This window comes from Sander lucioperca, chromosome 3 (assembly GCF_008315115.2).
Source record: "Sander lucioperca isolate FBNREF2018 chromosome 3, SLUC_FBN_1.2, whole genome shotgun sequence".
In the NCBI taxonomy this organism is placed as follows: Eukaryota; Metazoa; Chordata; class Actinopteri; order Perciformes; family Percidae; genus Sander; species Sander lucioperca.
Genome location: NC_050175.1, coordinates 22,740,295 through 23,023,860, shown reverse-complemented (window position 1 = coordinate 23,023,860; position 283,566 = coordinate 22,740,295). Strand labels below are relative to the sequence as shown.

The window sequence follows — 283,566 nt, the reverse complement described above, 5'->3', positions numbered from 1 at the left end:
CCTCCTCTCTGCTCCTGACATCAACAGCATGCTTGTACTGTAGCTCGGCAGGCACCCTACCGGACAACCTGCAGCACTGGGCCCGGCCTGTACAACGCTGAGACCTGCACCACCACAGTGTGCCAACTGCTGCACACTCACCAGCGAGGGAAAAAAAAAGTCAGGTAAAAACTGTTTACACAAGTATGGAGGTCCACTATGGGTAATGTAGCTATCAGTGCATTTCTTGTAAAACAACGTGTTTACCATGTTTCAAAATGAGTGGTGGAATGTAATAAGTACAGTAGTGGAAGAAGTATACAGATATTCATAAGTAGTAAATACTACAGTGTAAAATACTTACAATTAAAATTCCTGCATCCAAACTCTTACTTAGTAAGTAAAAGTTCAAAATAAAAGTTCAAAATATACCAAAAGTAAAAGTACTCATTTCAGAATAATATATTACTGGATTATAATTAGTGATGCATTAATGTGTATTATTCTACTTCGTTTAAGAATGCTTGATTCTGATTGGCTGGGAGGAGGGCATTAACCCGGCAGGTTGCCCACTGACTGAGCACAGCGTCATCAAATAGTAGATCAATGCGCCGCTTGTATTTTTTTTTCTATCACAGAAATTTCAAACATGAGGTCCATTGTAAAAATAAACCTTGTTTAAAAAAGGTTTCTGAAATGTGTCGGAAATCTAGGGTCAGTCGATACATAGTTTCGCAAGCGAGATACAATGTAGCAACTACGTTATTAAACTAACGTTAGTGATCAGATGCAGCCTTGTGTGGTTCCTATAGAAACTAATTAACGTTAGCGACAGTTGAGCTAACGTTATTCGTAGTAGTTCTAAACATTACAGTGTTTTAAAAATGGACAAATTCATTGTCATTTTTAATATATTTGGAGTAGGGAAGACATTTGAGGACTGGTTAAAGAGCGACGAGGACGACAGAATGACAAAAGAAAACGACAAGGCCCAGGGTACCCGTTTCCGAGATCTGACATATAAGGAGCTGCGTGCAATTGAAGACGGAGCCCTTGAATCAAACACGAAAAAGGCAACTGCCTTTGCTATCAAGGTTTTCACCGAGTGGAAGAGCCACCAGAAGGATAGACTGACAGTGACAACTGACCCGGACACCTGCAGCGCCAAAGAACCTTGTGTGGTTGCTATAGAAACTAATTAGCTACAGCTGAGCTAACGTTATTCACCGTAGTTCTAAAGGGGACTACTTTTTGAGGGAGATGAACTCAAACAGAGTATACATTTAATAAGCATGTAATACGAATAAGAAAAAGCATAATTATTAAAGTATTTGAATTGTTTTATTATGTTGGCAAGCAAGAATAAACGGGATAATCACCTCAAGGCAGGGCAATAAACAGTTTGATATGCCCGGCTTGTGGAAGATAAGCCGTCCACAAGCCGGGCATATCAAACTGTTTATTGCCCTGCCTTGAGGTGATTATCTCTTACTTAATGCATCTTGTGGAAGGGTGGAACTTTACTGCCAGATAGCTTAATTTGTAATACTATATCTGTTTTAGTTGATTTATATTTTGTATCAATAATCTAAATCTGCAAAATAACTAGTAACTAATGCTTTAAAATAAACAGTGGTGTAAAAAGTAACATTTTGGCTTTCAAAATATAGTGGAGTAGAAGTAGAAAGTAGCATGTATAAAGTTGCATAAAATGGAAATACTCAAGTAAGGTACAAGTACTTCAAATTTGTAGTTAAGTACAGTATTTAAGTAAATGTACTTAGTTACATTCCACCACTGACTAAGTACATTCAAGTTTCAAATTTTAAAAGTACAGAGTATAATAATATATTTAAATAATGTAATATATTAACATGATGTCATAAGCAGCATATGAGTATAAGCATTAGAGTGCAATGCAAATGTCATATGATTAAAATAACAGTATTGAAAAAAAATTTACTGAACTTTCAAAGGTAAAAGTACAGAGTTAAATTGTTGATAGGGTAACATAATAATCAACATTTAGCTGGTCCATACTGTTAAGGAAAAACTCAAGAGCAGCACATCTCATTTCACATATGTGAAGAATGTTCGGGAGACTTTGATGACTTACACAAGAGCATTTAATGAATTCCCAATTGAGGAAAGAATTAAGCAGGCAGTACAGTTGAACCACGATGTGTTCTTGTGTCGTGCCGTCCCAACTCTCTGAAATTCCTGTCTTCCTGAAGGTGTATTTAAACTCATGCTGGAGGTGTTACGTTTAGCTGAACCTTTAAGGTAAATGTATTATGTGTTTACTTTCTCTATAGCATTGGCAGGGTGAGCAGCACTGTCCTACTAACAGCTGCTACGTCTCCCGTCATCTATGGAGGCACAAAGTTGAACAACTACTAGGAGGTTATGCTAGTTACTGACCTGAATGAGACCTGGGGTACCACTGTCTCAACTTAAATAGCATGGGTTCATAAGCTGGAAATTCCACAACACATACTGCTATAGCCGCTTTCAGACCAGAGGGATTTTTGCAGTTCTTAGAACGTAACGTTCCTAGAACCCTTTTTTTCTCCTGTTCTGACTGAACCAATTTGGGGATTATTAAGTTCCTCTGGCCACAGTTCCTGTAACTCTTTCAGCTCCTACTTCAGGGCAGGGTCTTTTCCCTTTTCCGCATAAGCCGCTTTCTGACCGGAGGGATTTTTGCAGTTCCTAGAACATAAAATTCCTAGAACCCTTTTTTTCTCGTGTTCCGACTGGACCAATTTGGGGATTTTTAAGTTCCTCTGGCCGCAGTTCCTGTAACTCTTTCAGCTCCTGGGCAGGGTCTTTTCGCTGTTCCCTTTTCAGCATAGGAACTTAGGTCAACGAGGGTCGGGTTTCCGTTACTGACACGGGACAATTTTAACATTTTTGCCATCTTATTCATCACTAAATTCACTTCTGACAACGTTTTAGGCGAGAAAACCAACTGTTTAGATTTCAAATATAGGCAATTTGCTTCAAAGTTTTCGGAGTTGAGAAGCTCCATGAAGTGAGGCGACAGCCAGCAGGCGTCTGTCAGGGCCGCTAGCTCGTCGCTCGGCCATGACTGGCTCAGAGACCCCGAGGTAAGCTGGAGGTCTCTCAGACCGGTCTCGTAAATAAGAGGCTTTTATTTCACCGTTGACGGTTCGTTTGTTTAAATATCACAACATATATCCAAGATTAACGGGAACCTGTGGTTAACTGTCTTTTCGGAGTTAAACTCCACAAGCGTGCCCTGCGGGCTTGACAAAACTCGCAGGCCAGCCGTCACTCACACACACAGTCACACACACACTCACACACACATGGTCACAGCGCAGCAGGCAGAGGCGGGGGAGAGAGAGATCAAGGGCGTAAATCCCAGTGGGGTCGGGGGGGTCAGGACCCCCCCCATCTAAGGGTTGTCCCCCCCTAGAAATATCATTAAAACAATGCTGTGTATTGTAAATAACATAATGATGTATACTTAAAATATCTGTGTAAGTAGTAAAACAATACAAACCCCATTATTTTAAGTTTAGAAACATTTTGAGTCCCCCCTCCCATGCCTCACAGTGGTTTGGTCCACTGCATGCTGTAGGATCTGGGCTAGACTCACAGTCACATCGGGTAGTGACAAGGGGGTAAGCGTCTCTGTCGGTACACGATCTGTTCTGCCTGCACGATCCGTTCTGCGCATGTGCAAGATAATACTGTTTTACCGAGGATACGACCTGCACGATCTGTTCCACGCTAGCCTATGGCTAGCCTCCACCGGGAAGCTAACGTTAGTTTAGCTAACAGCTAATTCGGCTAACCGCTAGCTGACAGCTTGATTCAGTCTAAAATAACGTTAACTCAAACGTAATGGGAAAAGCAGGCTACAGCTAAATTAAGACTTCACAGTAATAACAATAAAGACAAGTATTGAGTGATTGTATTTTAAATGAGCACAAGTAAAGTAGAACTGACGTAACAGCTGTTATATATGTTAACGGTTATTTTCACATTTTATTTTGAGGGTCTTTTAAAGTTATTACATGCTGTCTCAGCTAGCTGTTAGCCGAATTAGCTGTTAGCTTAACTAACGTTAGCTTGCCTGTGGAGGCTAACGGCAGACCGCTACAATCAGCTAGCGGTTAGCCAAAGACAACTCACCCCCCGTTAGCATTCCATTGACTGCCATTCATTTTGACGCCACTTTGACAGCGAATAACTTTATATCTGAAGCGTTTAAAGACTTTATTTGTCCATTGTTTATTTCTAAAGAAACACGACAATGTATAAAAGGCTCCATTACCTTGTACCTCATGTTATGGCTCCGTAGCAGACGTTTTTGTAAAAATAGGCTAACGATTGTGTCATAACCACGGGACGTACTGTCGCATAGTAGATAGGATTTAATTTTTTTTAAAATAATTTTTATACTCTATTAATCCCCAATGGGGAAATTACAATTTACACTCTGTTGTTATTACACACTGCACACAGGCCTGAAATACACACACACATGCTCAGGTCCTTTTACATGCACTAATGGAGAGATGTCAGAGTGAGTGGGCTGCGACTGCTGAACAGGCGCCCTGAGCAGTTTAGGGGGGTTTGGTGCCTTGCTCAAGGGCACCTTGGCAGTGCCCAGGAGGTGAACTGGCACCTCTCCAGCTACCAGTCCATCTCCGTATTTCGGTCCGTACGGGGACTTGGACCAGCAACCCTCTGGTTCTCAACCCAACTCCCTACAGACTGAGCTACTGCAGGAGAAGGTCGCACGCAGTTTCGACTTATATTAGCTGTTTAAGTTTAATTACTAATGTTAACTAGCATTTTAGTTAGCAATAATTAGCCTGTGCCTATGTTATCTCCTTACATATACCTACGCTCTCCGTCTCTGCAAGATTGGGAATGATTGAGATCTCTCTTGGCACAGCTACCAGAAGGCTTACAACTTTCAGACAGGTTGCTCACATTTTAAAAACTGAATGCTGGCAAGTATGTAGTAGCCTATGCTGATTACTGTGTGCGTGCATGTCATTGACGAATATAGGGAGGACATTAAACTGAAGTTGCTCACGTCACATTTACGTCGTCTCTCTCAGTTGGAGGCTGCGCAGTAACGATCGGCGCTCACCGGAAAAGTGCTTCTAACGGCCTTCACTGGTCTCCGTGATCTGTTGGTCCACTCTTATATACTGTCTATGGGTAGTGACAGGAATGTAGTAAGTAGGCGGTTCAAGGCTATTTTATTCACATTAAACATCGGATTAAGTTTTTCTTTTCTCAAATAGAAATGATGCTGAGTAATTAATGAATTAGTCGTGACAAAAAAGTAATATAATGTAACGTTACCTAGGTTATAGCTTGTTGGATAGAAATGCACCCACTACAACTAACGTTACCACGGCGATAAGCCTAATGTTATGTGTGTGAACTGATATTAGGGTTAATATTGAAGATCTACAGTTGTGTTTTGCTTAATATGAAATTAAGTGGCTGATCAGTTAAATATATATCCTCTATCCCAGACGAAACCTAATATTTATGTGGAGGACGCAAGATCATTTCATAATTATAATATGACCGAGTGGTGAACCTATGATCTCAGTGGAGATCACATTAGGTATGCATGGGTAATCCAGGTATCCGTACATGCCCTGTCAGGGGATGTAATAACAAAACTAGAACTGCAAGCAGTTATGACTGGGTCCAAACCTCCCTGGCAAGAGTCGCCCCTGACGACCCGCGGAACATGCGAAAGTGGAACCCAAAACGCGACGGCGAGGCAAACGCCAGAAATATCGCAAGGCGCAAGCTGCTTGGTCTGTAGTAAATTGCAATTGCAAATGTCCCATTTACATTTATTAAATTATAGGCCAAAACGTGTCTACGTTGATCATAGCGCCCCCTAAGGGTCGATCTTCACCCAATTTGGTACAGATCCTCAGAGTGGCATGTTGAACAATAATCTCAAGTTTTGCGTTGATAACATTTACTGTGGCAGAGAAATTGCATTTTGCAAATTTCCCATTTAAATGCATTGTTATTGGCCAAAATGTGTCTACGTTGATTATAGCGCCCCCTAATGGCCAATCTTCGCCAAATTTGGTACAGATCCTCAGAGTGGCATGTCAAACAATAATCTCACGTTTCACGTTGATAGAATTTACTTTGGCCGAGATATGCTAAAGTTCGTGTTTGGTAGAAAGCTACAAAATTTTGTTTGTAGGTAATTTGCACATATTTTAACGTAGCAAATTTCTTTTGATAGATTTTGGTCAGGTCGATCTGGAGATGCTATGTGCCGAGTTTCATGCAAATCGGTCGCATGGCCTAAGAGGAGTTCAAAAAAGTAGGTTTACGATAAATAGCGATTTCACGGCGATAAAAGTTTAGGCGCAAATGGGTGTGGCCTATATCACATGATTCAACTGAATTCAGGGAAAAGGTGGATATAAGGTTTTTGAATGAAACCCATTTTTGGTTTTATAGTGCCCCACGCTGGTCGGTGTCATTTTCATTTCCAAGATACGCATCAAACTTTCATGGGAATTAATGGAAATTATGGGAATTTATGAGAATTAACTGGAAATGTTGGGTAATTCATAGAAACTCCATCTTATACAAACATAAATATAAACATTTGGTTTTGTAATAAGCAGACAGGCATATACAGTGAATATGCAAATGCACTACTGTCTTCAATCAGCTTCAATCTGCTGTAGAATGTTGGATTCTAGAAATGATCTGTGCTGAACAGGCGCCCTAAGCAGTTTGGGGGGGTTGGTGCCTTGCTCAAAGGCACCTTGGCAGTGCCCAGGAGGTGAACTGGCACCTCTCCAGCTACCAGTCCATCTCCATATTTCGGTCCGTACGGGGACTTGAACCAGAGACCCTCCGGTTCCCAACCCAACTCCCTACAGACTGAGCTACTGCAGGAGAAGGTCGCAGACAGATTCGTCTCACATTAGCTGTTTAAGTTTAATTACTAATGTTAACTAGCATTTTAGTTAGCAATAATTAGCCTGTGCCTATGTTATCTCCTTACATATACCTACGCTCTCCGTCTCTGCAAGATTGGGAATGATTGAGATCTCTCTTGGCACAGCTACCAGAAGACTTACAACTTTCAGACAGGTTGCTCACATTTTAAAAACTGAATGCTGGCAAGTATGTAGTAGCCTATGCTGATTACTGTGTGCGTGCATGTCATTGACGAATATAGGGAGGACATTAAACTGAAGTTGCATTAAATCAGGTTGTTTTAACCAAGATTATGCTGCAAGATGTTTTTTTCAACTACATTTAAGTTCCCTGTTATAGACCAACAGTATTATAACAACAAGCAATATTAAAAATATCCAGTTTATGCCCGTTAATTCCCATATATTCCTGTTAATTCCCATGGAAAGTTTCCAACTTTGAAAATTCCCGGAATTTTGCAACCCTATTCCCAGCGCCCTCTGGCTTGGACCCCTAATAATACAAACTAGTTGAAGAATGCAGGAACACTTCCTGCTTCAAGGGGATTGCAATATTGTTGTTTTTAGGGTTACCTATTACCTCCTTGTCTGTTTAACCTACAATACACAGGAAAGTACAATAATAAACAGCTACCATCAAAGACCTTTTAACAAAAAGACACTAAACTGCCAACAGCTCCTGCTTAACTGTTCAGCTGACTGTGGAAGGTCTGAGCTGTTCCCAGATGTGTTTTGTGTTGTGTGTGAGTCTTATTCAAATAGGGGTCAACTCACCATACACTTGTTGTAAAGAGCTAACCAGCTAGGCTTGACCTATTGAATGTGGAGAACCTTATACAGAATTCAGTCTTTCCCCTAGGTTGACCAGTTTAGCCTGGGGGAGGGGGAAGAGTATCTTTAAAGTTTACTAGCCCACTATAGCTTTGAATGGTGAGCACATTACATTAGACGCATACTTGTAGATATTTTTGAAAAGATTTGAAAAGTGCTGAGTGAAAGCATAAAATGGGAAAGATAACCATAATGCCAACGGAGAAGGCAAACACGTATACATCTATCCACCACCTAGACCTCTACATTGTCATGAACATCACAATAATTCCTCCTCTTATACCTAATCAGTGACCTTGCTCCTGCGTCCGCATCTTTTTTCAACCCAAATATTCCCACCATGAATAAACTGCTCTTCTTAACACACCACTTACAAATTCGCTCTTACAGCACCTGACATTCGGAGCATCTCCACACTTTATATTATGGAATAATGAATGGTGCATGAGAGAAAGGGCAGTCAACCAGACAGGGCACAAGGTGCACAGGGTGTGGTGACTATGTTTGGTATTCTTGTAGCTAGAGGCATATAGCGCACCTGCGCTGCAGCATATATGGGAACTGGGATTGGATTACAAACAATACATTATCAGTGGGGTGGTTTACAGTACGGCATCATTCATGGCCAGTCAAATCAGCCCACTGTGGCATACAAGGTGTTGCAACTTTTTCTGTAAGATTTTTCGCCATTGAGTCAGGCTTTCACCATCAGACGGGATGTGCACACACATATGCATTTGTAGAACAGCTAATAGGAACGCCCTCTTTTGACCTATAATTGGCCAAAGTCTCAAATCATGGACTGGATTTTCTAAAGCCTGAAAACAGAGCCAAGAGGAGGCCCAGGAGTCTAGTTTTTAGGCTCTTAGACCACTTGAATTACAATATGCTCAAAGGTTATTATGGAATTTTTGCCCAGTGTCATCACCCATAGGTTTCTGAAGAGCCAAAATGAAGCTCAAAGTGGACGCTTCCCGACGGCTCCAGCCATTGCCATCTTGGCAGTGCCTGGCTTCGGCTAATCAAAAAATGGGCAAAGAGTTGAAGTGTGGATCGAGCTGAGGCGGGCTGAATGAAGCCTACAGTCAATGCTCGCCTCCTGTGATGGCAGCCCACCTGTCATTTAATTATGCAGAACTTTAAGCCTAAATATAGGCTTACACCGTTGTCATGAAGGGTGAACTTAGCTATTGAGACCAAAACCATTTTTTGTACCAGGCTGTAAACATGTTTATTCTGCTGTAAAGTTGGGCATTTTAACATGGGAGGATGGGGATTGACTCCCTTTTGGAGCCAGCCTCAAGTAGCCATTCAAGTTACTGCAGTCTTTTTTAGCACTGGAGGTTGCCGCTTGGTTTCTACGCAATAACCTGTCCTTGTTTTTTTTAATGGGCAAAGATTTTTTTTGTTAGACCAATACTAAAATGAGCGATCTATTTAGCTTAAAACTCAGCAATTATTTCATGTCTAAAAATTGTAATTATAGGACAAATTATTATAATTGTGATCCAGTTGAGTGAGAAATTAGGCGAAAGTTCAAAACACAATAAATTATCCACTAGAGTGAAGTTGTAGACAACCTTCAGTCCAGGTAGCATGAAAATAAAAAATAAAATACAAAAAACAATATGAGATTGCCTCTCCAACTTATTTTTGTCCAGAATGACCACATTACCTATTTACAGTATTATTTCAAATTCTTGCACTCAACCTGTTTTTAAGAATTATGCTTTCAATTAAATTACATATTCATTAAACAATAAAAATAATTACGCATAGTATTTTCACTCAGACACATATCTGAAAGGTAAGTGTGTGATGATGTTAAACATTAAAACAAATCTAATTGTAAAAGTTTGTTTTGGTATGTTAAGCCAGTATGCCAACAATCACTAATCAAGTATTTAAAATGTACACCGTGATATTTCAGCCTTCAGATTATTTATAATAGTTTCTTTCTTAACACAGTTGTGGGTGTAGACGAGTTCTTATGAAGAGAAACACTACCCCACTGTGGTTAGAGTTTCTCAATGCTCCAAACTATTTTCCATTCACACTCAATGGTCTGAATGTATTTTGCCCCCTAGGAGTATAACACTGTACTGAAGCAGAAACTTTGCCTGTGTTGCATTCAGGGAAGGAAAACTGCATTTTAATGTATTCCACATAACAATAGATTAAGGCAGGGAGGTATGGAGGGATAAAAATGTGACACTTGAGTTTCATTATTGTACCATGTGTAACAAATGTCATCTTAGTTGTTGGAGGAAAAAAAGAAGGAACTATCTGAACAGCACACATCAGAAATATATTGAAACATTAAATAGAATACAAAAGTTGATGAAATAGAAGGTTGAAAGTAACTAAGTACATGTACTGAAGTAAAAGTAAAGTACTGCACTTAAGTACAGTTTTGAGGTACTTTACCATTGCAGAAAATGTTACCCAGGCTAGCAGTATATTAGCCCCACCTCAACCAAGCTGCACCAATTTGACATTAAAATTGCAGTAACACTTTATAATAAGGCTTCATGAATTATCATGAATTCATGCATGAAAAAGCATTAATTCATTCATGTAGTACTTCATATACTATCGTATAAGGATTAATAGTATCTCAAGCATGACTTAATACAGGAACAATACGCATCAATTAAGGTATTTCAATCATCATGATTTCTGATTTATTAATGGTGTTCATGTCTTCTTCATTGGTAAATCTGTAGGTAAAGTGACAGGCTAAACAAACTGAATTGTAGTGTTGTAATCACTTCATCATGTTTGTGGCTCTTCAAATAAAGTGCTGACCTGGTTCATCTTTAACATTGATAAATAAGATGTGATTAGACAGAAGTAATAAGTCAGATGACTATGTGAGAGGTGAGAGAGCTATCAGCTGACTCTGCTGTTCCCCTTAGCTCTACAGAGCGTTTTAGCTTCTTTGAGCTCATTTTTTAGTTGTCCAGCCCGCAACTTTACTGTTTTGATTCACTCTCACCTCAGCAGGCGGCTGTTTTCAGCATAACCGCTCTAAAAATCTCTCTGCACACTACCTGCTCTGAACCAAACAGCAAGCAGACACAGTTAGCGACTAGCTGGTGAACATAGTGGAGCATTCAAGAGCCAGATTACTTAAATTAATCAGGCATCCTGAAAATTTACTCCAAATGAATTATAATGTTGCTCAATGTGTGCTGGATATTTTAGGTAGGCAACTAACTTGTGTAAAGTCCCCAAGTGGCCAAATAAAAATGATTATTGCAGGTTTAAGGGCCAATATCACACCCTTTGCCCCACTAGTGGTAAAAAAATCTCTATTTTAGAGTAATCCAACAATAATAATGCTAATAGCAACAGTTATAGACATTTGAATAAACATCATGCAGCACACACATCTAATTCCATGTAATTGTTTTGATATGACAAGCAGAACATGCACAACACAACCTTGGCTTTTACACATGCCTGTCCTCCACTGAGGTTGAGTTGGACTTCTTTGTCCCCTTATCATACAAGATACGTAGCTCCACTATATGCTGTGAAAAATGTCAGTGATTGTCACTTTTTGTCTCTCTCTGCTAGGCTATTCCTTTGAGCTCTGATGCTCAATAAGAAAGGCAAGTTCTGAGGGACAATTTGATGCTAAGGCCAGAACAGTTATTAGCAAGTAAGGGATAGTGTGACCGTCACGCCAGATGACGCTATCTCTCTGTCCTCAGATGAGTATCAGTGGTCACAATGATCACCTTCTTCTATAATGGCTTTGGATGTCTGATGTTCGTCATTTCCAGACTACAATAAAGCTTCTTTTGTCTGATGACCATAGCTGACACAAATAAGAACTATCTCAAGCAAAAGACCACAGAAACAGAGCGGGCTGTGAAGTAAACTAGTGAAAATCAAGTCTTCATTGACGTCCCAAAGGTAATGAAGCACTTGTCATTTTGTTCATACAGTATTATATAAATAACCTTGGGACATTGCTGTGTTTTTGAGCCTGTGAAAGGGGGCTTTAAGGACATACATAGTTGTAGCCATTCAAAGTTTCAATGTGCTGTTGTTGCTCATGAGTGTCATTTACACCAATTTTATATCGCCCAACCAAGAGCTATTACATGTACTAAAAACCCACGGTCATGGAACTAAAAACTGGATCGGGTTGTACTGACTCAGATAGATGAGGCTTGTGGATATGGTGACCTAGAAATGTTAACTATTAGGGCCTACAGCTAACATTCTCATATTAAAGGTTACTCATGGATATAATTCCTCAGCAGCAATGGAGGACAAATTGATATAAAGAAGCATCTAAGTCTTAAGGCCTAAAGCTACCACTCTCATTAAAAGTTACTCATGGATATAATGCCTTACCAGCAAAGGAGGGCACATTGTTCCAGGTTTTTTTTATAATCAAAGAATGGTATAAGTTAGTGAAGCCACTCTCACATATTAGTGCATATGTTTCAGTTGCCAGTTTTATTGAAAGGCTCTTAGCAAAGGAGCATTGTGGCACAAATTGTCTGTAAGTTAAGACGTTTTATCCTAAATTACCCTTTAAAATCTGGCAGAATGCATGTCCAGTAATTGCATTCTTGCATGATCGGCCTATGTGGTCCTGTCATTCATTCATCTGTCTGTATAAATGCTCGTTGTGATACTGTCCCCTCAAGCTATATTCTAGGTTCTGAGCATGCATCAGTACAGTGCTCACTGTTGTTTCTCACCAGTTGGTGACATACGTCTGATATCCTCTCAGATGAACAAGATGTTCCTTCATCAAACTCACTTCTGTCAATGTTCAGAACTGACAATTCAATGACATGATGGAGTTTACTGCCTGTATCATGACCCAATATGTATTCTAGTTTTCCTATCTTTTTTTTTTTTTTGTATTAAAGGGACTGGAATTTCCTTAATAATCAGGACAAATCCTGTTGCTCCAAAGTTGTATTGACAACATCCATGCATACATATTGGATTACACCATGCAATGCAAAACATTAAATATATATTTAAGATAATAAAGGGTATAAATATGCTTAACAATATAATAATTAGAGACTGTGACAGTTTATTAATAATAGGGCAGCAACTAATGATTAATTTAATTATCAATTAATCAAATAGATTCATTGTTGGTCTTTAAAATGTCAGAAAATAGGGAAAAATGCCCATTACAACAGTCCAGATTCCCAAATATTCAATTTACTATCATAGAGGATAACAATAACCAGCAAATGTTCATTTTGGAGCGGACTGAGCAACTTTATTCCTATCACTTTTTCTTAAAAAAGGACTTAATCAATACAATAGTTGCTGATTAAATTCACTCAATTAACTAATAGATTAATAGACTTATTATTTCAGCTCTACAGTTTACAGCTTTTACAGTTAAGTATATTTGAAACAAATCAGCCTTGGTACATGCCATGGCAATAAAACATGTACAAGCTGTTATCAGTAGAAAATATTCATAGTATAACAACAACAAAAATCCCAGTTGATGATAAATTAAATGTGGGCCTTTTTAGCCACAAAGAGCAGCCCAGCAGTGTGAAACTCTGTCCAAACAGTCCCAAAACATAATAACTGAAAACCACAGAGGCAAGAGAATCATAGAAACACATATTAGCCCATGTGTGTCCTGTAGCTCCAGGCTGTCTTTTGAAAGCATGCTGTCAGATAAATTTTCAGCCTCTCAATCTGAAAGTCCTGCTGATGGCAAGGTTTGGGTTATCCTGCCTGTTCATTGTGGGACTACATTTGCAATTGATGGAGCCCCAGAAAACCATGCTGCTTTCCTTTTGTGTGCCCACAAAGTCTGCTGGGTGTAGACAATGAAAGGAAACAGTGGTATAATTTGAACAGTGCAGTGCATAGGGGGTGGGGAATGAAAATCAGTTAAAAGGTTGCAAGTTTGTTACATGTTTAGGCTGAAATTATTGACAAAGCAAATCCCATTTTAGTCAGTTGTTTACTGTTGATGGATGGAATTAATTTAAAGAAAAGCTGTTTAAAAAACTGGTCAAATATTTAACTTTATGGAGCTAAAGTTGTGGAGGATTTCTTGGTTCTTCAGAGGACGATGTCAAAATGTAATGAATAGTCTAACATTAGGATTCATATCATGTAAATTGAAATGCTATATATAAGATTTTTGGATGATCTGTAATTTTTCCATCACATTAGGTTATATTGTGTAGCGATAGTATGAACTATAGATGGTATGTGTATAGCCTATGTTCTGTGGGACTTGTAAATTTGCTCTATGATAAAGGGGATTGGAAGGTTCAAATGAGGGTGAAGCAGGTAGTACAAACCATTAATCTATAAGATTCAATAATTAAAACGTAAAAGTGCTGTACTCGAAATACCGAAAAAAGTGGTCTGGGGTTTCCCAACTCATCAAATAGCGACGCTTTGTCACCGCCCTCGGCGTTTCTCGACTTAATTCTCTGCCTAAGACACATTACTCTACTATATCTTTACGTAGACAAACATTTATTTACTGTTTTATTACAGTAATGTTCTGGTTTTGTTCCCATTTCCTACCCTGGTAATTAACCTCAGGACCCCTTAGATTAATTTCAGGGCCCCTTGTGGGGGATGCTGACCCCCAGGTTGGTTGGTTGGGAACCACTGGTATAGACCGACAAAAATGAAATAACTGGAAACAAAATCTAATTTTAATCCATCAGCTAAACTTAACCATGATGCAAAAATTACATTTTAAACATATCCTGAAATCTTGATTAATCTAATCAAATGCATTTGACAAGACAACAGTGTGTTCACACCAAACGTGAAGCAAGCATTTAACGCGGCAAGATTACATACAGGTCAATGCCAAGAGGTAAATAGACACGAATGATGTGACGTAAACGGAATTCACATTCGGAAAAGCCTATCAGCATTGAGATTCTCCTGCATAGCATAGCCCTGATCGCTTTGAACAACATTCAGAAAACAAGTTTTTTTTTTTGTGGACAGACCTGACAAAGCCTGAATTCCGGGTCATCTCTGCAGCACCACAGTACTTAATTCAGAATGGTTTGACACATATTTTGCCATTAGGGACTGTTCGTTATTTATTTAAGGGGCCACCGGAGGAGTTTTGGGACCTTCAGTCAAAATAGACCTGACCCTCCCTTCACCAGCATTATATTTTGGATGACCCTCCAAAATGTTTGGGAGAAAAGCAATGACCCTCCCCAACAATTTATTGTACTGGTTTGCACTTTGCAAAGATGTACAGATTCCCATTGTTTTTTTGCAGCGATGACATATGTAACTAAACCTCTGCATTCTCATCTGACGCATCACACTCCTCTGTTATGGTGTGGTGGCCATTTCAGTAGATTTACTCACTGACATTGTTGTGGAAACACAATAAGCATGGAAACTAAATGCACACTTCCTGCATTACTGCATTACTTCAAATACTAAGTTACTCATCTAGTAAACTAGTATTCACATGAAATAAAACAATAAAACATTGAGACCATTCAGCAAAGCACACTGGGTAATTCAACACTGGATGCTATGGACTCGTCACTAGGCTTCCTCAGTCATTGTATATTTTAGCATAGGTAAGCTTGCCGAAGCTGAACATTATGCAAAACTCCATTTCTCAGATGAGCGTTAATTTGGGAGCTTTCATGCTACCACTCCTTCCTTCTCGAATGCCTTGAAAAGGTTGTCGTTTGCACATTTTCACAAATAATCACAAATAATCACCGGGACCGAAAGTATATACCTCCCGTCTCATGCCTTCCCGGCTGCCGGCTGGTGCTGTCCGCGGTTTCGGCTTTTCAAAATAAAAGCTTGTGTCTGGTCAGCTATGTTTTCGTACGGTGTATTGGATGTTTTTTTAACTAAACAGTACGGCAATCATGCTAATGAATAAAATTATTTTTTCAGCAGATGTTTTAGTTACAACACGATGGAGCTAGCAAAGCAGTTTTGTGTTTATATGTGCGAGTGGGATTTATTCAGTTTGGGAAATCCCACGGTCTCTAAGCTACAGGTCTGGCTGACTAAACAGGGAGGGACCCATCTGCTAGCGATAGGGGCCGAGACTGAGAGAGCTACATGGAGCTACATGGATAAATATGCACCAAACAAACCACTTTGAAATTTTGCTCTACTCATGAATACAAAAGTTGGGTGACCCTCCCCCATAGACAAAAAAAAAATAATTGATGACCCTCCTCTCAACAAAGAATAAATGACCCTCCCCTATTTTCCTCCGGTGGTCCATTCCATAAATACCGAACGGTCCCTTAACAAATATTGCGCCCCCTGCAATTTGGATATTGCACTAGTCCATATTGCGATTTCGATACAATTGCGATTAATTGTGCAGCCCTAGTTGATGATGAAAAGAAACGTTGTTGGTGCCTACACTGGCACCAGTAATGTGAATAAACTGATCATAATATGATCCCGCGAAGGAGGCAAGGTGAAAGGTCGCCTGCCGTTCAGTGTGAAGACAGTCCGAGCCATGCTAGCAGCTCTATGAGGCTGTAGTTAGGCACAGTGTCTCTTTGAGTTAAATGATAATGTCAGCATGCTAACATGCTTACAAGGACAATGCTAACATGCTGATGCTACGCATGTATATGTTTACCATGTTTATGATCTTAATTTAGCATTTTAGCATTCTATTATTTGCTAAATTACCACAAAATACTAAGTACAGCTGAGACTGGTGGGAAGTTATTAGTCATTAGTTTTGCAAATATTTAGTCATAAAAAAATGTCGGAGGATCACCAAAGCATTAGAATTCATCCTTGGTGGGCCATGAATGTCTGTACAAAATCCTAGGGCAATCCATCCACTAGTTGTAGAGATATTTCAGTCTGGACCAAGGTGGTCATAATTGTCATCCATAGAGTAAAACATGTTTTGCCTCTGACCTATAAATGGCACAGTTTGAGTTCACCCTGGTGGTAGAATCTGTTGCAGTGTTGACACATTACTGTGTTACAGTAAGACACATCATAGCAGTAAAATCCCTATCTCTCAGAACCTCACATGACCTCCTGCGAGTGCATTTAATGCATTTGGTGTACCCAATCCTTGTGTCACTCTGCAATGACCCTGACATGCATTGCATAAGACAACTCCTTCTTGTTTCTTAAATCACCCTATTTCCTTTTCTGTCCTTGCAGAGTTAACCCACTCCCTAGTGAGAGAAAACAAACGATTTTCTATTAGTTCTCAAGATTCAAACGGTGAGTATGACTCACCGTTGGCTTATACAACACAAGCCTTCATAGTTCTCTAAGCCCTTCTCTCTTCTCTCCTTCTGTCACTCCTCATATTCTATCTTTCTCTCTCCATTTTCCTCACCATCGTGCAAAGTCTCAAGGGTAGACTGAATGTCCTCTTGCATTTAGCTGCTATTTTGGTTTCCATGTCAATAAGATATGAGTCACGACACCCTCCAAATACGTGGATACAATCACTAAAACATGTTACTATTAATACAGCAATCAACCAATTCATGTGTTGCTCACACATTACTGTGCGTCAGTCATGCTCACTTTAAGCAGCTGGCCTAATGATGTGAAGATGAATAAAAGTACATGAACATTTGAACAAAGCATCACACTGTAAGCATTTTCTTGCAAAGGAGCTGTTTAAAGATTCTGACTCCTCTCAGCCTATTTATACACTGCTGTTAAAGCACTTTCAGCAAACAAAATATAGGATCACTGTGTGTGTGTGTGTGTGTGTGTGTGTGTGTGTGTGTGTGTGTGTGTGTGTGTGTGTGTGTGTGTTTTTTTTTTTTTTCCTGGCAGCATAAATGTATAGATTACGCATACATTACATATACAGCATTTGTCTGGAAAAGGTTCATGTTTTTTAAGCTGCTTTCTTCTATCTAAAAATCATATTGAATTTCTACTGACAAGCAAGAGGCAACACAGTCCAACCAAACTCAATTAAGTTTAATTAAGAGCATTCAAATTAGTTTGAAGTGGCTAATTTGACATTATTCACCTGCTAATAAGCAGCCCATCACTGTATAATAATATTTCTGTAAACTGAAATTGCAGTTCATTTGCATATTGTTCTAACTACGCACAATGTGTCAGCTTGGCTTGGCCACATAATGCAATTCAACATTTATAACAGGTTATGTTAATGATGGCGTGTTGGCTCAGCAGTTATCCCTGTCGCCCTTGCAGAAAGTAAGGTTCTGGGTTCAAATATGCCAGTAGGCTGGGGCATCTCTGTGTGGATTTATCATGTGTGGGTTTCCTCCAGCAGACTGAAGACATCCAGATCAGATTAATTGGCCACTTGTCCAGGGTGTGGACCACCTCTTGAATGTATGCTGGGATACGCCCCAGAACCTGTGACCCTGAACAGAATAAGTGTTTAGAAAATAGATGGAAGTTATATGTTATATTAATGCACCATAAACCAGCTTTGAAAGACTTTGTCGGGGGGCACATAGAGATTACCCCACGTGACAACAGTATAGAGTAGATCCACTCTAAATAAGCTAAGAGAGCATGAACTGTGACCAGATTTTGGTAGTGAGGGGAAGGTCAGCCAGCAATTTCCAAAGTAGGGTATGTGGGATGACAAATAATTACTGAATCTTCAAGGATTCAAGGCAATAACTGATTTTTTTCGACATTTGGAGGCAGAGGAAAACAAGTTGTCAACGCATCTTTTAAGTTGATATGGTGAACTTGTTAGGAAACGGTTACTTATTTACACACCCAGCAGTTATGGAGCAACATTATCATTTATTTGGAGTTGTGTTTCTGGCCACCTGATGAATGTAAGTCAGATATTCACTCTTGTTTAGCTCTGTTTTTGGTGTCTACCAACTGATGAGGGAAATATCTTGCTCTTTAGCTGCTAAATGCTCCATTATGTTCACAAGCTAGTTGCTAACCGTGTCTGTTTGGTGCAGAGCAGCTGCCTGCTGCAGCTGAAAACAATGCTATTAGAGCAGTGAGAGTGAACAAAAACCGTAAAATTCCAGGTACTGTCGAAGGGTTTAATTGGTGTGTGCAAAAAAATGAAAGCACTGTCTGCTACACTTTTGCCATCAGTCATCAGTTGGGTTCAGGGCAAGTTTTTGTACACCAAGTGCGATTTTTTGTGTTACCACCAATCAAACACCTCTTCCTGTCTATCTCTACCTGGCACAGTTAAAAACGAATATCTGTAGTGGGTACACTAGGTGAAAAGACTGAAGACAAGCAGGGAAGGTGCTACTCACATGGTAAAATATCAATATTATTTCACAATCCGCTGCATGTTATTCAGCCTTTAAAAGAAACCAGATGCAAAAATAATAAAATTCTTTATGTGTGGAAGCAATTTATTGCTACCTTTTAAAATAACAGCTTCATATAGTTGTATGTGTCTGTTGGTAAGCTTCTACTTGTACTCTGTTAGTTGTTTCATGTTACTTTGAAATCTTTGCCATTTATCAGACCTCTTTATTAGCTGACTCGCATGACTCACTTTAGTAGCTGTTTTTGTGAGCTACTTTTATCAAAGTTCAATTCCTTGATCATGCAGCATTATTTTATTTGCCACATGGCAACCAAGATTCATTTTATTTTCTTAGTTAGGTATCATCGTGTCTATTCTACCACGTTGTCTTCCAGTGCTATGCAAATAAATAACATTACTGTAAGCAAATACTCTTATACAATGGATATGAATATACAGCTTGAATATAAAAGCTGTAAACAAGACCTCCTGTCCATTAAAAGAAACCATACCAGTGGAGCCACAGTTTATAGCCCTAAGTATAGCTGATAGTATTTCCTGCCTACCACTCTTGTGCAAAACTAATTAATTATTTCTCAGCCAATGTCCTCCATGAGAGACATCAGAGGGTTGATTCACGTCACTGGATCTCTCTTGCGCACATATTTCTGCCAGCACAGTTAAGCAAGGCTTTCCCAAAGACCTCTAGGCATTTGTTTGATGAGATGCTGTTAATAAAAAAAAAATCATGAAGGAAAGAAATGCAGAGAGGCTGAGAAGGGAATAACTATGTATGAGTCTTGTAAAATAAGGAGTTGTTTTTGCAACACAGTGGCATATATACAACATAGTAGCTTAATCAACAGCACATTTACTATAAGAGAGAGCTTTACATACTTTAGCTAGGTTTATTTCACAACTACAACCACAAGAAGGAGTGCCCCTCTGTTTTCTTTCTCCACAAGATTGCTAGTAGTTGCCTCTTACGATTGATGATCTGCGTCATGCAACACAAATGCATACACCCAAAGCACATGCAAACACATTTACACATTGCCTTACTGCACACAATGTTATATGAAGCTAGTTATTGCCCTGCACCAGCTTTGGATCTTATAATCTCATAGTGACAAAATCTCTCACACATGAACAAGCAAACAAAGCAATGCGCATTAGGCACAAACACATTAAATGCATACATTAACACGCACAAACTGTACACTTACAGATAAATAGTTCATTTAGTCAGTTTAAATGAGTTTCACATTTAGTTAGTTAGTATCTTAAAATGAGTTTGTGTAACATGACTAATGAACTAATAGTCAGTATTGAACCTCCAATAAAACTGTTTTTGACCACTTCGGGGCAGCAGAAACAAGTTTAACCCAACATTGACATAATCATCACCTAAGGTTGATATGGCAAACATGTTAGCAAACATTTGCTTACTTACACATCCAGCAGTTATTGAGCAACATTATCATTTATTTGGTGTTGTGTTTCTGGCCGCTTGGTGAATGTATGTCCAATATTCACTGTCTTTTAGCTCTGTTTTTGGTCTCTACCAACTCCTGAGATACGTATCTGGCTTTTTAGCTGCTAAATATTCCACAATGTTCACCAGCTTGACGCTTACTGTGTCTGTCTATTTGCTCGTGCTGGGCAGGTAGCGTATAGGAAGTTTTTAGAGCTTTTTTTTTTTGTGCTGAAAACAGCTACGGGCTGTGACAAAAAATTATGCTATAACAGTGACCTAAAACATTCAAGTAGTATTGTGATTTATTGTTAATATGTAAATGTTGATTACTGCCTCTTTAAATTGTTTGTCCACAAGTTTCTGCATGCAGCAGTGATTAATCAGGGATGTGAACTGTTAGTAAGTGATGAGCTCTGGATTAATGAGAAAATAAAAAGAATTTTCTTTGCTGTAAAATTGAAACAGTGAAGCTTACACCAGATTGCTATACCAAAGAATGATCCCCATATGAGCCATTGAGGAAGAGTTGATAGTGATTATGTCTGCCTCTGTGGTGGAAACAAACCTCAAGACATAAGCTGCTGCACTGTTGCTTCGTGTTCCTTGTTTCTGTTATCATGTGCACCTCCAACCACTTTTTTTCATTTACTAGACTTTATCCAAATTAACTTTGAATGAGCATAAAAATACATAAAGCTTAAACTGTCACATGCTACAAGGAACAAAATAGTGAAGAGTGAAAAGATGGAATTCACAGCACCAAGACAACAGATGTAACAAGTTCCCGTGTCCCTGGAACAGGCATCGTCAATAGGCAGCTGGTGAGTTAGATCTGGCCTTGTTATATTTTTTTACAGGGTTTATTTAGGTTCTGGAAAAGTGAAAAGTCACTGACAACAAAGGCTCCAGTAAAATATTTGTCCAAATAACCATGAAAATTCTGCATTTGAATTTCTGTGAATGTAAATGTATTCATTCCACATATTCCAATTGGTGACATTTGTATCTAATTTATTAAATTTAACCAGAAAACACTGTATTTAAAGAAATAGTGACATTTTGGAAAGTCTCAGAATCTGAGGCTGAAATGTGCACAAACTTGTGTCTGTTGCTTTCTGCTTGTGTGTAAGCCATGACCTTGGCATAATTGTGTGAAATGTTTTATTCAGAGGTGTGTTAACGTAGGCAGGCTTTTAAACCTTACATCTGTATCTCTTGAGCTGAATATCTCGCCTTGTGTTTAACACAGCATGACATTTTTACTGTCGTGGAGCGGGTACTGTGTATGTGTGTGTGTGTGTGTGTGTGTGTGTGTGTGTGTATGTGTCAGGGGTGTTGCAGTAGAAATTAAACTGTGGCAACCCGCACATTAATGGGAAACCCTAAATTTCTGAGCACTCTTACTGAAAAGTTGAGCAATCCCATAGCACAAGCAAGAGAAAATGTCTGGCACCACCATTGGTTGGTATCACTGAAAGTTAGCCTGCTGCCTCTTCACATTAAAAAGGAGCCACTTTAGGTGGTTCTGGCATCTGATCAGTAAGTGTCCTGGACACTCCCTCCCTGCATCTAACTTGGAGGAAATCCTGACAGGTTTACATGTCCATCTGGCCTGGAAATGCCTCATGATTCCCCAGAAAGAACTGAAAGACTTGACTGTGGCTGCCTTGTTTAGCCTGCAGCCACAATCCCCTGCATGAACTCCACAAAAATGAATGGATGGAAAGTCAGTTGTAAATAAACTACTTGAAGCAGACCAATGGAAAATGTCCATTATTTTTATTTGTTTATTTATATGGTCCACATTCACCATCATCTTAATTAGCTTGATTAGCTGAAGCGCTTTCACACCTGTACAGTATTTATCCAACACACATTCAAAAAAATTAAGTTAATTATCTCAGCTACTGTAAACACTAGCTGGTTTTAGTTGTCTGACGGCAACATCGTGGTGGTAAACTTAGAAATCTTTGACTTTATGAGGTGAGATAAGCTGCCCAAACACCTCTGTTCAGCCTCGCCTTCTGGTCCTCTGAAGGACACATCTTTGTAACAAGCTTTTGTGAAGAGATGTACCTGTGTTAGTACACTGCACAAAAGAAATCCATTGCACAAGTTATTTTCAAGTATCACAATCTTATTTTCCTAAATTAACCATAAATAATAATTAATACATTTAATTAGTTAACTTATTAAAATAATATTAATAATCTGTCAAGAGGTGAGATGTTCTTCTACAATCACGGCAGATTCTGCCCACTCTGTCTTGTTTTGAGATATTGACACTCACTTCTATTATATTCCTGGAACAAGTAAATCCATACTGGGAAAAGAATGGTATTGTCTCACGTGTTGAGCTGAATATTTTCTTGTCTTATAAAAGTCTGGAAAGCCAAACCTGAGGCCGAATGAGTTGTTAAGATGGATGTATTTGCAGTGATGTAAGTATGTTTACAGCTTCTGATAGATATCAAAGTTGCAGAATAATCAACGTCACTCACATCTCCTAATGGTCAGATATTTTCCAGCTCCCTCTCTCTTGGCTCTTTCTTGGTACCATGATTCAACACCTAAGCTCATGCATCATCCTTTTTCTTTGAAAGTCAGCTCACAGGCTGTCCATGTCATGATGACATTTCACACCCAGATTTTGAATACATAATTACTTAGAATTCACATATTTTCACACCTTTATATGTCAGTGACTTTTTATCAATGAAGGTAGGTGCCTGTCAACACTGCAGCTGCATGGCTGGAAATAAGAGAGCCACCTTTGAGTTCTTGCTCCTAATAAGTGAATTTTTACCTTGAAATGTGTAGGCAGAGTAAGAAACAGGGTCTCACCTGCACTGTGAAGAATGGAACAACACTTATTTGAACCTATTTCAGCCCTTTTTCAGTCAGAAAGACTTAATTAGGACAAAAACCTTAGTGCTGTTTAAGGAAACTTAAGTTATTTTTCAATGATTATGATATTGTTTTATATTAGCCCTATATTATTACTCAAAAGATGAACCAATGTTTTCCTTACAATACACAACATACATTTGTGAAAAGATTTTCTTAACATTTTGGGAAATACTGTATGCTTGCCGAGAGTTTAATCACAGGATATGACTAAACATGAAGCTAAACCAGCAGCCATTTGGCTTAGCTGAAAGAGGAAACAGGGAAAGCTAATCATCCCCCTGGTTCAGCTCCATTCTGAGATATTACACAAATTACACAGTACAGTGTCTCTTGTTATGGACAAATAATCTTCAGCAATTATTCTGATACTCAATTGACCTTTTTCACAGCACACATTTGGACACGTCAAAGCAAAAAAAAGCACAGGTACAACATATTTTTCGTTAACGATGGCTCTGTTAAGTGTCCCAGTAAGTCATGACAGCGAGTCAGCATGCAACACCAGGACCCTGGAACGAGTTCACCTACATGGAATGCAGTTGTTTTTAATGTTATCAATTACAGTTGTGCTTTTCCTTCTATGATAAGTCAAAATGTCTGTTTTTATTTATTAAAAACAATTTACATTTTATTAATGGATTATGCATCTCAGGACATTTTGACTTGTCATTGTAGGACAAGCACATGTGTTAATAACATTAACAATGTCCATGGCATTGTGAAAGTGAGCCAGCATGCACAATACCAGGACCCTGAAACTAAAGCAGCTAAATGGAATTCAGCCGCTATTTATTTTCATTATTCACGCCTGTGTTTTTCCTACCTCCCATGAAAAAGGCTTATCTTATTGAGCTCCCTTGACATGGTCAAATGTTTTAAATAAGAGACAAACACAAAGTTATTTTAAGGCACCACGTTGTTGTCAGTGTACAGATTAACAAATGTGTTTTCAATAATGTTTTCTAAAATTTAGGACACCTTTCAGATGAGACTGAAATATTGAAATACGCTTTTAACAGCTGAAGGATGTCTTCCTTCATTTTTTTCTTGGTTCAATAGCAGGAACAGGAATAGCTTGAGTGTTATGAATGAAAATACCACACTGTCTAAACTATGGTGTGTCATACCCAAACAATGTCACTAGATGCCTCTGGCAATAAAAATGCAGTCAACTATTAAATAGGTCTATAATTAACAATACATTTACCGTAATGTTTGAAAATAAAGACCTCAGGTCACGAACTAAACACAGGCATGGAAAGCTCTCCTGTCATAATGGTATTTGGTGGGATATGGAAGGAATGCTACAAGTCTGCTGCAAGTAGTCATCCTGATGTTAAACATTTCAAAGAGGACAATTAACGAGGTGTCTCAGGAGGTAACAGTCCTTCTGCATTCCAACAATTCTTAAGCTGTATGACTAGGCCTACTAGAGAGAAAAAAAATCCTGTTTCCATATTCAGTGCTATTCACAATGGAATCCCCCATTCCCTGTCTTCCTTTCTGCTTGTGTTTTCTCTCTCTGTCCCTGCCTTCCTCCTCCCCTAGTGTTATTCTCACCTCCAGCTCCCAAAACTGCAGCCTGGCTGACTCATCACTGGCCTTGCCATTAGGCTCCTGCCAACTCTCACTGATTAAATCATAAAGGAAAAGAAAAATGAGGGTTACTGAACATACTGGTCCCTATGCATGTACCAGTGATAAATAAAGAGAATAAACAAGGTTATAAAGCATGCACAGACAGCAGTCACCAGTATATTTAAAGCATATTTCAAAAGTTAAATTCTCTCATGTCTGGCTAGTATATAACATGAATTATAGAAGTACTGTATACAGAGTGGACAGCAGTGTACAAATTCTGAGAATGTGGACACGAGTTTTAGCAAGTGTTATTTTAACAGTGACCATGGAGATGGTGAGTCCTACACTTAAAGCTGCAATAATTAAATTGTGGCCACTAGAGAGCAGAAGAACTCCAAAACAAGCTGATAGACACGCAGCTCTTTAATATTCATAATTCCATTGGAGTCGGTTTCTGGCAATAAGACCTCCAAATGAAACAACAAAATATGTTTTCTGATCTGACGCCTGTATCGCCAGGACAAAGTCATTTGTCTGTGCCTTAAAGGACAAATCCGGCGCAAAATGCACCTAGCGGTTAATTACATATGTGTACCGAGTCGACCGTTCCCTGGGATTTGTTTTCATGCTAATCGAATGTGACCAGTTTCATCGCAAACCGCTAATTAGCTTATAACGCTAGTCGTCGAGGCAGAGGGTAAAGTAAAAAGAAATCGCTATTTCTATACCACTAACAATGCTCAAAATAGCACCACACTTCCACAGTAGCATAATGAGGGTCCCTACATGTAAACCAAAGCATTGAAAACTGTTTAAGTGTACAGACAGTTTATTAAAAAGATAGTTTAGAAAGACAGTACCGTTCATGTATACATGCAGACACCATCTTGGGAAAGCAGTCACGACCAGTCGAACGACGAACGCAGTGCAACCAGTAACATAGCTCAAGCACGGCGTTCATCGTTCGACTGATCCAATATAGTGTATTCATTTCATATTTAATCATAAGTATATTACTGGTGAAATGATATTGAACCTATGATCTATTTCATTTAGGTGCATTCCTGCGGGCGAAAAAGTCCTAGGCCTACTAACCCCATTCTGAGGCTGCAGCACCATCATTAACAGAATTATAATTCACAATCTTTTATTTCAAAGGGTTTACATCATTCACCTACAATACTGTGGAACTCATTTTTAATGGCTCTTACTGGTTTGTGTCCAGGGAACACTACAAAAACGTTTTAAAAAACATTTCAGAGCGAGTCACATTCTTCTGACGGCGCTTTGCTACTGTGGCTTTACTAATATACTCCACATCACCAATGTTGCAAACAAAACTGCTGTTTGCAAAAAAACTTAATGCGACAAAAATAATCTGCCCGGATGTAAGAGCATGTCCACGATGGGTGACGTTAGTGATATGAGGACGGATAAGGTTATGTAGGCTACATAACTGATAGACTGGGAAGAAAAACGATACTGCTCAAATAGGTAGTTATCTGGAAATAAAAGTGCATCTATAGTTGGGGCCTCAATATCATCTCCCGATGTATGTTTAACTCCCTGCGAAGTAATACAGCTTCTTCATCAACGGGATCGTCGACAAAAGGAAATGCCATATTTTAAGAAAAAAAAACGTTTTATAGTCTGCCTAACACAGTGAATAAACCAACCCTGTTTTTTTTATTCATGCAGAGAACAAACTGCACTAAAATGCGCCTGATACAGACTGAATGAATGAATGAGGAAATGAAAGAGCGCTGTGTCAGAGGGAGGAGACTGAGAGAAACCCAAAGTTTATTGAAGAAAACCTGCTCCCGACCAGGTTAGGTTCACATGCTCAGTTACCATAGTAACTGACTCTGAGGTTAAGTTCCCTTTCTTTCTGAAATGGGCTGAAGTCACCCCTCTCTCTCAGGTTTGATTAACCTCCCTTTCTGAAACAGAAAGCCCAGAGTTTCCCTCATCTCAGGGTTAACAAACTCAGAGTTTTCACTAAACCTGCTTTCTGAAATGGGCCTCAGGAGTTGGTGGAGACCAAAAACAGAGCTAAAAGAGTTTGGATATCAGACTTACACTCATCAGGTGAACAGAAACACAACTCCAATTGAATGATTATGTTGCTCTATAACTGTTGGATGTGTAAATAAGCAACTGTTTCCTAACAAGTTCATTCAATCAACTTAAAAGGTGATATAGTCATTATATCAGAATAATAATCCAGCCAAGTAGGTTTTCACATACAAGGAATTTGCTTAACAACACAACATAACAACAAATAATGTAAGAGAAAAGTTAAGAAACATAGAATAAAAAAAAATTACAAGAAAAATGTAAAGAATTTAACTAAAAGAACTTAACTAAAAAAATATGTAGGCTACGATATATCTGTTCCAAAATGAATATGTGCAACATACAGAGATAATTGTCCAAAAAATGTGCGTTAATGTAACGCATAGAGACAGATGTGACAACGTTAAACAGATGTGAAGGTGTGTTGTGTTCTCCACTTTATTCTGCTGCCCCCAAGCGTCTAAAATAATAATTTATTGCAAATTTAAGGTTTGGTTAGGTTTAAGGAAAGATCACGGTTTGGGTTATAATGACTACTTCTCTAGGGTAAGGGATGCTCTATTGTCATGGTTACAATAATAAAGACATGGTCAAGGTTAGGGAAGTCACAAAATGCAAGTCTTTAGGTTAATGTCTGATTCAAGTGGTCAAAAATTCTACAGGGTACCTTAAATATCTCCAAACATTTTAAAATAACATGAAAGCATTTTATAAGCAAAACAAGTAATGTTATTATATATAAAGGCATTGGACATTGTGAAAACACTGTAATGTAAATGGAGGGTGTGTCTCAACAGTAGTGCTTTGATTCTGGGAACACCTCTGGCTTTTCACATCATTGGGCCTTGGTTATGATCTGAGTAACATTTACAGTTTACAGGTCTCTTTGGAACATTGCTTCGACCACCTGCTTTAGGTATTTAGAAACCTTATGTCTCTTGTCATCTGTATGATCTACTGAGCATATATCTCTTTGCAGCAGAGTAAATTTACCTTTTCGGTAAATTTCAATAAATCTACCTCTTTGTGACATCAGAATCCCTCGTCATATAAATAGATATTCAGAAAGTTTACAATCAATTTGTCGCATCGTGTTGGCTTCTCCATTTCATTGTAAGGTGTGTCCAGTGAAGTAATCCTGTAGTCCGACGATGGTGAGTGAGTGCTGCTCCCTGTAATAAGGCAGGGGAGATGAGTCATCAGCAGAAATGAGGCTTGGAAATAAGGAATGTGGAGGCTGTGGCCTCTGGCTGAGATGAAAACCTTTGGTTCTGAGTAACAGACACACTCCTGCATAACTAAGGTGACCCACAAAGATCACTGCATCCCTTGTTGTATCAGTGAACCTCTACTCAGTTACCATAAGTCAATATTGTTATAATTCCTCACTTGCTTTAAAACAGTGATTCTTTCTTTCTTTCTTTATTTTCTTTCTTTATTTTATAAAGGACAACACACATTAATCAACATTTCTGTAAATGTGCCAGTGTTAGCCAGCCGGCTAATTTTCAACTGTAGTCCTTTGACCAGATGATTTTAGACCAGAGCAACAGGAAACATTAAGACATTAGTACAGGTTAAACTATACAGACAGAGCACAGTTACACATTAACAGTATCCCCATTCAGTATAAGAAGCCATGCAAGCATCAAAACACAGCCAAGCAACACAGACCCGAGCCATCTTCTTGCACCATTCAACCATGCAAAGCAGTAACAAGCAGTAATAAAAAGATGAAATAGGCTACATCACTCTTGAGCGATACGTTAATATAGCACAGGTTAATAAGATGGTAAAATAGTTAAAATACAAATTAATTTTTCATACATACCCAAGAAATGCAGGGCAGGCTAAATTTAATACCGGGCAAGATATGAAACATCAAACATGTTAGCAGCAGGTCAGCAGTGATGACAACAATAATAAAAAAGTACCAGGAGATTAAAAATGTTCACAAGTCTGACTATCCAAGAGCCAGGCCTTGAGACTTTGTGTGAAGTTATGGTAGGTGGTGCAGTTTCTCGTTTCATTTGGTAGAGTGTTCCACCTGTTAGAGGCTCTAACAGAAAAGCATGATTGACTAAAGGAGCTGGACCTGTAAAGGGTTACACAGTCCCCTCTCAGAACAGACCTAGTGGTTCTATTGTTAGAATTTTTTGCTTAATAAAAGTATTGAGTGGTGGAGGAGCTTTGCCATTCAGAATCTTGAACATTAGGCAGGTGTCATTGTATTTGATTAGATTTTCCCAACTAAGGATGGCATATTTGTCAAGTATTTTACAATGGTGATACATATTGTGTTTTCTGTCAAGCACTTTGAGGACCTGTTTATACAGAGAGAGAACAGGCTTAAGGGTTGTATCTTTTGCTTGCGTCCAGCTTGTCATACAATATAGTAGATGGGGGATGATCATTGAATCCAAATATAATTTTGCTGCTGAAGTTGTTAGGCAGCTTCTTATATACCTAAAATTGGCTAGATTGCATTTAGTTATTCGCATTACTTTTTTCACTTGTTTTTTGAAAGACAAGGTGGAGTCAAGGATGATACCGAGATATTTTACATGAGACAACTTGAATATTCTCACCAGACACATAGACTTTGTGATCACAGTCAGATGCAGAGTATGTCTTTGTAAAAAACATGCAAACAGTTTTCTTTACATTTAGACACAGGTGAGAATTTTCAAGCCATGTAGTTACATTTGCCATTGCTGCGTTAAGTTTAAAAGTTGCTTCTTTTTTGGTTTTTGCATGGACGTATATTATAGTATCATCTGCATACATCTGAACTTCACACCCTGTACAAATTGATGACAAGTCATTTATGTATAAGCTAAACAAGAGAGGTCCTAAGAACCCTGGGGCACACCCATCTCATTGATCATAAAGGGTGAGGTTTCACTACCCACCCTTACACACTGAAACCTATCTGCAAGATAAGACTTCATCCAATTCAGCATGTTAGAGGAAAAATTAAAATTGGCTAATCTAGAAATGAGTATTTGATGATTAACAGAATCAAATGCCTTTTTAAAATCCAGGAATATAGCCCCAACGACACCTCCTTTATCCAGTTTCAGTTTGATGTTCTCCAGGAGGAAGCAATTTGCCGTCTCAGTGGAATGGTTTACTCTAAAACCAAACTGCATTGGATGCAGTGTGTACGGGCTAGTGTTGAGATGGGTAGTCATTTGTTCAACAACACATTTCTCTGTGATTTTTGAGACAACTGGTAAAATGCTAATAGGGCTGTAGTTGCTCACATCAGTTGGGTCCCATTTTATAGACTGGAACAACTATGGCTGACTTCCAATCTTTCGGAAATTTCCCTTCTCTAATTGAAGCATTTATTAACTTTGTTATTGGCTCAATTAAGGTATCTGCATGGCTTTTTAAAAGCATGGCGTCCAGTCCAAAAAATCCTTTGATTTGGAATTTTTAAGAGAGTTCAGAGTTGTTTTTAACTTTAAATTCAGGGACATATGTTAGGGAGAAGACCGGTTGAGAGACATCTATAGATGATAAATCTTGAGGTGCAGGATAATTACAGTTTACTATTTCCTTAACAGAGTTCACAAAGTAAGAGTTAAGGAGAGTTGCTGTTTCTACAGCTCCTTTTACTAGGCAGCCGTTGTCATTAATTTCTAGCTGTTTTGTTATGTCATTAGGCAGTTTTCCAGTTAGTTTTTTTAAATTGTCCCAGATTTGTTTGGGATTTCCCTTAGCTTCCCCTATCAGACTAACAAAGAAATAGCTTTAGCTTCTTTTTTTTTTTCGGAAGTCCTTTGTTACCTTATTTCTAAGTGAAGTGAAGATGTGTCTGTCATTCAATAGTTTTGTCTTAAGAGAGGTTCGCAGGGCAAGGTCTCTCTTCTTTATTAGTTTCCGTATATCACCATTTATCCATGGCAGAATATATTTACTGTCACCTTTAACTTTGTTCTAAACTAATTGTTCTGTTGTATTTTGAATTGTGGATAAAAACACATGGGTGTCAGCATCCACATTTGAGCCAGACAGTAGTTCATTCCAATTAGTGTTCTTAATTGCATTTTCATAATTACATAATTCACTCTTTGGTATTCTAAATTGGCTGCGCTTTGCGTTAGATGACATATAGGCCCGTTTTTTTGTGAGTTTTCTAGCTATGAGGATTAGATTATGATTTGATAGACCTGTGATCATGTTGAAGGATGTAATTACTCTGTCTGGTTTGTTGCTGAAAATTAAATCAATTTGTGTTCTGGATGATGGAGTTATCCTAGTCGGTCCCTTCACTAACTGCCTGAGATCAAATTTATTTGTGATTTTTTCCAGTGCCTTTTTAGCTGACTTATCATCCCAGTTTATATTAAAATCACCCATTATAATTACTTCCTTCTCTGAGCTGCATTCTCTTAGTATAGCATTTAATTTTTCAAAGAAAACAGATTTTACAGAGGGTGGTCTATATACACCAATGAGAATAAAACACATTTGCGGTGACAGTGTTACGTTTAAACAAATACATTCTATGTCATTCTCAGCCGAATATTGAATCTCTTTACATGCTATTTGATCTTTAATATAAAACAACAAACCTCCACCTCTTCCCCCTACTCTATCTTTCCTAAAGGCATTATAGCCGTGGATAGACAGGGCAGAAGATGGGGAGTTTTTATGAAGCCATGTCTCTGACAGACAGAGAAAATCTAGGTTAGAATCTGCAAGAAGATGTTTAATTTGTTCACTTTTTAGGATAATGCTGCGAATATTCAGGTGCCCCCCAAGCAGACCTTTAGGTTTAGCACCAGGATCCCACAGTATTTTAGCATTGTTAACAGTTTGAAAGAAGTTCAGTCTTCGTAGTTTCTTAATTGCTGGATTTAGTCCTGTGATTTTCCGTAGCTGATGAGGATTAGGTAACTCAAAAATTAAATTAACACATGAATGCTGAAATTCAGAGTACATTTTATGGACAATCATTGCCTTAAATCCAATATAATCAATGGCTAACACCGCTACTTCCTGCAGAGCCTCCAGTAGGGGGATGCCTTACTGTATATCTAGAGATTTATTGGCACATATATGACTGCAACCAGGAACCTAGAAAATATGGAAGTCATAATAAGTCTAAACAGCTTCTCCATCCCAAGATAATTTTAAAAAGACCTAAGATTCTGTAAAAAAATATTCTATTAACCTAGTTATGTTTTTCTGTAAATTCAGTTTTCTGCTGTGATATCTATATTTCAGCTGTCTCCGGTGTTCAGTGACATCTTCAACACCTCACTGGAGACATGTCACGTACCAGCCTACTTTAAGTCCTCCACCATCATCCTGGTCCCCAAGAAATCAAGGATCACAGAACTAAATGACTACAGACCCGTCGCCCTGACCTCTGTAGTTATGAAGTCTTTTGCGCGCCTTGTTCTGGCTCACCTCAAAACCCTCACCAACCCACTCCTGGACCCCGTGCAGTTCGCCTATAGAGCCAAAAGGTCTGTAGACGACGCAGTCAACATGGCTCTTTATTTTATCCTCCGGCACCCTGGACTCCTCAGGAACCTACCCCCCCATCCCTAGTCACTACACTTTGCATCAACATTCATCCTGGACTTCACATCTGCCCATTGCACATACTATACAGTATATTCTTTGGAAATTCTGCACTCAACCCATTCAGCCTCTTTTTTCTTATGCAACAGTTATTTTGTATGTATATATTAGTTTTTTTCTGTATTTATTGTTTAATTCATATTATTGTTTAATATGTTTGTTTGGTTGTTTTTTTATTTGTTTGTTTATGAATGCAACGATTACCAAGGCAAATTCCACATGAGTGTACTTATTGTGGCACTAAAACCTTTTCTGATTCTGAAAACCTTTTCTGATGTTTCCTGTTTTATTATACCCTTTGTAACATTTTTATTTATTTAAAACAGTATGTTCCAGAGTTTCTCTACATGATGTTCTTTACTCAGGAATGCATTCTGGTAAAAAATATTTGTTAAATTCCTGTCTTTTATCATGTACGTATTTCTTAATTTTTCTTGGCCTAAATATTGTCACATTTCAAGACACTGTTATATATATATATATATATATATATATATATATATATATATATATATAATTATTGGTATGTGCTTTTTGAGGCACACTTTTTTGTGACTTAAAATTCTAAAATACTAAATGCATTGCATACATGCAATTTCAGGTCCTCATTTCTTTGGGAAAAAAAACTGAGTACATGGCTTCTGCACCCTAAGTGGTGGCTATGCAGCGCTGTTTGCAACTTACTGAGCATATGGCTGGACAGTGAAGAGGTGGAATATGCAGCAGGGTTTGTTTGAGAGATTTGTGTGCATGTTTTGATTGTTTTAATTTGTCACCATTGGATCTTATTCCTCCTTAAACTCAAGCTGACCAAAGCCTCTGTTTTCCATCAAAGATGAAACTACAACACACACTTACTTTTGAAATGAGGTATCTTTGTCATTTTAATAAAAATATGATTTTCTTTATTTAAGAGACACTGTATTCATACTTACAATTTAGGGTTATAATCTTCCCAGTTTTCAATTAAATCCCTTTGAAATAGCACCTATCTGGTTTGTAACGGATGGTAAATGTCAGTTGGTGAAAAAGGGGTAATGCACTCCAGTAGACAATCATAATTAATAAGAAAAGTGTATCCAGTGGACACTGAACTGATGAACATGTTACTTCAGTAATGACTGGACTTCTGTAACAAGTGCATACTATAACACCTATTGTGATGCTCAGGGCTCAAAATTAGCACCAGCCACCAGCAAAATGCTGGTAAAATATGCGATGGCTGGTAGATTTGCTTCGCTCACCAGCCAAAAAAGTAATGTAAATAAATTTGAACATTCATTAGCCATTTGGCTGGTGGACAAAAAAGTTGATTTTGCACCCTGCTCATGATGGTGTAGAGTCAAACTCTTTGTTCAAAGCAAAAAGGTTTTAACCCGTGATCCTTTTATTCATTTTGTTGTAAAAAAAGAAAAAAGTAATTAAAAAGCAATTATGGCTTTGTCAGTCTCTAAAGATCCAGATTTATACGTCTACATGCACAAATTAACCCAGCATTAGTAAATCTCTTTTGACAAATGTTCTCTGACAGATACCCTGTGACTAAGCATCTCTGTAGCCATTAATATATACTGTACCTGAATAATTAAATATTCCTGTCCATTTGTGGTGTTTCACCCACACATAGAACAGTCCACCCACTAAAAAGTTTGAGAAATGAGTGCTATCCTATCCTATCCCCTTTCTTATGTGATTCAGGATACTTCTAGAAAATAACATTTTTGGGTCAAGGCACTCACTGACAAATTTGCATTTACATCAGCTCAAATAATTGATGATACATTATTGAGATATGCCAGTTCTCTGAAAAAAGTCAATCCATTATCTCAATGGAGTGACATCACCACAACCTGTGTTCTGTCATGAACGGACGTCAGCCAACGCCACAAGCCGTCTGCTGAATCTAATTAAAAGTAAACTGGTTCTTTTTGTACACCATGTTGGAAGAATCCATAGTATGTGCAGTATTTTGCCAAATGGACACCGCCCAAGTCATGCGTACGTCATTTATAAGAAGAGGGTTAAATAATAAATGATGAGGTGTCGGGGGGTTGCCCTCCAACCTCCCAACATGATGCTTCACAATTAAGGTAATGTAATAAAGGTTTACTATAAGGATAGAGGGGCTGGTGAGTCAAAGGTCATCACTGGGTGTAAGGTGAGAACATTGGAAAGCCTAAGGCATTTAGGGAGATAATGAGGCCTTGCGCATCTCCCAAGTGCCCAACATTAAGAGTCATTACTTCCTCTCCTGCAAGCACCTTGTTTCATTCACATGCGTGGCACAACTGCTCTATACACAAATACACGTGTGTACATTCAAACGCACACATGTATAGGCAACCTGCAGTTCACACCTTAATACTTATGACAAATATGACAGTGTAGTAAAACTCCTAACTTAAAGTGCTCATATTATGCTTTTTGGCCTTTTCCCTTTCCTTTATTGTGTTATATATCTTTTTTGTGAACGTTGTAGGTTTACAAAGTGAAGAAGCCCAAAGTCCACCCCAAAGGGACTTACCATCTTCCCAACACATTCTCACTCCCATCTCGTAAAATACAGACGCTTGGTCAGGTGCCTTTGTCGTTGTTATTGACACTAAAAGTCTCCTTTAGCGTCATGTAATACGCTTTAACTAAACACGCTTGGTCGGGACTATTGGCGTCCCTTTTGACGCAATTAGGTTAAGGAAAAGCTTGTGGGTGGGCTTACGTTTCCGTGACTCACGGGAACGGGACAGTTGAGTTTAGGGAAAGGTCGTGGGAGGGCTTACGTTTCTGTGACTCGCGGGAATAACGGGACGGTTGGGTTTGGGAAAAGGTCGTGGGTGGCCACACGCTTCCGTGACATGCGGGAATAACGGGCCAGTTAAAGAAGAAAGCGGCTTCCATTGCACGCAGCAATAACGGGACGGTTAAAGACAAACGCAGGACACGAACCCCGGTCTCCTGGGTGAAAGTCCTGTGTTTGATCCATCCACCACCCCGACCAACCTCCCTACACAGAATTTCCCCCTTACATAGTACTCGCTAAACCCTGTGTACATGCTGCTCTCCCCAGTACGTTATACAAACACGACGAAGGGCGCTTTTTTCGTCGCTTCAGACGCTGACAGCCACTGTCCAAATGTCCATATTTTACGAGTTCGGAGTGAGAACGGGTTGATCTTCCAGAGAAAACACTGTTCACAAACTGCTCCAAACAGCTCTATTGTAATCCAGCCTTTACTTCCGTGACGAACGTGCGTCACTTTGTAACACACGTTATAATGCTCACCTAGCTGCTAGCATGGCACTCCCTCATACTCTGCTTCTGACTAGGTAGTAGTCCTTACCTAGCTACTGCGCATGTGCGACTCCCAACAAAGATGGAACAGAAGTGAGATGCCTCACTCTGTAGTTAAAACAGAGAGCTCAACACACAGGGTGATAAGAGGAGCTGCAGCAATGTGCAGTACAACAAAAATATGGTGTTTGTTGAAAATTAAACCATGTAAACCTATTCTGATATACAAGACAAAAATATTTGAGCAAAACCAGCCTTCCTTATCTCGATATACAGTATGACGTTCTCTCATCAATTATTGTAACATGGACTACCAGTCAGTTCAGGCAGACAGCAGATGTACAGCGTATGTCATTATTCTGCTGAAACTTGCATCCAAAGGACTCTTTGCAATGAGGTGGTCCTTTAAAGGTGTCAGTGCACCCACTATTGCTCTGTTTCTGCAGCTGCTCATATTATATTTCATAAACCCCACCTTCATTTATTAGTTTCATTTCATTCAGAAAACTGTGTGATTGTTAGTCATCATTACACAGCCTCCTAAAAAGTATTGTTTTAAATTTCTCTTTTAAATGTTAACAGTGATTTTAATGTTTGTAACCTTGTGAATATTTTTTTGTATAAAGAAAGAAAATGTAAAGATTATCTTAATTGTAGAATTATAGAACATAAACAAATGTGGATTAGCATCACACATTTATAAATCATTCCTTGACTGCTTGTTTGTGCATCTTTGCTGTCAGCTTTGTTCAACATGGACACACAGTATAGATTTTCATGAAGCTGCTAATGTAAATGTAAAGTCCACCTATTGTATACTGGCTTAAATGCAGAAAATTAGGAATAGCTGAAAAAAACAGCACAGAAGCAATACGAGCAGCATTCACAAAGGACTTATGGTAATGAATCTGAGCAGGAAATTATTCTCCAGGTCTTACAGGTCTGAAATTGTTGAGGGTACACCAGGATGTTTTGAAGTTCTAGGACAAGCATACAGTAAGAGGAGGGGTGTGTGCATATCTGCTATTCATTCCGGCTTGCTTGTGAAAGAAGTTATCGGAAAAAGTTAACAAGAATTACTGAATCTACTGCTTTATTGAAGTCGGTTAAATACTCAACTGACAATGCTGTTGTGAGATATTTATGTGAGACTCATTCAGAAATATGTTTCTCACGGCTAAAATATGTAAACTGCCATTTGCTAGCTGGCTTTGACTCCTGCTCCCACAGCAGTTCCTGACAAGTTTCAATATTTACATTTTTCTGTGGCATCAAAATCCAGCAGACTTAACCAAAGAGGGATTAAAAAGGAGCAGAGCTATTGCTTTGTTCTTCAAAACAAAACAGTTCCTCATCCTCAAAATATCTGAAGTGCTGTCACTTGGACTCCTTCCATGGAATTTGAAACATTTACAGGCTTTGTCTTGTAACTGTCAAAACGCTAAGTGTTGAGGGTCAGTGTTGTTTTACAGTTTTAGAATACCTGTTCTCAGCAGGAGATTTGAGGGGGATGAGGTGGGATGCTATTACCCTTGTTAACAAAATGACCAAAAAGCACCCCCATTGTAAACCTGCAATCCCCACTATTCATTGCCTTTTAGAGAGTGCAAGGGCAGAGGGGTTGTTTAGTTGAATGTGTTAGTCTAGTCTCCCTGACTTATTGATCCTTTATCTGACTAAGATTTGTGCAAGTTAGAATCTATGGCCCTGACCATTTCTCTGTAATATCAGTAGCCTAAGTATGCTGTGTGTTGATAAATCCATTGCGCTGTCCATGGTGCTAGCAGTAGCAGACGGATTTGTAATTGCCCGCCCTTCTGTCAGTTTTGTCTTGGATCTATAATATTCTCTAAACTATATATCTGGGGGCATATCTGTCGGACTAGGGGTGGAAAGGGGACTGAGTACCCAAAAGATGCTAGAATGAATAGCTGTGGATATGGGGAGGGGCCCATGGAGAATGCCTTTGTACGGGGCCTAAAATGTTGTGCTACGGCCCTGGCTTGGGGGGAGGGTAGAAACAAAATAGACCAAAAGAGTTGTTCATGGGGTAGTTCACTAGTCAGGGGTGAACTAAAGGTACCGAGTCTGTTCCCTCTGTTAAAAATTAAATAAACAAATCAAATGAAACCTACTGCCTGTTCTTTTTATTGTGTACTGTAGATGTATTGTATGTTACCGTAGGGTAGCAATGAAGGATTATTTTCCTGATCATTTAGTCTGTGAAATGTCTGAAAAAAAAATGGTCCATTTTAATTTCCTAGATTCCAAGGTGACAACATCAACTTGTTTTGTCCAATCAACAGCACAAACCCAAATTCATTCCATTTACAGTGATATAAAACTGAGGAAAGATACTCACCTTTACGAAGCTAAATAACTCAAAGTGATTTTGAAAATGATTAATTGATTCAGATTCAGATTCAGATTCCTTTTATTGTCATTGTAAGAGAATACAACGAAATTCCATTGCACCAAGTGAGGACAGATCTCAAGCAATAAATAAGTAAACAAAAATAAAACAATAAAACTATATAAATAACATTTGTACATTCCACTTCCACGCACACACCAACACTCACACTATCAGCAGGTACACGGCCAACATATTCTGTAAACATAAATAGATACAATTTATTGGACAATCCCAGTTTGCTGGATGATTTCATGGTAGTGTTCAGTGTAGTGATGGCCTTTGGGTAAAAACTGTTCAACAATCTAGTGGTGCGTGTTTTAAGTGTTCTGTACTGTCTGCCTGAGGGCAGAAGGTCAAAGATGGTGGGCAGGGTGGGAAGAGTCTTTCAGTATATTTGTTGTTTTCTGGAGGCAGCGGAAGGTAAAGATGTCTTCAAAGCAGGTAGGTGTGGAATATATAAAATATATATAAATATAAAATAAAATATTAATTAAATTATAAAATATTTGCAGATACATTTTCTCTTAATTGATTAAAGGAATACTTCACCCTCAAAATGACAACTGTTATACCAATTACTCATCCAGTACTTTTTCTTGAAGAAAAATGTGTAGTTTTTGGATTCTTCATTTACTGTGAAGGCATGTGAGAGAAACACATTTTCCTTCAAGAATTCAAGGTAATACAGAGTGAGTAACTGATATACAAATGATTATCTTGAGGGTGAAGTATTCCTTTCATTGATTAAATGCTTTAGCTCTACATAACTAAAATAGAAGATTGGCACTGGTGAAAATGTTATTAGAGTTCTTTCTAAAATTCTTTGCACTCAACGATAAAAGAGATGGCATCATTGATTTAACGCACTGGAATTTGAAAGGTTTTTTCAAGTTTCTGTAGTGTTTTTTTGTAAGGCCAGTCTTAAATTTGCTCTTAGATAATTCTGATGCAAGTTAGACAGTTTCCCAAAAATTAAGGTGGCCTTTTTGTTTCAAGTCTAAAAAGTTAGCCTCCCGACCCCAGGCTAACTTAGAGCTCAAAGCCATGTTTTCATGGTAACAACCAGTAAAATCTGCTGACCTGTGGAAACAAATGACAGAGAAGACCAAAATGTGGCTTATAATTTATAGTTTCTTAACTGTGTTGTGTGGTCACTGTGGTATAGTTGTCTGACTAGTCTGCATTATTTCATCACACCAAATCACGACTCATGTTTAATAGTAACATTTCTGTATAAAGTAAGTGACATCTGTATTTGAAGTAATTTAGTCTGTGGTCATTTAAGTAATAAAACGTTAACATTTGTATGAGCATCCTCCATCAATACTCAAGTTGAAAGTGACAGAAATTAAAGAGAGTTAAAATATTCAAGGTTTACTGCTTCCACCTTAAAGTCCTCATGATCACACTGGATGTTGCTTACAAGATTGAAGGTGTGACAGAAAATTGAGCCGCAGATCAAGAGTGGCATCAGGTCCAAAGGCTGAGGATCACCTCCTCACTCTTCAGGGAGATTTTTTATAAGCACTGAGCTATCATTTACTTGGTTGCGGTTCAGCCGGCTAGTCAAATTTTCCTCTGTCTCCCAAGCAGGTGTAATTTAGAGTCGTCATTAAGTAACAAAACAATCGGGTCAGTAGGATGTCGTCATCCTATCACATCAGATATTATTGATGTTGTTTTATTCCAGAATTCATGCACCTGTTCACACTCCCAGATCATATGCAGGAAAGTTCCAGTTTGTTCAGGTTGACAGAACATGCAATAGGGAGTGGGAATGACTTTAGAGACGTATCTCTTCTGAGGAGTCCAGTATGTCCTATGACATATGTTGAAGTGAATCTGCTGGTGATTTGGGTTGTTGGAGCAATGGAAAATGTTGTCCCAAACTGTCTCCCAATTAATTGCATTCCCCTCAGGGCTCAGCTCTCGCTCCCATTTCCTTGCTTCATTGGGAGTTCTCCTATAGATACTTGCAACAGTTTAGCATAGATCTTGGACGCTAATTCTCTCACAGGAAAATCAACAAACCATTTAATGACTGGGTGAGGTTCAAGACTGTTTCCCCATGGTATTCTGTAACATTTTAGGGCTAATCTTAAGCACAGATACAAGAAGAAGGATGTCTTGGGGGAACTAGCTATTAGGTCTTCAAAACTCAACATACCTTTCTCATTGAATAGCTGGTTTATAGTATAAATGCCTCTGTCACTCCACTGCTTACAAGCAAAGGGTTTGTTACCAGACATTAAGTGTGTATTGTGCCAAATTGGGGTGTTCAAATGCCACTTGTTGATGTAGCATAGTTGCTCTTCCACCTGTTTAAAGTTAGTCAATGTGTTGGTGATAATAGGGTCATAGGCTAGCATACACTTTTTGGACACCTGCAAAGGCCAAGTCTTGCAGTCTTAGACTTCCAGTGAGGTTTTGCTCTATTTCTCTCCATGGGACTGTAGATGAGGGGTCTATCCACACTCTGAGGGCCCGTAGCTGAAAGGGTCTGTAGTACACTTTAAGGTTGGGGAGGGCCTAGCCTCCTGTGTTTGAGGTATGTTGCAGGGTAGAGTATTTTAGCCTAGGTTGTTTATTATTCTAAATATATTGCCGAATTAAGGTATCAAGTTTCTTCCAGAAATTTATCGGTGGGGGTAAGGGGATCATTGTACTTAAGAAATTCACACGAGGAACTATGTTCATTTTAACAACAGCAAGTGCCTACCCATGTGCAGTGATTCCTTCCGAGGGAACACAGCAAATTTGGCTGGAATATTCAACACAGTCTCACGGCAGTTCGTGTAAATGTCACGTTATTTTTAATCTATAGATTCGTGTTCATGGGGACATTTTTTTTGTTTTTTACGTGTAAATGTCACGTTATTTTCTCGAGGAAAGGACGCCGGGAGACGGCTGGGAGACGGCTGAAAATGATGCTCTATAAGTTGGGAGGCGGCTGCAAGGTGGCCCGCTGGGGACGCGCCACAATAAACGCCGGGAGACGGCTGGGATACGGCCAAAAATGACGCTTCATAAGCTGGGAGACGGCCGCGAGGCGGCCCGCTGGGGACGCGCCACAATAACGGGATGGCGGAGGTTGGGTTTAGGAGAAACCTGATGGGGAAAGGGTGCCTTACACACCGGGAGACGGCTCTCCTTCTTAGCAGATCATTCAGCTCTGTTTGAGTTGTGACTAGAAGAGTTTGTGTAGATTTAGTTTTAAGAGATTGCTCTAACAATTTACAGCGTTCTTCCAACTCTGCTATCCTTGTCTCTCTTTTCCTTTTCAAATTGACCGTAAAGGAGGATGTAAAATCTCTAATAAATCCTTTAGTTGCTTGCCATGTATATGCAGGGTCAGAAACTGAGTTGGTATTAATTGATCTAAATTCAGCCAGTTTGGTTCTAAATTTTGTATCAAAAGCTGTGTTCTGGAGAAGGGAATTATTAAATTGCCATCTCCTAGATCTTTCTCCTAACATATCACAATGGAATGTGGTTATCAGCGCATTGTGATCAGACAGAATTGCTGGTTCTATTGCTATCGTGTGAAACATTGTCTTAAACTCACTGGAGCACAACATATAATCAATGCAGGAGTGGGTGAGGTGGTGTGTGGAAAAGAAGGTGTAATCCTTGCTAGTAGGATTGTGCATCCTCCATATATCTGTAAGATGGTGGAATTCCACAACTGCTTTAAACATGTCTGATATGCGTTTTTGGGCTTTCGTGTGATTGACCCCTGATCTATCCTGATTTAAATCAAGTACTGCATTCATGTCTCCCCCTATGATTAGTGAATATTCGTTGAGCGAGAGCAATTCATTGGTTAGGCGTGGGGAAAAAACTTTCATCATATGTAACCAGTGCATATACCGAGACAAAGGCTATTTTCCTATTCCTTATCGTTGTAGATATATAAGATATTCTGCCTGATAAGTCTTTACTGCTTTTGTCTACGGTGAGTGCGCATTTCCACAACAGCAACACGATGGAGCCCTTGGTTTTGGTGTCGTCACTAGATGAGGCAGCAACCTTAAAGTATTTATTTTGTAGACGATTTATATCTTTTTTACATAAATGTGACTCCTGTATAGGGTTGGGTATCGTTTGTTTTTTTTCCAATACCGGTGCTAAAGCGGTACTTTTTAAACGGTGCCGGTTCCTAAACAGTGCCTGAACCGATACTTTTTAAGAAAGTAAAAAAAAAAAAAGAAGAAAAAAAAGAAGGGTACTAAACAACAGTCGGCAACATTTAAGAACAACTTGTTTATTACTACGGCCATATGGTCAAAATTAAATTATTTAATAGTAATGTAATAACTATAACTTATAATAAACAATAACTTATTTCACCAGTAAATTGCTGTTGAATGACAAAAACAACCACCAGATGGGAAAAGTGTATTTTACAATAACTTTGAATGCACCGCGAGGCTGTAGGTTACCAGTTTCAGTGAACGCACCGTCTGTGTTTTTCCAACGTAGGCATCTGCTGCGCTGCAGAGCAGACTGTTGCGTCCTGGTGTTGAAATACAGTCACACTTTACACTGTTTAACGTTAGCTGTCAGCATTTTAACCGTGTTTAATCCAGCTGCTAGCTAAAGGTAGGCTAACGTTACCTGCTGTTGAGTGTAGTGTAAAGTCAGGCACCAAAATAAGGCACCGAAATGTTCGTTCTTATTCGGTCTCGTTACTACCGTTTAGGTCGGAACCAGTGCCTTATTGGCACCGCGTTTCGGTACCCAACCCTACTCCTGTATAAGCGCCACATCTATGTTTTTTCTTCTTAAATAGTCCAGGAATTTAGCTCGTTTGATCGGCCCCCCTGATGTTAACTGAAAGGATTGAAAGCTCAGCCATCTTCAAAATTTACACGAGTCCAAGTACCCTACCGGATTTTGCTGACAAATCTGTAGCAAAGGGTGAACTGTTAGCTCTGAGCAAGGTGTGACAAAAACATAAAAAGTAAAATAATTCCCCTAACCCTCTGAGACCGCAGAACCTCTCCCCTATTTGTAAGATGCGTGACCACGTCAAATGCAGTTTGCGCAAAACTCCAGCTCAAAACTACACCTCCTGTCTTAAGTCATAGGTTAATTGAAACAGGTCTAGTGAATTCTTATGTTCAACATGAACAATATTATAAACACCTTCGAACTATTTCTGGACTAAGCTATGTGAAAAACAGACCAATCTAGTTGGAACAATAAGCAGACTATGAGCTGAACAGATCGTATCCCTCATGTTCTTTCAGTCTAGCTTAAATGTTAACAAACATAGACTGTAAACTGACCAGCCAGCATTTATCATGTATTTTCAGTCTGTGTCTCTTTAAAGCTTAGTTACGAAACTTACATAGCGCATCCTCAGGATTCATCATGTTCCCTTTTTTTCAGCCCGATTAAGTGTCCTCAAAAGTAAAGATTGTAGACTGAGTAGCCAGCATTCATCATTTCTTACGGTCTGGTTAGATGTCCCTTCAACGGTTGGTTCCAAAACTTATACACAGCGTCCTCCAGTCAAACTCGGTACAGTGGTCCAAATACCGTTAGTCCACAGGTGCTGAGTGCTCCAGTCGCGGCCCCGGAATCAAACACAAAGTCCCACCGCCGCCCTCCGGTTCCTCGCGGCGCGGGGGGATCCATGCATATAGCGCATCCTCCTCCTCTTCTAATTCCAGCCAGAAAACACCCGGCTCCGTGGCCGCAGCAAAGGCGAACTCTCTCCCTCCGTGGGTCACTCCCAGGGCAGTGCGGCAGATGAACACGTCCGAGTTGCGTTCAGCATGCAGTTCGTGTCGTATCCCTTCAGGCATCCGAAGCCACTGGATCGTAAATGTGACGCAGTCAGATTGGTCCGGTTCACATACCATGATTTCCTGCATCTCAGGTTCTGCCCCGATGTGTTGCTGCGAGGCATTAATTTCGGCCAGCACTCCCTTCACTTCCATCTTCCACTTCCATTAATTCCTCCATATTAGAGAACGTGTTCACATCAGTTGATCCGTTAGCCACCACTCCATTAGCCGCCGACATGCTAGCAAATTTCTCTGAATGAGTAAATAGTTTAGGCGACAACGAGACCTGCTTTTTCGCGTGTGCAGGCGTTTCACCGAGTCACCGTGATAACAGACAAAACAATTTGGCGTCAAAGAAAAAGTAATAGACCTGGTTATTTAGTGAAATATGGAGGTGGGTGCCGGAGCTCAGTCTCTTGCAACCATAGCGGGTGCTGGTCACGTGCTTCTCAGGGAGATTTGAGGTAATCAAAGACAATCCTCAGAGGAACTGGACAGCAGAGATGAGATGAGGTGTAGACACACGTTTGAGTCAGTGAAGAAGTAATGGATGGAAAGTTGGATGAGAAATGTTGAATAAACTTCCTGTGGCCTTTCCAAACATTTTCATATCACTGCGATTGTTGTATGCTGCTTCCTACACATGACAATGTGTTATGATATGTCTGTCAAAAAAGACACGTTGTGCAGTTACCTTTCTACCTATATATAGTAAAATATATAATATATAGTTAAAAAGCAGTCCTCAATTATTCCTCTCAAACGTATCTTTACCATGTCGTGTGATGTGCTACTACAGTACACAACAAACAAATATTACTGGGATGAACATTTAATATCTATATTCACATTATACAGTAGACACCACCGCTGACTATCCCTGTAACAATTTGGACAAAATTAAGCACATTGACCATACATGGTCCGGCCATATACTGCAACCATATACTTTATGAAAAAAACATAATCTGTGCAGTACAATGTTTAATTCAATATTTTATAGTATGTACTTCATGTATATGAGCACCCTAATATTTCTTTAATTAGTCAGTTCCTAATTATTGTTCCACAGTCATTCATTCAGTCGTTGAAGATATTTGTTTTCGACTGAGTGGTAATAAAAGTCTGTCTGTTAATGTGCCCTCCTTCTATTCTAGACTATGACTCATATCTAAGCCTCACTGAGAGTTATATGTGATGTGAATACTTATCAAGGCAACAATCCTAAACTTGTTTCTACACTTCAGCCTTGTACTAACATATCCATCTGTGGGACATAATGTTTGCTTTTAATATGTACATCAACAACTTATCACAATGACCACAGAAAGGATGCAGATATGCTATTTGAAAAAGAATAAAAAAGGAAATATTTTAAATATTTTCTGGAATTGATCTTGCTTTTATTGGTTTAGGAAGAGAACAGTAATTGGTTGCCTTATAGGATCATTAATAAAAGATACAATGTCACATATTTATCCTGTGTGTTGCTTGTTTACCGTACCAAGAAACATTCTTTGTAAGCCTGAAAGTTGTTGTTTGTTATTGAGTGCATTTTGAGAAGGGGAGGGGGGAATGCTAGCTGACCAACTGAAATAACTGTTGTTTGACGTCATGACTTTATTTTTAGAAGGTAATATATGGGTGTGGAAGTGCCTTTTCATGTTAGAATCAAAATACAAACACATAACATACACACACTGATGCACCCATGTGCACATGGGCAGACAATCACGTGTGTGTGTGTGTGTGTGTGTGTGTGTGTGTGTGTGTGTGTGTGTGTGTGTGTGTGTGTGTGTGTGTGTGTGTGTAGTCAGATGAGCACTTTTCTTCTAATACCAGAAAAATGCATATTCACACCTGCTGACGAGCTAAAATGTTTGCACATGTAATAATATGCAGTGACTGAAAGGATGTGCATAAACTTTATAGAAACACTTCAAATCTGGATATATTTTAAGTTGCATTAGACATGGAAGGATTTCAGATATATGTTTGTCTGTAACCTGTAATATCCTCACAGTAGGTGAAAGTAGTTACTGGGATTATCCTGTTGTCTCCTGGTTTTTCACTCACATCCAAATCTCTGAGCTCTCATAGAGCTGTGCAATTCTACATGCCTAAAAAGGTATTCACTTTCAAATATGTGTGAAACACTAAAAATATATATTTGGGAAAAGGTGTGGTTGGAAAGAAACATTTTTAGCACTTTTCAAAAGAACTGTTACAAATTGCATCACAGAAAATACATTAATGTAAAATTAGGGCAAGACAAAGTCAATAGATAAAAGACACTATTACAGATAGATAGGGCTGCATATTAAACAACTCTACTTTTTGGGTGCCATCCGAAATGTGTCTGTTGCACAAAGTATTGAAAACTTTCAAATACTGAAAGCATCAAGTGTTTACCTCAGCTTTATTCAATGTGTGATCAGTTAGTTAAGTTAGTTTAAATCATAATTTTGTCCAAATATTTATTATATTATTTTATATTTATGATGTATTATTTGTAGAAAAACAATAATATTCCTGCCCCAGTATTAAACAATACAATGATACCCATTGTCACAGACAGAAAGTATAAGCAAGCCGGAGGTTGTATTAACCATAAAACGAAAATTAGTATTATTATCACTATTATAAAAGTGATGATAAATCAGTGAGGTTCTTCATACATGCTTCATTGTGCAGTTTTATAGTTAAAATTAAATTGAATGTGATAAACTCTTGGGACCCATTGGGAATTTCTCCTTTGTTTTCATGTTTTTATTGCTCAATTAAGCTGTAAAATTATATTTTGATACATTAAAGTCCTGCCTCCTAAAGGGACCACCTCCATTTTTATTTGTCTTTAAATCACTTCATGTAGTTAATTTAAATTTTCTGAAGTCAGACACACAAAAACTCTGGAATAAAGAAATAAAAAATGGAAATGTTTTGTGTTTTTTATGTAGTAGTAGAATGCAGTATTTTGATTTATAGTGTGTGAGATTTCAACTGATCATTTAATACAGTTTCAGATTTCAAAGCAATAACTATGAATCATTGTTCACTCTTCATGTTTTCTGAAACCATTTATTTCATCATGTACTGAAAAAAGGGAGAATTTCATAAAAAATATATTTTAATAAATATATTGAAACTATATTGAAACCACATTTTGGTGATCAGTATGGAAGTCTAGGACTGCCAATATTAAAATGAAATCAAATTTAAATTTAATTTGCCATTTGTGTTTTGAATGATGTACAATACATTTTACATTCAAAAGCTACACCTGTTATAACTTTTTCTACTCACAAATGTTTAAAGCCAGACCTAAATAGATTCATTGAAGAATTTGAAATGATTCAAATTAAATACTGGGTTCAGGTCAGATAAGACTCCTGGAAAATTTATAAATATTTGAAAACAGCCCATCTTTTATTCAAGGGCCAGATTACAAGTACAATGGTAAACTTATTTGCCAGGGACGGCAGATGAAAATTAGCCTGTATGGCTAAATCTGGCACATTTACATGTTGGACTCAAGCGCTTATGTTAATTCATGTGCATTGTCTTAAATAAATAAACAAACAATACAGTAGTCCTGATTTAGTCAGTTTATAATACTTTATACTCTGCTGCTATACAGTAAAATACTGGCACAGCAAGTTGTGCATTATTGCCAAGATATTCTCAAACTAACAAAATAATATGACATTAAAAAACTATGTATTACTGAATTTAAAAAATATGTATATATTGTCAAGGTTCTATTGTCTGATAAAATTACAGAACACAAAAATCTTCCTTTGACCTTTGAAGTCTGAAGAATGGTAAATATCAATGCATGGTTGAATGAATGAATGAATGAATGAATGGATAAATGGATGAATTAATGAATGTGGGTCTGTGTTTACATGTGCATTTAGTGTAAAATTTCCACTGAAAATACCAGACAGCTTTTCAGTCAGTAGGGGGAGAAAACACTTCATTCCACTCTCAGTATCAGAGCTCTCAGGTCTCTCTCTGTCGCCTGAGTTTCCCTCCCTCACTGAAGGCAACACCATGAGTCAGAGAATGGCACATTTACATGACCAGCCTTACACAGAGTCATAGATAAAGCCTGGACTTTATTTCACTGTCCAGATTTTGTGAATATATGTTGTTCATGAGGAAGTCTTAGATTGAACAAACTTTCAGAACACACCGTAGCTCAAAAACATGATTGATTGTTTGCGAACATAACATGGAAGCTGCCACATTCTACAATCAGAGCTTTGAGGAACTGGTCAAGAGCGCAAAATTGAAAGATTTGAAGGACAGGAGAGTGATTTAGTTGTGATTCTTTCAGTCTTCTAGTAATTACATTCATATACTGTATTACTAATTTGAAATACATGTTGTTGAGAGAAACATGATGCCACCTAAACTATGTTTTTTATCTTCATAATTAGGAAACATTTTTAATGAACATATCTAAATGTTGACAGTGAACATATCAGTATGTTTTACAAATGAAACAATCTGCTCAGAGGACACGCATTTCTCATAACATCCCATTTAATGACCTGATAGAGTCGACATGGTGGTTGAGTACATTTAGTATACCTTTCACTCAGCTCTTGCTATCCGAAAGTGCTAAGGATTTGGGGAAGCATAACTTCAATTGCATGTTTTTGTATTAGTGTTTTTAACTCTTCAGGCATCTGTTTGAGTCTTGTTCTGTCTTTGACTCAGCTTGGAGGTGACAGTGATATCGTCCTCTTAAAATAAAGCTTACTACCAGATTCTGACCATAATAAAAACATGCTCTTAAAGCATCCAAAAGTATCTTGGGAGGTACAAAGGGCAAAGGCCAGGATTCAGCAACTGGCAATGACAGAGCGTAGGTCAGGTTAGGTCATAGGCAGGCCAGCGTGCAGGCCAAAGAGGGAAAACAGAGGACATGCTTGGCAATTTAATGAAGTCAACATTCATATTGGTTTGATGGTTCAGGTTTTACACTTGTTAGAAAAGTCTAATAAGACATCACTGAAACGTATTTGTCCATTTAGTGTCTGTTTTTTATAATGTGTTGTTTTTCCACTTTGGTTTTTGTATGGAATAAGCAATCAAAAAGGTATGTTCACACTGCCCAAGTTTCAAGCGAACTGCTTGTCAATGCAAATACACAGATAGACGCAAATTTGTGTGCAGTGGGTTATTTGAGCTTTTTTGCTGAAAACATGATTGGTTAAACGGGCAAAGTGAACCAAAACAGTAAGACGGTGGGCCGTAAGACCAAAGCAATAAGCTGAAAGATGCTATTGCTAGTCAAACCTGTAAAGCTTGCTACAACTCTCCCTGTAACAAGTTGTCCATCTGAGATTGAGACGTTTTGTTCAGGACTAAAGTGTCTTAAGACTTATTTACACTCTACAATGATACAAGGAATAATAAATCATGAAGCATTTAGTAGAAAACCTCAAATAGATTACAAAGAATGCCACAAGGAGAAACATGTTCCTCATGAAGAACTGATTTTAATACCTTTTACCCAAATATAAGGATTTGTTAAGTGTGTGTATAGCATTTTTTTTAATATGTATGGTTATTCTTTGCTCTAATTGGTAGTTTAGTTGCTAAAAGTTATTGTTATTAATTTGAGCCTTACAATATGAGTACATTTAAGAGTGATTTCAGAAAGTTGTTTATTTGTTTTATGAATACCTGTATACAAGTGCAATTCTTTACAAAACACAGCTATCTAAAGCTGAACAGTTAAGCTGCAATACATGTCAGCAAGCCACATACGCAAAACCCACACCCAAGCACAGCAATACATGAAATACAAATGAGGAAGTTGCCATGTCAAAGCATGATAGATGGGATAAATATGATGGCTGAATGCATCTTAAAACCAATCAGAAGGCAAGGGCAGACTAGTAGGGAAAAAAGTGAGTCACGATTTCTATGTCTGCCTTTGCCATATGTTGTGGAGTGCATCCTAAATAACATGGAAGCTATAAATAGAAAAATGTGAAAATGGGATCGCACACACATACACCCGCGTATGGACGCACGCACGCACACACACACACACACACACACACACACACACACACACGCACACACGCACACACACACACACACAACACAGATATGTTGTGCATTTTAATTGTCTCACCGTTTGAAGTAACTCAAAGTGAATATGTGATTTGTCAATTGATTCTTTTTCTCCCAGGCTATGAATAAAATGCTTTAATTATTGATGCTCTGACGTCAGATGTCCGCTTGAATGTTGTATGTGGTGCAGACCTCTTTCTCCGGGCAAGCTACTCCCCCACCTCGCTCTCAACCCAACAGCACCCCCCACCACCAGCGTCGCCGCCACCACCCCTCCCCCAGCAGACACCCTCATGCTCCCCATAGCTGAGTATATTCTACCTGGCATGAATGGAACTTGAACACGTTGCATGCAGCTTGCAGACAGGCGTCAACCAATTGGAAGGAAGTTAATATAAAAATTAAGTCTGTTTCTCCATAACTGCCACCCCTCCCCTCAATCTACTGCAATCCTCCCCACACGAGGCTTGTCTGTGCCATGCCATCGTCGCGCTGCTACCCTGTAGAACAACTGATATCTCTTGTTAAATTGCATATCAAAAGAGCTGGCCGTGTGTAGAAACTGGTAAGTCAGATTCTGACAGTTGTTGATTTTGCCAAGATTAAAATCTCTGGTCCATTTCAGAGTGCGTTCTCCTCTAGCAAAGCGAACATGTCTATTTTTTCTCATAGAAAAAAACAGAGTTGTAGTATTGATATTCTTTTCAGTTCAGCTCTGTACTATTAGATGTAAAGAAAGCGTCCCAACTAGGGTGGACATGAGATTGGTCTTATTGAATGAGTTTCTTCCCTTACTACCACTACTAATAAAAAAGGTTTTTTTTTGTTGGTTTGGTTATTGTGAACATTTACAATACATTATCAATTAGTCTGCTGATTATTTTACTTAATAATCATTTGGTCGATAAAATGTCAGAACATGGCGAGAAATGACCATAACAAGTTCCCAGAGGCCAAGATGGCATCTTCAAATCTGTTGTTTTGTCTGACGAACAGTTCAAAACCCAAATATGTTTAATTTTGAAGAATATATGACAATAACAGTCAAGGCAGCATATCCACAAATTAAAAAATGCTTGAGTATGTTAGAGATTTCTGCTAAAAAAAGAAGCTTATTTAAAGCGATTAAGCGATTAAATAGTTTCTAATTAATTTTCTGTCAATCAACTAATTGTTTCAGCTTTACTACGACCTGAGACCTGTTCTATGTTCAAGTTTGATAGTCACTGAAATACAATAAAAGTAACCATTTGAAGATGGCATGTCTAAGACTAATTTACCACTATTTGAAAACAAAATAACAAAAAACAAAACACATTTTATTTGCTCTCATTTGGATGTCAGAGTGGCAAGAGCTTAAATATGGTCTTTGGTTAGTCTTAGATACGTTAAATAAATAAATAAAAGTCAGTAATTCTTGTTTGGAAGACCCAATTATCCTCTTTATTTTTTTTCCCCAATAAGTTCTGGTTGTTAAGAGAGACCCTGAGTGGGTTAAGCGCTGAAGGTTTACGGGGTATTTTGTGTCTGAGCGGTTCTGCAAAAAATATGTAAAGTGTTGTTCTGCTAGTGATGGGTGAATCATCACAGCTCAGATGGGGCAGCTCCGGCCCATCACTAACAGTATATTCTGCATTATGAATACCTTATCAGCATAAACCTCCACTGCTGAGATACAGAGGCATTTGCTCTCTTAACCTGTACAAGATTAGGTCTGGAGGATATTAGAGGATGTTGGTCTGTTGTGCTGTTCTTTGTCTAACTACCAGTGTTGATGAAAGGTGTGACTCACTGCGCTTGCACCACCAAACTGTGCTGTTGTTTGTACAATATCAATACTAAACTATCGTTTTCACAATGTCAAAGTCTCTGAAAAAGCTTTTTCACCTAATAACAAACCTTCAGACCTATCTTGTATGTTACCCCTTTTTTAGTATCCTTCTCTGACTACATTATAAACAAACAGAAAGCTTTCACCATCATGAGATATAAAACATTTCATGCTTGATGAGTACCCACCCCACAGTGTGGAGAGACAAAAACAGACAGGCATAGCTAGGACTGGCGTATGCCATGGATGTGAAGAGAGAGATCCTCTTGAGGAGGCGGAGGGATGGAGGGAGGCAGAGGCACATTGAAGCAGATGCAGAGAAATGTGAGAGGGTGTCAGTGAGACTGGCGATGACGCGCTCATGGCTGCGGAGAGCTGGCGAGGCCGCGGCCCTGGCTCTGACTCACCTCATCCCCACGGGGCCTCCTGGTTGACGTCACTCAGCGTGCGCTGTGGCATTTCACTGCTTCAACTTCTTTGTGAGCAGCAGCCACACTTGAGCCTTTCTCACATCTGAGAGACAGTGCATTTGTATATCTATCTATCTATCTATCTATCTATCTATCTATCTATCTATCTATCTATCTATCTATCTGTCTGTCTGTCTGTCTGTCTGTCTGTCTATCTATCTATCTATCTATATATCTATCATCTATATATCTATCATCCTTCCTATCTATGAATCTCCCTCTGAATACACTACCAGAGCTTTGTCTATTGTGCAGTTCTCTGTCTAACTATCAGTGTCAAGCAAAGGTGTGACTCATTGCGCTTAAACCAGAAACAGAGTACACTCTGTACATTGCCAATACTAAACTATATTTCTCAAAATGTTAAGGTATCTGACAAATGTGTTTTGTCTAACATCTAATGAGAAACCTGAGTGTATCTTACCCCTACAGTTAAGTGGGGCAGGTGAATTTAATTGTGCAGATAACTCTATGTACTGCACAGTACATATTTAGCCATTATGGTATGAAACATGGAGCAGTTGCTGCTCAGAACCTTTACTTTTCTGCCATCACGGCAGCAGAGCAGTACATATTTTACAAATACAAATATGTATGCAAAAACATAAACCTTCAACTTACAGATTTCTGCCATGACCTACAAATTGTAAGTCAATCACAGACAGAGTATTTTATGCTTTAATTCTATGAGAAAAACCACAAGGATTTCAACATGATGGGTGAATGCAGCAAGTAGCACACCTTGTTCTGTTCTGCTCTTACCTTGTGGATGTACATGAAGTCCTGTTGGCAGGTAAATCACTAAGGTGCAGTCGAGAGCAGTAGGTGGAATGTTGCACTGCTCCAGCAAGTCATTAAAGTGGTCTTTACTTTATTTCTGAAGGCCATAGTGAGAGGAAAAACCTGTTTGCGGAGGCAAGAGGTGCCGGGCTAACATTTGAATTCTACGCAATGTTTTCGACGTAAATGTGCTTTAGGGCAGTATTCATATATCATGACATTTCCATGCCTGGGCATCAGGGGGAAAAAAGACGCAAACAATTCATTGCTGTTGTTTTAACAAGTGCAACATTTTATCTGTCTGTATCTTTATATTACGTTTATATGTGTATGAACATGAATTGCTACTAAAACAAGGAATCAGTAATCCAGAGATTCAGATGATAAAAATCTTATTTGGTTTACTGAACACAACATTTGAGTTCAGCAAATTTCTAGATTGGACACCACATTAAATACTATATTATGTGTAATTAGTCATATAAAGGGCACAGTCGTTTGCATATAAACATTCACAGACCTGTGTATCAGCCACCTGCACCTTAACAGGCTTGATAACAGAAGACATTAATGTAAGCAGATGTACATAAAATAATGTGGTATGATATGTTCTACAGCACTACTAATACTAGCTGCTAATAAAATAAAAAATAAAAAAACAACTGAAAACTATTTTTGATCGGTTAAACAATAAATTCATCTTTTATGAATCCTTTTGTTTGGGGTGCCGCAAACTCTCAAAACCAGGTTAAATGAAACCAAAACAATCTGTATGTCTCTAAGGGCAAATTAAAAAAAAAAGAAGTTTTGTTAATGATATTTTACTTGAGTTTTACTGTAACATATAGAAAATGTACATTAACAGATTACCCCTACCAAAGGAAAAAAGATAAAGAAAGTTGTTTCTGGTTGCCTGGGAACCAGACAACTCTGCGACCTCATGTTTATTTGATAATGTTACCAATGACTGTACAGAGGTGCGCCGCTGTGGAATTTTAGAAAACAACCAAGACAGCTGCAGCTGATGTGATACTTTCTGTTGAAGTTGAAGTCGCGTCAGTATGTAATGGAACTGGACCATGTATTTTCAATAAAAGAAGAAAAATAACATGCACTTAAATCTTTTCTTGAGAAGAAGTATGTGTTTGCTGTACTTCCGACATGATTTGTTTAAAGTTTAATATACCAACTCCTAAAATACTAGCTCATCTCTGCACGCTGTAGTCTGTTTAAATTTTTCTGTCACTCAGGTGTTATTTCTTTCCCACCTGCTTTGCGCCAAGTCCTTATGTGCTATGATCAACTGGTACTACTGTGCTACACCGGGCAGACCTGATCACTGGCGATGTCAGGCTATGTTTCTAGGTATAAGGCATAAAAGTATGATAAGACTAAGCCGATATCTCATTAATTAGAATAGCGCAATGAGCTGTTCTTATCTGTTGCTGCCCAGAAGCTATAGCCCTGAGCACATTGACCAAGAGGAGGATGCACCACTTCCCACCCATCCTTGCTGCTGAGGAGAAAGCGAAGGTGGGGGTGAGGGGGGAGGAGAGCAACTAATACAGGCTTCAGTGTAAAGCATTGGAAGACATACACCCACAGGTTTATTCCTAGTGTCAGGCAACCATCTAAAGGAGTCCAAAAGTGTGTCACCTGTCAAGAATTAGCCACCACACCCCAACTGCTTGTCTTTAAAGTGCATACAGCACAGATAAAAGCCAAACACCTCTTACACCCACACATTGTTTCTTAGTGCTAAGCAAAAATCCGGAGAGACCTGGTCACAAACAGACCACACACTCTAACCCATCCTTTCTGTCTGTAGGCCTATGTTAATGTTGCTGAAGCAGGATTAGGATCCTACAGGTCCCAGGGGACCCAACACAAATGTTGCAGGGACAGGATGTATTTACCCTAATGCAAGCAGAAGTGGCCGGTCAGTGTCATAATCACAGGATAAACGCAGGATGTATCAGAAAAGCAGTGAAGCAATCTATAATGTTTTTATTAAGTTTAAGTTCCTACTGCCTTGTTTTCCTTATTACATTTTGAAAAGCATTTATCAAACCTTGTTGTCATTTAATGTTTTTAAAGATGGCTTATTATTGCATTTCTTTTGATTCAAATATTTCTTTAGTATGAGATGGGGCAGACAGAATTTAAGTTGCAAATCATTTTCAGGGAGGAGAGAATCTTTGCAAAAGTATTTGCGGGAGCATACTCGGCTTGCTACAGTGTACAACCTGTAGTATTTAGCATCTGTGGCTAGCATTACTGTTAGCTTAGCTGCTACTGCCGATACATAGGTCACCCCTTTACATTTAGAAGGCAATAATAATATTTCAAAAGGGTTTAGGATGCTAGGATGTCATTTTGATAATACATATGTATGAATTAAATATGTTTCATGAAAAGAACTTTCAAGCTCAACTTGATTAGTGACTTACTGTAATATTTGACATTCTCCTTTAGAGTAGCTGCTGATGCTCAAATGGCCTGGAATAGGGAGTGGAGCTAAAAGCAATACTACAGAATATATCTACACAACATGAGATTTGCTCTGCCAGAAAATGACAGAATAGATCACAGTCTCAGTCCTGTGTTTACATTGTCACGGCAAAATCCACAAGCCAACAGGGCTCACACTGATAAGATAACTATAAAAACAAGATTTAGAAGGTATCCATTTATGACTGTAGTGAAGGTGTCCTGTGTTATAGAGTAATTTACACTTGCACAAACTCTATCATTTTAACCCCAGGGTGACTGTTCAGTGTGTGACCTCCGTTTCACTATAATTCAAGAGAGTGGTGCTTCTGTAAGAGCCAAATGGACGACTGCTGGGAATATTGCAGGCTTGAACCCAGACAGGCAATTTTCCCTACGGTTGGATAATGGCAGTAAGTGTGTGTGTGTGTGTGTGGGGGGGGGGGGGGGTAAGATTTAGTCATATACTGTACACCTACATGGAGGGTGGTGATTTTATTCTGCTTCCACCATCCAATATATCGCCTCATTGGTGTTGATTACAGACAGCTCCTGGTTTCAAGGTTTTGCCATTTCACCTCCTACAACCTAATTTGAAGGCAGTTGTGTGTTTGTTTTTCTTCCAGTGTAATTTTATCTCTCTGTAATTTTTTCTCTCTTTTTTTTTACCACCATATAGGGAAAATACCAGTTATTTTCCTTGGTGGAGCATTCTCCGAACTGCTATGAAATAAAAAACATATTTTGGTGACACAGCTTGAACGAAATTTCACAGAGCACAAAGTAAACCACAAATCATCAACTTCCATTTCCAATGGAGCAGGTTCAGCGAGAATATCATGATGACATCATAGATTCAAGTCTTTAACCCATTCTCTATCTTTTGGTGACAGTTAATTATATTCAAACACATTGATGATATATTTTATTTTTGTCCCTGTGGATTTTCCTTGCAAATCTCTTGGTATATGCTTAAATAAAAGCATTTTGAGTATTCAAAACAAAATCCTTCTATTTCGTCTATATATGTATAACTATAATATTTTTTAATGACTTATCCTGCCTTCAGGGATATAGACATCATAACATGTGAGCTGCATCTGAATATATATTCTAGATAACTAAATATGCTATTTGTATTTACACCTGGTATGCAATAAGCATTCAGATTATATTTTTTCTGCATTGTGATCAAATCACAATATGCAAATAAGCTAGGCAGAACTGACGGTCTCTTCAACAAGCATGAGCATGACGAAGGTCAAGTTGAGTGATGTGGGTTACTCTCGAGGGGTTGCTGTGACCTGCAAGGTGAGGGATATGTGACAGGAGGATAAAGTTACTTATCCTGAAAGAAGGTAACTTAAAAAATAATCTGAAACATTGCAAAACAAAGTTGGTGTATCAATGAAAACAAAATGCAACAAAGTGCAAATCGTTACTTACGTGAACATTCTTCGAAACTTCTGCTCAACTGGAGAGATGAAAAATGGTGGCAGATGAAAACATCAGCTCTCAAAATAATACAGGAAAGAAACATAAATGCCATATTTCCATCTGGTTTTTCACATGGTTGTATATTGTTTGAGGTTTGACTGGTGCTCTTTTATTTACGTCATGTTGATGCGCCCAACTCCTAATAGTCGCACAACAGTAGTGGATGGAAACGCGCATTAGTTAGCATTATCGTTTCCTGATTTTCTGGACATTTTGTCAAATCTATGCTACATTTGCATGGAAATTTGCATTCTATCATTAGTGCTCGCTTGGAGACCCCTGTCGGTCACACGATCCTTGTCTTGCACTCTGTGACATGCAATATAAAGAGCTCCCAAAGCATTGCTGCTGTATGAGGAAAGCTTTTGGACGGGTTAGACAAGACAGCTTGAGATAACAGAAAGAGGTTTAAGTAAGAGTTAGGTAAGATTTTGGCCAAACTGTGCATGTTGTGTTATGGGTTGGTGTGTTTTATCTTATTTTGGTAGTCTGCTTCTGTTCTGTATTTTGCTCAGTTTCCTGTTTTATTTTGATAGTTTGGTTTTCTGTCTTGTCTAGTCTGGTTTTACTTTATGTCTTGTGTTTTCCCGCCTTTTTTGATTGTACTGCCCAGCCCTAATGTGTTTCACCTGTTTCCCAGCCCTTGTGTCACCTATCTTGTGTTACCTCGTTACCCTGTGTATTTAGTCTTTGTGTCCACCTTGTCCTGTGTCAGATCATTATTGGTGTTTGTGTTCTTTCCAGTCAGTTTGTGGCTGTTCCCAGTGTGTTTGCATCTAGTTTACCAGGTTTGGATTCTTCCCTTTGTTCTCACTTTGTTCCCATTAGTTTGCTGTTAGTTTGTTCCTTGTGTTTTCATTATTTTTGCCTGCTTTCTTTGGATTCCTTTTGTTGTTTTTGTCTGCCTCATTTTTTGGATCTCCTGCATTTTTGTGTTTAAATAAACTCTCGAGTTCAATCCTTCCCCTGCCTGCCTGCTTGCCTTGCCTCTGCATTTGGGTCCACCTATTTCCCCCTGAACACAACATGTTGTATTCACACTTTGCTGAGATTCACGCACAATGCAAGTCAGACCACATCTGAATATGAATACAACTACATCCAGATGTGGTCTAGCAAATCTGATTGCAACGTTTTCTGTTTTCATGAATTTACAATTTGCAATAAAATGCATTCAGATACTGATCACGTGTTAATGCCGGTTGTAAATGGGGTCATACTTGTATCCAATTACACTTACCCCTATCATATAAAACTATGCTAGACTATATTACAATACGTTCAGTTGGTAAAATTGAGAACATTTTCAAAAGCGTGTGTTTGCAGTATTATTTCCCCCTCATTCTCAGCTTCCTGAACTAACAACATGCTTTTTACAATTTAGATGTGAGGAGTGAAAAAGATTATGATTTTCTTTTTTTATGGGACTCCCTCTTGGCTGTGGCAAGGTTTGTTATACAGCCAGGCAGAAATAATCAGCTGCAAACATGCAATTGGGTGTTCTAGAAGGCAAGGAAGCCGCTGTTGTGTCTCCTTCAGCTTGAGACTCTCGAGTAAGTGAGCTGAGATCAGGTCACCCTGTCCACCAGCAGATACAGAAAGTCCTGCTCTGATGATGGGTCAGATATAACAAAGAGGCTGTGATCAGCTTAAGCTCCAGGATACACTGAACACCTCTGATTTATTTTTTTGGCAGCTTAAAGGTGATGAATGTGGGTAACCTCTAAAGAGAGTATAGGACTTGCAATTAATATTTTCAATGCCATAGTTTAATCCCTTGAACTAAGTTTCAAATTGAAATTCAACAAAACGCGGTAGTAGCTCCTGGCTGTGCACTATTGCGTTATTATCCAACATGGCTGTCTTCTTTCCCAGTTGGATCTTCTTCCCATGAGACCTGCAGGCCCTGCGTCAATCACAAAAATTATTCAAATTGCTTTGACCTCAGTGTTTTTCAGTGAGAAGTCTTTTTATAGCAGGTGGAGCAGCAGAGATGGGCGGGAAGTGAGAGTAGGAGGGAGGGAAGTAAAGATGTGGATAGAATGAGCTTTCTGTTCTCCAACACAGTGAAACTCATACATTCTTCAGTCTGTCAGAGGGGGAGCCACAGGCTGACGCATGTCTCTATCCTCACACAGACAGTAAATGGTCACAGCGCCTGCCTCGCTTCTCTCCATCAGAAATGGAGACATGACAAAAAGCTACGGTCAGAGGTAGATGAATATCCAGAGGTTGTGCATAGTCATTCATTTTTGGGGAAGATGAGATTGAGTTATTGCTTCATGCTTTAGCCAACAGCACATTTTTTTACTTCTTTTTTTCAGTTGTCATATTTTGTCTTGTCTCTGTCCTGTCCAGTTTTTTATTTTGTTGGTTTTACATGCTGCTGCTGTTCAAAATCCCAATATGATCCTCCAGTATAAAAATACATTAGCTGGTCCATTAATAGCCCATAGTCATAGCCCATAGTTACTGACAGTATTTACTCATCTAACTCTAATCTAACTTTAAATTATTAAATGCTCAGTACAAGTCTACAACTGAAGTCCGATATAAAATCAATTTTCAGTGGATAAGATGTTTCTCCACAGGTTTTTACAGAGCACTATTTGTATAAGATTCACAACTGGATTTTTTTAAATTTAGAATTCAAAGATCATGTTTTTTTTTTTGCATTACATGCAATAATCCGAATGAGGTCAAAAATCACTCAAATTGATGTTTTATGGGTATTCGACCTCCTACAACTCATGTTAATGTGCAGCTATTTTGCATTGACAGAATAAGGTCTGCAACTGACAGTTATTTTCATTGTTGATTAATCTGCAGATTTGTTTTTTAATAATTAATGATGGTTTAGTTCAGGAGATGTGAGAAAATACTAAGCAAATGCCCCTCACAACTTCTTTTGTTCAACCAAAAGTCCAAAACCCAAAGATATTCCGTTTATTTATGATTTAAAGAAAAGCAGCAAATCAGTTGGTCAGCAAGTCACCGGACGACACAATCTTCTGAACATAGCCATACTGAGAAATACAGAGAGAGTTGTGTGGAGCTGATAGTCTTAATTAGCTTTGTAGCAACTCATTTGACAATGGCTTGAATGTAACGGACGTTCATTAATATCAAAAAGTTACACACTAAAGCTTTAATGACGATTCAATAATGTGTAAGTAGCATTTTACTGTTGTTAAGGTTAAGTTAATTTTAATGGCTTCATATGTTGCAATAAAGCCATCAATTGTAGTAAAACGTACAATTTCCCTCTAAAATGTAGTGAAGTATAAAGTTGCATGAAATGGAAACACTCAAGTGAGTATGTGTACCTCATATTTGTGCATAACTACAGTACTTGATGAAATGTGCTTGGTTACAGTCCAACACTGGATACATTTTAGGAACAACTGGTTCTGATTATCTGACTGACATTTCAAAGTGTTCACATTACGTGCAGTGAAGTAAAATTGGACATCAGAAGCCTTAAAATGTGACAGTGACGTCTGTTATCCTTCCACTGGAAAAAAAATTTGCGCTGAGCTTTACACTTAACTATCTCTGCTGTGATAACAAAGTGATTCCAGTTGTGAAAGTCACAAACTTTGTTTAATTACAAGGTATCTGGTCCTGTGCTGTTTGCGGTGTGCCTCTTATGTTAGAGATTGGCTTATTAAGGCAATGATAAGCATATATGATGTAAATAAAACTATTCACAAACAAACAAATGTGAGTAAGAGTCACACATGCAGGCAAAACACTGCATGTGACTTGTGAGCCACTTGTTGGCCACTCCTGGTTTTACTCATTCATAATCCTTAGTGTGATTTGAGGCAATTAGTGAGACTGTGAATGATTAAGTCTTAAATCAAACATCCTGCGCTGACATATTCACTGGATTCATTCATACCTCTGTGCTGCTGCAATTTAAACCTACTTTTGACATCAAACTCATGTGCAGTGCAAATCTCTAAAATTAAAAAAGTATTCTAATGCACCATTGTTGTATATTCTTTTGTTGAAATAAAGAATGTGTATTTTTGTATCAAGTGAAGACATTCATTCTGTCTGCAGGTTTGTTCGCAGCATATTAGATGATGCTCAGTGTGTCTGCCTGCCGTTTCAGAGACATAATTCGACAACAGAGCTATTAGTTACGTACCAGTAACAATTTATGGATTGATCCAAGTCTACAATAATAGCATTGTCTTACAGTATATTTACTGTTATCTGAGGTTACTGTTTCCATGGTGATTCATATGCATATATCTGTTTATAGAGATTACAGCTAATGTAGCCTTGAGCTGCTAGCCTCAAGCTGAGATGAGGAGCAGCTATAGAGGTCTCACTTCTGCTTGATTTAACACCAACAGAGTTTTGTCTGATCTTTTTGACTCGTGACATCACTTGAAACAATATATCAGATTTCGTACAGCTCCCTCTGAAAACATGAAAGTCTTCAAACAACTTTATTCACATATGTAGTCGTACTCCCCAAGACCTGTAAACAGACTTTGCTGTGTAAAATCAGTGGAGTTCCACTTTGCCTACAGTACTTGACTACAGTATGTAAAATGGCGACATTACAAAAGACCACAATCAGAAGAAATCCCATTTCCAGTGAATGTGTTCACTTAAAAAATGGACATCTCTCCCATGTTGCTTTATTCTTTTCTATTTATATTAACACTTCAACGCATCAGTGTGAAATGGACTCGTGTAACATTTTCTTACCATAAATGGTAAAAGTGTGATTCAGATATAAAACCGAGAAGTATTCGAAAGATGAAATGTCACAACATATTCCACATCCACTGATGTCAAAAGGGAGGGGCATTCAAACGATATGGCATCATTTCATATTAGATTAAAACAGCATATAATTTTAGACACAGTTAAATGTATCTTGCGCCATTTAGTTTCCAAGGTAATGAGAAGGGTATATTTAGAGTGCAGTAAACTGAGACGGACGAAAAAAGTGTTAATAATCTTGATGGAGCAACTACACTTAGTCAAAGCCAAATAGTAAAGATCAAAACAACTCATCTGCTTACAGTTGAAGGTGAGAGAATGCTCAAGAACAACCACCCAGCTCATTTAGCACCACTTCTGACACTTGCGTCATTCAGTATTTAGTGGCATTACTGATTCATATGGTACAGTAGAGTTTTACTTGAGCAACTCATCAAGCGAGGTTCAGGGGAAATACAGACGTCAATGAGAAAAGGTGTTGTTGTATTATATGTTGAGATATATTGCTGCAATAACCACCAAATATGCAGTCAAACATGGGCAATGCAAGGAAATAAAAAATTTTGGAATAGCACACAAAAACAAAAGTTTAAAACAAAGGTACAATCATGAAATACATTCTACTTAAATATTATTGTAGCTGAACTTGTGCTGAATACAAAAAAAATAATGGTACTTTGAAAATACTGCTTAGAGTTGTTCAACATCAGAACATGCCAAAATCATGTCTGAAAACACCCTCGAATCCCAGAGGGTTAAATTCATCACTCAAACTCAAACACAGTACTGTACAGGATCATAATTGTGCTGTATCAAACTAGAGGTGTTTAAAAAAAAAAACAAACATACTATACATATAGTATAAAAGGCAAACAACACAAAGGTCACATATTTTTCCTTGGGTATAAAAAGTTTAACTTCAAACTTTAACCAGCTTTTACACAATTTGTGGCTCTCACTTGAGTTTGGGCAGGTTTATCAGTGCTAGGGCAAGGTGAAAGACAGACTGCTGCCCAGCAGGAGTGTGATTTTGAAGTGGAAACCTCTTAATTCAATTAGATGTTTTTCTTCAGAAAGCCAAAAATTAAGTATATATATATTAAATTAAACATAATCAGCTGTTTCTAATTAGTATTGTATCTTCATTTAATTCATAATTGCAAATTCATTCTCAACCTTTGGGAACAGTTTATATAGCAAAAATAATCTTGAATCAGAGCTCTTAACCACATCTTACACGTCTTCATTCAGTGAATGGAGCTGAATCAGGCATCATCGTGTGAACTAAATGTGGAACAATGCAATATTACGACCAACGGTCCTAGACGACACATGAACCAGCTTGATTCGCTCATTGAATTGACATTAAGATGCAAGTGAAAGCTTGTGATTTGGTGCTTGTGTGTGTGGACCTTTAGATTAGTTTGTTACATATATACATTACTTTGTTTGTTTTTGATGCCCGTTTTTATCCCAATTTGGAAAGTCCAGTTTTGTATGCACAACAGTCTTTGTCACTGCTAACTACTGTAGACATTTGCAAAATTTGTGACGCACGGTGCCGCCAATTATTTTTTCACCTGTCAATGAAAAAATATAGAAAATCCAACCAGAGTTCCAACCAGCGGGAATATTGTGTGGGAGATTCATTCTTTCTCTTACCCAGAGTTCCCTCTTCAATGTGCAGTGCCCAAACCAACCACTGATGCAGCGTCAAGGACGACAACCCTCATTGGCTTCCCACCAATTGTGTTCTATGGAACAAGTTAATGAGAAAAAAGAAAAATAGCATCCACAGTAGACAAATACAGTGGAGAGTTACTATGTAACTGCATCTACACCCTTTGCCAACCTTGCTTTAAGTATGAGTTACTCTGGCTGTAAAACAGCACAAATGTTTGGATGAAAAGAGAGATTTTGTGTTATTTCATAATTGACGTCACATAATTGACGTCACATAATTAACGTCTGAGTGCCGCCCTCAGTTTAGCGGAGCGTCCTCGAGGATTCTCTTTTACGTCGTACTTTTCTGGGGTGATCACTTTTCGTCGCAGAGGAAGCCAATAAACGCTTCCACCATCTTTTTTTTCATCCACCAGTTTTTCCTTCCCGGTGCCTTGCTTTCTCGGGCTGAAGTGATACTGATCTAGATTAGACAAGTCATCTCCCTGGAGGAAACGTTTGACCAGCCTGTCTTCTAGTGAATGAAAGGTGATCACGCAGAGACGTCCTCCAGGTGTCAGTGCCGCCCGGGCAGCACGCAGCCCAGCATGTAGTTCGTTCAGCTCATCATTCACAAAGATACGCAGAGCTTGGAAAGTCTTAGTGGCCACGTGTGCAGGTCGATGGAGGCGGTCCTTACGTGCATAGACGACAGCTGCAGGAAACGATCCTAGAGACAAAGACATGTCTTGTCATGACTTGTAAGTCTACGCACTACAATATTTTGTCATTACTGTATTTTGACAGTTGTTTTATTTGCATATAAAAAGAATAAAACAGAAGGCAAAAAAAGTTTTGGAAAAATGTGAAGGAGAGGCTGAAAAAAAAGAAGATTTACAACTTTAAAGAAACATAATAAATGAGACCTAGACACAAGCAAGACTGCAGGAGACCAAGAGGGGCGGATGAATGAAGTGAGAAGAGCGTGGTCACTTTAAAGTTACAGCGAGAAGTTGATTAATCGACTAGGCCATCAACAGAAAGTTAAACTATTTAGAGAATCAATTTATCATTTCAAGGTGCTGTAGGTAGGATTGTGAAGATCCAGGACTTAGCCAAAAAAATTGAACATCGACGACTTCTCAGTCCATCCCCCCTTTCTGTTAAAGCCCAAAATGGTCTCCTAAGCCCCTCCCTCCACAAGGGAGAATGAATGAGTGTGCATGAGCAGTGATGCAGTGATTGACAGTTGACGCAGTTAGACACCCCCCATGGCCCTGATTGGTGCATCTGAACAGGGAGCTGTGGAGTTTTGCAAATCGCACTTCAGGCTGTAGGATTTTCTTTTTTTTAATGACCTGCTTCATGTAGTTCTACTCGAACACAGGATCAGTTTGATGATATGACAGAAAGTTAGTTTTATAAGTCTTACCTGCTGCACCTTTAAGCTTGTTTAAGCAAAAATGCCAAATATGTAATGGTTAGAGCTTCTTATGGATTTTCTGCTTTACTTTATCTCATGTCACCATAAACTGAATGTCTTTGTAATTTGGACTGTTGGTCCGACAAAACGAACAATTTGATGACATCACCTTGGGCCTTAGTAAATTGCAATGAGCATTTTTTCACTATTTCCTGTTATTTTACAGACCAGGCGATGATGAAAATAATCACTAGTTGCAGCCCTAGTCCTTTTTTTTTTAGTCCTATTTTACTAACTCTTAAGTAAAAACTGCATCTCTGTGTTTTACTAACCCAGCAACATACTAAAGGGGCAATCATATCGGATTTCGCTCCCCATTCATTTCTATGATGAGCCAGACGTATTCTCGTCCAGGACAAATTCACCCATCTTTTTCACTTCGCACAATTCAATCTGATTGAACTTTATCACACAAAATCGCAAAACTCTCCAACGTCCAGTGCTAACAACCCTAACCATGCTATTTTGTGTCTCACATTGGAGTGAATTTTGACATGTGAAATCCAGTCTGACTTCATCCTGAGACAGAAATTAAATTCAAAATCATGCACCGTGACTCAGTATTGGACTTACAGCATATGTGGTTGGCAGCATTTGTGACTTTTATGTTCACCACCAGTTTCAGACCAAAAATTAATGTTGGCTTTTTTTTTTAACCATGATCATGTACAGTACTTTTCCTAACTTCCCATAACCTCAATCTTTCCCAAACCTTAACCATGCATAGTTGTCACATGACATCAGAAGGGCAATATAATACATACAGCACACAGTGAGGAATGCACAGAGACAAAACAACCACTGAACAAGCTCAAGAGGTTCAACTCTTCAGGTCAGGACTACACAGTCTACACAAGTGACAGTACTGTGAGTTCAGCAACACATTTTGAACAGACGAGATATTGTCTGAAGGAGGAGTGAAGGAGGCCATCTGTGTCAAACCTAAACAACCATCCGTGAACACAGTGGGGGACTGCTACACCACTTATGCGCTACCACACCACCAACTATGGACCTTTTTCACAGCAGACATTTTGACTTGTCATAGTAGGAAAAGCACAGCTGAAAATGATAACCTTAACGATGGCTCAATTCCATCAAGTGTCCCAGTAAGCTATTTCAGTGAGTCAGCATGCACAATACCAGGGCCTCTCCTAAAGCCTGGTTCACACGGGACGATTTTAAAATTGTCGGCCGATTTTCCAATCCTGAGAGACCCCACACATGACAATAAAAAGTCACGGGTCAACAGTTTTGGTCGTACAGTGTGTGGTGCGCAGCACACGGCAAAATCAACACATCACACACGAACCGATTTGACTCCCGAGCATTCCCAGGTCAGACGGGAAATCTCGCAAAATCCCTCGAGATCAAACGTGACTTCAGAGTAAACAATCATGGCGGACGAAGAGGATGCAGTGGCGATAGTTTGTAGTTTGTTTTTAACCGAAAAAAACGTTATCAAAAGAAAAGGCGATGGTCAAAGAAGTGGAGACAACGCGAGCATGGACTATACTTGCTATACTTATCTCCGACGTCCACCGGACTTTCTGTTGCGCCATGCCGCCGGCTGTTTTGATTTTGTTTCCCGGTGCTTTCCTCGCCGCCTCGTCACCTCGCTTTCTAATTGGCTACACGCCACAGTCCACAGGCTGCGTGCTCACACACGAGGAGAAATCGGGCCAAAAAAATCCAACATGTTGGATATCCCCGATTTGAGATCGGAGCGGTCCTGACGTCCTTCCGAGCAGACGAGAGCAGTCTTAACACACCACACACGGCAGGAATATCTGATCAGATTATTTTACGATAATCGGAGCATCCTTAAGATTGTCGGAAGGGGTGAATCGGGGCTAAAATCGGCCTAATTATCCTGCCGTGTGAACCAGGCTTTAGTGGAATGCAGCCATCATTAATTTTTTAAAGGTTTTGAATACACCTGTGCTTTTCCTACTATGACATGTCAACATGTCTGCCGTGAAAAAGGTCTATACCTGGATTCTTGTGACTCAAAATACTCATGTGTCCTGATGGTTCATTAATGACCTCAATAACCCACAGGTGTTATTAGTGTGTGAATAACACAAAAGAGGTTGCGATGCCTGCGATCTCCACCAGCCAGGAGAATAAAAGAAGCCTCTTGAATCAACCATGCCACGGACTTATATGCTATCTTCTGGTTGACTGAGAATAATCAGACATAGTTGGCTGCCTTATATTATTAATGCAAGAGGAGTCATTACATTTAGAAAAAAAAAAGAAAAAAGTATTGACGTAGCACAAAAATCGAGCTTACTGCAAAATACATACGAGCCACTGTAAGCAGTGGAGAGAGAGCTGCAGGAGGACTGAGCGGCAGGGCCATCAGAGGCTCCGTGCGAAGCAGATGGAGGGTGGAGATGGTGTTGATATGGTTGATATGGCTGATGTGTCACTAAAATACCGAGGTAAATGCAGCCAAATGCCTTTCATGATCTCTCAGTTCACTGAACGCCAAGTTCAAGTAAAATCTTACTGAGCATAACATGACTACTTGACAAGGCCATGATTTCTGTTTAAAAATAACAATAGTTTTTTTTGTATTTATTGCTGTCTCGCTGGTGCAGTGAAAGTGATTCATGTTTCTCTCCCCCACCACAAACTTCCTCTTCATTACTCCTGAACAATTTGCAACTTCCTTTTTAGAGGCGGATAATTAAAACATATACTGCATATTAAAGTTGGGAAACAAAACATTAGCTTTTTGTCAATACATGTGAAGAGTTGATTCCACCTTGACCAACTCATAACCCCCACACAGACAACAAATTAACAATAAGACACTTATATAGACCTAAAGAGAAACTGCAATAAATAGAGAAGTGAGTGATGTGGCATTTCTCTCCGCCTGCACTAAACAGCCCAAGGTGTGACTCACACTGCAATCAATACAATGCCTGCGCTGCAAGGACCAGCCCTGCTCTGGCCTAGCCATGGGCTCTCTCTCTACTTCATTTTTCAAAAGTCCTACAGACAGATCCATGGAGAAAAGAAGAGATTAACATGTGAATATAAAGGGGAAATCAGGTGTGAACACTGTCAATGTATTACATATGACAAAATTAGCATCAAAGCTGTGCTGTACCTGTGTTATGTTTTATCTTAATTTGCCATATTTGATGTTTCACCAACAAAGGCAAAAGCACAACTACATCCCACAATAAGATATTTGGACAACAACAGTGTTTGATGCTTTCGGTGTTACTGGCCAAACAAAAAGTAGCAGTTTGTTCACAAAACAAAAGAATAAGTGGAACAGGAGAACATTGACACAACTTTGTTTGAGGTGGCACCACAGATGAGATGATGTATTTGCTCAAGTTGACATTTTTCAATTTGAGCCAGACATCAACTGAGACACTGTTGAGAAACAAATGTAAGTGCTTTTTCACACCAGAGAGTTGCACAGTCTAATTGATTTACACGTGGAGCTGGAAGCTTGGTGACGCAGTGACAAATTGTGGGGCTAGCTGCTGTGGCTAGTGAGCAAGCTGGTAACCAGTGTTGTAATGTAACAAAGTACAAATACTTTGTTACTGTACTGAAGTAGTATTTTCCCGTGTCTGTACTTACTTCATTATTTATATTTCTGGAAACTTTTACTTTTACTCCACTACATTTCCTAAATAAAATGTATACTTTTACTCCACTACATTTCCCCTAACCATCTTCGTTACCTGTTACTACAAAATACCATCAGAAGACATTTGTTAGACTGCAAAAAGAGCTGTTTGGCGAATCGTTGCTAAGTTAATGCACGCTCCATTCCAGTTAGTGAAATAATGCCTGTTTGTTGCCAAGCGCCAAAACTAAAGAAGATGAGGAGGAAGCATAATAATGGATAGCGTCATGGAAACACCTGCTGCAGGCTCTGCCGCCAACCTAACAGACAATGACCACCCCGGTGACAGTGGGGAAGATAAGGTTACACACCTGTGGTGGTATTTGCAAGAAATGTTTTCGTACGTTGGAGTGAAAGATTCTTCCTCACAAAAAAAATGAAAATTCAGTTGTTGATGTCAGACTTTGAATTAGATGTTTAAGGAGTGGAAACCCTGAATATTATGCTTTACTATCAGGAAGCCACAATAAAGTTCATAATCAATTTTTTTTTTTTTACTTTTACTTCGAATACTTAGGTACATTTAATATAAGAAAATTACTTTTGATACTTAAAGTGCTCATATTATGCTTTTTGGGCTTTTTCCCTTTCCTTTATTGTGTACCTATAACGTGCACAAAAAAGATATGTATCTCTTTTGTGCACGTTAGAGGTTTACAAAGTGAAAAAGCCCAAAGTAAAGGGATTTACCATCTTCCAGAGAAAACACTGTTCACAAACTGCTCCAAACAGCTCTGTAGTCCAGCCTTTACTTCCGTGACGAACGTGCGTCACTTTCAGGGCTGGACTGGCCATCTGGCATACCGGGCATATTCCCAGTGAGCCGACGCACTTTTGGGCCGAATCGCCGATATAAATAGGCCTTTTTTTTTATTTTATTTTTTTTTGGGCCGCGCCGGCCCATAAAGAACTCACAGCGGCCCATTGGTCAATTTTCTTTATTGGCACTGGCCTGACCCAATCAAATCCAGGAACCCCCTTCCCCACTCCGGGCCGCAAATTTACGACTCCCACTATGGCCACGCCTCCCGGCCCTGAGACACGAGCTGTAATAGTTATGCTGGAAGTTTAGCATCCACGTTAAAATGGACAAACGACCACCAAAGTGCAAGGGAGGTGCAGAAAACTTACAGGAGAAAAAGATTAAGAATCTACAGGCAGATTCCTCAAAATGTGCCAAAATTTCTGACATGTTTGGGGCTGTAGTAGCTGCTTCAACATCAGCATTACCTGAAAATATGATATATATATATATATATATATATATATATATATATATGTTTTTTGAAAATTAAACCACATAAACCTATTCTGGTACAACTTCTAAATACAATTATGAAGCTGAAAATGAGCATAACATGAGCATGATACTTTAAGACTTTTACTTGAGTAATATTCTAAAAGGGGACTTTAACCAAAGTCATTTTCTGGTAACATACTTGTACTTTTACTCAAGTATTGCTTTCAAGTACTTTATACAAGACTGCTGGTAACATGCCATCTCACTGGAAATATGTTACTGCTAGCCAGCCACAACAGCCCACTAAGCTAGTTAATCATGCAATAATTTAACGCTTTATTTAAAGGAAGTACTTGTACCATTGACTCCTGCCTCCTTACAGACTGCAAACCACACCGCTCTGTGCACTTAACACATTTCTGAACATTTAAAAACCAAAATGACAAGAAAAGTGCCAAAAACTACAAATCGGCAATCAGCCGATATTAGCTTATCGAAGACATTTTGGTATGTTGTGCAACTTAGTCCAAAAGTAACAACATTTATATTCATCACACATTTTAGAGACAGGACTCTATTTCAAAAGACAAAACAGGGTGCTTTTTTGTTGTTGCCATTTTGTGGAACTCTGCAACAGGTTGAGCTTTTCTAAATGCATTTCAAACTGGCAGTGAAATCTGATGTACTAATGTTGAATTAATTCAAGTAGATCACCACCTGTGTTTTACTGTTGAGGCTCTGGGTCGAAATTAACATTAAAGCAGCCATATTATGCTCATTTCCAGGTTCATATTGTATTTTAAGGTTGTACCAGAATAGGTTTACATGGTTTAATTTTCAAAAAACACCATATTTTTGTTGTACTGCAGTGCTCTCTCTCACTGCTGCAGATCCTCTTTTCAGCTGGTCTCTGTTTTAGCTACAGAGTGAGACCTCTTTTCTTCTTCTTCTTCTGTACTATCTTTGATTGCACTGCACATGCCCAGTAGCTCAGATGTAGATCGTGTCAGCTAGCTAGCTCCATAGACAGTAAAAGAAAGGCTGTTTCTACAACTTCAGTCAGTTACAAGGCAGGATTAGCTGGGAGACTTCTAAATGAGGGTGCACATGTAAGTAGTTCTTTTGTAGATTATGGTGAACTTGTGTGTGTTGTAGCAGTGCTTTGCTATTGAGAACGAGGTAGCATGCTAGCGTTAGCATGCTAGCGTTAGCCATAGCGTTAGCATGCTAACGCTACGAGCTAATGGTTGCGGTTAGCCTGCTCGTTTCGGCTTGTGACGTCACAAGCCGTGCTGATTTTGAACAGCTCACCCAGAGACTGAAGGCAGGACACATTCAGAAACCGTATCTCACTCTAAACAGCATGGATGGATTTTTTTCAAAGTTTGTATGTGTGTGGAAGCACCAGAGACACAACATAACACCCCAAATCCCAGAAAAAGTGATTTTTTTCATAATATGGGCACTTTAAACACCTTGTTGGCGTCTCTAAAATCAATGCATCCATGTCTTCCCCTCCGGCACACACACACACACACACACACACACACACACACACACACACACATTGTTGTGTTGAATGCATTTGGTGCTGTAATTTACCTAAATGTAGCTCACTTGACTCTTGCTTTCAGCATTTAGCAAAGTAAACTTTCAATTTACATGTTGGGTAGAATTCTACTGTATTTCCATTTCAGACTCTCTCTTAAAACAAAAAAAATGTTAATGGCTGTGGGATTTTTCTGTTACCATCACAGACGTATGACGTGCTTGTATCACCATGGCTGCCTCTGCCATATAAATGTGTTTTTATGCTAAATTTCTAGGTCACTTTTGGTGGCCGTCTTGATTCCATTAGCACATAAAAGGAAAACACCCCTCCCACCCAGAGGCAAGACGCATAACACTCTGTAGGTTGTCAACTAAAACTTGTCTGTAAAATAACGCCATGTTTTAATCATTAAACAGGCCGCACTTGCACAACGAGACCAGTACGCACAGCTGTGGCTATTGTAGAGCCGATATTATCACATTAACTCGTAAAGCATCTAGCAGTGATATCTCACTCATTATTGCTAAATGTCAGAAAAGTCATCAATGATTTATAGAGCTCATACTAAAACAGAATTTACAAAGTGCCTCACAGTATATAACATAAAAACGTCAGTGTAGACAAACACTTAGCGCACAGAAGTAATTAACTAGAATTGGCTTTATAAATATGATCCACCCATCCACCACCCTAACCTTCACAACATTTCCTCTAGCAATACAACATAAACGTCACCCTGCAATATACGTTGGTACTGGACGCAAATTGTGTCTTGCAGAATCGTCCAATATCAACGGACCTCCTTGAGACACTGATGTTTACAAGATTCTGGATATACAGTTGACAACAACTGTGTCAAATATACATAAATCCCAACTGGAGACAGACCGGGACTATAGGAGTTGTTGAAAGTCTACAGATACAAGAAGCTTTGGAATTAATATATGAAACGTAATGGCTCATATTTAGGGCCCGAGCGCCGACAGCAGCGAAGGCCCTATTGGAACTGAAGGAATTATTTTCTGCAAATGAATTGGCTTTTTGAGGGGCTTACCATATTCAAAAACTCACCAAAATTGGCGGTCGCATCAAGCCTGGTGAAAAATTACGTATTTTAAGGGTTTTGGGAATAGGCGGTACAAAAATGGCTTGCTAGCGCCCCCTACAAAGTTAAAAAAAAATTGAGCCCCTGCAGTGCGTTTAACATAGACTCACGAAAGTTGGTAGACATATGTAACATGTCAGGATGTACAAAAAACGTCATTGGAGCCATACCCTAAACTCAACAGGAAGTCCGCCATTTTTATTTCAATGTTCGAAATTAGTGCGATTTTGGCCATTTCCACATGTCGTACTTTAACGAACTCCTCCTAGAGATTTCATCCGATCAACTTCAAATTCGGTTGGTGCCATCTTAAGACATTAAAGATGAAAAGCTGTTAAAAGAAAAACTTTTCGTCATAGGACGTGGCCATGGCGGGGCGGCCATTTTGTGCGTTGCGCCAGCAGAACAGGAAGTGGGTGTAACTCAAGTATACATTGTCCAATTGGCTCGAAACTTTTCAGGATTCATAAGAGTCCAACCCTGAGGACAAATAAAGGCCGATATTTACTTAAAGTCATAGCGCCCCCTAGTGGCAACAGGAAGTAGGCCTGAAAGTCAAGGTGCTATACTTTAACGAACTCCTCCTAGAGATTTCATCCGGCGGACTTCAAATTTGGTCTGTACCATCTCCACATCTTAAAGATGAAAAGTTATTAAAAGAAAAACTTTTCATCAAACGGTGTGGGCGTGGCGGCCATTTTGAGTGTTTAGCAATGAACAAAGAAATTGTTGTAACTTGAGTGTACGTTGTCGTATCTGCCCGAAATTTCTCATGATTGACAAGGGTCCAGGTCTGAGGACATCTACAGGCCAATATTTACTTTTGGTCATAGAGCCCCCCGCTGGCAACAGGAAATGTGCCTTATATGACAAACATCATCCGATTTACATGAAACTTATAATGTGTGGTCTCCTTTTTAATTGGTGATGGTTTGACCTGCCCCCTATAATTTAGCCACGCCCTCTTTCACAGCTAATGAACTGTATGACGTAGAGTCTTGTGTGAGGTATCGTTGAACTCAGCAGGGAGTTCCCTTTTCATTGGTGACGATTTGCAGTGTCTGAGTGCCGCGCAAATGCACGGTCGCAAGGAACGGCGTCCACCACTAACCCCGACGTGCGCAGAGGAGCCAGGGCCCGTCCATCGCTGCTTGCAGCTTTAATTTAAATTAATTTTGCTCAAAGACAAGTTATGTAATGTGCGTTTTATTTGGAGTGAGCACTGCCAGGACTCCTTTTAAATTCTACATTGTTTTAGTTATGTCAGCAACCAGTCATATGGTAACTTAGGAGGCAATTTGGCCTTGTGTGCTCTGATTAATTTGGCATTCAGTTAATACACCAGTCATAATTCTATTTGAATGAAAACTCCTGGCATTTGCTCCTGCTGTTAATAGTTAAGTAAATCTAGGTGAAAATTGAGGTATTTATTTTTAAATAAGTGTTGTGCGGTTTAATTCATGCCAATGTGAAGAGTGGTTCATGTGGATTCTGAAAAGTAACTAATAACTATTTGGAAAAGTAACTGGATATAACTCCAAAACCCCGCTCATTCACACAGCCATGCTTCTGTACACGACTAAATGCAGTATTTTTATATTCCTGTACAATTTTATTCAAATAATGAATCAAGGAAAAGGTTATCCCAGTGGATGCTGATGCAAACAACTTAAAGGAAAAATAAAACACATTATTTACTGCACTATTTGTTATTTTCATGTGGAAAATTCTGCATTTAAATGGATGGACTGCATTTATATAGCGCTTTTACATTGTACAGGCACCATTCACCATTCAAACACACATTTATACACTGGTGGCCAAGCTGCCATACAAGGTGCCACCTGCTCATCAGATAAACATGAACACACAGTCGCATGGGCAATTCTGGGTACAGTGTCTTGCCCAGGGACACTTCGACATGGGATTGCAGGGCCAGAGATCGAACCACCAACCTTCCAATTGGTAGACGACTGCTCAACCACCTGAGCCGCAGCCGGCCCCGTTTAGCCGTTTACTGCTGTACAATGTTTAAGTTAACTGTAACTAGATAAAAATAATCAGGAGAAAGAGAAAGTGCGACCAATATACCTTTCTAATATGAAATATAATTTCTGATCAAATGGCTCCCTTCCATCCTCATCATTTCTCCTATGACTTACATTTTTTCCTGTCAAGATCAACAACAATTGTTCATAGAGGCCCGCTGGAACTGTCTTAAATCAAAACCTCTTGCATTGTTCCAAATAAACATTGGTGGTGACTCACTTTGCTCTTCAAAAAAGATCAAACAGCTGCTCTCACTTACACCTGTTCTCCCAGGGTGACACTGACGCACATACTACTCTGTGCAATAACTATTGAAATGACATCTCACTTGTTCAGCAGCTCAAATCTGGAGGCATACGGCTTAAAAAAAACAATCAGTGAAGACAAACAATGTAATCCTGGCTTTATGCACAAGTGTGTGAGCATATTTGTGAGCAGAGAAATGGGGGAAAAGAAGGGGAAAATAAAGCAAAACAGCAATATGGAAGGAGAGAGAGATGGGTTACTGTGTGTGAGCTGCTGTTTGTTTTCAAGGCATTAGCCACATTCTGTTGCAGCCACCTCCAGCACTGTCTTTGTCTCAACTCTCTCAAAGGAAGGTGCAGAAGAAAGGTACCCAAAACAAAGGCAGGATAATGACTGAGGTCACAGTACACATGATTTTCTAAGGGCAAATACATCCCACCGGGAGACAGCCTTAATAACTCCATTCATGTTTTATTTTCCCTAGCAGCCTCCAGAATTCTGCGGGGAATTAATCAGGACAGTGTCTAGCTACCTGCCACCACGCTGGCCAGCTGCTGTGTCCGGGTGATGGGGCTGACACGGCGTGCCTCCACAATGGTTGAAGCTATTTTCCTGGCGTGTCTTTCTTCCCCATATGCAGTGAGGATGGATGCGAGTGCCTGTTGATCTAAGGTATTCACAACGTCAGCAGCGCAGGGCATGTCGGGGTACCTACGCACAAGAAGAGAAGCCCAATTAAGCTGCTTGACGTCACGCCCTTGCTGACAGTGGCGAATCCTGACAACTCTGAGATACAGCTGAAAACCTTCATGGCTGACAGTTATGAATAAACTGATTGTGAGGGGATGAAAAGAGGAATGCAGCTTGTGCAATAGCTTATAATGGGTTATCTTAGCTGGTAGCTTTGCACATTATGCTGACGTGGTAAAGTGAGTTATATATATTTATGAAAACATTCAAGAAGCAATACATTGAAATACATATGCATATCTATTAATTTATCTATCTATACATGTATCTATCTATCTTTCTATATACACATACCTACATACATATACTGTGTATATATATATATATATATATATATATATATATATATTCTGTACATACACACACATACATACTGTATATATACATGCATACATACATACAGATTTAGGCTCAATAAATCCTAGAAGGGTATGCGTGACTCTGGGTTACATAGTCGCACTTTAGTAGTGTCACGCATCAACCTTCAGTAATATGGAGTTATAATGTTGCCATAACTAAAATTAAAATTGCAAATTAGCAACTGCATTTTGTTCTTCTTTAATAGCTGCAAAAAAATAATGGTATTATTCAAATTCAATTGTGAAAGCACTTTTGTATTTTGTACACTTATTGCCAATATTAAAATTCAAAAGAAAGCTTGACTAATACTGGATTATTATTTTTGTTTAGGGATTATCTTTAGGGCATTTTATGTCATAATTTGATAGTGATAGTGAGAGAGGCAGGAAAATGTGGCGAAAGAAAGAAAAAGTAGGGGAATGACCTGCAGCAAATGGTCTTGTTTTTAGCTTAAATTGATCTGTTTCCCCAATGTTAAGCCAACCATGCACCTGAAGAATTTGCGATGTAACGTTACTCTTCTTCCTTTGCTACTGAGAAAGGACAGCTGTATTTACACAGCCACGAGAGGTCGCTTGTCAAGACAACACAGGTTGTTTTAATCGTTTAAATAGATTTTTCACTTGTTAAACATATCAGACATATTATTTGTCACTTTTCATTCATTAAATTGTATTAAGAACTTTAAGAGAAAAATAATAAAAATAAAGTCTAATAGGCCCATGTTATTGGTAGCCTATTTTGGCTAGGCCTTTTTTGTTCACTGCACTTTGACATTGCTCCAATGAGTACTGAAGCAAATTTCAAAGCAACAGTAACTCTGATTATCCAACACTTCCTAACATGATGTATTAGGGAAATTAAGTTTTTTTTTTTAATTTCCAGCTTTGTTAATGCAGCATTCCTAATTAAAATTGAGATCCATCATCCAGACACACCTACTGTATGTTGCAAATCACTTACCTCTCTTCATCCATTCTCATATCCAGGGGCCCATCCTTGCTGAGGGAGAAGCCTCTCTCTGCCTGATCCATCTGCATGGAGGAGCAGCCAGCATCCAACAGGACAGCATCAATGCTGCCTGGCTTAATGTTCATGTTAGACAGCAGGGCTTCAAGCTCGCTGAATCGCCCAAGCAATGGTTTCACACGACCACTGGAGAAAGGATTAGGAAAAGGAATAGCGTAATTAGACATTTGTATATCAATGCATAATGGCTGCTGTTAAAATACTAGAATTATATAGATGGATCCGGAAAAGAAATGCTACATAATTTCAGTGACATTCAGTATTTTGAAAGGCAAAGTAAAATGCCATTGTCATTCAGCTCATTGGTAAAATTCAGTGGGGTGAGAAGAACTATCTCTAATAAGTATCTCTAATATTGAATTGAATTGTGTTACATATTTTTTTTTAAAAGATCTTTAGCCCTAATAATCATACAAAGATGATAATGGGTTGAGTTCCTGAGTGATGGCTCTGGTAACCCTGCAAAATGATTCCTTGATGAAATAATACCGTAGTTGATAATACAGAGTGGCTCCCTTTCTATTATAATACAGGGAGAGGGTTTCAGAATGTAATACACTTAACTGTGCATTTTACTGACTGGTTCAATAAGTTCTGTGATGGTAAGAGACCAATTTGGCAAGTATAACTGCATGAAGATATTATATAAAGAAAGGTGTAAGATGTGCCCTGATCTGACTGTAAAGATATATTTTCTAGTTTCCTCGGTAAATTAAAAACATACTGCACATCCATTTTTCCAACCCTACATTAATAGTTACATGATTTTCCAATAAATAAAGCTTTAAAATCTGAAGACACAGTTAATCACATCAACGCTTGGGTTTTTTTTTATTTTTTTATATATTCATGTTTTTATTCATCTAATAGCTAAACATGATTATTACTATGAATGCTATATTTATTATTGTTATTATATTAGTATTATGTATCATTTTCTTCTATTTGAATTACTTACATTTAATTTCTTAATTTAACTTGACATGCAATGTAACTTTTTTGTACATTTCTTCTTTTTTTACTAACAATGTAATGGATGTCGGATGTCATGTCACTCATGTTCTGTGTGACATTAAATAACATTTGAGGGAGAAAAAAAAGAACGGATATGGCTGGTTCTCATAGAAAATGATTGAGAGCTGACAGCTTCACCAAGCTTGCCACAGTGTGTGTTTCTACTTCCAGTTACACACAACTGCTATACTGAATGGGAACGGTAAGTAAAGTCCCCTCTTCAGTTTATGGGAAATGTTGACGTTTACTTATTCCACAGCATCATTAATACACTGTAGAGAAAAAGGTTTCCAGTCAACCTTAACTGAGTTAGGCGCTTCCTTGGAAGCCCACTAACTGTCTTAGCTAGCCTATTGAGATCCTTTCTTGTCACTGACAGAGCAAGATCCTGTGTACACAGTCACTTCCTCATGCACGAGTAGAAAGATCCTACAGCCACATTCATGCATTTTTCATTTGACCTTTTAACATTGTGTGAACAAAGATGATGGCAGAAAAAAGCAACAGGAGCTAGTATCTATACATTAAGAGCAAAAGGTCTTTTGCAGCCTTCTCCACCCAAAGTTTCTAGTGAAGTTATTACTCTTAAAACGAAAAGGGACCAAAATATCTGATTGTTATTTCTAAATGACAAACAACTCATTTTTTTTTTCCAACTTTTTTTTATTTAAGTTTACATTTTTACAACAGGTGACACATGGCCAACCCGGTCTCACGCCAGTTCGTAAATAGTCACATTATTTTGATGTATTGATTTGTGTACAGGTCACGATTTTCTCGTTTATTTCGTGTACAGGTCACGATTTTCGAACGTTACCATTTCACGAACTGCCATGACACTGGGCTGCTCTGGGAAAACGGGAAAATTAAACGCCACAACGGGGAAAATAAACGGCACACGCCGGCGACAACAACAGGACGGACTGCCACACGCGGCCACAACGGGGAAATTAAATGCCACACGCCGGCGACAACAACGGGACCGTCACACTGGGACGCGATCCCCGGGCGCAGGGACATGATCCGCGGTCTCTGTGGCACGCGACAACAGGGACATGAAACGCCACAACAACGGGACGATTGTGGTTAGGAAGAGAATAACGCACAAAGGATGTGCAACACGCCGGATGCGATCCCCGGTCTCCGGGGTGAAAGTCCTGTATTGTTTGACCCATCCACCACCCCGAGCAACCTCCCTACGCAGATTTTCTGCTTTTCATACTACTCCCTACCGTTGTCGTGCTGTGATTACGAAACATGCTTCCCATTTAAATACATTCCATTAAAATTCGTAATCACCTCACGAAAAAAAACTACATAATCGTGTCCTGTTCACGAATCAATAAATTTAATAACGTAACCATTTAACGAACTGTGCGTGGTGAACAAGGTATAGTGAAAACAGTGTGTCATTTCCCTACAAGTCCCATATCCACCCTAAACAACTCATTTTATTTGCTACAGACCCAACTGCAAAAGCTGAGCAGCTTCAAGTTGACTACACCACCTCATCATCTATTGTCATCAGCTTCCAATTAGCTGTTGCTCTATTTCTATTGTTTAGTGTATTTGTAGCACCAGAAATTGACTTTAATTATTGCTTGAAGTACTGTATCGATAAAAAATAAGGTGTTGATATCCTTCCCTTAGCAGAAATTTTATTACATTTCAAACTTGCCCCTTTTATGTACACAACAAAGACTCCACCTTTCTCAAGATTAACTAGGGGCATGCAAGGAAAGAACAGAAATTGGCAGGACCTCTATTTCAAAACCCACAGAAGACAAAATGGCAAGGGAGCATCTCACCCACGCTACCAGGGCCTTCCTTTGCTTTGCTGTTGTTATTCACTATCCTGCACAGTGATTGATTTGTTGAAAAATCTATAGTAAAGGCTTTGTTGTTCTCTCCCATCACCTGCACAACTCTTTCTGTTACTGCCTCCTCAGTAGCACTCCACCCACCTTCTCCAATTTCTAATTTTTTTTGGGTTATTCAAAGTTTGTCTTTTTGGTAAAAGTTTTATCTTATTGGATTTAGAACATGTTCGCCATGCAGGATTCTTGTTGAAGCATTTTTACTAGAGGTCAAGCAGTGTGGTGCGGATGATGATTTTGTTGCCTCAAAGCTAGTCGCTAACTTTGTCTGCAGTTTGGTGCTGTAAACCAAACTGTAAACATGCAGCCATAAAAACAAAAAGGAGGAGGTTAAAGAGAGTCAAATGCTCAGAAACACATTTCTGCAACCTATACGTAGACAAACATGCGCACGGGTCGTTCAGAGACATTTGCATGGTTGTTTCTTTTATACTTGTACACACAACTTCTCTAACTTTTTTTATTTTGAACCCACCTCCTGAAAGGATGTGGATCGACCATTAGCTTTCTCGCTGCGCAGGTCCGCACTAGGCATTGTTTAAGACTTGGGAGGTGTGCGCATCAGCTCCTGTGAAAGACTCAATGGTTGTGGATAACACCCTTCTCTTCACAGAGACATTTTGTGCATCTTCACAGAAGGTAGTTCCAAGTCATTCCAGCTTTACGTGATGGCATCACAGAAAAAACATTAATTGTAATTATCTACTTCCGTCTGACTGATGGAATAGCTAAACACATGCGTATGCATTGATACAGTAAGGGCAGGGAAGTGGGTCAATAGTCAACATTGCCACTTATGTTACTATATATTTCACAATAAATAGATTTGTTCCCTAGCAGATAAAAGGATTGCTGAATTCCTCATTTCATTAGTGTTGACGAATAAAACGAACAAGAGTTGGTCCATGTATTGTACCTTCTCTGTGTAACTGCAGACACATTTTTTTGGTGCTGTCAGTGCCAGCATACTGACTGGCAAAAGAGGGTTAAGAGGAGCGTGTTAGGCAAGAGTGTAGCTTCAGACCGAGTGGGACCTCACAGCTTTATTTGAAAGCCGCTATGAGGAGTTTGTGTTGCTACTCTACATAATGTAGCAGTGTTCTCAGCCCTGCCCACTGGGAAAAGGTGCAAATGAGTAGACTGATGCAATATTCTAATAGAAAAGAGACCTCTTCCTTTATATTATATTTGTACAAATCATTTTACACACAAATAACAATTTGAAGTCTATACCTTAAATATATATTTAAAGTCATGTAATAGCTAGCTATTATACAACACTGAAAGCTCTGTTATGCTAATCAAAGGCTGGTAATCATGGAATGTTTTAAACTGTTTAATAATGTTTTAATTATTGGATATTAAAATTCTGTAGTCTGTGTCCGCCCACAGGTAGGTGATGAACATACCTTTCACTAGAAACTGCGACTTCTTTCCTAACACGTTTTTGTAAGCCACTGAAGGATTTAAAAATATGCAAAACAATTACATAACATTTCTAAATTATTAACTTCTTTATGTGGCTTAGACACAGAGTTGGAGATATAAATGCCTTATGTAAGGTCTTATATTATTAAAGAGAACACGTTTCAGTGGTGTATGTGTGGAGGTCCAAGTGTGGGCTCATAATTGCTTAAGAGATCTGAGCTTTTTATAGTTGTAGCACCCCACATTGACATCATGCCTTTTTTTTGTTATTCTGGCATCTCACTGGATCAATCTAATACTGAATATGATCTTCCCAAAACTCACACAGAGACAGTCCAAATCTTTACAGATTGAGAGGTTAGCTGTAAGTGTGTTCAGCTCAGCCTCTGGCAGTTATTCCCCTCCAGTCTCTCGCCTTTTTTCTCCCGTTTCTTTATGTTTATCATGTAGATTCATGAAACTATTATTTTAAGCTCAAACTGAAACATTTTCACCTTGCACAGATATGTATTTGCGCTGTGTTGTGCAAACCCTTGCAAATCTGAGTCTAGTTGTGTCTTTCCATTCCACTTACAATCGCACCGCCCCCAAACCTTGTCTTGTTTAAATCAAGATCAAGATAATTTCATGTTCCCACCTTTTGCAGGATATCTAACAATTGTAAAATTTTGGCTGTTTAATTATGCAGTCAAACGGTGTACAAAAATAAGTGTTCTTTTGAGACTTTGAACCTGCCAAACCACTTAATAGATACTATAAGTTTTAAAAAGCTACAAAATAACAAGGTGTAAAATAACCATAAATAAATAATCCATTATGATCGTAAATATCAATCTGATATATTTCATTATATTATCTACACTACACAGAATTTTTTTTATCAAACCAGTTTTGAATTGTATCTAAACAAAATATAATATATAGTATACATAAAAAAGCAAAATATGTTATAATAGGGTATAATACAAACTATCAATTTACAATTTAGAGTTTCCTTATTGTCAAACTTTTATTTCCAATCCATTATAAAGCATCAAGCTCAATTAAGGCATTGTCTACTTTGGTTAAAGCATAATGTTTGGCTACACTTAAGTATTTCCTCCCTTCCCTAAATAGTTCCTTGCATTCACTTGTTCTTGTCCATCTGGAATAAGAATACAGTACACTCAGTGAGGACACCAGGAACCTTCCCAGCAGGCTCAGTTTGATCGCATCGTTCAACACGATGCTGCCTCTTCACAAATCAAGCCTGAAATATTCCCTTGTGGTGACCCGCTCAGTTCCTAAGGAAGGATATAAAAATTGTGAATTTGTTGGTGACCTTGCCATCGTATTCTTAGAAATGTCATCAATAACTGTTAAATGCTTCCCTGCTGTTTCTCCACTTTAATTTTATCATCTTTATTTTCTGGTTTAAAAGCTTGTTTCTGGATGGTGAGGAGATGGTGAGATAAGGAACGTTTACAAATATTGAAATCTACGTTAGGTGTTATCTATGATGTGTGACTGATTGTTTGAAGTTGTTAATCAGCTAGTTAGTATTGAGAGGATGGCTGACTTGTGAGTTTAAGAAGAATGCAAAGAATATAACACTTGGTTGGATTGGTTTCTTTATGTTGACAAAACCAAGCCAAATAATTCTACGTGAAGAAGAGTCAAGATATTTTTATGCAGTGTGCAATTTATCGAGGACTCAAGAAAAACTAACTGGGCTGGTGAGCTCTTCTGAATAGAGTTAGTCTGTTGACTACACAGAGGGCTCTGGCAAAACAACGCAGGGTCATCTGGCAAAAAAGTTCAACCAGGCTTAAATGTTGCTGCAATGCAGCCTTTAAATGCATAATCTGTTACTCCAACTGGACTGCCTAGATCACATTTTGTGTGCTTGTCCTATAACAAAACACTCCCACCAACGCAGCCCCATGCAGGAAGAATGGCCTTGTCATCTAGCTACACAGCTAGCTACATCCATGAAAAATTACGACAAAAATGGCAAAAACTGTGGGTAAGATTGACAATTTACAAGCTGTTGTAAATGGAGTCAGAGAAATACCTTTTAAATTGACGGATTTCTTCAATCGTCATTAAAACATTAATTTAACTGCTCTTAGCCAGTGTTACCATAGTCAGTGATAGCATTTCTAAAAACATATGAAATTTGTTTTAAGATAGGAGAAATAAAGATTTTTAAAAAAAGATTCTACTATCCTGGTGTGAAAGCCAACATGGCACTTGTTGATGTAAAACCAACAAAGTGCATAGTTGATAGCATATCTCAGATCATATCAGTGGGTGTGACCCCATACAGTATGCACACATGTCATGTCAATAATGCTTGGTGTCTTTTCAGATTCATAACATTTATTGTGGTCACAACTCCTGCGTAGCTTCAAGTGCAGGGAAGTCATAGCAACAACAAGAATGGTGAAAAGCAGAGAACAAGTGAGGCTCAACATGCAGGAAACACATCCCATTAAAGACATGGGTGAATATCATTCAGGGAACAAAGGGTTACTTTCATAAGCTAACGCTTTTAAATAAACATTAGGAGGTGAAATTATTTTTTTTTTGTACTGTAAAACTGGGTTCAGATTCAACAGTTTGCAATGAGGTAAGACTTTCCTCAAGACATGGGAGCACAGAGGAGAGAGAAAATCCTCTAACGCTGTTGTGCAGATGCACTGCGTAGGCTGCCAGGGTCTTTTACTCAGGCTTCCAATAATATTGGTTAATTGCTAGATTTCTCTAGCTTCTCTCAACTTGCATCACGAGTAGGCGTGGAAGAGTTTACAGCAGAGGTATATTGCTGCTGACAGAATACAGTGTTTTCATTCTCTCTCTCTCTTAATTGTCATTCCCTGCTCACAGGCACATTTCTCTGGCAGATTCCCTTGAGAGAGGTTTCCCCAGAATCTACGTAAAAGGATTCCTTCCTACGCCTTGGTCTTAGGAACATCTCATTTTCATCCTCCCGCGCCTTGCTCATGCACACACACTCCCTCCCACCCTGGCATTGTGTCCTCGTGTCTCCCTGTTCTCTCACTCATGTTTTCATTTTCTTTTTCTCTCTCTCCACTTTTTAACTTCTCTGGGCTTCTCTCTACTTCCCGCCCCCCTTCATATCTTATAGATCCTCCGTGGGAGGCAGCATCTCGTTCACACTGCAGGCGTGGGCCCTTGCTCTGACAAATGACATGCCCGGGCCCACCAGCTTTGCGTGGGGGGAGAAAGCTTTAAGTTAAGAAGGAAGAATGGATTTGATTGGATGAAGAAACTCAGGGGCTGTATCTTGGTGAACAGTATTTGATCGGGCTCAGGCAACAAGTGAGAAATACAGCAAGAACTGCAATACAATATCACAACTACGGTATGTTTTCAGAAATAATGACCACAAACCAAACACTGCTCAAGATGGTCAGACGGTCAGCTGTCACAATAAAAATGAATAGTAAGTTACAAACATTTGCCTTGACAGCTTATAAGCTTTTACTTGTGTTTTGGTCTAGTTGATGTTTTTCAATAAATCACTTACGAGTATTCCTTGGCTAACTGCTGGGCCAGAGAAATGGCTGTAGGATCTCGGTCTAAGGCCAGGACTGTGACTTCAGGAACCATATTCAGTATTGCTTTGGTATGACCACCACCTCCAAATGTCATATCCAGGACCACCTACATGCAAGAAAGCAAGAAAACAACACATTCTTCTCACACCAAGACTCCATATACACACAATTAATCATCATCATTTTACACAATGTTAATTCTTGATTTAAGGGTTTATTCACACTTACGCATGGACAAGGGTAATTTTAAATGAATCTGTCTTATCTAAGGGTACTTAATGTCAATTATAATGCTGGAATTAACTAAAAATTGCTGATAAGCCCATAAGTGTAAGGTAGACTTCCTCAATATTCATATACATATATTGATAAAGAAGGTTGTCTTGGGAAGTGTGATGATCATAGTTCAAGTATAAATCATAATTGCAATTTACAGCTTAGACTTGAAAGGGGATAGAGAGAGGGGAATGACCCACTGCAAAGGGCCACAGGCCAGAGTTGAACCTGCGTTGCCTGCGTCGAGGAGTAAACCTCTATACATGGGCGCCCGCTCTACCAGGTGAGCTAACCAGGCGCAGAGAGATGTGTTTTTTAAGCCTGTGGCGGAAGATGTGTAGACTTTCAGCTGTCCTTATATTCATTATATTTACTTCACTTGCCTATTGTTTCTAAGCTAAACCTTTGACATTCATGTCCGGACTGATAACAAAATAGATTTTCAGCACACCAATGCAATATTACATTTTTATCAACATATGTTATTACAATATTCTGTAGTTACACATCCTGTACGAGACGCAAACAGAAAGGTTAAACGACATAACAACATAAAAATTACTTTTAAGTTATTTTCATGTTATGTCGTTCTGCCCTGTGACAGATGAAAAATGCATTGTGGGAACAGTTCATCTGACAGAAAACCCCCAGTGACAGAAGATGAACATGACACCGCTAGCCTTTGTTTAATCATTATTTAAATTAGCTATAATGTCTTGAAAGTTCTGGAAAATATTGATTATTTACCTTGTTTTATTTTTGTCCCACAGCAGTATTACTGTAGGGCTGGAACCCTAGAACAAATGCCCAGCAATGACGGAGTAACTTCTAAAATGCAAGTAAACTATTTAAATTAATCACTCTCCAACCAGTAGAAGCGACTGGCTAACACTAGTGTATTTATTAATCATCACACCCTCCGATTTATATTCCACTTTAGCCAGACCTTTTGCACTTTACACTCAAGCACACCTACTGCTCTGCACTTGAATGGGGAAAATAGGGCCCTGTCACTGCATTGCTGCAGTCTTTGTGGTTTTGGTGGCAGATATTTCTACGTTTTACCACAATAAAGAGAATTTTTGATACATCACCACCAAAAACATTGTTATCGTTTGTAGTGAAAACCTAAAGCCACAGAAATGAAACCTATTAATATTCAAAAATGAATTCAGAAAACTGATGTTCGCTGTCTACTTCTTGTGTCTCTCAAGACATGTAAACCGAAGCATTGAGAACTTTGTAAGTGTACAGACAGTTTATTAAAAAGATAGATTATAAAGACAGTAGCGTTGACGTATACAAGCAGGCGCCATCTTGGGAAAATAGTCATGACCAGTCGAACGACGAATGCTGTGCTTGAGCCATGTTACTGGTTACTGGTTGCACGGCGTTCGTCGTTCGACTGGTCTTCGGTTTACATGTAGGGACCCTCATTATGCTACCGTTGAAGTGTGGTGCTATTTTGAGCCTTGTTAGTAGTGTAGAAATAGCGATTTCTTTTTTACTTTACCCTCTGCCCCGACGACTAGCTTTATAAGCTAATCATCGGCTTGCGCTATCTTGTTTCAAGCTAGAGACACATTCGATTAGCATGAAAACATATCCCAGAGAACGGTCGACTCAGTACACGTTATTAACCCCTAGGTTCATTTTGTGCCGGAATTGTCCTTTAATGAAGTCACATCTTTATAAACGTGTAAATAACTACTTCAGAATGTTTTTGTATTTGCATGTTAATGTATTACAAGCATGTATTAACTGTTGAACACCATTTACTAATCAGATCAGATCAGGGTGGGAGTGGGAAAATTCATTTATCAAGGAAATGTTCAATAACCTGCCAACCACTGCAACAGCAGCTTTGCTGTTAGTCAGGTAGATGTGAACTCAGCTGTATCCATGGATTAACACTTGCAAAGCAGAAAACATCTCCTGTCCAGGCATATTTCCTGACTGCCACTGCTACAAAAAAATCGCAGCCCTGCACTGACTGAACCGTCTGAGATTGTTTGAATAACTGGTTGGATTTTGCTTTACTTTTTATTGTTTACATTCCTGCACTGTGATGTATTATAATGTCAGCAAATGGTGGGGAACAGATGTAAAATGACAGAAAAGGAAATGCCAGCTATTCCCCACAAAAACATTAAACATGTCGATCGATAGTGACGTTGAAGGTGGGGTGTGTGCGTGCATGTGTGAGGGAAGAAGTGATCAATGGCGGTTCCCTCTTCTTTCCAGCGCACAGCAGCAGATAGGGAGGGGGTGTGGGCTAGTGGGATGAGTCACACGCATAATGAACTTGCCTGCTGTGCTATTCAATACAAAAAAGGAAGACAAAAACACAAACAGCAAAGTAGGCTGGCTTTTATCGAAACAGTCGACACAAGCAACCAGGAGACAAACTGGTCCTCTACTGGATGGTGCAGCACTTGTCACAACAATGTTTTGTCACAACTTGAGGAAGCTGTGGCCAAAAGAACCAAGGTAAAGCATGATACAACAGACTAGCAACTGATGCTCAATATTCTTAGAGGTGGTTGGTTAAAAATATTGTAAGTTTATTCACATTTGTATGACTGTTGCACTGAGTACGGATACTTTCCATCTTTATGAGGTTTAATACAAGTTTTACCTCTTTTACACACACACACACACACACACACACACACACACACACACACACACACACCAAATAAACTAAGCTAAGCTAAAAATGAAGTGTGTGCAACCAAAAATGGTGAATTGGATGTTTACAAGGTCATTTATGAAGTAAATTGCGAATAGTTCCCTCACCCTGAGGGATAACAAGCTTCTTCAAAAGCCTTAGAAGGTGTTGTGAAAATCTTCCCTCTTTTTCAAAGAGGCTGCTGCTTCTGCCACCAGATGGACTTCTTGAAAAGATTTGGTGATAATGGGTTTGGCATTTGCGATGATCATTGACACCAAACTTGGGAGTGAGTCACTCACATTGTTATTTCATACAGTGTGGTGTCAGCGAAGCTCTCACCTAGACCAGGCCTTCCTAGAGAAAGCAGCAGATTGGAATTAAGCCAGAAAACACTGTGGGTCAGCTCAGTCTCTATATTAAAGTATAAATACAATATAAGTAATTACTGTAGTTTGTGTTTTGTACTCTGTTTATAGTGTGTAATATTTGCCTTTCCCAGCAGAGGGAATAGGAGAGTTAGGAGTGGTCCGAGTGATGCAGTCCAACAGTGAAGCTGCAAGGTGCTATAATGCAGGACACTTCTGCAGTCGGTCCACAGAATTCTCAATGAGAGCTTTTCTTCCCAAAAATAAAAAGGTAAACACTTTATAGACTCTCGTTAAATCAAAACCACTGATAAGAGCATCTATTTTGAGAGATTCTACAAACACATAATGTGGGAAAAGTCAGATTTTTGCATTTATGAGAATCTGCAAACATAATACAGCTCATACAACAGTAAATAATATCCTGGCCATGTGGAAAAAGGGGCCTCATCTCAAATCTTCTTATGGTTGAATTCATTAAGAAAAGGGGAACAGGAACCTGAGAGAAGGCTGAGTACTCACCTAAATCCTACTTGTGACTCCACAGCCCAGGTCAGTTACAGTGGGGGATCTAAAATGTCATTGAGGGGAGTTTTTACAGATCTTGTTACACTAACACACAGACCATTAGGGAGACAGATACACAGGTACAGGATCGCTTTTCTTGTCGCGTCCGTTGCCATGGCAAGAGTGGAGGTAGCCGGTTTGCATTTCTTTCTCTGTCACACAAAGTTCATGGCAAGATACAAGTGTGCACAAATTTTAGCCGGTTTGCGGCATAAAAGCATGGTATGAAGAAATGACGGTGGAGGTTATGATTATGGTAATTAAAAAGGTTTTATCCACTGCAAAGAGTAGTGAAGTGCTTACATACCTGGCCATTGCCTCTGTGCTCTTGACTTAAATCTCACACTTAAAATTGCTGCTCTGCTCAAACTATATCAAGATAATCAAATTACTTTTCAACTACCTTATGACAGCTTTTTTGATTTGTCTGATTTCAACTTTTCTTTAAAAAGGGTGTGAATACGTTTTTCCTCTCTACTTTAATTAAACGAGTGTGATAATGAATGACCACATGAATTTCCCTTTGTGGGATAATAAAGTTTACCTTGACCTTGACCTTAAGTGTGTATATTAGTCTAGTAGGAGGTGGAGGTGGGGTGCACAAAACAGATGGCCAGTGAAAGCAGACAAACTCAGAAGGCATGAAAGCTTCCCACAATTACTCTGTCAAGAGATTATGTTGATGGTGAGCAGTGATGTCTGAGATGCATGCGGCCTTTTGCCTCCCCTACAGTCTATGCACCTACCTCACTTTAGAGTGCACTAAACATACTACCTGTGTCTTAGAGTAAGGGAGAGCAAGTGAACGAGTGATATGCCAAGATAATCTCTCTTTTGTCAGTGGAATGCTGCAGAGTTACGACAAATACTTTCAATCCTCATCTATTCAGTGCTGTTTGCACTCGTTTGGCACGGGTTTAAATAAAAGGCACTTGAGGAGGTATTTGAGCTAGTTAAAACAAGACACATATAGACGCAGTTAAAAACCCCACATTTGCTTCTAAAAACATCCATCTAAAGTTTGTAGGTCAAACGAATGAACAAATCCTATCGGAGGCACTTAGAAGCCATAAAGAAAGGCCAGACTTTTTTATAGTCTGTCAGTACATATGCGAGAGACTTAAAAAATACTTTAGCATTACTTTTTTTAGGTGTCCCCTGCTGAGTATGCTAATAAGAAACAGACATTAATTATGGGAATTTTGTGAAGGAAGAAGTGACCCAGCTGTTACAGAACTGTGTCAGAGCTCACATAAGGATCATTAAATCATCCAGTGGTATGAGCTTAAGTTTTTTTTCACCAATAAGGAAATAAAGACAGTTTTTGTGTGGGATTTTGTGTGTCAAAACTACATAAAGAGAAAACTCCAACTATAAGGCTCTCTGATGTGCTTCCCTCCTGTAAGGGGGTGAGGTTAGGTTTAGTTGTGAGAGTATACAAAGAGATCATATAAAATGTTTGTTTATGTGTACTGAAAATTTGAGATAAATAGGCCTGTGACAAGGTGTGAAGAAAGATATATAATTTGATTTTATTTACAGCTATGCAAAACGTGGCTACAAGGATCGCAATGTGTGTAATAGTCTACGAACCAAACCTCTGTCCTCCTGTTGGTCCAACACATTGGTCCACAGATAAGTGTTATAAACACTAATGAATGGATTATTTGCCATGAAATGTGTTGCTGATTTTCTTGGTCCCCCAAAGAATAAGTTCTGATTTGGTGAATGTTATCATGCAAATTGTAGGTGACATATGATTAACTGTGTTCTAGTGCTGAGCAAAAAGGAAAGTGAGTCGTAAAAGATAAATATGTTTTTTTTTTTATTCATTTCCTCAATTGTTTTGAAGTAGTGTTTAGCAGTGTTATTCATTTATGTGTTTGAAATTTGATTTTGATTCGTCACACTTGTTGCATCTGGACTCCTGGCCCTCAAGAATCTGCTGCTTTTAAAAGGGTTGAGAGAACATGATTTGATTAAAGTCAAAAATAAATATACAAAGAAGAGTGACAGAAGGCACAAAGCACACACCTACAGCAGTGAGCAGAAACTGCCGACGGGCTGAAAGACTGAAAGGTACCTTTGACGGCTATTCTGAGGGGTATTTCAGAAAGCAGGTTTAACAAACTGAGTTCAAATCTGAATTCTGGGTTGACTATCTCTGATCTGTCAAACTCCAGTTTCTGGTTTCAGAACAGGTGATAAGAATTAAGTCAATCAACTCTGAATTAAGTAACCCTGGGTAAAGTGTGTGCACCAGCATATGGAAAGCCCTCATCAATGGAATGCAGATAACATGATACATGATGGCAACAGGACAAAAAAAAAGGTTGAACCTCCTACTTCTCCCCAGTAGTTAGAAATATTAATAAATGCGTATGCAGAATATGTTCATATATTTAAGAAAAAGAGGAATACAGTTGCAGCAGCAAAAGGTGAGCTAGCGCGGCAGAAAATTGCTGACCGAGTCAATGCGTGAGTTTTAATTTTAAAAAGAATCAAAGTTCTATCTTGAGTAATCCACTTATTCAACATTTGTGTGTATGTGCGTGTCTTTATATTTATTCAGGTCAAACCCAACAGGCACAAAATGCACTTGGCAGAAACTGAAGATGAAATATAAACATATACATGAAACAGGTATAATTTTATTTCAAGCAATCGTGATGTTATTTAGCCTACCCTATAGCAGTGGAATTATTTGAAGCAAACAGTAACTTTTTCAGCCATCCCAAAATTGCCCATATTTAATATTATCTTTGAAAGTAACAATAAATGCCGTTATACATGCAAGTCTCCAAATCTGTGCTTAATGGACAAATTGGACCTCCATTATAGTCAATAGAAAAACAGGCTGAAACCCGAAAAACCAGAGGGGGTCCACCACCAGCCCTCACAGAAGCTGAAGAGATGTTCCTCAGTCAGAACAGTGACCAACCTATTGCTGAAGGCTTCTCCGGAGGAAGCTCATCTGCGGACCTAATTGAGTTATTTATTTGGGAAATTGTGATGTGGCCTGCACTGTTGTAAAAACTAAATTTGAATTCTGTTGGGCACTTATCATTTTCATCTTCTGTTACAGTTACAGATGGAGTAATCTGTCTGCTGGAGCCTGCTATACGAGACCATGCAGCTATAAGTACTCTTAAGACTCCACAGATGGTTCATAATGGATTAGAGAGTAGAACACAAAAACAAAATCTCACAGGAGAATGATAAAGACACATTGTCAGCTGCCACAAGGGAAGAGAGGCCCTACTGTTAGATGACCTTACATAACAGTGGAACTGATGGTGTACCATGATAAAACTTATTTATTATAACCTTATTTCTTAAACAGATGCTGGGTGGGGACTACGAGGAAGAGGTCCCTCCACTTCTACAGCCCAACTTGGCTTTGTAAGATGTTCAGCATTGGCCCATGACTTACAGTGAAATTTATAAGACCTCACTCTCCCTGTGAAACGCCTATACAAGGTGTACTTAGAGAAAAATATTTTAAAAGCTGATCTAGAAATGGACCAAATGAGGTAGCAGATGAAAAAGAAGAATTCTAAATACAGTACAACTGCTAGACTATCAGTTAAAGGTGGGTGAGGTGGATGATTTTACTTGTTTCAACAACATGATGAACAACATGACACATTCTACTAGTGTACTGCATTTGTACGTCATTAACGCAAAGGCATATTGGGGTTTTTTTACACATGGGGAGGAAAAGATGTATAACTCTTTGGATTATAAGGGTGTGACGGCTCCTAGGCCTCAAGACCTATTAAGTCCCTTTGGTTGCTGGGATCTGGGGATTGGCTACTAAGGACTGATGATTGACACCTGGATGAACTGATTGCTCACATGTCCATAAATAGGAGTGCCTGGGCAGTCACTCTTCCTCTCTCCCTCCTCAAGGTTGCTTGGTTTGTTTGGACTTTGGGTTGAGTTACTTGTGATTTCTAACATTGCTACACCTACACACAGCTATACACAACACACATTACTGATAAACTGATAGCACGTTTACCTTTGTTTATTTATATAAATTTGATTTAATTGAGAAAACATTTTGTCATACCTTTGAGTCAGGTCATGACAGGAGCAAGAAACTCAGGGTTAGTTAGGAAAACCTGCTAGCGAGTTTTCACAAAACCCACTTTCTGAAATGGCAACATGGCATCATGACTTTGTGTAAACATACACAGCACTTTCCTAAAGCCAAATGGCGTGTTATATGTATGCATTTTGAGCTGTCCATGTGTATGTCTATGCTGTATACAGAGGACGTAAACATACACACCATGTGGCGTTGCCACGTGCCGTGTTATCGTGAGAAAAAAATAAATAAATAAAAAGGTTGGGTTTAGGGAAAGAACATTGGGAAAGGCTTTAGTAACACTCAAAAACAACAAAAACACGACGGTGACCAATGTCACACGCTTAGGAAAACAAACGGTTGGGTTTAGGAAAAGAACATTGGGGAAGGCTTTATTAAAAAAATAAATAAATAAAAATACGGTTGTTAAATGCCACACGCGGGACGCGATACTGGCTCTCCTGGGTGAAAGTCCTGTGTTTTTGGACAAATTTAAGAGATTTGTCCAATTATGTATTTATTAGACTGAAAGAGCTAAGAGAACTTGCGAAATGTAGCAAACTCAACGCTTACACAGGGGTGAACAAAACAACACTCATGCTATGCACACTAACGTTGGTAGCAACATTGTTTTTACATAGTAGGGAAGGGGTTATGTTAATGACATTATTTATTTATTGTACTTTTTTGTCTTTTGTTTTTGTCCCAGTTGAGCCCCTTTTTTTCAGATGGCACTGTGCTGCTCCTATGGTCACCCAAATTGCAAAAGTCAGTTAGCTACAGCCATTGATTGGCCTGTGTCCAAATGCAACAACATTCAAGCCTATTGTATTTTTTTTTATGAGATTAGACAAATCATTGATATTTGTACGTATGTGGTTTGTCAGTGTCAGTCACTGCATTGTTTCTGTTCACCTTTTTTAAATGGGAAAAGTTTGCTGGGAATGCTCTAGGGCTGTCCTCGACTAAAGAAATTCTTAGTCGACTAACACTTATATGATTTTGTCGATTAATCGATTAGTTGATGTAATCGACAGAGCTGTGCAAAAGCACCACTTTAAATCTTGTGTTTACCAGAAATGTGCTCATAAGTTTCTTGGAAATGAGTAATTAAGCATGAATAAGCATAAAAAATGACTCATCAACTAAAGAAATCTTAGTCGACTAAGACCAAAATGACCGATTAGTCGACTAATCGACTAAGAGGTGGCAGCCCTAGAATGCTCCCACACCTACCAACATGTACGCACAGTTATTACAAGGCTGATCAAGGCGAACATTGCTGGAGATCAAATGAAATCTAATGAAGGCATGAAACTACATGCAGGACTTCAATGTAAGTTCTACTGATATGTTAAAACACATTTCTGAGAAATTCACACTTAACTAGAGTTGCAACTAATGATTCATTTAACGATTCATGCTCCCAAGATGAAACCCGACCCAAAGGGATGTCTTCAATTGCTTGTTTTGTCCTGCCAACTAAAGTATTCCACTTAGAATGAAATGCCAACCATTAAAAGCAATAAAAAATCCCATTTGAGACCATCATGATTATTCAATTATCACATCACCATTTAATCTTTGATTAATCAGTGCCAATCTTGATCTAATTGTTCATTAAAAGCTGGTGACATGATTTTCTAAAGGAAGCAACAGCAAGCTGCAACTGCAAGTCAATAATCTTCCCCTGAGGAAGGTGTTTGACTGGGAAAGAGAGCGACCGAAGAGCCATAGACTAACAGAGACTGGCAGTAAATGTGTATCATATACTGCACAGCCATATCCACAGAGACCCTGAAAAGATGGGACTGTGCAGCTTTCAATGGCAGCCATGGACATTAACGTTTTGATGTACATAACTTCTGAGAAAAATATATTCAGCTTCTAAATGTTGGGAGTTTCTTCAATAGCTTTCTTTTAAGGGGAAAACTGTTGACAAAGTCACAATACTAATTAAGCATTATTGAGTCTAGTATTCAGTGATTTGTCTTTTTACTGGAGACATCCCTTTTTTGGATTGGCTTCAACATGACATAGGCTATTGGTCTACAGAAGTGCGTGCTCTCAGCGTAGCACAAGGCAGAGGACATATGGGAAAACTATCTAAACAATTTCAGGAAGCTGGTGAGTCCGTTTGTCACAGTCTCACCCAACACCATATATAGCAAATTTCAGGCACAATCTGGGCTGTTATGAAACACATAGACATGGTTAGTGTATTTATGTTCCTTCTGGTGTCACCTTGCTTTAAACTCAGGAAAGATTCCTAAAGGTGCATAACTCCATGGACATAAAGCAGCTTATTATCTGTATTTGTGGAGAATCAAGGAAATCAATAGTGTATATGACATTTGTTTGAAATATTTACGGTCTACGTAAGCTACACAAAGTACCTCTGTGACGTGAAATATGTCAACAGTCAGTTACACTGCTTTATTACACATCCTACCTGGTTATAAGAAAAAGGACTTCACAGACACAATTAAATAGTAAACAATACATTATGTAACCATAATACACAATAAATTGTCCTGTTTAGACAAGTAAAGACAAACCCACCCACCCATCCAAGCTGGTCCTTAGTTTATTTATCTATTATTATAAATTGCAAGGAACAGGAAATCCCCATTTATTATAATAATGGGGGCCTCCAGAAAAAATGAAAAGTCTATATGTGATACAAATCCAAGAAATAAACATAGATATGAAGATACTTCAACAAGACAACTATACTAGCTCACAACCTGTCAGATAGCACTGTAATGCAAATGTATGGACCACCCTATGGCTTGACTTTAACAAACACAAAATGTCTGTTATTTTATGCCTGCACTACATGAGTGTGCGGCTAATTTACTGGTCACTGGGATGAGGGAAAATAACCAAGGGATTAAAACTGTCATGAAATGAATTTGACAAAATAGCAGCAGGATACTTGAACAAAGGCAAGAAAGAACTCTTTTAAACATCCTGCAAATGTGAATTTCTTAAGTAAAAAATATTTTGTAATGGTATGCAAGCAAAGCTAGCTCTCACAGGGAGCCGATATGAAACTGTAAGAGCTATGTGAATTTTTTTAAGATATGTTGACCCACTTTTTTCTCTTGTGCTTTTATTTTTCCAATAGGGGTATGAACAGGGGCTCTGGTTAATGAGACTGTATCTGTCTGGAGGCTCCTGGATGACAACCAGACTTCAGTGAACTGAAAACTTAATTAATCTAAAAATAACATGATGATCAGCTGTGGTGAAGGTTCGATACTATATCATTGGATCCTCCTGCTTTCAGCTCAGGTGGATTATTTTCAACATTTGGTACCTAAGTGTGCCATGATCACTGTCCAAGGTGCTGATCCTGGGACAGCAAGGGATATGGGAGCTGTCAGAGGATGCTCAACATTGTCCCTTAGGTTAAGTAAACTGGCGAGGAAAAAATGTTTTTCCTGTATGTGGTAATGAGCACCACAACAGAAATAACTCACCTTCGTATGGGGTGGCAGCATAAATCTCAGAGAAACCTGTCAAGTACACTTAACACATCAACATCAAACTAAATGCCACTGGAGGAGGAGATACGTGTTGTCATGTTGTGGGCGACTCAATCTTAAATGTCCATTCCAAAACAATACAGCAACACAAATAGAACAAATTTTACAAAACTGCTGATACTACTAGGGATGCACTGATCTGACTTTTGCAGTCCCGATATCGATCCGATACCAGGGTTTATTAATAAGCTCTACGCCTCACTGTGTCGAAGTGACTGGGATCATTCTTTTATGTGTAAGGCAACATCAGGCTTGACTTAAACATTGCTCTCCTAACTTTGTAAAACAAAATGTAACTAATAAATACATAGATATGCATTTGACTGAAACTAACGTGTAATTTATTAATTATTATTTGTTATTATTAAAATCTTCAAAATTAACAGGAATTACAATTCAAGTGGGAGCTTTTCAGTGGTGGAATAAGTACATATACTCAAGTACTGTACTTAAGTAATAATTAATACAAATTAAGACTTTTGCACACAAAACACATGTAGTTTATAAATACAATGTTTTATTTAGTGCTGTCAAACGATTAAAATATTTAGTTGTGATTAATCGCATTATGCCATAGTTAACTCGCAATTAATCGCACATTTTTATCTATTCTAAATGTCCCTTGATTTCTTTTTTTCCGCATAATTTTGTCTCATTTTAATGCTCTTATCAACATGGAAAAGGCTTACATGCAGTAGCCACCCATTTAGCTATGGCTGCAGTAAGTTTGTTCTTAGTTGTGGTATCCATGTGCTTCTGTCTGAAGTCCATTGTCGCCTGGCTTTGACGAGGGGGCGGAGAATTCGCATCTAGCTGCGTGCTTGGCCATCAAGTGGTATTTCAGACTGGACGTGCTGCGATGATAGCTCAGTTCACAACGACAAAACACACAGATCACTTTGGTCTTGTCAATGGAACCATTTGGCAACTTTTTAAAAGTAAACTTTCCATTCAGAATCTTATTGGCATCCATTTCGGCGTCTCGCACTCGCCATCCACTCAAAACGTACTCTTTGGCCAGCTCGCAAGCCCAAACAAGTGTGTGCGGCGCGCCTGTGGTTTTGTTTCCGGTCTAGCTAGATCCTGTGTGGTGGTGTAGTTTTTCTAACATTACTAGTAGTTGCAACAGCATGTGAAAAAAACTACAAAGTTTGCTAGGCCAAAAAGAACGTTAATCTCGCAATAAAAAATGTACGCCGTTAAAATGGGTTTTGCGTTAACGCCGTTAATAACGCGTTTAACTGACAGCACTAGTTTTATTATAAACTAAACTACCCAACAATATAGAGGCCTACAAGTACAGCTGAAATGATTAGACCATTAAACACAGTTGATTGAAAGAACTGTTTTTATCGTTTCCAGTTTCAAACATGTGAGGATTTTTCTGCATTGAGTACTTTTACTTGTAATATTTTAAGTACATTTTCCTGATGACACTAACATACTTTTACTTAAGTAACATTTTCAATGCAGGACTTTTACTTGTAACAGAGTATTTTCAGTGTGGTATTAATACTTCTACTTAAGTAAAGGATCTGAATACTTTTACCACCACTGGACCTTTTAAATGCAGCAAGATATTGGTCAAAACATAAACAAGAATTAAAATTCCAGTATAAAACGAGATTTTAATGTAGATCGGCCCCATTGTCACAGATATCCAATCCAGCTATTTGAGTTAGTATTGGGTCGATATCAGTATGAGATTGGTACATCCCTAAATACTACTGCTAATATGTTTTTGCTATGAATATACTCATACCCACTTTATTAGGTATACCTGGACAATCTATTGCAATTCAATTAAAAAAAACTATTCAGTACTACATTATATTGAGGTGCAAGCCTAGGAAACATGTTGGCAGATTTGATGGTTAACCACATCTGTCCCTAATTACCCGCTGGTGTTACCAACTGAAATGTTAGTGGAATCAGTCAAGAGTTTAGAGCCCTGATTACGAATAACTTTATCACTATTTAGGGTCACAATCGCTGAAGTAGGATGCCAGACCAGAAGCCCTAATGACTCCTAATTTAATGGATGGTTGGGTGGTTATGTGTCTTACTGGAATGATTGCATTAAAAACTATTGCTTTAACTTCCTGCAAGACCTAGATTGTGTAGCTTGAAGGTGGACATGAAGATAGACTGTGCAACGTTATCCAAGCCCCTGGAGTTCTTCAGATGTTATCAGTGCCATCAAAAACACCAGTCACTCCCTAGCACCTTCCTTTACATAATGTGTTGCTCAATTTTGGAGTGATCTTGCATTTAAAAAATCTGAATTGACGTCATCGTCGTTGACAACAACCATGCCGATTTTGATCTGGAAGGATCTACCTATGCTTATCCCCAAACACCAAATGTGCACTGTAGTAGCCAAAAAATGAATGCTGTTTAGTGAAAACGATCTTGCTCTTTTACCATAAGACATTAGAATACTTCTTTTTTTGAGTGTCATCTTTTTGGAGCCTAAACTTTATGGATTAATAGCTTAAAGTGAGTAGTTTTAAAGCTCCATGTAGGCTGTAATATTGTAATGTAACCTCCCCGCACTTTACTCACCTCAAGTCAAACACCACGACATCCTCACATTTTCTTCCTTTTCCTTCTTCTCCTTTATGTACTCTTTTTTTCTCAACACAACTTTCAGATAATTCTTGCCAGCTCTGCCTTTGTTCTATGGTTACATTTGTTATATTTTTCAATAAATCTGCCTGCAAAGAGGAAAACCCCAGTCCCTGTCCTCCTCTACATGAAGCTCATAAAGCCCATGTCAAGCATCCACCCACTTCAAGGAGTCCTGAGACTGGCTCTTACACCACAGTGGTGCTGAGGAGATCCCTGGAGAGACAGGGATAGTAGGCACTTGTATCTTCTCTGAAACTATGAGGCAATAACTCAATATTCGCTGTACGTGGGCAATCCAAGGCAACGATTAGTCTTTCTGCCGCTTTATAGGCTGCTTGCATTCTGAAAAAGTAATCTTAAAGTAATTGCATTCAAGAAAATTATGAATTCATCTAGCTCCATAGAGAACTGTTTTGATAAAGTATCCAACTGTTTTTCTGTTAAAATAAAAAAACATAGTTCAATGTGGATAAAGTAGCAGCTTTAAAATCTATTCTGGAGTGTGTGAAAATGTGTTCATGTGTGTTTCAGTTGAATTTGGGGCCACTGCGTGACCCTGCCTGGTCTGAACCAAAACATCATGTAAAGGTAATCATATTATCAAGCATCGATTTGTGTGTCAAAGTGATCTGAATGTGGCATTTTTATTTACCTTGCAAATTCTAAACCTTTGCAAATAAAGTGATTTTTACAGGGGATAGTAAAGCAATGTGGGGATCTGATTTGGAGGCAATGAGTGACCAATGGAAAAGAACTGATTGGACACTGAAAGAAAATGGAAAGGGAGGGACCTCTACTGTGTGCATGAGTCATCGCTCTCCACCCCCCCACCCCCCACCCCCTAGCCAAACTGTCTGTTTTTGTCTTGCAGGTTGGAGATTTACTGAGATAAATTTATACTGCTGAATGCACACTTTAAAAAGCAAATTATTAGTAACATCCAGAGTTAAATGTGCAGGTGCATTACAACTAATACATCCAGTGACTGTTAAAAAGAAATCCTAGAAATAAATATGTGTATAGTTATAACGATGTCAGTGTTTAATGTTAATGTGTATTATAACACTGACATAAATCAGGGAGTTACTGAGTTGGCTAAAACATAGACAGTAAGATACATTTTTGACATGTTCTTTTATGTCTGGCTTAAACGGTCAGGATTTAAAACCTAAAATGTGAAAAATCTAATCTACCTAATCCATAAAACCAATTCTTCTGTATACTGAGCACCGTGGCTCCAGGATACACACATCTTTACATGAGCACAGACTACAGCCTCACTTCTGTGCTATGTAGCTGTGGGAGACAGTCGTTTATGAAAATCAAATTAATGTTTCCCACAGTCTAGCAGGTTAGTTTGGGGTTGAAAATAGGGGCAAGAGGGTTACGGTGTGTGAAATCCTCCTCATTACTTTTATTAGTCTAGTCAAATCACATTTGTCACAACTGAGCTGGTATGTAAATATCTAAGAGGACTATATTTCTGCATTTTACTTGACATCCTCTTTAACAAACTCAGACATTATTGTTTCACTCTATTAGTGACAAGCCAATGACAAGCTTTGGCAAGCTTACTGCAATATTAAAGTCCTCCTCCACTCCACCTCCAAAATTCTGTTTTGCTTATCGTTTCTTCTCTTGGATATTTAAAAGTCCCTCCAGGATTTCGCGATGTCACGATCGTGCCAATTCACGCGAATTCATCCAATCACCGCGACTTTGGTGCAACTCGCGACTTCAACCAATCCCAGTAGTCCCACATGCCAGACTTTGGATCAGTAGAACTGAGAGAGTACTGAGAGCCACTGACCAAGCGGGAGTGAGAACGGGTTGACGTCACACGTACGTCGCCAAATTCATTTCCTTGTAAGACGAGACGTGTGTGACTCGAACATCTCACATTTCCCAACAAAACGTACAGCGAAAGACGTGCAAAACATTTCAGATTGTCCTGCCAACCTGTATACATTTTAACATCAATGTACGCTGTAACGTTTTTTTCACAATAAAATCGCTGAAAGCGGCTGCTGTTTCCTGTCGGCTCTCTGCAGCGGGCGGGGCTGCTCAGTTCCCCCCACGACTGACACACACACACACACACACACACACACACACACACACACACACACACACACACACAATCACACACGGTGGATGCAGGAAAAACCGGAGATGAGACGTACAGGATGACCTAAATTGAGGACAGCTACACTCGTTATTGTAAGTGCATTGATAAGTTAAAGTCCAATAAGTACTTTATCAAACCGTATGAATGTGTGTCCCAGGCCAGGATAGGGAATTAACTAACAATGTAAAGATCAACAAGCCACTGACAGATATGTTCAAATTTGATTAATTCAATTTTTTGTCTTAAATCCACCAGCCTTTTTCTTATTATACCAATATTTGCAGCATCCTGAGCCTTTTTGGTAAGGTTACTATGAAAACTCAGCCTAGAGTAGTTTTATTCTCCCCAAAACAAGTTTCCTTTTTATTTTTAAAGAACTATTAAAAAAAAAAAAAAAAAAAAAAAAACTCAACTTTTTTTGGAACTTTCTCCATCTCCCGCAACTTAATTGCAACAAACATACAAAAGACATCGCAACTTTTATCGCAATTTTTTATAAAAGCTCCCGCAAAATCAGGCATTTTGGGCCGCAACAATCTCAAAGAAAGGCCGCGAAATGATTGACTGATGGACTGATTTAAGCTTCATGTGCAGTTTGACAATAGATGGCTGTTTTCATGCCATCTATTTTCTTTTTTTTCAAATATGTTTATTGATCAAACCTCAAAAAGTATTACAGGCTCTATTGGGAATGTCCAAGGGTAGCAGGTTTAACATTTTTCTTGTTTTTAAACAGTGCACATAAATTCCCACCCATTCCGCCCCTCCATCTCCCTCTTAGTCTTCCCCTTTAACCAGATACTAAACATGTATCTTCCATCGAACTAACTTACCCACCCATCCCCCTCCCTCTCGACCCGTCCCAGTGTCCTATTCATTGTGACGCACAGGATTGTACTGACAGGTACAGGAAAAGAAAATTGAATAGGTAATTAAAGAATAAGTAAGTACACAGATAATAAAATACAATAAATAAAGAGTAAAGAAACAAAAAAAAAAAAAAAAAAAAGAGGAGGAGGGGTCGACCAATGGCTGAGGATAGATGTTTGTATAAAAAAGGAGGGGGTCCCAGGTTTTCTGAAATTTCTTCAAGGATCCTCTGACAGTATGTTTGATTTTTTTCTAGGTGTAAAAATGACATTACCTCTTCTAACCAGGAATTTGTGCTAGGCGGCTTTGGGCTCTTCCACTTGTAGTAGTATTTGACACTTGGCTATCAGAGCAGCAAATGCAATAACATCAGCATGGTAGCTAGTAAATCTTCCCATAATAGGTGACACACCAAATATACCAATCATGGGGCATGGGGACATAGGGATATTAAAGACTACAGAGAGGGTGTCAAAAAGGGATGTCCAAAAAGAGTGTAGCTTAGGGCAGGAGAGAAACGTGTGTGTGGTCTGCTGGAGATTAAGAGCACCTGATGCAGAATTCATCTGTATCAGGGAATAGTTTTTTTAGTCTGGCCCTTGTATAGTGAAGTCTGAAGACCACTTTGAATTGAATAAGACTCATACGTGCACAAATACAAGTAGTGTTAATTCTAAGTAAAACTTCTCTCCACCAGACCTCATCTAGTGTGAGACCTAGCTCATTTTCCCAAGCATCCTTAAGCCCTAAAAGAGGAGAGAGTTGAGATGAAAGAAGACCGTGGCTTGAAGAGATACTATTTTGTGATACTGAGGAGGACATGATATTTTCTAACAAAGTTTTTTCAGGTAATGTAGGAAATGAAGTGAATTGTGTTTTGGTGAAACTGTGCAACTGGAAATATCTGAATAGACCTAGTTTTGAAATCCCAAATTTCGTGGCAAGGTCAGCAATGTTTCCAAAGGTCTCATCTACGTAAAGGTCACTAAAAGAGACCAGGCCCATCCTCTTCCAGCATCTGAATGTTAGCGGCCCAATAATACAACAACATGTTAGGTAAGGCAAAACCTCCTGCCAGTTTGGGTCTCTCCAAAATTCCCAGAGGAAGGATGATACAATGGTATCCAGGGATTTGAAAAACGATTTGGGAAGAAAAAAGTGGGAGTGTCTGCAAAAGAAAAAGTATTCGAGGTAGAACATTAATTTTGATGGTTTCAATTCGGCCAACAAGTGAAAGGGGTAATGTGCGCCATCTTTGAAGGTCTGATTTGATATTTTCAGTCAGTTTTGTGAAATTATTTTTATGAAGAGAATTTAGAGAGTGGGAGATAATAACGCCTAGATACTTGAAACCGTTGGGGGAAAAGTAGAAGGGTAGAGCTCCCAGGGCGACAGATTTGGCAGACTGATTAACAGGGAAACAAAGACTCTTAACAATATTCAGTTTATATGCTGAAAAAGCACAGAATGTCTTCAGCAGATTCACTATTTCATCAACGCAGTTTACAGGGTCTTGTACATACAGCAATTACAACAATAGCTCTGTGCTCCATGCCTCCTCTAAGTATACCTGAGAATGCTGGAGAGCCTTTAAGGCCTATAGACAGGGGTTCAATGGCCTGTGCAAATAGTGAAGGTGACAGGGGGCATTTCTGACGTGTGCCACGTATGAGAGGGAAGGGAGAAGAAATTTCAGAATTCGTTTTGACGTTAACTACGGGGGCACAGTATAACAGGCAAATCCTGTGGTTGGAGAGGCAGAGGGAGAAGGAGAACGAACCACACTAGTCACACTACTGGACAGCTGACGGCCAAGGATAAAACCTGTTTGGTTCTCTGAAATGATACTTGGAAGACAAGTCTCAAGTCTGCGCCCCAGCACTTTTGCCAACAGCTTTATGTCATTGTTAAGCAAGCTTATGGGTAGTCCCAGCACTCTGAGGTTTTGACGTTTTGATCTTGATTCCAAATCCTCCACCTAAGCCTTGAGCGCAGCATTCTCTTGAATCACTGACTTTAGGTTGGATTGTAGCCCACCCACGTCGCGTTCTATCTGGGTTATCCGGTCGCTGTGGTCAGATAGGCTAGTTTCCCTTTCTCTGATTGTGGATGCTTGAGTCGTCAGGGTCGCCTCAATTGATTGGACTGACAAACATATAGGTTCTAGGGAGTCGTTCAGTAGAGATGTGAGTTCACCAGTCATAGTTTTTCTACGTTTTTCAAGCTCTCGAACCAGCGTGTCAGTGGTTAGTGGTGATGCATGATTATCCGCCATGTTGTTAGCACAACCTTTAGCACTCTGATTTGGAGTTTGAGTCGACATCTTACCGCTGCTTCTCCCCACTTTACTCATCTTCTTGTCACTTTCGAATAGCTATATTCTATGATACTCTCAAAAACTAAAGAATGGATGGCGATAGAGGGTATTTTCGTACAAATAATCTGAAAGCTATCGGCACACAGACAACGCACGTCCTAACACCACATTGCGTAACCGTTTTCATGCCATCTGCTGAAGAGATAAAAGTTTCTTTTGCTCACCTTAAATCTCAGTTTTACATGTGTACGTACGAGCATGATTATGTGACATCACAACTAGTTTAGAAGCCAATTGTGATGTGGAAACACAAATCTTCTAGTGCACTAACACTGAGAATGGACTTTACAGTGAAATAGGAAAAGTCTTGTGACCAGCAGTTAAATGTTTTAAACAAAAAACATTTTCATATTGATAGATTCTGGATTTTTTAATGAGGGAGAAGGAATAAAAGTGATTTTAAGAATTTTGAAGTAATTGAACATTTTTGTGTAAAAAATCCACAAAATATTATTCAGAATATTTTAATATGTGTTAAAACTTGTCTGGATAGGATGTTTTAGAAGACTATTACGCTCCCACAAATAACAAATATATTACGCCTTATGCTGGTCTGGTGCTGACCAGGAAGCTTCTCACACTATGCAATTGGACAAAAATAAGGGGAGGTGCAGAAAAGCACTCGTGATCATTGGAGGAGTCTTGATGTGCGTTATTGCAGACAGACGCGCACTGGGATACACCACTGTCCCATTTCCCAACGTTGAGATGCACATGCATCAACTATTCAGAAAAGACTATCACATTTGCTCCCCAGATGGGCACACACCTGCTATTGTCCCTTGACTTCTTCTTACCCTGTCTGTATGAAACAATCAGTGTGCTACGAGCCTCAATAGCAGTGGTGGAAGAAGTATTCAGATCCTTTACTTAAGTAAAAGTACTACTATCACACTGTGTAAAAGTCCTGCATTGAAAATGTTACTTAAGTAAAAGTATGTAAGTATAATCAGGAAAATGTATTTAAAGTATTACAAGTAAAATGCTCTAAATACAGAAAAATCCTCACATTTTATAAAATGGAAACGATCAAAACTGTTCTGTCAATCAACTGAGTGTTTAATCGGCTAATCATTTCAGCTGTACTTGTAGGCCTATATATAGTTGGGTAGTTTAATTTATAATAAAACATTGTACTTTATAAACTACATGTGTTTTGTGTGCAAAAGCCTTAATTTGTAAAGTAACTAGTAACTAAAGCTGTCCGATTAATGTAGTGGAGTAAAAAGTACAATATTTTCCTCTGACATGTAGTGGAGAAGAAATATAAAGTGGCAGGAAAGAAAACACTCAAGTAAAGTACAAGTACCTCAAATTTGTACTTCAGTACACTACTTGAGTAAATGTACACTACTTAGTTACATTCCACCACTGATCAATAGACACAACATGACGAGGTGCACATACAAAGGTATTAAGAAGCATTGCAACAACAAAGAGGCAAAAGCATGGTGAAGTTAGGGCAACTATGACAACTAGAATAAGGTTAGAGAAAGATCCCCTTCACAGTTAAAAGAAACCAACATTTAGTGTGGGTAGGAGAGGAGATGCAAACCCTGGTCTCAACTGTTAAAGGAAACGCTTTATATTGCCACTCCTCCCTATGACATTTTGCTGCCCTGTACGTCACACTACCTCTAGCTTTGGACCTGAATGCAAACAGGGCGTTTTAAGCAGTCTGAACTACCAATGCTGTCTTTTTTTAAAAGGCCTGTCACAACTGAAAATAGAAACTTCTTGTTTTCAATCTGGTTGTCTGACATCTTATGCTGTTATTTTGACATTCCTACAAATTCGTTGTTGCTAAAATACAAAATGTAGAATGCTAACTTCCAGTGGATAGGAAACACCACAAACTGCGACAGAAATGCCAAAAGGCTATTTCTTTGTTTTAACAGGAAACAAAAATTAAGGTCAAATATGATGCAGTGGATCTATTCAAAATGATTACATGCTTCATTGCTCTTCTTCACTGCTCTGAAAGATGTCTCTTCAGTGTGACACTACTGTCAATGCAGTGTGCCAAGGAAACAATGCAAACTATATAATGCCTGAGAGAAAGCAGAAGTGAAAATGAAAAGAGGGGGTGGAATCATCTAACTATATTCACAAAATGTAAAGAAGCATCAGGAATGATGGCTTCCTCTCCTGAAGGTGAATTTCATGGTACTAAAGCAAGACAAAAGAAGAACAGGGCCAAGTCCATTAGGGAGTGCAAAGAGGAGTCGAGCGAAATGAAGGCTTCGTGGTGGAAGGCATGGTAATAGGGAAAAGACTTCTAGAGGCATTTAAGAAGATGCTTCCAGTAGTTTGAAGACTGGGTTGACAATACAATATGGAATGAAAGGAAGTAGGAAATGGGGGGGGTGGTTGAGGTGGTTGGCTCTGAGGGAACCTTCGTAGTGCAGCGCTATATACTGACTTTTGATAAAGTTGCCCTGGGCCTTTGCATTACTGGTATCACTATTATTATACATTATCAGTACACCAATGTTTTGTACTTACAGTGCCTGTTAAAAACAGGTAGAGGTACTGTAAATGTACTGTACTGTAAGTGCATCACATTCATTTAAGTTAAAGCACAAAAAAAAGAGTAGACATACTGTAGGCATACCAGTATGTCTTATATTGTTTTATATGTTCTTTACTGATTGCCTCAGTGTCAATGACATTCCCATTTACTCCTACAAATCAGAGATGTGGGCATTAATTTAGTGATCTACAACCAGGTTATCACGGTATTAACGTTAAAAACAATTCAACCGTCTCAGAGCCATATGGTCATATTTGTCCTTTAGGTACTCATCAGCAAGAGGTGAAGGTGTTGTGAGCCAAAGCACATCTGGCCTATGAAGCATTAAAGGTCCAATGTGTAGGAATTTCTCCCATCTAGCGTTGAGATCATATGTATCGCAATCAACTCTCTCGCACCACGCAGTTTAAAGAACGCATTACAGCTACGGTAGCCTTCACGCTTCAAAAAGCCGGTCTCTTGTTCTTTTCAATATCCTTTTTCTTTTTCTGGGCGAAGAAGAAGACTCCTGTTCCTGAAATTTGGATTTTGAATGCGTGTGGTCCTCCATGTTTCCTTCTTCAAACTTGCCGGGGCCCGGAAGCTACGATACCCATTAGAAGCATAAGCAGCACCTGTGAGTTTATCATGTGACAGCGAAAACGTGAAAGGCGGAGCAGTATGTCCTGTATGTCCCTTACCGGCTAACGTATTTCAAGATGGTGCATGAATATGGAGCGTCTACCCCACTTCAAGCAAATGCAAATGTAAAATTTCAAGCCAAAAGGAATACTTGGAATTGATGGTGGTGGTAAATATTCATGAAAAAGGACAAATTTGTGAACGGGCAACACAGAATTTGATAATGAACAACTAAACATGTTACACACTGGACCTTTAAGTTTAGGAGTGGTGTACTGACCTGATGATGACACAAGCCTCATGGGACTTGGATGCAATGGTCCTCAGAAAGGCTTTCCCCCAATGCTTGAGAAGGGAGAAGATTGTGACCATCGTTGTTTTCAAGAAGAACCAAGAAGATTGTTAGGACATTCATTTTATGCAAGGTGTCTGCAATGTAGTTCATATAAAATCAGCGAGCCCCAGAAAGGACATTCCGATTCAACTGTGGAGGCAGACAGTGAGAAGGAAGCAAGGAAATTTCTGCTACTGGTTTAGGTCAGTAGTGTCATGTAGTGTCGAGCAGACATGCTCTTCCCTGCCAAATTAGTCAGGAAACAGAGTAGGCAAGGAGTGGGAGCACTCCAGCTGAGAACAACAGCACTTCATCTGGATGCTGCTGGGAATATAGATAATGTTGGTTACACAAATAAGGTCACTGCAACTGACGTTTATCAGAAAAGGTGCAACAGCAGTTTAATAAACATCATTAGGATGCAGGAACACATGCTGAGAAAGATCAGTAAGATAAATCACACGTTTTAAATTATATTCACTTTAAATTGGCCACAAGACCCAAGTTTATAATACTTTTTACAACTGGAAAGTCGACAACAATCGTTTTCTCCTCAGGTAGAGTAGAATTACCCCATTTGCATGCAACTTGCATGAATTCGACTGGACAACGCAGCACCTTGTCTGATGACATTGCATTGCCTTGATCTGCATTTCAGAGCAACAATCATTTCTGAAACGCAGCGCTGCCACCATTTGCGCAAATTGCTTTTGTGAAATGGGCCACACCTTTGATAACATTGGACAAAAAGCAAGTGTGTGTTGGCTGGAGTTTGCAGATCAGGAATATTTCATCTACATCACAGCTTTCACGCACACCACCACACATTTCTAGTGTTTACAATATGGCAGCCTGATTGTAGCGCTTGTAAGTGGGGGCTGGGCTTCACAGTAGACTTTAGTGGTACTGCAAATTGAGATTGCTGTTAAAACACAATTTCACGTAAGAGAGGAAGCATGTCTAACATGACAAACAATTTACTGCAGGAAGGCATAAAAATTCACATAGAAGTTACAAATTGCAAAATATTCAGCAAATATTGTATATATATTCATATATATATAGAAGTGGAACCACTTCATATATATATATATATATATATATATATATATATATATATATATATATATATATATATATATATATATATATATATATATATGAATAATAATATAATAGGTGTATATATCTAAACAATAACAGTGATACAGTAACTACACTAAAATATTGTTTTCTTATATAATCACCCTGAATATATTTAAAAGAAAGATCACTGAGATAATGCAGTTGGACCTCACACAGACACCAACTGAAGATGTGTTGCAGGAATGAGTCATCTAAATCCAGCTGTCCACAGGGCATGTATCTGATTAGCATACCCACACTCACACACCAGGAACAAATGTAAATATTGCAATAAAACCTGCTGTAATAGTATCAATTCAGCATTGAGGATGGGTTTCAGTTTATTTTTACTAAGTTTAGCAATATTGGATGCATGTAGTATAGAGTTATACAATTTCAATAATTGTTATTAAAGCTACATGCAAATATAACTCTCAGTAACTGATGTGGCAGCACTCTTCTCCAGTTATTTGATGTTATGTGCATGCATCACTTGTAAAGAGATTTCAAACACACACACATACACACACACGCACACATTGCAGTTACAGTAAATTTAATTGAACATTAATAAAGGCAACATTTGGTAAAGTATTTACTTTTAGGGGAGCATTTAAGCTTTATTGGACAATATACTGTAAGTTGTGAGATATAGAGCTTTGTAAGCAAGGTTCTGAAAAGGTGAGCAAATAGTGCGGAGGGTGGGAGGGAGGATTACTTGAGCTAGGCTATGATAGACACCATCTGCTCAGGTAGACGCAGGAAGGTTTGCTTTATTTGTTTAAGTTGTTGTTCAAGTGAACCTGAAGCTGAAGAATGTGTAAGACGAAAGGGCTAAAACAACTCTACAGGGCAGTGAGGTGAAGCACCCACAAAGGAGTTGTCTGCTCAGCAAGGCTGAACAATTTGGCACTGTGTAGACTGAGGCACCCCATTTGGCTAATGAAGTCCCAGACTGTCTTCACACCACACCCCCACCCACCGTTCCACTATGAAATGGTCTACTCATGAAAGTAATGAGGCAGGGAGGGAGAAAGACTCTTCTGGCCACTGATAACCTCAGACTAAACTTGCAACCTTATGAGACAAGGGCCTAATATCTGGCCGTCAATCAGCCCCAGCATCCCTGGCTGGAGTGTTTAATTACAAGGATCAATTATTTACCAGCCTCCTCTTTCACTACTCAGTGCTCCCAAAAAAGGAGTGTAAAAAAAATAATGGAAATAAAAAAACATCAAAGCCCCAGAAGAGGTTGTGATGGTAAACTTAGTACAAAGAAAATAATAAGTTGCTTGTTCCAGATAATAGAGATAGTGTTTATTCTGTGAATTATACACAACAGATGAGTTTGTCTGGGCTGTTACACCTTTTTAAAAAGGTGAATACAATGCAACTTCAATGTGTTGTCAGATAAATGTAAATAAAATGCAACTCTTAAGCATTACTTTCTACAATTAAAAATCATATTATAGTACCTACAAATACACAACGGATTACAGTTGAAATTGAAAATAAAAGATTACTACAAACTCTTGGACATTCATAAAATGCATATGTGCATTCACAACAGCAACAAAACTAAAACCAGTGACTGTATGTCTTTGGAGACACTGATTGAGAAACTGAAAAATGTTATAGAAATAAAACTTAGTACGTAAAGCTCCTCTCTCAATAGTTTTGCACAGTTCTTTACAAAAAGAAAAGATAAAAAGACAACATCTTCAGGGTTACTGAACTACTGTAACTCCATGTACTTTATATTTACTTCTAAAGCCATTTCTTGACTTCAGATGCATGGCCTAAACAGCAACTGCAAGGCTTTTAACTAATTTGAAGAGACAAGATCATATCATATTACCCCTTTGCTTGTATTGACAACAGTGCTTTACCTGGCTGATGGTGGGAATATAAGAATACAAATGTTGCTCACAAAAAAAGACCTTTTTTTTACCTGAAATAGTGTACATTTCAAATGCTGCAGCACATGCACTGACAATCAGAAAGAGAGTATATACCACATATATTTTAAAAATTCCCTTCAATTGCTGCTTGTCAGTCTTACAATAGAGGTTTTAGAGACTGTATATAAAGTTTCTAAATAGTCTTGCACAAAAGAACATGGTGCTCCCTGTACTGTAGACTTAGAGAGTCATCTCTTATCTCAGCTGGCCCAAAATTCTGCTGTAAGACTTCAAACTAATTTAAAGAGACAAGATCATATTAACCCTATCTATGCCCCTCTTTACAAGCTGGTACACTCAGTACCCAGTAAAAGATTATCTTCTGCTGACCTTAGCACTCTGATAGGGGACACAATTGAAGATATGCTGGATTAATTTGAATCAAACATTGATGCATTTTTTCCTCCCTGGCAACCTCTATAAGCTTAAAAACACATTTAATGTAAAAATGTAGAAATGACAGATAAAACAGATGTTAACTACTTTTCATGTCCTACAACTGTACACTATGTTTCCTAGTTTGTGTTCTATCTTGCATCCAAAAAAAAAAAAAACATTGAGAAGTTGCAGCTGGTGGAGTGTTTTGTGGTCATCTATCCATAGAACAGAGTGCCTCTTTATGTGTCCGAACTACAGCCAGCCAAACAACCCAAATAACAGAGGAAGTGAAAAACGCAGCACTCAACTTAGTCTGCTGTGGTTCAGGGCCTTAACAAGCTACAACACCTGTGATTTGTGGTTTGCCTGTTTTGCTGTATTTTGTGCTAGATTTCTATTGTCTAGCCTGGTTTATGCTATTTATGGTGTGCAAGCTCCACATCAGCGACCACCTGCTTTCTACATAAGCTGGCATTAATGCTTCTGTTTGACTTTCATGATCACCCCAGACTTCAAAATGCCAGTCGCTTGGGGGTCTCAAGAAAAGTTTACACTTATAAAAGTTTTTTTTTTTTTTTTATTGTTTACTGTTGTTGCCTTTGGATTTGCTTAGAGATAAGAGACATACATTGAATGAGTTGAATTAAATTATATAGACTAATCATTTCATCCTAATGTCCATTTACACTAATCTATCTATATAAGAGTTAAACAGAAACTAACAGTGACATGTATGTGGAAATTCCTAATCGACTTACATGATGCCTTGGGTAATGTTTGCATTTTTAGCAACATAATTATATGAATGCCAAAATAAATAACAGTTTAACCCAAATTATTAAAGGGATACTTCACCGATTTAGCATTAAGCTTTGTATCAGTAGAAACCCGGTAATATTTCTGAATGACCGTACTTCCCTCCCTCATGTCCCCCTGAGAGGGGAGATCTCTGTATTGTGGGTCTGGAAAAAAGCCTCAGATGACGCAAAATGACGATTTTTGCGTCATCTGAGGCTTTTTTGCCCAGAGGCTATGGACTACAGCCAGTAGCAGGCGCTACTTCCGCATGTTGTCAACCCGCCCATAGGAGGTTGGACTGCCGACATTCTCCGAAATTTCACGAAACAAAACGAGTGTCAGCCATCTTGAATCCTCGCGTAGCGTGGCTTCTCAGCCGTTCTCAGCATCAAAACTTTAGATAGATAGATTTATTCATCCCGAAGGAAATTTTAGAGCAACAATTATGTGCATTCAAACTACCGCACACGTGTACCACCGGGATACATTGGTACAGATCGGAGAATATGCAGGACACTTTATTACAGACGGAATACTCGACACAGCTTCGCCCGCCGGCTATGGAGACCAGCGGTGCAGCTCGATGCCTCTGGTTGGTAAAGGGACATCATCAGCGGGGGACATTGAACGAGTTTGTGGGTGGCAAAATCATGTTTGTTGTCTGCTCATTAGACAACAAACTGGACTACATCCAACCAACGAAACTCCCAACACGAGTTCAGAGACTGCTGTGTTTTTGTTGTTGTGGAAACAATTGCTGTATCGGACTATCCTGCTACGGACTATCCAGCTACCAGTCTAGCTACTCTACTAGCTCTGTCGCCGGGTAAGGCTAGCTACTGGAGGTGAGCTGTGTTAACACGGACTGCCTGGTGCAGAAATGGGGGTGCTTGTATCCAACTAACTGCTAACTGCTGGTGGAGTTTGTGACTGTTAAATGCCGACCATTCTACATTACACGCAAATTTGTATACTCGGTGATACAGTCTACCAAGCGCTATTGCTAGTAGCTAGCTATGTGTTGGCTGAACTTTATGGAGCATATCATGTGTGTCCATTGGAGGGACAGTCGCAGCTAACAAAACCCCTAATGTTCACAAAAATTCATTAAATTGAAATCGGACACCATAGTTAGCTTTATAAGACCTTGGGGTAGATGTTATGTAAGTGGCGTGACGAAATTCAAACTGTAAATATACGAAAGTTATGCCGAAAATGAAGCTAACTATCTGCTATCTGTACACATAGGATTGGATGGACAGTCGCAGCTAACGAAACCCCTAATGTTCACAAAAATTCATTAAATTGAAATCGGACACCATAGTTAGCTTTATAAGACCTTGGGGTAGATGTTATGTAAGTGGCGTGACGAAATTCAAACTGTAAATATACGAAAGTTATGCAGAAAATGAAGCTAACTAGCTCCTATCTGTACACATAGGATTGGATGGACAGTCGCAGCTAACGAAACCCCTAATGTTCACAAAAATTCATTAAATTGAAATCACACACCATAGTTAGCTTTACAGTGAGGAAAATAAGTATTTGAACACCCTGCTATTTTGCAAGTTCTCCCACTTAGAAATCATGGAGGGGTCGGAAATTGTCATCGTAGGTGCATGTCCACTGTGAGAGACATAATCTAAAAAAAAAAATCCAGAAATCACAATATATGATTTTTTAACTATTTGTATGATACAGCTGCAAATAAGTATTTGAACACCTGTCTATCAGCTAGAATTCGGACCCTCAAAGACCTGTTAGTCTGCCTTTAAAATGTCCACCTCCACTCCATTTATTATCCTAAATTCGATGCCCCTGTTTGAGGTTGTTAGCTGCATAAAGACACCTGTCCACCCCATACAATCAGTAAGAATCCAACTACTAACATGGCCAAGACCAAAGAGCTGTCCAAAGACACTAGAGACAAAATTGTACACCTCCACAAGGCTGGAAAGGGAAATTGGAAATTGCCAAGCAGCTTGGTGAAAAAAGGTCCACTGTTGGAGCAATCATTAGAAAATGGAAGAAGCTAAACATGACTGTCAATCTCCCTCGGACTGGGGCTCCATGCAAGATCTCACCTCGTGGGGTCTCAATGATCCTAAGAAAGGTGGGAAATCAGCCCAGAACTACACGGGAGGAGCCGGTCAATGACCTGAAAAGAGCTGGGACCACCGTTTCCAAGGTTACTGTTGGCAATACACTAAGACGTCATGGTTTGAAATCATGCATGGCACGGAAGGTTCCCCTGCTTAAACCAGCACATGTCAAGGCCCGTCTTAAGTTTGCCAATGACCATTTGGATGATCCAGAGGAGTCATGGGAGAAAGTCATGTGGTCAGATGAGACCAAAATAGAACTTTTTGGTCATAATTCCACTAACTGTGTTTGGAGGAAGAAGAATGATGAGTACCATCCCAAGAACACCATCCCTACTGTGAAGCATGGGGGTGGTAGCATCATGCTTTGGGGGTGTTTTTCTGCACATGGGACAGGGCGACTGCACTGTATTAAGGAGAGGATGACCGGGGCCATGTATTGCGAGATTTTGGGGAACAACCTCCTTCCCTCAGTTAGAGCATTGAAGATGGGTCGAGGCTGGGTCTTCCAACATGACAATGACCCGAAGCACACAGCCAGGATAACCAAGGAGTGGCTCTGTAAGAAGCATATCAAGGTTCTGGCGTGGCCTAGCCAGTCTCCAGACCTAAACCCAATAGAGAATCTTTGGAGGGAGCTCAAACTCCGTGTTTCTCAGCGACAGCCCAGAAACCTGACTGATCTAGAGAAGATCTGTGTGGAGGAGTGGGCCAAAATCCCTCCTGCAGTGTGTGCAAACCTGGTGAAAAACTACAGGAAACGTTTGACCTCTGTAACTGCAAACAAAGGCTACTGTACCAAATATTAACATTGATTTTCTCAGGTGTTCAAATACTTATTTGCAGCTGTATCATACAAATAGTTAAAAAATCATATATTGTGATTTCTGGATTTTTTTTTTTAGATTATGTCTCTCACAGTGGACATGCACCTACGATGACAATTTCAGACCCCTCCATGATTTCTAAGTGAGAGAACTTGCAAAATAGCAGGGTGTTCAAATACTTATTTTCCTCACTGTATAAGACCTTGGGGTATATGTTATGTAAGTGGCGTGACGAAATTCAAACTGTAAATATACGAAAGTTATGCCGAAAATGAAGCTAACTAGCTGCTATCTGTACACATAGGATTGGATGAACAGTTGCAGCTGACGAAACCCCTAATGTTTACAAAAATTCATTAAATTGAAATCGGACACCATAGTTAGCTTTATAAGACCTTGGGGTAGATGTTATGTTAGTGGCGTCACGAAATTCAAACTGTAAATATACGAAAGTTATGCCGAAAATGAAGCTAACTAGCTGCTATCTGTACACATAGGATTGGATGGACAGTCGCAGCTAACAAAACCCGAGAAACGGTGACTTTCACTGGGTATGGAGGTTGCCACTTTCAGATTGTGTGGAGCTCCTAAAGTCTGACACGTCTTACCAAATTTGCAATTAGCCATCAATTTTCGTAAAACGGCCCATATTTGAGCTTTATATAGTTGATTTCTCGCTTAAAAAAGTATCAGAAGTGAATTTAATAACGAAATAGCCTGACAAACAATGTATAACTTTATAGTGTCTGAAATATGAGACCTGCTGTCTCGTCTCCAATGTGTTTTACAGCCTACCAAGCGCTAATGCTAGTATGTGTTAGCTGAACTTTACGGAGCATATAATGTGATTCGTATGTCGTTTGTATATAATGTTGTTTTTATATATTTGAATTGTGTAACCACTTGAGCCACAGTGAAACGTTGTTTTGTGTATATGGTTGGGAGTGGACTCAAAGCAGCGAATCAAGTGCATTCTGGGATTTGGTGTCTTTCATCCACATGAGCCAAAAACACATTTCCTGGCTTTTCTCGGCCTAGAAGGCACCAATTTAAAAAAAAAAATTTCACATTTATACTACATAAGTGACCCAATTTAAAGATATATTCAGCTTTCCAGCGGTGAAATATCCCTTTAACTATAAAACGACATAATTCACTCAACATCAATACTAACATACTTCAAGGCCATCTTCAATTGTTAGGAATAATAAATCTCCTCTCACATCATTATCACATGTAACTGTCCAACCAATAGTTATTATTTGCCTAATCCTGCTTAAAAAAATAGATTATTGTTGAAAGACTGATATTGATCCAAAAAATTAGTTTAACACTTATGGCCTCATTAATTCCACAAGGGGGAGTGTGTTGGGACTCAAATATAAGAGTAGGCAGCTCATTTCTCCTTCTACAGCAGCACAGGGTTTTTCCCCTGGACTCTCAGCTGATGGCTCATTAATCTATTCTAGAGGAGGTCCCCTACGCAAGCAGCCTGCACCAGTGGAGGACTCCTGAGGCTTCGTCCTTTTCAGCCCAACTCTTTTACTTGACCATGAGTATTGACGAGTTGAGAAGGGTTCATGAAAGCATGATAACAAAGAAAAACCTAAACCTAAAGAAATGCAGATTTATTATTGTGGTTTGAAACCTCTATAAAAACCTCTATTAAATTAAAAGCCTCGCTGTAGTTTAGGAGTTTCAAGTTCTGCCAATTCCACTGACCAGCTCTGAGCTCTGTGCACCTTTCAGCTCAGTGTCGTGGTTTAAAGTGTCGTGGTTGAGTCCCTCCTGCTCTCACTGACCTCCCCAAATAAAACTAGTAAGTCACGGCAAACTCTCATCTGCCATCTCTATTTGGTGGACAATAAAATAATAAATAAACAATTGAAAAAGACTGGGATTAGAATTTATACCGGTATTATTGTGAACTATATGATATGGAACACCCCTACTCTATGTGGCAACATGGTCCCCCAACAGGAGAAGAAAGATGAGTGATCAGATGATCATACAGGTTGACAACCTTTTTCACGATGAAAACGAGATAAAACCCCAATAAAAAGAAACCATTGAAAATAAGAACTATGATATAATGTATAGCTTGGTCAACCATCTAAATCTTCCTCTAGATGTTTGGTAAATAAATATTACTACAACGTTTAAGCCTCTTCTTTCGAGCTAAACCCAGACAATGAACTGTATTTTAGTGAACAAGCGTGTGAATCCAGCTTCTGAATGACTCGCTGCTCTGCAGTGAAGAGCACAGGTAGCTGTGGTAATGATAGGCGAGTAGCAATGACAGAGAGAGCGGTTCTGCCAGAGTTTGGAAATGACAGCTGGATTTACTGAGGAGAGTCGGTCTGTTGTATTACTGCAGAGCACAGTGACATGGACACTGTGTGTGTGTGTGTGTGTGTGTGTGTGTGTGTGTGTGTGTGTGTGTGTGTGTGTGTGTGTGTGTGTGTGTGTGTGTGAACAAGTAAACAATGCCTTTACAACTAACCTCGCTTTAGAAGAGAACACTTGTAACCATGGTAACTGTACACAAAGATGGGGATAGCTGTAGCCTCAAAATGCTTCGAAAACATAAAAATGAAATCCTCTGCCATCCCAAAAACTGTTAAAACCAACAAAAGCATTTCCAATTTTGTAACGTTTTGTCCATGGGTGTGCTGTTTCACTCTCTTTCTGTGTGCTCAATATGTTTTAAAAAATGAATTTACAAGTTAATCAAAACAAAATCCTGCCTTTCTCATTTCCTTTTGGCTAAAGTATTTTCCACAATGGAGTACATTGAAAATTACATGTAAATAAAAATGTGATCTTAGTTTTAGATTTTAAAATGCCCAAGCCACCTCCAACAATCACATAAAATCTATTGGCCTAGAGTCACCCTTCAGCTAACTAAAACTAGTAGCAGTAATGTGTATGCTGTGTATTTTAGTGTCAGTTGCTCCTTTTTCCACTGCCAAAGACTCAAACATGCAGTGCAAACATGCATGGGATAAAAACACATTCATCCTCTTTGTCTTGTTGAGAGAAAAGTTATTGTCCATTTTGCAGCACTTGTCCAAACTACTTGTTTGGACAAGTCAGGGCTCCAGACTAACTTTTTTCACTAGGAGCACAGTGGCCTCCAACTGAAAATTTTAGGGGCGCAACCAGAAAATTTAGGGGCACACACCGTAAATCAACATGCTGACCAAATATTCACATTTCTACTAATTTCCACTGTATCACTAATAAATACTTTGATAATAGATGCAGAAATTACAATGTGCTGTTTCAAATTCAGTGTCACTTTTGAAGATGCAAAATAAAAGGTTAACTGACATGAAAAACAATATATATATATATATATATATATATCAGCTCTAGTCTACAATTACAATGAATTCAACTTAAAATTAAATATGCACTGTTTAGGCTACTACTGAACCAATATCGGTACCAATACCTGAAATTCGGTTCCGTTACTCAACGGTACATTTATTTTGGCACTTTCCCTCTATAAATACAATACAATTATTTCAGTTGTAAAAAATGTTGCCAAACCTATTTATCCAATGTACTTAGAACATTATGTTATTTTATTAGAATATGTTACACTCACAGAAATTAAACAAAAATAAAAATAAAACCCCTCCCTCTCTCCTCCCAAACCCATCCCTACAACCTATTAAATGGAATAATTATTCATTTCTTACTCACTGTAACTTTTATTCTTGTATTTGTATATTCTTTTTTAGCCTGTTTTATTTTCATGACCGTTTTTAACTGCTCTTTAATGTTTCATGTAAAGCACTTTGAATTGCCTTGTTGCTGAAAGGTGCTGTAGAAATAAAGTAGCCTTGCCTTACAACCTCAGCCTGTCAGTCAGTCCCCAGGGCACAGAAACCACTGTTGTGCCTGCTTAGGAAGTGTAACGTCAACAGCACCGCGACCGCTTTCGGCTCTCCATTAATATCATATCGCAGCAAACGCTGTCTGCGTGAAGTTTTGAAAAACTGTAACCACACTTGAAACCACTTTATCGGCATTTCCGTGACTCACTGTGACTTCAACAAAACTGCAGAGCCGACGTAGTTTGCACCGTCCGCAGCTATGCGTGTGCATTCGTTTGTGTCAGAGCTCCGCTCTCTGTCAATTTTCAGAGAGGACAGATAAGCTTGAGCTCACGCGCTCTCAGGTACCGACATTTCGATATTTAACGTGTAAAAAAGGGGGCAAATTTACTGGTCGCACACTCTCAAATTTTGGTCGCAAAATGCAACCATTTGATCGCAGTCTGGAGCCCTGCAAGTTGTTAGGCAGTGGGAGTGTCACTTAATTAGTCCATTTGTGTGATGTCCTGTTGTGTTCTTTAATCCAATAGTAGCAAAAGTACACTTAATATTCACAATTACTGTTTTCCTCAGAACGTTTTTATCTCGAGATTTCCGACACTGCACATGAAGGGAGCTTCATTTAATGGAGAAAGAGAGAAAAACATCTGTGCTTTGCGCTGGAGCTTGTTGCAAAAAATCCTGGGCAGTTAGGTGCCTGTGTTTCATTTTTTACCCTTACCCGTTTTTAAAAACTTTTTTAAAAGGCAGGAATGTTTACTGTTTGGGACGCTCACACCGCTTCAAAACGGACTGGCAAGTCTGTATGCCAGTTACATGATTGCACCGCAGGGTGACGACGTTTTCTCCAAAAGTTGGATCTGTCTCAACTTTTCGCTACAGGCCTCTGCTATATCTTTTCCGGCACTCCCCTGCAGCCCCCACCGCCTTAGCCTAAACGCACAACCCCCATTAAAAGTGAATGGAAAACTTGTGTTTTCACCGGACAGCAGGAGGACCGCCTGACGCTATGTGAAACTGGCCTATAAGATATTCTATATAATGAGTATAAAAAAGATAGTCAAGCAGCTCTGTGAGGCTGTACTTAGGCACTGCAGTGATGTGAGCGAAATGCTAACGTCAGCATGCTGACATGCTCACATACATCCAACAAACGTCGCAACATTTCACTCAAAATCCCAAATATCTCCCCATGGAGGCACTAGAACAAAAGTCAGAGGATCACGAAAGTCATTACGATACATCGTCTGGGAACCATAGATGTCTGTACAAAGTTGTGTGCCAAGTAGTCTTGCATTGCCAGACCTCCACAGTGCTGGTGTATGGTCTGGCTACACTGCCTATTTATTCTGGGATAGGGTGAAAATACGCTCCAGCTTGTTTGTATTTCTTTGAACCAATCACAACCGTCCTGGGAAGTACTAAGCCCAGATAACGGAGATAGCAAAGGGGAGGGGCAACCGGCGCATGAAAAACCAGCCGGTTGTCAGGCTTTATCCCAGCAATGTACATCTGTTGAGCCAGACTATGAGCCAATCAATCTGGTTGATGTTGAGATATTTCACAGGATAAGCAAAAACCTTTAACTGCTGTTTGCGCTAAATGAAAAGTTGAGGGATCCTTGAAGTCATTAGGAATCATCATGAGGGGAACATGAATGTCTGTACAAAATGTCTTGGCAATCCATTCAATAGTTGTTGAAATAATTCAGTCAGGACCAAAGTGATGGACCAACTGATTGACATTATCATCCCTAGAGCCACGTAGCTAGCGTGGCTAAAAATCATTCCCCACCTTACGTTTAAAGTCCTGTTCCAGTATGCTGCTTTGTACAAAAGCACATCAAACAAATAAAGAAAACTGTCTCAAAGAAGCCATCGCAAGGGAACTTTAAGTGAATTGGTGGTGAGCTGTGTACTTCCTTGTTAAGTAAACGATCAGTATGCTTTCAATGAAGAAATATGGCAAACTACAGGGCACTGAAAGGCTCCATTTACACACTTTGGTTTGACTGCATGTCTACTGTATTTTCTCTGTCACCCATCATCGCTTAAGTACTCCATTCATACTAGGGCTGTCAAAATAACGCGTTAATTTCGATTAATTAATCTGAGAAAAAATAACACCTTAAAAAAAATAACGCAGATTAATCTATTCCATATTGACGTTTGATCCGCAGCTGTTCTAGCCACCATTGGACTGTAAAATGAAGGAGGGAGACGAGAATGTGCTGCCTGGATCATTAATTGGAACATTTACTTGTAAAAATCTTCTTCCTGCCAACCCTGGCTACTGAAATCTGGTGCCATTGATATGTCTGCGCTTCTCTCTGATGCTCTGAAACAGATGATTCAGGCAACACAAACACTGCACGTGACGCTAGTTAACACTATACTCGACAGCAGCTAATGTTAGCCTACCGCTAGCTAGTAGCTGGATTAAACACGGTTAAAATGCTGACAGCTAACGCTAAACGGTGTAAAGTTTGAATGTGTTTTACTGTAGAGGATTCAACACCGGTATGTAACAATCTGCAGCTGCCGTCGGTGCGTTCAATGAAACTGGTAAACTACAGCCTCGTGGTGCATTTGAAGTTATTGTAAATGTCCTTTTCCCATCTGGTGGTTGTTTTTGTCGTTCAACAGCAATTTACTAGTGAAATAAGTTATTGTTATACATTATTATTAAATCATTTAATTTTGACCATACGGCCTTAGCAATAAACAAGCCGTTCTTTAACGTCACCAACTGTTGTTTAGTACCCTTTTTTTTTTTTTTTTCTTTTTTTACTTTCATAAAAAGTATCGGTTCAGGCACCGTTAATTATGTATGCGATTAATTTCAATTAATTAATCACAGAGTATGTAATTAATTAGATTACATTTTTTAATCGATTGACAGCCCTAATTCATACATATACTGCTTCAGCTGACAAGATCAATTACATTTTGGTGATTATTTTACATTAGCCATTCAATGATTGAATGATTTCAGTGGACACTTGTCTGATGTCAGGTTTTCCTCCTCACAGCAACTGATCTGTTAATGACACCATCACTTAACCACCACGAATTTGACTGCTTAAATGACAGCTCTGTCAGAGAATCATGTCAGAACCTGACTGAGACTGACAGACCATGAGGCTGTCTCTACAGAGTTATAATTTAGCTATATGAATGTGTAATACGGCAATGTGTCAGCAGCCTAATAAGGTTGTAATGTTGCTGTGGTTATGGAACCAGTGAAACTGCAACATTACATTTGTGTCATCAAATAAATAAATAAATAAGCAGACATCTGCAGTAAAGCAACATTTAAAACACAACTTCTGAATGTAACCATCCAACATTTCCAAAGAACATCACAGTAAGTGAGGTCTACAGCATGTACTGTACAAAAAAACAAAATATATCAAACTGTTTTTAATAGCATCTGATTGGCAAGCTGTCTTATGACAGTTGACAGCGGCAGCGGAGGAGTTTAGAGGTGCTAAAGTTCAGGCAGGAGCGACGCAGCACCCTGTGTCCTGCCAACAGCCTTACAGTAGCGCAGTTCCTGACTAAGTTGTTGACCCATGGCCCCCACCTGTCTTGACCATGCACTTCCCCTCTTATGCTGCCTGCCACACCAGAAGGCTTTTGACTCATGCCCATCTGTCCTGGTAGTACATACATTAAGTAAAAGCCAAGCTGCTGGCTCACTGTCCAATGTGTCTTTATAACAGCAACTTGTTATATAGAGTGTGAACAGAATTTTTACCTTAGCAACAAACATCTCGGTTAGGAGAATAACTATCAGTAAAGATGTTTGAATCGCTATCTTCAGATTGCAATGAGATACTATTGAGGTGTTTTGATGCACACATTTGGAAAAGAATTTCTTAACAGGTGCTATTTAATTTTTAATCCAATTAAAAACCAAATAATGTATTTGTTACTAAACTAATACAACAGACCTGCAATACATTTTACAATGTGCATTGCTATTGATGCTGTAAGGCAGGTGTTGATTAAGCTCATCAGTCATTTATGAGACTGTAGTTAGTGGTGGTGCTGTATCAAAGTGTATGACATTGATAGGTGTTTCAAATGTTCTGACACACATTAGAGGGACATGATATAAGAAACACCTCTCAGTATGAGTTTGCATGTACCACAGCAACCAAGGCAGACTGTATAACAATGCCTGAAAATACAAATACGATCTAATCACTTGCTATTATCAGTGAGGGCAGTCAGTCCTTGAGATTCAATTTAGACACACATCAGATTTGCCTACAGTCTGAACATATTCTAGGAGCTTTTTAATGTGGAAATACATCAGTGGGTGAATACATTCTATTGACAATACTGGCTATAAGAAAGAAGTAAAATTACACAATTGCTTTTGTTTGAATACTTTTACATAGCACTCATTTTGTCTGAACGAGTCTTTGACTTATGAAAAAAGAACATTTAGAGAAACAGACATTACCTTTATTTCAAAAAGCTTGCAAAAATAACAAAGATGCAAACGTACCTGACCTGGCTTGATGTCTAAGTAATGAAGCACCTCTTTAAGCATCACAGGCGTGTGAGGAGGCTTTTCGGTTGATACAGAAGACAGCTCTTCAGATCTGTCCAGGGGACCAGGACCAGGAGATGCATAAACTGTAGAAGAGTGCAGGCTTAACTTCCATGACCTCCATGCTCCCCAAACAGCCATATTTGTTTTCCGTAACATTGGGTTGGAGCGCACACACATGTGAAAAGTCATGACACTTATAATGATCTATGGAGAAAACAACAACAGAGTCATGTCATGATATAAGCAGAAATATAACCAAGTGTTTAAGCCAATTAAGAGCAGCAGGGTTTGTAATACTATTGAATGTGGGTGAGTATTTTAAAAGTAAAAGTAAGATGGTGATGGAGTTATGGACTTCAAGTGGGGACTACTGATTTGAAAATAACTGACCAAGTTTTTGTAGAAACTATGCTATTACTTGGAATAGTTATCAAGTATAATAATTTGTAACACAAATATCAGAACCTACATCATAACAGCAACATTGACAAATATCTTATGGTGCAGATTTACAAAGTAGCGTTGATATTTCCAGACGGGAATCGGAATTTATAACTGACTTAAGCAGCTGGTATCCAACCAAAACAAGAGGGCATCACTGTTTTAACATTTCAAGCCGTTTGAGATCACTCTGAAGGTTGAATTCTTCCAACAGCACACATGTGTGGCACATACACTGTAGCACCGCCAAGTGCATCTTTGGCTACTTAGTTCAACATTTTGGCATTCTACATAAACAATACTGCACGCAGTGAGCCACATGGTTCAAAAGGTATTCAGGTGTGCGTGGCAACAAGAATTAGAGCTCAGTTAGTGATGCATGATTCTAATGACATAGAAATATGTGCAGGAGCTAAAGGAATTCAACAAGTGTACGCAAACCAAATGTTCAATGGCAGCAAATAATTACACAGTATTTGAAGAGATGGCAATAAAATATTGAGTGACGACACATGATTGCTGTCAGATTGTGGGCCATACTTGCTGTACCTTTACAGGAATCAAAATCAACTTTTTATACACATTATTATTATCACATTACTGGTGTGTACATCTAGATGCAAATCAAAAATAGTACATGTTTCTGGTAAGGTAAGATATCATTTAACAGAAGAGCCGAGAAGAGAATAAAGGATTGACTGTTGAGCATGCTGTACATTTATTATCACTTATTAATCATTTTGTAAATATTTTCATCCGGGCCATCATCACAAATAGTACCTTTGTCTCATTACATATAGGTTTATTAAACAGTCCGTCCCCTGTGTTGTTTCCTCCCCAGTACCATAAATTGGGTGAAAGGTAGGGAATAATTCTAAGGATAATAGGGATATTATTATTTAATTTAAGGAGGTATTTATTCAAAGGTCCATGATTTTAACCACACCCACTTCCAGCCATTAAGCTATGGGAGGGTAAAAGGTCACAATAACATAACTGTACAAAACTTGGATGTTGATAGCTGTTAACAATGTGGTTTCATTCAACCAAACGTGAAATCAAGTTTACATTGCTATTTTGTTGAACCGTTAACGTTACCACACAAAAGCACAGTTTTTGTGAGAAGCAGGTTAGCTTAACTATCTTGCTAAAAACACCAGAGCTAACGTGGAGAAAACGTCCATGAGTGGAGGTACACATGCACATTCTAACACAAGTGTTAAATATATGTTTGGCGTAGCTATATCTTGGTAGTGTTGTGCAACGTTTAGCACATTATTCGTTGCTCTTTCTCACGTGTGTGAGGGTGTGACGTTAAAAGTTGTAACGTTATTAACATATCAGGAGTGGTTTTGCGTTTTACACCTGACGATGGAGCGATGCACTAGATATTGTTGCTATGCTACAGCAATTAGCTACGCGAACTGTCGAACGTGTTCAGGAATAAGGACATTCAGTTACATTTAACAATGTTTAACTAAGGTGAGCTGCGACGGAGAAAGTTGCCTTCACCTCAGGAAGTTAACAGTAGCTTACCGTAGGCCAAATTTTACTCGATGTCTGCTCTGGTTGGGTTGGTTAGGTTTAAGCAAAAGGAGTGGGATTGGTTAGGGTTAGGAATTTCAAGGTAACCAATCAGAGGCAGAGAAAGGCACTGTAGGGCGGGACATGCCTGGGGAAAAAAATCTCGTTTACCAGAGAGTAGCTAGCTCCGCCTTCAGCAGCAAGCATGTCCGACGCGTCACTCCGGCCCGCCCAATGACCAGCGAATCACATCCAATCTGCTGCGACAGATGAAGAGGGCTTGTTTTTGAAAATATTGGCGCTATGACCGGCTATCTAGCTAGCTTTCCTAGCGAATTTATTATTCCAATACGAGCTACTTGTGTCTCATTAGAAAACGTTACCGTGGTGAAATAAAAGATAACCGTCACTGACATAAGGTAAGACATAATCGCACACAGTGCATTCGACATAAAGAAAACAGCGCTAACCTAACGTTACCGTTGGAAGTTGTGCGAGAGCTAACGTTAGCTAGCAGGAGCCAACCCCTGCCAAGTTAACGTTAACAGGTTGGCTTTTAATCGTTTCGTATTATGTGTGCTTTAATTCCAATAGTTACGTGTAGCACACGTTAACATGTTTAGTAGCACTTAACTTACAGTAACAATACTATCTCGTATCTTTTACCGTGACTTGTTTGTGAGTTGAGATAAGTTTCTAGTCATTAACTGTTAGACATGGTTCGAATGTAATGTTAACGTTAACATTATTATCCCTTTATTAAGTCTCATTGTGGCAATGTAACTCTACCGGTAGATTTAACGATAACGTTAGCTAGCTACGTCTTGGATTTTAATAAGAGAGAAACTACCACCTAACGTTAGATTATATAACGTTAGTCCATTAGTTTCTTTGTAATGCGTAGCAATGGCGCATGATAATACTATTGTTACATGTGCAATGGTAGGCAGTGTGCATAAAGGTAACGGTAACGTTACACATACGCACTGCACACCCAGTCTTAAATAACATCAGTGTGAATTTGCACATGCAAAGTTAACGTTATACCCTTAAAGTTTATTAGGAAACGTAATTTCTGGCTAAAACCAATGTGTTCATACAACAGATATTTTATTATGTGCGAACCCTATTTATATCAATGAGGACGGGTTAAATATTAGATCATGTTAGATAGAAATTGTTTTACTTCATAGCTAGTTACAAAGCAATGCAATTCCACAGCACTGCAAACAACAACCTCCAAAATGACCATCATTTTGAATCAGGACATCCATCATTTAACTATAGTAATGTAATGTTGCCCTGTATTGGCATAAATGTTGAAATCACGCTCTATACCACCTGTACCATCCAAGTTTTGCATACCTGGTTATGTGAAAAATTAGATCCACTCTGATTAGCAAGCATATCAATTATTAAGCCATCAAGGATAAGCTGAGGATAAGTTTCATGGCCTTCTGTCCACGTTTCTTTCTCAATTTGTGTGATTTATTGATCTTAAAATGTATTATTACACTGGTGTTTGCAATGTAGAAAATGTAGTTAACCCTTTGGTTTTTGTTTTGCAGCAACACTTCAGTCACAGCAGAGGGACCACAATGGCAAGTGACGTGTGCAGCCACGTTAAGGTGGTTGTTCGGGTGAGGCCAACCAGCGACAGTGAGAAACTTGAAAACAGAAATGTGGTCCAGGTTGTTGATAACCACATGCTCATATTTGACCCCAAAGAAGAGGACATATCATGTTTTGGGTCACAAAGAGTACGAAGAAGAAACATCAACAAGAGGGCTAACAAAGACCTTAAGTTTGTATTTGACCATGTCTTCGGCGAGAACTCTACTCAAGTTGACATCTTTGAGAGTACCACTAAAGGAGTGTTGGACGGTTTGATGAATGGATTTAACTGCACAGGTAACAAATGCATATGTACAAGCTTTGTGTTAACATATTGGCATCCTCAAATGGCAAAAAGAAACAACTGAACCTCCATAGCTGTGGACATAGTTATTGCTCAGACTATGGCTGCATCTATGGTTGTATCGATGGTTGTACGGATACTGTAATGGCTATGGCAGCTGTATTGTGACTACTCTTTACTGTTTAACATTAGCCAAATCATTGTTCAGCCACACAGGATTTGAACTTGCAAGAACCTCAAGAATACAGTAGCTTTACTACAACGCTCAGCCAGCACAACCATGTCGGTTTACTGCACGAAAGCAACCCCTGCGTGTAGTCAGTGTTACAGCCCTTAAAAACTAATGTGTGACAGCCATAATCATACTATAACACAGCCATGGCTATAGCCACAATCAACAACAGTCAAAACTATATCATCCCATGGCTAGTCAAACTCACAGCCACAGACTGTCAGACACGGCAGCAGTTGGTTATAATAATACGGTGTTGCCAGCTTGCCGATTGTGGTCAGAAAGCACGGGAGACCCTTTGTTTCTCCATCTCCACCGCTGCAGTCTGTACTTATTCTGAAGCCAATCCCTGTCACACTCACTCTACGCTTGTCAAAAAGAACAGGGAAGCTTTTTGACGCTTTGGCCGCTCTGACGTGGCAGCATGTTCGATCATGTTCAACACACGATTGAAGAAAAAGCACAAGCAGCCACTGCACGGCCAACACATTGACACTAGAAACCTTTTATAAATTACATATATAATGACAGAATTTGTATTGTTTGTTGGTCATAGTGGTGTCTGTTAGCAGTTAGCTCACTTGTTAGCTGCTGAACCGCAGCAGTATGCAGGCAGAGCGAGCAGCCGCCAGCTGTTGATCCGTGCAGGACTTCACTGTGAGTGGACTGTTTAGAGACGATGTGACCAGCAGGTAACGTTAAAGGGGTGGTTCAGAATTTTGGACATAGGATCTCATTTCCAAGTTAGCCAGTGTGTTGTTTATCAGTGGAGAACGTTTTCAACACTTTTCATCCAGTCCTTCCAGTTGCAGAGTTCGCTGGTGCTAGGCTAGCTCAAGTCAACAGTATCTGCTAGCCTGCCACTAAAAACAGTCTTACCCACTCCACAGTACACCTGAGGCAAATAAATTCTAACGCCAGACTATCGATGTAAATGTCTGTTGATAGAATAATGTTAGGAATAAAACTACCCTTGCATCGCATTGCAATAGTTATACTTTGTTCCCTGTAGTTGGTAGCATAGGCTACAGCAGCGGCGGAGTGATATTACTTAGGCTACTGAGAAAGCCAGTTTCCATGACAATCACACAAGTTTATTTACCTGCCGCTGCAATTTGCATGTAAACTGTCTGAGCTTACATGACTTTTTTGTCAGCAATTACCTAAAGTTAGCGGTTAGCCCAGCCAGGTATCTACCAACAGTGTAGCTATACCGTTAGCTAACATCGTCACTCTCCACAATGCATTGAACTGTAACGTCATCTCCACTAACGTTGTCAGTCTCAATCTATCAGTAGCAGCTAGGCTAATGTTATGAAATGGACTAGCTTTATTAGCTAGAGTAGCCTACCACAAGTTATTACCTGTTCATCAGTAGCTGTTGGTGCATCTGGAAAGACGGATGGAACTGCATTCGTTGTCAGTGACTTGTGGTCCTTTAGATGGCGAGGTTTTTCAAAGTCGTCTGGTCTAAAATGATCACTACACATTTGCCACTTGAGTAGAGTCTCCGCCTTGATGTCCAAGCCAGCAGCAAGAAGCCACAGTTGGCCCCTTTTTGGATCTCGCAATGGAAATTTGTGGAAACTTTGTGGTGCCCATCTGTTTGGTTTATTTTAACAATTTCTAAATGCACACTGAATCACCATGTTGCTTAGTCCTTAGTTTCCAATCCAGTGCTTCAATACCAATGTACTAGGCTACTACTAGCTAGTTTCCCGACTGGAGTGCGCTTCTCTGTTTACTTTTCGGCGCAGTACTACTAACCGGAGCAAAGTAAAATTCCGCCACTGCTGAGAAACTAGTCCCTCAAAATGTAATGCTATCATTGAGATGCAAGGGTAGTTTTATTTCTAACATTCTATCAACACAGACATTTACATCGATAGTCTGGCGTTATATTTATTTCCCTTTGGTGTACTGTGGAGTGGGTAAGACTGTTTTTAATGGCAGGCTAGCAGATACTGTTGACTTGAGCTAGCCTAGCACCAGCAAACTCTGCAACTGGAAGGACTGGATGAAAAGTGTTGAAAATGTTCTCCACTGATAAATGACACACTGGCTAACTTGGAAATGAGGTCCTATGTCCAAAATTCTGAACCACCCATTTAACTGGTCCCTATACGCAAACAGCGTCATATCGTAAATGATAAGGAACCCAGCAACGGTGATTATGAGCTTTTCCTCCATTTTCTCGGAACTAATGTTTTTGTAGTTACGAAAGTTTACATCATATGTTTTTCTGGAATCAGTCATTCAATTGGTTGCAGGCATAGGCCACTCATGTAGGCGTACATAGGCTCTGCGTAGAGCCTGCGTACAACCATAAATCCGCTTTAAGTCAGCCACAGCTGAGGGTGCCCAGACTCGTGCTGTTGTCAGACCCAGGGGCGGTTTATCTAATAAATAATACTGTTTGATAATACAGCTCACCTTCCTCTATGGATTAGAAGGGATGCAAAATGTATTGCAAAATATACACAAAAGTATTGTGAGGGAAGGCCAAAGTAATCAGTAAATAAAGTCCCACTATAACCCTTTGGGGCTATGTATTCATAGCCCCAAAGGGTTATAGTGGGACTTGACAGGGACAATGAGCTAATCTCCTGTTGTAGTAAACTTTTGGGATTTTTGACTGTCTCTCTTTAACCCGAGCATGACCAAATACTGTAGTTCAAATGCAGTTATGAGCCACACCACCACCACTTTAGAGCCGTGTTTTTAATTAATAATTCTTTCTCAAGATGGCTCGCTGACTCATGCTGCCGTATCATTAATTGAAACTTCTGGCTGCTGTTCATTTACTTTGTCTGCTCCAGGGTTCACTCTCTGGTCACTAGCTCACAACGCTGTGCAGTGCTAGTGTTTTAAATCAGCACAAATGGGAAATTTTGACAGCTAGTGTGCCCGCTGTAAACAGGGCCTGAAACAAACTTGGCTTTAGAGGGTCATCTTTGATCCATTGAAAGATGCCTGGATCAGCTGACAATATTCATCCTGCTGAACAATATTTACTTAGTTGACAGTTTATTAGGTACACCTATATAGTAGATGTAGATGTGGTGCTGTTGGACTGTATTGCATTATGCAGAGAGGTGTTTCTGTCAGCCTAAACTCATTGATAGAGCTGCAAACATCAATCGATTAGTTGTCAACCATTAAAGTTAGACATTCTCTAAATTCCAGCTTCTTAGATTTGAATATTTTCTGGTTTCTTTACTCTATGACAGTAAACTGAATAACCAAGACATCTGAGGACATCATCCTGGGCTTTAGGAAACACCAATCAACATTTTTCACCATTTTCTGACATTTTATGGATAAAACAACTAATCAATACATTAAGAAACAATAAATTAAGAAACATAAATAAACATTAAGATATAATTGATGTAAGTGAGGTGGATACCATAATAGAAACACCTGTCAGTAAACTGCAATACAATTCTACAGCACAACTGCAGCCTCCAAAATGATCATACACCTCTCTAAAACAGTTTCAACAAAACCTGAACATCACAACCATTTATGATGGTAGAATGTATTGCATAACTTGTGTATTACACTGAATTTGTTTGAGCTAGGCATACCTGATAAACTGGCAACTGAGTGTGAAGTGGAACGCAGAATGCTAAAGTTTACCACCTAGCTTGTCACAATTGAACTGCACTATGTCAAGAACTTTTAGAATTGTATTTGGCTCAATTATGTGAGTTTAAAGCTTTTCATTTGGTGTTGTGACAGTATTACGTACTGTAGGCCCACTTTCAAATATAGGCTGATTATAACATCCTAATTTTTATCAGGAACCTACGCCAGTCTTTTCACAATAAGCACAGCGTTTTGAAATATAACATGTTTGATGCTTCCATTTTTCACATTACAGTTTGTAGTTTTGTTCTATCCAAAGTAGTATGATGTTGTATCTGTTGCGATAAGCATTGTTATTTTATTTATTATATATATCATTTCAATTGCAGTGTTCGCGTACGGTGCTACTGGAGCCGGCAAGACACATACTATGCTAGGCTCGCAAAATGACCCTGGGGTCATGTACCGCACCATGACAGAGCTGTTCAAACGCATGGATGATGCCAAGGAGGAGAAAGAGTTTGCTGTTGCATTCTCATATCTTGAGGTGAATATTTGAATCTTTATTGTTTTTCTCTTTGTTTTGTTCATGTTCATGTTCATCCATTTGTTCAGGACATGTTAATCTTTTGTGTCCAAGTGGTTCTCAGACTTGGACTCTTATCCCTTACAGAGCCTTAACCTATTCATACATCTTTTTGATGGATTTGCAGCTGTTTGCCGTTATATTTGTTTTTTTGTTTACAGGTTTACAATGAACAGATCAGAGACTTGTTGGCTAATGCAGGCCCCCTTGCAGTCAGAGAGGACAGCTCTAAAGGAGTGGTTGTTCAGGGCCTCACACTTCATCAGGTTAGTAGCAACATGCATCATAGAGCCTATTAAAGGTAAATACTGGTGTCATTGCAATATCAATTTATTACAGCCTAATTTAGGTTTCCCTCAGTCATAATGTAATGCTTTTAATTAGAAAATCATATTTTCCAAGTCTGGAGATTGGAAATTGGGCTCCCCTGCAGCCACTGATATTTAAAAATGTACTTCCGGTTTTAAGACATTACTAAAAGATAGTGTGAAGGTGAGAGATAGCCCTCAAAACAGTCGCCTCTAACTATGACAAGTGTAAATGTTAAAATTCAGGGACATTTTTTTTCTCTAGCAGCTTCCTCTCTCTTAATAAGTGGAGGTAGGGTGGAAGAAAACATTTTGAATGAACTTAACTTAAACTTTGTAACTGAGAAAATGCTCAAATGCGCAAACAAACAAATAAAGCTATTACTTTTATTAAAAATACTGTCCATATATTGTTATTATTCTATAAAACTGAGCAACGTATACAAACAATATAATTAGGGCTGCAGCTAGCTATTATTTAGCTATTATTTTAGCTAACTATTAATTATTTTAATAATCGATTAATCTGTCGATTATTTTTTCGATGAATCGGATAAAAAAACAAAAAAGCATTAATTTACATCAACTCAATACATACATACTTGTTGTTTTAGTTAATAGCTGTGTAAAGGTAAGTAACTCAAAGAGCAGATACAGACAAAACACACACAAACACTCACACACACACACACACACACACACGTTCACTTGAAGCTTATTCATTAAATTATTACCATCATTGTAATAAGTGCAAGTTAAGTTCATTTGTACACCACATTTAAACACAGCTTAAGATGACCAAGTGCTATAAAAGAACTTTAAAATGAAATTAAAAAGTACAACACACAACAAACAAATATATATGTCAACAATAACTGATATGGGACAAAGCACAGAATATATACATGACAATAGATTGAAAAATGAATAGGCCAAAAAAGGCGAGTGAATAAAAACGTGTCTTTAGTCCTGCTTTACTACTGTTATTAACGAGCTAACGCTAGCTTGTCATGCTAGTCAGCTGGATAACGAGTAAACACCACACCAGCACCAGAAGAGAGACGTTACGTTCCTCACTTCAAAACGGAACAAAAGTAGGATTCTGTAGTGACTTTACCCTGCTGTTGAACTCCCTTCCTCCTCATCAAGGACTCCAACATGTTTACGTTTTAGGTGCTGAATCATCACCGTGGTGCGCCTGTGCCATGCCATGTCGCGATTGCTTATCTTGCAATTAACGTTTTTGATTTATTTAGTGTGAATTCTCCCACACCTTGGATGACTTAGGTCGTACTGATTTCTCTGCCTCCGCCATGTGTTTCAGAACAACGTTAAGGGTCCGGTCTCTCTCCGTATTTCCTCTACCCCCGCTCTACTCTTTTTTCTTCTCTTTCGCTCCACGCCGCTCCGCACTCAACTCAATTGCAATCTCCGCGACTGAGTGGCGTGTCACGCGACACAACGAATCGATAATGAAATTCGTTGCCAACTTTTTTAATAATCGAATTTTATCGATTCGTTGTTGCAGCCCTAAATATAATGTTGAGCATCCTCACTGTTCTGTTGCTGTGGTTTGCAAATACACTGTGATGGTTCCAAATGGGGCCTTTTACTGGGTCACACACCATCTTTACATTGTCTTTTCTTTTTGCTTTACAGCCCAAATCTGCAGAGCACATTCTTGAGGCTTTGGATTCTGGCAATCGCAACAGGACACAGCACCCCACTGACATGAATGCCACCTCTTCCCGGTCCCATGCTGTATTTCAGGTATTTCAAACCAGTGTTCCAGAAATTCCAAGGCGTACATAGGCTCTAGCATTATGTCATAACATAAGAACATAAAAAGACAGTAATTCACAAAAGAAGAAATGCAAAATACAAAAGCTTAACTGCAAACTGTTCCCACGCCTTAATTTCAAGTGTGCAGTTACTAATGTCTTCAGTTACTAAGATAATAAGTATTTGAAGTATCTTGTTTTACTATGAACATCTAACAATGCATTACCATTTGCTTCTTGATACTCCTTAAATTGAAAGTTGTGTATTCTTTTTTTCAGATATTTTTAAGACAGCAGGACAAAATCGCCAGCCTCAATCCTAATGTCTGTGTCGCCAAAATGAGCCTGATTGATCTAGCAGGCTCAGAGAGAGCCAGCGCCACAAACGCCAAAGGGGCACGTTTGCGGGAAGGTGCTAACATCAATCGCTCACTCCTTGCCCTAGGAAATGTTATCAATGCTCTTGCTGACCCAAAGGTAAACACATACCCTACATTTACTATAGATAACACACAAAGGTTTGAAAAAATACATACAAAATTATCCAGAGTAGTATTTATTCATATTGTTGTGAATGGTGATCATATCCATGTAATTGTAATGAATGTTCTGGTCATAAAATAGTCAAGAGATGTATGGCAACATTTTACAGGACCAATCTATGTTGCAAACACTGTTCACATTTTTCAAGATCATTATGTCCCAGTACCAGAGTGCCCACTCATTCCTTGAAATACTTTCATTTTCTTGTGGTCTCGTTCTAGTAATACAGAAATCAGGGAAAAAGAGAAACTGGAAAATGTGGTCTTCTTTCAAATATTTAACAGTGTTTCACATTTTTGGTTTTGCTGGGAGCAGTCTGTCAGATGCCTCAGTGACAGCTGGAAGTTAAGATTAGTGATCTGTTCTCAAAAGAGTAAACATTCAAACTGTGTTGTGTGCTTGGTGTTGTTTTCTCACTCACATAACTCAGAATGCACCGAAGACACCTCTTGGTTAGCGAAGACAGCTGCGCACAGCAGCATCTGTCAGACTGTAGAAACTGAACAGTGTTTGGTTAGCTTGGTAACAAATAATTTACTACTGTGTTGTGATTCACTGCCTTAAAAAAAGTTAGAATAATGATTTATTTAGAAACTTTTGAAATAATGTTACATGGCTTTACAAATAAGGTAAAATCAAGCAAGATTCAACAGTTTAAACCAATAAAAGTAATAAAATACACACCAACATTAAACAAATTAACAAGTAAACAGACTTCAAAAGAAAATGGCAAAGAGAAAAACTGTATTGATATATTGTATAGTTTGGATGTGGTATTACTAGGTATTCACTCTATCACCAACTACAGATGTTAATGCCATGTTTACAGACAATTTGACAAAGAATTCACACACATTCACAACACGTTTTAAAATGTATTCCATGTAGATTTGTCCAGACAGTTCATTGCAGGCAGTGTACAAATATAGTGAATGTGCAGAGTTTCTTTAATTATGTTTTGTATTTAGAATAGTTTTTATGTTTGTATTTGGTCAGCAAATCATATAATGCATGTGGAAATTTTGCGTCACGTTCTTCAGATTATGATGGCTATAGGTATATGAAGTTCAGCACTAGCCTCCGAAACGGAGAGCCTGGGAAGTGGAGAGTCAACTGAGTATTATTTCATTCCAGTTGCATACATTAACCTGTCGAGCAGTCTTCTCATTTTACACACCAGTCTCAAGGAACACAAGCGGGCCACATGCATTTAGGAAATGCTGTGCAAATGTACCACGGCCATGTTGAAATGTGATCCTTCTTCAACAGCTTACTTTATTCTTGCCTTAAAACTGTCGAGTTAGTATTATACCCTGCCCTGTTGCAGTCATGGACTCATATTTTGATCTACTCAACCTACAACGCCCACCACAAGTCCCCACTCCTTCCTCACCCTATCCCTATGGTTATTGTTGCTGCAGTGTTTACTGTTGGCAGACAAGGAATTCATGTTGCGGCCATTGTTTACAGGAAAGAATGTCCCCACTTGTGTCTGGGCTGACATGCCATTCGTTTGAGTGAAGGAGAATGTCTGCTACTTCTGTTTGGGCTGTTCAGTATGTCATCCTTATGCTATGCCGCACAGAGGTTTTTGTTGTAAGTTGTTTGCCTTAGGCGATGTCCAAACCATTGCGAATACATTTGACGCAGCATCCTTTCTTTCCATTTTGGCCTTCCATGCACACAAGGCCAGTGTTTCTCACCCACCAAAAAGGGGCTTTCTGAAAATGTGGTCCGAAGTGGACGAATTTGATTGTGCCAGTCTTGCTTAATGGTGCATTCAGTTTTCTGTGTGTGTGTGTGTGTGTGTGTGTGTGTGTGGTTGTGTGTGGTTGTAGGGCTGGGCGATATGGAGAAAATCAAATATCACAATATTTTTGACCAAATACCTCTGTCGATACCGCAATGATATTGTAGGGTTGACTATTGGTGCTTTCACAAAATATTTACACAATGAGATTTTTGATAAATAATTATCAGTAATGTGGATATAATGACTAAGTGGGTAAAGGCAAATAATAAAACAGTTACAACAGTCTGGTAAGTTCAGAAAATGACATCACTTTACTGTAATGCAGCCTATAAACCAGGAAAAGACAACACTTATGCCATATTACGATATCATGATATCCAAAATCTAAGACGATATCTAGTCTCATATCACGATATCAATATATTGCCCAGCTGTATGTGGTTGTCAGCATTTTAAGATGTCAGGTTCCTTGCAGCATTGTTAAAAAGTTGAAAAAGAGCTGATGCGCTAAATGGGATATGGAAACGCCTTTGCCAAATAAGTTCTGACGTAGCGAACATTTAACTAAACTCACATGACTGATCAGCTGTTTCTGCTGTTGATGTCTTCCTGGATAATTCAATAGCGTATCTTTGCCTCCGGACAGTATGAACATAGCCATTACTAACTCACGTGAAAGGAAAATTAAAACTTGCTGAACCAGATTCCTAAAGACTTCTCCATTATAGTGCCAACTATAGCGTTGAAACTATGCTGTAGCCTAGTTTATTCGCACCAAACCAGTTGATGGAAACACCTAAGTTGCATTTCTTTTTGCGACATTTCAAAGGTTCGCTTAAAATTCGCTTGATAATCCCTCCATTCCCATGCCGCATTTCCACTAAGCAGTCCAGTTTGGTCCGATTCAGTTTGTTACACATTAGAACAGTTATTTTTGCGTTTCCATTGTCATACTGAATGTATACTGAAAGTGTTGATGGACACCTGGCTGAAATCGCAGGGGGTCATTTTACACTGAACGTTTGATAGAGTCCCCTTGATTGACCAGACTAATGGAGTCAAAACAAACATTTGAGTTTATTTTTAGATGCTGACTTTGCTAAAAGAATACGTTGGAATGCCTGCTCTTATTAAAAGGAGATTTTCCAAATTGGCACGGCTATCCTGAAACTCCCTGGACCTGAAAACTAAGGTCTTTGAATCCAGATGTAGGCTTAGGCATTTTTCCAGTAAGAAGTGCACAGCTGCTAACCCCAAAAGAGATCATTTTACACTCCATTGTTACTTAACTTTAATGTGACTTTCTGCAATCCCAATACCCACAAGATTGTGACTCAGCTAAGCAGCTGTAGTCGATCTAATGCCATTATTCAAGACTGAGCTGTGTTCACAGACCAGCTGCAGAAAGACTTCAGACCAGTGTTGTGGATGGCCGTTCCCTGTTTTAACTATAAAATGAACACTCCATACTGAATTGTGTTACCAGAGTTTATTGGTCCCCACCAAATAGTGTAATATGACGCTTCTCTTGTGGAACTTGTCCAGATGAGGAATGCATAGTAAGGCGCACCTCACATTTGTGCTCTTCTGCATACCACAAAAATAATGCACTTTTTCTTTATTTAATTTTGTTTCATGTCACGTCTGAAGTATTCAATTCTGTATTGATTCTGTATTTGTTCATTTCAAACATTCATTTTATGCATTTTCTAAGTAAACTCAAAGAAACCACGAGTATTTCAGATTTTCTGAGCTGCTTGTTTGCATACACTTAAAGTAAATCCAAACGTCAAAAATTGTCTTATTTCTTTGGCGAATGTTATCTTTTCTCATTTGTTTCAGAGTAAGAAGACTCATATACCATACAGGGACAGCAAGCTGACGCGACTACTTAAAGACTCCTTGGGGGGCAACTGCAGGACGGTTATGATTGCTAATGTTAGCCCATCATCCAAGTCATATGATGACACCCACAACACACTGAAGTATGCCAACAGGGCCAAGGAGATTAAGTCCTCGGTTAGTATTAAATGTATCATATTGTTTTTCATTGTTAATGGTTCTATAACTGATGTGTTTCTTGGCCAATAGATGCAAGAATTCCTTTTAAATTATTAAATTTTTCTCTCTACCCTTACCTATCAGCTGAAGAGCAATGTTGTAAGCCTGGACAGTCACATTGGCCAGTATGCAGTGATATGCGAGAAGCAACGGCAAGAGGTAAAATGAAACAACCAACACTACCATGTTCATTTTTTCTTAAATCCAGAAAATCTCCATATATTTTTTATTTGAGATTTAAAATTTCTCATTTGAACAGTCACCATAATAACTGCTACTGTATTTCAATTTTTGTCTTATTTCTTCTTTTTTTTTTTTTTTTCCAGATTCTACAGTTGAAGAACAAACTAAAAGAATATGAGGAGAAGAACAGGGTGCCTGGGGCTTCTAACATGATCACTTCCCAAAATCAAGCAGAGTTTAAAAGGTAAGCATGTACATAAGTGGGATTCAGAGTGTAAGCTGAGACATATAAGTAGTTGTTTCTTTACATATCAAACTCTTTTATTGTAAACATTAGAGCTGCAAAAGTGTGTCGATTAGTTGTCAACTATTAAATGTATCGCCAACTAATTTAATAAGCGATTTATCAGTTTGAGTCATTTGTTATGGGGGAAAAAAATCCAAATTCTCTGATTTCAGCTTCTTAGATGTAAATATTTTATAGTTTTTTACTCCTATGACAGTAAACTAAACTGGGGGTGTCTTTTGGTAAATTGATTGGATGGTCTCGCTATTCCACTTCCTGCCTGGCTGATTAAAAGCCCTGCAGCTCAAGTGAAAATAGACCTGGCGCATATCTTTAGCGGAGCGTAGAGCCACTTCACGCACGCTTCTGGGACATGCCATGACGTGGCTGGTGGAATATCAATCATTGAGTTAAATGGCCGCAATTGCTCGCGGGGGTTGCGGCACCTCCGGAACGCGCCCGGTGGAAAATATGGGTAAGGTGTTATTAGGCATGGTGGTCCAGGTTGTAGAATCAAGAATGGTATTCCAATTGACTTTTTTTATGTTGTTTCTTTATCTATCTATTTATGTATTGTAATTTATAGTACAATACATGTTCCAAAGTGGAATGATGAGTCTTTTATTGTATTACCTCAATTAGTAAACAATTGCTTACTTACAGTTTACATGCCGACAGTGGAAGCCCACACTTTTATATGGCAGGTTGAAGGGAGGGTTTGTAAATCCACCATACAGGCCAAAACATATTACTAAAAGCGGTTGAAAAACACACAGTGCGGGAGTCTGGGGTGTTGATTCTCAGTCAGTGGGATCAGTAAAACTAGCATCACTTTTGCAATTTTTATATTAAAAATATCGCTTAATGGAATAATATGAGGTGATAACACTACAGAATGCCTGTATCACATGTTCCCTTCAACAGTTGTGGCTGGAAAGTATTTGGATAGTCTTCACCCTTTACATAAACAAAATCCCAAAGTGCAAATGTGGTTTTCAACCAGATGCAGCACTTTCAAGGTGTGGTGCACCAGCAAAATGTTGCTGAAATAGAAGCAAAGCAACTTTTTTTTTTTTTACACAAAGCAGTTCTACTTGCTTTAATCGGTAACTCACAATGTCAGAGTGGCTATCGTTAGTTAAAAAATGCCAGCTGCTGTTCAATTATTTCATTATATCACATGCAATGCATTAGTGGTGTTTTTGACAGCTGACCTACCCAGAGTGTACTGGAAACAAGGTGTCAGAATTGATGAGCCAATGCCACTTATTAGGGGTGTGATGAGACACTCGAGATTTTAACACTATTTTAAAGAAAATTTCAATTAAGAAATATGACTGGAAAAATAGTCTTTACTCAGAGAACCAAGGTTACAACGTAACCAAGCGTTTCATTGCAGCAGTAAACAAGGTAGTAGGCTGCTCTTGTATTGATTTATGACCATTTTAAGACAAGGTGAGAACGTTTCTCTTTGTTAAATATCATTTAAAGTAAAGTTAGATTTTGTTTTCTGCTTCTGACTCATTTGGAAAAAAAAGACCGAGAGAAAGAGAGCGATCTGCGTGAGCCAGCGCCACACTAAACTGCACGCTGCAGTGTGTGTGTGTGTGTGTGTGTGTGTGTGTGTGTGTGTGTGTGTGTGTGTGTGTGTGTGTGTGTGTGTGTGTGTCGGGCACGAGTGAGAGAGAGAGAGCGGCCGTACCCTCTATCGTTCTAACGCTGGGTTTTAGGCAGCTTTTTACAATTGCAACTCCGCTACTGCTCTGCAAAAGTGAACTCAGAGTCAACTTTGGGGCAGGGGATCTTCTATGCTAATTTAGAGGTCCAAGCCAGACTCCTCTTCAAAGCCAAATGTATTATAAGACCAACAAGGTTAGACTGGCTGCTGCTCTGCACCTGTGACCGATATCCCAAGACAATTTTTACCTTGACGAGAAGTCTCGTCACATTTTCGTGGGGACGAGATCTCGTCACACCTTTACCACTTATGCTAAATTGCTGATAAAAACCTTGATCATTTCCCATACCCTGTCTTGATCAGCTCACAACACTCCTAACTTTTTTAAAACTTTTTAAACAACTTGTTTAAAAAGTCCTATGAAATGCGTTCCCGTGTAATGGGCACTGTAATGGCAAACTGTTACTTCCTGGAAAACTTATAACAGTCTAATGTCCCTCTGTAAAATTGTCTTTCAAAAGGAACTAGTACTAATACTGTTTCATGGAGAGACATTCAAAGAAAGGAAATATTTCTTCTTTTTTATTTTATATCTTTTGATGTTATTGTTTAAGAATTAATACTGCAATATTGTGCCAGCACCTAAGTAAGAATTTTAGCTCTGCAGCATACCAATATTTCAATACTGAAAAAACTCTGTAATTAATTGAGCTTTCAGAAAAAAGAGAGAGTACCTGCCACAAATATACACTATCTACCACTGTGTATTAAAGTATACTAGTGTTTGTTATAACTGCTATAATCATCATTAATTTAACTTTCTTTTCTATCTTTTTTATTTTGTTTTTTAACATAAATCAGATTAACCACATCCCATCTAGTCACCTTGTTGGGGTATTTGGGGCGGGGGACAAGGAAAAGCTGAATGAGTCTCACTCCCACACATTTCATTCACTGGCATCAGAATTCACAACTCGCAGTGAGAGGCTCTGAATAGAGGCTGCACGCTTCTCACGCTATTAAAAATTCAGCAGTCTAGCAAGGCCACGATGTCTCCTACGTCACTGGAGTTACATTGAAGAGTGCAGTCACATTTCAGTGACAGCTCTCCAGTCTTATTTACCTGCATGCCTCTCCTGTCTCTTCTCCTGCTTTAACTCAACCAGACAGCCACTTCAATATCACTTCAACTCTGTTCCAGGAATACATATGCACATCATATAGCTAAGAATATCTTTGCAGCTCAGTCCGAACAGAACAGGCATCTTGTGAAAGCTCTAGATTATATGAAAAGGTTGATGTAATTGATTTATTAAGTATATAATAACTCAAGCCTTAACACATTATTAATTATTTGTGGGGAATAGCGATATTTGTCATGCAAACATTTGATGTAAAAAAATGGGTGTATTTTTACATTATCATTATTGGCTGTATTTTTGTATTTAAACTGGGTTCAATGTCTTGAAAAAACTATTAAATATCTCATGGCTTTAGTAGGATACATTAATGCACGAACAAGTGGTTTGTAAGAGCTCTTGGCACATCAATTCATATAAATTTGCTCCTTAGGCCGGCTTCACACTGGGTGCGTGGCGTGAGCGTGTCAGCTGCGTGGCGTGTCCATTTTTATTTCGGCTCCCATATTAACCGGTTAGAGCTTGCACACTGCCTGCGTGAAAACGCATTTATGCTAGAAATAGAACCGAGGCCTATTTTTCACGTGACACAAATTTAGTTGAATAAATGCCTCTCTGACAGTACCAGCTAAAGGTGAGCCGTACTGCTGCACAAAGACACAGCTTATTAAGGCTATTGTAAGGTAACCAATTCCATTCCACGTGTGCCTATTTATCTACTTTAAGGGGCCAATTCATACATTTTAACTGTGAATTACAAATATGTTTACGTTATGAATCACAGATTGTTCCTTTAATTAACCTGCTCTCTTGTTTTAATGAAATTAGATGGCCAATGTGGTTTTAGACCATTTTTACAAAGTTTGACATTCATTGACATTCATTCAAATTACCTAAAGAGCCCTTTTAATGCAAAGCTTGTAACATTTGATCATCACTCTTTTCTCTCTCTAGGGTGTCGGAAGCTCTGCAGCAAATCTTCTCGCACCGTGCCCAAATCAGGAAGGAACAGCTGGATCTGGAGAGACAACTGAAGGAGAATGAGCTGCGCCAGCGGTACAGTGAGGAGGACAACCTGCAGGTCCAATATTTCTGTGCCAAAGAAAAGACTGAGAAGGTATCTGATGCTTACGCTGCTATCCACAGATTCCATCATCCCCTACAGAAAAACAGCTGCTGAGTCATCATTTCACTTCTCTGTTCTCTATAGTTGTCTTGGCCTCTCATTTACGCCACTACAGGATAGGGTCACTGTTCCCAGCTCCTGGCTCCTCTCTGCCTTTTGAGTCCTATTGTTAGTCCCAGCTGTAAATGCCATATTAAGTATAAAAAGTGAAATTTCCAGACATTTTGGTACCAAACTTTGTAGAATGGTTCACTGTCATCCAAAACAAACTAAACTGTGGGAACAAATTGGTGCTAAACCATCTGACTGCATTTTAAAACTTTTATTAAAAAATAAACATACCTAGCGTTAGATTAACCTCTCCAACCTCTTAATATTTTAGATTAATCTGAATTAAAGACTACATACACAGTTAATAGTGTATCATACTAATACTAGCGCAAACAATGGGCGATTCATAACATGATTTAAATGACGTTTGTTGTTGTTGTTGTCGCTTTTGATAGGCCACATGTAAGCACGAGCGGAAGATTGCTGCCTTACGCACTCAGCAGCAACACATTCGCAAACGTTTAAAGGAGGCAGAAACACGTTTCCTGGACAATGACGGCTGGCTTCATCGTGCCGAGAATGATATTAAGCTGCTGAAGTCGAGTGATCAGACCTCAGAGGTAAGTAGAACTAATTGGCCCATTTACTGGTGCTTAAAAACAGTGTTGAGTGCAGAGTGATTGACTGGCAAATTTGTGTTTTTGTTGTGACTTACAAATTCTGTAAATTGATAAGTATATAGACTTTTCACACTGTGTGCTGTGCCACACAGTGTTTTCTTTAATCATTTTTTTTTTTTTTTTCACAATTAAAAAAAATTGAACCTTCAATTTTGTAATATTGCTGAATGTGATTTGTAAGTGCTAATTGTTGAAAATCCAATTATCAGATTAAAAAAAAAAAAAAAAAGTGAATTGCCTAAAGGTTTAGTATAACCTTTTATCTTTTTTATTACAACAATTGTGTAACCACAGTGCTTGTAGCCACTGACATTGGTGAGGGAGTATATCAGTTCTTGCCAGACTTTGGACAATAGATCAGTAGAGGCGAATAGTAGAGTAAAATTAGAAACTAAATAACATTGTGGACAAAACTTGACAGGATGAAATAGTTTGTCATTGTAAGAACACAAATGAGCCTGATTAGATATAGTGAAAAACTTCACAATGTGGGTTACATCCTTCAAAACTAATCACTTGGTGTTTTTTGTTTGTTTATTTTGGAAGGTAGGCTGTGTCTCTACTGGTGTCGTGACTGTCTTTGTTTTCTTCCCATCTGTTCTCCAGTAATTAGAACCGTGCTCATTTTATTTCTCCAGCTCACTCGTGGATCACTGAAGAGAATAAATCAATACCCTTTACTCATCCCTCACACAGCAGCCAGTTACCTAAAACCATGTCCATGTTATTTTTTTTCTTCTTTATCCTTTTTTCCAGGAACTGACCCAGAACCATGACGCACCCACCGGTCAAATGTTCTCTCTGCTGTTGATTCGTAGTTTCTTTACGTCAGAGTCCTTTTTTTCCCTCCTCTCCCTTACCCTGAGCAGACAGCTTTTCTGATGAAACATGGATGAAAACAGAACTTTGCATCTTCTCTCTAGTATCCTGACCCCCCCAACCGTCTTTTGTTTCTTTTAATTCTGCCCTCCCGAGTGCTAAATGAATATGCTATTATGTTAGAATTGCTATTGCCTTATCATATCATTTAACTCACTTCTCCCTCTTGTTAAGGTGTTAGATAAGGACCTACATTGCCACAGACTGGAGCTGCAGGTTAATGATCTCAAACAACACATCAAGCAGATGGTCGAGCTCACTGCACTGCAGGATCGGGAGAACAGGCGTATGCAGAAGTAGGTTGACAATACCTAAAACCAATTCTTATTGAATTAACTATTACTCAGTGCAGCTGAAGAAATTGCTTTCCACCTCACTGTATCTCAGGGTTTTCCTGGAAGAAATGTCTCAATAATATTTTTCCATTGCATTTCAGAATGGTGAACCTCTTGCTGCCAGCTTATAGCCGGCACTACTCTGCGTTGCAGGTGGCTGGGCAGGTCACAGCTGCAGATGAGATGGAGAACTATGAACTAGAGCACCTTGTGTTGAGGGAGAGAGGCGTGGTCTGGGCAGACCAGGAAGTGGTGGGGCAACAGCTGAAAGGTGAAGGGATCGGAAAGGAGTCACAGGAGACAAATGAGGTGGGCCGCAGCGAGTTGGCACCTGTCTTGTCTTTCTCACATCTGCTATACCACCAGAGTAGCCCCTGCAGTAAGTCATCATACTTTTATCATCCTAGTAGGGTAAATTATAAGTATTTACTAATAAATGTCAATTTTCTTTTTTATTAAACAATGATTTGTTTAGTCTAGAAAATATTTCATAAAGTGAAAAACGGCCATTAAATCACCCGAAGTGATTTCTTGAAATTGCCTGTAAGTATTGAATAAATAATGATTTTATTTATTAAGAGAAAAGCAGGAAATCCTTACATTTGAGAAGCTAGAACCAGTGAATGGCATTTTTCCTACATAAATTAATTAAAAGATAGAATTGTCTGTCGATTAATCCACAAATTATTTCAGTGTTACAATGTACTACCATGTAGCCTGTAGGGTTGGGTACCTTTCACATCTGAAATCAATCTGATTTGATACTATAAATAAAATTGAATTGAATTGAACCAATATCAGTACCGATACCGGTACCTGAAATTTGGTTCCCGGTACCCAACGGTACTTTTTTCAGTACTTTCAATTCAATTTATTTATAGTATCAAATCTCGAGACACTTTACAGATAGAGTAGGTCTAGACTAGGGCTGAACAATTTTTGAAAATAATCTAATTGCGATTTTTTTCCCCCAAATATTGCGATTCGATTATTTTTTTTAGCTCTTTGTCTTTTGTATTATTCAACAAAGAATAATAATATAATGTATAGTATGAACACACAATTACACACTAGACAGTTAAATAAGTAAAAATATACAATATAGTATATATCTATATACACACACACACACAACAGTGTATTTTTTTTACAGTGCACAGAGAGGAGCTGCCTCCAGCCCCTGGACCCCCATATCTTTATAACGGAGCTAACCGCTAATCAGAGCTAATCGTTGCCAACCGAGCCTTGAGTTCTGTGTGTCTGTATCCATTAACTGCATGTATAGACTCAAGCCCGAATAAAACCCTTAATTTTATTAAAATGGCTGTAAAAGTTTTAAACTACAACTCAGAGTTGTTTGAATGACAGAAATCAGCTCAAAGTACGGCGTAGCGTTAGCGTGCTAGTTGATGCTTTCTCTGCGGAGTGCAGACTGATTTGCTCTCGCGAGTCATGTGACCAAATCGCAGCCTTTGCGATTAGGAAATCGCGTTTTAACATATCGCGATATTATCGCAAATGCAATTAATCGTTCAGCCCTAGTCTAGACCACACTCTATAATTTACAAAGCCCCAACAATTCTAGTAATTTCCCTCTGTAATTACAAAAAAAAAAATATTTCAGTTGTAAAAATAATTCCAAATTAAATTGAATAATTATTCAACTTTTATTTGTATATTATTCTTTTTAGCCTGTTTTATTTTCATCATGACCGTTTTGAATTGTCTTGTTGCTAAAAGGTGCTATAGAAATAAAGTAGCCTTGCCTTACAACCTCAGCCTGTCAGTTAGTCCCCAGGGCATAGAAACCACTGTTGTGCTTGCTTGTCTCACAGGAAGTGTAGCGTCAACAGCACCGCAACTGCTTTCGGCTCGCCATTAATATCCTATCACAGTGAATGGTGTCTGCGTGAAGTTTTGGAAACCTGTAACTACACTTGAAACCACTTTACCGGCATTGCCGTGACTCACTGTGACTTCAACAAAACTGCAGAGCCGACATAGTTTGCTCCGTATCCACCTCTGTCTGTCTGTCTGTCTGTCTGTGTGTGTGTGTGTGCGTGTGTGCGTGGGAGCTCCGCTCTCTGTCAACATGCAGAAGGGACAGATAAGCTTACGCGCTCTCAGGTACCGAAATTTGGCATCGTTTGATTTTACGTGAACCAATACTCGGTAATACCGACGTGATTCGGTCGGTACCGGTAAAAGTACAGGGTTCAGTACCCAACCCTAGTAGCCTGACTGGTAAGATTTTGTGTTCATTTTGTCACCTATTTTTAATTTAGGCTTGCCTAATGTCCTTGTTAGTTTTAGTCATATTTAGTCATTCACATATCTTTTTTTGTTAGTCAAGTTTTAGTTGACTAAAAGTCTCGTCATTTTAGTCTAGTTTTAGTCAAAAGAGAACTCAAGGTGTCTTAGTCAAGTTTTAGTCAAAACATTTTAGTCTTTTTTTTAAATAACAAATTATTTCTGAGATTATATCTTATATAACCATTTCAGTCAAATAGTTATATAAAAATAAAGTATATAAATATCGAGCCTCTTCCTTATTTCACCAGTAAATTCCTGTTAAACGACAAAAACAACCACTGGATGGGAAAAGCGTATTTTACAATAACTTTGAATGCAGCACGAGGCTTGCGAGTTTCAAGTGAATGCAACATATGTGTTGTTTTTCAGACAACAACAGCAGCAGACTGTCGTACGTCTCGGTGTTGGAATCCTACACAGTGAAATACAGACAAACTTTTACACCATTTAGCTGTCAGCATTTTAACAGTGTTTGATCCAGCTGCTAGCTAACGGTAGGCTAACGTTACCTGCTGCCAAGTGTAGTGTTAACTAGCGTCCCGTGCAGCGATGTTTCGGTTGCCTCTAACAACCGTTTAGGAGCATCAGAGAGAAGCGCAGGCATTTAAGTGGCACCTAAATAAGGCACCGAAATCCGCGTTGCTATATGGTCCGGTAGATAACGGTCGTTAAGGCACCGGGTCTCGGTACCCAACCCTAGTAACAGCTGAATATTCTATCTCATGATGAAAAAGTAGAGACGATTGTAGACGAAAATGAAGAGAGATTTTATTAGTTTTTTATTTTATGCAAAACATTTTAGTCTCGTCTTTTTTCGTCAACAATAATGCATGTTGCAGTCTCGTCATCGTCTCGTCTTAGTCATGGAAAAAAGGTCGTTGACGAACATATTTAGTCTCGTCTGACAAAATTAACACTAGTAAGATTTCACTTTGGTTGATGAATACAGGAAGACCTGACCATAAAATGCTTGACAAAAACATTAGATGTTGCCGTAATGGGTGCTTATAATGAAGACATTTACTTGGAAAATGTCCATTCAATGTTATGTTATAAATAGCAATTAAAATGATGCACCACAGCTCCTAAATAAATTAATTGAGAATCACCAGACCAAAAAAAACTGATGTGCATTCATTATCTTGTGCTAGTGAGAGGAAATATAGAGAAGGTGTCATTTTATGGGGAGGCAGGTTGCCCCAATAATTACATATAAATGATTTGTCTCCCTCAATGAACTCCATGATGTGCATGCGACGTTGTCAGTAGCGAGAAAAACGAAACCAATCGGTGCTGCCTACACCGAGTTATCCTCCTGCTAGCGTTAGCACCCAACAGGCTTAAACAGGGCAAGTTTTAAACGTGTTTTTAGCCTCTAAACATGCTCGAAATGCCATTACAAGTGCTTAGCCATGTGCAGTTATTCCTTCCAAGGGAACACAGCGAATTTGACTGCAGTAGATGTGACAGAAAGCCATAAAAGTTGTGTTAATCCATACCTCTGTTTATTTCCTGGTTTATGGTGAAGCCCACACTAGTCGAATGCCGATCTCATACAATCCAATATTCCAAAATGTATTTTTTCCACAAAAACAAAAAACAAAAAACGATTTGCCGAGGTTCTTTCCATAGTAACGCGTATGTATCAACAAGCTGTAACCTGACACCACAGTGGAGCGAGCAGAGCTGCAGTTCAAGAGTTCAACAGCTAGGTAACCTAGCAACGGCAGCAGGGGGAGGAGCTCACAGAGCTGACAGACGGAGCTTGGAGTTAGATCAGGACTAATATGAGAAAATGGTTTGAGTTTGTGCCTTTCCAAATTGCAGCAACCAAATGAAGAGATATTTGAGCTTGAGATTTCACCGTCTACCCCTCCGCAATCGGGAGATTTTACAGTTTAAAATCATGTTTAAAACATGCCCTGTTTAAGCCTGTTGGGTGCAGGAGGATAACTCGGTGTAGGCAGCACCGATTGGTTTCGTTTTTCTCGCTACTGACAGTATTCCTAATTTACAAACAACAGAGCTACGGGTTGGAATCGACCGGAATTCTCCTTTAAGGCCCTGACACACCAAGCAGACAGCCAAGAACTAGTGGCAACGAAAGGAAGATTTTTCCGTCTCCTACAAGACTACAGCCGATGGCCAAGTACCACATACGTTCCAGGGCTCCAGACTAACTTTTTTCACTAGGAGCACAAGTGGCCTCCAACTGAAAATTTTAGGGGCGCAACCAGAAAATTTAGGGCACATACCGTAAATCAACATGCTAACCAAATATTCACATTTCTACTAATTTCCACTGTATTACTAATAAATACTTTGATAATAGATGCAGAAATTACAATGTGCTGTTTCAAATTCAGTGTCACTTTTGAAGATGCAACATAGAAGTTTAACTGACAGCACCATCGTTGTCATGAAAAACAAAAAATATATATATATATATTGTATCTTGGTACCGATACCTGAAATTCGGTTCCGTTACCTTTTTTTTTTTTGGTACTTTCCCTCTATAATTACAAAACAATTATTTCAGTTGTAAAAATTATTGTCAAACCTATTTATCCTATGTACTTAGAACATTATGTTATTTTATTAAATAAACAAAATCCTCCTCCTCCCAAACCCATCCCTACAACCTATTAAATTGAATAATTATTAATTTCTTACTCAGTGTAACTTTTATTCTTGTATTTGTATATTCTTTTTTAGCCTGTTTTATTTTCATGGCCGTTTTTAACTGCTCTGTAATGTTTCATGTAAAGCACTTTGAATTGCTTGGTTGCTGAAAGGTGCTGTAGAAATAAAGTAGCCTTGCCTTACAACCTCAGCCTGTCAGTCAGTCACCAGGGCACAGAAACCACCGTTGTGCCTGCTTAGGAAGTGTAACGTCAACAGCATCGCGACCGCTTTCAGCTCTCCATTAATATCATATCACAGCAAACGCTGTCTGCGTGAAGTTTTGAAAAACTGTAACCACACTTGAAACCACTGTGACTTCAACAAAACTGCAGAGCCAACGTAGTTTGCACCATCCGCAGCTATGCGTGTGTGTGCTAGTGTGTTTGTGTCAGAGCTCCGCTCTCTGTCAATTTTTGCACTCTCAAGTACCGAAATGTCGACCTTTAACCTGTAAAAAAGGGGGCAAATTTACATGTGCGACTGGATTAGAGGTGCAACGATGAATCGATTAGTTGTCAACTTTTAATCGATTAATCGTTTGAGTAAATTTTTTTTATTAAAAAAAATAAGATTTCTCTGATTCCAGCTTGTTAAATGTGAATATCTTCTAGTTTATTCTCTCCTTTGTGACAGTAAACTGAATATCTTTGAGTTTTGGACAAAACAAGACATTTGAGGATGTCATCTTAGGCTTTGGGAAACACTGATCCACATTTTTCACCATGTTTTGACATTTTTATAGATCAAACAACTAATCGATTAATCGAGAAAATAATCAACAGATTAATCGACTATGAAAATAATCGGTAGTCGCAGCCCTAGACTGGATGTAAAATTCAGTCGCACACTCTCAAATTTTGGTCGCAAAATGCAACCATTTGGTCGCAGTCTGGAGCCCTGCGTTCTGCACCTGTGTGAGAGGAAACAACTCTCCATCCCAGCAGGCGGTGGTATTAGTCTTTAAAAAAAAAGGGAAACCGGATACAAATGCTGAACCTGCTTCACTCCCCACCGGGAAGACAGCGAGCACCGGGAGACGGCTAACCACACTGTCCATCTCCCGAGCTGTCATCCGTTCTCTCTGCATAGAAGTCTCACTGCAACGGGGAGTGGAGGGGCCGCTGCGCCCGCAGGCTAGTTAGCTTAACATTAGCTTTTTAATTCCACCCTTGCCTTTATGCAACACTGGTTACAGAAAATGTGCTGAACAAAGTTGTCACTCATCTGGCAATAGCAAAATCAGATTGATTCCTTGCACCGAAGGACGCCATTTTTTTTATTAAAATATTGAAGAGCTCAGGCACGATGCACTGTAAATCAACACTAATCTGTCAAACAGCTAATTTCAGAGTGTTTTGACTTTACTGTGCAACCAACTATGTTTTATGTAAGTGGTAATGTAGAGCGAGCTGGTCATTATTGCTGTGTGATGCAGTACTTGGTTTTGAATCAGCCTGAAGGGGTTCAATTCGCAATAATGACCGGCTCGCTCTACATTATCCTGCTTATTACACGGCTACTCCTGCACCCCGCTCAGAACGGTTAACTTTACCCTGATGAGCACTGCTCTCCGGCGGAAGCCTGGTTGTTGTTGTTTTTATATATATATATATATATATATATATATATATATATATATATACATACATACACACACAAAGGACCACCTTTGTTAAAATAATAATTACAGCTAACATGCTGCTTTTACAATACACTGTTTTGGTCAGGATATTACTGTATGTTAAATGACAAGATAGACAACATTAGGTCGTTCATAGGTCACAGGTCGGGACGAGAACATTTGGCCGTAGTAGCTACATGGAGCATGGTTCTGTAATGTGGGAGGCCTAAAATGTAACACATGTGACGTATGTATTAAAATCATGTGTCACCTGGATGCAAAACAATGTTAAATATATTAGTATGGTGTAAGGTAGTTGAGGTCTACTGTATTTGGCATTAGTCCAGGTCTAGTGTGTATTGAAGGACTTATGAGATTGCACCATTCATTTTTAACATCATCGTCATCATCATCGTCATTGTCATCTCAGCATGACCTTGCAGCACCAGGCCCTCATGACATACGTATAAGACACGATGGATGGTGGAGCATGAACCAAAGCTGCCTAATAATACTCAATTACTATGATAAAGTCTGGCATTTGTGACAGTAAACTCTGCACCTCTTCCTCTGTTCCACTGCAGGCTTGTTTCAAATTGTATTACATCCAGTACTTCTGTTTTCGGTTGAATTCTAATTAAAATATTGTCAGTAATACAAAGAATTTGAAAACTGTTGAATTTATATATTAGTTTCAGCCTCCTGTGGATCATTGATGAAAGATTATTAAGATGTTTGTTTAAGAAGCAAAACACTCCAGGTTGACTTGATCTTTGTGCAGTTCATTATAAATGACAACTGTTTCATGACTTCACGCCTGAGCCACATTGCACTGTGCATCATGCGCAGGCTTTTGTGTGAGATTTGATTTTCTAGAACATTGTACAATAGCCAGATTGACTTGATTGAATCACAATTTGTTTAGCTGGTTGAATGTCTGGTACAGTCTGCACAATAATAACTCCTTGAATCATAGCTCTTTAATATGTTAAAGTTTCACCTTGGTAAATTTTTACATTTTTATGTCAGAAAGCAACGTTGCATTAATATTTTCAGTGCATACTTTTGACTGACTTTCAAACTCAGTAAGCTAGTACTTTAGCTAGCACTACGCAAGAAAACCACAAAAACCTGCAAACATTTTCAAGCTTTTTGTGTTGTTGTAATGTGATGTTTGTGATGTTGCTTCTCCTTGAATCTCTTTATAATTTTTTAATTATCAGGTGCAGAGGGGCGCACAAAAAGAACATCACTGTGCAATGCTGCTCCATCACCAAAAGGTAAATCTACTCCTCTCTCCCCAGTCATACAACATACTGTAGTCATTAATCTAAATCCCCTGCATGCCTGTTAATCCCCCCTCCCCCTCAATCATTCACTTCTCTCCTTGTCACCTCTCACTCAATCCATCACACTTGCCCAAACACACTTTAAGATATGATGCTGTTTTATTAAAGCAGAAAAACACACGCGTCATAAAGTTGGTTTTAATGTGCCATATAAATGTTCAGTTGTTTTGCGTACGCTGAAATTTCCACTTTGTGGTGTGGCTTTTTATTTGTTTCTTTTACATTTCTTTAGCAGTTTAAGTAAAAGGACTTGTTCAGAGTAGTAAAATAAACAATAAAAGTCAGGCATGTAATATAATTTGATTTATACTTGAGCTGTAGACATTCTTCCCTGGCCAAAACATGAATAATGAAATGATGTGAATACTCACAACCAGTTTTATAGAGGGAAAACTGTACACATGGAACCTTTGGGGAAATGTAACACAAAAACCTTTGTGAAATATTGCAGTTCAAATTGGCTGTAATGATATTTACTGCAGGTGGTCTACATTTCTTTGAAACATATTGTGGGAAATTTAACTTTTGAAATAAAATACTGCTGCCAGATGACCAGTGTTCCTTGAATGTGAATGAAACATGGATGCACCAGGGAGTTTGTCACTACTGCTATTACATTTCCCTGCAACTTATAAGTCCTGTCTGACCCTTCTTTCTACATGTCATACTAGTTTATTGTTCCTTTCCCATTTGGTCATTTGTTATTTGCTCATAAATTAATTTTTCTTTGCCAAAACATCTTTGGTAGTCTTTCCAAGTGTCGACACCTCCACTCACTCTAATTGTATTACTATGGTGAGCTTTTATATTTTAGCAAAAAAAAAATCTTAAATGGCCAAACTTTAACTTAATTCAGCATTTGACACACCCACAATAAAACTTTGGATGGATTTGGTATTTGAGAAACACTTTTTTACCTTCTAAAATACTAGAATCATACTTAATAAATCCTTAACTAAATGAATCAGGAGCATACAAACAATATAGCTAAGAATTTTAGATGCATAATGTACCTTCAACAATGGTGGATACAGCTGTACAGTATTATAGCTAAATGTACCAGACATGAAAAGACTTGCATACATCAGCACCTTATGAAATAATTGACTGTTTAGACATGCATTCAATTTTAATACAACACACATGCAAGCCTTTTAGAGGCTTAACAATAGCTTTATAATAGTGAATTATCATATAGTACGATCAGTGTTATTTATTCAAATATGTGTCTTTGCATCACTATGTTCCCATTATTTGAATCATGTAGCCACAGTTTCATCTTTCTAATAAAATCATAACTGTGCATCCTCCTCAATTATGCATTCACTTGTTCACACTTGCATCTTTGAAAAGCACCATGTCCATCTTAATTTCAGAGCTACCATTCATACATGCATGCAGTATACACACAATAAGTTCAGCTTTATACATGTGCAGCATTATCAGCTATGTTAAATGACCGGACTACTGACAAATTCTAAATGATATACAGTTGAAATAACAGATGTTTTAATAAAAAAGGCATTTATTTAGCATTCAGACAAACTGCTCTGATCTTATCCTGATGCTGTTCGGCAGTCCCTTACTGCTTCCTCAGCTCTTAATGGTAGTCACTGCAGCATGTTATGAGAAATAGCTCCACCCTGCAGCTTGCAAAGCCAATCAAATTTAATCGGTTTTAGAGAGTGTTAGGGTTTTGAAAGAGCATTAACTCTTTGTGGGCTGCTTAATAATAGCAAATCACACAAAAGGGATCTCTTTGAAGGAACACAATTTAGTGTTGATTTAAAACATGTCCAGACATGCATTTATTAATAGCTTCAGGATTTTTCATTCAGCTACCTCCCACTGACCCGTTTATGCTGTTCTTTTTATATTTCCAGTCGATTCTCTACCTCTCACTTCTCTCTTATCTATTTTTTCCTCCTTAGATTTTTGCTGTCCCTTTTGCTTCAAACGTCTGTTAGTCTGGCTTTTTCCTCTATTCTACCTCTCTTTCCCTCCTACCGTCAAATGTTTTCTCTGTCTGTCTAGCATCTAACCCTCCCAATCCCTCTTGAGCTTCATTCATGAAAATGCAGATCCACAGCAGGGCAGGAAAAAACGTCAACAGACGTAAACTCCCCTGCTCCACCAACCAGAAAAGGCGCACTATAAAAAACAGAAAGCAGCAACCAGGCGACCCTAATTCAGTGCAGCTTCCACCAGAAATAGCAACTCATGCATGTATTAATCCCCTACAAGCCAAAAATATGTGATTGAAGGAACTCTGCTGCCATTTATTGCTAGGGACAACTCCTCTGCCACAGAAAAGGGCTATTTATCATCGTCTCCTCACTCGGTGTGCTGTCTGAGGTCTGACTCACATTTGCTAAATATTGCATTTTGGTATTTAAGGCAATGTCTAAATCATTCACCTTTGCATTTACTTCCTTCATGTGCTGGCATGTTTCCTTTAAGCCTGTCCCTAACCCCACCACACTCCTGCAGGAAATGCCATGAGTGTAACGGTATTCATAATGTGACGCAGACAGGCTGATTTAACCTCATTCTGCTCTGCAACCTGTACAAGCTTTTGTTGCTATCATTTTTAAATGAAGCTAGGCAATGTGGCAAAAGATTAGTTGTGTAAGGTTTAACCTCCAAAGCCGTACAAGACCCTCCCTCTTCAGAGTGTACACCACATCCATGGTGGTCACCACCTTCCTTTTGGCGTGCTCGTATTAGGTGGCAGTATCACGGATCACGTTGTTCAGGAACACCTTCAGCAAGCCAGTCTGCGGATAGACATTACTAGCTAATGGTAGGCTAGCGTTACCTAGAGTCACCCACTGGGCTGTTTGAAAATTGCATCACAGTTCCTTTTTAATCTCAACCGATTGTAATCTTTACACATTTAAATTGATTTTTAACCGATTCACGATGCATCATTACATCCCTAATGAACAACACACAAATCAGATTTTGATTCAAATGTTGCTGAAGCCTGATTGGTGCATGAAAGTATGTGATATCACCCACCCACTTCAAAACAGCGAGAAAATCACAGAAAAAAGATACAACATTCCAGTGATGGAGCAGTGTTTCCTCTATGTTGATATATGGCCCGCCACGGTATCATAAATAGGGCAGACGCACAACAGGGTTTCCGCTATGTACACCACGCACCGCCGCTCCTTCAGCTGTTTATGAAAAGTCATAATTACACGACTCTGCAGAGCCGTCTGCTCTACTGAACTCAAGCAAACTGTCACCCGCTCTCTCTCCCCTTAGGGTGAGCAACAGGAACAGTGACAGGACGTCATCACTCGCGAAGTCATGGCAACCAAATAAACAGGGCAAGTACTACTTGTCACTCAATCTTAGGCAAAGTTACAAACAGCGACGAAAGCTGCGACATTAAATCCGCACTCGCGCTTGTCCCGTGAAATATGACAGCTACAGTTTATTGGAAAATAGCATTGTGGACACTGAATTTGATGAATTTACTGTTTATCAGATCCCAGATGAGACAAGAAGCTAACGTTAGCGAACGCTGCGGTGACGGTCCCTCTGGCTTTGACTGACTCCCCGCTGCAGGAGACGCTGTATTCCTCCGACACGCTGTATTACCGTTACTGTTTTAAAACCATTTTCGACGTTAGTGGGGGTGCATACCACTCAAAATCAACATGAAAAACGTAGCTAGTAATGTTAACTCAGCGTTTTTTGTTGTTAAACTGTGTGTAAAATGAGCAGTGACGTTAAATCATCCTACAGTACCGTCTGTTTGCTGGATGGTTTCAAGGTAATGGTTGGTAGCTAACATTAGCAGATAAGCCCGTACTTTTTGACGTTCATCCACCGCTGCTGAAAAACATTCTAGAGGAAACACTGTGGAGTACTCAAGTCGCTATTCTCTGGACTCATGACTCGACTTCGACTCGTGCACTGATGACTTGGACTTGGACTCGGGCTCGAGGATTTCTAAAATCAGACTCAAGCATTCATGACTTGGATGACTCGGAAGTTGGATGAAGTTTCTACGACCGGTATCTACCGAACCAAATAGCAACGCGAATTTAGGTGCCACTTAAATGCCTGCACTGCTCTCTGGTGCGCCTAAACAGACATTAGAGAGCACAGAAGCATCGCTGCATGTGACGCTAATTAACACTAACTTACACTTGGCAGCAGGTAACGTTAGCCTACCATTAGCTAGTAGCTGCATGCGGTTAAGATGCTGACAGCTAAACGGTGAAAAGTTTGGCTGTATTGCTGTATAACACCGAGACGTACAACAATCTGCAGCTAAAAACACAGTGCAGTTGCATTATGGATGCATTATCAGAAAAGCAAAACACACAGGAGTTTATGCTACGTTCACTTGCTATTTTAAAAAAAAAAAAAAAATGCTAAAAGAATTCATTTTTTTTAGGATGCTGCAAATGTTGGTATAATATGAAAAAGGCTGGTGGATTTAAGACAAATTGAATGAATCAAATTTGAACATGTCTGTCAGTGGCTTGTTGATCTTTACATTGTTAGTTAATTTCCTATCCTGGCCTGGGCTGGGACACACATTCATACATACATACATTTCATTACTTATCGGACTTTAACTTATCAATGCACTTATAATAAGAACGACCGTAGCTGTCCTCAATTAAGGTCATCATGTACGTCTCATCTCTGGTTTTTCCTGCATCCACCGTGTATGTTTCTGTGTGTGCGCGCGTCAGTCGAGTGGGGAACTGAGCAGCAGCCCCACCCGCTGCAGATAGCCGACAGGATTGAAACTGCACCAGCTTTCAGCAACTTTAGAGTGAAAAATCGTTACAGCGTACATTGATGTTACAACATGGCATCATGACTTTGCGTAAACATACACGCCACTTTCCTAAAGCCAAATGGCATGTTATCTGTACGCATTTATCTGGATAGCATTTTGAGCTATCCACGTGTATGTCACGTGCCGTGCTATCGCGAGAACGCATGTAAAAAAAAAAAAAAAGGTTGAGTTTTGGGAAAGGCTTTAGTAACACGGTGACCAACGTCACACGCTTAGGGAAACAATAAATGGTTGGGTTTAGGAAAAGAACATTGGGGAAGGCTTTATTTAAAAAAAAAAAAAGGTTGACAAACGCCACACAAGGGACGCAAACTCGGCCCTCCTGGGTGAAAGTCCTGTGTTTTACCCATCCGCCAGCCCACCCAACCTCCCTCCTTTCATACTACTCGCTACGGTGATAATTCACATGTAATGTAGCTCAATGGAGGCCAAACGGCGTTGATAAACACGCTAAAATATATATTTTTTAATATTAATTTAAATAATTTGATATTTATAACACGCAAAAACGGCACACAAATTGGCGTGTCATACATATGCCACTTTGTGAGATCAGTCTGGATGTTAAAATGTACACAGGTTGGAAGGACAGTCTGAAATGTTTTGCACGGTCTTTCGGTGTACATTTGTTGGTAAATGTGAGCTGTTCGAGTCACGCACGTCTCGTCTTCATATCAGAAACAAGGAAATGAATTTGGCGACGTACGTGTGTTACGTCAACCAGTTCTCACTCCCGCTTGGTCATTGGTTCTCAGCGTCACATACTGATGCAAAGTCTGGCACGTGGGACTGCAGTGATTGGTTGAAGTCGCGGGAAACTCCGGTTATTGGTCAAATTTGCGGTAAAGTTGCGGTGAGTGGTCAAAATTTCGAGTCGCACTGAATTCACGTGATTGGTTGAATTTGCGTGAATTGTTGCGATCGCGACATTGCAAATTCCTGGAGGGACTGCATGATGTGCTACTGCATGTTCACATTAGAGAGATACAGATGGATGCGGAGTGGGACTCGACTCTTACTTTTTTTGTGACTCAGACTTTGACTCAAACACTGGGGACTCTTGACTCGGACTCAACAGTTGGTGACTCACCTACAACACACAACATACAGAAATCTCTAATGTGAAATAACCAAAATTGTACTAACTTCATATAAGACCACTACACTTGTTTTCAGGGCCTTTACTCTGTCAAAGTGCTAAGATAAGCTTTCTTCAAACTCTTTGTGATTAGGGCTGGGTTTAAAAAAATGTATTTCTGATTTTAAATCGATTTTCATTTGAATGATCCAAAATCGATTCATAAAATCCAATAATCGATCTTTGTATGATCTAGGGGTGGTATGGTTCATGAAAAAACATCCGAACCGCTCGGTTCGCTTGTCTTGGTTCGGAGCGTGTGTGTGTGTCGCACAGTTCGTCAGTACACTGTTAATGTGCACTAACCACTTACTGCCATAGTGCCCACTTTCGACACCTATGTTAAAACACCTACTGGAAACGACAAGGGGGATGATTGGACGAACGCGTCACGTGGTTCTTGCTGCTCCCGAATTTCAAAACGGACTCTAATGGCATCTCGTTCTGAATACGATCTCGTATTTTACGAAAATAGTTCACCGAAAAGTGTTTCTGAAAACATTTTAAGCGAGAAATAGGCCATACAGTTGCTGAATCTGTCTGCTTTTTTGATTGACAAAAGTCAGTTTAAAAGATTTTCGTCAGATTTTGAGAGGCGCTGAGCCAACCGCTCCTCAAGTGGAGTGTGGAGTGCTGCTGCTGCAGGTCACGTCACATGCAGAAATGTCAAGTGGGAGAGATGAGGAAGGCTGCCCGGAGTTGGAGGATGCGCTAGCGTCGTATATAGTCTGGTGTGTGGGAACATTTTGGATTTCATGTTACCTATGATGACAGCGGAAATAAAACAATAGATAGAACTGCAACTGTGTGCATGTATTGTGCAACATGCATTCAATATGCTAATTTGAGCTATATATCATATGCTGAGGTATATTTCTGGAGTGTTAAAGATTAAAAGAAAAAATAACAAGAACCATACAGAACCGAAAACTGTAACCCTAAAACCGTGATACGAACCGAACCGTGGATTTTGTGAACCTTACCACCCCTAGTATGATCTCTGTTTCATATGAAAGAAGAAGACCCAAGGAATCCATTGCTACCAACTATGACATGCTAGCTTGTCAGGAAGGGGGTTTAATAACGCTCCAAAGTTAGGCTACATTTTGGTGGGGGGGGGAAACTGGCATTGCCATTTTTAAAGGGGTCCCTCTGTCACCTCCAGATATCTAGTCTCACATTGCCAGACCTTCCTCGACAGCGCTGCGGAGGAGGGTCTGGCGAGTTCACACAGCATTCCGGGATAGTAGAAAAACGTGCTCTGGTTTATTGGAATTTCTTTAAACCAATCACAATTGTTTTGGGCGGCGCTTAGCAACGGTGCCTCTGCAAAATAGCCTCGGGAAGGAACTTGTTTTAGTGGAACATGTGCACATTCAAAGGTTGTTTTAGCCATGCAACAGAAAACTCTGGAGATTGCAGAAAGATTGGACAGATAGTCTAGCTAGCTGTCTCGATTTACCCCGCAAAGAAAGCGGAAGGTGACGGAAATCTGACCGAAATGAAGGGCATCCGGCAGCATCTAAACAATCCCGGAAATGAAACGTTGACGATATAGACTCCCAGATATCTAAATAAAATGTCTCTCAAAACTACTGACTGTAGAGTCTGTAGAGCTGCACTTCATTTTGTGTTCATGTTTAGTAAAAAAAAAAAAAAGTACAGTAATGTAGCTGCTTTGGGGTCAGTTCTTAATGTAAACATTGGTACTTTTAAGAATGCAGCAGTTTAGAGGGAACCTTGTACATTTGTAGAATCTCTTTCATATCCAAGCTAAATTTGTATTGTAAATGAAATGTTCCCAACCTAATTGATATAAAAAATAAAATCATTTTGGGACCTTTGTGAATCTGAATCAAATCATTTGTTTAATTTCGATTAACGATCTTGTTTTGTTTTGTTTTTAGGTGGAGGTAAACAGACAGATATGAAACCGGAACCACTGTGCAGAATGCCCATCAGGAGAAATCTGTCTGCATCATTGCCACCGCAAAGCCCCCGGACCGCCGCCAAGGCCCAAGTGTTCGAGGAAGGGATGTTCCCACTCCAGTGCACACCAGAACCTCCTCAAAAAACTGTTCATGCCCTGCCACAAAGCTCCTCCAGCACCATGGATCCCAACGTGACATTTGAAGTTCTGGACAATGAAGATCAAACTGCAAGCAATGCAACCATTATAATAAGTAGTGGTAGTCCTTGTCGAGCATCAACGTCAACAGACTTCTCAGTTCCCAGCCAACTACTCCATCCTCCCAAAGCCAGTGACGGGAACAAGATTCCTACCAAAAGGTGAGAAAGTATTCATGTCTTAACTTTTCTTTTGACTTTAAGATGTTTGACCGTGTATGTGATTATTTAGACACACTTCACATGATTTCAGAAGATATTTTCTCCCTTCTAAAATTCAGTTCGATAACATTACAAGTCAGTTTTCAGGCTGACTTGTAATATGGATTACAGTTCTCTTGACTCTGTACATGTATTATATTGATTCTCTTGACAGTCCATATGGTGCAGACTTTGAACACATTGAAGTAGTGTAAACAAATGCATTGATACACCCACAATACCACCTACTGCACTCCTATGTTGTCTCCAAAATGTACTGTTACAATAGTGTACACTTATCTTAAACATGAACAGGAAACATTGTAAGACTTTAGGAAAAACTTCTCTTCATGGGAACTGAGACACTTTGGGGGGGAAAAGTTAAATAAATACTGCTGTCACAGCAGAAACCAAAACTGAAGTAACATCACAATTTAACTGTAGACATACGTTTTTATAAATCAAGTTCAGAGGGAAAAACTGCAGCAGCTGCCACAATGTTTCAGAGCTATTTGTCACACTTTCTTGCATCCTGTTCACCAAACAATTTATCTCAACATGCACTGTTCAACAATGGACAGTTTGCCAGGGAGTGTTCTCAGCTGGCCCCCTTGTTAAAGCAGAATTATACCAGCAATATTGGCATCATTAAATTAACCTCTATGATATACGGAGCAGTTAGTTGCTCTTCTACAGGCCATATGCCATTAATTATGTCTCAATTCTAAGCCTTTTTTTCCCCTACCTTAACTGCTATCTGATGTCACACATGTGCCATTGTATTTCTCAGTTTTTCATTTACTTTTCTCTGGGCTGCACTCACAATCCGGGTGTCTCATGCATCAAAGGTTGATGCATTAGACACAAATAATGAATGTTATTAACTCTCGCTCTCTCTCGGTTGAAAACGTCAGGGCCATCCCCACTTATTTTTTTTATTTTTTATTTTTTTTTGGTGTTTCTTAAGAAATTGGTACAGATGGAAAACACTCCTTATGTCACCTTTGTCAATATTGGTAAAATACCTAACTCTCTTAAAATTTTAAGCAAGCCTCGGTGAAGAAGAATTACATTTTTAAATTAAAAAAATAACAAAAATCTATTGCATTTAAAAGACAAAATTGGTTCAGAGGGAACAAACACAGGCATCTCTCAAATCAGTTCATAAAATGCTTAAAAACAATCTGAAAATATCCCTTTGGCTCCCCACTGAAAGTTTCAAAGCAATTGAAGGATTTTGTGTAGAAGATGCTCAGTCTGGATAGCAACTAAACCATTCAGAAGTGGTAAATCCCCTAAACCTTATTCAAAACAAGACAGAGACTAGAGTGCAAACAGTATAAGTATTCTCACCAGCAGTACGTTTCCAGACTGGAACATTGGGCCAAGAGGCTTAAGTCAGCTGAAAAGTGGCAAACATAATAGAAAACATTTCCAGCCATGGCAGCAGACAGGGTTTGTGTCAATGAATGATGCTCCAAGCAGATGAGCCCTCACATTAACTCATTGAGCGTTTATCAGTTTATTTGTTCCTTAGTGACCTCAAAATGCATCACCTCAGTTAAGGAAATGCCAATTGCTTGGGAACATTTGTTCTTTTCCAAAATCATACTGTATCATGAGGAGTTATTTTTCCTAACATACTAAAGACAGGGGCTAATCCAGACTTTATGAGCGCACTTAGCACTTGGTTACTAAGTTGTCCTGCAAAGACTATTGTAGATGGTGTTAACCGTGTAAATGATGATCGCAAATCTAGAGTAAAGGACTTCAAGGAACTTTTATATATTTAATCGTGATTAATCCCATGATTGTCCATAATTAACTCTCGATTAATCGCACATTTTTCAAGTTTTTAATGCTCTTAACATGGCGGCAGACAAATATGCTTGCTTAATGTAAATGTTTATTATTATTGCAACAATCTAAAACAATGACAAATACTTTCTGGAATATTCTCCAGAATAACCTCAAATGTACTGTACACTCAAAAAATATGCTAAAAGCATAATATGGCAAACTCAAGCCCATAACGCAGGCAGATAAGCATATTGATCTGAATGTAACATTACTTGGTAATACTAACACAATATAGTGTCCCACTTTACACTTGTAAAGGTTAACTAACCATACCTTTTTTAAGCAGCTCAACACAAACAATGGACCTTGTGCATTACAGCAACAGATAAAAATTTGAATACTCTATGAGCTTACGAGTTGCAAGTGAACGCACCATTAAGTCCCGTCAGTGATGTTTCTCTGAAAACAGCAGTGGCCATGGTGCGGCTAGTGTACTCTGTCTTAAGCTGCAGACTATTGTATTGTGTTGGAATTCTTTCCAGTGAAATACAGTCATACTTTACAACGTTTAGCTGTCAGCATTTTAACGGTTTTTAATAGGGTTGGGTACCGTTTGGATTTTTACGATTCCGAGGCCGAACCGGTACTTTTAAAACGATTCCGATTCCTAAACCAATTCTTGAAAAATGACATCAAAGAAAGGCTTTTTTTATGGAGTTTTTTTAAATTGAAAATTATTTCAACTTAACAATCTCCTGACTTATGGCATGTCCTGCACAGGAGAAAACTCTCTCAGATGGTGTCCAAGAGGCCTGTACACACAGGAAGGAGTTTGAAAGGGCAGACAATTTGGGGAGGTTGTCCCGCCTCCCCCACCACCAGGCTCCAGGGTCGGCAGAGCAAGTGTAATATGTTTACTAGCAATCACGTGCAGTGAATGGTTAATATGCCTTCACGTCCGTTTTGGTGAGCCCAGAGGGAAAATATGGCAATTTAAAAATAGCCTACATTTACGATAGCTAGCTAACGGTAGACTACAAAGAAATATATTTTTACGTCCGTTTTGGAGTGTGTACAAAAAGCCGTCTATCAGCAGTGATTGCATGTCCGAGAATAGCGCGGGCATGTGCGCCACTCGGCAGAAAAGGGAGAGAAAAAAGAGTCTGCCGCTGTCTGGAGCGACAGAGGGAAAATATTTCAGTCGGAACCGAAATTTGCGTTCTAATCCGGTCCGAATACTACCGTTTGCGTAGGAACGCAAGGAAGGTTTTGGTACCCAACCCTAGTTTTTAAGCCAGCTACTAGCTAAGGTTAGGCTAATATTAGGGCTGCAGCTATCGATTATTTTAGTAATCGAGTATTCTACCGATTATTCCATTGATTAATCGGATAATAAATACTTGTGTTTTATTGAAGAGCAATAATATACAATAGTTTGGTTTAATTTTCAGAAAAAGGTAAATTTTTATTTTTAAAGAAAATATTTCTGAAATGCAACAACAACCTCAAACTAAGGCATACATTAAACATACATAAACATTATCTTAAATTGTGCAACTTAACTTTCAGAACTACAAGTTTCAACCTGAGACTGATCTGTATATAGGCCTATATGTAATTAAAGCTGCAAGCAGCGATGGACGGGCCCTCGCGCCTCTGCGCGTGTCGGGGTTACTGGCAGACGCCGCTCCTTGTGACCGTGCATTTGCGTGGCACTCAGAAGCTGCAAATCGTCACTAATGAAAAGGGAACTCCCTGCTGAGTTCAACGATACCTCACACAAGACTCTACGTCATACAGTTCATTAGCTGTGAAAAGGGGCGTGGTTAAATTATAGGGGGCAGGTCAAACATCACCAATGAAGAAGGAAGTCTCTACTGAGTTCAGTGATACCTCACACAAGGGTCTACCTTAAACAGTTCAAATGTTATGTTATGTTATGTCATATAAGACGCATTTCCTGTTGCCAGCGGGGGGCACTATGACCAAAAGTAAATATTGGCCTGTAGATGTCCTCAGATGACCCTTGTCAATCGTGAGAAATTTCGGGCAGATACGACAACGTACACTCAAGTTACAACAATTTCTTTGTTCATCGCTAAACACTCAAAATGGCCGCCACGGCCACACCGTTTGACGAAAAGTTTTTCTTTTAATAACTTTTCATCTTTTAAAGTGTGGAGATGGTACAGACCAAATTTGAAGTCTGCCGGATGAAATCTCTAGGAGGAGTTCGTTAAAGTATAGCACCTTGACTTTTAGGCCTACTTCCTGTTGCCACTAGGGGGCGCTATGACTTTAAGTAAATATCGGCCTTTATTTGTCCTCAGGGTTGGACTCTTATGAATCCTGAAAAGTTTCGAGCCAATCGGACAATGTACACTCAAGTTACACCCACTTCCTGTTTTGATGGCGAAACGCACAAAATGGCCGCCCCGCCACGGCCACGCCCTATGACGAAGTTTTTCTTTTAACAACTTTTCATCTTTAATGTCTTAAGATGGCACAGACCAAATTTGAAGTTGATCGGATGAAATCTCTAGGAGGCGTTCGTTAAAGTACGATATGTGGAAATGGCCAAAATCGCACTAATTTTGAACTTTGACATCAAAATGGCGGACTTCCTGTTGGGTTTAGGGTATGGCTCCAATGACGTTTTTTGTACATCTTGACATGTTACTTATGTGTACCAACTTTCGTGAGTCTACATTAAACACACTGCAGGGCCTCAATTTTTTTAACTTTGTAGGGGGCGCTAGCAAGCCATTTTTGCGCGCCTATTCCCGAAACCCTTAAAATACGTACATTTTCACCAGACTTGATGCGACCGCCAATTTTGGTGAGTTTTTGAATATGTTAAGCCCCTCAAAAAGCCATTTAATTTGGTGTAATAATAATTCCTTCAGTTTCAATAGGGCCTTCGCCGCTGTCGGCGCTCGGGCCAAAAATATTAGTTATACTCAACCTATTTTCATTTATATATTTGATTACAATGTCACACAGCTCTGTTACACTTATGCTAGTAGATCGTTGATCAGCTGTTTCTCTGTAAAGAGAGAGTGGAAGAAAATGGTGCGTGACAATCAGCTGTTTTTCCGAAGGGATAGTCAACAAGTCAGCTCTTTAGATCAAATTGTGGTCACCACTACGTATTTTCTTGTCTTTGTTTTTGATAGTTGTTGTGTTTGGTGTAGTTTCATCGTCCATACGACTCTGTGATTTACTTTTGTCGGGTCCGCTTCGTGGAATGGATGATTAAGTTAGACTCAGTGTTTTCTGTTGAGATGCTGAAGCATTGACGTCGTGCTATTATTGTGGTAAGCTAGTTCCATTTTGCAGTAGACACTGTAGAGTTTTCGTTTTAACTACGTTTGAACTGATTCCAAACTTTGGACACTTTTTGTCGTTTTCTCCAGCCTGTCTCTTCTCTTAGCTACGAATCTGCGGCGTCAGTTTTCATTGCATGTGTCGCTAGCAGCGTCAACCCTGTGTGCAACAGAAATAATCATCCATGAGGAAACACAGTTAGCGATACAACGTTGGTAACGTTGATTAAATGAAGCTTCGAGGCAAATCATTTTGCATCAAGGATTTTTAGTAATTGAATTATTCGAGTTACTCGAGGAATCATTTCAGCCCTAGCTAACATTGTCTGCTGTAATGTTAACTAGCATGCAGTGATGCTTCTGTTGCCAGAGAGCAGCACAGGCTTTAAAGTGGCACCGAAATGAGGCACCGAAATTCACGTTGCTATTTGGTCCGGTACATGCCTGTCGTTTAAGGGCCGGTGCCATATTAGCACCAGATTTCAGTACCAAACCCTAGTCTCCAGTGAGTGCGGTGCTGGTGCTGCGGTGCTGCAGCGCTTCCTGATTTCCCAAACTACGGAGCTGCACAAGGCCCAAATCACAGAAGGCACGTGAGGTAATTGCGCCCCATAGAAATTAGTGGCATTAAAAGGAATTTGCTTTAACTCGTTAGGATCACGTTCATTTTGCCAGTCCTATTAATTACATAAAAGGTGATGCGGATTTACACCAGGTTGATGGAATCAGGTATGTTTTTCTGTAACACCAAGTTACTTCTGGTTGTGAGATGCCACCAGCTGCTCATAGGATTCACTCAGTCTCATGGTCAGTCTACAAACCACTTCTTTGGTGCAGTGTGGTTGTGTCCGGCAATGTAATATGTGCTCACTTTGGATTTAGCTTTGCCCCTAAAGCAATGCCGAGATTCAGTTTAGATCAGCTTACTGGTTGCAACTTAGCCTCAATATTGTGCATGTTGATTTAAACCTCCCATCAGCAAGTATGGAGCTGCTAGAGGATTTTGAGCTGCAAACTGACGATATGGGGTTAAAAGATGTCTAATATAACTTATGGATAGTTGAAATCAGGGTGATGTGATCTTGTAAACTAAACACCCAACCCTTAAACATTGATCTACTCTTTTTGTACCTGGAGGTGCCATGAGGCCCACTGAGAGCCCACAGATTTTCATATCCAAATTTCTGAATGCAGGTACATCGAAACAAAGGATCAAATATCAAAACTTCAGATTTGTATACACATAGCTTTTGCAATACAACACGAACATAATTATTAGTTAGAAGCATTATGATTTTGAATGCAAATGTTTATGTGAAGTCCAAACAGCAAAGATGTCATGGTAACATGAACCTCTGCTCTGTAGACAACAGGTCCCGTCTTTACATGGCTTAAGGCGAGCCAACCCGACTTACATGCACATGACGTCTGCTGCACAAGGGAAGCGTAAAGTTAACTGGTAATGTGCCTCTGACTTCTTCTCTTATGTTCATGTAAATCATCTTATTTTATACCGGCAGTGGATTAAACACTGCTTTGACATATTATTTGTGGCCAGACTGAAGCTCGCCAAAATGAATAGCCAGTTCTTAATGTTATTAGGAGAGAGTCCAGTCTTTGATTAGTTTTTTTTTTATATTTTCTCTGTCCGTTTTTTTTTTTTTTTTTCATTTTAGCAGCATCCAAGAAGAGTTAACACAGGGTTTCTCTGCACCGAAGCGCATAAAGAAAGACGCCTCAGTGGCCCGCGCACCACTCAGAGTGCATCGTTTTGCTGGTAAGTGTCAACCCAGAAAAACACAGTTGAAGAAGACATCCAGACACTTAAGACAAACTACATATAGTCATAATAATTCACACTACAGACTGTCATGACCAAGAGTGCAAACATACTCGCAATATAAGATATTTTTTCAATGAAATTTCTATTTTACCAAACCAAAATGTTTTTTTCAGTAGTGAGTTGCTGTAAGCAGTCAGACTTATTTTGTCTTTCATAACTCCAAACTGTACCTGCTGTCATGATTCTTATTTATGCACATTATGTAGTTGTGTTAATTCTTGATACTATTCCCTGTTTGGTGTCTGTCCCCAGTTTCAGAGGAGAACAAGCCTCGAAGAGTTGTGAGGAGCGTTTCTGAAGGAAATCTGCTTGAACCTCAGAAATCCAAGTCCATTTTCTATAAAACGTCCCAACAGTTCAAACGAGTGACCAAACGGATGTAATATCGTGCAACATGGTGTTTGAATCACGCCATTTTGCCTTTATGAACATTTTCACTCTCCATCCTTTTGCAACTAAATTCATCTTTTCAAAATACTGTATATAATATTAAAATATACATTAAATCGCTCATACTAACAGCAAATAAATAAAACAACATGTCCTGTGGATGTTCCTTTGACGAATGCGTGTACATTGTTTTTGAATGATTCTCTAAAAAAAAAAAAAAAAACGATTAGTAGGTGACCATATTTTCCCGAGCAGCTAATATCAGAGGAAAATTATACATGACCTCAAACAAAAACAACAAAACTGTTTTTTTTTTATCCTTTTTTTCTCTTGTACAGTTCATAACATGGGGTTATAGATATTTTATAATAAAAGTGCTTGTAACAATCTGTCTGTTTTCGAGTAATTAAATCCATTTCTAAGATGTAATATCTGCTTTTCTGTGCTGAATTTGTTTTTCAATGAAGTTTGGGTCACAAGATGTTCTAACGATATACACTTATGTTCAGAATAATGGCAGTGTTTAAAAAAGTAAATAATGCTCAAAATCCTTAGAATAGCTTTTAATTCCATAATAGCAATCCATTGGGAACACTGCACATTCAATTCCAAATCAAAACATGACCAAAATTGATCAGGTTTGTGTTATACCTTTACAGAAAGTGAAGAAAAAAGGAATATTAGGCTGTTCAAAAAAATAGCAGTATTTGCATTTTTCTTGTATGAACTGAAAAGGGTTTGCTTTACTCTGAATCACTGCACTAATATTTAGTTGCATAACCATTATTTCTGAGAACTGCTTCACATCTGTGTTGCATGGAGTCGACCAACTTCTGGCACCTGTGAACAGGTATTCCAGCCCAGGACGATTGAACTACATTCCACAATTCCTCTGCATTACTGGGTTTTGCCTCAGAAACAGCACTTTTTGATGTCACCCCACAAGTTTTCTATGGGATTGAGGTCTGGGGATTGGGCTGGCCACTCCGTAACATCAATCTTGTTCATCTGGAACCAAGACTTTGCTCGCTTACTGGTGTGTTTTGGGTCATTGTCTTGTTGAAAGACCCATTTCAAAGGTATTTCCTCTTCAGCATAAGGCAACATGACCTCTTCAAGTATTTTGATGTATTGAAACTGATCCATGATTCCTGGTATGCGATAAATAGGCCCAACACCACAGTATGAGAAACATCCCCATAACATGATTTTTGCACCACCATGCTTTACTGTCTTCACTGTACTGTGGCTTAAATTCAGTGCATGGGGGTCGTCGGACCAACTGCGGCCCCTAGACCCAAAAAGAACAATTTTGCTCTCATCAGTCCACAGAATGTTGCCCCATTTCTCCTTTGGCCAGTCAATGTGTCCTTTGGCAAATTTCAACCTATTCAGTACATGTCTTTTTTTCAGCAATGGGATTTTGCGGGGTCTTCTAGCTGATAGCTTTGCTTCACATAGCCTTCTTCTGATCGTAACTGTACTGTAGAAATATCACTTCTACCAAAAAATTTGATTTATGAGGTTAGTGATGTTGGACTGCTATTATTTTGAACACAACTGTATAAGTGACGACCAGGCTGAGGAAAGGTGAAAAAGAAAATTGAACTGACCTAGGAGTGACTCACAAAGGTAACTTTCTCATTGTCTTCCTGTTAAAAAAAGCAACTGTTTCCCATGTATTTAGAAAAAAAACCTGAGTGCAGTGATTGAAAGGATGTTATTTTTCTCTACCAATGGCTCATAGGGGTTCAGGATGATGAGTGTATTTCACCATTTAACGGAGCACAGACTCAACATTCAGTCTTGAAAGAGGTGTTAACACTAACTCAAACACTGTTCCAAAACTTCAGTTAAGATTTACATTTAAAAAAATACCTGCAATCGCCAGGGCATTCATGAAAAGATGGTGGAGTAGTTCAGTTAATTTGAAAAAAATAAATAGCTGTGAACTTGTTTTTGGGTATTGTCTGTGTTTTCATTTTTGGACTTTGTTCATGAAAGTAAATTGTAACATTTTGGACACCTAAAAATGTCTTGTTCAGCGTTCGGTTGTACTACACTCTAAGGAGTCGGCTGTTCATTTAGTCGGTAAGTACATTTTCTTTTAAAGGTCCCATATTGTAAAAAGTGAGATTTCCATGTCTTTTATGATTATAAAGCATGTCTAGGTGCTATATAAATACTGAGATAGTATCAAAATGCACAGTCCACAGAGAAATGCACACAGCCCGCATTTAGAAACTTTGCCTTTATATGAGCAGTCAGGACTTCTGTATGGTTGTGATGTCACAACTAGGGAGGCAACAATTGTGAAATTCTGGGCCGATACAAATGTTTAAATTAACAATTTGGCTGATACTGATGTTTTGTTGTTTACCCTTTTGTGCCAGGGAAAGGAAAACTCATTAAAAAAAGTTTTCAAGTCATTCATCCCTTCATTACACTATCTTTGAATGAGCACGAATTCAATTATACACATTTATGAAACAACCTATATCTTCCTTTCACATGGAAAATAACTGCTTGAAAAGCCCTTTTAGCCTGCTTTACAATGTTACCTACTCAATTACAATAATATTTCAGTACTTAGGCTAAATAGCCCAACAAAAACATTTTGTTAAACATAAATTAAATCTAAAAAAGAATTGCATAGTAATTGTTTTATATATATTATCCTTGAAGTGTAACCCTGCTTTTATCAAGTTGAAATCTTTGTCAATCCACTGCTGTGAGGCTAAGCATAAGCATACAAGCCAGTAGCTCATGAATGTTTGTGGCTGGTCACAGCATATTAGCCTGGATGCCAACATGGACATGGACACAGGCTAATTATTGCTAACTAAAATGCTAGTTAACATTAGTAATTAAACTTAAACAGCTAATGTAAGTCGAAACTGCCTGCGAGCTTCTCCTGTACTATACGGTAATTCCTCTACTATGCGACAGTAAGTCGCGTGGTTATGACACAATCGTTAGCCTATTTTTATAAAAACGTCTGATACGGAGCCATAACGTGAGGTACAAAGTAATGGAACCTTTTATACATTGTCGTGTTTCTTTAGAAATAAACAATGGACAAATAGAGTCTTTAAACGCTTCAGATGTAAAGTTATTCGCTGTCAAAGTGGCGTCAAAATGAATGGCAGTCAATGGAATGCTAACGTCGGGTGATCGTTTGGTAGCATCAAAATGGCGCCATAGGAGATTCGAGCTCTGAAGCGAAGCTTACCCCCTTGCTCGGAACACACCAAAGCGACAAGACGTAATACGTCTCCATAACAGCAGGCGGCGCTAATCTGTATTGTCGCCCAAAAATGAAAACCGGCAGCTGATTGGACGAACGCATCACATTGGTCTGATTTCTTCGGAAATTCAAAGACAGACTGTCATGGAGGCTTGTTCAGAATACGATTTCATATTGTACTAAAATAGTTCACCGAAATGTGTTTCTGAAAACATTTTAAGCGAGAAATAGGCATAGCCATGCAGTTGCTGAATCTGTCTTAATTTCAGATCAACAAAGGTCAGTTTAAGAGATTTTCATCAGATTTTGAGAGACTGTAGTCACGCTCATTCCGCTCCCCGTTTCTGGGTTAGCACTCTACCAATCAGATGGGTCATTTGAGTTGGTCGAAGCCTGCCTTTGACTCTGGTTGTAATTCTATCCAATTGAGTGTAAAGGCATTTTTTTTCCTGGTTCGGATGAAACACGCTCCATAATCACAGCTCAATGGAGCAGTATCAGACTTATATTTTGACTAGTATCCGAGTATGACAACGTCAGGCTAACAGCGTACTAGATTTCGGCAAAATGACGACTGGGCTGCGTGTAGTTTTTGGTCATTTAATGCGATGAAATCTGTCACCTTGTGAGTAATCCCTTTTAAATTCGGTGCTGCCTATGGGGAAGTTTCTTCTTAAATGTGGTGGTCATCAAGAACTTAGTCTTGCTGGTGGTGGTTTATGTCGCTGATCTTTCTCAGACACAGTAGTAATTTCAGACGTGCACATGGCACTTTGACTTCTTTCGCCATACGTCATGCTAGCGTTGTGTCCAGTCCGAATCAGCAGCTGCAGTAGCAGCATATGTGCTAAACGTAGCGTTTCAAACAGAGGGTGACTGGTATATATATTTAGGCAGACATGAGAAAAAATTCTGCGGTTTTTTTTAACATTAAGGCATGTAAACATGTTCTAGTACAGGAGTGGCCAACCAGTTAGGTATAAAGAGCCACAAAAAAAACACACCATAGCAAAAAGCCACACAACACATGCATGTCCACACTACAACAGCAACAGTGTCTTCCAGATCTAATGACAGTCATAATACATAGCAGTTTTCATAGTTTTTTCTCACTTAGATTGACTCAGTGGGAAACCTGACAGTCTGTTATCCACAATCCTTTTCAGGTCTTGCTTGAACTCGGTTGTGGCCACTCGAAGCAACTCTCTCACTCATTTGTCACTAAAGGGGCTTTCAAACAGTCGGATTCAGCAGTGAAAGGGTTAACGAGGAAGGTGATCTGTGGCCGCTGTTTTTCCTCAGGTTGCAGAATCTGTCCTCAAAACTCTGCTGCATTATTTTCCATTTTAAAATAATTGGCAAATGTATTGGCAGATGCATTCAAATGTGTTTTTTTTTTACTTATCTGAAATACTGTATGTTTCAGAAAAGTTAAAAACAACAATCAACCAATGACACAGCCCCCAGCCACACAGTAAGAGCCTCACAGGAGCAGGCAAAGAGCCGCATACGGCTCAAGAGCCATAGGTTCGCCACCCCTGTTCTAGTAGAAACCCACAATACAAGTATGAACCTAAAAACTGGCAAAATATGGGACCTTTAACCTTTTTTTTCACTAGCCAAAATACGCATATAGTGTTTTTTTGTTTTTTTTATTGTTCCCAATATTGAGGGAGTGTATGCAGCCACCTGTAGAAAGCATCTTTTTGCAGAGCTCTTGTCACTGTGTCTCCTTTTCAGGCAACTTTCACAACAAAGAAAGAAAAGCCCATTTGTGGGAGCAGATCGGCTAGACACTGAATGTTGCTGGTGAGTGTTCTGCTTTTATTACCCTACGCGTTGTAAGCTTGTTGTTGCTGTGTAGTCAGCCCTTAGTTCCATTGCCAGACCTATGTCCACAGTGCTTTAGTCAAAGGACATGCCTCGTGGCCCGCCTTATTCTGCCTCTGATTGGCTTACCCTGGTATTCTTACCCTAACCCTAAATAATCCCTATTCCCTTTGCCTAAACCTAACTACATCGACCATTCTAGCAGATATGATTAGGCTCTTCCGGAAAGAAAACGTTCTAGCTTGTTTGTATTTCTTTAAACCAATCACAATCGCCTTGGGCGGTACTAAGCCCCGGACCTTGCAAAATAGATAGCGGAAGAGGAGGAGAATGCCAGCTAAAATAGGCGACCAATGGAAGGCTTTATCCCAACAGGCTACATCCAGTGAGTCAGACTAACAACGTAGCGTAAAGTTAGCTACCTAGCTAAATAATGTCATCATAGAAAAAAAATCCTAGGTGCAGCCAGTGCTTTTTGATGAAGAGCTGGGATGAAGCGCTCCCCATCACTTTTCTGCCAGAGAAAAACAATATGGACACAGGCCCTAAGAGTAACATACAATTAACTAGAAATAATGGAATAAAATAGCTAGAAGTAGGCTAATGGCTAAACAGTTTGTTAGCAAAAAAGTAAAGGACATTGGTTGCAATAGAAAAGAAATGTATTGTTGAACTAGTTAAAAGTAATTAATCAATGGTTGAAATTGTTAGCTAAGAGTAATGATAAAGTTGGCTTAAAGTAATGGATAGATGGTTGAAATAGTTAGCTAATAGTATAAATGGTTGAAACAGACACCCAAATATAACGGATAAATGATTGAAAGTAATGGCTAAAACAGGGGTACCCGGATAGCTCAGATGGTAGAGCGGGTACCCATTAGAGGATGGATTCTGCCAAATATTTAGAAATGAGGTTCGGGCCGGGCTTGGTCACATCAGCGCGATAAGGCATTGAACATTTTAAATTTAAAACAGCTTATTATGTAGGTAGCCAATGGGCCTGTTTCACTTGATGCAAAGGTTCGTTTTTGTGATTAAAATAAATTAAAAATATTACCCTAACATCAGTCTTCCTTGTTGCCTCGTGTGCGCTGATGCGCTCATCTGTTGACATTTCCGAATGCCTTCCTAGAGTTGCTTAATAAAAGCAGGCTTTCCACACAAACAAACGTACATGTGTCATTACTGAACTGTGTCGGGCTCGGACATAAATATCTTAATGCCTGTCGGGCTCGGGTCGGGTTCGGTTACTGCTTTGTCGGATGCGGGCCGGGCTCGGACAGAAAAATGCGGCCCGATCCACACTCTAGTACCCATATATAGAGGTTTACTCCTCAATGAAGCGGGCCAGGGTTCCAACCTGCGGCCCTTTGCTGCATGTCATTCCCCCTCTCTCTCCCCTTACACGTCTTCAGTTGTCTTGTCAAAAATAAAGGCCGAAAATGGCCCCCAAAAAAATAAAAAGAATAAACAGTGGAATTAGTTAGCTAAAAGTAACCGTTGAAAAGGCTAAAAATAAAGGAAAACATTGAAATTTCCAGCTTCTGTCAAATCAAGTTATAGTTATACTGTCAAGTTATAGTATGAATGCAAACTCGATGAAACCAACCTAAGAATTGATAATTAAATTGTACGAAAAGAAAAATTTTGTAACTACGTATATCCACTTTTACATTAAATAACATCCACACTAAAGAATTTGTACTTGTAATACTAGTATTGTGGATGAAGGGGTAGGGCTCATCTGATAGAGCTGTAGGGAAAAAAGGTTGGGAACCATGGCTAAATACCACTTTCGAGTTGTATTTCGAAGATATTTTAGGCTTTCCTATGTTGCATTTTTAGCCTGATCAAATGTGAAGAATTGCCAAGAACCAAGCTTTTATTAGAATTCTATACTAAATACTCCAAAAGTACCTCCTGGATCTATGATGAGGGTGGTACCTCATTGTTCTGTCAGGAGAGACTTGTCACTTTGAATTAAGTCTTGCAACTTTCAGTGGCACAGCATTCAGTGTGATCTTTATTTTTAGCTCAATGCACATATCAGCACTGTACTGCGCAAGCACTGACACTCTCATGCTCTCATTCACAAGAATCTCTTCATTGTGTGTGAGAGAGAGAGAGAGAGAGAGAGGGAGAGTGTGTGCGCACACAAGGAGGCAGGTCTTGGCTAAAGTTTATTAACTTTCTCTTAGCCAATGGGGCTCCATGTGCGTTTTTCCTGCTGACCAATGGTACAGATTGAGAGGCAGGAGGTGGGTGTTGCTTAGCAACTGCAGGTAGAATCTCAGATCATGTCGGACCCGTTGTTTTATCTTGCCTCCCTGAGAGACATTACATGCCATGTGTTGTGATTTGTTAGTAAAAAAACACCTCTGTGCACATGCGTCACAAAGTCGTTAACTCTATTTTTGTATTGTTAAACAAAGATTGCAGTGACTTTAATAGCATTTCGCCCTTAAGTCAGAGCACTTTTAATTGATTTTTATTATGTTACAACATGTAGCCATCTTATTTTCATCACCAAATCACTGGAGCACATACAAGTGAATTTTGATTTTATTGTTTTATTTTTTTTGCTCTTGATTGCAGAGATAATAACCTTTATTGAACCTCATGCATACTCGGAGATGAGTGGTTATAAACACAACAGACGGGGCTGCTAAAAACAACGATTTTACATGTAGATGAAACATCAGCATTTGCTTTTGAAGCAACATTTAACCTGCCACACCCCCAGATACCATCACGCTAACACACAAAGCACTGATGCAAATAATTATGATTCTTTATTATAATTGTGATTCAAGAAACATTGAGTGTTGACCTAAATGTAATTGGGAGCATGTTTTGGTAATGTCAGTGTTTGAAAAGAGCTGGTTACGCTTTACTTGAAGGTATCTACATAAGAATGACATGACACTGTCATGAACGTGTCATAAACATTATAAACAAGTCATAAATGTTTATGACATAACGCTTCTGTCATTACGTGTCATGTTTTTGTCATGACAAGTTAGGGTTAGAGTTAGAGTTAGGGTTAGGGTTCATGTGTTCATGACAGTGTCATGTCACTTTTATGTAGATACCTTCAAGTAAAGTGTTACCAAAGAGCCTTTGTATTTGTGAATGGTCATGAATAGAGACTACCACACACAAATTTAAGCATGCAATTCTTTCTACAATGTTCATGACTCCCACAAGGCAGCACATCACAGCTGTGAACTTTTCGCCCCGGCTACATTTGTAGATGACCTGATACTTTAAAGCAGTATGTTACAGTGGAACAACTTGTGGAGAGCTGACCACCAGTACTGTCTGTCTTCTTACCACTAATAGTGTTGCTTATTGTCTTTGCTTTTACTTGTAAGCCTAAAAGTATATGTAAATGTCACCTACGTCGTCAGCTTACTGTGTCTCATGTTGATGTGCAAACGCTTTAAATATTTTTAATTTAAATAATTACATTTTTTTATGCTCCTCTGCTCTTCTTTTTGGGGGAACACTGATGCATTTGTGGATCGTTCAATTGAATAAAAAATGATTAAAAAGAAAAATCTGAAAATTCAACGTATTTTGATTTTCAGTCGAAAAATACAGCATCATCAACAAGGCAAAGAGTTGCTTTTGCTCATCGTCCCGTCCCGTGATGCTTGATGCAAATATTTAAATGGGGGTTATGGAAATTCCTGGGATGCATGTAAAGCAGTGCTGAGAAGATTGCTGTTGACGCCATGTACGTTTTGTGTCCAGTGCATCTGACAGTGGGAAGCAAATGATTTGACATACTATAAGTATAAAATAAAATTAGCTTTATGGTCCATACAATTGGAGCACATTTTTGGGAGATACTTCGAATCGAAAGACAGTCAGACATAGTAATTCTGGATAAGGTAAGCCTTGATAAGTTACACTTTTACAGAGATAAAAACTAGTGATGAACCGATAGGTCGATTAGAAAATCAATCTGCAACAATTTTGATTATCTGTTAATCATTTTAGTTGTTTATCGTCTGGGGTTTTGGACAGGACATTTGAAGAGGTCATCTTGGGCTTTTTGTGAGAGCCCAAGATGATTGTGATGGGCATTTTTTTTTTTTAAAGATTAGTTTTTTGGGGCTTTTCCCTTTATTACATAGAGACAGCAGATAGGCATGAAAGGGGGAGAGAGATGGGGGATGGAACGCAGCAAAGGGCAGCAGGTCAGATTCAAACCCGCGCCGCTGCAGGACTCAGCCCCATGATGGGCATTTTTTAACTATTAAATTGAACAGATTAACAGATTAATTGACAATGAAAATAATCGCTAGTCCAGGAGCAGGTTTTGAATAAGTACTGGCAGCCTCAGATGATTTAGCCATTTTTAAAATGAATGCCTGCTGTGGCTGTGTAAATAAAAAGATTACAAAGAAGTTTGTTGTTGGTTGGTTGATTTTGAAAAAATTAGACCCTGTTAATCTGACAAAAAAAAAACATCCATCCTCAAAGGACATTATGTGTATACTGTCTGTCACATACAGAAAGGATGAGACATCAGAGAAAACTAGATGGCGCACTGTTTTTTATTCTCAGTCGAAAGTTACCCAACAGATTATTTTGCAGAAAGGTATCTGATTGATCGGTTTGTTTGACATCCTCGCATTTTGTTTTCAGGAATGTTTCATGTTAGAATCTCCCTCTTTATTTTACTCAGCAAACAAATTTTGTGAGGAAACATTGTGACAGCAAATACCTGGTTCCCTTTATCAATACACAGCGGACTGTTGACAGGACCTTGAGCAGTGGTTATAGTGGGGGGATGGGTGAGATTTACAGTTTCCTTTACCAGGTAATGTCTCCTGTTGTGAAACAATGTGACAGAAAATCAGTACAGCTGTGATGGCTCAGCAGTGTTCTTTGCCCCTCTACATTCTCCTCCAGGAGCTTATCCGATGCCCACCTCAAATGTACTGTATGTAGCCTGTGGATGACTCATCCTCAGGAGAATGAGCTGTATGGTGCAGGTAGCCTTGCAAATAAACATTTCACGATTTGCAGAGTCTACTGGAGTACTTTGCTCACTTACACTCTGAACGCATCAACCCTGTTAAACCAATTCTTTTTTATACTGTCTGTAAGGAAACAGGGTGTAAAATATCCTCCTGTGTTAATGTGTCCCTTCTGTGTGTAATGACTATATTGCTTAAACACACAGCAATGAGACATCACTTAATGCTTTAGTCATTTTGTTTATTGAAACAGCAAATTTGTCATCATTGCAGCAATTGCCATGGAGACAGGGTTGAGTCCCAAACCTACTGGTATTAAACAGTGCATGAGTGTATGCTCATTACCCTTTACCGCAACTTCCAGGAAACACTGCACACTGAGTGTATGGGTGACTCCACCTCTTGAGGATGGTTAGGGAATATGCGGACATTCAAATGATATTTGTTTCCCGGCAGACTTTCACACCTCTTCCCCGTAAATCCTCCCTTGTTCTTCATTCAGTTTGCAGCATCCTGTAGTTCTTTCGGCTTTGCTTGTGCTGTTTATATCATAAAGTTTGTCACTAATGGGGGGGATTTTTCCACCCAGATGACAATGTAGCTGAAGTGGTGCTTGTATGTATAAGAGCTATGTCTTAAATTAGACTTTTTTAATCCCTGTGGCAGTGGGCCTGGGGACGAACTCTATACCCAGCATGCGCATCTTCAGAGGCAAGTAATATGAGTAGTTTTCTGTCACAGATTGCATATGTCTACGGGTTATGACCATGGAAGGGTGGTTGCTACCTTTAAACTTCTAAAATGATTTCATTACTTTTAGAGACAGGTGGTACAATCATCCAGTAATGTGCAATAAAAGAAAATATGAGAAGAAGAATAATGTTTTGTGTAGTAGCAAAAATGTTTTCATCTGCTTTCCTATGCTACTATCTCGTGACTCTCAGCTTTATCCTGCGACCCCTTTGAAGGGTTTTCGACCCGCAGGCTGTTTTGACTGAGTACCTACTCTCTGTGGGGCAACAGTGCTAAACACCAAGCAACCAGGCTGTCCACTTAGTAAAACATGTAAAGCTCGCACACAGGGCGGTGTAGGCGACTGCCTGCTTGTGCGCTGGGGTGTGGCAAAGTTTATGTGTCAGTAGCGAGCAGTCCACCTGCAGGGGAAAGTGTAACCGCAACACAGCACCTCAGGCCCCTTATCCATCCTGACATCTTTTTTATTTTCCAATTGAACAACTTTGTATTCAGGCCTAGTCTATCTGTTTCAAATAAAGTTAGAGCCACTACACATCCATGTTACGCCCATACAGGTGTTTTCACTTGTTTTGCCTGATTAGACCTCCTCTCAGGACTGTGAGGGTGTGAACAGGCTGTGCTTGATTCACATCTGCATTACTTTCTTGTTAGTTGTGTTGCACCTGTTAAGGTACATCAACTTAAAGAGCCCCTATTATACTCCTTTTCAGCATCATATTTGTACTCTTGGGGTCTACTAGAATAGGTTTACATGCTTTGATGTTCAAAAAACATTATGTTTCTCATACTGCCTATTGCTGAAGCTCCTCTGCCTGAAACACTCCGGGCCAGATGTATTAACACTTTTGTGTCCACTTCAGGCGTATTTGTTTCGCAACGTGCACGTAAAAGCATGGCGAGGTATGTACAAACAGGCTGCACTGAGGTAAAAACGCAGACTGTCTGTCGCGGGAACTGAAAATGGCAAATTGCGCTTTTCAGTGTCATACATATGCATTCATGGGAGGGTCAAGGGAAAAGTGGGAGTTTCCCATAAGAGATGGGAGGGGAAGCGTAAAGTGTGCCTAATTATGTATTCCGCGGCATGTATAAAAAACGCCCGTGAAAGCACGCCTCTACTTTGCGGTTAAAATTCTCCGCCTCTTAAAAGCAGGTGTAAACCTGGATGCGGGTTTCCTCACATATGCCTCCTGGTGAAATGGCAGCAGTAATCCGAGCAAGACGAAGACAGGCCAAGGAGACGAGCTGTAAGGATTTTTGCCACAAAGCGCTGATAACGCTACATTCGCAAATGTATGTACATCTGGCCCTCTGTCTTAGCTCTTGACCCACCTTCAAGAAAAGCCCAGTCTGCACTGATTGGTCAGCTGGCCAACTCTGTTGTGATTGGTCAACCAAATTCAAACAAGCCACTGGGCGGGCTATGCTTTTTCAGGCAGCATCTATGAGCAGAAAATATGAAAAACTGGGCTGGCATTCTCAATCAGTGACATCACTAACTGAGGAATTTCATTCAAACATTAATGTGCGCAAGGCGTTTTTAGGCATTTGAGCCATTTGGAGTAAAATGTGTTTTTCTTTGTACTTTTACTATACATCTATTACATACACAAAAACTATATCACACAATATATATCATTCTTATTAGTACTGTATGTCTAAATAGTTTGGCTTTTATAAGTTGTATGTATAGCATTTTACAATCAATAAATCTATCTGAATGACCCTCTGATGTGGTATTGATAACTTTGAAAATGGAAATTTTCTGTTAGCTCTGATAGCTCCTAGTTCATAGCTGACATAAAAAAAGAAGTCCAAACCTATTTTAGTTTTTTTTTTTTTTAAATGTGTTACAAGTTTTTGTTGACTAGGGTTTCGTTGTTCATAAACATGTTAAAATGCAAAGCGTGCTTTGTGGTGCCAGCTAGCTTGCTGCTTCTGGAACCGCCAATAATCGCAAAACAACCAAATTGTCAGTTTCTAGTGTTAACAAGAAATATTTTTCTTCTGCAAAGTAGTTGTATGTAAACAGAACTAGTAACTTTATTTGAGCCATTTACATTTTTTTGCCTACTAATGTCACTTTCTATGCAAATAAAATTTAGATCTCTCTCTCATGACAACTTGGTTTTAAAAGATATATAAAAGTATTATCTTATTTTTTTATTATTATTATTATTATTATTATTATTATTATTATTATTATTATTTTAATTCGTAGTGTTCTGTGTGGGTTTATTTATATATGTTTATACATATCTTCTTGTATGCTTATTTAGCGTGGAAAAATATGAAAACCAATACAGTAAAGATATTATTAAACTTTTGAATGCCCTTCAATGACAGTTTTGTAAGTCCTTTAATGATATAATAAAAATGTAATAATAGTGATATTACACTGCTGAAAGCATTTGACAGCGTCTTCTCAGAATTTGGCAACCCCTTTGGCATTACTATTGATTAAATGACACTTAATCACAACAATCAAACAATCATGAAGTTAAATTTATGATCATGTCAGTTTTCATGAGTTTCCAACTTATGCACACCTTTTTAAATAAAGTGTTACCAATGGATATTATAGTAGCTATATGTGGGCTGGATTTCTGCAGTTCAAACATAATTACATTTTCTCCTGCCCACCATAGCCTTTAATTTAAAAAACCTGCAAAAAAAACATTGCACCTGCTTTGTAGAGATGAAAAAAGTTCCACTTAAAATCTGTCTTTACAGAGTGTGTGAACTTTAAGAAATCAGGCGCAACCAACCACACTTTTCATATCTCCTCCCACCTTCTGTGTGTTCCTCCCTCAAATGAATGTGGGACGGAGGGAGGCTGACACAGAGAGGGCTTCTCATCAGATGACAGGAATCTGCACTTCCAGGCCGAAGTAGCTGGTTGATAAATAACACGTGTGGCTTGGGGCGCACATCACGTCTCAAAGACTCAAAATGTGGCCCTCAGTCTTTGTCTCTCTGACATACATACTGTACACAGCCACACTCACTCTCTTTCATACATACTATACACACAAACACAAAAACTAGGTCTCTCTTTCTCACACTTTTTTCCCTCTCTCTCTCTCTCTCTCTCTCTCTCTCTCTCTCTCTCTCTCTCTCTCTCTCTCTCTCTCTCTCTCTCTCTCTCTCTCTCTCTCTCGCTCGCTCTCTCCCATGATTAAAAAACAATATCCAGCTTATAACTGCAAGTTAGTCAGACGCCCACACTCATTTGCAGTGAAAGGCAAATGACCCTGGTGATGAGTCATTGCATTCACTCAGAGACTTGCTTTATTCAACACGCTGAAATCTCTTAAGGCAGAGTGAAGTAGTGGTTCTGGCCATTGTGAGCCCAGGTGTGCTTTGACGGGGTTTTTTAAATGTAAAAAAAATAAATAGTCAAGCTAAAATAGCTCATAACGTCATTGAAATCCTGTGAAATCAAACTATGTTTTCACAGCCACACACTCATACGTTGCAATTAAGAAGGGCTCCCTTCTCTTCTGATAATACTGGGCTTTATATAACATTTCCAGCCAATCAATAATTATATGTTACTCAGAAATTAGTTTCTTGGGTAAATGTGTCATTATAATGAAAAGAATCAAGACTGGCAGGAATAATAAATGTGCTCTCTCAGGCAGCTAAAACTGCTGTGATAATAATAATGTGACAATGGCAGCTGTATTTTATTCATTAAGCATTTCATTGCATGTACAGTAAAAGTAAAATTCTGAACGCAGTGCTGCATTTCTTCTTTTCCTCAACCAGGAATCCCCAATAACTACAGCAAATGTATGAGCCAGATTTATAAATCTCATTTTCTCAATGAAGACTTGATTGTCACCCGTCATTTAATTAGAGGATATTGTTCACGATTTGGACAAATACACTGAAATAAACATCAAGACATCTACAACTGCAGTAATGCATATGTCAAAATATTATAATTAGAGCTGAAATGATTAGTCTTTGGATTAGTCGATTGACAGAAAATGGACCTGAAATATTTCTTTGTTAAATTGGTTTTATATTTAATATATATTTCACAAGCTATTAATAAGATAAGTCAGCAAATTAATTGATAATGAAATAACTGTTAGTTGCAGCCCTGATTAAAATAGAAAGAAAAAGAATTGTTTTGAAAATTTACAAGATTTCCCACAAAACACCCACTCATTGTGATGTATCAGTGTTTTAGTTTGTACTTGGGTGGACTTATGGAGTTAAATGTGATTCAGGTGTGTGCGTAATTGTGAGTCGTGTCAGAGTGTGTGCGGGCGGTAAGATGACTTTCTTCTTCTTTTTGTTGGCATGGAAAAACTTTCTAAGTAATTAATTTCACAGGAATGTAAAAGATGCAGGCAACAGATGTTTAAACCAAAACGGACAAAGATTTGTCGAGGCGGCAGAGAAATGTGTCCAGTCTGTCTGACCACAGTCTGTACAAGACTCTTTGCTTAAAAAACCTGAATGAACCTGAGACTCATTTTTGGGCATTAGGCCTGAGGGCTGCAAGTGTTATCTGGCTGCATCAAGTTTACTTTGTTTAAGAAAAGAAAGAATAGTGGAGTGTAGGGGGGAGGGAGTGTAACGGGAGTCTTTAACAGGGAGTAAAAGGGACTGAAAGGATTTTGATCCAGTGATATTATATATCTGTCCTGGTCAGGGCAGACAAAAGCACACAGCAAACCACCAGAGAGAGAGCAAAGCATGTCATCTGAATAGTATGTCTTCTTTGCAGTGTTGTACATCCAAAGGCTTTGTGTGCCTGAATTTGGCTGGTAGAAGGCACAAAGGAGGCAGTTTGTTCGCCCCTGACAAGTGTGCTTTTATTTGCGGTGGCCCTTTGATGTATAGAGAAACTTTGGCTGGGATATCCCTCGCAGACAAATGCACGAGAAATCCCACTCCTTTGTATTATCCTTAACAATTCCCACACCATTCACTGCAAAGCTTTTATTCCCTTTAAGACCGTTATTTTAAACTTTGTGCCTACTGTCTGTCTGTCAACTTAAATGGGGAATCGTGTTTGACTTTTTTGTACAGAGGAGGGGGGGGGGGAAGTTGGGGGCAGGCAGTTCAGATATGAAAAACATCACCTGACCATGTGACATTGTTTATCAAGAAATGTTGGTGTTTATAACAGACAGTAAAGAGGTGTAAAAATGTGAAAACACATGATAACTAGAAAGGCACTGGGAGATCACTGACCTAGGGCCATGACCTATTTCGCAAATTTGACAAAAGTGAAAAATAATTTGCAGATCTGCCCCGTGATTCGCATCCGCTCCAAAAGTTAATGGGTTCTTTCTTGTCCCATGCTACACCCTTCCACCAAGTTTCATGAAAATCAGGCCAGTAGTTTTTCCGTAATCCTGCTGACAGACAAATCAAACTGAAAACATAACCTCCTTGGCGGAGGTAATAACCGTCTCACCACAATGTCTAGTTAGTAGCGGATTATTCTGTTTTAACTTTCTAGAATAATATACAGTAAGGTTCATATGCATTTTAAAAGAAAAATCAAATATAATTGGGAGTTGAGAAAACAATCTCACCAAAGAATCTATTTAGTACCTATCCTGGTGCGCTCAAATTTCCATGGGGCAAACTCTATCTGCCGATGAAGATCACGTGATATGATCGAAAGCTCCGGAACAGCTACTAAATTGACCTTGTGTGTGTGTTTTATGTTTGCACCATGAAGTAGCACTTTTATTTTGTTGTATGTACTTACAATGACAAAGTCAATTGTGATTCTGATTCTTGTGTTGAGATTGTTTTCGCCACTGCTGTTTCCCCGTCGAGAATGAGCTTTGAAGTTTAAGTATGTGTTACATGAGGATTTTTCCATCGTGTATGAGTGTAACTACAAACATACCCTTTATTAAAACCAGTAATTTAACCAGACAAGAGAAAGAGAAAGTTCATACGCTAACACCTGGGAGCTGCCCAGTATACGTCTACAGTCTTACACTGTCGGGACTTCAGTGACTTTGTGCAGCAGCACTTTGACGGTTGCTGGCAGAGATGCAGAGCACAGTGTTGCTTCCCTACGCAGCTTTCGTCAGTGAGTCCAGGGATTTCGACCGGCAGCCTCCAAGTCACGAGCCTCCACCTCCTCTGCAGGCTGCTCCTACTGTCTTTTATATCAGACGACCAATAAAATAGCTAAAACTCTTGACCCGTCCATTCCTGGGCGCCCACAAGTGCTTAAGCAGATAAAGATTATATCCATCACATTCTATGGGGGTCAGAAAATCAGGCTTTTACATAAAAACATTGAAAAAGCTGTTTGGTTTTAAAGCTTGAGTAACACTGATATGAGTTTTGCAGGGTTGCTGACCTTGTCTGACTGTGTATTTTTAAGTTGGCTTACACTGGATTTAACTGCAAAGTATTTACATGGTTAGTGGTTATATTGGAAAGATATACACTAACTATTCTGACAAACTAAGGAAGCCTGTATTTGCTCATTCGAAGTAAAAGATGTTTGTGGGCTCAATGTCCAATTCAGAAATCCATCACAAGGTTGACAGCGGTGTGTTTCTTCCATCCACATCACTGGTGTCAGACTGAATCACACAAAGTGAATATCTGAACTCGCAATCTACCACCTACCTACTCAGTATGCATGCAGTATTGCTGTGAAATGGTTTCCATACATCTGCAAGCTATAAAAATCACCACGCTCTTGGTATTGTACTGGTGTGGTGACCACAACCGACCGTAATGATTACGGTATGTCTGACTTCTCGAAGGCATTGTGGCATTCAAATAGAACTATTAATGACCAGAGTCAGCAAATCAATCTGAACCATCGCACTTTAAATGCAGACAGACTTAAATATTATTGTTTCTCCTTTCCTCGTAGAGTTCAGCAGAAAAACTGAGAAGGAGAGACAATCATGAAATGTGAACATCTCTGTCGACGTGTGTTACATATATGTGCTGCATTGAAGGTCAGTGCCTCATACTTTTACTGTGTAATATTTGGCTGATCATTAAGGGGCTACCATTTGCAGAGTTGCCGTGCATGCAAAATTTCAGGTCACTACCACTGGGAACCAATAATGCCTTTGGCTAAGCAACAAGATGCAAATACATCTATTCAAATTTGCACCACTCCATACACATTCAAGCAACAACACAAACACTTGCACACAATCTCATCTCAGTGCACCACGCTGTAGAATTAAAATTCATTCATTTTCGATCATGAATAAGTCCTGGGGCGATGGTTGATTGTTGGAGACAAGCTTGGATCCTTATTTTTGTGTTCACTCTTTTTGTTGTCCAAGAAATGCAACTTATCCAAGATATTCGGGAATATTTTTAGTTTTTACCCTCCTTGTTGTGTACTGTAGTTTGGCAGCCTCTCCGTCCAATGGCAGGTCCAGATTACCCGTCTCACCTAGGCAGTCATAAAGCTAATGGCAGACAGGCAGCTATCAATGCACTTGTATGTCACACCCAAAGCTCCAGATTTCTCCCCTCAGGCACTAAAGACAAAGTTTACATACAGTCAGGTGTTTAACTGGTAAAAGATGGCTAGGTGAAGACGGGTGATACTGTGAGCAGCAAAGCAAGATAGAAACCCTCAATATCATAGCAGCACATTCAGTTCAATTTCAGCCTGCCAAGCCACTGGGGCAACCCAAATATCATCCATCCTGACACTATCCCTCACACTATACATAGAACAGCAAAATTAGCACAAATGCAGCACTCGCCATCAGTGTGAAGTATAGTGGCTGTAGGGCGATTATTTACAGGCTGCATTTGTTTCTGAAGACCTGAGCTCTGAGTCACCGACCGAGCCTGATAATTAATTCCTCACTCCACAGAAATATTATGGAGTTGCATGACAGAATGACAGATGTACAGCAAGAAGCACATTGTCAACAGGGTAACTGGATTAAGCTATTTTGACTGGTTCATTATGAAGACATTTAATGTAAATGATGAAAACTTTATATACATGACAGTTTATTTTTCAGAATCTACACTTTGTTTGACCATTTAAGGGTGAATGCAGAAGACATGTAATCAGAGTATTTGTTGTTTTCTGTCTGCTCTTTGTTTGTCCCAGAGCACAACTTCCTGTAGATACAAGAGGTAGAGTGTGTGTGTGTGTGTGTGTGTGGGGATCTGACGATAAGAGATAACCTGCCATCAGCAGGCCTTCTATTTTTAACCCCAGGTACTAGTAACACATGACGTGGGGCTCTTGTTATCAATATTTATGGAACAAAGATTAAGACAGAGTAATGATACACATACTGGATCCATCCTAGCCTAATAGTTGTCATTACGGCGACAGGGAAGGAAAGTGCTGATAGACTCAAAATTTAAGGCTGGCACTCTACATTTTAGTAATGATTCCAGAGACCAGACAGGGCCCAAATGTAATTAGCAGATGTAAACAGGGAAGTATGATGACTGCAGTGTTAAAATGGCTTTAACAATCATTTTTTAGTGATTAATTTTGTACAGTTGTCACTTGAGAAGGTGGAGCTGGGATTTATTTTCAGGCTTTCATAAACAGATTGTTGGATTAAATCACATAAGATCATATTTTGAAGGCGGCTTTGGAACTAAAGACAATTTCACAAAACAAAGTTATAGTAATAACAAAAAGTGGTAAGAAGCCAACCACTAAAATGCGACTATTGCTGCTATTACTCTTACGTCATACATCTTCTTCGCTCTGTTTATTGACCTAATGAATATCAATGTATATACCAATCTCAGTCTTTCTTTACAAACCACAGAGATCTGTAATGGTACACATTCATCTCCATATTTATCCCACGGTGCAGCCCGTTGGCTACACATTTTAATAACACTCCCACTGCCAAAATATATTACACTCAAACACTTAGAAGTTCCAAGAGTAAGCTCAAAAGAGGTGAAGTATCTTGGCAGACCATAGAGCAAAATGCCATGCCGTCATATGCAGCCCAGGGGATGAAGTGATTGATCTGTGACCTCGGACTCAGCCATAAGATATTGTGGTGAAGAGTGTGGGGGAGGGCATGGATAGTGAAAAAGGGACGAGCATGAGTCAGTAACAGAGTCTGCGAAAAGCTGTGGGAGCAGAGGAAGTGTTAACAACATCACAAGTAGGAGCAAGTCCAGTTCCCACGTCAGGAAGCAAAAAGGGCTGGGAGTAGGATGATGGTAGGAGCCCGAGAGGTGATGGGACACATACATCCTGATCATTTAATCATATGAAGCAAATGAAGGGAATTGTTCATCCACAGCATGCTGTCAACGCCACGCTTGTTGATATGTGTTATCTCTCTCTTTACGTCACTCCCTTTTATTAGTAGCTTGTAATGAGTAGCCACCGTGTGAAAAGCCGACATTTACGAAGGAGTGAGTTCAAGGATAATAGGCTATGTGAGAATCTCAAATCCAGCACCTGTTGTCTGTTTGATACATGAAAAAGTAAATATTTTCTTGGAAAATAATTATTGCGATTCTAATTTTATCTGATCATGCCATCTTGTGTCTTTGAGACAGAAATGTATTGACACAAACTGCAAAGAAAATAAGTCCCCCACCTTCCCTCTTTAAACCCACTGTGTGCCAGATTACCATGTCTGTATGGCATGGAGTGACCTTTAACACTTTGATGAGCAGCTTTTTTTTTTGTTTTGTTTGTGAGAAAAGTCCAAGGATGTGTTAGATTGGGGCTATTGTCTCCTTGCAGACACACTCACAGGTTGAAATAAAGCGCCACCCATGTGGCTGATTTCCATAAACTATGATAAAAAAGTAATTTATACAACAAGAATGACACTTTTCTTACAAACACTCTAGAAAGTTTGGGATGCTGGCAAAGAGTCAGGCGAATATCACCTATTACTCATGTTAACTTGCAAGCACAGCGTCACTGCATAACAATCAGATGGCTGAGTGTTGGCAGTGCAACTGATGGAATTTTACTGAAAACAGATTTCATCTTTAAACTTACAGATATTCCTGATCTAAAAGTATCCTTGCTGGCTTTTAACGCTCTGGTCGCTTCTCTCAGTGTAATCACGCTTCTGGAGGACGTGGATTAACTTTTTTCTGTTATATCTGACCGGGAAAAAACGCAGCACAGAATTTGACAATGTAAGTATATGAGAGTGTTTGGTCCAGCAACAACAACAAAATAGCGGAGGTGGGGGTTCTTTTTGAGTAGCAACAAGTTCCCCCAAGAGCTTGACAGGCAAACACCAGCGCTATTAATGGAATTTTTGTTTTGTAAAAGAAAAACAGCCTGGCTGTGCATCGTCTGTGTTTGAAAAATCGAAATGACCAGTTGTGCGTATGAGTAATAGGCCTATATGGCCCTTCGCCAAATGGGGAGTTAACAGTCTATAACACAAACACGTGAATATGGATATGTCTCAGAAGTTGTATGTGTCTGTTATTGTTACTCGATGCGGATTTAAATATTTGAAGCAGTGAACGAGCGATCAGTCAGGAATGGTATCCCCATAAACTTGGATTGCCGTCGCTTATTTCAATCACGTAAGACCCCTAATGGCGTTGTCCGGGCGAGGGTGTTACGTATATCTGTACAGGCTTTTTCTGACAACCCGGGCTTGTTGATATTTGTCTTTACTGTAGAGGCACCAAGGTGTTGCCTAAGAGAGTTTAAGCACGCCGACATTGCAAAGGGTTATTAGATTCATAAGTCAGCGAAGTGGTGGGCGATCTACTGAGCACAGCAGAAGTTCTCATATGATGACTTCAAACAAGACACATTACCTACCAGCATCTTTTGGAGTGAGTGGATATTAAGACACTTCTATCTCCAGGACAGCGTAGGGGAAAATGGTAAGTAGCAATGGAAACACACAGCATATAAAGGATGATTACCAGTAAATAGTCGTGCTTGCTATTTAGTCTGGCAACGCATTGCTGGAAGGATTGGACTCAGTGGCTACTTGAGAAACTCAGTATCGAGACCCATGTCTGATGAGGCTGATGTTGACAAAGCTTGTGTGAAAAAAAGATTGTGTGGCATTTCTTCGGCTCAGGGTATGCCGGTACAGTGACAGAGGTAAGGAAATATTACATTGTGTCTGCGCGCAATGTGTGGATGTGATGTAGGCTGGAGACTAGAGTCTTGGAGGGCTGTGTGTGTTGGCAGGGAGGGCTTTATATTTTATGCATCTATGTATGTTCTTTTTGTGCGGTGCCCGTGTTTAAAAAAAGAGCAACATGTGCCACTTACCTGTGACACTTGCCATAAGCATGACATTAAGAACAATAGGGCTGATTATCAGCGTTGCCAGTTGTCATTTGGCGTGATAGTGGAGTCTTTTTTCGAGGCGACAGTACACTGAATTGAACCGGCGTTTGTGATATAGGTGCTGTTATCTGGAAGGAAATGTCCGACCAACATGTGATGAAATATTAACAGGACTGGTTTGGCAAGGGGGGGGGGGGGGCAATACACGTGACAAGACGCGGGGAAGCAGCAGAGTAAAAAAAAACTGTTTAAAGTGGGCACTCAAACAAAAGTATATAGATATTCTTTCGGTCCCATAGTTACCCTGGCTGTGTTATGCTTTCAGCACGTTGGACAGAGGCACCGGAGTAGTGCATGGACTAAACCGCCGTGTGGACGCCAACTCTCTTTCTCTCTTTCCCCAGCCCCCTTTGCCAAACCTGGGATTGTTTTTTCAACTTTTGGTAAGCTTATTCTGAGGGAGCCTGTGGTCTGTAACGGAAAATAAACGGGATACTAAAGAGAGCAGGGGGGAAAAGCAAATTTTAAAAAAATTAAAAAGAGAGAGAAAAGCGCTTGCCATTAAAAGAGCTTGTGCTTTAAGATGTGTTTTTTTTGTAGAGCATTGTGAAAGTTTAAAGTTCAGGTCGTCTGGTCTTTTGCACACCACATTCTCGGTACCTATAAGCCCCCCCACACTGCGTTAAACTTTGGGACATGCAAGTCTTGGTCGCGGAGATCTAACCACGCACATAGTGGTTGTCAGCCCTTGTAAAGGTAAGAGCACAATCCATTGTTTTCATGTCACTCTTTTGTTCCTGTCGTCTTTACGGGCTTCTTCTGGCTTTTTCTCAAATGAACTTCGGCTTTAAAACTACAGCATGCAGCCTTCGCATTGGCAATGTGTTAATTGTGGGCACCAGTGACCGAAATACCTCCGAAATGAAATCCGATCCAGGTGACCAATATTTCATAGACTATTTCTTCTTTTTTTTGAAAGTTATATGTATAGAAGATTGGTGCGTGCACATTCATATAGGCTCGTGTGAGGCGTTTGAATTGGAACTCGTTTTCGTGCTTCGTACTTGTTCGTGTAAGAACAGAGCTTTTTATAGTGTTGTTTTTTTTTTCTTTTTGAGTTTCCGAACACTGTCTGCTGCAACATAATTTGCGTAATCGTTGCGTTGTGCCTAATCATGCTCCCAATACGGGACTTAAGACGCTGCAGTGATCCTTCCAGCCTGCACGAACTGGAGTACTGATGCTGGTGCATATCATAAAATTGTCAGCAAAAACCTCTATCTATCTATCTATCTATCTATCTATCTATCTATCTATCTATCTATCTATCTATCTATCTATGCTTATTTTTTTGTTTGGTCTGCAGCATTCATGTTTTGTCTTGATGTCAAACCCTCTGGATTTTGTTATCGACCAAAAATAGCCATACTCTTTACCCCTCCCTCCCTCCCTCCATCGGCCCCCCCTCCCGTCATCGCCATCAAATCACTTGTGTTTTTACTACGACCGCTCCACGGTTTCATTCATAAGGTGCTTTTCACTTCACCTGCTACCCTACCCCCCTCTTTTGTCCATACACGGCTCTCTGTCGTCCTGTCAAACGCAGGCTACGAATGAATAATGGAGAATAAAAAAGATGAATTCATTCTTAATCGCTTTGACTCGTGTCATTTGCCGGGTTTTGCCAAAGCGAATCTCCTTTACAGTAGCCTATACAAATTGTTCCATTATTTCCTGTGTAAAATTACAATAAAGATGGGCGTGGTCAAAGTGCATCCACTAACAGATGTTATGGCTGAATGTGATGGAGAGAGATAAGATGGCTTGATATGCAATTGTTCGGGAGGCATCGATTTTTTTTCTTTCTTTTCTTAATTCCAAATTAAAGCACGCGTAAAATCTATGAAGTGAAGCCTAAGATTTAGATAATCATCACATAAAATTGCTGTGGGATTTTATTCCACTGCTCTCCTGAAGGACTTGTAGCCTAAAAATTCGTCTCGCACCGATGCAGAAGCGGTGGATATTGTCTATTTCCTCCCTCTCTCTCTCTCTCTCTCTCTCTCTCTCTCTCTCTCTCTCTCTCTCTGTCTCTCTCCATCCTTCCCTCCCTCTCTCTCTCTCGTCTTCTTTTTTTCCTCTGGTCAAAGATTTAAGATTTCTGATCCAAGACGAAGCAGTTGCATGGCAAAACAACTGCAAAAGAAAAGCCCCAGCGCCCACTGGCAGTCCTGATCAAGATTCCTCTTACAAGGCTGCATTTTAAAATAAATACTCCAAAACGAATGTATCCAGTAAATCCATAATTGCATTTGAATTATGTGACTTCTCCGCTGGCGTTTTCGGTCATTTTTTACCCACCAATGTAATACGCGCAGATCGGTTTCTGTAAATTATAGCCTATAACTCATCATTTTATATGACAGTTAAACCAAAATAGATCATATTACTTATTAGGCTGCCCGACATTCATAAAAATTATCCTTTAATAAAGGCTGCGTCGCAACTATACTAGCTACGTTTCCGGCTCATCAATACCACAAAAGCGTTTATTGCACAAATTATGATCAATCATTAAATTATCTAACCAAACGGAAAATTGTGATACTTTAAAGAAATGTTTGGCCTTGTATTCCCAGTAGCCGCAAGAGAGTAAGATTATTTTTATTGCAGCATTATTTACGGGCGTATTTTGTTTTTTTATATCATCTATTTCGCAGAATACCTATTTTCTGGCCATGTAGCAGTATTTTTAATATTCTATTTTTTTTCTACTGAGACGTGGGATTATGGTGTGGGCGTGGGCGTGTTGGGTGGAGGAGGAGGGATGAGCGGAGGCGGGTTAGGAGGGGTCTGTGGGGTGGCACGACACACTTTGTATGTATGAAGGTTTTTTTATAGCACTTTTCTGCAATGTACGTCAGCGGATCAGTCCATAAATGGCGCTGCGTGTGTTTGTGTGCGGGCGTGCGCCTGCGTGCGCTCGCCACTGTGTGCGTGCGTCTCCGCGTGTGTTATCTTTACCGAGAATCTCCCCTCTCTCTCTCTCTCTCTCTCTCTCTCTCTCTCTCTCTCTCTCTCTCTCTCTCTCTCTCTCTCTCAGCACTCTCAGCTCTGCAGAGTTGGGGTGGGCGTCAATAACAAACCTGATGGTAGGTTTCATTGCAAAAATCAGATGAAATTCTTTCGGTAGGCCTATTTATTTAACGAAAAAAAATAAATGCATTCTGCAGAAATAAGGATTAACACTAATATTCTACTAGATTGTTTCATAGTGTGTTTGTTGCTTTTTCATCATGTAAATGTTGGCCTTTGTGTGTCGTTTTTTCCGTTGCGATCAATTCCTGCACTCAGGGGGCTAAAGGGATTTGGCGAAATCTGGTTTTCAATTGAGGACGTTCAATTTTCTTTTAATGTAAATAAGTGCGTCTCTTTAATAAAACTCGATTTCGGAGTGTGCTTGCCACACTTTTCCACACCGCTTTCATTCATGAAATGTAATAGCTTACCTTGTCTATTTATTCAAGCTGATGTCTGATATCTAAATTATAAATAGGCTATTGATTATTTCGGGAGGAAATGGCGGAAATCTCGATTCACAGCTAGGCGGGCGTCACGATATATTTAGAGCGAAAAAATTAATCATCTTGATCATTATGGAAATGTAGGCTATATCGCCCGCCGCCGCCGCTGCTGCTGCTAATGCTTTAGTCACTACCATCATCATCTTCATCACCAACACCTTCATCCAATTAACAGGCTTGTTTTAAAAACAAGTTCTGGCAGGAGGCAAAGCCTTGAACATTTAATTCCGAATCTTTAATTATCAGTTATTCGTCACAGTGGCGTGATTGTGATTTTACAGTGATGGAGCCCACGATAAGTTATTAATACACAGTGGATGTAGTTATTCAGACTGTACAGACATCTTATACGTCGGACCACTGCGGGTCTACATTGATGCTGTGTGTGTGTATGTGTGTGTGTGTGTGTGTGTGTGTGTGTGTGTGTGTGTGTGTGTGTGTGTGTGTGTGTGTGTGTGTGTGCGCGCGCGCGCGCGCGCGTGCGAGGAAATGTTCGTTCATGCCGGCAAACCACTCACGTGTGTCTTTTAGCATGTGAACATGCAGCACATCACTGAATTCGAGCAACTTCCCGAAATAATAAAACATATATTTGTATTTCCTGTGTGTCAGGTAGACTAAAAATTATGTTTGGACTAATTTATAGGTTGATTTTTGCATTTTTATTAGAGGAAATTAATGTGTGTTCCTTATTTGGTAAAACAACAACAACAAAAAAAATCATATATATCTGTAGTTGCATTATTGTGGCGTATATGTCATATTAAACCAAGCAAAAGGCATTTTCAAGCCATTGATATAGTTCTCTAACAGCCTTATTTGTGTAGCAAATAAAAAATGCCTGCTTTCTGAGTTCTCATAACAAATATTTCAGCATTTCAAAGTAATTTTCTGGCATGATTGGTGTGTTTTCATTCAGTAGTGAGCTATGCAAAGGTTATTGATGCTGTGGTGATATTGGATTGGGGGGAGGAAGAGGAGGGAGTGAGAGGGAGGAGGGAGGCATAAACCAAGAAAAGAGACAGACAGACAGAGACAGAGAGAAGCTTAATAGGCTATGGAGTGATTTGCAGTCTGTGCATAGAAATAATATATCATCTGTATGAGGATGTGGAAGGAGGAGTGTATATGAAGCTTAGAAGACTGGTCCTCTGTGTCTGCCTGATGATTACAATAAAGGTTATTATCATCACAGGAGGGATAACATTAACTCTTCACTCCAGCATGTGATTCTAAACGGCCTGTACAGGGTTTACCTGTTTACCAGTCTGGAGTTTTCTCAACTGTTTTCCAGCTCCCTCTCATCTCGTTTGACGTCATCCAACCTTATACAAAATGTTTTCTCACTTGACGTGTTTGCTTCTCGAAGGAGGAATGCAATTTCACATTGATCAAAATACCCTCATCGCCTTCCTTTATCCCCAGTGAAAATGACATTTCACAAAATGTCATTTTGTCCACATTACATTGTTCCTCTCTGGCACAAGGAGGCATAATTCTACTCGTTAAGTGAAGCTTTCGGCAGTGCGGACCTGTCAGCAGCGTGCTGCATTTGGCAAGAGAAGCCTTGAAAGGTTATACAAGTGTGTCGTGTTGTCAGCTCCTGTGGTTGTTTCTTCTTTCTGCTGCACACACAGGCGAAAGGTTGTGAGCGGGGAAGATGTGAGGAGAGACTTATCCAACTGTTACTGTGAATCACATGTGTTTGGCCATGAATGGGGTGATTAAAACCTGTAGAAATTTGCCAAATAAAATGGTTTCTTCCCAACTCCTCAGATAGTTTGAATAATTGTCCGCGGTGCCGTATTGACAAATGTTAAACCTAAATAAGTTGTTTGCGTCAGTTCTGATGAAATAGTGGTTTAGCAGTTTTCAGCAAGACTCCTGGTTGTCTCATAACAGGCCACTGCTGTCATGCTTATGTTTGGCCCTCAATCAGATGAGTCAGAAACATCCTTAACACTGCTCACAACTCCTTTCTGCTCCCAGCTATTAGACATTTTATTCATTTCATTCAGAAATTCAGTCCTCGCATGCAAGCCAAAAGACTTCTCTTGAAACGCCACCTTCAGTTGTGTTGTATTAGCAGAAATGAGAGAGACCATGTTGTTGTTTTTGCTCTTCTAATGAGATGCCAAGTGATTTATTTATGAATTACTTGTTTGGAACAGCCCCCTTGTGTAGTGTGCATTTTTTTGTGTGCTCTTTGGAGTCATGTCGCTCAGTGATTGCTGATGCAACTCTTTGTCATCCAGAGTTTGCCCTCACCTCCTGTGAGCCTTCAGGGAGGGCTATATCTATCTTGGCATGTCCCCGGGTGTGTTGGAGGTGGGAGTGACTCATTAAGCAGGTGTGAGCATCCACTCCCATACTGCTGCATGCCAAACAAGAGCGCTCCAGCTCATAAGCTCGTGCAGGGAAGAATCATGATGGCAATATAGCAAACACATCACAATAAATCTTTGCACTGGACCAGGGCCAAGTCACAAGGATAACGAGCTGCTATTTCCCCATTATGCTCACTCTTATATTCATCAGAGGTGGAGTTTCCAAACGTTCATCACCCATTGAAAGGTTGTGGCTCCACTGACATTTTTATTTTGAATTCTGCATTATAAAGCGAATGAATTGTTCCCAGTTTGTTCCTGATGAGGGGAACAGAGTCTCAAGAAGCAAAGCAGTTTCTTTCTCCAAGTGAGCTCTGTGTATATAATTTAAATGTGTTTGTTTAGCTGACATTTGGTAATAATAACCTGTGAAAGCTGGTTACTACACTGCAGAGCACTTGCAGGGGAGTCATCCATCTGTTGTGGAGATGGCTCACTTTAAAAGCAAGGAGAAGCAGAATTGTTTTCAGTAAGTTCACATCTTTGTTAGCCTCCAGTGCCTGTTGCCATCCAAATGTTTTAACACCACTTGCGTTTTACAGTTCACAAATCATGAGCCCTTCTTCAAGCTGATATTCATGGGTTTATTTATAATAGAAATGACTCAGGATTACACATTATATAGAGAACATCTTCTCGGGCTATATCAAGGATGTAGGATGCATTATGATGCCTAAAATAGATTAAAAGATGGAGAGAACCGTGCACAAATAGCCTATATAGGCCCACTTTACACGCAAATACCTTCTTTCTCAAAGCATATTTTGATATAAAGTACAAAGCCTCCTCACTATCTGCAGACAAGAACAAGAAATGCTTATTTTTAATTCTCTGAATATCTAATTTTACACAAATAGGCCATCTCTAAATGTCACGCAGTGGATCACGACTTGGTGGAGACGCGCTGTTACGCAAAACCTTCAAAAAGAAATGTACCTCTTTGGCCTCAGTGAGCGAAATGCGGAAGAGGAGAGGCTTCGTTCGTGCGTTATATATTGCCAGACATTATGGTGAGTGGATGCAGGCTGCACGGTATGCGGACAAACAAAAGCACATAATGCACGCTGAAAGCGCATTAATAGTTCCGCCTCGGGGCTGTTTAAACAGGAGTTTGGCGGCGACCAGTCAGCCAGCGGCAGGTCACATGTTGCAGCGTCATTGTGTAGTAAAGTTACTGTAGTTGCAAAGAGGTTCCTCATTTCAGCTCCAGAGGTCTCTCATCCTGTGCTGCTGCTGCTGCTGCTGCTGCGTTTCAGCATGCGACAACTTCAGTTTCAGACGATATCCAAAGGACCCGTGCAGCCATGGGAGTGCATTACCTCATCCATGCAATTTCCACCATCAATAATTTAATCTATTTGCTCCAAAGCTGAATAGATATCCTGAAGCTTGTCGGTACAGAGAGGAAAATATCGCTTAAGTAAATTACTCAGGGAGTTGTCCAAAACTTCCCAGATGACACTACTGTCCTGGTGTTGAATGGTCTGTTTTACGACTGGGCAGTAAAAGGTAGGCTATTATATATGTTTGTTTATATGTTTGTTTTTCGATAAGTTGTTTTAAGCATTTCGTCTTTGTTTAATTGCTGCTTGAGAAAAGACAGAAGTGTGTGTGTGTGTGTGTGTGTGTGTGTGTGTGTGTGTGTGTGTGTGTGTGTGTGTGTGTGTGTTAGGGGGGTAGAGGTAGGGGACGAGGGGGTCTAAAAGTAGCTCGATCAAGTCCGGTTATCCTGCGAACAGACGAGAGGGGATATGTGTAACCTTATACCCTCGTTCATTAATAAAAAACGCAGTTATTATGTTGATTGGGTTTCCAGAGGAGAGCACTAGCTCAGCAGATGTAGCCTAATCTCGAGAGATAAAAGGCTGTTGTTTCATTATTAGAGCAGGCTGAGCAAATGTGGCTTATTATATTAGTAGGCTATGTCTCGTAAGTAACAAAGTGGAAATCTGCCACTTTTGAACATTTAATGGTAACTTTCTGCTTATAAATAACTCAATGAACTCTTTGTTCAGGATGTTAGTCTATATTATAATCTCGGACCCTCCTGCGCCGTGAATACACAAAAATAAGATCTCCAGACAGTTGTTCTATGGTTGTTTTGGAGAGAGGGGGGCTTTGATGAACTCATTAAGACTTTATAGGAAACCCGAGACCTAACGCCTAGCTACGTCGGCCAACATGCACGGTTGGATCTACTTCTTGGTGTTGTGTGCTCGCGCTGAATAACTTCAAATTACTGGCCAGAATGATTAACATAAAGTCTCATTTATAGAGTGATGGAAAGCTGGCTCATTTTTGACAGCTTCGAGTGAAACTATCTGAATTATAGCAGTACACACGGGCTAGTTATGTGATGGTTTAATGATGAATTAATGATGTACTTTCCGAAAAATGCACACTAGAGCCAAATTTATTGTCAGAGCTGGGACTAAATCCCATATACCGGTAAGTGAACTTTATAGCGTTGGCTATTTACAATTACCCACAACCAAAATTGTCTGTGCGTCCTGGAAAAAGATGATGTTCTTTCTTTCTTTCTTTCTTTCTATCTATCTATCTATCTATCTATCTATCTATCTATCTATCTATCTATCTATCCATCTATCCATCTATCCATCTATCTATCTATCCATCTATCTATCTATCTATCTATCTATCTATCTATGGAGGGAGGGAAAGAGATGGGAGGAAGGCATATGGAGTGAGAAGAGAAGGAGCTCTTATTATTTCACGGTCTCACACCCCATCTAGTGTACAAAGTCTGGAACTGCAGTGCTGTTAATTTGGAGTCATAAGTCTGTTGATTATTTTAGTGGTCTTGTTTCAGAGTTGGTTCATGTGTTAAAATTATAATTGGGAATTTTAGACCAGCTACATTAACACTGATAAATTAGAGCTTGCACATTTAAGGATGAGTGTGTAGCCTCAGTTATGATTTTACCATACTGTTTGTGTTGCTACTGTAGTCCTTCAATTGTCCACTGTTGCACACACAGTGTGAGAGAGTAACAACTCATTTGGATAGCACGGCTCACTCAGCACTTATTGAATGCTGGGCTGTCTGTGGCCGGGGTTGGCTTGGAGGCCAGGTATAATCCCTTAGTGATGCTCATCTATTACTAAACATGCTCTGAAACTGTGTCAGATTGAAAACAGATCTCAAGGAAGCAAGCTTCCACATGTGTCAGTCATTACTGCAGACAACTCTAATTCGCTTTTTATACAGTAAGTGCTGCATTGTGGCACACAAGGGGTCCTCGGGTAGAAATGTTGATATCATGTGCTGCACGTTTTTCTTCTGAACATTTGGCATTGTGTGCCGTACATGTTGAACGTGACAAAACATGTTGCTAGGTAAATAGCTCTAACCCGACACTGTTCTTGAGGAATTGAACAAAGACGCATGCCCACAAGGGAGCAGTGGAAGAGGCAGAGAACAAATGTTGCTATAAGTCATACATTTATATTCAAATGTAGTGGGCACATTTCCCTCTTTCATCTCTCCTGTTTGATGTTTATTTTCCCTTCTAAAGGTTCCTAAGATATCATGTAAGCTGTTCTTGAAGATGAAGCCATAAAGTGTGCTGACATGTGCAGAGAGGCTGGTGAACATTACTGAATGTGTAGTAATACCAGCCGTGCTAGTCCTTTCATGCTTTAGAGACACTTTTCAGCATCTGTCAAAGGAGGCATTTATCACTTTAATCCCCACCTGGCACAAAGAATAAATGTGAGGGTAAGTTACATTTCCCCACCATGCAGCCGTGCTCTCAAAGCAGATGAACAGGTGGTCATCTAGAGACCTCAAAGCCAACCTGTAGACAGAGTCCACACTCACCTGCTCCTATTGTTTGGGGTGTTTCATGCTCTAGGTGCGTTGTCTTGAATAAAGGCGTGTTTGCAGCGGTTATTGCAGGCATTATCTTCCTGTTATCTCTATTTACATGTTTGGTCAAAAGAACTGTCATAGTTGGACAGCCATGACACTTAGTTTATTATGTGACACAGCTGGATTGGTGTGATCTATCTGGATTTCATTTTGAAATGATTTTTTTAAACAATAACATAAGACACAAGAAAGACAAAAGAGATATGAGATAAAAGAAATGGCACTATGCCCAACCACCTCTTTGTGTAAGATATTTTTTTGTTACCAAACCCGTCGTCACAAAGCTAGAGCCAAAAAAGTACATTTTATTCAAAACTTTCCTTTCTCTGTTCCTCCCTCACTTTATTATTCATGCTCATTGTGTTAACTCGCAAGCCGCTTTTTCATTAACTGTGAAATCCAGCAGTGCACATAAAATCTTACTTCACTGGATGTATAAAACAAGAGCAAACCAATCAGTTGTCACATTTAGCCTCTAGTAGATATAAGCCAGAGATTCTCCGCCAGTCCCACAGCAATTAAATGATTCATTGGCTTTATCGAATTTTAACAGGATGTTGATTGAGAGCACAAGCCATATTGATTGTCCTGATGGAAACAGGAAATCACAGAGATAGAAATAAAATCATTTGTTGTTCCCGGTGTGAGGATACCCGGGGGAACGGCATGCAATTGCACACTGTTGAGTGGCATTACCCCCAGCAACCTCCTCCCCTCCATTCTCTCCCCTATGGAGACCTGGAAGAGACGTCATCTGTGGTTGTTATGCTGCGAAATGACGCTGGCACTCTCTCCACCCCCTGCTACTGCAACATTACCCCTGTGGTCTGTTACGGAAGATGCAGCACTCTTCGTCTGCACCATTTCCAGCATGAAGTTTGACGCCTAACAGTAATCAGCCCTCTGCCTTCATTTCCGTCATATGGAAGTGGAACCATTTGAGCGTGATGCTGATAATAATATCAGCCTAAATGCATCCTACACATAAAGCTCGTGACTGGCCTCGATCCCGTAAACCTACATTATTTCTGTGCTGGGAAGCTTCACAGACAATTCTTGTTATTGGAACCAAAACCTTAACAATATTGAAGGGTTAATAAGCATGATAAATAGGATTTATTAACGGTATTTAATGAAAAATTGATAATTAGCTCCTTATTCTTGGCTTTCCCTTAATGTTGTTTTAATTGGTGAGAGGAAAATCTCCCTGCAAACACATACAAGCCAGCCCCTCCCCATGCCCTCCCTCTAACACACACACTCACACACACTCTGGAGGTGCACGTCACTGAGCTCGGGGAATGAGTGGCTCATTAAGAAGAAGGATGTGATATTCTGAATAGAGACTGTGAGACTCACAGCACATCTATTTTTAGACAAGATATCTCTATGGCAGTCACCGTGGTGTTGGTTAATTACAGCCACAGCCCCTGGTACCAATTAGGAATGAAACAAATGCTTTAAGGTGGGGTTTTTGCTCCTCCCTTACGGTAAAGGTCCTCGTGTCCGTCCTGAGTGGAAGCAGGAGTGTGGTTGCTCGCCGTGTTTTCCTGTATCAAGTTGGGACATGCAGAGTGCAGTCAAAGCCTCGGTCAGGCTATTTTTAAATTGAGCCCCTGTGGAAAGCAAGATCTAGATTTTCTTTTCATTATGGTTGCTTTTATATCTTGGGCTGCTGGATGTCCACCAATTCATTGATTTTCTGTGAATCTTAGAGCTTCTCAAAGGTAAGGGATGCATTTGTGCTCAGGCGATGTATGTACAGTATTTCCGCTACACCTGGCTTTCCCCCCCCCCCCCCCCCCCGTTCCTCTTACAGTGCTTTGCTTATCTTGTGAGTTGCTTGAGATTGGTACTTTACACTGCAGGGAGGATGACACATCTTTCATTCAGTTTCCTCATGACATCCTGTTAGTTCATCCTGCAGTGCTCTCGCTATCCACCTGCCCAAAACAAACAGTGTCCCTCAACAAACTCCCTTACATGACTGTAAGGTTTAGTATTAGACCAGTATTACAGCAGAGACCAGTCATTCAAAAAAGATTAATAATACTACAGCAGCGTTGTTTGTCAGAGCTGACACAAACACAACATTGGTCAGTAAGTGCTGTCCATGTTGGAAGTTCCCTGAGTGTTGATAATGGTGATTTTGTTTGCGGGATAATGTCATAGTCAAAAGATAATAAATGAGCTCTTCAAACAAACAAAACAAACAAAACCTTATCCTTATGTCAACACAGAGCCTTTCCAAATTGTGTGTCAGTTCACAATTGACTATCACGTGCATCCATTATTTGCCACCTGTCAATTTTATTATTATTTTATATTATAAAATCTAACAATTCGGGTAACTATTTGCCCCAATAAACAAAAAGTTTAAGGATAGCAAAATCCACCATGTCTTTTATAAAATTTACAAAATAGGAGGGAGGTCTGAGCTTTCAAAACTGACAAGACAACACAATGATTCAGGCAGTGAGGGATGAGTGACAGGTTTGGCTATTATAAAATTACACATCCTTGCACGCTCTAGAAACACGCTGTAAAGTTTAACAAACCAGTAAATAAAGCTCATAAATAATAATAACAACCCTGTAAGGATGTAGTGACATCTATTAATGTGATCTTATCTTTTGTAATAGGCAATCTCTTTGAAGCTCAGCACAGCTTTTGTGCATGGCTGCCAACAAATTACAAATCTAAGCCAGACCTCACATAGGAACAAAGTGATTACAGTGTGCAAACAATTTGAAAACACTGATGACACAGCGCCAATATCAGTTTAATAAAAACATGTGATTATTCCAAAGCTACTGGCTCTCTTTTCGGCTTGCAAAGAAAGAGTAGAGGGTATAAATCAGAAGAAAGGCTTACATGGTGCATTATGGATCAAGAATAAGCTAACTTCATTGAAAATGCTCTTTGTCTTACAGTCTTGTTCTCTCCCCCCTCCCTCCTCCTCCCCTCTTGTTTTCTGTCTTTCTCTCCCTCTCCAGTTCCACCAGGTTAGAAGAGTGATGACCATCCTGTTCCTTACTATGGTTATTTCATACTTCAGTTGCATGAGAGCTGCGCCCCTGAGAGATGCCCCGGGCATGCGGGGCCATCGGACGGAAGGCTACTTGGGCGCTGCTGCAACAGCCGCACGAGGCCATGGGACTCCACAGAGTGGTGGTGGGCCAGGCCAGCGCGGGGAACTGCCCTCACTCACAGACACGTTTGAGCAGGTGATAGAGGAGCTGCTGGAGGTGGAGGGAGAGGCAGCACAGCTGGGACAGGGGGCTGATAAGAACCAGGGAGGTGGGGGCCCATCCTCTGTGGTTACCACAGAAACCAAGGATGTCGACCTGTACGACTCGCGGGTGATGATCAGCAACCAAGTGCCTTTGGAGCCACCGTTGCTCTTTCTTCTGGAGGAATACAAAAACTATCTGGATGCCGCTAATATGTCCATGAGGGTGCGGCGACACTCGGATCCCTCGCGGCGCGGAGAGCTCAGTGTGTGTGACAGTATTAGCCAGTGGGTGACAGCTGTGGATAAAAAGACGGCAATAGACATGTCTGGGCAGACAGTTACCGTCATGGAAAAGGTCCCTGTCCCCAATGGCCAACTGAAGCAATACTTTTATGAGACCAAATGCAACCCCATGGGGTACACAAAGGAGGGCTGCAGAGGAATAGACAAGCGGCATTATAATTCCCAATGCAGGACAACCCAGTCCTACGTGCGAGCGCTTACCATGGATAGCAAAAAGAAGATTGCCTGGCGGTTTATAAGGATAGACACTTCATGTGTATGCACATTGACCATTAAAAGAGGGAGATAGTGTATAAAATGTATAGATTTTATTGAAGAGTTTAAAAAAGAGAATAAAGAGAAAATATCTATTTGTATATATACATAACAGGGTAAATTATTCCGTCAAATGAAAATTTTATGGACTGCATGTAAAAAAAGATGAAGTTTATACAGTAAAAGTGATACTACAGTCTATTTATTGAACATATTCATGACCTTGTAAACAATTAAAAAAAATCTGATCAGTCATTTGCGCCCAGTTTAAATTACTATATCACATCCCTCAAGACATTGTGATTTGTTTACGTTGCCAAGAATTAGAAAATGATGGGAAAAAACAGGCAAGGAATGAGAGAGGACAGTTCCATCTTCAAAAGCTTGCATGCTGCTTCAATTGTGAATTGAGAAATTCTCCACTTACAAAAAAAGGATATGATGCTGACCAAAAAACATTCCGTTTACATATTCAGCAGAAAACTATTTTCCTCTCAAGTAATTTATCTGTTTACTGTTCTAAACTTCTCAAGGTAATGTTGAACTTACATACTATGTCAAGGTGCTGTTGTCAAAGCTTTGCTGTTTATTTTTTTATCCCCACCAGAGGACAAGATATATATATATAAAAGCTATATATATATATACACATATATATATATATATATATATATATATATATATATATATATATATATATATATATATATATATATATATACACACATATATATATATATATATATATATATATATATATATATATATATATATATATATATATAAAATCTATTCATTGACATGTTTCTGGGTTAATATTATTCATTTTGTATGTTGTGAAGTTGTTTGCAATATTAAACTGAAATATTTGAAGAAATAAAAATGACTATAGGCAACTGAAAAACAAAATCAATGTCGATAAAGTTTCAACATTGCATTTCCAGGCAGGATAAACTTTATTAAACAGACAGACAGACAGGCAGGGAGGAAATGAGGCAAACACACACACACACACACACACACACACACACACACACACACACCACACATATGCACGTGCCCGCGCACAAACGCTGCCAAAGAATGACCAAATTAAAATCATGAATGATCAGCATGCTCAATAAAGCATTAAAAAAAAATTTTTTTTATAGAAAATAATGTATTTTCAGTAGCACCGGAGTCACGCATTGGGTAATATATAGTGACAGCAATAATGAGAATGACTTTTGCTATGGGTGGAAAGAATGTATTTTGCAGCTCTTTGTGTTATTCAGTGTTTGAGGAGTGAAAAAGGACACGTCTTGCCTCCTACCAGCACATTACAGAAACACAAACCTATATATCTTTTGATACTTTGGTGTTTATACATAGTTTTTCAGTGTTTTACATAGTTGTTACTCCAGCTGCAAATGTAATATTTCACAATTACAAGAACATAACATCACAAGTGTAGCCAAGTATAAGTAGGCAGGGTTTGACAGTGATGGATTCACCCACACATATATTTGTGTACATTAAAAAAACACACCCAACATTTTCTCATTAGTGCATGGTAATCCCATATTTAAATGTTCTACAAAAGAACAATCATCACAGATTTGATGCCACTGTACATTTACTGTGATCAGAAGGAAAAACTTGGTTTGGTATCTGGGTTAAAGGACTACTGCAGCTTCATATTAACATTCCCTCGTGCAGATTATAACTCATAGTGAGCATTACCTAGTGAGAACCCCTTGCTTGCCAAGTCTAGACGCCATAGTTTAAGGTCGTAGTAGTAGGATAAAATGTGTTCAACTTTGTATCTTGATATCATGAAACATTTCAACAGTTTCCTATAATATAACATATTTCATAAAAAGACACTCAATTATGTAGGCCTACTTCTTTATCATCAACCTAAAGGTAAGTTTGACCTCTGAAGAGAACCGGATCAAGCATTTTGAGATTTGGAAAACCAACTTTTCTCATGAACTGAGGAAAAGATGTTCCACTTTCTTGGATCCTCCAGAGGGGGCTGATGAAGATGCTGTGAGTTACTTTTCTTTTACAGAAGCTTAGAACTAATAGAGAGTCTCCAAATCATCTCTGAGAAAGATGACAAGCATGCAGTTGTGTCTCTCAAATTATCTTTGTCATGAAATTTCTAATAAAAGGTACAGAGGATTATTGCCATAGCTGCACAATAAGAATTACCTAAGTTATTATTTCATCCTCAAGAAGACAAGCAATTGCAGCTGCACAATAAGAATTACCTAAGTTATTATTTCATCCTCAAGAAGACAAGCAATTGCAGCTACACAATAAGAATTACCTATGTTATTATTTCATCCTCAAGAAGACAAGCAATTGCTCTGGCTTGCTCTTCAAAGAAAATCCACCTTAAAATAAAATTGGAATGATTTAATTTAATTCAAACATGTCGGAGCACTAACACATTCTCAGCATACAGGACAATGAATCACACATTTTGCTATGCATTTTAGACAAGGTATTCCCATCTATCATGAGTAGAAGCCCTTGAGCTATTTTTTCTTTAACTAAGCTTAAGTAATGACCAGTTGTCTTTGAGTCAGAATGAAGCCCATATTGTCTTTTTTGATCATAAATTATGCATGTGAATAGCTCTTACAGTATGATGTAGTATTTATTTGACCCAGAGCTGTGGCTAAAGCTTAAAGACAAAAACAACAAGAAGAAAAAACTAAACTAATTGGATCCTAACTAATTTTACAAAAACAATGAGCCTATGGTATAAAAAAGGACAATAAATGCTGCTACTCCACTAAATGAGAGTCCTACATTTAAGTGTGTTGTGCCTCTGGCCACACCCCAATCGGTGATGTCAAAGCAGGTGTATTTCATCAGCTGTCAAAGGCGAAAGTGTTGTCACCAACCAGGGTGTGGTCAGAGGTGAATCATGCTTGAAAGTTTCAGTCCACAGGGAGCAGTGCAGCAGTAGTTGTTTTTTTTGCAGACTTCTCAAGATGTGCTGCAGTCAACCAGTAGAGGCCAGCAGAAAGAACATTCCTCCCAAGTGTCAGCAAAAAGCCAAAGACGCTTCTGCTTGTCACCAATACACAATGTAGCATCCCTTGAGCTATGAGCATCCATGTAGAGGTGCAGCACAGCTGTTAAATGAATGATGCACTAGCAGACAGATGAATGCTGATTGTGTGTCGTTAAATAGTGATAGAAAATCTTTGACACAAGGCACCAAAGGATGACCCCTCTCCATATTCCACGTCATTACACAGAACTTACAAAACACAATACATATCCTTAAAGTTAAACCCGAGTCACTGTAGTATCCAAAATTAAGAGTGGGAATTGACTCCAGAAACGAAATATGCTCCAAGGCACTAGAGGTGTAAGAAAGTATCCTCAAGAATAAAAATAACTTCCATCCACTAGACTACACTACATTAAGTCATGGGTGATTTCGTGATATTTATTGGTATGTGTGATGTATTACATTTTCGATATCTGTGCATAAGGTATTACATTTTTTGTGATTAAATATTCATTGTCTTTTAGGCGCAATAAATAGCTAGGCTACAGACTATATGGACGAATGCAATGACCAAACAAGCAAAAAGCAAGAAAACAGCAAGAAAAAACATTTTTTCCCCCCGATTTGGATAGCTCAACCTAGTCAAGTCGGACAGAGAATCATTAACAAATTTCCAAAAAATAGTAATATGAGGGCAATCACAAAACAAATGTAAACATGTCACTGCAGCATTAACAACAAAAAGTACAGTTATAAGAAGTAACTAGACGCAGTAGTAGTAGTAGTAGTAGTAGTAGTACATACATACTTAATTACGAATGTTATGTATTGTTTGGAAATAAAATATTGAATGAATTACATTACTTAGGGAAGAGGCCTTCAGTGTTTGCTCAATAGCATCCAGGAACTATGGAAAACAACATGATTATTTTGGTGGGTTATACACTTTACGAGGGTTACGTGAACGCACCATGACACATAGCCGGCTAACTTGGGTAATCTGATTTATCGTCTAGGTTAAGCGCACGTAACGTTAGCCAGGATTACCATATTTAGTTTTCCATCTCTAGCGTTTAATATCCATCTGACGTCAAATAGCCACCCATTTCAAGAATGGCATCGCTTGGGGAGCCCGTGCGGTTGGAAAGAGGTAACGTTAATTGGCTAGCTAGCGTTAGCTTAATAATATTTGTTGTGATCCATGGAGACATTAAAATAGCTTAGCTAGCGTTAGCCAAATAGAGCTGGTGAGAGTTATTGTCAGAATAGTTTCCTGTTTAGTTGGCCAACGTTGCGTTAACGATTTCTTGCTGATAGCAAGACATCTTTAGGGCTTCGACTAACCGTGTAACGTTATATTCTAGGCACCGAACGAAAGTAACGCAACATTGTTTAACTTAGCTAGCTTAGCTAGTAGCTATTAGTGACAACAGACAGTGGTCAGCTGAGCTATCTTGTTTGTTAAAAGCTCAACGTATGTAATTGAGGTTTCAGACACTTTGTTGCACCATCTATATCATCACAAGCTGTGAGGATGAGCAGGAGGAAACATTTACATTACAGACTATTTTTCAACCTCAGTCTTCCTTCAACAAAATGCTGACATTAGTTCCTGCTGTGTCTGCTAATACACAAGCCCCCACACATAATGTTAACTTAGCTAGCTAGGCTAAAGGAAAGCACAAGTAAATATATGTGAAACAATATATTCGCTATTGGGTAACGTTACACCAAAATGTTAAAAGGAAGGTAATGATCTAATTAGAATCAGCTACAGTAGCAATTAGCAGAGATTAAGATATTCATATTTTGCTTCCATAACATTTGCATGGCATTTGCAGATATCAAGTGTGTGTGTGTGTGTGTGTGTGTGTCTGTGTGTCTGTGTGTGTGTGTTGACAGATATTAACCGTGCTGTTGAACTGCTTGATAAACTCCAGAGGACAGGGGAAGTGCCTCCCCAGAAGCTGCAGGCGCTGCAGAGGGTCTTACAGAGTGAATTCTGTAACGCTGTCAGAGAAGTGAGACTCTTTGGTTTTCCTAAAACACTTAACTGTGAGATGGCATTAGTTCACCGTTCTCTTCTGGTGACTTAAGTGTTTTAAAAACAGGGTTTAGTTGGATTACTTTGTGTTCACCTTTTTGAAAATGTGGACAGCTCTTGCTGGGATGTGACAAAATATTGTCCAACAATTTCTCTTCAGGTTTATGAACATGTGTATGAAACAGTGGACATCAACAGCAGTCCTGAGGTCAGGGCCAACGCCACAGCCAAGGTAGACCCAAGTCAAATACCATCTAATACAAAAGCATATTTTTGTAATCATAATTTTAGACCATTTGTTTCTTAAAGGCACTTTAGTTGAACACTTCATATTGCGTGTTGAGTGCAGTAAATACAGTGTATTTGCAAACACCACTTTGTAGGCTACTGTGGCAGCTTTTGCCGCAAGTGAGGGACACTCACATCCACGTGTCGTGGAACTGCCCAAGACAGAAGAAGGCCTGGGTTTCAACATAATGGGTGGAAAGGAGCAAAACTCACCTATATACATCTCACGGATCATCCCAGCAGGCATCGCTGACCGACATGGAGGACTGAAGAGAGGCGACCAGCTTCTCTCTGTTAATGGGGTGGTATGTTCAATTCACAGAATCGAGACTTACTCCAGGATGTTAAATGTGAAGCTTTACTATGACACGTACTTCAGTTGCTGTTTTTGTAAAATCGGCTGTATTATCCACTAAGTGCTAAAACTAAACACTTAGCGATAAGGGCATATGAACAATTTAAAACTTCTCAAATTCACTTCTACACTTGAAGTCAGGTCAATTGTATTTGTATAGCCCAATATCATAAATGACAAATTTGCCTCAAAGGGTTGTACAATCTGTACATCATATGACACCCTCACTTTTCATGTTTAGTATGCTCGTCCTCAAGGAGGACAGAGGTGTCTCCAGAAATCAGGCAACAGAATGTTTTTAACATCGTGATGGTGATGATGTTAGTGCTTACTCAGTCCTGCTGATGGTTTAACGCTATTCCACTGGTCAGCAGAACTGTAGCCATTAAATGTAGCAATGTGCAAACAAAGGCAATGGAGAAGACTGCTAGCAAGCAAATATGGATGTAAACAATGTAGATCTCAAAGTCTTCTGAAAATTGGCTCTTAGAATGTTTTATGAGGAAGGAAAATGCATTCAACCCATTTATTAGGCTTCAAGGATACACACAATGTGTTTTGATAAGAAACTGTGAATGTAAACTTAGTTTTTTGTTTAAAAAAAACAAAAAAACACCACAGTTTATTCGGCAGATGTGTTTAGTTAGGTTAGCATTCCAGGATCAGCCTAAGACAATCATCCAATTGATTTTGTTTATTGCTCAGTTTGTTCTCTCATTAGAATTTCCAAATTAAAAACTGTTATATGGCAAGTTGAAACTGGCAGCCAAACCTAATATTGGAATTATGTTCACTCCAATACCTATAAAGCACTAAGGTTATTGTTTGTTTCTTCCATAGGTTACAACATACCTTGTTCATTATCAAGTGCCCATACTATTTTGCCTTTTTAGATTTAAAAACCTAAAAAAAAAACTATAGACTTTACTACAGTTGTTAAACCTCTTTGTGATAAAATATTACACTACATTTCTGTTTTTTTCCAGAGTGTGGAAGGTGAGCACCACGAGAAAGCTGTGGAACTCCTCAAAGCAGCTCAGGGCACAGTGAAGCTGGTTGTAAGGTACACCCCCAAAGTCCTAGAGGAAATGGAGTCACGCTTTGAGAAAATGAGGTCGGCGAAGCGCCGGCAACAGAACAACTACCCCCAGTAGATCGATTTTTTTAGTTCTGGTGCTGCGCTCCCATGTCTCTCCTCCTATAGCCTTCTGGCTATTTGTTCTTTCCCTGCCCCAAAAAGCTTAACAAACACAAAAGTTTAGTTTTAGTTCCTACTCACACATACTGTTTATTGTGCTTCTACCCTTTTCTGTATCATTTTTAATACTCACCATTGTTACACTGGACACTACAACTCTAGACAAACACTATAATGATCATGATTGTCGGTGTAGGTGGTTGCTCACACGTGTGCATTATTTTTGAATTGACAATTTGAATGCTTTTGAGACCAACTACATAATTCCTTTGACTGAAAAGGTAATGTTTTAAATTATTTTATCACAGCAGCCAAGTGCCTCAGGGCAAACACGTTTATCTTATGTACTGTTTTCACCATTTATATTTTCCTTTTTAATGGTTTAAAAGTCAATTACTGGTAATGAAATGCTTGTTGCAGGAATTACTGCTTTGCATCTGTTATTCTCAAATTGGATGTAAATACATGGTAGACTTATGTAAAACCCTTTAATTGTGCAAACTTAAGGTGCAGTTTTATTTTGTCTGCCACTCTACAGGCATGTCTGGAGAAGGGACGAGGAGTTAGAGGAGTTGACAGTTTTAATTAGTTAAAAAGAGATGCTTATATGTTGGATAATAAGGGAAGTAAGGGAGGCTTACCTTTTTTTTAAGTTTTCTAACGTTATAGCACACTATAAAAAGCTCAGCAGGTACTGTAAGTGATGTAATGGGGTCTCAGCAACTTTTGAACTAAATTCCTGCCTCCACAGAGACTCACATTTCTACTTTTATCAAAGTAATACACCTTCATAAGCAAAGTTCTTGCTGTCAGCATGACATGAGATGAAACCTTTTCAGGTTCTGATTAATTTGTCTCGACATAAATCAGGAATGTACTATATGTCATGTTTTTCCTTTTTGCCAGGTAAAGTACTTAATGAGAAGTCACGTACAATTTGTCTTTGATCTTTGCTAAAAAAAAGAAATAAGGAAAAACAAGACATTGGTATTAAACAATCTCTTGAGTTCACTATACTAATACTTAATGCCTAATGTGAGATGTTGTCATTGTGATTTGATGAATGAAATAGCAGATGTTGATATATATGGCTACTTCATATTCTGACTTTACAAAGCGTTTAGGGATTGTGCTTTTTTTTTTTTTTTTTTTTTATTATACAGTTTTTCACATTTTGTTAAACAGTGTCTTGCAAACCAAAAGTTTGTCCTAAATGAAACATTTACTTCATTTGAACTTCTTTATCCTGGTAGTCATTCATCTTAAAAGGCTTTGCATTAAAGACAAAAAAAATGACACTGGTGCTGTGATAAAATGTATAGAAAAATGTCTTGAAATTTAAATAACCATTTACTTTTAGGATGCCTGCACTCCATTCAAAGACAAGAGTACTCCCAACATGTAAGTTGCACCCATGTACTCTGTAATGTATGTAATATACAAACTACACAATATGTTAAAATAAGAATGATAATGACAAACATTTTGTTACTGAATACTGCCAAACAGATATGCGGTTTTTAAGCAGGCTAATGTCAAAACAGTGTTGATAAACCCCAGTAAAGTTTTGTAGGATTTCCTCCCACATTTACAACACTTAAAACAAGGCTTTTATAGTTTTTAAGTGTTTGCAGAATGCATGTTTAGCTATCATATGGATATTCCTTCTTGTGGAATATTAATGCTTTATTCCTGATTGAGAAGCCCAAACCCTACCCTTATGTCTACATGCAACATGTCAATCAAACAAGTCTGTAAGTCATGGTTTTCTTTAAAATATTTAAATATTCAAACAAAAAAAGACTATTTGAAAGTATGTTCTTGTTTTCCCAGCGAGGGGATTTTTTTAAGTGAATTTCAATATAAATGACTGATTCCCCAGTCTCTGTGTGGGACAACAAAATATCCCCAACACAAATTTAATTTCAGAGATTTATTCGCAAAAGTGTTTTGTTTCCATGGTAGATGCGGTAACATGTATATAGCACAATGTGAACTAGGCTTTGGCTGACTAAGCCATACTTTCGTCCAGTTTTAGGATCAAGACATCACACCATTAAGGCAGGAAGGTAGAAACAATGAAGGTAGATGTGATTAATCTAACTGATAAACTGTAGAGGTAAATAGATGGTGGATAAAGTACATATAACATACACATATAACACATGGCAGTGTATGAAAGCAGGAAACCTTTGCCTTCAGTGCAGCTTCAGTCTCCTCAACTGTTTGTCCTCTGATGTTGAACCGTTCTTAACAAACAAATTCCTTTTTAATGCAGTGTAGTGTTAAATGAATATCCAGTTAAGTCATGACTAGTCTATATCCTTGCCGTTCCACTTCCGGGATTGCTCCGGTGCTGCAGGAAATTCCGTCAGATGCATGTATTTTCCGTTTCCTTTCGCTTTCTTTGTGTTGAAATTTTAAATTTGGTGGATTAATGAGGACTATTGTTGACTGCTCCTCAGATCTCTGCATGGTAAATTGAGACAGGTAGCTAGACTATCTGTCAAATCTGCGTTTTCTCACGCACAACTATTTTGCAGCGGCTCTGTGCGGAGTTTGGCGCCGCCCAAGACGATTCTGATTGGTTTAAAGAAATGCCATTAAACCAGAGCACATTTTCCTCCCATCCCCGAATGCTGTGTGGAGTAGCCAGACCCATTGGAGGAGGGTCTGTCAAAGCGAGACTGACATGACTGTCTAATTAAATAGCTATACAGTTTGTGTGACCAATGCATCTTAAATAAGGTCACTGATTGCCTGCAACTGCTTTTGTGATGTAGTTTTTCATTTGGTGTTTTTGTTACTTTATCCACCATCTCTTAACATAACTAATGATCAATAAGGGCAGCTTCCTATGATATCAACTCATCCAGCAAATTGTAAACAGCTCATTCGAAAGTATTGAGCTCCATAGGTACTTTTTGGCATGAAATAAATTAAATAGTTTTTTTCCAAAATATGCCTTTGTGCTGTGCATCACTAAATGCACTGACATGCATCAGCTAGTGCTAAAAGAAATATTATCAGTGCAAAGTAATAACGTTTTTTTCCACAACAAGGTGAGTATTAGCTGTGATGATATTTTTTATTTATTAATTGGAACTAAAATTGCAGTTTGCTTACAAACTTTAGAGCAAACAAATCTTTCTCTTTGGCTTCTTACTTTTGTTTGTTACAGTCTCTACATAAAGTCCATTATTACTTAAAGTCTGCTGTTCCTTTTAATGTTACATTAACCTGCAGGATTATCTTCACTCAAGTCAGTGGAAGGTATCTTTATCAACTTGTATGTTAACTTTAATATTGCAAGACAAAAATGATGATACATGATGACCACATAGCCCTGTTGTATTTTAGTGAGTGTGCTCCCTGTAATTACTCCTTATGAAAAATGCTGAATTTTGGGATAAAGTATAAAATAAAACAAACAAACAGTACTGCAAAAACTGAATGCAAATAAATTATCTATGCAAGGTCATTGAAAAACGTTGGGAATATCCTGTAATGGTGCAAAATAGTTATCTTACTGCAGAATGTTATTGGAATTTACTGTTTTAAGGCTGTGGTGTGTGGACAAATGTCTAAGTCTGGGAACACTGTACTTAGACACATTGGAGTTACATAATCTAATGAGACATTTACAATGTTTGTTATTGTAACATTCTCACATTGATCACCATCAAGTAGTTGCAGTGGCATTTTCCATGTGATATTAGCCTTGCTATCTAATTAATGATTGTCAGGAGGATACATGTAGAAGAATAGGCTTATGTGAAAGTGGTTAGCAATAGACCACTGCATAGGCTAATTTGAGCATACTTTTGTTTTGAGGCAGGAAGTTTAGCAGAAGAGTCGGGGTGTATATAAAAGTTGAAATGTCTTAATATAATGTATAGTTTGTCTCTTAATTGTGTTTTATCCAACATTAGCTAGCTAGATTCAATGCGTACGCACATGAATAGTAAATCAGGAAAAAAATGTAATGAGACTTTGTATTGCACAGTCACACTCTCCACTGAATGTCACTGACCATTGTCTAACTTAGTTGCAAAACGTGTGAAGTACCCTTCAACTTTCTACCCATTTTCCTTGTCTATATATTGGAATGGTCAATAGAGTATTTTTTATAATAGTTTTCTTTTGATATTTTTCTCAAATTTTTATAAGTGGATTTCCTAAAAACAAATACCAGGAATAATTGGTACTTCCATTTTGACTGTGTACCAAGGCCATATCAGCGAAGCCTCTCCGAACAGCAGCACTGATGTAGGACAGATCTCTTGACTGTATGAACTTACAGACTGTCCTACATCGGCACTTCTTTTCTGAGATCTGAACTGATTTCTCTTTTCATTCTAGTACCAAGACCAAACTTGCAACATTTGTGAAAACTTTGATAATGTTTTAAAATGTTTGTGCTTGTTTAGGATTACCTGTAGACTGTGTTGTGTTATTTTGTGTTACATAATTTACTGGGTTACATTGATGTGGAATGTAAAATGTTGTGATGTAGATCAAAATAATAGTCAGACTAGAGGCTAAATAAACAGTGCTTAAATTTTTAAAGGTCTCCTTGAACATATTTTACATCTTTATGAATTATCTATTTCAGTTTTAGGCTCAATAACATTGGGAACAACCATCAAAGGCAGTCAAAGAGTAGTGGGAGAACACGTCATAACCAAAACAATAAGATGTTTATGGGCATGTCTCTTATCATTTAGTTAAGGTTTTGTTCCAAACATGTAAGACTTGTCTGTTCTTTTAGAAGACGTACTGATGCTGCATAAGTCTCCACTCTTCATAATTATTGTCATGCCTGACACATACTGTATGTGGTAGATATTATGGAAATTCAGCATCAAGAGTATGCACACGACACACAGTGAGAGCTCTTTTTGATGTAGAGGGAAATGTAACATTTTTGCTGTCAAATACTGTTGGAGGAATAAACCCAGAGTGAACTTGAATTCTAAACTATTAAAACAGTTTATTTTCTGACACATCTAACACTTATTTGTTGACGTTCTTTGCAGCAGACACAAATAAATGTTTTCCCTTCCACTTCTTTTACTGTCTTTCCCTAGCTGTATGAAAAGCAGGAAACTACTTCAGAGAAGGAAATTGAAACTTGATGGAAGCATCATTGCAATCCCAACTTAATGGATGTGACAGTTGGACTTCAAATACAGTTTAAATAATTAAGATTTTCTCTTGAACCCAGCAATTTTGTGGTCAAAAACATGTCATAATAATAATAACAATAAATTTCATTTATGGGCGCCTTTCATAGCACTTATTGACACTGTACAGTTAAAACTCAATAAGTGAAGACATTCACACATACAGAGATAGACTAAGAGGTTTCTTACTTTTTCTATCATGCCCTACTGCATGTTTTGCATTAGTTCCAAATGATAAATTCAGGTAAAAATTTGCCGGAATTGCGTTTTTACCATTACATTGGCCATGGCATGAATTGGAGGGCGGGAAAGGCTTCTTGATATTTTGGATTTTTCCCTGTCATAAGTCTCTATGTCTTGTTCTTTACATGCAGTTTCCTGCTAACCTGAATTTTGGTATCCTTTTCAGCATCAAAGTACTCTTATTTGTTTATTTTTATGAATCCGTTTCATAAGCCTTTTTCACATCAAACATTGTGACTTGTCATAGCAGGAAAAGCACAAATGTTACTAATAATATCAATGATCGCTCCGTTCAAGCAATTATTAAATGCAGAGGCAATTAGGGGTGTAAGAAAAAATCGATAGACTTGAGTATCGCAATATTTTATTTAGCAATACTATATTGATTTTCAAAAACGGAATATAGATTTTTTTTTAAAAAAATTTTTATAGTTTACAAAAATATTCATGTAAGACAGTGGTTCACGTTTATGTTGTGATTAAACCCCCTGCCGCTAGATGGCTATGCTGAGACGCACCACTAGTGTCCTTGCCTAACAGTGCCTAGCAGTGCCCATAGACTGTATATAAGAAGGCAGTGCCTGACTTTTTGCTAGAAGCTAACAATGTAGCTATGGCTGAATTTTGGCTTAGAACGTTCCCTCAGGGTTATAACGTTCCCTAAGCGTTAAGGGAACCAACCAACTGAAATGTTCTCCTGTGATTGCACTGTACCTCCACACAATGTTCCCGTTTGGTTGTTTTTGGTTGTTCTGAGTGCGGTTTTGAAATGTTTATTTAAACCAGCTCCATTTAAGTTTTTGAAGTAGCATATAAAAGGTTTGCAGTCACTTGATTTAGATTCACTCAAAAATGATTGGTCTTATAAAATCTAAGTAAGATAAACAACATAGCAAGAGAATATATTTATTTTTAGGCTGATATCAATTTTGCTAAAAACAATACTTTTGTGCTTGATTTCGTTTTTTAACTGTATTAGGTGAAAATACTTAAAACAAGAATCTATCAATAGAATGATTTTCACAACTAAGAAAAATCACTTCTTTCATTTAACTTCTAACAAGTACAAGTGTACAAATCCAACCGTTACACCCTGACCTCTGATCTCAGGTGACCGATTCAAGTCCTGTCCTGACTTCTGTGTTGGATGTATGGATACATGACCTACTTTCTTTAACTGTCTATGGACCTACACTAAACGCGGCTTCACGATCTCACGAAAAAGTAAGTGGAATACGTTACAGTTTCATGATGATGTGGTTGTAATGCAAGGGTTTGGGGTTTAACCTTAAGCCCTTTCCCTCGTAGGGGTTTGTTATATTTTGTTTTTTATCAGGTTGACCAAAAAGAAAGGTTTTGAACAACTCACTTTAGCAGTTGTTTTCCCCCTCATCGCCATCTTGCCAGTCAAGCAGTGAGTTGTTAAAAACCTTCTTTTTAGTAAACAATGTTCTCAATGCTGAGTTCATGTGTAGAGCCCTGGTGAGACTTCGAGCAAAGTTTCACGTTGTGTCGAGCCTTCTTAGTGTTTTAAAAATAGTGATTTTGATGCGATCATAGTAGCCCCTAGCTCTCCCATTCAAAAGGCCATTTGACCCGAAAACGAGAATACGGTCAATCTTAAAAGTGGAGCTTCCGTCCTAATTATGCTTTTAAACGAAAGTTTGACTTAGGTACATTCACAAAAAGACCCTAGGTTGCATTTTGGCGAGAGTTAAGCTTTAAATGACTGCATATATATATATAAGTCTTTGTTTGCTATGCTGCTGTGCACGACGTGTGCTCGGCGGCCATTTTGCAACGCACTTTGGGCAGTTATCGGCAAGCTATTTTCCTATTTAAGTGAATGGGGAAGCATACAGGAAGGGGCGGAGTATGTGTACACAGCTGCCTACTGTACGGTGGCTCTGAAGGGCAAATCACGACGGCAAATAGGAAAACACGACGGCAAATAGGAAAACACGACGGCAAATAGAAAAACACGACGGCAAATAGGAAAACACGACGGCAAATAGGAAAACACGACGGCAAATAGAAAAACACGACGGCAAATATGAAAACACGACGGCAAATAGGAAAACACGACGGCAAATAGAAAAACACGACGGCAAATAGAAAAACACGACGGCAAATAGGAAAACACGACGGCAAATATGAAAACACGACGGCAAATAGAAAAACACGACGGCAAATAGAAAAACACGACGGCAAATAGAAAAACACGACGGCAAATAGAAAAACACGACAGCAAATAGAAAAACACTTCAACAAATCACAAAACACAACGGCATTAACTTCTACCGGAAAAGGTAGGGCCTATCTAGCAGTGGACGGACCCTCCTGATTGGACAGACGCACTGTCTGTCTTTCGCGCTCCCAAATCACCCACAATCCTATGCGCGCGGCTTTGCCGGCTCGTTAAAAAAACAACAACAATGGCGGACCTAAGTGGGAGTGGGAGCGGCATCGCTGATGGCACAATTAACATTTAAATGTAAGTATATTTAGTGTTTGCCGTACATTTGTTATCACCGTTAATGTGTTACATCAATGTCAAGCGTTACGCATTAATGCTGGTACAAATTGCTATTATAATTAGGTAGATACACCCCGAGCTAACGTTAAGCTAACTGAACCTATCATTTAACATTAGGCTGTTAGCTAGCTAGCTGTGTTGCTGTCTTTTATGCCATTTGTGTTCGTAAAGTTTAATGTCCGGTGGCATTTTCATCTCTTTTTGTAAGCCGTTACTGTATATGCGTAATGTTAGCAGAGATTTAGAAATTGGTGTGTTTATCAGTTGTAGCTGCAGGATTGGAGGTAAAGCTGCACCTTGTTATCTTCACTAGCGACGTTAAATGAAAGCTAAAATGTATGAGTAGTTTCCCATGTAACAAGTATAACATTCCGTTATAGCATTTATAATGATAAATATATTTTTCTTGTGTTTGCTGTCTTTTAACAGGGACTAAGGAACAAATGGAGGCTGCACTACAACGCTGAAGTTGGCATCCGATTCGCAGCTTCCGATTCGGCAGTTAAGGGGAAATTTAAGGGGAACTTAAAACTGTCCGATTCAGCAGGGAAACATAATTTACATTGCTAAGTGACTGATCCTCCGTTTTTTGAACCTCTTACTGTATTGAATGAGTGTTAGTCATTAAGGTAAATTATTAATTATGTCTAAAACACACTTTTAGATTTGTGAAAGCTTTGTCTTTATGAGAACACAATAAAGGGAGATTTCACCGTTTTTCTAAACTTGTCAAATCAGGACTAAATTATCCCAGAGAGTCTAAGGAGTCTTAAAAACACAGTTTGAGATTTGTGAAAGCTTTATTCTATTTGTGAAAATGCAATAAAGGGAGATTTTACTGTATTTTTCACATATAGACTACATTGGACCAGGTCCAGATCCAAAACACAATACTTAAGACTTGTCAAATCAGGACTAAATTATCCCAGAGAGGCTAAATAAACTGTTTTATTTTATTGCCACAGCATGGCCTTTGCTAATTGACATTCAACGTACAAGTCCACGTCTCTCCATGTCATTTCTTATATCCATGAGCAGGTCTTCCTTCTCACTTCAAAAGAAAAGTAGAAAAAGTTATTTTTACCTTTTGGAAATCAATCCAAATATCGTCAAAGATTTGCCAGTGGTTTAATTTACTCTTCAAATCCTTCTCCTTCAACATAAGTGTTGTTTTCTCACCTTTCCTCAGAAAAAGAGGCAGGACTGAGTATTAAGATTTTTTTTAATTCATTTTAATCATAGGCCATTGTCTCAGGTGAGGAGCAACCCCACTTCTGGGGAACGCTGGGTCCCGATCTTCTTTGATGATGAAACCCAGCTGGACAGGATTGTGAAATACCTGTCAAACTTCCTCGACAGCTGTGACACACTCTCTGATAAAGTGTGCACCATGGTGTCTTCTGACAGGATCAAATACATCCTAAATGTGTTGCTGTCAGAGATAGGTCCACAGCAGTTCCACATTATATTCATGAAGACATTTTTTTCTATGACTTAAAGTGGCTATATGTAACTTTCAGTTTGTGTTAATTCTAGCGGCCACTTTGGACAAAAGTGGTAGTATTTTCACCACACCTGCTGTCGTAAAGGTCTTTTCTTTACGGTGCTGTATTGCCCACTGTAGATTACCAAGTTTGCGTTACCGTGTTTACACAAGTACAGGGGAAGACCTGCTCATGGATATAATAAATGACATGGAGAGAGTGAGTTAATTCTTGTCCAGTTTTGACAAGTTTAGGTATTGTGGTTTTGGATGTGGACTTGGTCCAATGTGGTCTACATATGCAAAAAACAGTAAAATCTCCCTTGATGACATTTTCACAAATAGAATAAAGCTTTCACACATCCCAAACTGTGTTTTTAAGACTCCTTACTCTCTGGGATAATGTAGTCCAGATTTGACAAGTCTAGGTGGATCTAGACCTAGTCTAATGTGGTTTATATGTGAAAAAAAAACTTTGTGTTCTCATAAAGACAATAAAGCTTTCACAAATCTAAAAGTGTGTTTTAGACATAATTATAAATTTACCTTAATGACTAACACTCATTCAATACAATAAGAGGTTAAAAAAACAGTTTTAAGTTCCCCTTAACTGCCAAATCGGAAGCTGCGAATCGGATGCCAACTTCAGCGTCGTGGCTGCACTAGCGTCACCAGAAGGGAGAGATGAGGAGGAGAGGGAAAGCAAAAGACAAGCAGGGAGACAGAGGCCAAAAAGAGATGTTGAATAGATTATTTGCTATATTAGAGATTGCCATTCAAAAAATAAATGCATTAAATTAACTAGTTTGTCTGTGACTTTTAAGTTTTTGGATGTGTATATAATATAAACTGTTTTTCAATGTTTATTTTTCCATCAAATTATGACCTGGACACAGGAAACTTCTGAGTAATTATATTCAGATGCTACCTGTTTTAATAACTAGTTAGGTATACAACCTCTAAAAAGACATTAATGAAACGTGTATCTTTATTATAACATTTATTCAAACATTACTATATACTGTACACAAGTATATTCAACATGAAGCGGCGATCAGACTCAGCTCCCGATGATGGTGTTGCTTCCGGACTGCAGACAGAAGGAGAAAGATTAGGTTAGTCCAGTAGTTATCCAACCTGTCCTGGTAAGATTAGGTAGTCAGTAGTATCCAACCTGTCCTGGTAAGATTAGGTTAGTCCAGTAGTATCAACTGTCCTGGTAAGATAGGTAGTCCAGTGTATCCAACTGTCTGGTAAGATTAGAATTGTATCATAAGTATATTTAAGCATACTGAAACATGAAGGTACTTCATGTAACTGTGTAGTGGTGTCGTTTCTTCATCATGGTCTTAACTGACAACTGTTGACCATTTAACACACTTACACCTACCTTTACTGTATTAGTGGGTGTTTATCAATGGAGGTATTATGACTTTTCATATGTTGGTTGTAGCCTTGTAGCTTGTGTGTTTACAGTACTATTTACCCTTTCTCACTTGCAGTTTAATGCATATCATACTGCCTGTGGTAGCTCATTAGCTGGTAGCGTTTACCTTGTAGTTGCTGAGACATATTTTGCACTGCATTTGTCTGAAAGCTAGAAGCTACTGGACAATGAGCTAATGTTGCATACATGCAGTAAACTACAAGCTAATGTAAACGGTTAGCTACTGCAATTCTCCTTACCGGTAAGTGTTATGACTACTGTACAAACATGAACTCCCACGAGTTTTTAATTTATTGACATGGGATAAATAAGACAAAACGACTATTGCTTACATTAAAGCCTATCGGTGTCGGTAACGTTACCTACCTTTGCACATTGCGAGCAAAGTTCCTGACAGAATATTCTCCTCCTGCAAGCAGACTGACGCCGATTCACCAACAGCACAGTTCATAGTTCCACATCCATTTCGTCCAGTGTTTTGAAATGAGAAACGGCTAGTCCGTCTGTTAAAAGCATAGACAGTGAGGCACTTTTATTTTTTCACCTCTCCTTCCTGTCAAAAGACAGACAGTGCGTCTGTCCAATCAGGAAGGTCCGTCCTCTGCTAGATAGGCCCTACCTTTTCCGGTAGAAGTTAATGCCGTTGTGTTTTGTGATTTGTTGAAGTGTTTTCATATTTGCCGTCGTGTTTTCATATTTGCTGTCGTGTTTTTCTATTTGCCGTCGTGTTTTTCTATTTGCCGTCGTGTTTTCATATTTGCCGTCGTGTTTTCATATTTGCCGTCGTGTTTTCATAATTGCCGTCGTGTTTTCATATTTGCCGTCGTGTTTTCCTATTTGCCGTCGTGTTTTCATATTTGCCGTCGTGTTTTCATATTTGCCGTCGTGTTTTCCTATTTGCCGTCGTGTTTTTCTATTTGCCGTCGTGTTTTTCTATTTGCCGTCGTGTTTTTCTATTTGCTGTCGTGTTTTCCTATTTGCCGTCGTGTTTTTCTATTTGCCGTCGTGTTTTTCTATTTGCCGTCGTGTTTTCATATTTGCCGTCGTGTTTTCGTATTTGCCGTCGTGTTTTTCTATTTGCCGTCGTGTTTTTCTATTTGCTGTCGTGTTTTCATATTTGCCGTCGTGTTTTTCTATTTGCCGTCGTGTTTTCCTATTTGCTGTCGTGTTTTCCTATTTGCTGTCGTGTTTTCTTATTTGCCGTTTTGTTTTCATATTTGCCGTCGTGTTTTCCTATTTGCTGTCGTGTTTTCCTATTTGCTGTCGTGTTTTCTTATTTGCCGTCGTGTTTTCATATTTGCTGTCGTGTTTTCATTTTTTCTGTTGTGTTTTCCTATTTGCCGTTGTGTTTTATGATTTGTTGTTGCGTTTCTCTAATTGCTGTGGTGATTTGCCCTTCAGAGCCACCGTACTACTGGCTTTACAAACTAACCCCATGCATTTCTATGGATGTTGTGTCTCCCCATTAGAAAGTATATGGGCTACAATGCAAAAATCCTGAGAAAATCCTGTCACATACAATGTTTGTATACATTCAAATATTCTTTTTGCAATCAGTACAAATTGTATGGTCTTATTTCAGATGAATCCGTTCCACAAGCAAGAAAGCATTCCAGGATGGAGTGTGTCCAGAAGCCCTGTCCGTAAGTTAATATTTATGCATGCATTTAAGAAACTAGTCATATTTCCTACCATGGAACTACTGACACTCAACCTGGTGCATATCATGTGACTGTTCTGATGTGTTTGTCTCTTCCTGCCTTTTTTCAGGTCAGCAGACGTCACTGCCTCTACCACCTGCATGTACGTTTTTTATTTTTTTAGCAATTATCTAATGTAACAACATAGGTTCATCTTTTGCAATGGCATGTGCAAGAAACCTGCCATAAATGAACTGACCAATATTCATATCTGCTTTCTTTTTAGATGAGTCAACAGGAAACTAGCCGGTCGCCCAGAGCTGGATGGGTCTATTGTAACGCAAGCTCTGCCTGTCACTTCATCTTGGGACCCAGTTGAAGGTACAGTGGCTTTGATTTTTCCATTTCCAATTCAATACAATTTCATGACAAGAAACTTGAGAGTAACTTAACTTTTTTGTTGTTGTAAACAGCAGAACTCATCACACAGCGGGGGGTGGCTCAGCCATTGAGACGGAAATGACAGGTAAGAAGACTCACTTAAGTTGTTCACATATGCAAGTATATAATGTATTACAACTAAAACTAACACCATTAATTTTTCCATAGCTATGAGGACAACCATTACCCGCATGGCACAACGGATGGATGCATTTAAGGAGAAGATGGATGAGCTGCTTGTGCTCTTAAGGAGCTTCCAGTCACCTCCCTCTGCTCCAGTTGAAGACATGTTGCTGTTGCCCTGCTCGACAGTCACCGAGCTGCTTGAGTTCAACAGGAGTCTCGGTCAACAAAATGGTAATTAAGCGACCATAGTCCTGCCCTACCCTGCCCAAAGATTAACACTATATAATTGCATAAATTCAAATATCATTATAACTGAACTGACTTCTCTACAAAATGAGATTGTACAAGCTCTCCACTTTGTTCTACACGTGTAATTTGTATTACTATATGTTTTACAGCAACTTTTCCTGACAACCCTTGGAGGACCCCACAGTGTTCCCCACATTACTTTGCACTCGCCGGGTTCGGGATTGGGTTCGGTCGGGTTCAGTAGAGTTCGGCGTCAGATTCGGTCGGGTTCGGGATCGGGTTCAGTCGGGTTTGGCATCGGTTTCAGGCGGGGTCGGGTTCGGTCAGGAAATCTCATCTCTGTGGCAATATTCACAGGACAGTATGTTAAAATGTATTTATTTTTGTAACAGTATTATGGAATGCAATGCCGCTATGTTTGACTGGACATACCAGCTATTTCAGATTATAATGGGCTCTCGTCTTTGCAAATTATGCAATCAAATTGTTTAGCATTTGCATGAAGTAATATAACAATATTAATGAGTGTAGCTTTAATGCTTTGCCTGGTTTACCCTCCCATAGGAGCTGTAGTTTTTGTCGAATCAAACATCCCTTTACTGCTTCACAAGGCTTTTATTGAGCTGGGAAACAACTCCCGCTTGCTGCATAGCCTTAGGTTGACATGTGAATGCTACCTCCCAGGTGCGTTAAAATGGAGTAACAGTTAGAGCTAAAAATGTATTTATTTTTGTAACAGTGTTATTGTTATGCATTGAATATAATAAGGTATATCCATGAATGTCACTTAGTCAGGGGTCGTCAGTTTACCCAAGGATAGTAATGGGGTCATAAAAAGGTTGGGAACCACTGAGGTCCCCCCTCCCTGTATAGGCCGACAGGTGATGTGGAGGTTTCAAACTGTATGTGGTTGTCACTCTTCGTTCTTTGCCTTAATACTATACTTCAGGTAGTATCGTTGGACTTCTTGTCAAGAAATGTTAATACAATGTTTCGTCTGCGTATGTCAACCCAAACAGCAGATATTGTCATTAATATCATAAAATATGGTGTAATATTGATGATACCATGGTTTGTTAAAGAAAAAGGTAAATACATGTAGGTGGGTTATATTTTTTATCAAATTTGATAAGATCATTGTTTTTATAAAAGTTGTTTTTGCTTCTAACAAAAACCACAGAACTTTAAAGTCCATGGAGAACTATCTCCCGCACCTTCACCACTAACACAGAACGTTTAGAGAACGTTGGGAAACGTTAAACGTGAATTATACTAGACGCATCCAAGGTGGCGCGCGCCATCGTGATGTCAAAATGACGTAATATCCTGCCGGCGCGCCCGATTTATGGCGCGCGAGCAGAGGTCGCGCACAGCTCTTTTTTTTTTTCAGTGGCACGCGACAAAGCGGAAACGGGAGGCCTGAACGACTTCGCCGACAACCTGATGCCAGGACTCTCAGAGTGACTGCAATTCTCTCTTGTAAACTGTTGCTAGGTTAAGATGAGTTCTTTTATGGTGAATGAAAGGCTTGATCCGACGAAGTAGGTCATCGAATCAAACCGAAGAATTGACGGCAATGCTGCAGCCAGTTCTGCCGTTGTTTACTTTTTTCTTCTTCTTCTAGTCCGTAGAAAGAGTAACGTCTGTAGCCTTTGCTCATTAGCGCCACCTCTGTTCAGGAGAAGACGGCAACTAGTGTCGCGAGCACCAGCGCGGGTATAAATATGGCGCGTTCATGCCACCTCGGAATGACAGGGACCGCCCCCGTGATTACGTTGTTTTTCCGACTACCAGCGTTCACATGTGTCGGTACACGATCCGTTCTGCACATGCGCAAGATAATACTGTTTTACCGAGGATACGACCTGCACGATCTGTTCCACGCTAGCCTCCACTGGGAAGCTAACGTTAGTTTAGCTAACAGCTAATTCGGCTAACCGCTAGCTGACAGCTAGATTCAGTCTAAAATAACATTAACTCAAACGTAATGGGAAAAGCAGGCTACAGCTAAATTAAGACTTCACAGTAATAACAATAAAGACAAGTATTGAGTGATTGTATTTTAAATGAGCACAAGTAAAGTAGAACTGACGTAACAGCTGTTATATATGGGGTGTATATATATAGGTGTTTGTTATATATGTCAACGTTTATTTTCAAGTTTTATTTTGAGGGTCTTTTAAAGTTATTACATGCTGTCTCAGCTAGCAGTTAGCCGAATTAGCTGTTAGCTAAACTAACGTTAGCTTGCCTGTGGAGGCTAACGGCAGACCGCTACAATCAGCTAGCGGTTAGCCGAATTAGCTGTTAGCTAAACTAACGTTAGCTTGGCTGTCGACCGGAAGCGTGGAACAGATCGTGCAGTGTCGTAAATCCTCGTACAACCGCGCATGCGCGAACATTTTGCGCATGTGCAGAACGAATCGTGCAGGCAGAACGGATCGTGTACCGACCATATCTATGGTACCGACAACATGGTTAGGATGGTCGGGATGCGTGTTCTTCTTCTTCTGTTATATTGGCATTTGGCATAACAACTTGTTGCATGACTGCCACCAACTGTTGGCCGTAGCCTAGAGCATCAGGTGTGTGAAAACCTGGTGAAAACATGGATGCCACAATAATTTGCTGCTGTTTTCTTATGCGAGCATACAAACAGCACATCGTCAGGTGTTTGTGTTATCTGCAGGACAACGAACGGGAAAGGACACGGATAATGTGTTGTTTTTTTTTTTATACATAGGCCTATCTATGAATAATTTGAAACATGTTATGTCTGTGTATGTTTCTCAGCAGAGGCGTTTGTCCACAATAAATAAGTTTATTGTCATTGAAATATGTTCAGTGAACCAAAGTCGCCTACATCAAACGTCAGTTGTCAACAACGCGTCACCAACTGGGAAACTCGGTTAGCAAAATCTGGCCCGAGTTTCCCACCTCTAATTCCGACAGGAAGGGACATGAATGATGATGTTTTCACTCGGAAAAACGTTTTTCCGATGTCCATGAACGCACGGATAGTCACGGCGATCCCATGACGTCACATTTGTACGCGCCAGCTGGGCTGCGTCCAGTATATAACAGCCTTAGGTTTCTGGTTCTCTTAAGGTTAGTTCGAACCAAACCAAAAACTAACGTTTAGGGAATACTACTTTAGCGTATAAAAATTTGCTCACTAAGAACCAATCCCAAACTGGCATTTTGATTTTCTGTACTGAATTGTTTACCTAAAGTAAACTTCTTTGACTTTTATGCACATCATGTCTTTTTTTAAATATTATTTTTTTTCTAAAATTATACTTAAAAAGTCCCAATATATCGCCTTATCGAAATATATTGCAATATATTGAATCGTGACCCATGTATCGTGATACGTATCATATCGCCAGATTCTTGCCAATACACAGCCCTAGAGGCAATTATAAAAAGCCTTTCTGCCTACACTAAATATCAAACAAAAGCCAGACACTATATCGTATTAAGTTGCTTTGAGCTGTTAATTCACCATTTCTAAACAGAGGCAGAACGTAACTAAATCCTCGGAGATGACTGGGCGAAGACAGCAGTTTTCATCAGACTCACCCTGGGTCCGATTAATTAAGTGTGCTGCTAACTAATAACATTATCGTCGGCAAAATACCCCCACAAAAATACAGAGAAATTATCCAATGTATTCTCTAATGTGAATATTAAAGGTAGGTTATGTCTGAGAGAACATCCTTTCTACACAGTAAAATCTGTAAAGACCCAAATGACAGAGACACAATCATGGAGAGATACAACATGAAGATATCAGAAGAGGACACAAAATCTGAATGCTGGCTAGTTTAAATGAGGTGTACTCATGTTATTGGTTTATTTGACAGTGACATTTTTGCATTAAAAAAAACTATTTTTCTATTGTATCAAGTACAAATTTCATAGAATACAATTTTAACATTGCTGCATAGTTATAAAACAAATACAGAAATATGACATAATAATTTTGAATAAATAGACCTGAATACAATCTTTCTTGGAAGATTATAGTTAAAATGCCACATACAAATAAATAACTCTTGCATTTCACTGCTTTTTGATTGTTTTTCATAGCGTCAACAGACTGGTGGTTTTCTTTTTTACAGATATTACATCTTATGCATGAAACAGTTGTTGTAGAGGTTTACAATGAACTCACTGTTATGACTGCACAATAACATATCAGCAGGCTCTATACTGATATTGAATTTATCGCAGTGTAAAATCGTTAACATTCACAGTTGCACTTGAGGAATCTGCAGCCCTGTAAAGTTTATGTGACACTCCGGAACAGCAGGCAGCGGTTTACCTGCTTTCTGTCCTTTATTGAACACGAAGAAGAAGCAAGGTTTCTTTCGCCTTCATCCCGTGACGTAACTTCCTTTCTGTCCGTGCTAACCTCGAAGTGAACACGCGTTCACCGTCTAGCTCAAGTGAGTGTCTTTTTTATGACATTATAAATGTATTCATCACCGGAGAAATGCACGTGATATCCAAATAAATAAGTAAACTTTCAACCCCAGTAGATGAAAATCCTTAAAGTGCGGCATTTTAGTAATATGAATTCCTTTTCTGCACTGCTAGTGGCGGCTAAGTCAGCCAGCTAATGTTAACGGGACTGAAGAACACGCCACCACATGGATGTAAAATTAGTTTTCTTTTGTCACATTTTAAACCATTTGTGTTAAGTAAATTCACCTAGTTTTCACTACAGGGACTTTATACTAGATACTAGCTTTAAATTGAGTTCTCGTCGCTAACTCAAAGACCCAATAGATTTAGATTTGGTGCCTAGCCATCTAGCTAAGTTATTAGTTTATCCTGCCATGCTAATTCGATTAAAAAACATTAAAATCTTGTTAACTTGAAGTGATATGCGATACATTTGCACAAGTACAAGTCAGCTAAATAGGATTAATAGGACGCAGTTATATAAAGTAAGCATTAAGAAGAACACCCAGTGAGAGCTATTTTCTTTGTAACGTTACGAACACAGTAATCTTAAGTATGTGGCCGAGATTAATCTTAAAAGTATTTTGAAAGTATTTTGATATCAAGAAATGAGAGGGAAATGTTTTGCCTTCGCTGATGCCAGACTAGAATTTTGAATCTTTGATTAGTTGTGAAACATGTAATACATGAGTCTGTTTAGCATCATTTCTGAACTAGATGAGAAGGGGAAAAAAAGTAGAAAATCAGATTAGAAATGTTTGCAGCTCACAAAAGCTAATGCTTAATATGTGATTTTTGCTAATAGGTGCCTCCAATTAATAACTTCTGTTTCTTTAGCAACTTTCATACAATAAATAATGTATACTTAATCCCTTTTGGGGAAATTATTTTATTTATTTTGCAGTGCTTAGAGCACAGGCAGAGTGCCTACATTTTGTACATGCCACATTTACGGTTTTAATGTTGATCTTAAATCTGTTCATTTAAGACAATGTGGTGAGGTTACTTTTATTTAGAAAATTTAAAAAAAGATGTTGAAAGGTGGCCAAATGTGTACATGTCTTGTATTTGAGTTTCTGGTCAGTGATTAACACATCTACTCACAATTGTTAAACCTTCCTGGTTATTTTTGCAGGATGCGTTACGTAGCTGCTTACCTGCTCGCTGCCCTGGGTGGCAATGGCAACCCTGAGGCCAAGGACATCAAGAAGATCCTGGAAAGTGTTGGCATTGAGGCCGATGACACACGCCTGGGCAAGGTACAGAGCAGTCTGCACTTTGTTTCTGATGTTGTGGCAGCAGCTCTTCTACCAGCGGCTAGTCATTGCCTTGGTGTTATTCACAAATGTGATTTCTCTCAACAGGTCATTACTGAGCTCGCAGGCAAGAATGTGGAGGAGGTGATTGTCACAGGTGAGTTTTTGCCGCTGTATTTGTGCTTGTGTTTAGTGATGAATTTTTATTTTAGATGGAAATCAGAACAGTTTTTTTTTTTTTTTCTTGTAGCAAAAGGATGTATAGCAGGCGGAGGCAATTTTTGTTTAGCTAAAACGATAAGAGATTAAACATGTTCCCACTTTGATACCTTTGAAGCTATGTCTGAGTATTACTAACTAAATTGCCAGATTATATCTAATAACAACATACCGTGTCTGACCTCTATCTTGTTTCAGGCTGCTGAGTGTCAATGTTATCACTTGTGCTTTATGTCTGCCAACTCGTGTCTCCTCAGGTTATGGTAAACTGGCCAGCGTGCCAGCTGGGGGTGCTGTAGCCGTTGCCAGCTCTGCAGCCACTGGCTCAGGCGGAGCCGCTGCCCCTGCAGGTGAGCTTTGCAGCTTAGCACCTTGTTTGTCAGCATCACTTGGCACACGGTGCCTTTGCCTTCACCTTGTATGTTAATGTGATTACATGCAGCCAAATCAGTTAGTCGCCCTTACTCTTTCATGGAATTAAATTGGACAAATCATTTTAGCCTGACAGAATGTACCTGGTTGGTACAAGTCATGTAGGTAGTGGTGTAACAGATCACAAAACTCACGATCGGATCAATTTTCGGATCAGCACAAAGGGGGAATTTAAATGATTTATTAAAAATGTAATACTATTAACTTTCAACAATAATGACTTCTTTCCCCAGTAAATTGCGGTTAAAGGGACAACAGCAGTGACCAAGTGCTAGTTTGTGTCTTTTAGCTCTTAGCTTTAGCGGCAGACGGTTGTACGTCACGGTGTTGGAATCCTCTACAGTGAAATACAGACACAGTTTAGATGTCAGCATTTTAACAGTGTTTAATCCAGCTACTAGCTAACGGTAGGCTAACGTTACTCAATGCCAAGTGTAACGTTAGCGCTTACTAGCGTGACATGCAGCGATGCTTCTGTTGCCTGCAACGTCGGTTTCGGAGCATCAGAGAGCAGCGCAGACATTTAAGTGGCACCGAAATGAGTTTAGCTGTTCCTTAGATGTTATGGTGACTATAGCAGGGAATAATACGTGTTTTGTTTTACAGCTGAGGAGAAGAAGGAAGAGAAGAAAGAGGAGTCTGAGGAGTCCGATGACGACATGGGATTCGGCCTGTTCGACTAAACTTTTTCAAAATTTGAATAAAATTTATTAAAAAAACTAAAGTGTTAGAATTTCTTTTTCACTGCAGAATGACCTAGTACAGTGGTTCCCAACCTGGGGTCCGGGGACCCCTCAGGGGGGCGGCAAAGATCAGAGGGGGAGCGCAAGTCTTTATCTGGTTTGAGGTTGAGGTAAAAAAAAATATTTGCACATGTTAAACAAACTATGATAATACACCAGAATGGATAATGTATACAAAAGATATCCTCATTTTTCCTGCTGCCACGGCAACACTATTTTATGAATGAAACATGGCGGAGAAACGTAAAAGTGCTGATAACTCCTCTGTATCAAAGAAAGTAAGGCTCTATCTCGAGAGTTACCTCAACTTCGGTTTCGGAGGGGGGGCTCAGCTTTTTTTAGACATAAGTAGGGGGGGCACCAAGGAAAAAAGGTTGGGAACCACTGACCTAGTAAATCAAATGTTACTGGTATTTAATAGGGTAGAAAAACAGGTGATGAAAACTGAGCCTCCTGAAAAAGATTCAAAAGGAGCCACTTATATCCCAAATGTTTTTGATGTGTAGAATTCGGGAAATGATTTTGACAGATTATGCACATTCAATATTACCTGCAGTAATTGTGCTGTAGAACACAACTAATGCAGCTAGTCGACTCATCATCCCAGTGATCGACAGATGGCGCTGTTGTATTTTGCACTGCGATCATCAGCAATCAGTGAAATTGAACAGCAAAGACAAATGTTCACACAGTACGTTTTAATTGGGTCAAACCATGTCACTAAATGCTTTCAGTCCATATAGTTCAAGGGTCAATATCACACAAAAAGGCATGTGTCATATCCACTGCACCATCACCACCACATGTAGGTAAGAATAGTTGTAAATAATCCAATAGCATCTTCACACTTGCTGCAGAGGAGTGATAAAGGACCTTATTTGGTACATTCTAAAACTTGTATGCCCAGCATGAGTTTAAATACTCCTTCAGGAAGACAGGAACGTTAGAATTGGGATGGCACTACACGGCACCACATTCTGGTTAAACTACTTTTTAATCCTAAATGTCCTTGATCGAGATTTCATTAAATGCTTCCGTGTACAGTAAGTCATCAAAGTCTTCTGAACTTCTTCACGTCTCCAGAGTCCTGCTCTTGAGTTTTTCCATAACACAGCATAAAGCCAAAGTCCCGCCCCAATGTATGTAATGGAAGCACCATATCACTATCAAGATCACCTTAAAACTAGATGTTGACACAGGACCTCTTTTTAAGACAGGGCCTAAAATCAGGTAATAAAGCAGGACCCATCATACAGCCTTTATTATGCCAGTTGATATTGTGCTTATGTTTATAAGTTTATACAATTAATCAGATTACCACCAACCAACTGCCACACAAAGAACCTGTGAACCTGGGGCTTTTGGTACCCAGTGGCAGTTGCCCACTTAGCCCAGTTGGTAATCTAGCCTGGTCAAATATAAAAAAAGCAACAACCAGCAACTTTTTTACTGTTCTATGAACTTTTAACATGGCAAAAGACACCGCATGTCTCAATAAACTAATTAGTCATGTCCTGGTGTGTGACTATAGACTTACTCAATCCCCAACTTTTCAAAGTTTTCTGATGTACTGAATCATGCCATGAGTCAGGAAGGCAAGGCAGCTTTGCTTGTATAGCACATTTCAGCAACAAGGCAATTCAAAGTGCTTTACATAAAACATTAAAGAGCAGTTAAAAACATTCAAAAATATAAAAAACAAATAAAATATGAGAATAAAAGTTACAGTGCAGGAGAAGAAATGAACAATTATTTAAAGAAATGCAGCATAAAAACAAAGGTATTCAGCCTTGATTTAAAAGAACTTGCTGAGACCTGCAGTTTTCTGGGAGTTTGTTTTCCAATATGAGCAGCATCAAAACTGTAAAAAAAATAAAAAAGTAGATGGTAGCTCTAAGAGTTTTTTTTGTTTTTTTTTATGTTGAAGGTCTGAGGATAGAGGATGTTGTATGCTGTAGATATGGTTAATTCTCTCTTCTCTGACATTGACTCATATGCCTCCTCTGTTCTTGACTGCATAAACTCACATCAATAGTGTCACCACCCTCAAACGGATTACCACTTTCCCTAATCAGAAGCCATAGATGAACAGTGAGGTCAGACTCCTGCTGAAGGCACGGAACATTGCATTCAGATCAGGTGATGCTCAAGCCTATAACTCATCCAGGGCTAACCTGAATAGGGACATCAAAAAAGCCAAGTACAACCACAAGCTAAGGATTGAGGATCACTTCAAGAACAACTCTGACCCCCGACGCATGTGGCAACGCATCCAGGCCATCACTGACTACAAAGCTACCAACTCCACCCCCCCTGTTACCGACACCTCTTTGCCTGATGAGCTGAACCACTTCTTTGGCCGCTTTGATAGGGACAACAAAAGCCATTTTCCGACCAAGTAGTTACAGGAACTTAGTTATAGGAAAAGTCCACTTCTAAACAGATCTACTAACTACTCTCCCCCAAAACCGGTTTTGCCATTTGCATTCACACTGGCCAAGTGGCCATAGGGACTATAGGAGGGGTAAGGGAGTGATGTAAGCACGGCAAGGGTCTTTATAGCGTTAAAATCAGAAAACAAATACACCAAAAAAAGTATGAACTAAATACTAAATCTAATGTATATAGCATATTTGTCATAATTTAAACAAGTCTCCCGAAGAGAATCGAGTATCTCTCTCTCCCCCGCCTCTGCCTGCTGCGCTGTGACCATGTGTGTGCGTGTGTGTGACTGCGAGTTTTGTCAAGCCCACAGGGCACGCTTGTGGAGTTTAACTCCGAAAAGACAGTTAACCACAGGTTCCCGTTAATCTAATGATGGACATGTGTTGTGATATTTAAACAAACGAACCGCCAACGGCGAAATAAAAGCCTCTTATTTAGGAGACCGGTCTGAGAGACCTCCAGCTTACAGCGGGGTCTCTGAGCCAGTCATGGCCGAGCCTGCTGGCTGTCGCCTCACTTCATGGAGCTTCTCAACTCCGAAAACTTTGAAGCAAATTGTCAATTCGGCATCAATTTTCGCAAGACTGCCTAGATTCGAAATCTAAACAGTTTCTCGCCTAAAACCATAGACTGTAATTATTAATATTATACAGTATATGCCTAAAACGTTGTCAGAAGTGAATTTAGTGATGAATAAGATGGCAAAAATGTTGAAATTGTCCCGTTGTTGATCTGTCTGTACCATAGACTGTACAGTCTATGGTCTGTACCAGAAACCCATAGACTACATAAGAAGTAGAGGAGACCCTCGTTGACCTAAGTTCGTTTGCTTAAAAGGAACAACGAAAAGACCCTGCCCTGAAGTAGGAGCTGAAAGAGTTACAGGAACTGCGGCCAGAGGAACTTAAAAATCCCCAAATTGGTCCAGTCCGAACACGAGAAAAAAAAGAAGGAATTTTATGTTCTAGGAACTGCAAAAATCCCTCCGGTCGGAAAGCGGCTATGAGTCTTTTTTTTTTTTTTTTTTTTTTTTTACAGGCCTTAAGCCTCCATGTCTTTTTTTTCTTCTTCTTTTTACAGGCCTAAGCCTCCGTGTCTTTTTTCTTTTTCTTTGTTTTTTTCATACCCCTCCCTCTTCCTGGCAGTGACGTCACGGTCCATACCATCTGTTTATCAGCCGAGGTTCAGGCCGAAACTCGCAGTCGATTTCTTGTTAGCGGACAGTGAAGGTTACCTGCTTCAACAGTGCTTGAACGGCAACCTTTCAACTGTATTCAAAGACCTACAAATCGCTTTGATAACTCAGACCACCATCGATAACAATCTGATCATATTTTAATTACCTTAAAATATCAGCTAGCTAAGTATTCCAGAACACGTTTATCTTGCTAGCTAGCTAACGTTAACTGTTTGTTTTGCTAACAAGCCACTCGGACAGCTTTTCGACCTCCCCACAAGAAGACCCGCCGCTAAGATTTGGTAAGAGTTCATCTCTAAGTTTTTTGTCTTCTCGTACGTATATTTGTTTGTCACTCAGGAACCTACACCGACGACTAATGTTAATGTTGGTCTATGTGCAGAGTAAGGTAACCTTAGTAACGATAACGTTACTGGTGCGGTTGTTTATCTCGTGGCCTTGGCGCAGTTGGCTCTCAACCCTTTGCGTAATCTCTTATACTGGATTTGTCAAACTAAACGGTAACAGTTCCTTTGTTTAAGGAACTGTATATTTTTACAGTGGTGCATGGCAAGTCGTAGTGACATGTAATAGCTAGACTGGATATGTATTACATTATGGGCATTTGGATATCTAACATGTAATTACAGATAGCTTGGAGTGTGACTCGGTTACATGTTAAAACGGCTTGCCATAATCGTGATTTAGCTAAAGCTATCCCTAATTCCTACTTTCATGCGATGTTTGATGCAAACATATTAGAGCTGGTAAAACCAACTGTAATGTTAATATGATTTTCTGGCAATTCTTAGCTTTTACTTAAGTGACAAGATTCTGCCTCAGATTTGACAAATTTGAGTTGTATAATTTTGAGTCTTGTTTGTTTGTCTAGTAAGGATTTTTTTTTTTTTGCTGTGTTTCAGAACCATGAGTTCCCAGGTGAGACAGAACTTCCACCCGGAGTGCGAGGCTGCAATCAACATGCAGATCAACCTGGAGCTGTATGCTTCCTACGTCTACCTGTCTATGGTGAGAGTCCAATAAATAGTTAGAGGAAAGTGTGAACACAGATGAGTGGAAAACCCAGGGTGGAACAGCATAAGGGGAACTGTTTATACCTGTTATTATAGAGAAGTGATTCCAATTCCTTTTAACTAGACTGTATAGCACACTGCTAAGAATAAAAGCCACTGTCAGAGCAGCCGTTATGCTAGTTAGACATGTGATTGAGCTTTTATTTGTCAGTTTGATATCATGTGTTTTAAACTGAGGGTAAATGAATGTTGTGTGGCTGAGTAATAAAACAAAGGTTGAAGTTCCTTTTGAGACCAATAGAGACAGGGCAGAGAGTGCATCGCCTGACCTTTTTAAAATGGGCTTCATTTGAAGCACAGCTTTCACCTATCGATCCCACACACATGAACATTTGCATTTATATATATATATATATATATATATATTAGTAGTGTAACCTATTTAATAGAAGCGACACCGTGCTTAACAGTTAGGCTGAATTGTAAAAGATGGAAGCTACTGTTGGAAAATGTATTTTATAACGTAATTTCAGCGTATTGAACTCTGCATCCACAGCTAGTTTTAGCTGTTGTGTAATTATCTTGGTATTTGTGTTTCAGTCACATTTCAGGAATTTTTAGGTTATTCACCTGAAGGAAATTAAGTGTCATTTTTAAAACACCAACATTCCCTTCTTTCCTCCTCGTAGGCATACTACTTTGACCGGGATGACCAGGCATTGCACAACTTTGCCAAGTTTTTCCGCAGTCAGTCACACGAGGAGCGCGAACATGCTGAGAAGCTGATGAAACTGCAGAACCAGAGGGGGGGAGGGATCGTCTTAAAAGAAATCAAGGTATGAGCTTAAATTTGTTGTTGTTTTTTTGCTTATTTTTTTTTTTTTTTTTTCGCCTTTATTTGATAGGACAGCTAGGTGAGAAAGGGGAGAGAGAGAGGGAAGACATGCAGGAAATTGTCACAGGTTGGATTCGAACCCTGGACCTCTGTGTCGAGACATAAACCTCTCAGTATATGTGCGCCTGCTCTACCCACTGACCCAACCTGGCCACTTTTTTTTTTATTTTTTATTTTAATAAATACATTGACTTAATGTGTGTTTAACTCCAGCAATGGGTATGCTATTTTCTGTTCTGGGCTATCGTATAGCCTGTGTTGGGAGGGTAACATAACGCCAAAAAGATAACATGGGGTGTGAGTGTGCTGCATCGCTTATCTTTACTGACACACAAACACAAAACGTTAAACTGCAAGCCCCCTCTCCCACTGTCTGGGTTTGGTCGTTGGCCTCCTACCTCTCATTAATAAGTGTCTCACTGATGACCTGCTTTGTATTTCAGAAGCCAGAGAGGGATGAGTGGGGCAGTGGAGTTGAGGCTCTTGAATGTGCCCTGCAGCTTGAGAAGAGTGTGAACAAGTCACTGCTGGACCTGCACAAGCTCTGCGCTGATCACAATGACCCACATGTGAGTGTTGACGCTTGATGGTTGCAAAGCACCGTAACATTTTTTCCTTCTGTCACATTTTAGAGACCACCAATCCAAAATTCTCAAAATTAAAATAACTATGAAGTATTTTAATGAGGACATTAGCAGATCCAGCTACTGATCCAGTTAGCTCTTGCATAGCCCCTGCAGTATTAGCCTGTTATAGAATTTAAAAAAAATACTAAGATTCGAGCACAAGTACTTAAGACATACACCTGCACTCAAGAAATAGAGATGGATGCAAAGTAGCTGCAAATTCTGCAGGTGTCCTTTTTATTTTTTGCAAGATGTGAAAACACCTGTCAGACTTTGATGTGGCCTATATGGGATTTCCAAAGTACAGCTGAGTTGTTTTAAAGCAAATGTACAGTTTGCTGACTTTACCTTTTTTTTTTTTTTTTTTTTTTTTATATCAATATACAGAACAAGTTTTGTTTTCAAATCCAGTGGATTTTGCATAGCTATAACTCACGGTTGCAAAATAAGACTGATTGTACCATCAGAAAAGAATCATCATGAAAGTGTCAATTCAAATTTGTGTGTAACCTTTGCTTATGTTACTTTCAAAATATTTTAGCAGGTAAATTAAAACAAAACAAAGACCATGCCATATTGGACATTCTGTCAGTTAAATTCAGTGAGTGAGTTTCCGCTCTCTAATTTGATTAAACTCTCTCTTTCTTTTAGTTGTGTGATTTCATTGAGACACACTACCTGGATGAGCAGGTGAAGTCCATCAAAGAACTGGCAGACTGGGTGACCAACCTGCGCCGCATGGGAGCTCCTCAGAACGGCATGGCAGAGTACCTGTTTGACAAACACACCCTGGGCAAAGAAAGCAGCTAAATCCGTCCGGATCACCTTTTGCAATAGCTTTCCATATATGTATATTGGTATCTTGCTTTCCTCATATGAAGCCATCTGCACCTGCTAGTCATTTAAACATCATATCATGTTGCTATTGCTGATCCCTCCACTTTACAGTTACTTCACCAATCCCCAGTTCCTAGAGCTGTTTACCTTCAAAGCCCACTTTTCTATATTCCACTTCTCTCTTTGATGTCAGCTATGCCTAAGTCATTACTATGTATTTACTGTGTTTTATGCCAGCAGCTGTTAATCAAACTAAATAAAATGAACCCTCTGGATTCTGATTAGTCTTTTCTTTCTTTTTTTCTTCGTCCCAATGTTACAAACGGTAGACCATTTGAATGGTCTATTGAGCTTTGTATCTGGAAAACCACAAAACTCCCCCACTGGCAAATAGGTAGTACTAATGATCTGTTTCACTTCCATTACCAGAGAAAACAGAAGTAGGCAGTCACAGCTGACACCTTTTTAGTATGATTTCACTCAAGTGAGCAAAGTAAGAACTCATCTATTGCACTGTCTGCTTTTTATCTTTTAAAATTACATGTTTTTTTTAAAGATCTGGCTATTGGTATTGTATTTAAAATGATGGACAGCCAACATTTTGGTAGCCAAATGAGACTCCAGAGACTGGTAATCGAGAAAATAATCACAATGTTTATCTGAATGTGAAGAACATAATTACTGTTTTCCTCAAAGCCTGTGGTCCCTAGAAAATATACACCAAAAATAAGTAGCTTGACGTGAAACTAATTATGATCATTAACAAATTGTCACTTGTCTCTTTTGTGCCCAAGTATTTCAAATACCTGGTTCCAAAGACTAGTTTTAAAAGTTACAGTATGTATGTTGATTGTTTGGAGCATCTCTAAATCTATAAAAAGTCAAGTAATCAGGGGATTTCTAACACATGAACTTGAAACATTTTACAGGAAGTGTAAATGAAATGTTTGTGCGCAGGTCTGCGTCACTATCACAAGTTCTCTTTTGTAATCACAGAGGTCTGTTTTCTTTCAGGGATACCGACTGTTGGTACTACAGTCACTCCTAGTGGTTTTAAATAATACATAATTGACAATCAACTTTAATAAAAGGAGAAACCAGTGTTTATATTCACTATTTATACTGCATGCCAAGAAAACGTGTCCGATTTTGAATCTTTGGCCAACTTTACTGTACTGCACTCTTAAACACTCTGAACTTAAGCATGTTTCCTATTTCGGTTTCACCTAAAAGACAGACATTTTTAATATTTGAATACATTTTATACCTTTGTTGTAGTCATAAAGTGTGAATCCTATTAGGAAATTTGGCCTACATTCTGCCTATGGTTGTATGTAGTCATCCTAGTTTTTGTTGAAGTATAGTGGGGTGAAGACAAGTCAGACTCCTGACTCAAATGCAAATGGACATGCATTGAACACCACACAATTTATTCCCAACACAACGGGGAAGTCAAGAACAGCCCTGGAACAACTTTGAGGCACATTTCTGAAATGAGAAGATCACTATCTAAGTGCTATAGAACAATATTACAAAATGAACATTTGTTGTCAAACTGATTGTGAAATATACAAATGTGAATTAACAATTAACAACAATCCTTGTCAGACTGACATGTTCATGCTTCTTCAAGCTCCACCAGCACACCGTCACAGTCTTTAGGATGGAGAAACATCACTGGTTTTCCGTGAGCACCTATCCGGGGCTCTGCTGACAGAGTTCTGATGTTCTTTGCTTTCAGGTCGGCTATTGCAGAGTTAATGTCGTCTACCTGCAACCAAAAGGAAAACTGTAAATTATTTTTCTAACTTTGGTTAGTCTGACACACACTCATACTAATCATACTAATAATCTTTATTGCACAGTAAAGAAATGGTGTGCAGAAAATGTACTGTTTTTGCTGTATTGGTGTCCAAAGTATAACAGAGGACTGAGTGGTTCAGAGAAGGTATAAAATGTGGACAACTTATGTAATATTGTTTCTAATACCGGTTAACTACTGCTTGAACTCACTTAATTAACATAACTTTTGGTCCTCAGACCTTCATCGGACAAAATTCAAACAGACCTGTCACAGTGAGAAAAGCACAAGTGTAAATAATAAAATTAGTGATGGCTAAATTCTATTTAGCTACTTTGGTGTCAGGGTCCTGGTATTGTTCATGCTTTCACACTGTCATGGCTTACTAGTGATGGACAGTTGGAACAGAACAGAGCCATCAATAATATAACACATGTGCTTGTCCAAGAATGACAAGTCAAAATGTCTGCTGTCAAAAAAAGTCTATTGTGCCAGCTGACTCACTTGCAAAGGGAACAGAGCCTAAATGAATGTTGTCAGTTACATCTGTACTTATTCTGCCATGACAGATAACAATGTTTTCAGTGACAAAGTTCTATTCAAACGTATCTGAGGGTTAAAGTCCAATACTGACCAGGTGTACCTGATAAAGTGTCCACTAAGTGTAATCCCTACGACATGCTATCAATTCTCTCTCACCTCAATACAAATGTGGTGCATTCCTCCAGACTTGTTCTTCTGTAAGAAGCCAGCGATCGGGCTCTTCTCCCCCAGAGGATGGAGCAGCTCCAGCTTAGTGTTGCCGAGCTCCACAAACACCGTGTAGACGCCGTGCTCGGGCAGGGGCACCTTGTCACTCACTGTGGCCCCCAGCACGTCCCTATACAGAGCTGTGGCCTTCTCCATGTCGGGGACAGCGATGGCAATGTGGTTTAGCCTCCCCAGCTTCCACAGTGATCCAGGAACGCCCTGATGGAGGGGTGATGTCGTTGAATGTGCCCTCATGAGTGTGAGATGAGAACATCTGGAAAGACCTGCCACTGAATAAACAGGTTAAAATATAGTGAGATTTGTTGTAAGAACATTAGTCCTAAAAACTACAGGCTTATTGCACACTGTCTGACAGTATATACAATATATTATGGACCAGCTTGTTTCCACAAGTTCAATTGCTGTATGTTGTTTACAGAGTGAACCCAAGACATGTTTTGTTAGGGCTGACCACTCCATCAAATGGAAATATTCTGAGTGTATTTTTGTGCATCAATTTACACACATTTCCCCAAATTCAACCTGACATTTGGTATCTTTGGAATCTTCACTATATTTCAAAATAAAGGTCTGTGGGTTTGAACAAGGTCTGGCTGCCTGCATAGCATGCGTGTTGCATACAGTAAGTTAACACTGATCAAATGCTCCGTTGGGGAGTTAGGTTTATGCAAAAGCTATGGCATTCCTCAAAATGTTACGTTTTAGGGTCTCGGACAGTTCAATTTAATATTTCAAAATCTGAGTTGAAGAAAACGTGTGTACATGTTTATTATGTTTAAATGTCTTCAGTTCCGATGAATTATTCTTTTGACAAAAACACGAAAAGTACCATAGCCAAACATACTAAGTTAATGTTAACACCCATGATGTTAACATTAACATCGGGTTTAACTTGGTCAGTAACTTAGTGTAACGCAGCTAATGTTCAACAACGATGCAGTCTCGTTTGAGGTTATACAATAAAGAAATCGAGGACGACCATACTGATATAAGTATGCGTTTATATATAATTGTTGACACAAACCAACCTGCAACCTTCAGCACGGCGGACGCCATGTTTGTATCTCGGTGTATCTCGGAACCAAACAACAGTGGAAGAGTTTTTCGGCGAACGTATTTATCTGCGACACAGACGGTCACACATGTGGGAGAAAAGATGGCTAGTGGAGATGTGTGGAGCGTGCTGGAGGAGTGTTTAAAGAAAATAAATGTCAACACAGCACAGCCAGAGAACTTTCTTAGGCAAGTGTTTGCTGTCTGTATGTTTGTGTTGTTGAAAAAGCTGTTAAATGTTGTTTACGCATGTTTGAAGAGACGAGTTAAGAACTAGCTAACCTGGAGCTAAAGCTAACTGCATGCACTTCTAGCGTCAGCACCGTGTTTCTTGGAGGGTATTTATTATTTACCAAATCGCCTTTTTAACTTCCATGGTATGATAACTGCATGTCTTTAGACGGATGACTTGTGTGGGAACCAAATTACCCAATGTATTCTTTATCTGGACCTAAATGTCGTGGACCGAGCAGTCAAAGCACAATGACCACAGGTTTAAAGTTCAAAAGTTGGGTTTATTTTTCAATTTTAGTTATTGGGCCCTTAAAAGAGGTTGTCAAATCATAACTCCACTGAAAAAGACAATATGTTACCTCAAATATAACCCCCACAATCACAGCAATCTCAACTATCCTGCATCTAGACTTCCTTTCTGTTAGTTTCAAACATTTTAAACATGTTTGACATAAGGGGACCGCTGGCCCCTACTATATTAACAGTTGTGAAATAGTGGAAGAAACAAGTAAATTATAATCAAATGTTGCACGTTATGGGATGATGTGATTGTGATATTGCAAAAACAACCAGCTGCTGTGGTAGTGTAACCAAATAGGAAAACGTAAATATAAAAATGCTTTTAAGATGCATGACTTGAGGAGTCATATTTTTAATTCATTCACTACATTTGATGTTTATTGAGTTTCACAAACCTAACAGATAACTCAGATATAACAGCGTAATGTAGAGACTCTTAATTACACACTTCAAAAATGTATGTGTGCCTGAGCTCAAATACATTTAAATGAGCAAAACACAGAACTGCCAAAAAGCAAAACAGTTTGGGAAGTTAAAATGTCCTCTGTCTAAATTGGTGGTAAGACACTCACTCACACATCTATGTGTCCATTGCTCCTAATGCTTAGTATGGGTGAAATGCAGAGATTGAATTTCACTACATTGTACTGTATGATTGTATGTGATGAATAATAATGTTTCTTCTTCTTCTCATCTTGTCTCTGGGTGTCTTTTGGACAAATACAAATAATGAACACCATCTTACTTTCAATAATACACCATACTTGCCATACTGATTGTATGTTTTCACCTTTTTAGCCTTCAAGATGGAGTGGCAGCAGACTTTACCTCTCTCACTAAGACCCTGTATGACCTCCACAAAGCTGAGGAGCCTGCAGATTCTAAAGGCAGCCCATTGGCTCAGCTGGTGGTGGAAAACTTTGATGAAGAGCAGATCTGGCAGGAGCTGGAGCTGCAAAACAACGCCGTACTAGAACACTTTAAAAATGTAGCTGATGAGGCTTTGTCAGATGAGACGTTAACGGTGCTGGTAGAGGAGGAAGAAGTAGAGACTGATGATGAAGAAGAAGAAGAAGAAGAGGAGGAGGAACTACCTAGACAGTCTAAGAAAATGGCTTTGGAGGCTGAGGATGGGGCAGAGGATTACACAGATGAGGACTCTGATTTAGATTTTGATGTGGATGCTCTGGAGAAGCGAGAGAAACAGAAGAAGGCGATTGGAAGGAAAGGCTCCAAAACAAAGGTGGTTCCCTCTGAGGTTGATGATACGTTCTTCAAACTGTCAGAGATGGAGTCGTTTCTTGATGATATGGACAAGCTAGAAGGAAAGGAGGACGAGAACGAAGATGAGCTAGACTATTTTCAGGACCTGCCCTCCGATGAGGACGACGATCTCGACTTAGATCAAGTACTTTCTACCAAAAAGAAAAAGACAAACACAGTATGTATTGTATCACTTATTCTCACTTTTTTATTGTGTTATAATGGTATAGAATGTATTAATTAGTGTTTAAATTGACAGGTAAAGAGCTCCAGGAATCTAAAGTACAAGGACTTCTTTGATGCTGTGGATAGTGAACCAGCTAAAGCAGATGGCGAGGATGACAGCATAGATGAAAGCCAAGAAGAAGGTGAAGAAGAAATGGATGGCGAGGAAGATGATTATGATGGTGAAGAGGAAGGAGGAGATGAGTAAGTGTGATTTATTTTTTTTTATTTTTTTGTAATGTGTATCATTATGTGTGGTTGATTCCAGCCTCATTGTGTTTGCCAGGGATGAAGAGACCAAAGCATCTAATAAGAAAGTGACCTTTAATCTCTCTGGGGACGAGGACAGTGAGGGAGAGGACATGGAGGACATTTTTGGAGGAAAAACTCCGAGCTCAGCAAAGTCTAAATCAAAGTCATCATTTGAGAAACGCCAAGAAAAGGTAATCAGGCTTCAAATGTTGCTAATTTGATTTGCCAGTCTGTGTGGCTTAAATGTGGCACAATAGTCATAATTAGAGGGTGAGTTTTACACCAATTGTAGACCATAAAGTTATTAATGCAACAGTGTTGCTTGTAGGGCTGGGCATTGTGCCAAAAATGATGTCAGTTTCAATACCAAAACTATACTTCATTTTTCCGATTGAGGAATATCCAAATTGTTTTCTACGAAACCCTTTTTCTGTTTAACAATTAGGCCAAACTTCCCTAATGCACCAATGTTTAATTTGGTCTTACTAAATACAACGCTAAATGAGTGCTTCAATCAGGAAATATTTAATTACTGAAGTAACCAGGACGCTTATTCAGACATAAGGCCAACATTTTAACTTGCCACAAGATTAACGTAACGGGCTGCATGTCTGAAAGAGCCTGAGAATCCTTTAAACCCATGGATCTGTTCTTCAAAGTGAACATCCTGGTTTATGCTTCATGTCTTACCGGTACCTGAGGCTACAAGCTCCTTGTGTTGTTTTAGCACAGGGCTGATTTCGGTCTGAATGCCCGCTAATGGTGATTTTTTTTTTATATCCTATTGAAGATGTCAGAGAAGATCGACGAGTTGGAAAAAGCAGCTCTCGCAGAGAAGCCCTGGCAGTTGTCCGGAGAGGTGACGGCACAGACTCGTCCAGAGAACAGCATGCTGGAGGAACATGTGGAGTTTGAGCAGACATCCAGGATGGGTGAGTGACTTTGTGTGTTGCATTCTCATGTTGGCAGCTGACTGTATGTTATTTTGGATTTATACATATCCTCACGCCAGTCTTATGTTTGTTATTTAATAAAGGTTATCAAAATGGCTTTTCTGTGTGCCATTTTAAATCAGATAACAAGATTTTATCTTTGCTGTTTTAGCCCCTAGTATCACAGAGGAAACCACGCTACAGCTTGAAGACATCATCAAACAGAGAATTAAAGACCAGGTTAGTCACAATAACTTGTCTTTATATCGTCTGGAAAAAAAAGTTTTTTCTTTTGTTGCCTGATTATAACCCAGTGCCTTTGACTTGTGATTCTGTAAGGCGTTTGATGATGTGGTCCGCAAGGAGAAACCCAAAGAGGAGGTGTTTGAGTACAAGAAGAGGCTAACGTTGGACCATGAGAAAAGCAAACAGAGTCTAGCAGAAGTCTATGAGCAGGAATACCTCAAGCAGAATCAGGTTTGTCTTTTACATTTATCTTATTTTGACTGCTACTCCAATACATATGAACCTGTGCTGCATCATTCGTTTTGTATTTCTTTTCTAAAATTCAGCAAAAGACAGAGGAGGAGAACCCATCCCATGTAGAAATTCAGAAGCTTATGGACACACTCTTCCTCAAGTTGGATGCTCTCTCCAACTTCCACTTCACACCTAAACCAGTAAGTTTAACCAAGCCCCCTGACATCACTAACTGAAATGTGCCAAATATGCCTAAAATATTGAGGGTGACTGTTCTTTTAGAAAGCATCTGAAACGTGTAGAAGTTAGTGTCAGCACTCAACAGAAATCACAGGCTTATTTAGCAAAAACGTATTGTGCATGCCATCCCCTCGAAAAACATGTAAATGTCTGTAAATGAAGCCAATGCATAAAGTGGAATAGAAATACATTAAGGTAACTAAATATTTCAACAGATATTTGAGAAAAGCTGCACTGTTATTGAAATACGCATTCATGTTGCCCTTTGTCCACAGCCTGTTCCCGAGGTCAAAGTGGTGTCTAACCTGCCAACAATCACAATGGAGGAGGTGGCTCCAGTCAGCGCTAGTGATGCTACGCTGCTCGCACCAGAAGAAGTCAAGGTTTGCCTTACCTATCCATTTTCAAACATTTATTTTTTATCTTGCTACATTTAGTTATAAAGTGTGTCTAAAAATGCTCTCCTCTAACCAAAGGAGAAGAACAAAGCAGGAGATATTCTGGGTGATACTGAGAAGACGTCAACAGACAAGAAGCGTGACAGACGCCACAAGAAGATGGTGAAGCGTCTAAAGATCAAGGAGAAAGAAAAGAGACAGAAACTTAAAGAGGCCAGTAAAACTGGTGAGAACAAAAAGCCATCAAAGGCTGAAGTCACAGAAAACCTGAAAAAACTCACAAAAGGAGGCAAAGCCACGATATTGAAGGTGAGTGTTTTCTCTCATGTTCGTAAACGCATCGCTTAGGACGGTATACATTGCGTGACAAATACAGACACTGAAACTTTATTTCACTTTTATTTACAGCATTTCCATTTTCTGCCACTTCATACTCTATACTTTTCTACATGTCAGAGGAAATATTGTACTTTTTACTCCACCTCATGTGACAGCCATAGTCACTAGCTACTTTAGTGATAAACATTTTACACACAGAACTTATGAACACTATAAAATATGATGCATGCACACATCAAACTACCCAAAAGTATATAAAATAATTAAAATTAGCTGCCACCAGCTACAACATTAAAATCTTGTTTATACTTTCAAACATGTAATAGTAATCACATATGACATGTAGTACTATATCACTAAGGCTTCGTTCAGACTGCCTGCGTCGGCCATCCGACGGTCCGGCAAAAACGCAGGTCTTTCCATTCATTTTGAATGGGGGTAGTGCGTTTAGGCTGCGGTGGGGGGTGCCGCAGGGGGGACACTCAAAAAAAGCGGGTCTGCGGCGAAAAATTGAGAACGACTCAACTTTTGGAGAAACACAACCCCACGCCACGCTGCCATGGCCAATAATGTAACCTATAAACAGTCTGACGGAAAACAGTAATTGTGAAATATAAAGTTTACTTGTGCTTTGTTGGGGGGGGGGGGTTTAAGAACACAACAGGCCGTCACACAAATGGGCCGTTTCATCGACACTCCCTTCACCGCACAACCCTGCGGCAAATCGCAGGATCACTTTTTTTGGTGTGAATACCCTGTAATAGAAGCTATTTAGCTGCATAACATATTTTTTTAAATGGTGACTTTTACATGGTGACTTACATGGTGACTTTTACATGTTACAGAGTACTCTTACATTGTGGTGTTGGTACTTGGTTACTTATGTGTTGGTAGCATGTATCTCCTTCCACTACCCAGGCACGTCACACCTTCTAATGCCAAAGTAACTATTACATTGATTCTTAGATAATGAATGAAATGACTCAACTAACACAGTGTTCCTCTCTTCTCAGGACGAAGGGAAGGACAAGGCTCTGCGGTCGTCTCAGGCCTTCTTCTCTGAACTGCAGGACCAGGTTAAAAGTCAGATCAAAAGTGCAAAGGACCAGTCTTCAAAGAAGAAGAAACACAAAGAGATTTCTGTCAGCAAACTCAAGTTATAACAACTGTGGTGGTTTGTTGTGGAAGATCGTTTTTATTGTACAGATTCTTTTTTATTAGAAAAAAAGGCTGCAATATATTAAATCTCGAAAAGGCCCTGTTAAATGTTTCCATTTTCCTTAAAATAAATTAAGTGGCTAGATGTGTTTGTTAGGCAGTGGGTAGAGCATTTTCAACTAATAAATGTTTCACATGAAAATATTAAAGTACTTGTGTGTGTGTGTGTGTGTGTGTGTGTGTGTGTGTGTGTGTGTGTGTGTGTGTGTGTGTGTGTGTGTGTGTGTGTGTGTGTGTGTGTGTGTGTGTGTGTGTGTGTGTGTGTGTGTGTGTGTGTGTGTGTGTGTGTGTGTGTGTGTGTGTGTGCGGCCACAGAACATCAAAGATACTGAAATATTATATTGTGTGAAATCAGGGTGTATGAGCAATAATACTCTTGCCTTAGTAAGATAGTCTAGCCTAGACATCTAGACGCACCCTAGCAGCAGCAAATGTAATTTGCAGCCAGGGTCATTCTAGCAACTCTCCATTGGCTTGCGAGCTGGAAAAACAAAGTTCTGGTCGGGCCAATCACATAGTGTCTAGAGTAGGTGGGCGGGCTTATGGCTGCTGCTGCTGCTGCTGGCAAACAGCGGCCTTTCGAATCGGCTTTGGCCGCGACTCTGGAAGACTTGGAGCTTTTCTTTGAGAAAAGAACAAAGAACGGCACTGAAATCATTCTTAAAAAAGGAAGATGTGTTCGGAGTTTTGCCGACCGGATACGGCAAAAGTTTAATCTATCAACTAGCTCCTCTACCTTCTTCGTTGCTCTGATTGATTGTAGCGCTATCCTATTGCGTACAGAGGGAATTTGAAAGACATCTGTTTATCCCTCCCCTCGGATTGAGCCCTGCCAATGGTGAGTTCCCAGACCCAACATCTTGATGTGGGTCTGGCTTGTCAGGCTAAAGATAGGCAGTTAAATGTATCAACTATACAAATGAATTATAATACAAGTAGAATGAGAAGTGCACATAGTAAAGAATGGTTTCTTTCACTGTGTAACATCAACTAACTACAGGTAATGGAAGAGTATTGAGATACTTTACAAAGGAACAGAAAAAAGTACTCAAAGACAGAATACATTTCAGAGTTTTAAAAAACAAAGATTTGACATGTAACATTCAATTGAAAAAAAAAAAACATTTCCAATATGACTAAAAATCCTACAAGAACCAGCATACAAATTATTTTATGAATTTTAAAAATGTATAGGAATCCTAAAGGATTTTATTGGAATCAATAGAAGAAGAAAAAGATTTCCAATAGGACAGTGAAAATCCTAAAAGAACAAAAACCTTTCCTATAAAATTCCTTTAGGAGTTTAAGAAATGTATGGGAATCCTAAAGGATTCTATTGGAAACAATGAAAATCCTATAGGACTTTTTGACTAGGGCATTAAGTATACGCACAGAAGTATTAGTAGTGAAAGTATCAAAAGTTGAAAAAAAAAACCAACTAATTATGCAGATTGACCCCTCACGCCCTCAGTTTTATTTTATCACAGGTATTGGATTATTATAGACAAATTAACATGTAAGCAGCATTTAAAGTAGCTAGTGGAGGTGTAGCTAATTTTATACTGCTGGGTAATTTATCCCATCACGTTTTAGAGACTGACTATATGTGTTTTTATGTCAAATCTAACTTCATTTAATTAGCTTGTGTAATGTGTAGGTAACCATCTTGTACAATAGAAAGTGGAATATTTTTCTCTGAAATATAATAACGTAAAAGTAAAAAAAAAAAAAAAAAAAAAAACTACTTTAAGTTGTAAGTAGTAACTGTTTCTATTAAGAAAGTGTAGCAAACCACACTGGTTGACTCTTGTTTGACAGAAAGTATGAAGACCACGCCCCCTTGAGGTAAAATTCCCATGATGTCACTAAAGATCATTACGGAAGTGAACCGGGCGACGAAACAGACAGACAGAAACCCAAATAAGTTGGTGTACGCTTCACTGATATTTACAGGTAAGTTAAATAAACGGTCTATTTATTAACGGTTGATCGCTTTAAAATTGAACAATTCTTCAAACTAAAATGTGTTTTATCAGTTTGTTTTGACTGCTAGCGTTGAGCGAGAGCTTGGTAACGTTAGCTTACGTTGGTTAGCGCAAACGGTGACAGAACAGACTGCTAACAAAGCAAAAGCTAGCTAACAGTCAGGGTTGGCAACACAGACACCGGGTTTGGTTTCTAAACGTCTAACGTTATATTATAGCGTGGTTTAGTGAAGAACTGAAAAACCGAGATATTAAAAAGCTAGATAAGATGGTAACGTTAGCTAGCCGCGTCAGCTGTCGGTCGCGTCAGGCTAAGGCTAAGGCTAACATTACCAATTTGAGCTTTTAAACGTTTAATGGTGGCTTAAAGTGTTCGCGTGTGTTGTATTTGTTATGAGTAGCTAAATCTGCTTAGTCATTCTGTTGCGATGGGATGGTCATGCTCACATGATCAAGTGATTAACTGGATCAGAGGTGGGGGCGAGGTTAATGGACTATGTAGGTTGGTTTTGGTTGTATGCTTCCTGTATGGATTCTGCTCCTCTCATGCTCCTCTGTTTATAAATAGTCTATCATCATGCTGGGAGGAGGATTTAAAGCAGAGAGGCTAAGAGTCAACCTCCGGCTGGTCATTAACCGACTCAAACTCCTTGAGAAAAAGAAAAGTAAGTCCTGGGCTGAATAAAAACCCTGGTACTACTCATACAGTTGATGATGTGGAATCAGTGGGTTCTTGTTTCATATTTCTGTTCCTCCCAAGTAATGACAGTTTACCTTTTCTCACTTACATTCACAAATTTTAAATGAAGCTGAACTTGCTCAAAAGGCAAGGAAAGAGATCGCAGATTACCTGTCATCAGGAAAGGATGAGCGGGCACGAATCCGTGTGGAGCACATTATAAGAGAAGACTATATGGTGGAAGCCATGGAGATCCTGGAGCTCTACTGTGACCTCCTGCTGACTCGCTTTGGTCTCATTCAGTCCATGAAGTGAGTAACTTAGCCAACGAGGTGTACCAATACCACTTGTATTGAACATACTGACGTACAGTGTACATTCATTGATTATGGGGAATGTGGGGGTTTCACTTTGCTATTAACTTTATCTCTGGCTGTCATTATGGCCTTTTCTTTTTAACCCATTTTCTGTTTTTCCACGTAGGGAACTGGACCCAGGCCTACAGGAGGCAGTGTCCACTCTCATCTGGGCAGCTCCTCGCCTCCAGGCAGAGGTGTCTGAACTAAGAACTGTAAGTACTGTCTAGATATAACATAGTACTGATGGCATTCACAACCATATTGAACAAGTTCTGTCCATTTATTCCTAATATGCCACTCTTGACAGTTTTATCTCTAAATGCTTCTATCAGGTATCTGAACAGCTATGTGCAAAATATAGCAAGGAGTACGGCAAGCTGTGCAGGACGAACCAGATTGGCACAGTCAATGATAGGGTAGGCAATTTATTCACTGACTGTCCACTTAACTGACTGTTACTAACCTTTAGCCTAGTAATTTCTTAGCGGGACCTAATCAAATATCTGATGTGTTTATAGTTGATGCATAAACTGGGCGTGGAGGCCCCTCCCAAGATCTTGGTGGAGCGCTACCTGATAGAGATCGCCAAGAACTATAATGTGCCATATGAACCTGATGCTATGGTCCGGGTAAGATTTAAAAAGAATCTGTTATCACTCACTATGAAGGATGAAGTCATGTATTGTGTTTATTTACCCACTTATCCACCCCTGTCTCCGGACAGCCCGAGGTGTCTCTTGGAGAGGATGCAAACCTGATTGACGTGGACAATGACAAGAAGTCTGGAAGAGGAGGAGGAGGTGGGGGTGGCGGAGGTTTCACTGCTCCCAATGCAGCTATGCCCATGCCTATGCCCATGCCCATGCCTATGCCAACAGCTTTCAACTATCCACCTCCCAAAGGAGCGGTAAGAGTTCATTTTCATTTCATAGGAGTAAGCTACATGGATGAAATCTTCAATCACAGTATATATCGTCATATCTACCAACCACGGAGTGCAATTACCTTTGCCAAAATTAATGGGATGTATGATATTATCTTGATAATTATGATAAATCCTCAAACGGCGTTAAAACAAACATTTACTTTTAATGATTTAAAACATGTTTATAATACAACAACATATCTTTTAAAAAGATGGTCATCATTTGAGTTTTCGACATATTTTTAACTTGCTTTAAAGGGAAAGTTCCCCTATATCACCAAAAAAGAACTTTGGCTACCATCCCACCATGACAGAGGTTAATGGAATTTTGTTTTTGAGGCTCAAAGCATCCACAAATTCCTTTTTGAAAAACTGAACAGCAACATGTGTTTCATTAGCAATGTCCTGGTTATTCAAAGAAGTCCACAGAGAGAGAAAGAAGTGATATTACTGTGGCCAGTTTTGGACATTTCTCCTGAAACTGTTTCCAACTAAAGTTGCCGGAAAAGAGGTCTGTTGTGTTTAGTGATTTGTTTTGTGATTTGAATAAACATACCCTTTAACAAAATACGGTCCATTTTATTCTGAAGTAAAGTTAACGTTTTGGCCCATTTCTAAGCAGTTAGTCCTTCCCAGCCATTACTGATTATTGCGTTGAAGACGGTTATTGTGATGATACGACCATGTGGCGATGTGTGAAAGATGTAGTTTTACCAGCGATGATGGCACCCAAAATGTGATGTATGATCTCAAAACAATTGTACTTTCCTATCCTAAAAGAGATGAGAATTATGCACTTACAGTAGTCAACTGCCTCCCTCTGACTTGTACCTGACTGTTGTTTTCCTCCAGGAACCGTATAATGCTCCAGTTGGAACCTACAATGACTTCCAGCACCCCATGGGAGGAGGGCTGCCCCCTCAGCTGCCCTCTTGTCCCCCCACATACGAGTCTGTAAGTGACTGAACCCTTCCTGTCCATGCCCCATTCCCACAGATGGACAGACGGACAGGGCAGGGCACCACTCAGGGAAGAGCAGTTCATTCAACTTGCTTGCAGTTTTGCCTGTTTTCTACTTATTTACACAATATATCTCAGAGTAGGCCCAAATTCTCCTTCATCCTCATGGATATAGTTAGCATGAACCGCTAATACTTAACACTAACTACTAACTTTGACTTGAACAATTGCTCTGAGTGGGATTAAAATGAACAGGCGAGAGTGTTTAGTGCATTTTAGAGACAGCTGAGGCTAGTTAAGTCCTAAAGTTTTTGTGTCGCACACTAAAGGTGATGTTTAAAAAAAAAAAAAAAAAGCCCTGCCGTTTTCCCTTTTTTTATTTTATTTTCTTACTATTTGTCTTTACTTCTGTATCGTTGAATTACATTGTTAATTCTTTCTGAACACTAACAAATGTAATATTTATTTTATTTCAATATGAAGGTTGCACGATCCCTTACAAATTTTCTGTGTTTCAGATTGATGACCTAACTGTCAAACCTTTTGTTCCTTCACAGGCCGTAGGTGAGTTCTGCCAACAGTTAAAGTATAAGGTTGCCTACATTCTATATTTCTGTTACTGTCAGAAATAAACCCATTTAGGGTTAAATGTCTTTTTTGCTGAAGACCTGTAAAAATGCCTTTTTTATTTATAAAAATAAAATAAAAAAGTTTCCTACAACAGGTGGGCACTGTAGTTTTTAGCAGATGTTACCCAAATAAGAGTAGAGAGTGTATTTGTTGGGAACGTACGTGGTATTGATTAAAAACGGTGACAGTGTTGCTGATCTTCTTTTAAAAGTTTTTGTACAACAATAGAGGTCTGTGTCAGAGAGGCCTCATGGACAATACTTAGGATAAATTCATTGTTGGTCTGTCTTTTTATAGGATATTTGACAAGAAGAAAAATATAGGATCTCACTAGATTTATCTTTGAAATAGTATTAAAATGATCCCTCTTCTGTGTAAGCATTTGTCCATTCCTATACTGTATTTACATTTCCTATTGAGTAGTTCTACTATTCTGACTTTCCATTATGTGATGGTTACATTCCCACACAAAGCCATTATCATTCCCTGTTGGAAACTCACCACTGTTATTTTTTTGCTGTTGTATAAACTGCCAGATATACTGCTGCATACATTGAATTAAATACCATATATTACTCTCCAGGTCCCGGCCTATTTGACAACAACGCTCTCCCAGAACTCCCCTCTGTTCCCGACACACTCCCAACATCCTCCTTCGGCAGAAACACCACAAGCTCGGATGACATTGATTTTGATGACTTAACGCGGCGGTTCGAGGAGCTGAAGAAGAAGACCTAATTGCTATATCTCTGGTCTATACACATGCGCGCACACACACATACACACTCACACAGGCCTGTGCTGTCACCTACGCAGCTCAGAACAGGAAATGAAAAAAAGTTCAAGGCTATGAATCCGATTTGGATAGTTCTCCACCTTCCACGGTGAAGTAATCTTAAATAGATATTTAACAAATATGTATTCTTACCTCATTTGTATGAATATGACCTTGTCAGTTAACAGAATTCTCATTTCAGTTGGCAGTACCAGTGACTGCCACACATTTTAATTTCTTTTTACAGGGCATATAATATATATTCTTACATGCAATCATGTGGGTGTTGGCCGCTGTTGACTCCTTCTCATTTGAGGTCACACCGACTTTTAACGTTTCCAGTTTGTCTGTGTGATCTACTATATAACCTAACTTAGATTTTAATTGTTTTTCCGGGGGACTTTTAGGGTCTGACGAATATTTACAGTACATGCCTTGATTTTACTTTGCACATGCTGTGTCGCTGCGATCTTTGCCACTGTGTCACTCAGTTCTGTCTCAGACTAGTCAAACAGGCCCGACTGGCTGCCCCAGTTTGATGAGAAGCTGGCATTCACGGTAACAAAGGCTAGAGATTGTTTCTGAGCTAAGGGCACAATACACAACAATTTTCTTTGCATAAAGGTATCGAGACTGATGGAAGCCATATTTTCAGTGTCATGCGCAGTCATGCAATTTTGTCACTGTGGAAAGGATGTTTTAAAACACTGCCTCTCTTCAAGGTTTATTTATACTAGAAAAAGGGGTGTATGGGCTCTTCAGGAAAAGCTCATGGGGACACATGTCAAACCTGTTACAGGGGTACAGTGTATGGAAATCTGTAATATAATACAAAAATGATATATAGACCTATTTACACGAATGATTGAACTATAAAGCAAAAAGAGTTTGGTAGTAGGGAGTTGTCCAATATTTGACAAATCTGATTTTTATATACAGTATCTCCAAATAAAGTTTTTTGCCCCTTGAATGTCAGTCTTTTCAAATACATGCACCTTGTCATTTTTAAAGTACTTAATTTACAACAAAATGTGTGCAGACATGAGCAGCCACACAGCAACCTAATTTGATTGATTTTATATAAATATTGACCCCAGAGGTGATCGGTCGGTGTAGTCCTCTGTGATCGTGTGTGCATGTGTCTTATTCTGTATGTGCAACACCACTGCATTTGCCTTAGTCACCATTTCTCATCGGATGCCTTGCCTGTCTGTATTAGGATTATGCATTTGTTGTCCATCAAGACTGGATACATGTTACCTGTATTGGTTCTCAGTTGATTAGATTATACTTTGCTTTATTAGCTTTGCCCAAACGCAATTCTCTTAAAAACCTGTTAAGTTGAAATTTGTGTATTTGATGAAAAAACACCTGTACTGGCAATAGAGGTCGATGTTTCTATTTCTTGTGGAGAAATGGGAGTGAGAAGGTTTTATCGTCATACAGACGTGACGCGTTACTGCAACCTAACCCCACCCAGCTCTGCTTGCATGGCAAATGGACGATGGCCTTGAATAACATGATTCAGCAATCTCTGGAAAGCAAATTAAAAAGCTTTCCAGCTGGGTGATAGACTCAGTTTATTGATAGGTTTTACATGTGTTGGATGAAGTAGAGAGAGATTATTAACACTACAGAACTGTGATCTGCTCACTGTCTTTTCTACGTTGGATTGTTCTTTCATGATAATCATTGAGACACAAAATGGTGTCTTGTTGCAAAAAATGAGTTTTTTTTCCACTGTATACTAAAACAAAAATTTAATAAAAGATTATTTGGAACTGGAAGCTGGTAAGATTTTTTTTTACATTATTTGCTTACAACTCTTCCTCTGCTTTACATTGCTGTAATGTGGAATAGTAACCAGCAGAGGTCCTTAGTGTAAAATGAAATAATTATTCCTAAACAGAAATATGATTGAATAGTAGTGACCTACAACAAGCCTCTAGTTATAGATGAAGTGGATTATGTATTGATGTTTAGTTTTTTTATTATTTATTTCAGATCATATGTTTACTTTCTTCATGGATCCTAATAATTCTGTCTTGACAACCCTGCGTCATATTGAGACACGTTCTACCTGCTGACCTCGAACTGTATGAAGATGAACTCAGACTTAACCATTTCTTTAAGAGGGCAAGTGTAGGGAAGGTGGTCATTTTTGTACACGTAGTCTTTTTTTTGTGGACTCTTCTTTTCATTAAGTCTTACAATCAGTATTAAATGTCTGTAAAAAGACAAGTCAGTGTCTGTGACTGAGAAGATAGTACATTGTACTCAATACAACTATAATGGTGGTTCAAATACTGGTGGTAGGGTGTAAATATTCAAAGTCTAGTGTTTGCTAGTCTATATCCATGACGTTCAGTCTGGGATTGCTCCAGCGCCGCTGGAAATTCCACCGGATGCATGTATTTTCGCAGATGTCCGTTTCCTTCCGCTTTCATTGTGTTGTTCATTGTTAAATTCAGATTGATTTATGAGGACTATGGTTAACTGCTCCTCAGATCTCTGCAGGGTAAATCCAGGCAGCTAGCTAGACTATCTATCCTTTTCTGTTGCACTATTAAAACAACTTTTGAACGTACATTCTTACATTTTAAGATTGAAAGGTCAACCCTTATTTAACCCGTGCTTTGTTGAATAAACAAAGCATATTAGTTTACATGACATGCATGCATTTGACACTTGTTCAAAGTGGCTTACTATAAGTGCATTCAACCTACACAGGAACAAGAGATATGTTAAGTAAGGGATAATGTGAGAGCGAGGAGGTCGTTATAGCGAATATAACACGGACAGGGTGATCAGGACCCCGACGCCAAGCAGATGTATAATTTATATACATATTTAAAATAAATTATTTGGGTTGACTTTTTAACAATAGTTTAAAAGGGGAACACCACTTAAATTAAGAATTCCAACATGTTATTTCCATGGCCTAGGAAAGTTCAATCAATATTTGTGAACATCTCTCTTAGAGCCAGAAACCAGTAAGTAAGTCTTCAGCCTGTGATGTCATCAAGTATAAAGTCTGGAGCTGCTTCATAGACAATGAATGGGAGAATATTTATTTGGACCTACAGCATGTTTGTTTTCTTTTTCCTTTTTACCCAAATGAGCATTATTCTATTGATCTCAGTTCTAAAACAGAAAGTGTACCCTTACAAAGAACATTCCCCTGAGTACTCTCAGTGTCATCTATAATATCTTTCCCAATTCATTGTCTATGGAGCAGTTCCATACTTCATACTTGACAGCATTACAAATTAGATTTTTAGCACTTAGTTTGGATTTGGGAGAGAACTGTTCATGTTTACTAATATTCTTGGACTGTCTTACATGTATGGAAATAATGGGGCTTTAAGCGTCACAATGTCACATATCTCATCTTTGAGCCAGTGAGTTTTGTAGCTTTTCTTTACTAACAAACTATTCATTATTAGCTTAATTCACAGCGGTATTGACGTCACCTCCTCTTTTTATTCGGTGAAGGCGTGTATCAGCCAGTTACTTTGACATTAATGTGGGTCGAGCGACTCTGCTGGAGTGCTGTGGAGAAAAATGATACAACAAGTAGGTCATGTACTGCCTTTTTCAGAAGTGATAGTAATTAGACAGCAAACTGTTTTTTAAAAGTGCCATGGTCTATTCTTTTAGATGCGATTACTAGAATATCAAATGTACAGTATATCTGCTCTGCAAGGACAAACGTGAGATTGAACTGTCCACTTTTACAAACTCACAAACACATCATTTTGGATTAGATCAAAAATACTAGCACAAAGATGTATATTCAGCACCCAAAAGGTACTTAGTGTAAACAGAATGTACAGCTACTGATGCTGAAGCTTGGTTTATCTGAAAGGTTATCAGGAAAAACAACGTATATTGAATTAGTAGTCTCATTCTTTCTCCCATATCATTCTTTAAATATCCCTATGTATCTATCCTGTAATTCATTATAGAGGAGGATGCATACATATATATATATATATTATTTATATAATAATAGTGACAGTGAAGCACAGAACATTGGTTTTGGCAGTCAAGTTTACAGATTTATCAGCTACTGTATGTCTTCAGCTCTTTCAGTTATAAGTCACTAAATGATTAAATGCATTAGGATATTAAATAAAGATAATATAGATCAGTTTATTTAAGTTCACACATACAATACGTACACATTATCAATAAATGAAAACAAAAATAAATCAGTGACTAAATAAAAGCACAGGAGGTCTAAGACAGGGCATTAAAGCATCTGCAGACCTGCTTGTATCCCCAAACCAAAAGCACAAACTTGAATGTAGTTAGTTCTGCTACATCAATCATTCAACAGGAGGACAGGCTGAATCGCATAAATGTAGGCATGTAAGATGAAAAAGTCATGACATGCACCTTCAGCATGTATTACAGTGACATGAAGGTTAAAAGAAAAGTGGTTAATTAATAATCAGCTCCCATTTGTCAAATATATTACACAAAAGCACCTTCTCACTCTTCTAAAAGCTGTGATACAATGGTATGACTAGTCATGTTAACAGCAGTAGGCTGTGGCTGTTGTCTTTGAATGCCGACCATATACATTTTTCAAAGTTGCTAATAGCAACTAATTTGTGGCAATAATTAATATTGTAAGGTTTTATCATTTTTTAATGCTAAAACATGAAGGATTCAGTATTTTCTCGCTTTGTTGAGTCTTGAAATATTGTTCATAATAATAAATGCTCCACTAAAACCCAAATTAACTTAGGTAAACTTAAAAATTAACAAAAAGAACAAAAAAAAAATATGTTTGTCTTTGCAGATTGTATACATACTTTTTATATAGTATATCTGGAAAGGCATTCAATAATTCTAGCAGGACTTCCATTCCATTACTTGTTAATTATGTTTACTTTATTGATTGATTGAAGACTTCACTCTGAAAATACCTCAAAGAGCTCATGATAGGTCTTACCGTTTTCAATATCTAAAGGTGCTTCAATGTCTCTTAAAGCTCTAAATGGAGTCTACTGATTTTGTATGTTGACATGAATTGAAGTAAAGCAACCAGAGATTTTGTATACATACACATCATCAAGGATAGTGAATTACTTGGAAAAAGCAACACTTTGATATGCTAGAACAACAGTTATTTAATTACCCATTTACTCTGACTCATCTTTCAGACTTTGGAAAGTCTGTACACATAAAAAAAAAAAACAGAATTAATTTATATATCCAGAAAGTTAGAACTAATAATAAGTGCAAAAGAATGTTTAAGAAGTGAGGGTGCTGTGGATCGCAGCTGTGCACGTTGGAGAAGACAGCTTATCCGGCTAAATGCAGCTTCCTCACAGTGTGTCCCTGCCAGAGTACCGTCTACACTTGTCTTGTTGCTCTGTTAAATGGAGAAGAAGTGCAGTAAGACTCTCAGTGCTTTACTGCTCTTTAACTGAAGGAAGAATGCACTGATACACTTAAGAAAAAAAAAGTCACTCGGGAGAAGCAGGAAACTAAAAGGGTCAGTAGTTTATATTTGTCAAAGCAAATATTTTTACTCTTTCATATGCATCATTACATCAGAGCTCTCTGCAGTCAACCTGAAACAAAATGGAATGTATACCTCTGTCTGCTTAATGAATTATGAATAGGTAGTTTGGACTAAACAATTTATGTGATAAATGAAATTTACAGGCTTTTTCTAATTTTGCAATCCAGCATCTCACGTTTTATCCTAAAAGGCAGTTTTTGCTAGTTTAACTTTTAACTAAAACTTTAGTTAGTAGTTTTATATATTTATATATTATATATTTACTATATTTTACTATAATTTAAAGCAAATAAAATGTACTGAGACTAGTAAATTATTCCCCTTAGGGTTACAGTGTTATTTAAATATTATTATAATTCTGGAAAAGCTGTTAAACCTGCATTAACGGAAATGTTATCCACTTGGGGGCAGCAGAAACAAGCCGTGAACACAACATTGACATATTATCACTTTTAAGCTGTCATGGCGAACGTTTTAGCAACGTGTCACAGTTGCTTATTTACACATACAGCAGACATGGGGCAACTTGTTTGAATGTAAGTCTATTATTCACTCTGTTTTAGCTCTGTTTTTGGTCTCCACTAACTCCTTAGGTTAAATATGTGGCTCTTTAACAGATAAATGCTCCACTATGTTCACCAGCTAGTTGCTAATTCTGCTGTTTGGTGCTGAGCAGGTAGCGTACAGTGGGTTTTCAAAGTCTGCTACATCCGAAAACAACACTTTGAGAGTGAACAAAAACAATTTAGGTTTGAGTTGTAAAACCAACACAATGCATTAAAAGACACAACAACAAGACCCGAGCGGAACTGCAGAGGTGGGTGATAATTCTCTGTCGGTTTGTTACCTACAGTACTCATTTGACCCATTGTTAATGTAAAATATTGATTGTACCAGCTTTAAGGATGATGAAAAACAGATCTCAGTACTAAACATCGCAGGTATCAGATGAATACCGACAATATTAAAGACAAAGAAAAGATTACATAATGCATGACACATTGTAGCAGACATGACATTTTGAGCACAGCACTTACTACACAATATTTGACCAACAGCAACCTGTTCTGGTAACAGATGGACTGCATAATGTTTTTCTTACCTAACTTCACCTGCTCAATTTCTTCAGACTCCTCAACAACTACAGGTTTCAGCAGCAGGGCAAAAAACACAGCAACGCCTAGAACCTGTGAACAAAACAAGCCACAACAAAGAAAATTATCTTAAATGTAGTCATATTATCCTTTATCTAGTGTGGCATTCTGGAAAGAATATAGTTGTAAGTGTTTTTGTCTTTACCCACCTTGAGAGGCTGCAGTATAAAGATGCTCTGGAACAGGGAGAGGCCCAGAGACATGACCCACTTGATTGACTTTTCTTTGCCGTAACTCAAGCCATACACCAGGGTGAAGAAAGTGGATACTCCACTGATGGATAGCAACAGGAACCAGCCCAGGAACACACACCACCAGGGCAGCCAGCAGCTCGCTGCCTTCTTCTTCTTCTTTAAGGGAGGCGGGCTGGGCCAAAGAGAAGGAAGAAATGAGAAGAAAAAACACACAATGTTACAGTCAAATAAAACCAGAACTACTCTATACAAATATTTTAGTTTTTATGTCTGTGTGTCGGCTGGAGTGCTGACCAGTAGGCCAAGTGGCTACTGAAGACCATCTCAGCCTTGCGAACCAGCAGGTTGGTGAAGTTGAGGGTCTGCTGGTACTCCTGTGGACTCGGGAAGTGCTTTTCATCCAGTTTCTCCAGGCACATCAGGAGGTGACAGAGACCAGCCAGAAGGAACTTGCTGCAGTACACCCAGTGGGGGTCACTCTCACTCTCCCCTTTGACAGGATTACATACAGCCCAGTATGCCATTACATTTCTCTGCACAGCATATACACTGCAATACTCACTAGTGCACCAAATCAAATCTTCTTTTTTAAATTAAGGTTATGTATTTGTGACCTGCGTTTTTAAGATTCACATCTTCAGTAGGAATTACTGAGCTTGGAGCTGAGAGCAACAGATAGGCTGGGGAAGTTGGAGAGTGTTCAGAGACTCACTCTGTTGGTGTGGCCCGTAAAGGTCCCATGGCATGAAAATTTCACTTTTTTAACATTAATATGCGTTCCCCCAGCCTGTCTATGGTCCCCCAGTGGCTAGAAATGGTGATAGGTGTAAACCAAGCCCTGGGTTTCCTGCTCTGCCTTTGAGAAAAAGAAAGTTCAGATGGGCCGATCTGGAATCTGCTCCTTATGACATCATAAGGAGCAAGGTTACCTCCCCTTTCTCTGCTTTTCCCGCCCAGAGAATTTGGCCCACCCATGACAGAGAGACATCATGGCTTGCAAACGAGCAAAGTGGCAGTTGGTCAAGTCCACACCCTCACCCTTTGGTGTGACTTATTCACCCACTTGCCCCATCTTAGGCCTTTTGGATTTTTTGTTTCTGTATAATGTTGTTCAGGTTATTTGTCCTTTTATGTAAATGCACATTACATTTGAGTTTGTGTTAATCTTTTTACCTTCATTGTACAGAAAAGACCAGGCTAACAGGAGGTAGTCAATGTTTGCTAATTTACTGTGAAAAACATAAAATACATAAAAAAATTTTATTTTTTTTTTTAAAAACACCTTGCATAAGCTGGATGAATTCATGCACCCTGTCCAAGGCAGGGTAGAGGTCAGCGGTAGACTCCAGCCTGTGCATCTCTGACATCTTGTTTCTCGGACTACTGCTCACCAAAGAAATCACCTTCTCTGTGTCCTAGGGATGTTCGAGGGATGCACAAAAAATACCAAATGCTACATGTAAACTATTTAATCAAACACAGGAAAACGTAAGAGTACATATTTTACAGTATAAAGATCAGCAGAAGTTAAAGCCACATAGGGCACCTGCAGTAACTGCAACATAAACTGAATGGGAAATGTGTTACTGGGCTTACAAGATCAGTGATGAGGCAAATGCAATTCATCAGAGTAATGCACAAATCGCTCAATGGTGTTTTTTGCCTCCAACAGCGCCTTCCAGGCAGCTAACCCTAACCTTAACCCTAAACATAACCATTGCCGTGCTGCCTGGGAGGAGACGTTAGGGGCAAAAAACACCAAAGACCGCACAAATCACACAAAAAAGTGCTAAACACAGTCATACCTGTAGAGATTACATCATGCAAACACACCTTCAGAATAGTTGGTATATTAACTGCAGGGGGTCTTAAGTTCTCCTCAGAGTCGCCTTTTTGAGATTTTGAAATCATGCGAGGTCTGATGCTTCGGAAGATGGTGATGATGAGGATGTTGATTGGAAACATGAGAAGACCACTCTGTATCCCCACCATGAGCGCCTGCCAGGTGATTTGCAATGAACCTGGAGATACAACAAAAACAAGGACACAGTGTCAGGGATGAGAAGCAACTGAATTGGTTTCATGGCTCTCTTTAACCTAATTTAAGCTCTGATAAAGTCTGTTCACTACCTGCCCAAGACCAAACGGCAAACTGACAAAATTAGTGACTGACTGGTGAAAATGGTGGAGCATTTGGCAGATATTCCCCTTTAGGAGTGGGTGGAGAGCAAAACGGAGCTAACAGGATTCAATGACTCCCAATGAAGGCTACCACTCATTCTTTCTATTGAACTATTACCAGTCTATTAACAGTAGGCTAATTCATGTCTGATGCGAGTCCTTTGAAGACATTTTTTTTATTATGTATTATGACTGTTTGCCTCACTGCGGTTGGAGATGAGTGTTTTTATGCCAATCAGCTGATTTTAAAAGAAAACAAAAATAAGTTTAGATCTGCAGATGTAAACATGCCAGTGAGTGCCATCTATAGGCAAGAAAAGTATCTACTGCAAATTTGACACTTAGGATTTATGAATTTATGAGGACAATGCACATTAATCAACATTTCTGTAAATGTGTCATTGTTAGCCAGTCGGCTAACTTTCAACTGTAGTCCTAGTTACTTAGCATGCATTTAAATTGCACGCCATTTATCTTTACTTGCACTATTTTGTACTGAATACTGAGCTTTACCAGTGTGTGTTATTGTATGTCCTCTGTCCTCCTCCTGGTTACTTATGAGAGGAAGACAGTCCTGATCACAATTTGTTTGTCCATCAGAAAAAAAGGTAGGATGCAAAGGCAAAAAAGTTAAGTAAAATAGCAATATAGGCTGACTTTGGTGCTAAATATTTAACATCCATCATTTTTCTGGAGAATGTTCTCAATGCTCGAGTTCATGTGTAGAGACCCTGGTGATATTTCGAGCAAAATTTCATGTTGTGTCGAGCCTTCTTAGTGTTTTAAAAATAGTGATTTTGATGCTATCATAGTTGTGCCCCTAGCACTCCCATTCAAAAGGCCATTTGACCGAAAAAACGAAAATATGGTAAATCTTAAAAGTTTTTTTAAAAGTTTCCGTCCTAATTATGCTTTTAAATGAAAGTTTGACTCGGGTACATTCACAAAAAGACTCTAGGTTGCTTTTTGGCAAGAGTTACGCTTTAAGCTTACTTATAACTATTATTACTTTCTTTTGCCTGCAGGTGGCGACATCAGCTTGTGCGCGTCCACAGCATTTACTGTTACCATGCAGAGCTGGTCTGAGACTAACTAAACAGCTCCCTCGTGTGGACAATCTGCATTCGGCTAAATGTGAATGAGTGAGTTTATTAGATGAAACTCAGCTGCACAGGGTGCTTCTCATCCCAAAACAAATCCATACAATTATCAACATTGTGAACACCTCTGTGAAATCTAGTTTACATTCCAGAGTTGCCGGTCACATACACCCACACACATGTTTACGCACCTGCTACATGTATGCCCTTGCAAACACCTGTGACCTCTGAGAGGCAACAAACCATGTCAACATTATGGAAATGTTTGTAAAGGGGGATCTAGTTCCTCATCCCACACATTTATTCTGAGGCTGTGCTGACGCCTCCACAGTTGGAAATGTTTCACTTGCGCATGTGGAAGCAGAGGTTTTGGAGATAATATATTATATCAAGAGAAAACCAACAGCCAATTAACTTGATTCTCAATTACATCCTCCCCTACAGCTCGGGAATTGGCTCCTACCTTTTATCATTTCATTCAAAACTTTGAGACCTGAAGAAAACCTTTCATTATATTACAATTTAGATGTTTGTTAGGTTTTATGATCAATACAGTGACTTTCTTATAAAACTGTAGGTTTGTTGTGTAAGTGACCTTATATTCGAGAAACATCGTTAGACACCTATAACACAATTATTAACAACCAACAACAACACTGATGAAATTAACATAAAGATTAGCTTTCCCTGTGGAATGAAACCTTGCACTTCAGGTCATGAAGCTAATCAGCGGCCAAAATAATTAAAGACTCCACAATTCACCAATCTTGAAGACTACTGGCGAGTTCGTATCTATGGGAATGTTCCAGAAGGCGATATTGATGGCCATGGTGCAAAGGAGCAGGCTCATGCAGCAAGAGACCCTCTGGGCACGTGTGAACGGACTACGTGAGGGAGGATCAACTATGGACACCCAGATGTGTTCATCCCTGAAGCCAGTCGATGTTCTGCTATGGAAAATATTCCTGGCAAAGAAAAACAGAAACCCATAATGATACTTCCTCAAGAGCTGAGTTTGTTTATTTCAGCAGTGTAAAGTGGTCTGACCTGAAGCTGGCAATCTCGTTGTTCTTGGCAGCATTGAAGGTTTTCTTTGTCATGTTGTCTCCATGGTCAGCACTCAACCAGCAGTCACAAAAGAAGTGAATCACATGTCGTGTTTGGAGGTCTTGTACGGTCACCTTGTTTATATACCTTATTATAAAAGGGATTCATAAAACAACAAACATTAAACGTTTACCATATGAGTAATTTTATGTGAGAAATGCAGATGTTAGATAATATTTAAGCTACACTAGGCAACTTTGCAAAGAGGGAGCAGCAAATGGCAGCAAAATTAGAGAATGTTATATACATATTATGTATGTTGTGTATTTTATTTTTAAGTTTCCATTTACCACTTACTGTTCGCATGGATTTCTTGACTGTGGGCGAAGCTAATATTAAAGATAGCATTAACCTCTGATACATTGGTCATATTGGAAGTACTACAGTACTGCATATTGCCCAAAGCATTTTGTGCGATTCTTTATGACCAAATTCCTTTCTATATTATACTATAGCTCAGATCTATTCTCCTCAAAGTGTGTGTATGTGAACAGTATGCTGAGAGTGGTATTTAATGAGAAGTGTTAACAAGGTAGTGTTAAATGATGAGACAGGCCTGACATTTCAAAGTCTCACTGTGAAGAAGCCAGCAAGCTGTCCTGCAGAGAGGCAATAAAAGCTACCTGTACACAGCTCTACTGTAACAACCCTGTTTACAGCTTTACAATGACACCCACCAATTATTCACATATCCAGTGTAGAGCTGAATAAATTCAAGCATAAAAAAACTACACAACTATGTAAATTTCACGTCAAGGTACAACCTAAAGAAAAAAACTTGTTTTAAAACAAATCATGTCATTTTCAGAAAGCTGCCATGGACAACTATGGGAAATTAGTGTTTCTGTATATCTGAAAGACAAACTTATTTTTTTTTATGGGAATCACTGTGCCCTGGTCTGGAATAGTACTAAATGTATTAATTGCTTCTCTAGTACCATGATGGGCGACCTCCAGAGTTGTCGTGCTGAAGTCTGAGGTTTCGCACTTCGCCCAGTGGGTAGGGGGTGGCCAACAGAAACATATCCACAGCTCCTCTCTCAAACACAGGTTTCTCAGGATCTGTGAGGCTGTGTATGTCACTCTCGCCATCTGAGCCAATCAGCTTCACTGTCACCTACATGACACAACAAACAGATGTAACAGCACTGGGTTCATACATCAGTGACCTGAACCAAGATTGTGTAAAGGACCACACTTTAGTGTCATAGTTTAGTCCATTTACTATAAATTGTGTATACCTGACATAACTGCCAGGTCATAGATTTAAACTAATCAGTGCATTTTTAATACTTTCATACTTGATTTTTAAAAATATTTAATTATATATAAATACAATTATATTGTAATTATTATTGTAAGTGGCTGGGTCCAGCATTCTGATGCATTTAGGTGTTGGTGGGAAGTTTGAACATCAAAGACTTGTGAGTTGGCCCAACAGACCAGAACTTTAATTGTTAAAGGATACGTTCACAATTTTTCAAGTCTGTCTGAAAACAATAGTCAGGTGTAATCAGTCCCCCTGTCCATACGGACTGTTGTTCATATAAGCCCCTTACTATTGTTTCAAGATAGACATTAAAAATTGGAACCCTGTACTTTAGGGTTTATCCCAAGTTTACATTATCCTTTTCACAATGGCTATGTTTGCTTGTTGCCTTCTGGATTAGATTTTATGAGAAGATACATGTGAATGCAATACTATTCAGTTAAACTCAAATGTTGTGGCTTCCCTCAGCAAATATTTAAAAACAATCCATGCTTTCAACATACTAAAAATGTTCAGCATCAACTATATTCATATTGTAACTTGAAGTGAACCAACTAGCAGTCTGAGAAGTAGGAGAAAATGCATTAATCTGAAGTATACACAATTTGTTGTAAACAGGCTTAAACATACAGTATGGATCTTTAAGCCATGATGTATGGTAGCAGTAAACAATAGTAAATAGAAACAAACCATAATTCTGTCAATGAAAGAAGACTCTTACATTGGCGGTGGTCCCAGCATTCTTGCGATGGCCTGTTTGGACACCGATCAGATAGTTGTACTGAGCGCCTGGGTGGTTGTCTTCCAGCAGAGTCATCTTCCTCTGATAGTTCAACATAAAACATGGTGGTTCATATATAAGAATGTGTTGGCAGGTGGAATGAATATGAATAGTTTAGTTTCCAAACAAAATATCCACCATTCCAAAAAAAGGACATTTATGGCTTAATGTTGGGAGACGGCACACTTGAAAATAGTTCATAATTATCAAGAGAGTATGCATTTTTCTAATGTGGCTTGAAGATTACTCATAGCTGAATACATGGTAACATTGGACTGTGGGTTAAAACCAGTGGTGGAAAGTAACTAAGTATATTTACTCAAGTACTGTACTTTAATACAATTTTGAGGTAATTGTACTTTATAAATACAAAATATAAATCAACTAATAAAATATTGTGTATTATTATGATAAAGTAACCCTGCAGGATATGAGAAATTAGCCCCACCTTTACCAGCTGCAACATTAATGATGCTTACACTTTGATGCATTAATATTATAATCCAGTAATATAATCTACTGTATATTATAAAATGGGCCATTTTGCAAAATGAGTAATTTTACTTTTTGCACTCTACATTTTGGTGCTAAAACTTACGTAGGCTACCTTTACTTTAGTATGATTTAGAATGTAGGATTTATTTTTACACTGTGGTATTGCTACTTTTACTTAAGTAAAAGACCTAAGTACCTCTTCCATCACTGATTGAAACATCACATAGTATGAAACACACATACAAAAAGACGTCTTATGAGAGCTGTTAGGAGAGACTGACCTTAGAGCGTGCCCTGCGGTCGGCATAGCAGGCCCACAGCAGAGTGACCAGATAGAGCCCGAAGAAAGCACACAGCAGTGCCAGCACCACATAATTTTGAGACACGGTGGAAAACAGCTCTCCTGTGCGAGAAAGGTCCACGTAGTTTGGCATCACAAAAAAGGAGCTCCCAAAGAGGGTGAGGTGGTTACACAGACACTGTGTTAGTTCTGGAGTGCTTTTGTCCCCCACCTGAGACGAAAGACAGCACATCACTGTCTGATATGGAACTACTTCTCTCTTTGTTTTCATGTTTAATTGTACTGCTAAGTCCTTAATTATTCTCATTTGTGCATCTGTCTATCTTAGAGATTGTGTTTATATCTTAAAATGTCTGTAATTTTATCGTATGTTTTGTATCTTTATGTTCAGGACCCCAGGAAGACCAGAGGCACATGTGTGTGCTTCTGATAGCAATCCTTAAATAAACTAAACTAAACTGGTGCTACTAGAACATTTCTGCACATGCAGGGCCAAAACAGTATCCAGGTGGAAACTCACCTGGCAGCCCTCAGTGCTCCATGTCTCATGCTCTATGTCCCAGTACAAGCACTTGCTCATAAAAGAAGTGATCCTCAGCATCAGGCCTGGCTTCCAAGTGGAATCAAAGAGTCCAGTGTCAACATACCAGACTCCAGGTGTATGCTGTAACATCTCCGGGGTTATCATCCAGCGATAGCCTCCTGTTGCAAAAATCAGCCAACATATGACTTCATAATGCAAAACCAATATACCAATAAAATATTGTCTCTCCTATGCTAGACAGTGTTACAGGAACTCAATGACTACACAATCAGAGGTTAGGGTATGCAGCAATGCCTGCATGTAGTGACAGTTACTTGTTAGGTTCAAGGTGGTTGTGTTGCGGAAATATGTATCGTTAGGAGGTGACCCTTGAGACAACCTAAGAACCAAGGACACATTAGCACTGGACTCCACGCTGAAGAAGATGGTCATATTAGTGTCTGAGACGTTGATATTGGTCAGCGCTTTTGTGTTTTCCTCCAACACAATGTTACTGTTCGTCAGTATTGAAGCATTTGGATGAGGCAAAAAGATCTAGAAAACCGGAGAGAGCAAGTTAGTATTACTAAAGAATATCTTAATCAAGCAAAAACATAGCCCTGAATCATATTTTACTATTTATTTGCACAATTAAGAAGAGGTATTTTTCCTCTAAATAATAAAGTTGGCAAATTCAACAATGTCCTGGACAAAAATAGATTGTGTGAGCTCTGTTGAAATGTGAGTTTCATTTTCCTGTAGACTGTTTATACTACAATGATCTAAGAGAGTCAATATTTCATGAAAAGGCTCAACAACAACAAAAATATAATTTGAAACAGATGTGGGTACCCTATACCATCTGCCTGAAGGGAGTTTTTCAAATACATCAAACAAAGGATGTGACCACCTTTTTCTCTCCAATTTGAAACAGTAAATTCTTCTGTTTTGTGTTTTTTGTCACTGCTTACTTCACTGTTGATCTGGCAAGGATTATTGCTCTGATAAACAAGGTGTCACTAGCTGCTTCTTTTCACCTGCCAGCGAGGAGCTTCACTCTCTATGCAGTCGCTCTGATGAACCTTTCTAATAAAACTGGTGTTTCCTGGTTCATGTCATGTGACATGTCAATCTCACCTCTGTCAATTTCAAAATTGCACTAACTGGCTCTATGGATTCACCATGGTATTAAATTGTCTGTATTGTTCTGCAAATGTCACATTTGCTTGCCACCTACATCCAAAAATTAGTACTATAGTACAAATGACACAAATGATACCCAATTCTCAAATTGGCTATACCTCTATCATCTCTGGCAGGTTGGCCAGATTTATGTCTGATACTCCATTACTAAGTATAAGGCTGCAAACAGTTCCTGAGATGTTGTTATTAGATGGATGGGGATTCTGTGAGAATGCAGCCATCTAAGAAGGAGAAAAGCTCTGTTGAAAAGAATGTAGATGACAACAAAGATGCAAAAACACATACACATGACAATAATGCACGCACACACACACACACACACACACACACACACACACACACACACACACACACACACACACACACACACACACACACACACACACACACAGACCTGAGCAATGATTGTGCTTTGTCTTCCAAGCTGAGGCTGAAGTGCTGCAAATGAGGGGAGTTTGATGAACACACCATCTTGCTCTGATCCCAGCACAGCATTGCCGAGGTCAGCAGGTGTGTAACTGAAAGGAGGGAAATCAAATTTAGAATATACTGTATAGCAGTTTTTAAACATGCTTGCTGCCATTTTTATATGGTTAAAAATTGCAAATGTGTTTGCAATACCAGAAATGCCAGACGAGCGATACTCTGAAAGAAAATACCTACGTGCTCTGATAGATGGTGCCTGTTGGGTGCCTGATGACAATGCTCTGGTTGGATGATAAACCCACCAGCATTGCGACTGTCCGAAAGATTTCAAAGACCTTCTCAAACAAAGACTGGAGGGGAGGGGGGGGATGCAACATCACCTGAGTGTAACAGCCATAATAATGACAAAAGTGAAATGCTGTCACAGTACTTACGGTAGGGTTCGGGTTAGTCTGGATGTCACATTTGTTCAATGAGAGAAGGAGGATGCCAGTGCTACAGTTGATGATGTGACTGATAGTGTTGTTGCTTTGCAAAAAAAAATCTTTAGTAAGGGTTTTAACCCCATTCAACAAATACTGAATGAATTTGTCCTGAGAAAGGAAAAACAGGCATTAATTTAATGCGCAATGACTTAATCTCTCAGCATAAAAAAGGTGAATAATGCAACAACAATAATGTATAATCATGAAGTGAAGGTACCCACCCTGTTGTCGTTTGTCGGCTCCCCTACTGTCGTTTCCATTCGCAGTAGTTCTGCATCTGCTTCCTGTCTCAGAAGAACAGCACTTGTGAACTTTGAGGTATAATTAACTACTATTAATTCAATGGTTTTCATGATTTGTGGGTCAAACAGTCTGTATGTGAAATTAATTAGGCATCGCTCACCAGGAGAAGTTTGTGCATGTTTGTAACATACAAAGCCATGGTATTTACATCCCTTTTGGGTCCTGAAATAAATGTGTGTTGGAGATGTAGAGAAAGAAGGAGAGGTAGATACACTTCTTACATTCCCCAATTTTATTGTTGATGAGACACATAATGTTTCAATTCAACTTACGAGATCTGGTTGCAGGACTAGACACCATTGTGCTCTGCGAAGAAAACAAGAACAAAACTAACATGAAAATTGAGTCTGGATGTTAATACAGCTTCCTACTGACTGTGAAAAGTATCTCTTACCTTTGTGTTTGAAGACCACACATCTTTAAAACAAGAAGGAAACTTTGAACAAACAGCATATTGCATATAAAGTGAAATTAGAAGAATAAAACTGTAATAAACTTCACTCAGCTGTAATGAATGCAAGAGAAGAAAGGAAGACAGAGAGACAGAGAAAAAGGAAAGAAAAAGTTAAAGAAGGACGGAGTTAAAGTAAGCTGTTGTTGCATACTGTGGGTGCAGAGGAAGCCTCGTCTCTGCTTGCAGTCCGATGTTTTGATGAGCTTAAGAGGATTCAGCTTCATGTACGTGCAGTTGTCAGCATTTACTGTTTTGCCAAAAAAAAGTGTGTGTACATAAACACACAGACACGTCATTAGAATCTACTACTCTATAAAATGTGAAAAAATAATGTAAAAAAAAGTCTTGTAAAGTCTTCAAATTGCTTTATTTTGTCTAACCAACAAAACCACAACATATTTATTTTGTGATATATATATATATATATATATATATATATGTTGCCCAAATTGTTGCCCCCTAAATTTCTGATAGTTTTGTGGTATTAGTATTAATACATTTTTCTAATGTGTACTCTTTGAAATATTGAATAACCTTTAGCCACAAGGCCTCTAAAAATGACTCAAATCAAACCTGAAAAAAAAAATGTGTGCTTGAACGGTCCACCACTCTGCATGTAAAGATTGTGACAGGAGGTCTCAAACATACACTGTTTAATTTCAATGATCACAAGTGAAAAATACAATAAACTGTAAAAAGAAAAATACAACCAACAAAAGTTTGTGTATTTTACTCACATAAGGTGGGTTCCTGGTATTGCCCTTGGACCCCCTCCCCTAGCCACCAGGAGAAGTTGCCGGTGTTTCCCTCTCTGGTGATGTTCTTTAGGAACATTTTGATTGGGCTGTTCATCACCTTCAGGAGCTCCCCTCCTCGCTTTTCACAGCTGCCCCTGGCTTGGAACCAGGTTTTAGATCCCCCAACAAACTCAAAACAGACATTTCTGAAAACAAATTCACACCGCGCAAGGGAGTAATTGCCTGTACAGGCCTCAGACTTCTCTGGTAAAGATAGAAATCCAACTGATATCCATAAAAAGACAGAGGTTCGGAGTAACATGCCCATCGTTATATTAATGTACAGAGCTAAAGCACATAATGCTGCTGGATCTGTTGCTGGAGCTGAGCAAGATCACTTCCGTCTGTCACATGGAAATCAGAGAGCTTTCTCCAGAAAAACTCTGCATATGTTCTCAATACATTAGGAAAATCACTGCAGACACTCAAACAAGATGCAAAGTAAAGTTGGCATCACCAAAGGTCACACAAGCTGAACCTGCCATACTGACCAAGGAAATGTTTCAACATTTTTGTTGTTAACATGAAAAACATACTGTATCTTATCATCATATGTATTACAATGATATATTCTTAAAAACAAACATCTTATTCTAAAACTAAATCACCCTAAATAGGCTACTCACTGCCTTCACATCGCCTCTTGAAAAGCACATTTACTTAACTTAATGGCCAACATCTCTGCATCTCCACTTTTTACACCCCATGATGGAAATATCGCGAGAGGATGTATAGGAAGTTGTTGCCGCGTGTGTTTCATGCATTCAATGCCCTTTAATGCAATGACAGGACTGCGACCATGGCGGGACATCTGAAGGTATTTTCAGATACAATCTAATCTTATTTTTTTTTGTAGGAGAATGCGATCATTTAGAAAGTCGCCACGAAACTTGATGGGACAGTTCTTGTTTGCTAGCTCGGTTGCTCCGCCTAAAAGTAACGTTAAACCAGGAAACACTGCAGGTTAGCTTTATTGTGTCTTTGCATACAACAACACACGCTGTGGAGTTTTATTTGAAAACTTGGGCAGTTATTGTAAGAAAACTGCACAAAGACAGATGTTTAGAGTTATGTATTTAGCAGTAGGCTATGCTTTTAGTTTTCAGCTAACGTAATACTGAGAGAGACGTAACTATAGTTAGAGTAGGCTACCTCTTTTTTTTATTCTACTTTATACTTCTCCATAACAGGAATAGTGATATATGCATAATGAGAAGTATATATAGACAGTTCTCAAGTAATACATTCACCAGTTGCAGAAACACGACCCCAAATGAATGATAATATGGTTTTGTAACAAATTTACTATCAACTTGATGATATGTCAGCTATTCCAGGTTTAAACTCATTGACTTGAAACACATAAGACTCAAGCAAAGTCCCTCCCAACAACCTTATAAAAAACACTACAAACTTATTGTGAAAATTGTGTTACTTCAAAGTAAACATGAATGGGTTTTTATTGAACTACTACAATGTCTATCCACAGTCATTAATGTGTGACGTGAATCCTTTGAAGACAATTTAATGTATTAATTTTTCATGCTTTGATGCATTTATCATCACCAGGTCAAATTATTGTGTACATTGTACATTTGGGCAAATAAAGCAATTGATGCTCTCGTCCACAGAAGCAGTTAAAAGACGCAGTGAAGGTCATCGGCTCAGGTAGCCTTCTGTTTGCCTCCTACCTCACTGCAGTTGGAGATGAGCGTTTCTATGCCAATCAGCTGATGCCCCTGCTGCAGAGGATTGTGGGGGCAGAGACAGCACATGTGTTGGCAGTGAAGATGATCGGTCTGGGTCTGGTTCCTCTGAACCGCTACCAGGACCCTGCATCATTGGTAAGTCTATAACCTTACGTTCTGCTCACAATTTGTTTTCCATTGATCCTAGACACTTTACAACTTTGTTTTGTTTGTTTTTATCTAATCTAAAGGAAGTGAACGTCCTGGGATTAAAGTTCAAAAACCCTATTGGGATTGCGGCTGGCTTCGATAAGAACGGAGAAGCCATAGACGGGTTGTACAAGGTGGGTTTTGGCTTTGTTGAAGTGGGTACGATCACTCCTAAACCTCAGGAGGGGAACCCCAAACCACGTGTGTTTCGACTCACTACAGATCATGCAATTATTAACAGGTAAGTTTTTGATGTGCTTTTGTCAAAGGGATAGACATTGTAAGGGGTGTGCTCAACTGAAGATGCTGATTTTAAGTTGCTTGCTTTATCATAAAATGTACCTATTTTTTTTATCAACCATGCTCTGTAGATTAACGCCCTCCTTTTATGTAACGTCTCACAAAGAGCTTATTCACTTTATATAACAGGAAAGGAGTCACATTAGTCTTAGTTAATGTTAAAATCCTTGAGACAGAAAACAAGAGCAGGACACGGTAATGTAGCTGTACACTATAATGTTCTTTATCACATCACTCAGTGTGCTCAAAGAGATTATGCTGCCTACAGGTTGGCTACCAAAGGGTTCACATTTATAAAGCTGTGAATAAGAGTTCACGGGTTTACCTCTTTTTCTTTGCAGGATTCATTTGCAACACAGATTTTAAGGAGTGAAATGAAGGCTATCTTTATATGCCAGCTCTTTCCTGTTTTGATTTTCTCTGTCATTCATTATACAAAGTGGAATTGTTTATTTATGTTAATTTATATTTATAGTGTTGAGTTATTGCAAGAGCGAATTCACCTGGGAATTTAAAGCTTTGCCAGCGGCCCTTGAAAAATCTGATTTAAATGATTCCATATTCTATAGATATTTTTATGTTAAGGTTGTAATATTGAGTGATTTAATTAGGTTTATTCTAAGGATGAGCTAGTTAGGTATAATTTATACAGCAGTACTGTATTTGCACAATATACTCTTGAGACGAGTGCTTTATCTTCTTAGTTCGTACATACAGTATGTAACACTAATGTATGTAATGTATGTATAATGCAATGACAACATCTCTCTAAAAATTGCCATTCACACAGATATACCAACAAATAAGAGTAAACCTGCCTGGAAGTTTCACGTTATATTTACGTGTGTGTTGTCAAAGCAATAGAGGTTGTATTTCATAACAAGACATGTGTCATTATAATGATGTGATTTTATCATGATACTTTAACCATGGCTGTAAGAAAGCCAGTACTCACATTCCTTAAAAGCTGAATTTCAGTGTATTTTTAGCCCCAAAGAGGAGATTTAGTTAGTTATCAACATCGTCACGTCATTATTTATGTGGTATAGTACAGTTGGTTATCACTGAAAAGAAAGTGTAAAAATTATTTTTCAATTTGTTGTTCGAGTAGCTTTTAAAATTATTGTTATTTGTAAGTTAACATTTTGTGCGTGTGTGCGTTCACTTCTCACCAGGTATGGATTCAACAGCTGTGGTTTGGTAGAAGCCCAACAGAGGCTGAAGTCCAGGGGAGACACACAGAAACAGCAAAGTGAAGGTTAGCAGGCAGCAACGTCTCATCTCAGTGGGAAAAATTTCAACCTGTTTTTAGTTTTCCTTTTTAAACATTGAGGTTGCTTTCAGTTTTATTACCACAATAAGTCTGATCTAAATTTGTCCTGTTTTTTTCTGGTGTGCATTTATTATTTACTAGTCACTTAGTTTATAACACGGAAGCCAAATACTAAATTGGGTATGTGGTTAAATAAACAATTTTTTTCTATTTTGATGATCTTGGCCTGTCCTTGTCTCACATTTTATTGTGACTGATCCATACCTGCTTACAGCTCATTTAGCACATCAGCAGCCTCTGCCCCAGTTGAGTCATTTGTGTGTGTGTGTGTGTGTGTGTGTGTGTGTGTGTGTGTGTGTGTGTGTGTAGCTGGCCTTCCCCTGGGCATCAACCTGGGGAAGAACAAACTGTCCCAGAACGCAGGGGCAGATTACTTGGAGGGGGTAAGAGTGCTGGGCCCGCTGGCTGACTACCTGGTGGTCAACATCAGCAGTCCTAATACGCCAGGTCTCCGGGATCTACAGGGCAAAGTTGAGCTCCGTAAGCTCCTACAAACGGTAGGACTGTCTAAATGTTCACTAAATTCCTGGGTTGTGACCCAACAGTAACACAAAAATGTAAACTCAATGAAAATTCATCATCTGGCTTTGTTGCTCAGCCTTTCCCCTTCAAAAAATATTGAACTTGCATTTAAATTACAAGTGAAAAAAGTCATCGTCATATACAGTAGATCTCAATCATAAAAATGTCTTAAATGACAACAAGAATCACAATAGCATCTAGGAACATAACAAGCTTATCAACATTATGGAGCAAAATTAGCACCACTAGCCTTTGACCCTCATACTGTAATAAACACAGAAGAACTCCTTAGAAAACACAAAAAATGAGGAAAAAGTAAGACATCTTGGGTAGGCCCAGCTTGCTGGCAGACTCAAACTCATTCTTGGTTTGAATTGAATTGATTCAGTGCAAATGTTGGGTTTTTAAATAAAAGTGTTAAATTGATCAGCTAATCGTATGGCGGTTTAAAAACTAACTTCACACAAAATCTACCTTCAGGTAATGTCCAGTAGAATCTCTGTGGTTTAGGTATGGTACTGAGTGTAATAAAAAACTCAGATTTCATAAATCCAGACCAAACAAACTAAAATTAAATTTGAATCTGGATTCATATTCTATAAAATGCTATCAAATCCCATCGTAAGATGTATGTCAGGGTTTGAAAGCATTTTTTGTATTGGTAAAGAGGATGCATTCAAGCTTAAACATGGTGATAAGTGGCTATTTAAACAAAGTAATTGCTCTGTTTTCTTGTTTTTGAGCCCATCATCCATACATTTAAAGGCTGAATTTTTAAAGTGCCCATATTATGAAAAAAATCACTTTTTCTGGGATTTGGGGTGTTATGTTGTGTCTCTGGTGCTTCCACACACATACAAACTTTGAAAAAAATCCATCCATGCTGTTTAGAGTGAGATACGGTTTCTGAATGTGTCCTGCCTTCAGTCTCTGGGTGAGCTGTTCAAAATCGGCACGGCTTGTGACGTCACAAGCCGAAACGAGCAGGCTAACCGCAACCATTAGCTCGTAGCGTTAGCATGCTAACGCTAATGCTAACGCTAGCATGCTAACGCTAGCATGCTACCTCGTTCTCAATAGCAAAGCACTGCTACAACACACACAAGTTCACCATAATCTACAAAAGAACTACTTCCATGTGCGCCCTCATTTAGAAGTCCCCCAGCTAATCCTGCCTTGTAACTGACCGAAGTTGTAGAAACAGCCTTTCTTTTACGGTCTATGGAGCTAGCTAGCTGACATGATCTACATCTGAGCTACTGAGCATGTGCAAGTGTAATCAAAGATAGTACAGAAGAAGAAGAAAAGAGGTCTCACTCTGTAGCTAAAACAGAGACCAGGTGAAAAGAGGATCTGCAGCAGTGAGAGAGAGCGGTGCAGTACAACACAAATATGGTGTTTTTTGAAAATTAAACCATGTAAACCTATTCTGGTACAACCTTAAAATACAATTATGAACCTGAAAATGAGCATAATATGGCTGCTTTAAGGCTTACAGCACAATAACCCTTGTTTCTGTCTTGTTTCCAATAGTTGTAGCTCTCTCCGCTGCCTTACCTGAAATACTCACATTCTCATACAATCTGATCAGGTGTTGAAGGAGCGTGATGCCCTGCAGGGAGAACGCAAACCCCCGGTCCTGGTGAAGATCGCTCCTGACCTCACTGCCCAGGACAAACAAGACATTGCTGATGTTGTCACTGAGGTTGGAAGTTATTTGTTGCAGTCATTTAATTTCCTAATGTTGTCTTTGAGTGTATTGTATAACTTGTTTAATTTAATTTCATTATAATCTAATTTCCTTTTATTCCTTGAGGACTAATGTTTAATTTCTTTTTTAAATTTCTGCCATGTTTTACATTTATGGGTACGTACAGCTTTAATTCAGATAGGATTGTGTCCCTTGTGTCCGTAGAGTCTAGTTTTTTTTTATTGGAGGGATAGAGATTTAATTAGTTTTTAAATGTAAATCTGGCTAACAAGAAAAAAAATACTTTTCAAGTTTATGCATTCTGCTTTCATAGAATTACATCTTGAATCTGTAGTGTTTATAGTTGTGTTGTTCTTTTATTCCTTTAAAAACCTACAAACTTTTCACTGGAAAAAAACTGAATTCAAGTTCAGGTCCTTCTCTGAGGTGATAGTACTGATAACTTGAGTCACCCAATGTCGCATGCTCTTATGCAAACCGCACACACCCTATGCAAGGGTGCAGCCACCTTCTTTTTTGGAATGACTGCTGGATTGCTGGCCAGATGAATGTGACACTACAAAACACTTAAACTTTACAATCACTAAAATCGACCTATTAGTAATAAAAAAAAAAGATAAACTTTTTGTTGTACAGCATCTGTCAAAGCACGGTTATAAAATGCTTTACAAGGTGAAAAAAAAAACATTTCATCACTAGAATTAAATGAAGTCACAGAATAAATAATGAAATTAGATTATTTTTTTAGTATAATAAATAAAACAGATATGGCATTAAAAATGGAAACAATTAAATATTTATGCTAACATTGATAAAAGGCTTTTTAAAAAAAGGTTTTAAACTTATGGTTAATGAAAAAATCATTTACTTGCTAACTGTAGTTGTTTTGTAAAGAAATGTAAGATTTTTAGCTTTATTTTCTCCTCCACTGATCACCATGTGTCAGATGTATTCAGTTTAAGGTCACTGTGGAGTTCTTCTACATGATTATGTAAGCCACACGTGTTTTTTGCTGCTTGATATCTCAGCTGACTGTTTTTACTATGGTACTCTCTATTGTATCTGCCTCAGCAGAACACTGTCTTTAGTTTACATTTGAAAACATTTGGCTTCTCTCTTCCTCTCAGCTCTGGTAAACACTGTGCTACTTCAAAAAAATACAGTACAGTGTTTTTGTGCTTATTGGAGCGAGCAGGAGACAAAGCTTAATGGAAGAGGCATTACGAAAAAATGTAAAGAGCACTCTGTCTCTCTTTTATTGCCACAGTACATTTCACATTAGAGGTCTTTAGTCAAAGTCGCCTACATACATCAGTTCTGCTCTTGTAGATGCAGTCACACACATCACTCATTTCATGTTGTCCTTGGTGTCTGTTGCAGCTGGGAGTGGATGGTTTAATGGTGTCTAACACCACGGTGTCCAGACCAGAGACGCTTCAGGATTTGCACAAGTCTGAAATTGGTGGGCTGAGTGGCCAGCCTCTCAAAGACCTCTCTACTAGCACTGTAAGAGAGATGTACAACCTCACCAAAGGTACTTATTTACACAACAACATTTTCTGTCCTTTTCCGATCACCGGAGAATTAAGACAATACATATAAAATACACTTATGATTATGTTTTTTTGCAGGTAAAATACTAATTGTTGGAATCGGTGGTGTGGCCAGTGGGCAAGATGCTATGGATAAGATCCGGGCCGGTGCATCACTGGTTCAGCTTTACACAGCTTTGACCTACCAGGGTCCGCCCATAGTGACAAAGATAAAGCGAGAATTGGAACAACTTCTTAAGTGAGTATCACTGTGAATCGGAATTAAAGGGTTTTTCTTTTATAAAGTTGGGGCAAATCTTTTAGTGTAAGTTTAAAGATTTTTTTTAAGGGGTTCCTTTTTAATAACATTGGTCTTATTATTGAAAGTAACATTTCACTCACTAAGTGAATAGCTGAAATCTGTGAATGCTGAATGTGTACAAACTGTAACATCATCTTGCCCCATGTTCCCAGATCTCAGCAATTCCTTTGAGTTATCATAACTCATGGCAAAGATAGCACACGCTGTGTAATGGCCCTAACATACCAACCCGATTTTCAGCCGTCAGACAGTCTGGCGAAGTCAGTCTGTTCGGTGTGTTTTCCGTGCCGTCGTCAGCTGGAGGAGCCGTAGGCCTTCATTTTGGCCGACCTGACTTGCTGTGTTGTAAGGCGGGCAGTCGGACTCAATGACCAATCTGATTGGTGGAGTGCTAACCCAGAAAGACGAGCGGGATGAGCCTGACGAACTCCTCTCAAAATCTGACGAAAATCTTTTAAACTGACCTTGGTCAATCTGAAATGAAGATTCAGCAACTGCATGGCCTATTTCTCACTTAAAATGTTCTCAGAAACACGTTTCGGTGAACTATCTTCGTAAAATATGAGATCGTATTCCGAACGAAGCTGCCATTATGCCCGGTTGTAAAATCCGGGAGCAACCAGACCCACGTGATGCGTTTTAATTTTTTGGATGACAATACAGATTAGCGCCGCCTGCGGTTATAGAGACGTATTACGTCTCGCGCACGTGCAAAACGTACTCTCAAGTTGGCGTCGCTTCGGTGTTTTCCGAGGCACTTTTTTCACCAACTCGGGGAGGCAGTCAGTCCGACTGCCTTTTCTGCTGATGGTCGGCTGTCAGGTTGGTGTGTCAGAGCCTTAAATATAGTATATTTATCCTTTTTAACATTGTTTAAAATGTTTTAGCATCAGCCTAGTACTCGTAAGGAAGTATTTGACAGCAATGCTCAAAAAAGCATCTCTGTGGGTAATGAGACAGTTGTTTCTTGTTCATCAAAAATCTCCATTTTCAACATAAATGCATTTAAATTCTTTACAGAGAACAAGGTTTCAGCAGTGTATCGGAGGCAGTTGGAGCAGATCACAGGGGAGCAGATGGGTTGACACATGCGCAGAGTGTGCTGAAAGAGATGGTAAATGTTAACACAGACAAGCCACACCTGTAGCTGCCATCTCCTCCGACCAGGCAACATGATCCTCAACTTTTCCTGAACTGTAATAAATGCGGAGTATTTGCGATTGTCCATCCGTCCGCCCTGATTTTCAGGATGAGATATGGTCCGAACTGTTAGCTGTTTAAAACCAGGCACCAAATCTCAGCTTTTCTCTTTACTTGAACATTATGGCGAAGTCCGTAATGAAAAAGTCTTTGATGTTGTGTTGAGAAGGTGAGGTGCATTTGTAACTGTATTTCAGACGTTCATCTTTGTTACCGTGTAACAGCCAAAAAGACATAAATCTGACATGATGTTATATGGCAAAACTTGAAATCCTTAGTTTTAGGACCTGTCTAATACAGAAGTTGAAATTTTGACATTGTGTTAATCACTGCCTATCTTAAAATAGACGTTTCATACATGAATAGCTGAGTGCAAAAACCTTATGGAGACACATTTAAGATGGTAATGCACAGAAAGAGGAAAGTCCAATCCCTGACAACTGAGATACATAGATTTCCCCTCATAGAACTGTATATTAAAGATATTTGTTCCAGTGTGGGAGATGCACAACTGGAGTAAAAATACTGCAAAAATAAATAAATGATGGTGCTTTTTAAAGAATTCTAGGAAATCTGTGTCCTTTAACTGGAGCCTTGATTTGTATTATTTTTATAATATTGAATTATGACTTAAAGTGTGTGACAAAAGAGATTGTTATGGGCCCAACAACAAAAGATACAATTTGCAACATGAACATGAACATATCCCAGACCCACCCAGACAAAAATCAAGAAAAGATGACCCAAGAAACTACAATATTCAAGACCATACAACAAAATAATAACAAAATACACAATAAACTATAGACCAAATAAACGTATGTATAAATGACAACACCATAAACCCATCATGCACGTTAGGGGTGCGAATCTTCACTGGTGTCACGATGTGATTCGATTGCGATGACAACGATTGGACTCGATTCGATATCATGATGCTCCGCTTCCTCAATACTATTATATATTGCTACACATTGTTTTCATCAACACATTAAAGCAATCATATATATGTGTGTGTGTGTGTGTGTGTGTATGTATATGTATGTATATATATATATACACACTCCACTACATTCAGGAAGGGTCTTTTTTAAGAGCAGATACAATAAAAAGGATATATATATATATATATATATATATATATATATCTATCCTTTTTTTTAGTCTGAACACAGCAAACAACAGACAAAAGGCAAAAACAAAAAAAGCAGCGAGTAAGTAACATCATTAGGCAATATTCGATTATGGTCTGTCACTGCATTGATGCAGAATCTTCCAGGTCCGGATCGCGATGCAATGATTAATTTTAACACCCCTAATACACGTCTCTCCCCAGCACAATGCCTCTTAGTACCTTCCCTATTTCCCCCTGTAGACATCCAATCTGGAAATCCGTGTTTATGCCTTTTTTTCAAAATGCCACCCTATAGCCATCTCACGAGCCCACTCTTGAATTGACGGCACCCCTTCATTCTTCCATCCTCTTAAAATAATCTGTCTGTCTGTTTGGACCCAACTTCTTATGGGCGTATCTATTCCGCTTAGTATTGATCCATCTCCTAGAACAAATATTCTTTTGCAATCCGACATAGGTTATCATGTATCCCGGTCCAACATTCCTGGACCTTATCACAGGACCATCAGACATGATGTAATTGGCCGCCTTCTGTCTTACATGTCCAACAATTTGGTGGGTCTTTCAAACAGAAATGTGTACCTTTTTAAAGAGATGTATTTGTTGTGAATACTTGTACAGTGTACCACCCTTAGATTTCAGCAATTTCAGAGAACAGCACATGTTTAGGCGAATGAATCACACAGACTGGAAAATATGCAAAACAAGAACAAGGTTACACTGTGGGAAAAGCTGCTGAAAAACATCTTCTGCCTGAACAGAGTGTAGTCATCTTATTCTTCCTAATCATCTGTAGCGAAAACAGTGGAGTGCTGCATGATTTAAGAGATGTTCAGCCTTGAAAGAACTAAGATGACTTTGCTATGTTCCCAGCAGCAATAGAGAAAGCTCTTCAAGTCCTCTTCCCT

At 39.1% G+C, this 283,566-nt stretch overlaps 12 protein-coding genes and 3 long non-coding RNA genes across 30 annotated transcripts; 9 read left to right on the top strand and 6 right to left on the bottom strand.

Annotated features, from left to right (window-relative positions):
- Window positions 1-61,940: 61,940 nt before the first annotated feature.
- mettl15 (methyltransferase like 15) lies at window positions 61,941-125,885 on the bottom strand. 3 transcript variants are annotated; one of them, XM_035999506.1, is made up of 6 exons: window positions 125,712-125,770; window positions 123,687-123,817; window positions 85,082-85,218; window positions 77,165-77,356; window positions 75,624-75,802; window positions 61,941-64,485 (listed from the first exon to the last, which is right to left on the bottom strand). In XM_035999506.1, exons 2-6 carry the CDS (start codon window positions 123,729-123,731, stop codon window positions 64,055-64,057), a joined length of 984 nt encoding a protein of 327 aa, XP_035855399.1. In that variant the 5' UTR covers window positions 123,732-123,817; window positions 125,712-125,770; the 3' UTR covers window positions 61,941-64,054. The 3 variants fall into 3 exon arrangements, with proteins under 3 accessions (XP_035855399.1, XP_031180023.1, XP_031180022.1); XM_031324162.2 differs by having other exon boundaries at window positions 64,055-64,485; window positions 123,687-123,938; window positions 125,712-125,885; XM_031324163.2 differs by lacking the exon at window positions 125,712-125,770 and having other exon boundaries at window positions 123,687-123,923.
- LOC116067682 lies at window positions 96,808-118,736 on the bottom strand. The gene is made up of 3 exons (XR_004109290.1): window positions 118,725-118,736; window positions 104,612-104,615; window positions 96,808-96,934 (listed from the first exon to the last, which is right to left on the bottom strand). It is a non-coding gene; the product is annotated as an uncharacterized LOC116067682 (long non-coding RNA).
- kif18a (kinesin family member 18A) lies at window positions 125,881-168,839 on the top strand. 2 transcript variants are annotated; one of them, XM_031324161.2, is made up of 18 exons: window positions 125,881-126,118; window positions 127,268-127,610; window positions 131,830-131,987; window positions 132,188-132,292; window positions 133,994-134,104; window positions 134,395-134,592; window positions 138,254-138,430; window positions 138,557-138,631; window positions 138,799-138,899; window positions 142,713-142,875; window positions 143,391-143,555; window positions 144,669-144,790; window positions 144,931-145,208; window positions 152,672-152,728; window positions 160,674-161,055; window positions 167,587-167,679; window positions 167,900-167,997; window positions 168,316-168,839. In XM_031324161.2, exons 2-18 carry the CDS (start codon window positions 127,298-127,300, stop codon window positions 168,444-168,446), a joined length of 2,727 nt encoding a protein of 908 aa, XP_031180021.1. In that variant the 5' UTR covers window positions 125,881-126,118; window positions 127,268-127,297; the 3' UTR covers window positions 168,447-168,839. The 2 variants fall into 2 exon arrangements, with proteins under 2 accessions (XP_031180021.1, XP_031180020.1); XM_031324160.2 differs by having other exon boundaries at window positions 167,897-167,997.
- A 20,371-nt stretch (window positions 168,840-189,210) lies between these two features.
- Window positions 189,211-204,835, top strand: bdnf (brain-derived neurotrophic factor). 7 transcript variants are annotated; one of them, XM_035999503.1, is made up of 2 exons: window positions 189,211-189,405; window positions 203,394-204,835. In XM_035999503.1, exon 2 carries the CDS (start codon window positions 203,415-203,417, stop codon window positions 204,222-204,224), a length of 810 nt encoding a protein of 269 aa, XP_035855396.1. In that variant the 5' UTR covers window positions 189,211-189,405; window positions 203,394-203,414; the 3' UTR covers window positions 204,225-204,835. The 7 variants fall into 7 exon arrangements, with proteins under 7 accessions (XP_035855396.1, XP_031132456.1, XP_031132459.1 ...); XM_031276596.2 differs by lacking the exon at window positions 189,211-189,405 and adding an exon at window positions 189,740-190,116; XM_031276599.2 differs by lacking the exon at window positions 189,211-189,405 and adding an exon at window positions 190,128-190,342.
- A 3,277-nt stretch (window positions 204,836-208,112) lies between these two features.
- lin7c (lin-7 homolog C (C. elegans)) lies at window positions 208,113-212,070 on the top strand. The gene is made up of 5 exons (XM_031324376.2): window positions 208,113-208,353; window positions 209,106-209,224; window positions 209,408-209,479; window positions 209,631-209,840; window positions 210,877-212,070. The coding sequence occupies exons 1-5, from the start codon at window positions 208,317-208,319 to the stop codon at window positions 211,042-211,044; spliced, it is 606 nt and encodes a 201-aa protein (XP_031180236.1). The 5' UTR covers window positions 208,113-208,316; the 3' UTR covers window positions 211,045-212,070.
- A 16,690-nt stretch (window positions 212,071-228,760) lies between these two features.
- LOC116067658 (60S acidic ribosomal protein P2-like) lies at window positions 228,761-231,535 on the top strand. Its single transcript, XM_031324127.2, has 5 exons — window positions 228,761-228,890; window positions 230,045-230,168; window positions 230,274-230,322; window positions 230,642-230,734; window positions 231,423-231,535. Exons 2-5 carry the CDS (start codon window positions 230,046-230,048, stop codon window positions 231,497-231,499), a joined length of 342 nt encoding a protein of 113 aa, XP_031179987.1. The 5' UTR covers window positions 228,761-228,890; window position 230,045; the 3' UTR covers window positions 231,500-231,535.
- LOC116067659 lies at window positions 231,494-232,061 on the bottom strand. Its single transcript, XR_004109282.1, has 2 exons — window positions 231,949-232,061; window positions 231,494-231,572 (listed from the first exon to the last, which is right to left on the bottom strand). It is a non-coding gene; the product is annotated as an uncharacterized LOC116067659 (long non-coding RNA).
- A 3,112-nt stretch (window positions 232,062-235,173) lies between these two features.
- On the top strand, window positions 235,174-238,854 carry fth1a (ferritin, heavy polypeptide 1a). The gene is made up of 5 exons (XM_031324125.2): window positions 235,174-235,483; window positions 236,105-236,210; window positions 236,905-237,051; window positions 237,554-237,679; window positions 238,388-238,854. Exons 2-5 carry the CDS (start codon window positions 236,109-236,111, stop codon window positions 238,544-238,546), a joined length of 534 nt encoding a protein of 177 aa, XP_031179985.1. The 5' UTR covers window positions 235,174-235,483; window positions 236,105-236,108; the 3' UTR covers window positions 238,547-238,854.
- A 263-nt stretch (window positions 238,855-239,117) lies between these two features.
- mcee (methylmalonyl CoA epimerase) lies at window positions 239,118-242,409 on the bottom strand. The gene is made up of 3 exons (XM_031324126.2): window positions 242,174-242,409; window positions 241,074-241,414; window positions 239,118-240,344 (listed from the first exon to the last, which is right to left on the bottom strand). Exons 1-3 carry the CDS (start codon window positions 242,199-242,201, stop codon window positions 240,192-240,194), a joined length of 522 nt encoding a protein of 173 aa, XP_031179986.1. The 5' UTR covers window positions 242,202-242,409; the 3' UTR covers window positions 239,118-240,191.
- On the top strand, window positions 242,130-248,164 carry mphosph10 (M-phase phosphoprotein 10 (U3 small nucleolar ribonucleoprotein)). Its single transcript, XM_031324124.2, has 11 exons — window positions 242,130-242,387; window positions 243,531-244,173; window positions 244,255-244,424; window positions 244,507-244,663; window positions 245,263-245,404; window positions 245,577-245,644; window positions 245,744-245,881; window positions 245,977-246,084; window positions 246,400-246,507; window positions 246,601-246,831; window positions 247,875-248,164. The coding sequence occupies exons 1-11, from the start codon at window positions 242,140-242,142 to the stop codon at window positions 248,022-248,024; spliced, it is 2,163 nt and encodes a 720-aa protein (XP_031179984.2). The 5' UTR covers window positions 242,130-242,139; the 3' UTR covers window positions 248,025-248,164.
- Window positions 248,165-248,332: 168 nt separating this feature from the next.
- Window positions 248,333-249,317, top strand: LOC116067748. Its single transcript, XR_004109308.2, has 2 exons — window positions 248,333-248,471; window positions 248,970-249,317. It is a non-coding gene; the product is annotated as an uncharacterized LOC116067748 (long non-coding RNA).
- Window positions 249,318-249,906: 589 nt separating this feature from the next.
- ist1 (IST1 factor associated with ESCRT-III) lies at window positions 249,907-270,646 on the top strand. 6 transcript variants are annotated; one of them, XM_031324305.2, is made up of 11 exons: window positions 249,907-250,032; window positions 250,629-250,729; window positions 250,874-251,054; window positions 251,227-251,314; window positions 251,435-251,518; window positions 251,621-251,731; window positions 251,827-252,009; window positions 252,880-252,981; window positions 253,506-253,551; window positions 254,201-254,373; window positions 270,579-270,646. In XM_031324305.2, exons 2-10 carry the CDS (start codon window positions 250,642-250,644, stop codon window positions 254,353-254,355), a joined length of 1,038 nt encoding a protein of 345 aa, XP_031180165.1. In that variant the 5' UTR covers window positions 249,907-250,032; window positions 250,629-250,641; the 3' UTR covers window positions 254,356-254,373; window positions 270,579-270,646. The 6 variants fall into 6 exon arrangements, with proteins under 6 accessions (XP_031180165.1, XP_031180166.1, XP_031180167.1 ...); XM_031324306.2 differs by having other exon boundaries at window positions 270,547-270,628; XM_031324307.2 differs by lacking the exon at window positions 270,579-270,646 and having other exon boundaries at window positions 253,545-253,551; window positions 254,201-256,179.
- pkd1l3 (polycystic kidney disease 1-like 3) lies at window positions 258,528-271,758 on the bottom strand. Its single transcript, XM_031324301.2, has 20 exons — window positions 271,727-271,758; window positions 271,555-271,616; window positions 271,373-271,435; window positions 271,101-271,259; window positions 270,904-271,016; window positions 270,635-270,758; window positions 270,339-270,461; window positions 269,373-269,592; window positions 269,035-269,216; window positions 268,495-268,725; window positions 267,659-267,760; window positions 266,606-266,784; window positions 265,608-265,754; window positions 265,323-265,525; window positions 263,113-263,300; window positions 262,562-262,694; window positions 261,574-261,769; window positions 261,235-261,451; window positions 261,034-261,118; window positions 258,528-259,778 (listed from the first exon to the last, which is right to left on the bottom strand). Exons 1-20 carry the CDS (start codon window positions 271,752-271,754, stop codon window positions 259,732-259,734), a joined length of 2,802 nt encoding a protein of 933 aa, XP_031180161.1. The 5' UTR covers window positions 271,755-271,758; the 3' UTR covers window positions 258,528-259,731.
- Window positions 271,759-271,821: 63 nt separating this feature from the next.
- Window positions 271,822-273,466, bottom strand: LOC116067663 (polycystic kidney disease protein 1-like 2). Its single transcript, XM_031324130.2, has 3 exons — window positions 272,646-273,466; window positions 272,060-272,155; window positions 271,822-271,871 (listed from the first exon to the last, which is right to left on the bottom strand). The coding sequence occupies exons 1-3, from the start codon at window positions 272,971-272,973 to the stop codon at window positions 271,822-271,824; spliced, it is 474 nt and encodes a 157-aa protein (XP_031179990.1). The 5' UTR covers window positions 272,974-273,466.
- Window positions 273,408-282,019, top strand: dhodh (dihydroorotate dehydrogenase). Of its 2 annotated transcripts, none has more exons than XM_031276566.1 (9): window positions 273,408-273,522; window positions 274,337-274,549; window positions 274,645-274,844; window positions 276,079-276,161; window positions 276,546-276,733; window positions 278,350-278,463; window positions 279,850-280,003; window positions 280,101-280,260; window positions 281,344-282,019. In XM_031276566.1, exons 1-9 carry the CDS (start codon window positions 273,505-273,507, stop codon window positions 281,468-281,470), a joined length of 1,257 nt encoding a protein of 418 aa, XP_031132426.1. In that variant the 5' UTR covers window positions 273,408-273,504; the 3' UTR covers window positions 281,471-282,019. The 2 variants fall into 2 exon arrangements, with proteins under 2 accessions (XP_031132426.1, XP_031132427.1); XM_031276567.1 differs by having other exon boundaries at window positions 273,444-273,522; window positions 274,407-274,549.
- Window positions 282,020-283,566: the final 1,547 nt, after the last annotated feature.

Coding starts and splice junctions, on each gene's coding strand:
- pkd1l3 (XM_031324301.2), bottom strand. CDS start 271,754: ATGGTGTCTAGTCCTGCAACCAGATCTC. Junction 271,017..271,100: donor AGACTAACCCGAACCCTACC/GTAAGTACTGTG, acceptor CCTCCCCTCCAG/TCTTTGTTTGAGAAGGTCTT. Junction 265,755..266,605: donor TCTGGAGGTCGCCCATCATG/GTACTAGAGAAG, acceptor TTTTATAATAAG/GTATATAAACAAGGTGACCG.
- ist1 (XM_031324305.2), top strand. CDS start 250,642: ATGCTGGGAGGAGGATTTAAAGCAGAGAGGCTAAGAGTCAACCTCCGG. Junction 251,055..251,226: donor GGTCTCATTCAGTCCATGAA/GTGAGTAACTTA, acceptor TTTTCCACGTAG/GGAACTGGACCCAGGCCTAC. Junction 251,315..251,434: donor AGGTGTCTGAACTAAGAACT/GTAAGTACTGTC, acceptor TGCTTCTATCAG/GTATCTGAACAGCTATGTGC.
- fth1a (XM_031324125.2), top strand. CDS start 236,109: ATGAGTTCCCAGGTGAGACAGAACTTCCACCCGGAGTGCGAGGCTGCA. Junction 236,211..236,904: donor CCTACGTCTACCTGTCTATG/GTGAGAGTCCAA, acceptor TCCTCCTCGTAG/GCATACTACTTTGACCGGGA. Junction 237,052..237,553: donor TCGTCTTAAAAGAAATCAAG/GTATGAGCTTAA, acceptor TTTGTATTTCAG/AAGCCAGAGAGGGATGAGTG.
- mettl15 (XM_031324162.2), bottom strand. CDS start 123,923: ATGACTTTTCACATGTGTGTGCGCTCCAACCCAATGTTACGGAAAACA. Junction 85,219..123,686: donor TAGACATCAAGCCAGGTCAG/GTACGTTTGCAT, acceptor TCTTGCATGTAG/GTGGTCCTGGATATGACATT. Junction 64,486..75,623: donor GCTGGCCAGCGTGGTGGCAG/GTAGCTAGACAC, acceptor CTTTGTCTCTAG/GATCGTTTCCTGCAGCTGTC.
- lin7c (XM_031324376.2), top strand. CDS start 208,317: ATGGCATCGCTTGGGGAGCCCGTGCGGTTGGAAAGAG. Junction 209,480..209,630: donor GGGCCAACGCCACAGCCAAG/GTAGACCCAAGT, acceptor ACCACTTTGTAG/GCTACTGTGGCAGCTTTTGC. Junction 209,841..210,876: donor TTCTCTCTGTTAATGGGGTG/GTATGTTCAATT, acceptor GTTTTTTTCCAG/AGTGTGGAAGGTGAGCACCA.
- mcee (XM_031324126.2), bottom strand. CDS start 242,201: ATGGCGTCCGCCGTGCTGAAGGTTGCAG. Junction 241,415..242,173: donor CGCCGTGCTGAAGGTTGCAG/GTTGGTTTGTGT, acceptor CTGTTTATTCAG/TGGCAGGTCTTTCCAGATGT. Junction 240,345..241,073: donor TGCACCACATTTGTATTGAG/GTGAGAGAGAAT, acceptor TTTTGGTTGCAG/GTAGACGACATTAACTCTGC.
- dhodh (XM_031276566.1), top strand. Junction 274,845..276,078: donor GATCATGCAATTATTAACAG/GTAAGTTTTTGA, acceptor ACTTCTCACCAG/GTATGGATTCAACAGCTGTG. Junction 276,162..276,545: donor ACAGAAACAGCAAAGTGAAG/GTTAGCAGGCAG, acceptor GTGTGTGTGTAG/CTGGCCTTCCCCTGGGCATC.
- kif18a (XM_031324160.2), top strand. CDS start 127,298: ATGGCAAGTGACGTGTGCAGCCACGTTAAGGTGGTTGTTCGGGTGAGG. Junction 131,988..132,187: donor TTGCATTCTCATATCTTGAG/GTGAATATTTGA, acceptor TTTTGTTTACAG/GTTTACAATGAACAGATCAG. Junction 138,632..138,798: donor GCGAGAAGCAACGGCAAGAG/GTAAAATGAAAC, acceptor TTTTTTTTCCAG/ATTCTACAGTTGAAGAACAA.
- mphosph10 (XM_031324124.2), top strand. CDS start 242,140: ATGCGTTTATATATAATTGTTGACACAAACCAACCTGCAACCTTCAGC. Junction 244,174..244,254: donor AAAAGAAAAAGACAAACACA/GTATGTATTGTA, acceptor TTAAATTGACAG/GTAAAGAGCTCCAGGAATCT. Junction 245,405..245,576: donor TGAGCAGACATCCAGGATGG/GTGAGTGACTTT, acceptor TTGCTGTTTTAG/CCCCTAGTATCACAGAGGAA.
- LOC116067658 (XM_031324127.2), top strand. CDS start 230,046: ATGCGTTACGTAGCTGCTTACCTGCTCGCTGCCCTGGGTGGCAATGGC. Junction 230,169..230,273: donor ATGACACACGCCTGGGCAAG/GTACAGAGCAGT, acceptor TTCTCTCAACAG/GTCATTACTGAGCTCGCAGG. Junction 230,735..231,422: donor CGGAGCCGCTGCCCCTGCAG/GTGAGCTTTGCA, acceptor TTTGTTTTACAG/CTGAGGAGAAGAAGGAAGAG.
- LOC116067663 (XM_031324130.2), bottom strand. CDS start 272,973: ATGGGCATGTTACTCCGAACCTCTGTCTTTTTATGGATATCAGTTGGA. Junction 272,156..272,645: donor ATACCAGGAACCCACCTTAT/GTGAGTAAAATA, acceptor TTGGCAAAACAG/TAAATGCTGACAACTGCACG. Junction 271,872..272,059: donor AGGCTTCCTCTGCACCCACA/GTATGCAACAAC, acceptor CTTGTTTTAAAG/ATGTGTGGTCTTCAAACACA.